The following is a 288,358-nucleotide window of genomic DNA, read 5'->3' on the forward strand; positions in this document are numbered from 1 at the left end:
TCTTCCTTTCCTCTCCTACTTTCCTATTGTAGTGTCCATGTCATTTAAGATATTCCCCACATAAATCATAATAAAACTATTCACATTCATAAATCATATTCATAATGATAATGCATTTAGCCACTGGGCCGGACTAAATTGTTCGGCGGGCCGGAACCGGCCCGCAGTCAGTATGTTTGACACCCCCCAGCTGTAAAGGCTGAGGAGAAATAAAAAAAGCTATTTTGGCATGGAGGGATTCTTTCCTCCGGGGTTTTATGCTGATGTTAAGACAGCAGACTTAACTCTGATTTGCCCAGTCATGTCCCTCAGGTGAAGAGAGATTTCTACCCTGTGCTGGCTTGTGCGTCTTTCGGGGCCCGTGAGGCCCCATTGTGGCCCAGCCACCAGGTAGAAGAAAAATGAAGACTAGGAGTCTATGGTGGCTTGCAGAGGTGGCTGGTTAGCCACCTCTTATAACCTTGAAATAAACTGGCACTGATGTCTGGTCTGAGGGCTAGTTATATACTGACAGGAGCAGGTGGATGTTGTGTGAGTAATCGAACCAAAATCAGTGTCAGTGCAATTTTTCTTTTTTTATTAAATAAACTGATTACTTTATTTTTCGGACTATAAGGCACCCTTAAAAGCCTTAAATCTTCTCAAAAATTGATGGTGCACCTTATATATGATTACCGTTGTGCTTAGTGATGGATTTTATGTGGTACAATGTGCTCCAAAAGCTGTTAAAATGTGTAAGTAAGACTTTGGATAACAATAAAGCCACTCTGCTCAATGGCTATTCAGAGCATTATGGTACACTGAGCTGTCTACAAAACTGCCGGACGTTAATGTCTAAACTAGAAGTGTATTCATGTAAAGCAGCCTGTGTGCAGAGTACGCACTAGCAACAATAAACCTAGTAAGTTAATTCAATATAAAAGTTACATTTATTTAGGCCTTACGTTAGAAACAGGGCAGTGTAGTCCAGCTACTCTGTCCTCCCACTTCAAAGAGGGAACTAAAAGTAAGGAATTTGTTTTTGAAATTAGTATATTTTTACATGATTTGAGCAGCTAAATAAGACTATTTTGCCAATGGAGTATTTTTACCCCTAAAAGAAGATAATTAGATATCCAGTACTTGAAATAAGATGATGGAGATGAATAGTTCTTATTTGTGTGTCTTATGTGTTGACAAATATACACATAGACACATGAATTAAGAGTGTGCCTTATGGTCCAAAAAAATATGGTATGCATACACACAAACTCGGATGGATGTTGTGCAAATCAAAACAAAAAACTTTCTGTTGAGAAGAAAGCAGCTCTGACAGTCAATACTACAAATTAAGGCCAACTGGTTAAGGAACATTTAAAATGTGTCATTCAGTTCCTTCATCTCCTCTGCCAACATTTGCTCTCTTTTTCTTTTGCTGCTCTTCTAAGTCTGTTAGACTTTGAAATAAGGCAAAGTTGGCCCTCTGATTCAGCTTTTTCTGCATTTCCATCAGCAGACTTACCCAGGACACTCACATCATCATCCATCATCTTAATTTTCACCTTCATCTCTGTTATCTCATCCCTTAATTATTTTCTCTTCTGTTGTATTTTTTTGACCAATCTGTATAATCTGATTCATTTTGACTTTGTAAAGTGCCTTGAGATGACATGTTTCAGGATTTGGCACTATATAAATAGAAATGAATTGTATTGGTATATCTGGCTTTTTAGATCTTTCATCATTGAGGTACATGTTATACTTTTTTTGGGCAGCAGATGCAGAAAGGAGCAGTTCTTTAGTGTAGCCTATGTTTTCCATCTTAATAAAAATTAACATGTAGGGCTAACATGGTAGCTAGTGCCTGTGTAATTTACCTTTCAGGTAACTGAAGAGTGCAGACTCTCCCATTGCAAAAAGACATACTTTGCAGTATGCTACGTGTTGGTTTGCTCCATGTTTGAGCCATGGTTGTCAAGATTTGGGTTTTGTTTTGGTTTATGTTTGTTCTTTGCTTTATTTTGATCAGTTTTCATCTGTTACCAGGGGGCTGTTCTTTGTACGTTGCTTAAAACATCCAAGATCAAATGAGACATCCAAGACGATCTCATCCGGCTAATCATGATCCGGCTAATTGGGTTCTTCGAACACACCTGTTGTTTATGATTAGTATGGCTGGATTGAGTTATCTGAGACAACTGCGCGTTCATGCGTTTGTTTAAAAGGGGAAATGTATCGATAGTAGAAACAATGATCAGCAGCGCTGCTATTGGCTGTTCAGCATGGCCAAAGAACGCCCACAGTTTTTCTCCCAAGCTGAACAAGAGCTTTTAATGGAAGGTTATGCCGAATTTGAGTCATTAAATAAAAGGACAGGGAACACCTCAAAGTCTGCCAAAGCCAGGAGAGAGGGCTGGCAAAAAGTAGCAGACAAAGTAATGTGTAAATACTGTCCATGTTAGATGTTTCTACCACTTTCTACAGTATGAATTTTTGCTTTTTAACAATTTCATATTTACTTTGTTATTTTATATCAGAGCCTCCACGGGACCCACTAGAACATGGGGAAATACAAGAATATTCTACAAAATGGTAGCCTTTAATTATTATACTTTATTTTAAAAAGGCACTTGTTATGTCAAGAGATCCAAATTTCAGTGTCATTCCTTAGACACGGGAAGTAAAGGACACGTGCAAACTGGGATTTTTAACAAAAAAAAAATCTTTATCCATAAAAAATTTAAATTTTCCTTTTCCAAGTCATCCACAGTTTACACGGTAAAACTGTATTGCTCCGTGTCTAGATAATCCATCCGTAGTTTTTTCTAATACAATATACGGCTCGACAGGAAGCAAGCCTTTCAAAGTAAAACTAAGCTTCACAATAAAATGGCCGAACAAATCTTCTTACTGAATATGATAAAAATAAAAAGCAAACCATCATACAAATAACTTAAATATTTTCTATTTATGGCTCTAACACCACTTTTTCCTCTTTAAAAGCCAATGTTAAATGATGTGTTTGTCTTTTTATAACAGCCACCAAGAAAAATCTCTCTACAATTACACTGTTGCGCTGCGCTAAAGGATCCTGTCTATTGCGCAATACGCGATTAATTTAAAAAAACTCTGCTAATATTATTCTTGCACCTTCCGCAACAGGTTGCAGTCGTAAAAATTGACATGGCTACGACAGACTTCCCTATCTCCTCCGCTTATACAGCCGTGATCTAATCTTGTTTACATGAAATAAGCCTGATCTGGAGCAGGTTTAAGCTTGCGCACATGTTGCTATGACAACAAGTCCAGGATGAGTTTCGAAGAACCAAACGATCCAAGATAATGCCAAATCGTCAACAATGAAATCCTGCTAACTGAGTTAGCGACGTACGAAGAACGGACCCCAGGTCAGTTCTGTCTCCTCTCTGCCAGCTCGCTTCACCACTCAATCTGTTTGCCTGTCACTCCCCTTCACCAGTCACCATTCAATCAGCTTCGGTTTACTTTCAGTCACTTCCTTTGATTAGTTCGACCTGTTTTCTGCAATTAGCACTCTGCTCTATTCACCTGTTCACCTCCTTATTTAAAGCAACTTCATCCTGCAACAAACTGCCAGATCATTTCCGTGCCAATTGGTGAGTCTAGTCCAGCTTTCTCTGTTCTCCGTTTGCTTGTTGATCTGACCCTGTTTGCCTCCGGATATCTGAGCCAGCCTGACCCCTGAACCTGTTTTTGCCTGACCTAGTTCTGTATTTGAATATTGGAGTTAGCCTGTCCCCTGTTTTGACTATTTAGTTTGCCATTTTTCAGCTCTGGACTGTTTGCGGTTTTTGGACACTGTCCTCTCGTTTTTTGGCTTTGTGCCCTTTTTGTTCCCGTTTTTGTTTTCAGTTTGATAAATTGTCTTTTATCCAAACCTCTGCTTGTCTGGCTGAATACTGGGTCTTCTGTGTCCGGTTCGTGACAATGTTCTATACTTCATATTTTCCAACCACAGTTTATTAAAATGACATCCTCCCAGGATGTTTTTTCAAGGCTCTGTCTGCTTGGGAGCAACGTTGCCATAACAGACTAACATGACACCTGCAAAAGCTTGCATGAAGTGCACCAGACAAGCGGTTTACAATTTTAATTTCACTACTGTGTTTCTCTCTCTTTAATGAATAGTCCATTAAGTGAGATTTCTATTTTTTGTGTGATATTTATGATTGCAATATCAAGAATTTACCAGCACTAGACCCAAAATTCCAACCTTAATTCAAACCAAAAATTTAAACCTTAAAAACACAACATTAAAATTCAAGCATTACAAGGATTTTAAGCATCCTTACAAACCCTATAGACAGCAGACTACAATACTGTGCAATTACTTAGTTGCAGCATGAATTGTGCAATTTGCGTAACAAACCAGAAAGATTGTAGTGTTGTAGTGTTGCTCACTTAAAGGTAATGTAAGCTATGTAAATACAAGTATGATTAAAAAAGAAGAGCTACTTTCAAGACTTGGCTTAAAACTTTCCTTTTTGAAAAAGCATCTAGTTAGAGTAGTTTAGGTGAGCTGTTTCTGTAGTTATGCTGCTATAGGCTTAGGCTACTGGAGGAAAGCAGTCACTCTGCTGAGTTATCCTACTATTTTCCAATTATTTGTTATTTCAATTTTAAACTTTATGTTCTCTCTGTCTATTTTACTCTTCAGAGTAGGTACATCTGGACTGGTGTTCTGTTAGCTCATCTGCCATTACCCTCTAACATAGAAAGGAGTCTTGGATCAATGTGTGCTTCTGTGCTTTCTGTGTCTCTGCTCTGTCTTCTCTAACCCCCAGTGGGTCGAGGCAGATGAGCGTTCATACTGAGCCTGGTTCTGGTTCTGCTGGAGGTTTTCCTGGAGGTTTTCCTCCCTGTTAAAGGGGAGTTTTCCTCTCCACTGTCGCTTAATGCTTGCTCAGAATGAGGGATTGCTGCAAAGCCACTGGCAATGCAGACAGGAAACTTTTGTCTGATGATTTGATTTTGACTTTGTAAGTTCCTTTAGATGACGTGTTGTGAATTGCCACTATATAAATAAAGTTGAATTGAATTGAAAATGCGCTACAGTGTGAGCTGCATAGAATGCTAACTGTTATCCCCTAAAAGCTGAATATCCTTATATGCCATAAAAATCCTGAGCTAATAGTTGTAGTGAGATGAAAACATTATTGACAAAATATAAACACAAATGATTTTAGTGTCATCGTGTTTAATCTCATTTTAGGGTCAGAGTACCTTTGTGCTTTTTTTCTGAACAAAAACCACCAATGGATGCTCACAAAAAATATTTCCTTTATTTCTTACCACACTCCAGCTCAGTATTATTGACCAAAATGCTGCTGGAATATCTGCTTGTAAAACCATAAACTGACTTTTATTGTTGAATTTCAGTCTTCATCAAGCTTTACACCTGAAATGGAAGCAGAATCTCAACGGGTCTTATACAGGTAATCATTCTGCTCTCCCTCTTTTATATCTTTTGATCATAGTAACAAGCTCTTTGGAAAATAAATTGTCGATCATTGCCAATCATCTCTGTTACCTTACTTTCTGAGGTAGTGTTGATCAAATTTAGTTAATAGTGTGAATAAGTTAAAAATGTTAGTAACTGTGCCAATCTCAGAAGGCAATGCACTGGTGGTGTACGACTGGGAGAAGACACCAAGTTAAACGCAGCATAAGAGCTAGCTGTTATAGTACCATAAAGCTGAATTGGGTTTAGAGTTGTTGCTTCTCTGAACTAAATCTTGTTTAGGAATACTTTTTTTTCTACTGTGGATGAAAGAAATGCACTGATGTTCTGGGTGACCTCTGGTTGTGGCAGATTCAGGTGTCCTAGTCCAGGAGCGTTCCACTGTACTCTCACAAGACTGGTGTTTGTGATGAAGAAGGAGGCAGAGGTGCTGTACAGAACTTGCCCATGGCCTGACGACCTCCTACAGTCAGCTCGAAAATCTCCAGCAGGGATGCTGTTCAGCATCGAGGCTTCTGAGGGGGCAATCAGTCAGCTCCACCTCCCACACTGTGAAACAAAGGAGGGTAAGGACTGGACCTTAATGCTTTAAAAATCACACAGATTCATATTAAAATGGGCGATTGCACAACAACAATGTGATAAACTTAAAAATAGCCACGCTGTAGCTAACGGTTTGACTAGTGTTGCGCCAATGCCATTTTTTGGCCCCGATACCGATACCATTTGTTTGAAATTGATGTGTGTGTGTATATATGAAGAACTGCATACTACTTAGGGTAGTAGAACATTTTATTGCCTACCTGGAATGGGTGACAATAGTTGGATAAACTTTTGGCTATTAAAGGCCAAAATAGTGCAACATTTGTGAAATTATAACATCTATAATAGTGGTGCAACAGTAAGACAATAAAATTACATTAATAATTGAATAATCTCTTTTAAACCCTTACTTTTGGCTCTCAAATGCCAAAATAGTGCAACTTTCATGAACTTATATAACATGTATAATACTAGTCGGGAGAGAGAAGGCTGCGTTCAAGTGACAAACATCAGAAAGGTATCAGTGCCCTATTTGTTGGTACTCACTGATACCGATACCACCATTTTAGTGCTGGATCGAAGCCCCGTCCCATACTGGTATCGGTATCGGTGCAACACTAGGTTTGACACAGATCTTGAACTGAAGTATTACAAAGACTCCTTTACACAAAAGGCCAAATTTCAACAGCTTTGTTTCTTCCAGCTTTGTTAGGTAATGGATTGCTGTCAGTCGCCCACATCACTGATAATGAGGGAATGACCATTCTGGAGCCAGCAACTATCACAGATACCCATGTATTGGTGGATGTCCCCCACCTCTCGCTCCTAGGCCTCATGCGTAGTGCATTGCAAAGATTGATGAAGCTGCCAGTAAACGGCCAAGTCCTGCTGTTCCACAAGCGTCCATGTACGCTGTACGTGCTTCTGCTGCAGGACAACATTCCTCTATCAGAGGTAAAGCTGAGACGTTGTACAACAGCTACCAACATCCTGTTTCTGCCTTTAGTTACTTTAAAGTTTAAACCTCACAAATGTTTTATTTGAATAAAATTTTAAATCGTGAACATTTTGTTAGGTTTTATTTTAGAAACTGAAATACTCCTTTATGATGTTCAAATATTGTGCTTCGGTTCTTCAAGGTTTCTGCTCAGTATGAAGAAGCTGAACACATCAGGGTCTCATCTGAATGTCGTCTCATCTTTGATCAAACCTACAGTTTACGTAGTGAACCTGAGGCCTCGGTAGACCCTGAGGTAAGTATTGTAACATGATGGGTACATAATAATTATCTATCATCACTAAGCCTTAGTTTTAGTTTTTTTCTCATGCTGCTTGATTCGTACTGTGTCCTTGAGTGATCTGAAAAATGCTTTTATATGTTATTATTATTATTATTATTATTATTATTATTATTATTATTATTATTATTATTATTATTATTATTATTAAGTCCAGTTGAAAATTTATATTTTTACTTGGTTTACAGAGCAAGCCATTTCTCACGGGCTATGGACCTAATTTCCATCCAACATTTGTGGTTACCATGACTACAACTACAAACCCAGACAGGGTGACCCTGGTGCTCCAAGACCATCAATGCTCTGAAGTCTGGAAACACGGTTTTCACCTAGCAGGTAATGGCTTTTGCCTCTTGGAGCAGAGCGTGTTTTTGTAGAAGTTCCGCCCAAAACAAATATTTCTTAGCGATTAATGTGTTTTTAAATTAAGAATACTTTATGGAGCAGATGTTGGATCCGTCTGTTTGAGTAGTTTTACAAATACTTGGCATTACAACAATTAAACACTTATTTGATTAATGGCTGAGCAAAGTCAATGTGTTTTCACTGATATTCACCCATTTTTTGCTCATAGTCTTTGAAGATGGAAGGCCTCCTTTCCATCACCCTAATCTATGGCTCTGTCAACAGATTTTATATCAAAGCCTGGCCTCTGGTTGGGCTTCTTGAAAACATTAATATTGGATACGCTCAGAAGAAAAAAGATTATTTTAAATTGAGGGGTATGAATTATTTTGGATCTTAACAATACAGCATGATACAATTCACCCCACTGCCTTTAGGCAAATAAAGTGTGGAGATGTGATTTGATGGGAACAGATCTCTCTTATAAACTAGAGCTCTCTGTGTAAATAAGGGTTTCTTCTTCTGCTGCTTCTTCATAATAATAATAACAATAATAATTTGATACAATTTGATTTAACAACAGAAAGCAAAACCTTGGTACCATATAATCAATTAAACCCAATTAAATAACTTTAAAAACAGCCTTGTCTAGCTCTGTGATGGCCTGGCGACGTATCCAATGTCTACCGCCTCTTGCCCAGTGACAGCTGGACAAAGCCACCAGCCCTCTGTGACAGGGATAAATGGGTTTAGAGAATTGGTCTGCAACCTTTACAATCCAAAGAGCCGTTTTTGTCCTCAGTCCAGCTAAATAAAACCCGTTCGGAGCCAAAAAGACAACTGTTTTTTTTTATTAAACTCTACTGGAGGAAATGTGTTGTAATTTTTGGAAGAACCATTGCCATCTTCAGTGGTAAGTTAATATTTATGAAAAGCAGACAGTTTCCAGACTAGTGAAAAGAAAAGCAGATCTAAAAAAAACATTGCAGATGTTTTTAGTTTCATTCTGTTGTGAAAATTCAATGCAATTATTCCAAACTGCTAAATCCTGCAAGTTTTATTATATAAATGTTTAACAGCCTTAGTTGGTGCTTTAGCATCTTGAGCCACAGGTTGCAGACCCCTGGTTTAGAGAATGGACAGCTGGATGGACAACATTGTCTAACAATTGTACAGCCCTTTGAGAGTTCCTACTGAACAAAGTAAAAAGGAAAATTTAAGCAAAATAAAACATAGCAAAATATAAACTAAAAGCAAATATTAATCTAGTGTTGGTTATCCTTGTTTGCTCATTGAAGGATTGTTGTGAATCTTTTCTGGTGAATAAATGAACAGTATGAGAGAGCCTTTATTTGTAATCTTATGTATAACAAGAAATAACATTTCGCTTACATAAAATTGATTCTCTAGTGTGTTGGTTTATGCAAATTTATCTGTTTAATTTTATATTGATCAATGTCTGGTTTTATGCATCCCAAAAAATTAGTTGCCGCTGATGTTGAATTTTTGTTTGTGCCACACATAACTTATCATGCAAGAGATGCCACTGAAAAGGACAGATGTTGTGTCTTACTTGAAAATAAAATGTTTATCATTTATTAAATCATAATTTTTCTTGTTTTCTTTTTTCTGTCCAGGTCCTCCATCTCAAAATTCGTCATCAGGGGGTGCAGGGCCGGCGATTGCTATAGGTGAGCTAGGCAATTGCCTAGGGCGACAAATGTGTTGGGGGCGCCCTCTAGCGTCGCCCTTAGGCTTACTTCCCATTATTCATAGAATTACAAAAAAGAGCGAATTAAAACATGTTTATTAAATATATGATCATCCTATGGCGCCCCCTCAGCCACACGTTTACTTGTCAACCTCATTATTACATTGAATTGATGATTATTATTGCCGATCATTTGATAATTTCCTAATAGTACACAACTATTGTTGCTGTTATTTGTATTGTTATTATTATTATTATTATTATTATTAGCAATTATTACTTTTATAATCACATCACATTAATACTACTTATTGTAATCAGTAGTATTATTTAGCCTTCAAGCAGCCTAATAGTAATAATAGTGGTGGTGGTAGTAATTGTAATTTATCTACAAGTTACATGGTCAGATAAAATGTATTTGTACAATGCAACTATGTGGTAGGAATATAGAAATGACCAAATGCAATTGTGTAACAAACAGCATAGATGAACTCTGTGTTTAATAGCTGCAGGAGAAGGGACATCCAGTAGTACTCCAGGGACCAGTGCCACACAGGCCAACACACAGCCTGCTTTAGGTGAGATCATTTTTAATAGTATTTATTCAAGCCACATCTATACTTTAAAGTACAATAGCACATTTTTTAGCATGCATCAAAATGCAATAGCTTCTTTTCTTAAAGAAGTTCAACTACATTCATGATCATTTCACTTATTAAACCCCGCTTGTCTGGCTATACAATATGCTTGAATACAGGTGATGAAGATGAAGGGACATCCAGGACCACACCAAGCACTCTGGGCGCCAGTGAAACACAGCTGAGACCAGGGACACCCAGCCGGAAGGTAGTTAGTCCTTTAAATAACTAATTCAAGTCTACAACCATCTGACAAAATATACTAGAAATGAAAACACATGGAAATCACAATAACATTCCATCCCTATGAAAGTAATTTCATCCACAGTTTTATTGAACACCACTGATCAATGGAGGGAGGGGGGGGGGGGGCGCAAAACTCAATCTCGCCTAGGGCAACCAAAGGGCTAGAACCGGCCCTGAGGGGGTGCATCAAAGGTTTGTTATGAATAGAATCAGAGAACCCGATATCAGCCAGAAAGATTTCAATTCTAAAAAGGTTTATTGCAATAATGAATTGTGGAGGAAGATGCAGGCAGACAGTAATGGACAGGAGCTCAGAGGATGCAGGTTGGGGTGACTGGCAGAACCAGACAGGTGAAGCAGGCAGTGGCAGACCAGAACCAGAGATGAAAACAGGAGATGACCAGAACAGATGATGTGGACCGAGGAACCACCAGAATGGGCTGAGCAAGCAGCTGGAACGCAGGGGGAACAAGGCAGACTTTGAGTAGCACACAGGCAGTGGAAGCACACATCAGTGAGAGCTGAACAAGAGCAGGAAATAGAGACCAGTTGGCAGAGCACACAAGAAATGGTGGAAACACGGTGGAAGTGCACAGGAGGCAAGACAAAATGTTCTGTCCCAGAGGAGTTGGCTGAGGCAGGTATATGTAGACTGATTAATTGCAACTGGTGGAGCTGATCAGGTGGTAGGGAGACAGCATATCTGATTGGATAATGAATAGAGGCTGATAAAAGGTGGAGCATGGAGTAAAATAGTCAATCCAAAAAGTCCAAAACGAAACCAAACCCCACAATCGTGACAAGGTGAGGTTACATTTGGTTGGAAACTCAGTTCATTAACTACAGGTTAGATTTAACAGGTTGGACAAATGTGTTTTAAGATCCAACATATACCAGTAACAACACAGAGCTCAGCTGGAAGCTAACTAGAATTTTTCTTCTGTATAAAAGGCCCTGAAGTTTGTTACTTTAATCCTTAATTTATGAAACACAGGTACAAAATTAATCAATTAAAGCTGCCAATGTTTTGTGTTTTTTTTACAGACAGCGTTTATCAAGGGGGGACTCTTTAACATCCTGAACAATTTGAAGAAAGAAAAGTTTGAGGACTTTAAGTGGTACTTAAAACAAGAATCATTGGACAACTCCCCACCAATCCAAGAGGCAGAACTGGAGAACGCTGAGAGACGAAATGTTGTGGATTTAGTAGTGAGTCGCTATGGATTAGAAAGAGCTTTAGAGGTGATGGAGAGGGTTTTAAACAAAATGGGCGAGAACAGTCTGGTGGAGGAAATACAGAAACTAAGATTAACTTCAAATTGAGTAGCTGACTGCTGGCATTTCCAGATTAAGGCCTTGAACCTTATACAATAGAATATTTCCCACACATTGATTTTCAAAATAATATCCTAAACAAGAAATCCTTTTCATCCACACAAGCCAACAGAATCTTAAAACAAAATCATGTGGTTCCTCCGTATTTGGATGGTGTAAAACAGCGATTTTTCTTTGCACCCTAGTGTATTGGAGCTGTTTGGCTTGTAAAAACAAACAAGCAAAAAGCATCTGACCAACGTAAAAATCAGCACATCACTGAGCAAATACATTTTTTCCTCCATTGCATAGCTGAGACAGTAACAATGGGCACACACGAGACTTCAGTGTTGCGTTATTTGTTTCAGACTTTGATGCACGGGAACATAAAAATTCTGTTGCCCAGATACAAATACAAGGATTTCTCAAATCTCTACTTCGGCCAGAGTTTTAAGAAATGATCACTTTTAGTGATGTGTTTTTTTATGCTGATTAAAGGCCAAAACGCATCAAATTTAATAGTTTTCCCAGATACCTGGCTATGTGTGGATTAGGCCTAAGATCGAACATTTTAAGAAGTTGTAAAACATTAAGGCTTCATGGACACTTTGGAGGATGTTTTAAGCTCTGAGGAGGAAGAACCCTGCATAGTTTATTCATAAATCTAATTTGTCATTACACCAGCGGATTTTAGGGGAAAATTATTAAAGGTGCCATAGATTGACTGTTTAAGCCATTTCATATAGTTGATATAGCTGAATATGTAAATCCTCCAAAAGTTGTTTTGTCAGGCCAAATGTCCATCCTCAATAAAAGGGTTGGCTGCAGTAATGATGTTCAGCTATTTTTATTTTGTTCATGTACAACCTTTTAAATCGTCTTATTGCTGAAAAGTGCTTCATAAATAAATTTGCCTTGCCTATTTTCAGAGTTAGGGAGTTAGTTGGTTGTGATGTTTATGCTAAGTAATCTAAAGCCCAGATCTCTAGAATAAGAGATATTTTTTCTTGCTGACATGGATTATTCGGGGGGGTTGCTTTGATAATTTTTATAAACTCTTTTGTTTCTTTTCAGGTTATATTTAGCAGTGAAATCTTCAAATGATGTAATGATGTAATACATTTAATAAAGCATCACTGGCCAGATACCTTGGTCATGCCGTTCTTATTTAATTATTGATTTGTTTCTAACCGTTATGTAACAGCAGATCCACAGGTGAGAAATCAGACTTTTCTCTGTTAGTTTGAATTAAAAGCAGCTCCACAGAGACTCAGAGGAGAGATAATGATGTGAACAGTTTCCACAAGAAGATACAGAGGAACACTTTGTTAAGCTTGTTTAAAAACTTGTTGTCAAAAACTGTCTTCAGCTTCTCAAAGTCTTTAATAAAACTAAACCTTATCTCAGGACATTTTTAACTCAAGAAGCGTTCTCTACTCTCTGCTCCACCCAGGCAGATGTTATCAAGCTTTCACTCTTTCTAAACTCTTTAACTTTCCTGGTTTAACTTTGACAGAGGTAACAAATTTGAGTTTAGATCTCAGAAAAGCTAATCAGCCCCCAGGCAGTTTGACCAGTTTTGAACTACTAAAATATTTAAGCTATAATTAATAAACTTAACTTTAGCTTCACTAAATCTAAGGCTCTCTATGGTCACACTGGGAAATGAACATCCAACCACTTGAGCACCAAAAATGTTTTCTAACCTCTTGAGCTGCTCACATGTGACCAAAGTCTCAAAGGTCCTCATGTTTCCCCCCCCCCCCCCCCCAGGAATCAAACAGATGTTTGGTTTTAAGATGCTTGGCCTGTAAGTCAGAGTCTGCAGAGCACAGAGAGGGAAAACATCTCCACCCAACCAGGTGGAACCTTTGCTGGTCCAGGTACCTGGAATGGGATTTTAACCAGAAACTTCTGATCAGTCATGGAGATTCTAGCCCATAACTTTACATTTTGAAATTTGAACTTTAACATTTTGTCTGTTAAGATTTGAGCCTCCAAACCTAAATGTTCAACCCTTTTGCTGAAATACAGACAGGAGAGTCTGGCATTCTAAAACTTAACACTCATAGCTTTGGTTATGGGACTGGAAGTGGATTTATTTTGCTTAAAGCCTTTTTAGAGTCAGATATCTGTGAGCTGCTCAGGTAGGTTCTTCAACCTCACATCGAGATTTTACCTGCTGATCTTCTAATGTTGGTCACTCCAAAGATTTGATCCCATGAAAGCCATGAAAGCTTTCAAAGTTTTTTCTTTAACTCTTTGCTGAATACATGGTTGAGAGGTGAAAAATTATTCAAGTTCCCAAGAATTTTCCTCAGAAGCTTCAGAACTCCAAATAGCTTTCTGAGTTGCTTATGTTGCTGTTTGAAAAAGATGCCGTCAGTTCTTTATATTCTACTTTCCTCATGTCACTGGGAAGCTGTCATGCAAGTTTCATGTAGGTGACCGACAAAAACATTCAGCACAGATCCAAGAAGTTTGCTGGAGGGCCTTGAACCTTCTCACCACCCCGAACTACCAGCTTTTTTCAAACTTCAATTTGGAACCTGGTCTTCAGAACCAATGAAATGTTCCTGAACTTGTTCCAAGTACTACTCTGGGTTTGACCCCACCACCTCTAATCACAGCAAGGTACGACCCTTTCCCTCACCAAGCTGCGTCACAACCAAACACTTTATTAATAACGAGCTTCTGGCCTTATTGTGAATGGATCACTGCCAGCTGGTCTCTGCAGAACTTTATTCAGTCCTCAAATAAACAGGGAGCCAGTGAAGAGGAGCAACGACCAGGAAGATACATTCACACCTTTAAGTTTGTGTCAGAAGACGAGCTGCAGCATTCTGGACCAGCTGGAGTCGTGGAAGGCCGGCCTGATTAACACCAACCAACAAACAGCATAAAGAGTCACAATAATCCAGCTGGGATCGCCCGTTCTAAGCCTCTAGAGCTAAAATGATCGCACTTCAGATAAGAGCCTCAGTTTAAGACAGGATGGATGAACAACTGAGCTAGACTGCTCCTCAAAGGGGAAAGTTCAGTCAAATATAACTCCTAAATGTTTCACCAGCTACAATAAGGCTCCAGGCTTTCCTGATCCGAATGAGAAACTCCACTTGGTCCAAACAGAAATAGTTCTGACTGAAACGGAGAAATGTTGAAGCATCCAGGCTTCGACTTCAGTGAGACACTGAAACAACGGCTTTAAAGATGCAGGACAGCTGCAGCTGAAGGTGGATGGGAGTGCTGTCAGCATATGAAGAAAAGGAAATGTTATATCTTTGAAAATTAAATCTAAAGGCAACGAATAAATAATAATAAATGGAGAATGGCCGCAGAATTCAGCCCTGAAGAACTCCACAAGTAATGGGGGCCATGATGGGGTGACTGCAAGACAGATACTCTACCATTTAGTCACAATCAGATGGTTGTGGGTTCAATGATGTGCCCATGGGCAGGGCATTTATCAACAAGCCCTCCATTAGAAAATCCCTCACAGAAGTTGCTGCTCAGTTATTTATAGCTGTGATGCTGTTGGATGCAGACACTGTGGAGAACCTTCCAGTCTCTGAAGCTGTCTGAACTTTCTGTGCAGCACGCTCCGTCTTCTCTGGCTTCCATTTGACTCTCCTGCCCTGATTTGTTTCTGTGTTATCTCTGGTTTTATTCTCAGAGGAGTAAATCATTCATCTGTTCATCATCTCTTAACATCCTTCACATCACTAGTCCTGCAGTCATCTTCTTCCATCTGCCCTCTAGATGGAGCCAGAGAGCAGCTGCCCCATAGAGGCTTAAAGCTTCAGTCATTTTCCATTCAACCACTTCAACATTGACAGGAGAGGCATTGAACACAGATTAAACGGTATAAATGTTTTTTTCTTGTCCTGATTTAGATCAAAGAAGGTATTTAATTTATTTCAGCTTTTCTTTCTATCTGTGCAGCTCAGATTTTAACTTTAACCATAAACTACAGGATGATTTTTTTGTTGCAGTCCTTCTTTTCCCTCATGGCTGGCCTGTATTTTATGTTTAGATCGTCTTTCTTTCTTTCTCTGCAGTTCTTTAAGCTCTGCTAGATCATGAAACACCATCTGAGATCTTTTTTTTATTTCTCTAGCCGTGTGCACCAGCCTCACATCTCAGAGCATTTTAACCTGGCTCCTTCACATTTATCGTGTTCATGTTCACCTGCACATCAACAACTTCCTGCAGCATCAGGGTCGGTTGGTTTTCGGCTCTTGAAACTTCTCAGAGGTCGTGGAGCCATACGCCTGACCTCATGGTTCAATGACATAAAGTCAGGCGTTTGACCTCATGACTGATAAACAGTGAAACTTTTTATCAGGTTTTCTTAGATTTTATCAACTTTTGGTCTTCCTGGAACATTTTTTTTCTAGGTTTATTTGAAGAGCTTTATAGCTTTTCCCTTTTAAACTCCATCTTCACAAAGTGCTAACAATGATCCACTTCTCTTTAGTTTTTGCTCTTATCACCTGTTGATGGTTTTTCTAAGTTGATCCAATAAACAACGCTCCATCTTCACTTTTAGGATGAGTTTGTTTTCCTCCATCTGATTTTCCATTACAGCAGATCTGTTCATTATTTGTTTCATCTGGACTTGATGAATCACTAACTGTTGGTTTCTGCATTTATTATTATTCACCTTAAGCCTAAGTCACTCTTTTGAAATGGTTACAGGACAGATTGTGTAAAAAAATATTTACAATAATATTTGACATACATTTTGAAATCTAATGTAGATGCTGTAGGTTAAATAATTCTGCACACTAATTTATGCCAACCAACATCTGCTAATAAAACAATTTTTGTGAACTGATACAGAAACACTTTGTATTACTGGTTGTTAAATTTGCCTTATGACACATTTAATTTTTTTAGAATAAAATAAACTGATTATAGTCTTGAACGTGCAGCAATTTAAGTTGCAACCCAGGTAATTTCCCTAAAGTTGCCACACAGGTGAGCAGTTCTTAACTATTTAAGAATAATTTCTAATTTAATAGCAGACTCTGTGTTTGACCTGCAAACTACAGATCTCTTTATAAACTGGATTGGATTCTCCGGCGATAAACCTTCTCAGTGTCTGAAGCTAAAGACGCCACTCCTTGTTTCTAAAGCTGTAACTTTTCCATTTTCAGGATTAATTTTGGTTAAACGCTAAAACGTACCAAGTCAAAATGTTGTCAATCTGAGTCATTTTATTAGTTTGGTTTATTTGGATGTTAATTTTAAGACAACCAGTAAAGCTCTGAGGACTGTAGCCTAAAACCTCCCTTTGTTTTACACTTGTGTTTCATTTTTTATTCAACATTAGTTTTACTCGTCTTATAATTAGGAAGCCACATTTTAATTGACTCGTCCTTCTTAAAGCAACAGAATATAAAGACTGTAACAAACCCCAGAACCAGGAAATACATCAGTTCTTTGGGAGGGAAGAAAGTCAGCATTGCACCACAAGAATGTTTCGATGAAGAAAAGTTCCCTAAAACTTTATTCGCTTTGAAATAAAGTAAATCTCAGGCCCTCCACTTTATTGGACGTGTAAAGATCTCCCAGCAGTGTTGAAGTTCCTCCTTGCTGATTTCAGATCAGCGTTTCATTGATCCTGACAGCAGCTGATCTCCAGCTGATAGTAACGGACCACGCCCTGAACTCGAGCTTCAGATCCTCATCAGCTGTGAGGCTCTGAAGTCATTTGCTAGCTTTGTCCACCTCCCAGTTCTTCTGTTGGCAGCTTGAGGAAAGGAGTCAGAGACTTTAGTTCTCAGAAGTCAAATTGAAGTTTTGCACTCTACATAGAAAGAGCATCATCATCAGAATACAACATATTTATCTACCATGTACATTAGGTTGGACTTAGGCATGTAACTGGCTCAGCTTCTGCACACATTCAGGGGAATAAACTAGAAAAGTGTGTGTGTTGGTTCCAGGCATGGATCTACCTACAGACCTACAGATGAATAGAGAAAACATCTTGAACTACTGTTTCTCAGCTCTGAGAAGAACATTTAGTTAACATAAAAATCATAAAACATCCAAAATGACTAACCAGTTTATATCTAATATCCACTCCAACAGTTAATGTCTATTCAGTGTATGGCTAATATTAATAAACGACCAAAAACTTTAAACTCAATCACAAAAAGCCAATTTTAACAAAAAAGAAATTATGTTTCTGACAAAAATGGTTCTTTAGGTTTATGAGCCATTTTCTTCTGTCCTAACCCTTCAAATAAAAACCAATCACAGCGAACACCTGACAAAAACATTAAACGTGAGATTTATTGACAGATTCTGTTAATCTGCTGGATATCGTTCTCTTAAATTCGTTTTTGAAGTTCTAAGCAACTTATTGTTTCCTGCTTGTCTTCTTTCCTCAAGGTTTGGACCACACTGTAAACACAGATTATTTGCTACAAAAACGTTTTGATAGTTTTAAGAAAAAAATGCATTTAGCATTTCAGGTCTGATTCCTCGTAAAACCGGTAAAATAAAAGTAATGAAGTCCTGCTGCACACTGAAAACCTCCCAACTAACCTGAAATTAGAGCAAACTCATTTGTTAATGAGAGAAAAAAACTTGGTTGGGATTTTAAGAAACTGGTAAATAAAAATAAACCGAGGAGGTTAATCTGTCCCTCCATGATGCATTTAAAGCAGTCTGAGTTTTCCTCTTTACATCGGCACATGACTCTTAGAGGCAGGAAATAGAAAGTTTCTCCATCACAAAGCATTAGCTAGACCCTTGTTGTGGAAAGTTTACATCAACTTTACCAAAAGAGCTGTAAAACAGCAGCTGACTGCATCACTGACCAACAACCTGCGATGTTTTATGTCCACCTCCAAACCTTCATAGTCAGCCATGAGAGCAGAATAAAGCAGCAGCGCTCCCAGAGGAAGACATTTTCCTGATGTTTTCCTTTTATTTTTCTTGGCACCTCGATTCACTGCTAGCAGGTATTTAGATTTATAATTTATCCAAACTGCTTGTTTCAGTCAATAACTCATAAAAATCAAAGTGTTTCAGTCTAAGTGGGGTTAGTGGAACAGTAGAAGTTGGCCTGTCACTTAAAAAAGCCTTTTTAGCGTTTATAAGACGACACCAAGATAAGTGCCCAGTGTGAGCCGACAGGTTAGTGAGTATTTAGGCTTCTGAGCTCATTTCTGTGCTTTTCAGATTTTAATAACTGACAAGGAAATGTTTTATAGATGAAGTAACCAGGCAGGAAGAGAACTTGCTGCCTGATCCTGAAAACCCTAAACTGAAGCTGAAGTTGCCCTAAATAAGACCATATAGACAAAGAATATGCAATCAGACATCTGCAATTTATGGGAAAAATTATGAATACATTTCATTTAGTGGCATCAGCAAAATCAATCAATAAAATATAATAACAATAATAATTATTATGTTTTTCAATGGATGCTCCCACTGTGTGGTGTCCAGGGAGGCATTCTGGGTCTGAGGGCATTGAGCAGAAACCCAGAGGGGCAGTCGGTGGGATTCAAACCGGGGAACTTGAAGCATTTCCTGAATGCAAGCGTCCTGCTCCAACCACATGGTCAACACTCTCCTAATTTGGTGCAAATCCAAATTTAATCTCTCAGATTAATCCAAATAACACATAGTCACGCAGCAACATTCAGATCGGGATTGGGTGGTTCTCCACTTCTTTAACTCTCACATTCCAGGTGAGTCAGTCCTTCGGTTTGCTTGTGCAATACCGCCACCTAGTGGATGCTGCAGAGATTACACAGTCCAGGTGTAGTTTCCACATTTCATAGAGGAAATGACGGATGATGCATCTGTGAGGCACACGGTCGCGCCGGTAAGATTTTAAAAAGATTTTAATGTCTATGATTATTATTGTTCTCTTCTTTCTACAAGTCACAAAGAAGTTGAAAAAGTTTATCGTAGATTACCGAGAACAAGGAAAATCGTTCAGGATGAAGGAGCGCAGCTTGAAATGAGAAACACACGGTTGTTATTTGATTACTCAGCTGGTTTGTATGATCGCATTTTAATCAGCAGGAGTTTCCCAAAGTGGAGGTCTGGACCCACCTATGGGTTCACAAAATGAATAAAATAAAAAAATGCATATAATTATTTCACTCTGTTTATTTCATGGCTCCCATGCTGCAGTGTTATCATGACAATGACATTTTTATATTTCATAATTTAAAAGGTATATTTAATTATGTCGCTAATCATGCCTTTTGTCAGCACATACCTGTGAAAAAATACTGATATATATTAAAAACAACATTTAACTATTATTATTACATTAAAAACAACCAAAGAGCGCGGAGGATGATCTCCAACGGCCCATCTGCAAAGTTAAACCATGAAAACCACGGCCGTGCCCAACTCATATTTCTCATCCGCCTTAATAGGATGGAGAGATTAACGCTGAAATAATAAATGTACCACCATAACAGTGCTGATATGTGATGCAGTGGTTAAGTAAGATATTGTCACGCGGATATGGAATTGAAATGGTCTTATAGGTTTAATTTAATGTGTTCAGTTGCATTCAGGTTGTTTTGACTGCTCTGTTTTCTGTCAGTATTCCCAGAGCTTTCATTATTTCTTGTAACTCCCTGCTCCCCTGGTTAAGAAAGCTCAGTTAGTGGATATCCAGAGTAATTTCTGGGCTAAATTCCTGCATAACCTGGCTTTTCCATTCCAGAAAGCCCAGAAGCCTGAGTCACATTATTACAATTACTCTGTGAAACAACCTTGCTCAGTAGCAGAGTTGTTTGGGCAAACTCTGAGGTTTTCCTAATTTTTAGCTGAGATCTGCGCAAGGAAGTGTTTGAAAAGGCCTGTCCTGTTCTGGAGGAGCCTGTAGAGGCTGGAGCCCAAATACTCTATAAAATCTCTGTCAGGAGAGGTTGATCAGACCACGATTAATTGTCTTATCCTTTCTGGATTCATATATTTTCAAGCATCATCTTTCACCACTGTCAATGATTTATCTTGATATTTTCAGCCTGCACATCGCTCTTATAACACAGCGAGGGGACTCTGAGTTCTGAACACTTTCTTTGTACTGCTCTTCGTTTTTATGCAAACGGAAGCAGAAAGTTTTTCAAAGCCGCTGTATGTCTCGTTCTCAGAAATGTTAGTGTTGCACTGCTCCGTAGTCAGAGACCCACAAGATTAATAAAATAACTACCAATGCAATAATTTATTCTCTATCAAATTTTGAGTCTTTCAGCTCTAATGTTGCTTTCATATATTTTAGGTTTAATTTGCTGCAAGGCACTCACATTCCTTCCTTTGCATGTTTTTAAGGATTTACCCCAACACTGTCAGGGCCACGCCCTTTATTTAAATAAAGACACTTTACTTCAACTTAAAATTTAAATTTAGCCTACATATATGATATAGTTAAAATAAAGTGAGGTTGGCACAAATTATACGCCTACAAGAAAATCAGTGTCAGGTAGTTTTTTAGAAGGATGGGTGAATCCAATCACTCACACCATCCCATCATTAATTCCAAATGTTGATTATATCCAACAATGCTTTAGTTGGTTAAGGTTAAACATAATAACTTATTGTTTAGGGCTAATCATTTTAGGTGTGGCCAGCAAACAAGATGGTGTATCAGGATACAGGAAGGATGACACGAGGCTTCTACTTTGTGAACGGATGAGGTCATTCAGTTTAATATAAATGTAATGCTCAGCGTTCCCAGCATAAACAAATAAATCTAATGATAAGTTACATCTAAACATCAGAACCGGTGGCATGGGCATCAGGGGCTGTGCCCACCCTGGACTGGAAGTTGGATTTTGTTTATTACCTGGAGGGGCAACTTTTTACTATTCATATCTTTGATTTTTCCATCATACAATTAAACCAATCGCATCAACAACTGAAGGCAATATGCCAGCCAATCACAATTAGACAGGGGCGGCTCACTGAGTCATACATTCGTAGTCTATAGGAAAGCCTGTCCTCGCCGTCACTAGTGCAGCGTTTTATAGTGTCCTGTCTGCCATTAACAATTGTCTTAATGCCAAAAACAGCACAACAGATTTTGCTTTCACAAGTGAAGCTGTACCGCTTTCGCCATATTGCTCCGCTTTATTTATACATGTAAATAGCTTTATTCTAATCTATGCAGGGAGTATTTCATGTTATGTGGACACTACAACAAGGAGGAAGAAGAGAGAAGGAAAGAAAAGGTGAAAGACTTTGTCATGGTTCCTAGTCTTTTGACCCACATGCAGAATACACAGCAGGCAGAAGGACGGTATATAAAGTTTATTAAATTAAACAGAAAACGATCGCGGGAGATCCTTTGGACCCGGCGAACAGGCAGGGACACACTGAGGTTCTGGAACAGAGGGAGAAAGAATTAATTGTGGAAGACGAACCGCCGGGAAGAGTGAGCGGACACTGCGGGGCTCTGGGGCCGGAGGCTGCTGGTGAGAGCAGCGGGGCAGGCGGCTGTTGCTCCTGAGACTGCTGACAGGTGGAGGGCTGGCAGGGTTCCGGTGATCGGACTGCGGATCGGTGCTGACGGCTGGCTGCTGGACACCGCGCCGGTTAGATGCAGGCGGCGGCGAGATCTTTGGTTTACCTTTCGGCAGGAGAGCGGATCTGGACGAGGGGATGTCGGCTCGATTTCAGGACTGGACAGTTCCCTGTGAAACGTGATTCGGAGCTTTCCACCTGAGACACAAAACAGACGCTTTAGTCGAGAGAATAGACGTTAGAAAAACGCTGGCTGAGTTCCTACCACAAATGGCTAATACTCTGGCGAAGAGGTGCAGTCAGCCGCTTCCTTTTAAAGCCGTCTCCGCAGTCGCGCTGATGTAGAACACCTGCGCTCAGCACCGCCCAGTCGTCAGCCGCCTGTGAGGGAGAGAGCCGCCGCAGCAACCTGACAGACTTTTAACAGAAGTTGGTAGCAGAATTCGTATTAGCTGGAAATCTACCATTCTCCTGAGTTTCCTCCAACATTTTGTGAAACGTTGGTGCCAGAATATTCCAGAACTCTTTTTAAAACTGAGCAGGGAATCCATCTGGACCTGGAGCCTTTTTATTGGGCATGCTTTTTAGAGCTTCCTGAATTTCAGCGGTTGTCAGCCTTGAATCCAGGGTCATTGTTTGACTATCTGATGTCATTATCTGATGGATCTAATTGGTTTTATTCAACACGTGTGATTAATGATGGTATGGTGTGAGTTATTGAAATAACTGATATGTTCATCTTTTTTGCCAGCATTGTTCACCCATCCTTCTAAAAACTTAGTTGACACTGCATAAAAATGTAGAGCAGCAGAGAGAAATTGTTCTGAACTGAGAGCGTTCTTTCATGTTACAAAAGCGATGTGAGAGCTCAGAATATTGAAATAAATCATCCGACAACTCCAACTTTCATTCTAAAGTGTCAGACGTCATTGAGCGCATTGCTCCAGTTAAAGATAAAGCTTTTTCCGGGAAGAAAAAATCTCCTTGGAGAAATGCTCCAGAAGTTAGAGGTGAAAAAAGGGAGAGTCGAACAGCTGAACGCAGGTGGAGAAAGAACAGACTGCAGGTTCACTATGAAATCTATAAAGAGACACTTTACAGATATAACTTACAACTGAAAAATGCAAGAGAATCTTTCTTCTCTGAGATCATCAAGAAAAACATTAATAATGCTCGTGTCTTATTTGCCACAGTCGACAGGTTAACAAAAATCCTCCTGTGTCCGTGGCTTCTGAACTCCACTCCACCAGAGCCTGCAATGAATTTGCAAACTTCTTTACTGAGAAAATCCTAAAGATTAGAGGATCACTTTGTACTACCATATAAACACAAGAACCAAAGCTGTATTCAGCTGGAACTACTTCTGACAAAACGTCCCAATTCAGCCAAATAAACTCCAAAAGCTTAGAGCAGATCATTCAGCAGCTAAGTTCCTCCTCCTGCTGCCTTGATGTTCTACCCACAGTTTTCTTTAAGAAAGTTTTACCTGTCATAGCGTCTGATTTGACTCAGATAATAAACGTGTCCCTTCTGTCAGGTGTTTTCCCCCAGTCCCTAAAAACAGCAATTATCAAACCACTGCTGAAAAAGAACAATTTAGACAAACTTCTACTCCAGAACTACAGGCCCATCTCAAACCTCCCCTTTATCAGTAAGATCATTGAAAAAGCTGAGTTTCAACAATTAAACACATTCTTTAACAACAACCAGCCGCTTTGATGTTTTCCAGTCAGGTTTCCGCGCTCACCATAGTACAGAGACCGCCCTTATCAAGGTGTTTAATGACATCCATATAAATACAGACTGTGGAAGAACCACCGTGCTGGTTCTACTGGACCTCAGTGCAGCATTTGATACTGTCGATCACTCCATTCTGTTAGAACGCCTAGAGAACTGGGTCGGCCTCTCTGCTACAGCTCTCCACTGGTTTAAATCCTACTTGAAGGACAGGGAATCTTTGTGTCAGTAGGTATAACTTTATAAATATAGAGTTGTGATTAATATAAATGGTGGTTTGATCAAACTATGGAGCAGAGGGTCCTGACTTTGAGGTAGAAATGACAGAAGTTTCAAAGCACCACAGAGAATTGCATCATAAACCAACAGCGTATTATTTGGTTGGACCAGGAAACTGATAAAGTGACAAAAGTGTTTGATAAGTAATGACCGTTTGGATTTAACAAATGATTTGATATATTCCCTATTCAAACCCATTTTCTGTGAAAATGTGCCTTATTTTTAATTTTATTCAATTTATTCAAAGGAAATAAGAAGTAAACAGTAGATTTTAAATATACTGTGACGATCTCGGCACTGGCTCTGATCTTTTCTTCTGTTCAGCACACCTGCTCATTCTCCACCTTGTTAGTCCGCAATTAGTCCTCATCGGTTCCACCTGTTTTCACCTCCTTATAATCCCCGTGCAGATCAGAAGCCAGTGCCAGATTGTCTCAAGCCACCTGTACGAGCATTCCAGCGGTTCCTAGTTCTGCCTGTCCGTGTCTGACCTGATTCTGCCTGTTCCCCATTCTGATTCTGCCTGGAGCCTTGACCCCCGCCTGTGAGTACCGGATTCTGCCTTGACCCTGTGATTATTCTGAGCCCGCCTGTTATCGGACCTGGACCGGACCTGGACCTCACCTATCGGATTCCCCTTTCTGTGCTGCCGCTGGATAACTACCTCTTTGTGATCGGACCCGGACCCCCCTGGATAACGCCCCTGGATTTCCCTGAACGGATCGTCTGCCCGCCTGTAGTCGCTCTACGGCTTCAGTCCTGGAACCCCGGCCCGAAGTTAAAGCCCAAGCTTCGGAGTCCCACTACCAGGTTAGTGATCCAGCCTCCCTCATTCTTGCCCGACACCACCAGCTGATCACTAACCTGTTGTCTCTGCTGCAGGGAGGTTTCTGGTCTCTGAGCGAGCTCCGAGTGCCTGCGGCGGTGTATCTTTAATAAACTTGTTTAAAACGTCACTGACCTGTCTGGTTTGAATTCGGGATCCAGTTTCCTGTTCGTTACATATACAGTATACAAACAATTGAAATGTAACAAAAGAGACAATATTTATGTACAGATTGGATTGTGCAAGGGCATTTGTGCATGAATGTATTTGTTTGTGCAATTTTAAGACTAGGAGTCCGATAGCATTTTTAATGCTATATGAGCTACAATGATTCTAAAATGTGCAAAAAAATGCAAATGTTGTGCAGAGTTTGTGGGTTGTAGTTTGGCAGTTCAACAGCAGTTTAACAGTCTGATGGCAGCAGGGAAATTAATGTTTGGTCTGTTGTGTAGTTTAAACTGCATTTACATCGATATCTGGGTCACATGTAGATTTTTCATTTAGGATTATAAAGTGACTAAAGGTTAAAAAAACACAAACTAAACAAAACCTGTTACAAAAACAGATTTTTTTTTATGTAAAAAATACATTATGTCATTTTAAATCTTTCACTTATGTGACTTATATCAACAACAATGACAATTATATATTTTTTATATATTCAAATATAACTAAATAAATGTATAAAATAATTATACACCCTCATTGAACAACCGATTAAAATGTTTTAGGGTGAAAAAAAAATCCAGATTAAATGAAAAACAGAACGGGATTAACAGGAACCATTTTGCTGTGGCCTGTTTATAAAGGAGCAGCCCAACACCGTCACAGTTCATCTGATTTAATTGCAGGTATTCAGATCGTTAACAGGCGCGTTTTTCCTGCGTGAGGTCAATCGTTTGGAGAAGCGTACAAACTATTGTGTCAGTCTGTGGGTTTATTGTGCAATGCCGCCATCTAGTGGAGGCTGCAGGGGTGGGAAAAAAAAGAAAATGAAAGAACACATGTACAGGCGGAGTTCCGTCCGCATTTAGATGAGGAAATGTCGGACCGCACTGTTAGACACGAGGTCATCCAGGTAGGATTTAAAAAGATTTTAATTATTTTTTTTTTTCAGGTAAAATAATTCTAACTCCTCTGAAGAAACTCAATTGACTTGTTCTTAGTTTCTACAAGTCACAAAGACGTAGGCAGACTTTAAAGTAAACTACCGAGAACAAGCGTCTATATCCCGGTTGAAAAAGGAGAAACGCTGCCAGAAATCAGGAAGACATGGTTATTATTAAAAAACTGGTTGGTTTTCATGGTTTAGAGATCTTGCAACAGGAGAAACATTGCAACCTTAAAAAGAAAACAAAGGAGACAAATGGAAAGCTTTGGATGGACACGGAAACAGAAAGTAACAGACTTTGAATTATTCAACCGGAAACAAATATGGGGTTTCGTTAGTGCCTAGAATTTGTTTACGTGTTTATATAAAGTATCTTCTCTAAGTGTATATAAGATAGGCTTTATTGATCTCACATTGGAGAAATTCACTTGTCACATCGGCTCAGTAGTCAATAATCAAAAGAAGGTCCCTAAAGGAGGAAAAGGTGCATCAGGTATATACAATGTGTCCACATATTTACAGTGGATCAAAAAATAAAATAAAAATACAAAAAGGAAATGAAGCAGAGATTTAGGATGTCTTGCGTACATTCACGGTGACTATTCACATATGTATTGACGTACATTAAAGTGGTAATAACAGCAGAAGTAACTTTTCAGGATTATTGCACAGTGTATTAAATAGAATTGCACATTAGTTATTGGACATTAGTCATTACAGTTACAGTTGTAGTGCAGCATTGTATAGTTAACAGCAGGGATGGATAACCTGCGTTAGTGCTCCTTTTTACAGACAAGGTGTCTATATGAGCGGTACATAATTAGGGGAGGCTGGGGTGATTTGTAATTGTATTTATTTATATTATATTTAATTTATATATTATATTGTATTTATGCATATTAATGAACACAAAGTAAATATGCAAGATTATAGCCAGTTGCTAATTTATGTCAGTGGGAAAGTCGTGCTACTCCCTGTTCTAGATAACTGCAGAAGATTCGTCTGAAAACACATTTTAAACGTATATAGCCACTTTATATGCTTAAAAAGAGACCACAAAACGTTTATCATGATAAAATAAAGTTATATAAACCAACCCTCTATCCTGATGATGTTTTGATGGTCCTTTTGTGGATTAATATAACCTGAGTGTAAGGCAAAATGACCAGATGTAACCAGATTTGGCGGCATCTACCAGCAGTATTACATAACTATCATCATGCTGGTTTGCAGAATTAATAAAACAGTATTTAACTTGATTTACCCATCATCGGCCTAAGTTCGGGTCAAGCAGACAGGTGCGTATTTTGAGGTATTTTTAGACATGGGTCAAACACGGTGCCATTTCTTTTCACCCACATGCCTTTCTAACACTTTTAGCTGTTGTTTTCCAAATGAGCTTTAATTTCTCACGCGACGAAGGAAAGGGCAAGTCAAAAAGACAGTTTTCTACTTCCTGCAGATAATCATGAATGCTTGAATTATGATTATCTGAGTCAAAATGTTCTACGTCCCGAGCGAGGGACTCCAGTTGTTAAATACGGCTACCATACATATGAGGTGGACCTGGACCACCTGGGGAATCAAGCTGGTTCATGAACTGATGGAGGCTTTTGAACCAACCTTTGATGATGCAAGGAAGAATGATCCTGATCTAAGCGAGAGTATTCCAAGGTGTGAATTCTGACATTTGGTGGTTGGTTCGGTTGGTGTGGGACACCTGAGCAACTCTTGTGGCCCTTAGGGGCAGCACAGAGTCTGGACAGGTGGTGGTATGAATCAACTGTGATATCTGCTCATCCCTCCAATCTGAGCTACCTGAGTCTGCAGAGTTATTTAGCTGGTACTTTTTGAGGCTCTCCACTGCTGCAGGGACTGAGGCTCCACTGTGGACAGTCTGACTTTCTTGATTTCTGCTGGGGTGGTACAAAAAAGCAGCATCCTAATTATTTGTTTCTTATCGGCACCTCTACAAGCTTCAAGATATCTAGTAAATGTGGTGTTTGCAATTTAAGGTGCTCTATGCTATCTTAAAGTTGCATCTGTAAAAGTTTTCACTTTTACACATCCATCAATGTGTCATCAATTGTGTATTTTGCTTTTTAATTCTGTTCAAGAAAATTTGAAGTGAAATGCGGAAGGTGTGTTTGCTGAACTCGTCTTAGTTTCTGTAGCTGAAGGTTCTTCAATGCCTCTGCCATTTGTTGTCCATTTTCAGTGTTCTTTTCATGGCCCCCATTTCTGAATTCTTGTCAGCTGGACACCATCCTTCCAGGAAGAGCAAGAATCCATGAACCCCCATCCTCCAGCCTTCATCTGTGAAAGCAGAATGCACTCTGCCAGTATTTTTGCCAAAGGAAGTTTTTGCAAAATCCCATAATCTAAAACAAACATTGACCATCTTCTTCATCCGTACTCTAGTGTCTATAAGTTTGGGAAAAAATACAGTAAAACAGTCACAAACAAACATTAAAGGTCTTCCAGCTTTCCCCCAGGTGTGAATCCCTTCAAAATTTAAATAAGAAAAATGTTTTACAGTGAATTTGTCGTCTTTATATATATATATATATATATATATATATATATATATATATATATATATATATATATATATATATATATATATATAAAACCAAATTTTTCTTTTAAAACCTTGTAGCATCACATGTCCACGTTAAACCTTTTCCAGCCTTTGCAAACATTTTGATATTTGTCCAAATTTTTTATCAAAGACTGGATTAGGCAGAAATCAGTGACCTCGCCTTTTCTCTTTGTCCCCAGGATCAGCCCCTTAGATATTAGATGTTAAAGACTTTTTGTAAATTATGGTGGAAAATAAATATTTGATTAACCCCAAACGAGCAAGATCTCTGACCCTCAGAGATCTGTAACTTCTTCTTTAAGAAGCTCTTCTTTCCTCCACTCGTTACCTGTATTAATGACACCTGTTTGGACATGTTATCTGTATAAAAGACACCTGGATCCCTTTCCTTAAAAGTTTACACATTGCAGATACAAGGTAATTAACTCAGACTTGTAAAGACGGACGTACACTGTACGAGTTTTTTCCCTTTTCGGGCCGATTCTTCAGTCGTGCGAGAATTTTTTGGATCGGGCCAAGTTTCAGCTTGATTGTGCGTTGTCAAGTATACAGGGGGTAACGAGGGGCGATTCGCCTCTCACAGCCACCTCCCCATCAGGAATCAGATGATCGGATGAAAATCAAACATGTCTCAAATTCAGTCGGCCCTCGTGAGGTGATAGTGAGTGTATCCTGCTGTTAAAGCAGAGCTACGATTGTCTACGAGCCGATTTCTCACAACCTTGTGCACTGAGCACGCGCAAACAAGGAAATTCTTCTTCGTCTTCTCGAACGAAAACATAGGAGCAGAGAAAAGCATGACGGTGGTACGTGTGACATAGAGTCAAACTACAGAGGAGAAACTCGTAGAATTGCCAAGGCAGCGCGTTTCGTTCTAGTGAGCCTCATATTTAATGGTGAGCATCGACACTTCCACCTTTTTCTTCTTCTACTGTTTACGTTTGGCTTCCAGGTAGACCAGTCCGAGTAGCGCCATTTGTCTACGGGGCTGAGTCCAATGCGTTGTTTGTGAACGTACAGTGTGAGTAGTCAGGTCGCATCAGAACGTCGGGCCCTACAGTGTAAGAACAGATATCGTGAGCAGTGAATTTTTAAACCCTGCAGTTTCGTCGTACAGTTTGACCTGTACTTGAGTAACACGACTGAAAATATCGTACAGTGTATGCCCGGCTTTAGGTAACTGACATAAGTGATCCATGCATAAATTTCTTCTATGCATTTACCCAGTGCTTGAATGTGTTCATAGTGTCCTGATGGCAATGTGATAAAGAACTGTGGGTTGTCTATGTAGTTATAGTAGCGTCATATTGTTTGCTATAGTTTGAGCTACTGGGAACTGCTAGCTATGAAATAGGAGGGGCCTCAAGAGGGAAGCTTATGGAAGCCGACAGTAACCTCTGTGGTCTCTGATGTACAGTTACCTAATAACACCATAGAGTCACTGTCCTTCAAATAGAATTTAAACCAGTCACATGCTGTACCAGAAAGGTCAACCCAGTTTTCCAAGCGTTCCAGTAGAATAGAGTTATCAACGCTGTGGTTCTTCCACAGTTTTAGGGCAGTTGGTGCTTATCTCCAACCGGCAGCGGGTGGGATGCAGAATACACCCTGGACAGGTCCCAGTCCATCAAAGGGCACATTTTTCAAAATAATAACTAAAGCTTTTATGACACTGCTGTTCTGTTGAGCTCTTCATTCCCTTCACCCCCTTTACGACTTGCTGTGACTGAATTTATCTATGATCTCAGAAGATAAGAAATGTTGCTTTTACCTGGTGGGATGTACCATAAGAAGGGTTCACTTAGTTGTTCTTGTAAGATTCAAAGGTGCAGAAGTCTATAACGACATTCAGTCTTCAATACATTGTCCTGTGTTTATGCGTGTTTCCTTCCAAAACTACTCTTTAAACTGTTGTTTTGTCTTTCAGATCAGGGAATCAGGGTTTTTCTGAAAACAGACATCTGGAGTCATGGCTTGTACATCACAGTCTTCCTTGGAGTATCTGAGGAATGCTAGAGTTCATCTTGTTGGAGGATTAAGGAATCTCTCCACAATTCTTGAGAACTTGTATAAGCAAGGAATCCTCTATGATGAAGAGGTCAGCAAAATAAAGGCAGAGAAAGATGACTATGATAGAACCAGAGCAATACTGCGTTCAGTCACTAAAAAAGGTGAAGCAGCCTGCTATCAGTTACTGAAGATTATTTACGAAACGAGGAAAAGAACCTTGGAGAGGCCCGATCCTGTCTTCAAGAACAGTCATGAAGCTTCAACTGAGGCTAAAAAGTTTGACCTGAACCACTGGATCAGCTGCTTTTCTTTCACAGAAGATGTAGAAATGGATGCAAATTACATGCAAGGTATTTATATGTAAACTTTGTTGAAAATATATGTATCCCTATTTAGATTTATTAGGATCGTAAAAAAACTAAAACTTTATAGACCTTTGTCAGCAGGCAAGGTAATGAACAGGACATACAGTAGTTGTGCTGATCTGCACTGTCAGTTTATGCAGTAAGTGAACATGCCAGCAGGGGGTACTGCAGAGTTTTAGACATTGTTTGAAATACAAGTGGAAGACATGTGCTCCATAGGAAAAGCAACCATGATTGGTTTATTATTATTCAGAGATTGGAGATGTAAATGAATGACCGATCAATTTTGGATTCTGATTACCTGGGAGGAGGGTCTAAGAAAAAAAACACGGCAGAGGAGGAGAAGGGGAGAATCAAGAGAAAATACTGGAAAGAAAAGCGACTTTACTTCGAAAAGGTTAAGACTTTTTGGGTAAATACTGGTTGGACTGTTGTGTAAGCTAATTAGAGCAGAAACCGCTAAATTTAAGTAAGGTGTTTCCTGCCGAAAGCAGCGTACCAGCCAAGCTGAAGCAAAAAGGAGACGTTGCTGCATCTGACTGAAGCAGGGCGAGACGCTCACATCAGGGAGAAACAGAAGCAAGACGCTGCTGCACCAGATGGGTTCAGTTGACCAGGTACAGCCTGGCAGCTCCTCTGGCAACAAGGGATTCAGCAACATCTTGTTCTGACAGCGTCGACCACGTCTGTTGGATTTCTGCAGTTTATTGTGGGAGGTGGCACTTAAAGACATGGACATTATTCTGGAGTTTACGAGTCCTCATCTTTTTATTTTAGATCAATAGAGTGAACAGGTCACAGTATTTTTGGCCACACTGCTCCTGAGCATCGTACAGGCCTGCAATAGGGGGGCTAATTTTCATATGCTAATCTGTCAACAGAAAATAGCGCTTATATTCATTTATTCATGTATTTATGGCCATTTACTAGTACCAGCTGGTGTTAGCATTAAAGTGAATCCACATGTTAAGGTCTGAGGTTTTTTTCAGTAATGCACTGAAAAAAAAGAGACACCCAATGGTTGGAGGATGAGAACCAGGGTCTTTACCGGGCTGGAGCAGATGAATACTGAGTGCAAGAGCTGGAGGAGTGGAAAACGCTTGAGTAGCAGAAAAACCAGCAGCACGGCAGAGAGCTAACTTGGAGCACTGGGCAGGACAAGGAAAGGATGAGGTGGGCAGTAATGAGCAGACAAACCGACAGTGAGGAGCTGACTGAGGGTGGTTTAAGTAGGAGTGATGACAGGTGGAAAGAGTCCTGGCTTGATTAGTGGCTGACAGGTGTAGGTGATTAGAAGGTGGAGTGGAGACTGGGGTGTATGGAGGGTGGAGAATGCCAAGAATATGTCCATGGTGCAGAAGGCAAAGCTGCCCCATGACAAAGTAACAATCTACTAAGGGAAGTAATATGAAATAGTTGAACTGAGGGCATTATCCTGGTTGGAAAGATTAAGCGCTACATATATCAGGTATCATCTTAGACCTGTCCCTATTGTTATTATTTCACCGGGCCGCGTCGACGGTGAGGCACCCTCGGTGGACCCAGTTCTTTTTACCCAGTCAGGCGACCCCCACTTACTTATTACCTTGAATGTAGGACGCATAAAACAGACAAGTATGCTTTTAGTTATATTTTATCTACGTAAAGACAGAGAAATAGTTACAGTCACACCAGCGCTGATGGGCTCCTGATCGGCAGGAAGCCTCGATTGCTCATCACACAAACATTATAAAGGGATCTCGGGACACACCCATACAAGGGCTGTACACATCCAAACTGTGACATCAGCAGCGAAACTGTGTCACCTCCAGGGTGGTATCTGATAGATATGTGCCAATCTTTTTGGGTCAGTGCCATCTAAGTGTGCCATGCAGTTCTGGGATAAACAGCTCGTTCCACTTGACCTCGTTGATATCCTAACACTATGTTTGTATTTTAGTGTGTTTATATCAAAAATGTTTCTTCTGAGAGCTACAACTCAAATGTTAAATTATTTTTATAAATGTACCTTTTGTTCCTTCCATCTCAGGGTCAAGGCCGTGCCACAGTTATCAATCAAAGTTGAAATCAAAAGGAAAAAACTTATCCAAGGAGTTCTGGAGGGACAGCAGGAATCTATTAATGGAGAATAAGAGTCCTGATCTATTGTACACTTCACTTGTGTTGGACACACAAGAGAAAAGCTCTCCATCCAAAATCAAGAAATTTAAAAGCAGGAAAAGCAAACTGAGTCGCCCTAAAAAGTTCAGGACTTACCTTCCAGAGGACAAACCAAAACTATCCCCTGTTGATCTTCTGAAAACAGATAAAAATATTCTCCTGGTTGGGAAACCTGGAATGGGAAAGACAGCACTGAGCCATGAAATATTGAGACTGTGGACAGAAAGAGACAACAAGGATCTGGATTACATGTTTTACTTTGACATGAGGGAAATAACCAGCATCCCACCAACCATGGGTTTGGAGGATCTTCTTTTTAATGGATACATTAAACCAGATGAAGGCAAAGATGAGGTGCTACAGGATATAGAGAACAACTCTGATAATGTTACAGTGATTTTAGACGGAGTCACTGAACTTTCTTCATTGGTGGTAAAGAAACTTGTGAAGAAAGATCTTCTGCCTGATGCAAAAATCATCATTACCTGCAGACCAGATGATGAGGAAGACCTCTGTCTTGAAGACTGGCTCAGAGTGGAGGTGAAGGGCTTCAGTGAGGAGACAATAAAAACATATTTGTCTACAACTCTGGGTGACGATCACAGGGAGGTTCTGAGTAACGTGGAGCTGGTGACTCTTTGTCATGTTCCAATGTATGCACTGATGGTAGCTGCCAGCTTTTCGTCAGGAGACTCTCTGCAGCCCAGAACTGTAACTGAAATATGCATCAATATTGTTCGGATTTGTCTGAAGATGAACAGCAACAAAACCAGGATCAAGGATCTCAATCGGTTCATCAAAACCAAGGCAAATGAAATCATGTCTCTGGCTGAAGCTGCTTTTTATGCAACTCAAAGAAAAACTGTGAACCTGGAAGAACTTTCCTGTGACGACAGCTGCATCCTTTCCTTCCTGAAACAACTTGATATAAAAGTGGCTCCTACTGAAACCAGGACTGTCTATGCTTTTCTCCATTACACCATGCAGGAGTTTTTTGCAGCTCTGTGGCTGTTGAAGAATCCTGATAAGATCAGGGATTTTTTGAAGCAGTGCCTCACTGAGGAGATGAAACACATGAAGCATCTGATCCCTTTCATGTGTCGTTTGTTGATTAAGAAGAGTCCATGTTTGATGAGCTGTCTGATTCCAGCTGAGGAGCTCCAGGAAACACGTAAATGGTTCATGGAAGAGATGATTGACACATTTTCCACCAAAACTTATGACAACGAGCTTTATGTCGACACCTTGTTTCTATGCCAGTGTTTGTATGAGTCCCAGAGCTCTGAAGCCTGTGTTTACTTTCTGAACAAACTGAACTTCTATCTGGACCTGAGTGGAGAGGATCTGGACCCTCATTCTTGCTGTGCTATGGCCTATGTGGTCACTCAGTCAAAGGAAAGGAAAATAACTCTGAACCTTGAAGATGTGACTGTATCTGAACAAGGAATGAAACGATTCTTTGGATGCCTTCAAAATGTTGAATGGTATGAGCTAACAGGTTTTGTTTTAGATTCGCTCCCCATGATTAAGACCTATACTCAAAGTGAAAGTTATACATGATCTGTTTTTTAATACAATGCTAAAATTATATTGTCTTATATACTGTTTTTCATTTTTATTACAGGCATGACAGTCTGCCTCAGCAGTTGTGGATGGTTGTCCTTCTCAGTGAAGTGCAGAGAGAACATATTGTAATATTACTGCATCTGTGTAAAAACAACCTGCATCTTCCAGTTGTCGGTAAAAAACAGCTTTTTGAAAGAGCTGTGAAAGTCACACAGAGAGCAGCTGCAAAGGTCAATGTCTGTGTCTACTGGGATCAAGGAGGTACGGTCTGCAGCAGTCTGTATGAATTCCTGTTACAGGCACTTCCACACATCAGTACTCTCAGGTAAGAGAAACATTTCTCTGTATTTTTATCTGTCAAAACCTGTGGATCCAAGTGCAGGAATGTGGAATGAGTACAGTGATGTTTTCTAAAAAGAAAAAAAAAAAAAAATTAAATGAAGTAAACCACAGGATGAAAACCAGCAGTGCATGGAAGCATGAAGGAAAGTAACAGGTACATAGAAGTTGAATTGAAGGATCTGACAGTAAATTGAAAACAAGAACCTAAATAGCAGGTAAAACATGACTGATATTTGTGTGATAGGAAGATAAAGGTGGGCTGAATGACTTTAGATATAGTAATCATAAATGACTATAGAAATCAGGGCCACTGGAAGTAATTTTGAACAAGGGGTGCTGTGAATTTTTTGTTTTTTTTGTTTTTGTTTTTGGACAAAAGACCTATGAGCCTATAGGCCTAATTAAAATACAGTAAATAAATAGATTGAGATTGACTACTTTTTTGTCATATACACTTGAGTGCACGAAACCATGTGTCTAGTGGAGACGTCATCCAATGCAGCCAACTTGTATTGACTTGTATTGTGCAACTCTTTCATGCTCGTTACATTTTCAGTGGCTTTACGCCAATTTGAGAAGCTGGCATTTGAATCTGGATGTTGGCTGGAAGGGCTTGTCTAATCCAATCATGCTGGGTTGGGTTTCGGGTGCAGGGGCTGGGTCTGCCGGTGCAACCATAGACATAATATAGAGTAGACCCCGTATCGATCGCTTTCGCCTATGGGCGCTGCCGAGATTTGGGGGCGGCATCTTCGGGAGGTCAACAGCTCTGCTCAGTGTAATAGAGGAGGCACAGAATCAATTTGAATCAACTATAGCTCGCTGAATATTAAGCAAATTTTCACTTTTTTTGCTGAAAGCTTTAAAACTATAGTTATTATAACAAAGGGTCCGGTGCATGTAAATATTCTTAGTGGGGTTAAAAGTAAAATATTTTTCTGATAACTGTATGTATGTTGCAAAACACAGCCACTCATACATCTGTTATTACTATACACACAAACACATTTATACACAAATATATTGTGGGGAGTGGTGGCCCAGAGGTTCTGAGTTCAACTCCCACCGAGTGCCACTCTGGGTCCCTGAGCAAGACCCTTATCCCCCGATTGCTCCCCAGGCGCCACACAGTGGCAGCCCACTGCTCCCCAAGGCGATGGGTTAAGATGCAGTAATGAATTTCTCCATTGTGAGATCAATAAAGCTCAATCATTATTATATACACATGCCAAACACACACACACGCACACACACACACACGCACACACACACACACACACACACACACACACATATATATATATATATATATATATATATATATATATATATATATATATATATATATATATATATATATATATAATCACTACCGTTCAAATGTTTGGGGTCACATTGAAATGTCCTTATTTGTGAAGGAAAAGCACTGTACTTTTCAATGAAGATAACTTTAAACTAGTCTTAACATTAAAGAAATACACTGTAAACATTGCTAATGTGGTAAATGACTATTCTAGCTGCAAATGTCTGGTTTTTGGTGCAATATCTACATACTGTAGGTGTATAGAGGCCCATTTCCAGCAACTATCACTCCAGTGTTCTAATGGTACAATGTGTTTGGTCATTGGCTCAGACGGCTAATTAATGATTAGAAACCCCTTGTGCAATCATGTTCACACATCTGAAAACAGTTTAGCTCGTTACAGAAGCTACAAAACTGACCATCCTTTGAGCAGATTGAGTGTCTGGAGCATCACATTTGTGGGGTCAATTAAACGCTCAAAATGGCCAGAAAAAGGGAATGTTCATCTGAAACTCGACAGTCTATTCTTGTTCTTGAAGGCTATTCCATGTGAGAAATTGCTAAGAAATTGAAGATTTCCTACAACGGTGTGTACTACTCCCTTCAGAGGACAGCACAAACAGGCTCTAACTAGAGAAGAAAAAGAAGTGGGAGGCCGCGTTGCACAACTGAGCAAGAAGATAAGTACATTAGTCTCTAGTTTGAGAAACAGACGCCTCACAGGTCCCCAACTGGCATCTTCATTAAATAGTACCCGCAAAACACCAGTGTCAACATCTACAGTGAAGAGGCGGCTGCGGGATTCTGGGCTTCACGGCAGAGTGGCAAAGAAAAAGCCATATCTGAGACTGGCCAATAAAAGAAAAAGATTAAGATAAATTTACATTTATATATTTACATTTGTATTTACAAATATATATATACACACACAATTATTATTATTATTATTTTATTATATAACTATTATTAGTAAAATTAGACTATTTTGTCGGGAATAACTCTTTTGGCAAAATACTAGCATCAAACATTAACAAGTGTAGTGACTACTTGGCCATTAAAGCCAAAAAACTCAAGAGTTAAAGGTGAACAAAACTAAAAGTGACCCAAACAAATCAGTTAACTATTTAAACAAATTAGTCACAAATAATTGTTTTCTAAGCAACTAAATGTAAACAAAAATATTAATACAACAAATAAGCAAATAAATGAACTAAATAAACTAAATTCTAAAATTTAACAAAAATAGAGAAATAGCTCCCAGAGCAAGCTTGAATTTTGTTGGTGGACAACAATACAGAAGAAGAACATTCTAATCAAAAATAACTGTTCATCTTAATTGTGAAAGTTATCCCTCGATCCCTGATGACAAAAGTCCGTCGATTCAAACAAAAATACGCCGCACAGTGCTGTGGCATCCGTCTGTTCCGCTTAAACCAGCATGTTAGTGTAGCAGGTCGACCGCCCCAAGATGGCGGCCAAAATTTCTGCGCCGCAACAGTCAATGCGGGGGCAACTGCCATCCGAGGCGGGCGGACAGTCTCCTCACTCCGGCTGCTCTCCGCTGTCGTGGATGCGGTTCCAAAAAAATCCCAAATGCGTTTCGGTGCCATAGTTCCTCCTCGTTTCTGTCATTAGCCTATGTAAATTTACCAGTCTGCTGCCGCGAGCGGGATACCTCTTTACTCGGCGACCACTAGCTTGCTTGAAGTTGCCATGACAACGTAACTTCCGTGAAGTTGTGTTGATCAGGCCTCAAAATAATTAAATTATAATCCAAATACACATAATAGTAAAGTTTTAAAAAAAGTCAAAATCATTTCCCAAAATATTTATAAGAAATGTATAAATTGTGTAAAGTATTTTTAATACATTTTATAAAAATCTCCCTCTCGCCACTAGGGGGTGCTGCAGCACCCCCAGCACCCCCACTTCCCGTGGCCATGATAGAAATAGGAAAATAGAAGGAGAGACACTAACATGAAGTTAAACACAGATACACACAAAAAAAAAAAACTTAGAGATCAAGAGAGAACCCACCCCCATCCACCGAAGGTCTGATACCAAATAGCCTCAAAGAGACCACAAAAAACAAAAGAACAACTCCAACTGGGTGGGATGCGGGAAAAAGAATGTTTGAGACCTTTGCTTGAGGGTGTGGCTGTAGGTGGAGGAGCCCTGTAAGGTAGGAACCTGTAAGGTAGGAACCTTGAACACCTAGAATCTTGAAGACCTGGATTGGTAAAGGAGGTCTGAAGGCAAGCCAGGGTACTGAGAGAATGTACAAAGAACCATGCCTCGAGGTTCACCTGGGACCAGGGAGTACCAAAGGTCAACCTCAGCAGGGGGCCTGGCAGGAGACATGCACGGACCGTGGTGAGGCTCTGAATACTGGTCCATCTGACATTGGGTTCCACAAAGTAGCTCTAGATAGTGGCGGTGGAGGCGAACTCTAAGAGGAGCACCGGAGGGCGCCATTGGTGTCATTGGAATCCTTTGCAGGGCTCGGCAACAGGATCGTCAGAAAGAGGCAGCCCTATATGGAACCCCTAGTCTGAGAGCTTGGATTTAGGAACATGACCACTTTGGAGAACTTGGAAACAAGGAACACAGAGGGAATATTAAATTTAGTAAAGCCTGTGTCTTCTACACATTATACCCCAGTCTTTGAAAGCCTCTTAACTGTCACAGGGAAAACATTCTCCCCACAGAACATATGTCTGACATCTGAGCATCATAGTCTGTACCAGTTAAGAGCTGTACTAGAGAGGCCGACCCATTTCTCCAGGTGTTCTAACAGAATGGAGTGATCGACAGTATTGAATGCTGCACTGAGGTCCAATAGTACCAGCACGGTGGTTCTTCCACAGTCTGTATTTATATGGTTGTCATTAAACACCTTGATAAGGGCGGTCTCTGTACTATGGTGAGCACGGAAGCCAGACTGGAAAATATCAAAGCGGCTGGTCGTTGTTAAGAAGGTGTTTAATTGTTGAAACACAGCATTTTCAATAATCTTACTGATAAAGGGGAGGTTTGAGATGGGCCTGTAGTTCGGGAGTAGAAGTTTGTCTAAATTGTTCTTTTTCAGCAGTGGTTTGATAATTGCTGTTGAAGAAAACCCCTGACGGAAGAGACGTGTTTATTATCTGAGTCAAATCAGACGCTATGACAGGTAAAACTTTCTTAAGGAAAACTGTGGGTAGAACATCAAGGCAGCATGAAGAGGAACTTAGCTGCTGAACGATCTGCTCTAAGCTTTTGTGGTTTATTTGGCTGAATCGGGACATTTTGTCAGGATAGGTTAAAGCTGAATACAGCTTTGGTTCTGGTGTTGATATGGAAGTACAAAGTGATCCTCTAATTTTTAGGATTTTCTCAGTAAAGAAGTTAGCAAATTCATTGCAGGCCCTGGTGGAGTGGAGTTCTGAAGTCACGGACACAGGAGGATTTTTGTTAACCTGTCGACTGTGTCAAATAAGAGACGGGCATTATTAATGTTTTTCTTGATGATCTCAGAGAAGAAAGATTCTCTTGCATTTTTCAATTGTAAGTTATATCTGTAAAGTCTCTCTTTATAGATGTCATAGTTAACATGGAGTTTAGTCTTTCTCCATCTGTGTTCAGCTTTACACTCCCTTTTTTCACTTCTATCTGCTGAAGCACTTCTCCAAGGAGATTTTTTATTCCCGGAAAAAAACTTTCACTTTAACTGCAGCAATGTAGTTAATGATGTCTGAGACTTTGGACTGAAAGTTATCTACTAGTTCATCTACTAAGTTGCAGCCCAAAGTTGAAGTAGCAGAGTGTCAGGTTAAAATACATAAAACATTCATTAAGCAACACAAAAGTAAAACAACAGATGATCTTATCTTGCAAGGAGAACACCAGAGAGATGCGTTCAGTTACATTTATCCAACTGTTCTGAAGGAAACTGTGCTGCAAGGCAAGGCAAATTTATTTATATAGCACATTTCATTTAGTCCATTTGGCTAAATGAGTCACTGGAAATTATGCTTTCAAAGGTAACAGAAAAGTGATCAGATAGGGCAACAACAGTTACATTGACCTTAGAAATCTTTAGACCTTTAGTGATAATCAGGTCTAAAATATGTCCCTGTTTGTGTGTTGGCTGTTTAACATGTTGAGTTAAACCAAAGTTTCTGTGTCACACTATAACTTAAACTTTCATACTGACAACCCTGAAGACAAAGGTGCAAAAGAACAATCAACACATATCATAGATAGGAGATCATTAAGATCATTTAAAAAGTTTGATGTGGACCTGGGAGGCCTGTAAACATTCAGAAACATAGTTCATATCGGGCTCTTTACCTGGAGAGCCAAATGTTCAAAAGAGTCAAATGTTCCCCAAAACACCTTTTTACACTTTAGTGAATCATTAAACAATGTTGCCACTCCTCCACCTTTACTTTCTGCTCTCATAAAGAAAATTGTAGTCTGGAGGCATCCACTCTATCAGAACAGGTGCCTCATTAAATTCATGTAACCATGTTTCTGTTAAAAACACAGCTTTGCTCTTGCTGCCACTCATCAACACAGATATTTTACAACTATATCCCATCAGGGGCCCCATCTTATGCTACAAATCACCATGTCTTGATACAGTGACCACTTGTGCCCACTGTACATCACAGAGAAGCGATCTGAAGGTCCTGATCACAGGCATGTGTAGGAGAATGGTGCAGAGAAGATGTCAGATGTAAGCCAATCTTAAAAATCTCTTTCATATTGTTTGTGAAATCCAGGAATGAGACATCTGAGCTAAGAGTGGAGTTTATTGCATTATAGGAGGTGGGAGGTTTTGGTTTCCGTTGCTGTGTCATGATTTGCTATTGAACCCGAACACACCACAACAGAGTAAATTTAACAGTTTATTGAAATAGTGGATTGTGGAGGATGGAACCAAGAGTCTGTACTGAGCTGAAGCAGGAGGATGGTGAAGGCAGGCACTGGCAAGCAGGTAGGAACCAGAGCACGGAGGCAGCAGAACCAGAAGCACAGCAGACAGGAGACTTGGAACCAGGCTTGACCAGCAGCACGACAGAATGGAGGCTTGGAACAGACTTGACCAGCAGTATGACAGAATGGAGACTTGGAACCTGGTTAGACCAGCAGCATGGCAGAGTGGAGACTGGAACCAGAACCACAACAGGATTAACAGCACAACTGGTGAATACTTGCAGGACCGGAGAGAGAGAGCAGGACCAGAACCACAGCAGGCGGGCGGAGATGAAAGGAACTCGGGCTGGACAAGAACAGGTGAGGTGAGCAGTTGTGAGCAGAAACCAACAGAACGAACCGACAGGGGAGGACTGAATGCAGGGAGCTAAAATAAGGAGGCTGACAGGTGTGCTGAGTGTTTGCAGCAGACAGGCTGCATCATGACAGCACCCCCCCCCCCCCTTAAGGCCGGCTCCCAGACGGCCAAACAAAAACCGACAACAACAAAAAACGACCCACCCAGGGTGGGCGGAGGGAGGTACTGGACGGTGGGCAAGAGTCTCTAAAAAACAAAACGACCCACCCAGGGTGGGCGGAGGGAGGCACTGGATGGTGGGAATGAAATTCCAAGAAAAAAAAAAAAAAAAAGTAACAAAAAAACAAATCTACCCCAACGGGCGAACGAAGAAAGGCATGGGACGGAGACAGATGACCAGGAAGAGTTGTCTCTGGTGGGCGACCCCGACGTGGCAGAGCTAGACGCGGGCGTCGCAGTGGGCGACCCCGACGAGGCAGAGCTAGACGCGGGCGTTGCGGTGGGCGACCCCGGCGGCGAAGTAGAGTCTGATGTGGCCACCGGTGGAAAAGTACCCTGGAGGACAGGCGGCTACCTACTAAGGGCGGCGCAAGGCCACAGGCTACGGAGGTCGCAGGACTACAGGCTACAGAGGTCGCAGGACTACAGGCTACAGAGGTCGCAGGACTACAGGCTACAGAGGTCTCGGGACTACAGGCTACAGAGGTCGCAGGACTACAGGCTACAGAGGTCGCAGGACTACAGGCTACAGAGGCCGCAGGACTACAGGCTACAGAGGCCACAGGACTACAGGCTACAGAGACCACATGGCTACAAGGTACAGAGACCACATGGCTACAAGGTACAGAGACTACATGGCTACAGGCTTCAGGAGGCCCCGGGCTACAGGCTTCAGGAGGCCCCGGGCTACAGGCTACAGGAGGCCCCGGGCTACAGGCTACAGGAGATGCCTAGCTACATGCTACAGGAGACGCCTGGCTACAGGCTACAGGAAACGCCTGGCTACAGGCTACAGGAAACGCCGGGCTGCAGGCTTCAACAGCCTCCGGGCTATAGCCTACAAGGGGCAGCGGACCCCCCTGGGTCCCAGTTTCAACGGCGGACGGCGGTGGACCCTCCTGGGTCTCCGCGTCTCTGGCAGGCGGTGGACCCTCCTGGGTCTCCGCGTCTCTGGCAGGCGGTGGACCCTCCTGGGTCCCCGCGTTTATGGTGGACGGTGAACCCGCCTGGGTCCCCGCATCGACGGTAGCCAGCAGACCCTCCTGGCTCCCCGCGTCAACGGCAGGCGGCGGACCCACCTGGGTCACCGCGTTGCAGGAAGATGCCAGACCCAAGTCGGACCCGGGCTGGCGTGCTCGGCAACCACGTCGGACGCCGGGCTGGCGTGCTCGGCAACCACGTCGGACGCCGGGCTGGCGTGCTCATCACCCACGTTGGACACTGGACTAGGAACTGGGTCCTTGGCTGTGGGCTGAGCAGGTTCAGAGTCTTTGGCTGCGGTCTGAGCAGGAACAGAGACTTTGGCTGCAGACTGAGCAAGAACTGGGTCTTTGGCTGCAGACTGAGCAGGATCTGGGTCTTTGGCTGCTGACTGAGCAGGATCTGGGTCTTTGGCTGCTGACTGAGCAGGATCTGGGTCTTTGGCAGCGGGCTGAGCAAGAAACAGGTCCTCCCTATCCCCGTAAAGGAAATCCCATAACTGGGTCTCATGGATCTGGGGTGCTCTAGCTGGACTCTCCCGACTAGCGGCAGCAACTCTTTCCGGCTGACTCACCAGGGGAAGAGAGGTGACGTCAGCTCCAGTTGGTGCGGCAGCCGCGGCAGCATCTGGCTGGACATGGAGGGAGGTCCTGTGCCGGCGGACTCGGCTTCTGCGCCGGGAGGGACCGGGCGGCGGGGTAGAGGTTTCCGCCGACGATGAGGCAACAGGAGCTGAGGCAGAGACTATGGCGGGCTTAGCAGCAGCAGCGGTCAGATCAGCAGATGCAGCAGGAGCAACTGACCTGGAGGAGACACAGGAAGCAGCGCTGGGAGCAGCAGTTAAAGGCTTCACCCGAGGAGCCAGCTGAGTGTCGTGGAGGTGGTGACAGAGGCGACGGAGAACGAGACGGCTTCGGCTCTGGCTTGCTGGAGCAGCATCAGCGGCGTAAGCAGCAGAGGAAACAGCTGTGGTGGAGACAGTGGTGACAGGAACAGTAGCAGGACGGCTCTCGGCGACAGCCGAAGTAGATGGATTACTGTGCGGTGGACCAGGTTGAGAGACTCCTGCCCAATAGTCCCAATCCACGTCCTTCAAGAGGCCAGCCACAGCGGAGTGTCCAGGAAGCCTCCGTGCCAAGTCAGAGACGCGCTGCTCCCAGTCGTCTCGCAGCAAGACAGTTGCCTCGATTCGCCGTGACAGTGGTCTCACGGCAGCCACCTGGGCCAGTGCACCTCTTAGTTCGGAGCGTAAAGTTTCCAGTATTCTGCTTACGGTGTGGTGGTCTGGATCCATCTGGCTGGTTTCTGCATGGGAGATGTGTGTGTGTGTCGGGTTCCTTTGGTCGGTTCGTTCTGTCATGATTTGCTATTGAACCCGAACACACCACAACAGAGTAAATTTAACAGTTTATTGAAATAGTGGATTGTGGAGGATGGAACCAAAAGTCTGTACTGAGCTGAAGCAGGAGGATGGTGAAGGCAGGCACTGGCAAGCAGGTAGGAACCAGAGCACGGAGGCAGCAGAACCAGAAGGACAGCAGACAGGAGACTTGGAACCAGGCTTGACCAGCAGTATGACAGAATGGAGACTTGGAACCTGGTTAGACCAGCAGCATGGCAGAGTGGAGACTGGAACCAGAACCACAACAGGATTAACAGCACGACTGGTGAATACTTGCAGGACCGGAGAGAGAGAGCAGGACCAGAACCACAGCAGGCGGGTGGAGATGAAAGGAACTCGGGCTGGACAAGAACAGGTGAGGTGAGCAGAAACCAACAGAACGAACCGACAGGGGAGGACTGAATGCAGGGAGCTAAAATAGGGAGGCTGACAGGTGTGCTGAGTGCTGACTGATTAGTGACTGACAGGTGTAGATGATTACTGAGGTGGAGAGGAGACTGAGGTATATGGAAGGTAAAAAGTGCCTAGAGTCTGTGCATGGTGCAGCAGACAGGCTGCATCATGACATGCTGGGGTAACTTGGTGTTTTTTTTTTTTTTGTCCTGTTGAGATCTGGGGTGTCATCCTGGGGTGGTGATGAAGTCACTTCCTGCGTCATCTTCCTGCCAATGTTTATCTTGGCTGTGGTGTTTATACACTGGTTGTCCCTTGTTTAAGGACACAGCTGATGGTGCATGGTTCACAGGGAAATTTTTTTTTTGAAATTAGGCAATTTGCACCTGGTCTATTTAGAGACCAGGTGCAAAATGCCCAGAAAAATAATAAAATTTGTAAGTTCCATGGATCTTGTAGTTCAAGCTTTTTCCAGAAATTTGTTAAGCATCACAAGTCTTGAAAAAAAATCTCAGCTCCACAAAAAATGAGCATGAGAGGTCTGTTGAAAAACGTTAAGATCATAAACTATATTTAGCAGACAAATCTAATCCTCCTTTAATACTGATTTTCCCTAGACATCACCCATGGCTTCTGTGTGTATTTTAAGATTTTCCACAGTCCTTTGCACTTTCATGATATCGAGAAGTTTCTCAGAGATATGAGACACCAGGTTATTCATAAATCATCACTTCTGTGTTCTTCTTGTTACAGAAGTATTTAATCCCCTTTACAGCTGCATTGCATAATATTAACGTTTGTGGACTTGTGGCTCATCGCACGTCATTGTTGTTTCCCTTTCTCTGGGACAGTGGGGGGCACTTCTCTGTAATATCAACCAGTTATCTTTATCTAGTTGTGGAATTCTTTCTTGATCGTTTGACAGCTATTTTTTGCATAAGCTTGTCAAAGTCTTCTGAGGTGAAGGGAGGCATCTTGTAGCCTCGTGAGACCATCCTGATTTTGCGAGCTTTCAAGGTTTCACTCGCAGATCAGTCTGGCTACTCTCCGTTAAAGAAAATTTGGAGCCGTTCACCAAACGAACGTCCAATCAGCGTTGGCTTTGAGGCGGGTTGAGGTGTGACGCAACGAAAAGCGCGACAGTTCAGTCTAAAGAACATGGCGGCTTCAGCCGACGAAACTAGTGTTAGCGTGGCTATCGAGCAAGTTTTATCGGAATTACAGAGTATTTCTTTGCTGAGCTAACGAGCCTTTACCTGCAGCAGCAAGAGTAGCTTGGCTTGTGGTTCGTCTGTTACGAGCGACGACGAAGCATGTTGACGAGTACGTCATATGCTTCGTTGATCTGATTGGTTTATTTGGCCCGTCTATCACCAACATAGGCCAATCAGCTAACCAGTATTTTCGCCCCTTCCCAAAATTACTTCAACGGAAGGTTTCCAGATGGATATGCGGAGCAAATACATCTGGCGGAGTCAGGTAAGGCATCTTGTGCTGATTAGCTGATATTTGCTGGTCTTTTCTCAGAGTCCAAAGGGGAAAAAATAAAACAGGTAAATCTTTGAGTCAATAATTTAAAGTAGTTTGTCCAAAATGTCTGTATTTGTGGCTAGAGAATAAAAATATAAAGCAAGAAAAAAATCCAAGTAAGCAAGCAGGAGCACATGAAAAAAGCATCCATGTACATGGAGAACAGAAGTCACTTTGTGCTGGTCTTTCACATATGACTCCAATAATATAGCTATGTTTATGGTTGTAATGTTACAAAATATGGGAAAGTCCAACGAGTATAAATACTTTTGCAACCCACCTATGTGGACAACAAGACAGGATCGGAAACTTCAACATGAAAACATTTAAACAGAATTAACCCAGGGGGACAATACCAGCTCCTAAAAGCTCAGATGTCGAACCAAGAAACTAACGTGGAAACTGAAAGATTTCTCCCCTGATACGATGAAAACACAATAAAACTAACAAGCAGTGTTTGTTTTCATTGATTTGGACTCAAAGTCATAAAAAATAAATGAAATACAGAAAGCCATAATTTCTCCCAAATTGGCATAGAAAATGATTAACAGCAGGATGTCCAGGTCGCTGTCTTGTGGCTTCATGCAGACGGGCCAATGTCTGGATGTTCAATGATGAAATGGCTGACTAATAATTTCTCTGTTAGGAGGTCTCATGTAAACAAGATCATTTTCTTTCCATTAAAAGAAGCTGAAATAGAGGCTACAGGCTGGTTTTATTAGTATAAGAAGCAATATGTGGTTGTATTTATGCAGCTCAGACCAAATCATCACTAAATGTTTCCTTGTTGTTGTTCCAGGTTTGATCCTTGGAGCTCAGATCTTCCTGAACAAAGCAGGTTCTTAGTGAATCTGTTCTGTGCAGCAGCAGAGAGAGAACAGCAGACAGGAGAGAAGATGCTGGAGCTGCTAGCATCAGTCTGCAGATATCAAACATTCCCTTTTAATGAAAGATACTCTGATGATAAATATCGGAGTGACTTCCTGCTGGATCTGTACTCCCAAATGAAGGACCGTGAGACTAAAACAGGTCTGAGTCTCCTTCCATCATTACAGTCAGTTTTCCAGTCAGCTCCTGCATTCTGGACCATAGACCTCTCAGAGAGAAAGACCTCCATCCTCCTGGAAGTGCTGAGACTCCAACCAGAGATGAAAACAGTGAAGCTGAGAGGCTGCTCACAGGAAGAGAGTGAAGTGAGGAGTTTCCTACAGTGTCTGCCTTATATCTCACAGCTCTGGTACAGTAATGCAGTCATTTAATATTTTATTAACTTGTTTTATTCAATAGTAAATGACTTGTACTTGTATAGCGCTTTATCTAGTCTGACGACCCCAAAGAGCTTCACACTACAGTCAGTCAGCCATTCACACCCTGACGGTGGTGAGCTATGCTAGTAGCCACAGCTGCCCTGGAGCAGACTGACAGAGACCAGCAGGAAATTCAGCTGAAGTCTTTGTTCTAGTGACTAGAGATGGGTATCGTTAAAGATTTATCAATACTATTACTCTTAACGATATTCCTTATTGATCCGCTATTTTATAGGTACCCTTATCAATACTTTTATAATCAACCAAAAGGTGAAAAAAATAAGAAAAATTATCACTGACTGGTTTATTTTTTAAAGGTTTTGAACAAAAGCACACAATGAAAGTACAAAATATTTTGTTCACAAATAGATCAAATAGAGAAATAAATACATTATATACATTATCTTATATGTAAAAAATGCTAAAACACTATATCTTGACTAAAAAGTGTGATGTAGGAGAGAGAACTAATTAACAGGACAAAAAAATATAAAAAACACTAAATATGCTCAAATAAAAAAAAATAACTATATAAAAAAATTGAAGTACTAAATACCCTTGTTTCCTGAATACAAACTAAATTTATACATTTCTTATATTATCAATTTTATCCAAAAGAGAGCAGAGACACTCAGTGATGAGCTGAATCAATGAGAGGCTGTGAGTGAATCAGTTACAGGGGGGATCTATTTCAGAGCAACAGTTTCAGAGAATAAATATCATTACCTGTTAAAGATTTATAATATATTGTAATGATCTCTGTTTATCATGTTAAGCTGAGGTTGTTCTAGTTATAACTCTAAGTGCTTTCAGTTAAATTCTGAGTGTCTTTAAATGCAGTATTAGTCTTTCTACCTGGTTGCTTTGGCAATGACTTGAATGACTGTGATTGGTTCTTCTTTTTTCCCAGAATGCACTTGTTCTGGTGCTGAGGCTGAGATTGTTCTCTTCTGTTCTGGCCTTGGCTACGGCCTACAGCAGACTGTGTAACATCTGGCTAATAAAGAGCCACTGAGAAAACTTCTGAGAGTTTGTTTAGCATCAAGTTTGCTGCAATATTTACATCCTGCTCTGTAATCTAGTGGAAGCTTTGCTGATAAATTACTCAATTTCAATGAGAAACAGACTTCAAGCTGAGTTTGCTGCTGCAGCACAGTGACACTGACTGACTGACTGACTGACCGCCTGTCAGAGTTTCAAAGCAGGAGGAACTCACAACTGATGGTTTGATGAAGAGACGTAAACTCAGAGCAATCGTGCTTTTACTTGTTACCAAAGTCTCAAACAACACGTAAAAAATCACTAGATCCATTGTTTGTCTCGTTTGTATAAAAAGTCACTAGAAGAGTCTGAAAAGTTGCTAAGTTAGCAACAGTGTTGATGAAAGTAAGTGAGGAGAACATGTGAGAGCAGAACATTAGCCCCTCCCATCAGACCCCTTAAGGTGGAGAATATAAAAAACAATGTTTCTGTTGGAGTCTCCCTGAAAAAATTGAGTTTGACTTTAAAAATATGATTATAATGTTTGATAAGGCTGAAGCTTTTCGATCCGTGAGGAGCGTCTGATGAGGCCGTTTTAATACCTGGTTTCAGTACCCACCTCTACTAGAGACACAATGACTGAGACGATCGTCGTAGGGGATTGAACCGGCAACCTGCCATTTGCAGGACAAACTCCCTAACTCCTGTACCTCGGTCACCTGTCATGTATTAAACTGTTAAGAACTAGAATCAGGCAAACCCAGTATTCAAGCCAAACAAGTGAGGTGAAGGCAAAAAACAGTATTTAATAATAAAACTGGGACAGGCAAGGCTCAATGGTCAAAATGGCAGTCCAAAATCCGGTACACAAAAGGCAGTCCAAAATAGGCAGAGGTACAAACAGGGCAAAGCAAGCTCGGATAACCATGGGACAGAAACTAGTCGGTAAACCGGTAAATCAGTCAGACAGGGCAGGAAAAACAGATCAGGGAACAGGCTGGCTCAGAATCAAAAAGGCTCTCGGGTTAGCATCAACAGGTCAATCAATAAAGGAACGCTGGAACAAAACTCACCGTGGCTCGTTAATGATCTGGCGGAGAACTAAAGACTGAGGCAGAACTATATAGTGAAGTGCACAGGTGAAAAGGAGTGAAAACTAATTACCGGGAAACAGCTGGAACTAATCAGAGGCAGGGAAGTGACTGACAGTGAACTGAACTGATAGGTTGGTGACTGCTGACAGGGGAGTGAGCTGGCAGGTGAACAGAACTGAGCTAAAAGCTTACAGAACCCTAACAGATAGTATAACACAAAGAACAAAATCAAACCACAACAAAACTCAAACTATTCCATGATACAAAACTAAGACAGAACCTAAAATCATGACATTAAACCATGTATGTTTGATCAAATGGAGCAAAATATGACTGCACAAAGTCCAAATAACCTTTAGATCTTCACCATGACATATTCCATCCTTTCTTCTTTATTACAAATCATTCTAATCTTCAAACTGATGTTTCCTTTAGTTTCACTTTCTTTTTGCTACTCTGATTATTCACACACCTGCAGGAATTACCTATAAACTCAAGTTTAATTATAAATTAGAGCATCTAGTGGATATAAAATCTATTATTTCTGACTAGTTTCATAATTCTGTTGTTTTAGTTAAATTGACTTTTCATTGAGATCCATTCTCTGTCCATCCAGTGAAAGGTTCAGTCTTGTCAAGGTCTTCCTCCTCCAGTCCATCCTGTCTAAGTCCTCCCTCATGTTTCCAGTGGTCAGAACAGCAACATGAACCATTACTGGCTGCTGGTCTAACTGCTCTGAATGAAGGTCTCTGTGGGAACAAATGCTTCCAGAGAACAATGTGGGAGAACATGCATGTTTGAAGGAGAAATATTGAGCTGCAGCAGCTTAGAAACATGTGACAGTCTTCAGTGTGAGAGAATAATGAAATGATGTGAATACTAAGAGCTCTGTAGCTCAGTGACAACAACACAGCCATGTTAACAGCTCCTCAGACACACAGAGAAAAACATGCAGTTAAAGCTGCTGCTGGTTGCTTGAATTTCTCTGCAGCTAAAAACTAAACCCAACTTCAGGAAATGCCAGAGATGATAATAAGTCAGAGATGTGAGCCACAGGATCAGTGTTTGTGTTGTGAGTCAGTAACAGCTGCTCTGATCAAACATGTGTTTAACATGTAATTTCATCACATCCAGGACAGACATGTTCAAGATGGAGTCCATCAGTAGTCAGTGGTTGTTTTTATGCAGCTCAGACCAAATTATCACCAAATGTTTCCTTCTTCTTGTTCCAGGTTTGATCCTTGGAGCTCAGATCTTTCTGAACAAACCAGGTTCTTAGTGAATCTGTTCTGTGCAGCAGCAGAGAGAGAACAGCAGACAGGAGAGAAGATGATGGAGCTGTTAGCATCAGTCTGCAGATATCAAACATTACTTTTCGATCCTAGTAGCAAATATCGCCTGGACTTCCTGCTGGATCTGTACTCCCAGATGAAGGACCATGAGACTGAAACAGGTCTGAGTCTCCTTCCATCATTACAGTCAGTTTTCCAGTCAGCTCCTGCATTCTGGACCATAGACCTCTCAGAGAGAAAGACCTCCATCCTCCTGGAAGTGCTGAGACTCCAACCAGAGAAGAAACCAGTGATGCTGACAGGCTTCTCACAGAAAGAGAGTGAAGTGAGGAGTTTCCTGCAGTGTCTGCCTTATATCTCACAGCTCAGGTACAGTAATGCAGTCATTTAATATTTTATTAACTTGTTTTATTAAATGGTAAATGTCTTGTCCTTTTATAGTGCTTTATCTAGTCTGACGACCCCAAAGAGCTTCTCACTACAGTCATTCACCCATTCACACCCTGACGGTGGTGAGCTATGCTAGTAGCCACAGCTGCCCTGGAGCAGACTGACAGAGGCCAGCAGGAAATTCAGCTGAAGTTGTCATTAATCATGTTTTCTATTTAGCTTCTGTCTTAGTTTTGGTTTATGGAATAGTTTGATTTTTGCTGTTTGATTTTGTTCTTTTTTTTTATATTCTGGGTTCTGTCTTGGTTTTATATTTGACCAGTTAATCCTTTCTCCTGCCTCAGGTTCTGTTTTGGATTTTGTTTTTTGTCTGGATTCTTGTTAGCTTGTGCATTGTTTAATTTTCTGTTTTGGGTTTGTTCCTGTTCAAATTCTGTTATTGTTTATGTTCGTCCTCAGTCTTTGAGTTCTGTCTGGATCTCCCACTGATGCCTGGTTTGATTTCCTATTGCACACACCTGCTTAGCTCCGCCCGGTTTCTCATTACCTTTCACCTGATCCACCTGCACATGCCAGTATTTAACCAGCGTTCAAGCCAGACATCAGTGCCCGATCTTCTAGTGTGCCAGTCGCTGAGTCGTATCCAGCACTTTCTGTTTGCCTGTTGATCCTGACCTGTTTGTCTCACGGAGTTCTGAGCCAGCCTGTTCCTGTTTTGTTTTTCGACTGTCAGTCTGTTTTTTGCCAGACCTGGGGTCCGTTCTTCGTATGTTGCTTAAAACATCCGAGATCAAATGACACATCCAAGATGATTTCATCCGGCTAATTGGGTTCTTCCAACACACCTGTTGTTTATGATTAGTATGGCTGGATTAAGTTATCTGAGACAACTGCGCGTTCATGCGTTTGGCTGTTCAGCATGGCCAAAGAGCGCCCACAGTTTTTCTCCCAAGCAGAACACGAGCTTTTAATGGAAGGTTATGCCGAATTTGAGTCATTAATTAAAACGACAGGGAACACCTCAAAGTCTGCTTAAGCCAGGAGAGAGGGCTGGCAAAAAGTAGCAGACAAATTAAATGCGTAAATACTGTCCATGGTAGATGTTTCTATCACTTTCTACAGTATGTATTTTTGCATTTTAATAATTTTATATTTACTTTGTTCTTTTATGTCAGAGCCACCACGGGACAAGAACATGGGGACAAGTAAAAGTGAAATACAAGAATATTCTACAAAATGGTAGCCTTTAATTATTCTGCTTTATTTCAAAAATGCACTTGTTATGTCAAGAGTTCCAACTTTCAGTGTCATTCCTTAGACGCTGGAAGTAAAGGATGCGTGCAAACTGGGAATTTTAACAAAAAAAAATCTTTATCCATAAAAAATTAAAATCTTCCTTTTCCAAGTCATCCACAGTTTACACGGTAAAACTGTATTGCTCCGTGTCTAGATAATCCATCCGTAGTTTTTTCTAATACAATATACGGCTCGACAGGAAGCAAGCCTTTCAAAGTAAAACTAAACTTCACAATAAAATGGCCTGAACAAATCTTCTTACTGAATATGATAAAAATAAAAAGCAAACCATCATACAAATAACTATTTATGGCTCTAACACCACTTTTTCCTCTTTAAAAGTCACTGTTAAATGATGTGTTTGTTTCTAACAGCCACCAAGAAAAATCTCTCTACAATTACACTGTCGCGCTGCGCTAAAGGATCCTGTCTATTGCGCAATACGCGAATAATTCGAAAAACTCTGCAAATTATTCCTGCCCCTTCCGCAACAGGTTGCAGTCGTAAAAATGGACATGGCTACGGCAGATTTCCCTATCTCCTCCGCTTATACAGCCGTGATCTAATCGTGTTTACATGAAATAAGCCTGCTCTCGAGCAGGTTCAAGCTGGCGCACATGTTGCTATGACAACAAGTGCAGGAAGTCTTTCGAAGAACCAAACGATCCAAGATCATGCCAAATCGTCAACAATGAAATCCTGCTAACTGAGTTAGCGACGTACGAAGAACGGACCCCTGGTTCTGACTATTGGACTTTGAGTTTGCTTGACCCTGCTGGACAGTCGGTTCATCTGTGAAGCGTTTTTGGACCAGTTAGACTTCTGAACCTGCCTGTTTCCTGCCTTGTTGGTCTGCCTTTAATAAATTCAATTAGTCACACATTCTGCTTGTTTGGCTGAATTCTGTGTCCTCAGTCTATGGATCATTACAGTTTTATGTTATAAGTCAGGGTTCTGCAAGCTTTTAGTTCAGTTTTGTTTACCTGCCAGCCCACTTATCTGTCTTCACCCAATCAGTTTGTGTCACTCTCCTGTCAGCAGTCACCAGCCAGTCAGAGCTATTCATCTATCAGTGACTTTCCTTCCTTTGATTAGTTCCATCTGTTTTTTTTTAATTAGCATCTACTCCATTCACCTGCTCACTCCCCTATTTATACCTGCTTCACTCCTCCATTCTCTGCCAGACCATTTACAAGCCAATTGGTGAATTTTGTCCAGCGTTCTGCTTCAGATTGACCTGTTGATATTGCCCTATTACCTTTGTTGGATTCTGAGCCAGCCTGACCTCTGAACCTTTTTTTTCCTGTGTACCAGACCTAGCCTGACATTTGGATTATCTGAGCTTGCCTGATCTTTTTCTGTTACCTTGCCTATCTGTGTACCGTTCTGGATTATCCTGCTCTTTTTTTGATTACCCTGGTTTTTGACTTTGGACTGTATTCTGACCACTGAGCCTGCCTGTCCCTGTCTTGCCATTTTGAGAGTCATTAAACCTTCTTTAAATCATACCTCCTGCTTGTCTGGCTGAATACTGGGTCCTCTGTCTCTTGGTTTCATGACAGAAGTGTTTTTTCTAGTGACTAGGCATAGATATTGTTAAGGATTTTATCAATACTACTACTCTTAAAGATGCTCCTTATTGACCTGGTATTTTATCTGTACTATTATTGATACTTTTTTTAATCAAAGAACAGGTAAAAAAATAAAACTAATGTTTACTGATTGTTTTTTTTTTAAACATGTTGAACAAAGGAAAACAAAAGAACAAACTAAACATGTTGTTTAAAGAAATAGAGCAATAAAAACATTAGGGCTGGACGATAATTCAATAACAATATATATTGATTGATAGACGTATGGTTCAATATAAAAAAACAGGGGTCAATAAAAAGTTCAATAAAGGAACAGTGCATTCTAGCCTATCCTAGATTATTACTACAGTCATTACATCCTCCCAACCAATCACAAACCCAGGAAAGCTCCATCAGCCTTCAGAGAGTTCAGAGAGCACCTGTTCTTTTTTTCTTATTTAACACTTACAGTTTTCGTAAAAAGTTGGTTAAATAAAGGGTTGTTTGAATCCATTTATCTAAAAATAGGTCATCAAGCAACAGCATAAAAGGGGGTGCACTTAAATGTATATTTTGAATTGTTTTGATAATTATCGATATTGATCAATATGATTTCTATTTTATCGATATGCGTTTATTCTATATTGTCCAGCCCTAAAAAACATTTATGTACAAAATAGGCTAAAACACTACATCCTGCATAAAAAGTATGTTGTTGGAGGGAGAAATATCTACATCAAGACAAAATATTATTAAAAACACTAAATATGGTTTAAACAAAAGAACTCTATAAAATAATTTCAAGTTCAAATAATGGCTTTACCTGAATACAAACTACATGTATATATATATTTTTTATGTACATTATCAATTTTAACCAAAGGATAGCGGAGACACCCACAGTGATGAGCTGAATAAATGTGAGGCTGTGTGAATCAGTTACAGGGAGGATCTATTTAAGAGAAACAATTTCAGAGAAAAACAACACCCATTAAAGATTTCTAATAAATTTGCATCCTGCTTTGTAATCTAGTGGCAGTTTTGCTCATGCGTGACTCATTTTAAATGGGAAACAAACTTCAAGCTGAGTTTGCTGTAGCAGCTTAGAAACATGTGACAGTCTTCAGTGTGAGAGAATAATGAAATGATGTGAATACTAAGAGCTCTGTAGCTCAGTGACAACAACACAGCCATGTTAACAGCTCCTCAGACACACAGAGAAAAACATGCAGTTAAAGCTGCTGCTGGTTGCTTGAATTTCTCTGCAGCTAAAAACTAAATCCAACATCAGGAAATGCCAGAGATGATAATAAGTCAGAGATGTGAGCCACAGGATCAGTGTTTGTGTTGTGAGTCAGTAACAGCTGCTCTGATCAAACATGTGTTTAACATGTAATTTCATCACATCCAGGACAAACATGTTCAAGATGGAGTCCATCAGTAGTCAGTGGTTGTTTTTATGCAGCTCAGACCAAATCATCACTAAATGTTTCCTTCTTGTTGTTCCAGGTTTTATCGTCAGAGATCAGATCTTCCTGAACAAACCAGGTTCTTAGTGGATCTGTTCTGTGCAGCAGCAGAGAGAGAACAGCAGACAGGAGAGAAGATGCTGGAGCTGTTAGCATCACTCTGCAGATATCAAAGATTCCCTTTTAATGAAATATACTTGGTTGATGAATATCAGAGTGACTTCCTGCTGGATCTGTACTCCCAGATGAAGGACCGTGAGACTAAAACAGGTCTGAGTCTCCTTCCATCATTACAGTCAGTTTTCCAGTCAGCTCCTGCATTCTGGACCATAGACCTCTCAGAGAGAAAGACCTCCATCCTCCTGGAAGTGCTGAGACTCCAACCAGAGAAGAAACCAGTGAAGCTGACAGGCTGCTCACAGGAAGAGAGTGAAGTGAGGAGTTTCCTGCAGTGTCTGCCTTATATCTCACAGCTCTGGTACAGTATTGCAGTCATTTAGTATTTTATTGACCTGTTTTTATTAAATAATAAATGGTTTGTACTTGTATAGCGCTTTATCTAGTCTGATGACCACAAAGAGCTTCACACTACAGTCATTCAGCCATTCACACCCTGACGGTGGTGAGCTATGCTAGTAGCCACAGCTGCCCTGGGGCAGACTGACAGAGGCCAGCAGGAAATTCAGCTGAAGTCTTTGTTCTAGTGACTAGAGATGGGTATCGTTAAAGATTTATCTATTTTATTACTCTTAATGATATCCTTTATTGATCTGGCATTTTATTGGTACCCTTATTGATACTTTTTGTCTAACAAAAGGTAAAAAAACAAAACAAATAACGATCACTAACTGGTTTATTTTTCCAAATATTTTTAACAAAAGCAAACAAAATTAAAGTACAGAATACTTTCTGTTACAGAAATAGAGCAATAAAAACATTATAAAAATATTTTTTTTTATGTAAAAAAGGCTAAAACAGAATCTTAAATAATAAGTGTGTAGTAGGAGGGAGAAATATTTACATTTACAGGACAAAAAATATTAAAACTCTCTAAATATGCTCAAAACAAAAAATGACTATAAAATAATTTTAAGTATTACATAATTTTTTTACTGAATACAAACTACATCTATGAATTTTCTTATATAATCAATTTTAACCAAAATATACCAGAGACAGCCCACAGTGATGAGCTGAATCAATGAGAGGCTGAGTGAATCAGTTACAGGGAGGATCTATTTCAGAGCAACAGTTTCAGAGAATAAATATCATTACCTGTTAAAGATTTATAATATATTGTAATGATCTCTGTTTTCCATGTTAAGCTGAGGTTGTTCTAGTTATAAGTGCCCTCAGTTAAATTCTGAGTGTCTTTAAATGCAGTATTACTCTGGCTACCCAATTTCTATGGCAATGAATTGATTGACTGTGATTGGTTCTTCTTTTTTTCCCAGAATGCACTTGTTCTGGTGTTGAGGCTGAGATCATTCTCTCCTGTTATGGCCTTGGCTACAGCCTACAGTAGACTGTGTAACATCTGGCTAATAAAGAGCCACTGAGAAAACTTCTGAGAGTTTGTTTAGCATCAGGTTTGCTGCAATATTTACATCCTGCTCTGTAATCTAGTGGAAGCTTTGCTGATAAATTACTCAATTTCAATGAGAAACAGACTTCAAGCTGAGTTTGCTGCAGCAGCACAGCAACACTGACTGACTGACTGACTGACCGCCTGTCAGAGTTTCAAAGCAGGAGGAACTCACAGCTGATGGTTTGATGAAGAGATGTAAACTCAGAGCAATCTGAGCTTTGAGTTGTTGCTAAAGTCTTAAACAACACGGAAAAAATTACTAGATCCATTGTTTGTCTCGTTTGAATAAAAAGTCATTAGAAGAGTCTGAAAAGTTGCTAAATTGGCAACAGTGTTGATGAAAGTAAGCGAGGAGAACATGTGAGAGCAGAACGTTAGCCCCTCCCATCAGTCCCCTTAAAGTGGAGAATATAAAAAACAATGTTTCTGTTGGAGTCTCCCTGAAAACTGAATGACTTTAAAAATATGGTTAAGAAGACTGAAAAGGTGGCAGCTTGTCAGTCCATGAGGATCTGAGTCTGTTTTAATACCTGGTTTCAGTACCCACCTCTACTAGAGACACAATGACTGAGACGATCGTCGTAGGGGATTGAACCGGCAACCTGCCATTTGCAGGACAAACTCCCTAACTCCTGTACCTCTGTCACCTGTCATGTATTAAACCATGTATGTTTGATCAGATGGAGCAAAATATGACTCCACAAAGTCCAAATAACCTTTAGATCTTCACCATGACATATTGCAGCTTTTCTTCTTTATTACAAATCATTCTAATCTTCAAACTGATGTTTCCTTTAGTTTCACTTTCTTTTTGCTTTAAACTCTGATTATTCACAAACCTACAGGGTTATTCTAAAAACTCAAGTTAAATTATAAAATATAATATTAATGACTAGTTTCATAATTCTGTTGTTTTAGTTAAATTGACTTTTCATTGAGATCCATTCTCTGTCCATCCAGTGAAAGGTTCAGTCTTGTCAAGGTCTTCCTCCTCCAGTCCATCCTGTCTAAGTCCTCCCTCATGTTTCCAGTGGTCAGAACAGCAACATGAACCATTACTGGCTGCTGGTCTAACTGCTCTGAATGAAGGTCTCTGTGGGAACAAATGCTTCCAGAGAACAATGTGGGACAACATGCATGTTTGAAGGAGAAATATTAAGCTGCAGCAGCTTAGAAACATGTGACAGTCTTCAGTGTGAGAGAATAATGAAATGATGTGAATACTAAGAGCTCTGTAGCTCAGTGACAACAACACAGCCATGTTAACAGCTCCTCAGACACACAGAGAAAAACATGCAGTTAAAGCTGCTGCTGGTTGCTTGAATTTCTCTGCAGCTAAAAACTAAATCCAACATCAGGAAATGCCAGAGATGATAATAAGTCAGAGATGTGAGCCACAGGATCAGTGTTTGTGTTGTGAGTCAGTAACAGCTGCTCTGATCAAACATGTGTTTAACATGTAATTTCATCACATCCAGGACAGACATGTTCAAGATGGAGTCCATCAGTAGTCAGTGGTTGTTTTTATGCAGCTCAGACCAAATCATCACTAAATGTTTCCTTCTTGTTGTTCCAGGTTTAATCCTTGGAGCTCAGATCTTCCTGAACAAACCAGGTTCTTAGTGAATCTGTTCTGTGCAGCAGCAGAGAGAGAACAGCAGACAGGAGAGAAGATGCTGGAGCTGCTAGCATCAGTCTGCAGATATCAAACATTCCCTGTAGGGTATGAATACATGGATGATGAAGATGTTAAATATCAGAGTGACTTCCTGCTGGATCTGTACTCCCAGATGAAGGACTGTGAGACTAAAACAGGTCTGAGTCTCCTTCCATCATTACAGTCAGTTTTCCAGTCAGCTCCTGCATTCTGGACCATAGACCTCTCAGAGAGAAAGACCTCCATCCTCCTGGAAGTGCTGAGACTCCAACCAGAGAAGAAACCAGTGGAGCTGACAGGCTGCTCACAGGAAGAGAGTGAAGTGAGGAGTTTCCTACAGTTTCTGCCTTATATCTCACAGCTCAGGTAGAGTCGTTTATCTTCACCCTATTTTAACGTTTCAATAATTTGTCAGTTTTGACTTTAAGTCTTTAATATTCATAATCATTATCACCATGGCAATATTTTATATCAAACTGTGATATTTCCTGAGGGTTTTATTCACTCGTTGAGACTTTGTTCCCATGGAGTCATATTTCTGTTACTTTATAAAATGATCCCATATCAGGAGAAAACATTGTTCTGATTGAAACACATTTTGGTTCTGATTCATTTCAGTTTTTTTCTTATCAGCTGGAGATTAATGATAGATCTATGATCGCTTTACAAAACTGAGGTTTGGTTAGGGTTGGTTCACTGAGTACAAACGAGCACATAGCCTGTTGAATGTGACGTGTAGCCATTCAGAAAGTGAGGTGAGGGATTCCCTGAGAGAAAAATATACCAAACTCACCTCCATTTAACAGTGCAGCAAACATAGAGCCCCCTGTGGTGTTGTCTCTGTTTCTTTAACCAACGCATCTCTTTTTTTTATTTTTCTCCATTAAAATCAGTCCACACACTATCATTATTATTCTCCCCCATTGTTCATGTTTATTATCTAATCAGAATGGGGAAATCTGTTTGTGTGTGGCGTGTTGAGCTCTCCCTCTGACAGGACACCACACACTGGAAGACCAAACCTGTTTTATCTGGGATTATTTATCATTACGTGTGGTTTCTCTCAGGCTTTTTAAAATAATGCTGTGTGAACCAGCCTTTAGGGATAACAATCAGAATAAAAAATACTATCTATCATCAAAGTTAACAGCTTAAAATACTGATCTAATGATTGTTGAAATCAATTATCTGTCCAGTCAGTGGGAGGGTTCAGTATTTACAGCTTCTTCCTTCTGATTTAAGACTGTTTGCTGCTGTGATGACCCAGATAACAGAGAATCTGCACAGAGGGCTGACAATAAGTGTTTGTTTTAATTGGATTCAAACTGGTGAAAAATAAAGAAAACGCAGAAAGCAATAATTTATCCCAATATCACAACAGAAAATGAATAACAGCAGGATGTCCAGGTCGCTGTTTTGTAGCTTCATGCAGACGAGCCACTGTGTGGATGTTCAATGATGAAATGGCTGACTAATCATTTCTCTGTTAGGAGGTCTCATGTAAACAAGATCATTTTATTTCCATTATAAGAAGCTGAAATAGAGGCTACAGGCTGGTTTTATTAGTATAAGAAGCAATATGTGGTGTATGTGGTTGTATTTATGAAGCTCAGACCAAATCATCACTAAATGTTTCCTTCTTGTTGTTCCAGGTTTGATCCTGAGAGCTCAGATCTTCCTGAACAAACCAGGTTCTTAGTGAATCTGTTCTGTGCAGCAGCAGAGAGAGAACAGCAGACAGGAGAGAAGATGCTGCAGCTGTTAGCATCAATCTGCAGATATCAATCATTCCCTCTTAGTGAAACATGCTCTGGTTCTAAATATCAGAGTGACTTCCTGCTGGATCTGTACTCCCAGATGAAGGACAGTGAGACTAAAACAGGTCTGAGTCTCCTTCCATCATTACAGTCAGTTTTCCAGTCAGCTCCTGCAGTCTGGACCATAAACCTCTCAGAGAGAAAGACCTCCATCCTCCTGGAAGTGCTGAGACTCCAACCAGAGAAGAAACCAGTGAAGCTGACTGGCTGCTCACAGGAAGAGAGTGAAGTGAGGACTTTCCTACAGTGTCTGCCTTATATCTCACAGCTCAGGTAGAGTAATGCAAGTCATTTAATATTTTATTAACTTGTTTTTATTAAATGGTAAATGGCTTGTCCTTTTATAGTGCTTTATCTAGTCTGACGACCCCAAAGAGCTTCTCACTACAGTCATTCAGCCATTCACACCCTGACGGTGGTGAGCTATGCTAGTAGCCACAGCTGCCCTGGGGCAGACTGACAGAGGCCAGCAGGAAATTCAGCTGAAAGGTTTTTTCTAGTGACTAGGGATGGGTATCGTTAAGGATTTATTTATACTATTACTCTTAACGATATCCTTTATTGATTCGGCATTTTATTGGTACCCTTATTGATACTTTTTGTCAAAGAAAAGGTAAAAAAAACAAACCAAATGATCACTAACTGGTTTATTTGTCTAAACATTATGAACAAAAGCAAACAAAATTAAAGTACAGAATACTTTCTGTTACAGAAATATAGCAATAAAAACATTATAAAAATATTTTTTATGTAAAAAAGTCTAAAACAAAATCTTGAATAATAAGTATGTTGTAGGAGGGAGAAATATTTACATTTACAGGACAAAAAATATTAAAACTCTCTAAATATGCTCAAAACAAAGAATAAGTGTAAAATAATGTTAAGAATTACATATTTTTTTTCTGAACACAAACTACATCTATGAATTTTCTTATATAATCAATTTTAACCAAAAGAGAGCAGAGAAAGCCCACAGTGATGAACTGAATTAGTGAGAGGCTGAGTGAATCAGTTACAGGGAGGATCTATTTCAGAGCAACAGTTTCAGAGAATAAATATCATTACCTGTTAAAGATTTATAATATATTATAATGATCTCTGTTTTCCATGTTAAGCTGAGGTTGTTCTAGTTATAACTCTAAGTGCTTTCAGTTAAATTCTTATTTTATTTAAATGCAGTATTAGTCTGTCTACCCGGTTTCTATGGAAATGACTTGAATGACTGTGATTGGTTCTTCTTTTTTTCCCAGAATGCACTTGTTCTGGTGTTTAGACTGAGATCATTCTCTCCTGTTTTGGCCTTGGCTACGGCCTACAGTAGACTATGTAAACGTCTGGCTAATAAAGAGCCACTGAGAAAACTTCTGAGAGTTTGTTTAGCATCAAGTTTGCTGCAATATTTACATTCTGCTCTGTAATCTAGTGGAAGCTTTGCTGATAAATTACTCAATTTCAATGAGAAACAGACTTCAAGCTTAGTTTGCTGCAGCAGCACAGCGACACTGACTGACTGACTGACTGACTGTCAGAGTTTCAAAACAGGAGGAACTCACAGCTGATGGTTTGACAAAGAGATGTAAACTCAGAGCAATCAGTGCTTTTACTTGTTGCCAAAGTCTCAAAAAACATGGAAAAAATCACTAGATCCATTGCTTGTCTCTTCTGAATAAATAAATCACTAGAAGGGTCTGAAAAGTTACTAAATTGGCAACAGTGTTGATGAAAGTAAGTGAGGAGAACATGTGAGAGCAGAACGTTAGCCCCTCCCGTCAGTCCCCTTAAAGAGGAGAATATAAAAAACAATGTTTCTGTTGGAGTCTCCCTGAAAAATTTAGTGTGACTTTAGATAAATATGGTTAAGATGAACGAAAAGGTGGAAGCTTGTTGGTCCGCTAGGACCGTCTGTTGAAGCCCCGGGGCCGTTTTGATACCAGGTTTTAGTACCAACCCCCACTAGAGACACAATGACTGAGACTTAGACAACTTTATTGTCATATTGTATGTACAGAGTGCATACAGAATGAAATTTCATTATATACAGCTTACAACAATATAAGATTACAGGTGGGATGAGACATTTACAATATAAAGTGCAGCAGTGATCAGAATGTAACAATGCAGGAGAAAAACAGTGCACAGAATAATGAGCAGTATGCAGCTCAGACCAAATCATCACTAAATGTTTCCTTCTTGTTGTTCCAGCTTTGATCGTCAGAGCTCAGATCTTCCTGAACAAACCAGGTTCTTAGTGAATCTGTTCTGTGCAGCAGCAGAGAGAGAACAGCAGACAGGAGAGAAGATGATGGAGCTGTTAGCATCAGTCTGCAGATATAAAACATTCCTTTTAGATTCTAGTAGAAAATATCGCCTTGACTTCCTGCTGGATCTGTACTCCCAGATGAAGGACTGTGAGACTAAAACAGGTCTGAGTCTCCTTCCATCATTACAGTCAGTTTTCCAGTCAGCTCCTGCAGTCTGGACCATAGACCTCTCAGAGAGAAAGACCTCCATCCTCCTGGAAGTGCTGAGACTCCAACCAGAGAAGAAACCAGTGATGCTGAGAGGCTGCTCACAGGAAGAGAGTGAAGTGAGGAGTTTCATACAGTCTCTGCCTTATATCTCAAAGCTCTGGTACAGTATTGCAGTCATTTAATATTTTACTAACTTGCTTTAATTAAATAATAAATGGCTTGTCCTTTTATAGTGCTTTATCTAGTCTGACGACCCCAAAGAGCTTCTCACTACAGTCATTCAGCCATTCACACCCTGACGGTGGTGAGCTATGCTAGTAGCCACAGCTGCCCTGGGGCAGACTGACAGAGGCCAGCAGGAAATTCAGCTGAAAGGTTTTTTCTAGTGACTAGGGATGGGTATCGTTAAGGATTTATTTATACTATTACTCTTAACGATATCCTTTATTTATCCGGCATTTTATTGGTACCCTTATTGATACTTTTTGTCAAACAAAAGGTAAAAAAACAAACCAAATAATGATCATTAACTGGTTTATTTTTTAAAAGGTTTTGAACAAAACCACACATAAAATTACAAAATATATTTTTTTCAGAAATAGAGCAATAAATACATTCTATAAATGATCTGACATGTAAGAAATGCTGAAACACTATATCTTGATTAAAACATATGTTTTAAGAGAGAAATATCCAAATTTATGATACAAAAAATTATAAAAACTCTGTTTCAACAAAAAATACCTATAAAATAATTAAAAGTATTAAATAATATTTTATCTGAATACAAACTACATTGATAATTTTTTATACTATCAATTTTAACCAAAAGAGAGCAGAGACACTCAGTGATGAGCTGAATAAATGAGAGGCTGAGTAAATCAGTTACAGGGAGGATCTATTTCAGAGCAACAGTTTCAGAGAATAAATATCATTACCTGTTAAAGATTTATAATATATTTTAATGATCTCTGTTTTCCATGTTAAGCTGAGGTTGTTCTAGTTATAACTCTAAGTGCTTTCAGTTAAATTCTTAGTTTATTTAAATGCAGTATTAATCTGTCTACCCGGTTTCTATGGAAATGAATTGATTGACTGTGATTGGTTCTTCTTTTTTTCCCAGAATGCACTTGTTCTGGTGTTTAGGCTGAGATCATTCTCTCCTGTTTTGGCCTTGGCTACAGCCTACAGTAGACTATGTAAACGTCTGGCTAATAAAGAGCCACTGAGAAAACTTCTGAGAGTTTGTTTAGCATCAAGTTTGCTGCAATATTTACATCCTGCTCTGTAATCTAGTGGAAGCTTTGCTGATAAATTACTCAATTTCAATGAGAAACAGACTTCAAGCTGAGTTTGCTGCTGCAGCACAGTGACACTGACTGACTGACTGACTGACTGTCAGAGTTTCAAAACAGGAGGAACTCACAGCTGATGGTTTGATGAAGAGACGTAAACTCAGAGCAATCAGTGCTTTGACTTGTTGCTAAAGTATCCAACAACACGGAAAAAATCACTAGATCCATTGCTTATCTCTTTTGAATAAATAAATCACTATAAGGGTCTGAAAAGTTACTAAATTGGCAACAGTGTTGATGAAAGTAAGCGAGGAGAACATGAGAGAGCAGAACGTTAGCCCCTCCCATCAGTCCCCTTAAAGTGGAGAATATAAAAAACAATGTTTCTGTTGGAGTCTCCCTGAAAAATTTAGTGTAACTTTAAAAATATGGTTAAGATGAATGATAAGGTGGAAGCTTGTTGGTCCGCTAGGACCGTCTGTTGAGGCCTGGGGGCCGTTTTGATACCAGGTTTTAGTACCAACCCCCACTAGAGAGACAATGACTGAGACTTAGACAACTTTATTGTCATATTGTATGTACAGAGTGCATACAGAACAAAATTTCATTATATACAGCTTACAACAATATAAGATTACAGGTGGGATGAGACATTTACAATATAAAGTGCAGCAGTGATCAGAATGTAACAATGCAGGAGAAAAACAGTGTACAGAATAATGAGCAGTATGCAGCTCAGACCAAATCATCACTAAATGTTTCCTTCTTGTTGTTCCAGGTTTGATCCTCAGAGCTCAGATCTTCATGAACAAACCAGGTTCTTAGTGAATCTGTTCTGTGCAGCAGCAGAGAGAGAACAGCAGACAGGAGAGAAGATGCTGCAGCTGTTAGCATCAGTCTGCAGATATCAAACATTCCCTCTAAATGAAACATACTCTAATGATAAATATCGCCTTGACTTCCTGCTGGATCTGTACTCCCAGATGAAGGACTGTGAGACTAAAACAGGTCTGAGTCTCCTTCCATCATTACAGTCAGTTTTCCAGTCAGCTCCTGCAGTCTGGACCATAGACCTCTCAGAGAGAAACACCTCCATCCTCCTGGAAGTGCTGAGACTCCAACCAGAGAAGAAACCAGTGGAGCTGACAGGCTGCTCACAGGAAGAGAGTGAAGTGAGGAGTTTCCTACAGTGTCTGCCTTATATCTCACAGCTCAGGTACAGTATTGTTTTATTTAACATTATTATTTAATAGTTTTTTTTTTTTACATATGTCTGATATTTCATTGGTTTCTCTGTCTCTCAGCTGTGCTCCAGGGTTCTTCCAGAGTGTCTGTTCCTCCATATCAGTGAGATCCAGAGAGGAGGTCCACCAGCTGGTGTCTCTGCTGCAGCTCCTGGACTTCAACCTGCTGCTAACAGGAGAGTTATGCAGGAAAACCTGCAGATCTGTGAGCAGAGTTCTCCAACTGTGTGGATCTAAAGTGGATCTGGTCCTCAAAGCCAACAAGATGTCTTCCAGAGGAGCGTCTGTCCTCTTTGGCTCTACAACACACCTCCACAGTCTCAGGCAGGAACCTCCTTTTCACCACTAACCTGCAGTCGTGTTGAACCATCAGTTCTTGATCGTATTAAGATTCTGGGTCTGTTTCCTATTCCATTTCACCACGGCCCGTCTCACCCGCTCCGAGGATTTGGTCGCAAAGGAAGAAACAATTTTCAAACACTAAACACTTATAACATGTATATTTATTTCATTTTGGAATTCCAAAAAGGGAGACAGCACTTACGAACTTTACCATCGACCTCATGTAGCCTATTACCTCCCGAAGTGTCCTTTGCACGGTTCTAAGTAGTGATGGGTCCGGCAACACCGATGCGTCGGCGCATGCGTCGAGCTCGTAGAGCAAAACCCATAGATATCCATAATAAAGGCTAGATGTCTCGTCCGCGCTGCTGGCCAATGGGGGTCGACGTCCGCACGTGGCGGCCATCTTGCCACAGGCAGCTCGCTCATTCGTAACATTGTGTTTCAATGGCGCATGTACTTAAATAACCATAACTTCCTCAATTGTCTAACGATTCTCAAACTGTTTGGTTTGTTAAACAAAAGTCAGACATGTAGTTATGACACTGCACACTTATGAATAATTATAACCATGGAATTTCATATAAAAAGAACATTGAATAGAACATACAGGTGCAATAAATATACAAATGCACAAGGTATTTATGTTAAATCAATATATGCTATTAAAACTCAATGGCAACATGATATATATATATAAACACTTTTATTAGGGTGTGATTAATTATTCCACAGTTCTAATTTATTTATATTTACATACATACTTTTATAATATGAATATTACTGTTATAATAAAATATGAAATACTGACAAAAAAGGCTTATTGTGTGGCAACCTCTATCCTCTAACCTCAACCCTATCCTCTTCCGTACAATGTACACGACCTCTAGCACTTTGATAGGCTGTGATCGTCTGGTACATGAGGTCTGACGAATGACCCACTCTGCTGTCCTGACCACATCACTGTGCCTTCTGATGGAATCACCAGACCTCCATTGTTTTTTAACTTCAGCAGGTGGTAGCTCTGGTCCTTGATGGCAGATGCAGCATCTGTTACCAAGCTGGCACGGCAGACATCACAGGACAGCTTCTTCAGAGCCCGTCGCTCAACAAATCCTGAAATAAGAGTTGGTATATTAAAATAATTTATAATAACCATGGGGAAATTAGGGGAACATTTATCTTTTTGGACCATTGTGAGATTGATTTCCCTCAAATTTACACCAAAGAGTAATTGTCATACAATCGTTATTGGTGTCAGTAAAACCTATATAATTGACCAGTGGTCTCAGCCTTGATAACTTGCGCAAGTAGCCGTGATGCGCAACTATGCTGCATGATTAAGTTATTTTTCAACAAGAAAATCTGCAATTTTGACATGTTCATGCATCAAGAATTATAGCCACGTTCATAACGTTTGTAAGAAACCAAACTGTTTGTAAATCCGTCAAGAATTCAATGAGATAAGAGTATTTGTGTTCGTGCTGATCACTCACCTTTCATTAGGTACCACAGAGCACGCCAGAAAGCTTGCCTGAGGCAAGATGGCCGCCGGTGATGACGTTTGAGACTCCGCCGTAAGACATCTAGCCTTTATTATGGATATCTATGGCAAAACCCGTGTCAATGTCCATGGCGCGTATCTCTATGGGAAAGTCATGTGACTGATACAGGAACTGTTTTGAACTGACTGACGCGCCAAACTGTTTCTGTTCCCTCTAAACTGCGCGCGTGTGCATTTGCGCACAGCATCTGGATTCAGCGCGCACAGGAAAGCTCTGCTGCGCAGAAAATAATATCCAAGCTGAACTGTAAACAAAATAATAATAAACCAAGTTTTATTTAACCATTTTGCAACTCTGGTGTGATGGTGTACCACGGCCCCGCTCTGTGAGCGCCAGGTGCTGATCGGAGCGCACCACTGATTGAGGGGTTGGGCAGACGCCTTTATGGTTGGGCGGGTTGCTCTGTGCGTCTTTGTTCTGAGCGTCGTTTCAAACGGCTGATCTACACTGAGTAGAAAGCTGCTACTCTGAGTAGTTCTTCCTCCCTTTGTCATACTCAGCATATCCGTTTTAAGAACAGATGATATCAGTCAGGTAACTAAACACAGCGCCCGATCAACCATTGAACGTGAGCATGAGCATGAAAAAAAGCCCGATCACTGGAACGCAAATAACATGATTCCCCATGGCAATGACAGGAAATAAGCTTGGAAGTGCAAATGTCCTGCGAGTAGAATTAGAAATATTTAAAGAAGGCAAATGGACGATATTAAACAATATTAAACTATAAGAAACAATGCCGTTGCTGCTGAAAACCGCAAGACAGAATTGTTGAAAAAGTCAATGCATGCTCAATATGAAAGTTATGTGATGGAGAATTAAAGCTGTTTTCTCATACGTCACTCATTCAACACAAAAGGGGGAGTGTGTGTGTGTGTGTGTGTGTGTGTGTGTGTGTGTGTGTGTGTGTGTGTGTGTGTGTGTGTGTGTGTGTATGGGGGGGGGGCATTGAAAGGACATGGCAGCAAAAAATTTGTAAAAAAAATAAAGAACCGTGAGAAAGATTTCAAACTATTCTGCAAAGTCCCTCATAAATACCTTTCATACCGGTCTGGACCTGGAGCCTTACTGGAGCTTGAATGAAATCATTGTTTTTCAAATAGTCTGCAAAACTCTCCATCCCAAGTCACTGTTTAATGATTAAAAGTCGGGTAACTTTAAAAATACAGTACACTATTATCATAAAAACGACTATATATTCTACATAACAATCTCCATCATGTCTGTTTCTCTGATTTCAGACTTTCCAGCAGCGTGGCCTTGTTCCTGTCTCTGTGGGTGAGAAGAGGCAGGGTGGCCTCTCCTCTGGTTGTTGAAGAGCTTTCTGTGGTCTCCACCGAGGTTCGACCTTCACAGAGAGTCTTTCTGAAGCTTGGCAGCAGTTTGGCGTCTCTGCTGAGGTTCTGGACCGTCGGACGGTTGGACCTGACTGAGTCCTGCCTCCCTGCTCAGAGTCTCTTCAGTCTGCTGCTTCATGATGCTCCTCTCACTGTCAGGTAAAGGTCTCTCCTCTCCTCCATCAGCTGAACTCATTTATCTTCAGTAAGGATTTAATCTGTGAACTCCTCAGACTGGGTGAGGAGAGTCTCCAGCAGCTGGTGGTCCTCCTCCATGAGGTCCAGGACCAGGAGTTGATGTTGTCCTCCCTGAATAAGCTTGGTGGAGACCTGAGCTCCTGCAGGCTGAGCTGGGAGGTCCTTCACTATCTGCTGCAGCAGCCGTCAGCTCAGACCATCACCGTGAACCTGAAGAAGAACCGCTTACAGGACAGAGCTGCACAGCTGCTGCCCTTCCTGCACAGGCTGCTGCTTCAGAGGTGGAGGTTTAGTCTTCTTCTCATAAATAGTTGGTCTGATCTTCCATCTGCAGCCTCTGGTTCCTGTAACTAAACAAAGTGTCTCTCCTCTGCCTGCCTTCAGGCCCAGCCCCAGCTTTGTGAGGACGTCCATCAGAGAGATCTACAGAGCTGGCAGCAGTTACATGATCCCCGGTCTGCTGAGGTCACTGGGTCATGTGATCAACCTGAGCTGCACGGAGCTGGACTCAGAGGACGCTGCTGCTCTGCTCTTCGTCCTCAGACACGGTGATGGAGTTAAGCTGAAGCTGCTGTGGAGCTCCATCCCTGCAGAGGGAACACAGTCCATCCTCAGGATGCTGCGCACAGTTTCTGATCTCAGGTCAGATATTAGAGCTCCTTCCCCTGATAAAACGTCCCCTCCTGTTCTTTAACTGGTTGGTTCTCTTCTCTGTCCCCACCAGCGTGGACAGGAAGCAGCTGCTGAGCTTCGTCCACTGCTGCGCTGCCTCTGACAGCCAGCAGGAGGCGTCGGACCTGCTGAGGACTCTGCAGCACAGCTTGGACCTGTCCCTCTCCTCCTGCATGGAGGTACCAGAGGAGGATCAGCCTGAGCCTCTGAGGGTGACGGCTGACGACTGCAGGGCCGTCTCCAGCATCCTGAGACGCAGCAGCAGGGACACACAGCTCCACCTGAGGGACTGCGAGTTGGAGGACAGCGGGCTGGACCTGCTGTTTCCTGTCCTGGACAGGGTCCGTCTCAGGTGAGGAAGAGCGCCGCTGAAGACGAAGCTGAAGCTTGTTCACTTTGATGATCTTTGCTCTTTTGCTCCTGTTCAGCATCAGTAAGACGGTCCTGGTCCAGCTGCTGTCCCTGCTTCCTGTGGACAGTGAGAGGGACACAGTGAGACAGGCCGTGTCCCTGTGCAGAGCCCTGGGAGGAGAACTGGACCTGAGTCACGTCCCACTGGATCAGAGGCTCTGTGGATCTCTGGTCCTGATGCTGGACCACTCTGAAGGTCTAACAGAGCTGGACCTCAGTCACTGCCAGCTGACAGACCAGCTGCTGCTCCAAGTCATCGCACATCTGCACAAAGTCCAGGTCCTGGAGTAAGTGTCCCACACCGTCCCTTCTGTGGGAGACAAACACTTCCTCGGTTCTGATCCAAAGCGGAGCAGCTGGTCATCTGGACCCTGCTGCTCTTCTCTGTGGTTCTGAATGCTTGCTTTTTCCCAGTAGAACCGGACATAATGCAGAATGTTGTGTTTGTGTTCCAGTCTGAGTCACAATAAGATCACCGATGCTTCCACTGCGCCGTTACTCCAGCTGGTCTCCATCAACCCCTCCATTGGTCCTGTCAGGTGAGCAAACATTCATTAGTTCATCTTGAAATATTTAGTTGACCAAGGTTTATTTTTTTCTCTCAAAACTAAAACCTTGGCTAATAGGCCATGCCCACCTAGAGCATTTATTACCACACTGAGCCACTAATGACTGTTTTGATGGATCCACACTAAGGTTTCTGTTTAGACACCTTTGCAACATAAACTTCTCCTTATAGCTCCCCTGACGTTGGGTGTTTTGAAACAATTGAAATTTCAACTGGGTTACTCTTACCATAGATACCCAGAGTCAATGTTTTAGCTAGCAAGCAGTAAAAGCTAAACACCCATGTGATGTAAAATCATCCAAATTGTATCTGTAACCAAGGACTCACTAGTTATTACCCAAAAATGTGCTGAATCTGATTACACACCCACCCTAAAGGCAGACACAGATAATAGTTTATTAATTATAATAAATATTTAGGTAGCTGTATTTAGGCTGTTGTACCATTCTGTAAAGAAACTTCTTAAACTCCGCAGTTTCAGTTGTTCAGAGACAGGTTCCAGTTTTTTTCTGATCCAAAGATGATGTTTGTAGATCTAAAGTATCCTGGAACAGCAGTCTGCTGAAGATGAACTCTGGTACCTGATCTCTATCATCTCTCTCAGAGGAACTCTGGCTGACCTCCCAGCAGCTAAAGCAATGTTGTCATGTCTGAATGAGTCACATCTGCTCTCATTTGTTCCGTTTCTAGACTCTACAGCAACAACATCTTAAACAAAACTCCTTACAAGGTCAACAGGAAGTTTGAAGTCTGGTGAAGCAGCTTTCAGTCAGCTGGTCATGTGACCAACAGGAAGTGCCTGTCTCCTGGTTTATCAAGAACTTCTCCTCAGGATCATCAAATAGTCATATTGGTTGAAAACACTGTGAGGGGGTCAGCAGTCTATTTGATCTGTTTTTCTTCTGGTTTCAATATTTCAGTCCAGAAATCTCAGAGGAACCATGCAGTAACTGAAGGATGAGGAAGAAAACCAGTTTGGTACTTTAACTGGGCCTAACTGTGTGGAAATGGAAACATGGGAATCATTTTATTTCAGATTTAATGTCATGAAAGAGGTGGTGGCCATTTTCTCTGCTGCTTCTTCCTTAAGTTTAGATTACATTTTCTGAAATGTTACACAAATAAAATATGCTTTACTGTAAACTGCAGATAAACTTAATTTTCCATTGCCTCCATTAGATGCTTTGTTTAAACCAGTTGACAGCTGGATGTTCCACTAAACACTGATCTCACAGCAGTTTCCTGTAACATCCATCCTTGTATCTGGAGGTAAAGAGCTGTTTAACATATTGCTCTCTCTCTCTTTTTCTCTTAGTTTATTTTCTGAAGAAATACATTTGGATTTTGTTTGTTCTAAAGAAAATGTAATTCAGCCCTAAATCTCAACAAAAAATGTTCACCATTAATATTTTTTCTGCATATTTTAGTCGGGTACTTAACACCATATTTTATGTTCTAACTTTAAGCTTCCTTTGAATTTAAAGTACTTTATTTGGACTTCCTTCCTGTTAATGGGGAGTTTTTCTTTTCACTGTCGCTTTATGCATGCTCAGTATGAGGGATTGCTGCAAAGTCATGGACAATGCAGACGACTCTCCCTGTGGCTCTACGCTTCTCCAGGAGTGAATGCTGCTTGTCGGGACTTTGATGCAATCAACTGGATCCCTTATATAGGAAATTTTTTTGACCAATCTGTATAATCGGATGGATTTTGACTTTGCAAAGTGCATTGAGATGACATGTTTCATGAATTGGCGCTATATAAATAAAATTGAGTTCAATTGAATTTACTTGGGGAGGTATATCAAGGTTATGTACTGTGGGGCTTTTTTTAATTCAGTCCTCAAAGAAACAACAGGGTAATTTAGATGTACCTGATGTGTTGATTGAGTTTTTTTGAGTTTCTAATAAAATGTACGTTTTTTGGTGCTTAATGAGCCAATAAAGATTTTAATAATGCTCTTTGTTTTGTTTTTTATTGGGTTTTTTTTGCATTCAGTCAATTGTATACAGATATTGTAAATAGACCTACACTTTTATTTTAATACTCTATGAAGGTTATCTTATTGTTTTCAGATTAACAAAAAAATTGTTTTGTAACAGGTTGTGATTTTTTTTATACTTTCAAAACAAGAATATTGACAATTATCCTCTAATATTATTAAGCTTAAATAACATTTTAGCATAAATAGAAACATCTTAAGTTATTTATAGCACAGCAGCTAGCTTTTTTGCAGCGTCCTATTGAAATGTTAGATTGCACCATTCAGAGGCTAATTGGTAACCATTAATTTTACTAGGCTTGTTGTTTTTCCGTCAGCTGCTGAGCTCAGCTGCTTCTGGTGACAATATTTTTGGTAGCACTGGTATTATATTTTGAAAGAACAAACAAGAGGTGTATTTATTCTAGGTCATCTAGCTTTATATTAGCTGCAGTTACCACTTACGAGGGGACAGCAACACCGTTTCACTACCCGATTTGTACTGGTAGCACTATTCATATGAACTCCTTTGCTAATGCACAAACAAAGCAACTTCCAGGTCGCCGTTGAATTAACTTTATTAGTTTAAAAAAGAATAGAAAAACTTTGGTGGGGCAGTGATTGATGCACACAACCCTTGTATGGAGGCGTTGGCCCTTGACATGGCTGACACAGGGTTGACTCTGACCTCTTGTCCTTTGCTGCATGTCTCTCCCCCTCTCTCATACCCCTGTTCCTTTCAGCCTACTGTACAAAAAATGTGCGACTAGTGCTGTGAAAACCTCAAAAACATGTGTTCAGTAGAACACTGAACGATGTGTTGTGATAGCTGTTTAGGTTTTGGAGCAAAAAATTATAATAAGAAAGTGTGAAAATCAGTTTCATATTCAGTAAGTTATGTAAGGGAAAATATCCGACGAACTGTCCATCACCCCCCTAGGGCCAAAACCAGATTTTTCAGAGCGGGCGGGCGTAACGCGACCCTCCAGGGCGTACGGCCCCAATGCCAAGGGATGCGCAGCGGTGGGCGGAGGCTCGCCGCGGCCGGGCTGGGCCCCTTATAAATCCGCCCCGCGGCCGCCGTCCCGCTGCCGCGCATGGCCCCCCGAATTGGATCCCCTCTCCGCTCGCAGCGCTGGCTCCATCCACAGTGTGGCGCCCGTGGGAAGAGTCGCGAGGCGTACGGCCTGTACGGCCGTGTTGCGGGGGAGGGCCTTATGGCTTGCGGTGGGTGGGAGGGGAAAAACGGGAAAGGTTCACGCATTGGTCGGCCCGCCCGTCCGTCGGAGTGCCGCGTTTTGGGAGGGGCCAGGCGGCCAAAACGTGGACCGGCCGTACAGGACCCATAGTCTCTCATTGCCGTTGGACGGGCCTTCGGCGCCACCAACCTGTCGGAGAGGGGATGGCGCCTGTCGCGGCTTCGGGTGGGAGAGGAAAAATGGGAAAGGTTCGCCCATTGGCCGAAGCCATGCGTCCATCGAATTGGCGCGTTTTGGGAGGGGCCAGGCGGCTGAAACATGGACCGGCCGTACAGGGCCCATATGTTTCATTGCCTGTACGTTTCATTGCCTCTGGCGTCCGGCCTTCGGCGCCACCAACCTGTCAGAGAGGGGATGGCGCTTGTTGCAGCGTCGGGCGAGAGGGGAAAAACGGGAAAGGTTCGCCCATTGGCCGAAGCCATGCGTCCATCGAATTGGCGCGTTTTGGGAGGGGCCAGGCGGCCGCAACATGGACCGGCCGTACAGGGCCCATACATTTCATTGCCTGTACGTTTCATTGCCTCTGGCGTCCGGCCTTCGGCGCCACCAACCGTCAGAGAGGGGATGGCGCTTGTCGCGGCGGCAGGCGGGAGGGGAAAAACGGGAAAGGTTCGCCTATTGGCCGAATTCACGCGTCCATCGAATTGGCCCGTTTTGGGAGGGGCCAGGCGGCCGAAAAGTGGACCGGCCGTAGAGGACCCATAGACTCCCATTGCCGCTGGCGTCGGGCCTTCGGCGCCACCAACCTGTCGGAGAGGGGATGGCGCCTGTCGCGGCGTTGGGTGGGAGAGGAAAAATGGGAAAGGTTCGCCCATTGGCCGAAGCCATGCGTCCATCGAATTGGCGCGTTTTGGGAGGGGCCAGGTGGCTGAAACATGGACCGGCCGTACAGGGCCCATATGTTTCATTGCCTGTACGTTTCATTGCCTCTGGCGTCCGGCCTTCGGCGCCACCAACCTGTCAGAGAGGGGATGGCGCCTGTTGCGGCGACGGGCGGGAGGGGAAAAACGGGAAAGGTTCACCCACTGGCCAAATTCACGCGTCCATCGAATTGGCCCGTTTTGGGAGGGGCCAGGCGGCCGAAAAGTGGACCGGCCGTACAGGACCCATAGACTCCCATTGCCGCTGGCGTCGGGCCTTCGGTGCCACCAACCTGTCAGAGAGGGGATGGCGCCTGTCGCGGCTTCGGGTGGGAGAGGAAAAACGGGAAAGGTTCGCCCATTGGCCGAAGCCACGCGTCCATCGAATTGGCACGTTTTGGGAGGGGCCAGGCGGCCGAAACGTGGACCGGCCGTACAGGGCCCATAGACTCCCAACATCGGCCCATTACCTATGTTGATATGTATGTTTCATTTGTCCATTACCTACCGCAATATGTACGTTTTATAGGTACATTACCTACTCTGATTTGTACGTTTCATTTGTCCATCGCCTACCACGATATGTATGTTTTATAGGTACATCACCTCCTCTGATTTGTACGTTTTATATGTACGTCACCTACCGCAATATGTACGTTTTATATGTACGTCACCTACCGCGATATGTACACTTTATATGTACGTCACCTACCGTGATATGTACACATTATATGTATGTCACTCCCATGATATGTACACTTTATATGCTGGTGAAGAGTCTGAAACCAAACAACCTCTCCACAGACACATGGCTCAACACAGGAGAGCTACCTCCTCGGGACAAGACTCTGCTGTTCACTTACACCTTAAGGACAAAGGACACTCTTTTGAGGACCAAGATGTTCTTATTTTGGACAAAGAAGACAGATGGTTTGAAAGGGGTGTGAAGGAAGCCATCTACGTTAAGAGAGAAAAACCAACCTTAAACAGAGAAGGAGGCCTTAGGTTCCAACTCTCAAAAACGTACAACACAGCTATAGGATTAATTCTGGCCAATCGTCACCTTAACTCTCATCCTCATTCGGGCGATCAAGACATTGTTCCTTTAAGGCAAGCCAATAACAACCCTAACGACTCGTTACAGAGGAGTGGACCAGTTTCGGTCCAATCTGCTGGCTTAATGGCTTTAACGACCGTCCATTACTAAGGGGTGGACCCGTTATGGTTGAATTTGCATGTTATCTAAGCCATTACAAGGCCTTTGTTTGGTAATGGCATAAAGCTTGTTACTCCACATTAGTTACTCCAGACTTTTTAAATTGTGAAAGCTTCCCGGAGAGGAAGCGAAACGTCTTAAACTACGGAAAACAAGTCCAGTTGCTTTGTTTTTTACTTTTTATTGGAAGTACACTTTATATGTAGATCACTCCCACGATATTTACACTGTATATGTACGTCACTCCCACAATATGTACACTTTATATGTACGTCAATCCCACGATATGTACACTTTATATGTACGTCAATCCCACGATATGTACACTTTATATGTACGTCACTCCCACAATATGTGCACATTATATGTACGTCACTCCCACGATATGTACACTTTATATGTACGTGACCTACCGCGATATGTACATTTTTCAACAAAAAATACCACTTTTTATAATACAATGTTAAAATTATTATTGAAACCATTAGCAAATATTGCTTCCAGACTCCTAATGTAAAATTAGAAAAAAAACTTTCCATCTCCCACCTTCAGGCTGGGGGGAGACTGGTCAGAGACCTCTCCCCAGTTCCCAAAACGCCGCACGCCAGGGAACCGGCCCACTTCAGACCAGTCTCCCTGACCTCCCACCTGATGAAGACCATGGAGCGCCTCATGCTAGCTCACCTGCGCACCGTGGTGAGCCCCACCCTGGACCTGCTGCAGTTTGCCTACCGGCCCAACATCGGAGTAGAGGACGCCATCATCTACCTGCTGCAGCGGGCGCTCACCCACCTGGAGACCACCGGGAGCGCTGTGAGAGTCATGTTCTTTGACTTCTCCAGCGCTTTCAACACCATCAGACCGGTGCTGCTGAGGGGGAAGCCGGAGGACGCTGGGGTGGACAAACACCTAGCTGACTGGACCATGGACTACCTCACTGACCGCCCTCAGTACGTGCGGCTGAACGGTTGTCAGTCAGAGGTGGCACTCTGCAGCACTGGGGCCCCCCAGGGCACCGTTCTGTCTCCGTTTCTTTTCACCCTTTACACCTCGGACTTCACCTACAACACGGACAGCTGCCACCTTCAGAAGTTCTCTGACGACTCGGCCATTGTGGGCTGTGTGTCTGAGGGGAACGAGCTGGAGTACCGGTCGGTCATCATGGACTTTGTGGACTGGTGTGAGAAGAACCATCTGTGTTTAAACACCAGCAAGACCAAGGAGATGGTGATCGACTTCAGGAAAAGACCCCCACCTCACTCACCCGTGAACATCCAGGGGGAGGACATAGAGACTGTGGAGAGTTTCAGATACCTGGGTGTTCACATCAACAATAAACTGGACTGGACTCACAACACCGACGCCCTGTATAAGAAGGGCCAGAGCCGGCTACACCTCCTGAGGAGGCTGAGGTCCTTTGGAGTGAGCCGGCCTCTGCTAAAAACTTTTTATGACTCGGTGGTGGCCTCAGCCCTCCTCTACGCTGTCGTCTGCTGGGCCCCTGGCAGCACAGAGCGGGACAGAAAGAGACTGAACAAGCTGGTGAGGAAGGCCACTTCTGTCCTGGGCTGCACTCTGGACTCAGTGGAGGAAGTGGCTGAGAGGAGGGTGTTGTCCAAGTTCACATCCATCATGGAAAACACCTTCCACCCCCTGCACCAGACTGTAATGGAGCTGAGCAGCTCTTTTAGTGCCAGACTAAAACACCCTGTCTGTAAAAAGGAGCGCTACCGTAGGTCATTCATTCCTGCTGCTACCAGATTATACAATGCTGCACTGTAACTGTGACCATAACCATTATCACTAGAATTACCAGAGAAGGGTCATTTAACATTTCTACCTTTGGAGCCCAGAGAGGGGTCGACTGACCTGAAGGATTTTAATTAGCATCCTATAAGCAGTTGTGAACCGGTGCTTTTGTTCTGTAAATAAGGCCATTACTGGTGCACCAAAGGAAGGGGGAAGCTTAACTCCCTACTAACTGCCAGGTACAGCTGTGAGCAATGACAAGAAGTATTTGTGTCTAAGTCAAGAGGACTGAAATTCCAGCATAAGAAATATACAAAGGTATAAGAGGCAAAGGCAATTTGGTATTGGTACTACTTGAACTGTTTTGCATTTTGTTAAATTATGATTACAAACATCAGTGTATTTCATTGGTATTTTATGACATTGACTCGTACAAAGTAGTGCATAATTGTAATGTGAATAGAAAAGGATCTGTGGTTTAAAAAGTGGTTTTCAAAGGCAAATCTGAAAAAGTGTGGACTGCATTTGTATTCAGGGCCTGATATTCCAAGATTAAAAAAAAATTGCTTAATCACTAAATTCTAGTCAACACAAAACTTATTGTTCGATTAATAAGCTTGTTATTGTTCGATTGAAATCGGAAAGAGAGGGGCATACTTAGACATGACCAGGACATGGTCATCAGCCTAAACTGACAGGGTATCACTCAGACAAACATCTCCTTCTTTAAAATAATTTTCAGAACTACCTTGTTTGTGATGGTAGCACAGAGTAGGCTTTTTTTCCTACCCTGACTCCCAAGCAGCTAGTTGATTACATACATACATAATAAACCATACACAATGGTTTTAGAGATTTTGTATCCCAAAAATGCTGCACTTTGCTAATAACAAACAATTGTTTATTATTATAGAATTTAGTTTTATCCACACTGCAGGGTAATAGTTGTAAAGTGATGGTGTTGGTTGCTTTTATTCTTTGGGGGATGCTATATTCACTAGATACAGGGAAACTGGTCAGAGTAAAAAAAGGGGACCTTGTTAAATGCAGTGCAATTATAATCAAATGAAATAAAAGTTATTTTCTCGGGTGTTCTGACCTATGAAATCAGCAAACGGCTCCTTAATTTTCAAGGAAAACTTGTAAGGAAAACACGGGTTGCCTACAGTAAAATGTGTCTTTTTATTATTATTATTATTTAACCCCATCAAATGATAGCCCTGCAGTAACTTTGAACGCCAACCCGTGTTGCCAATTTGGTTAGTTTTCTACTGTAGAGCTGCCTCCATCATAGATCGCACCAACCCCCAACATGGACTATTCACACGTACCTTCTGGCCTGACAGTACAGAAGTGCGGAAAGCTTTTGTGAGTTCGGCTCCCCCCCCCCTGCTGATTCCTCGGGCAATGGCCCTATTTACAATTGAACAAGGGATGCTAATTTGAGCCACCAGAGTCGTCAGTTTGGACTCAGGGTCTTTTGACCCTCTTTCGGGACTTCAGGGGGGAGGTCGAAAACCCTGGTAATGCTAGTGTTATAAGTAACATGCAATAACTAATGTACAATAATATGCAACTCATGCAAATTTAATCTCTGGACTATACATATAACTGTATAACTATTACAATTACTGTAACAAGTGTTTTGCAGTAACTACGTGCAATAATGTGCTGTGTTTATTATTATTATTATTATTATTATTATTATTATTATTATTATTATTATTATGTTATAAAGGTCACTCATTCCTGCTGCTACCTGATCATACTCGCTGCTTTATAAGTGTAACTATTAGAGTAGCAACTGCAACCATGCACCATAGCTGCAACAATAACTGCAATAACTTATGTGCAATAAGCTATTTAAACAAGGTGCTATAAACCGTGCATTAAGCATGTGCAACAATCCTGTATAAACTGTATAAACTGTGCAATAAGCCTGTGCAATAGTCCTGTATAAACTGTATAATAAGATATGTGCAATAACATATTTATACATAGGAGTGTACAGAATTGTATATTGTATATAGCAGTATAACTGTATCTAACTGATTGTACTTACCTACTTTGACACCTTCTTCTGACTTTTGACTATTGAGCCGATGGGACAAGTGAATTTCTCCACTGTGAGATCAATAAAGCTTATCTTATCTTATCTTACAGAACAACCTTCACAATTGACCATTCAGTGACCAGGAAAAGGAGGATACCCACATGGCTGGGTGAAATTAATCACAGATAAGGTAGAGCTTTACAATAACAATCAACATTTATGGTGAGGCTGTTTCTTGCACCAGGCCTTACTCTTTAACATAGGAGAGAGCTATCGGCCCTCTGAAAAACTCTCAAACTGAAACCTTAAAACCTTTTTAAAAGTAATGAGTAAATACATGATAAAACATATATAACATTTTTAGCACCTCACTGGCGACATGTCACGTGCCAGCCTGCTTCAAATCCTCCATCATTATCCCTGTTCCCAAGAAGCCAAGGACCACAGGACTTAATGACTTTAGACCCGTCGCTCTAACCTCTGTTGTTATGAAGTCCTTTGAGCGCCTTGTGCTTTCACACCTAAAAGAAATCACTGATCCCCTCCTGGACCCCTACAGTTTGCCTACAGAGCCAACAGTTCTGCAGACGACGCTGTCAACCTGGCCCTTCACCACATCCTCCAGCACCTGGACTCTGCAGGAACCTACGCCAGGATCCTGTTTGTGGATTTCAGCTCTGCCTTCAATACAATCATCCCAGCTCTGCTTCAGGAGAAGCTCTCCCAGCTGAATGTGCCCGACTCCACCTGCAGGTGGATCACAGACTTCCTGTCTGACAGGAAGCAGCATGTGAAGCTGGCAAAACATGCCTCTGCACCAACAGCTGCACCTCCAGTTATCAGTCTGTCAAGCTCCTGAAGTTCGCGGACGACATCACTCTCATTGGACTTATCTCTGATGGTGACGAGTCTGCCTACAGGTGGGAGGCTAATCATCTGGTGACCTGGTGCAGGGAGAACAACCTGGAGCTTAATGCTGTAAAAACAGTGGGGATGGTTGTGGACTTCAGGAAGAACTCAGCCCCAGCTACCCCCATCACACTCTGTGACTCCACCATCAACACTGTGGAGTCTTTCCGCTTCCTGGGAACTATCATTTCCCAGGACCTAAAGCGGGAGCTAAACATCAACTCCCTCACCAAAAAAGCCCAGCAGAGGATGTACTTCCTACTGCAGCTGAAGAAATTTAACCTACCAAGGACAATGATGGTGCAGTTCTACTCCTCCATCAATGAGTCCATCCTCACCTCGTCCATCACCTTTTGGTATGCTGGTGCCACCGCCAAGGACAAGGGCAGACTGCAGCGTGTCATCCGGTCTTCAGAGAAGGTGATTGCCTGCAATCTTCCATCTCTCCAGGACCTGTACGCCACAAGATCATTTTTTTCCCATCTGCTACCAGCCTCATGAACCGCGTTATGTACACTTTAGATGTATGTCAGCTACCGCGTTATGTACACTTTAGATGTATGTCAGCTACCGCATTATGTACACTTTATATGTACATCACCTACTGCGTTATGTACACTTTAGATGTACGGCAGCTACCGCGTTATGTACACTTTAGGACCTAAAAAAAACGCCACTTTTTAAAAGATAATGTTCAAATTATTATTTAACCCGTTTGCAAATATAGCTTTCAGACCCCTAATGTGAATTTAAAAAAAAATTACTCTCCCACTTCCAGGCTGGGGGTGTCTCAGTCAGAGACCTCTACCCAGGAAGAGTGCCTCTCGCTGGGCTAGAGTGCTTGACTGGACCCCCCCCCCCCCTTCTGGAAGTCTGCCTTACCATAGGCACAATTAGAGCGACTCCTGTTGAATTCGTATCCACCCCATGCTGGAGACAGAACTCAAAAAAATAACGCCACTTATTTTAATATAATGTTAAAATTATTATTTAACCCGTTTGCAAATATAGCTTCCAGACCCCTAATGTGAAATAAAAAAAAAATGAATCTCCCACTTCCAGGCTAGGGGGTCTCAGTCACAGACCTCTCCCCAGGAAGAGTGCCTCTCTCTGGGTAAGAGTGCTGGAACGATGACCCCCCCTGCTGGAGCTCTGACATACATCAGGCAACATCTCTAAATGTTTGGTAGAGCAGGTTACAGTTTGTAACCCCATTAGAACACATGCTCTGAATAACTGGGCACTCTGGGAAAGTCCAATGGGATCCTGACAGATCATTGCACCGGGGACAAGTTTTGGCAGGATCTCATCAACAAAACCTGCGCTGTTTTGAGAAAACTGTAGGAAATAAATGAATGATAATCTAAGTTAAGCTCTTACCACTACTCACAGACATTTTGACATATATTTAAAAATTCCACCTCCAGGCTGGGGGGGTCTCAGTCAGAGACCTCTCCCCAGGAAGAGTGCCTCTCGCTGGGTAAGAGTGCTGGAACGGTGACCCCCACTGCTGGAGCTCTGACATACATCAGGCAACATCTCTAAATGTTTGGTAGAGCAGGTTACAGTTTATATTTATTATATTTATTAAAAATAACCTACCGCAATATGTACACTTTATATGTACAGCAGCTACGGCGTTATGTACACTTTATATGTACATCACCTACCGTGATATGTACAGTTTATAATTACGGCAGCTACTGCGTTATGTACACTTTATATGTACGGCAGCTACGGCGTTATGTACACTTTATATGTATGTCAGCTACCGCGTTATGTACACTTTATATGTACGGCAGCTATGGCGTTATGTACACTTTATATGTACATTACCTACCGTGATATGTACAGTTTATAATTACGGCAGCTACTGCGCTATGTACACTTTTTATGTACGGCAGCTACGCTGTTATGTACACTTTATATGTACGCCAGCTACCGCGTTATGTACACTTTATATGTACAGCAGCTACCGCGTTATGTACACTTTATATGTACATCACCTACCGTGATATGTACAGTTTATAATTATGGCAGCTACTGCGTTATGTACACTTTATATGTAAGCCAGCTACCGCGTTATGTACACTCAATATGTACGCCAGCTACCGTGTTATGTACACTTTCTATGTACGCCAGCTATGGCGTTATGTACACTTTATATGTACGTCACCTACCGTGATATGTACAGTTTATAATTACGGCAGCTACTGCGTTATTTATACTTTATATGTACCTTAGCTGCGCCGTTATGTACACTTTATATGTACGTCACCTACCGTGATATGTACAGTTTATAATTACGGCAGCTTCTGCGTTATGTACACTTTATATGTACGGCAGCTACGCTGTTATGTACACTTTATGTGTACATCACCTACCGTGATATGTACAGTTTATAATTACGGCAGCTACGGCGTTATGTACACTTTATATGTACGTCAGCTACCGCGTTATGTACATCTAGGACCTAAAAAAAACCATCACTTTTTAAAAGATAATGTTCAAATTATTATTAAATCTGTTTCCAAATTTCCCTTCCAGAGTCCTATTAAGAAATTAGAAAAATATTTCAGGTCTAAATTGTTTATTTACTTTAATGTACTAAATGAGAATATGATGGCTGAGGTGAGATTTGCTTCAGCCAGGCAATGTTGTTATCCACTCTGCTACACCCCTTAGCCCCTATATATAGGGGGCAGAGAGCCGTTTTGTACTTCCATGTTGCCTGTACAGCCTCCCTCCTTCCGTACACCTTGGCCCTCTGTGTTGTCCTGCTCTAACTCTACTCCTCAGGTGTGCCTAGTTGGCTGAGGGGGCGTGGCCCACACCTGCAGCTCGTTGCAGGCGGCTTCCTCTGGCTTCTTAAGCAGAGCGCTGACAGATGGAAGACGCCAGAGCTTTAAGCAGTCATGGTACGACATGGCCTCTGACCCAACTCCTGAAAACCTGCTTGTGAGTTTTTTTGTCTTTGAACTTTGACTAATTTTGTATCTCCCTGTTTTTGTCACAGTTTTTGGTGCTTCCGGATTCTGCTGGTTCTTCCCTCACTCTGGTCAATCCATCTGTCACTCACTTCCGAGGAGGCTCGCTCTGGATCCCTCACCAGTAACATTAGCCACCCTCAGCCACTAGCCGCCGAACACCAACAGGGGTAGGATCACAGAGTTCCCTCGGCGCTACTTCTTCCCAGTTAGGTCCGCCCAGCTTTATGGTAAGCAGCGCAGCTTCTAGTAGTTCTCCTTGTTCACCTTTCAGAGTCACTTACTCTCCTTCTCTTTGCAGTCTCTCCAGCCATGACGTTCTGACCCTGCCGAGTTGTCCGTAGTCCCGTCCGTTATATCTGCCTGTTTCCTAAATAAACATCTTAAAACTGTGCTTTGCTTCCCGATCGTATCTGCATGTGGGCTCGTCATCTGAAAACCATGACAGTACCAAGTTTGGTACACTTCTTTTTAGGAGGCCCTGATTAAGGCCTCATCAAGGTGAAAAAAACAGCTGCTGGGAGACAAAAGAAACAGCCACATGTGCTCAAGTGGGCTTGTTTCGATCGTCTCCATTTACTGTTTCGTTTGGTACCAAGTTTGTGAGGCTACGATGCTGCTTTGCTAAACAGTGGCACAGAACACTGCTTTCTAGGTGGCTCCATTGAGACCTCCTAAGCAAGGTGAAAAACCCAGCTGCTGGGAGACAAAGGAAAAAGCTATATGGGCTCAAGTGGGCTTGTTTCGATCATCTCTATTTACTGTTTCGTTTGGTACCAAGTTTGTGAGGCTATGATGCTGCTTTGCTAAACAGTGGCACAGAACACTGCTTTCTACGCGGCTCCATTGAGGCCTCCTAAGCAAGGTGAAAAACCCAGCTGCTGGGAGACAAAGGAAAAAGCTACATGGGCTCAAGTGGGCTTGTTTTGATCGTCTCTATTTACTCTTTTGTTTGGTACCAAGTTTGATACCCTTTGTTGCTCCTATGCTGAACAGTGGCACAAAACACACTGCTTCTCTGTGTTTTGTGCATCTCTTTTTCATACTTCAAACGGTTGCCATTCTTAGACGCAAGCACCCAGAGGCACAAAAATCACAGACGGCGGTTGAGGGGTGAGCTAGAACTCATATCAAAAGTTTGGTATCACTGCGCATAAATAAACCTTTCTGCCTCAGCTTTTGAGATTCAAATACTATCTTGAGCCCTTAGGAAGTTGGCTGATTTTTTTCGGGGCTCACAGCTTTTGTTGTTTTTTTCACAGGAGGCTGATTTTAACATATTTTGTAGGTGACCTTATGAGGAGCAGAACCTGTGATTTTGAACTCCCTAGGTGGTTCCACGTGGACACAGTGGGGGTCAAAAGGTGAAAATTTGCAACATTTGATGTCACCCAGCTCACACACGGTTTGTCTGTTCCAGCTCCAACATGGCATACAGGAGCCCCTTTGAGGCATCTACCAACAGGTAAGAGCTCATACCTGTATCCCCTTCCTATAGCTACTTCCTTTTAGCAATGAGATAAGAAGATGTGGTTAGTGTCATGTTGTAGAGCACTTCCAGGAAATTAGCATTTATAAGTTTGGTCCAAATCCATGAGCTGCAAAGGCCTCAAATATCAAAAATCAAATATTGCTTGGCTGGTGGCATAGCTCCAGAAAATAAAACGGGCCCAGATTTCCACTCTTGGCCATATGCTGCAGTACCATTTCCCACCACCATTGGTGCTATTGATATTTGGACAGGCCTGTACACCATCCCTCCTTCTGTACACCTTGGCCCCTAAAAACGCGCATAATTAAATAAGCCACAGTCTCGGCCAATAGCAGAAGCTTCCCCACTTTTCCCTTCCCGCCCGTAGTTGGTTCGTGCAGTGCTCTTTCCGACACGTTGGTGGCGCTATGCTGGGTGGGCTAATAAGCCATTGTAAAGCAATGGAATCAGTTCCGTACAGCCTCCCTCCTTCTGTACACCTTCCATTGTAAAGCAATGGAACCAGTTCTGTACAGCCTCCCTCCTTATGTACACCATGGCCCCTAAAAAACACGCATAATTAAATAAGCCACGGTCTCGGCCAATAGCAGAAGCTTCCCCACTTTTCCCTTCCCGCCCGTAGTTGGTTCGTGCAGTGCTCTTTCCGACACGTTGGTGGCGCTATGCTGGGTGGGCTAATAAGCCATTGTAAAGCAATGGAACCAGTTCCGTACAGCCTCCCTCCTTCTGTACACCTTGGCCCCTAAAAAACGCCCATAATTAAATAAGCCACGGTCTCGGCCAATAGCAGAAGCTTCCCCACTTTTCCCCTCCCCTCCGTAGTTGTGTTCGTGCAGTGCACTTTCCGACACGTTGGTGGCGCTATCCTGGGTGGTCTAAGCCATTGTAACGTACAGCTATCCTTCCTTTCGTACGCGCCCCCCCCCCCCCGATTCGCTAAATCTAGAAGAGAGCGCCATCACATGGTGAACGGAAGGCAGCACGCCCGTACGAAACGCCGACTTGGACCAAGCGGGCGAAATGCTGGAGCTTTTATTGCACGCGTACGTACACTACCTCGTAACGAACACATACATACTGATTGTATGTGTAAATCTGTACGTACGGTGTTCAAAATCATTGCGGCTGTACGGCCGAAGTCGACGTTTCGTACGATTTTCCCTTGACCTGGCTAGGGTGCTCTATTCCTGGGCAAAGAAGCTCCATGGAACAGCCCCTGGTCCTGCTGGGCCCCGGTGGTCCAGCAGAATGAAATGGTTTAGGATCACTGAGACGAATCTCATGTTCCACCCCTTTTGCTAGCCCTACATCCTCTACTGAAAAAACCCTTGTCTGGGCAGACAATTTCTGCGACAACCTATTTTTCCAGGTTGCGGGTAAAGGGGAGCTACCAAAATCGAATAGCTCGGGACAGAGGCTACTAGTGGAGGGATGGCCCTGATCTACCTCGGTGACAACGTCAGCAGTATGTATCTGAGCAATGACGGTACCCTTTGAGATGCACCGTTCTTTTAGGGAGACATTTTGTAGCAGCACAGCACAATGACTCTTATCCAGTTTATTTGGGAGGACCACACAGGGGGGTGAAACAACCCCCTACGGCAGGGTGTCGGAGTTGTCAAGGACCAATATCCCAGGAGCTCCAGGGGTGTGGATGGAGGCCCTACCTACTGCAATGCGCGCTTCTCCAGGAGTCAACTTAAGTGGTCCGGGCCCAGTCCATGTCACCTGGCCAACCCCATGTTCAGTTGGACCCGTCACAGGCCCCCCCATACGAGTATCAATCCTCCAGGACGCGGCCTGATGTGAGGTCGAGGCCATGTGGTCGGACACTGGTTCATGGTGGAAACCTCTAGCATTAGTGCCAATGATCATTGGTACCTGGTCTGGCCCTTGGGGATCCGGACACACCAAGGCCAGTACAGAGGGCCTTCCAACTAACCCATCCGGTAACACTTCAGATGGTAAGGTAAATTCATCACTGCGACTGGACATGCGCTTTACATGAGTATCTGTGATCCCTGCCCGGCTGGAGGATGCCTCTTGTCTGCCATCTTTTTGTTTTCTCAACGACCGAATCAAGCGGGTAATAACTCTACCTGAATCCTCAGGTGCATCACAGCGCGTAGCGACATGGCCATCCTCCCCACATCGGTAGCAAAAATAGTCCCCTGGCCCCCATCTGATGGTAAACTTTTGCTGTGGCCTGTCATTCGTCGGTTATTATGCTCATTGGTATCTCTAGGTCTCCATTCTCGGGAGTTAGGGGGGCGCTGGCTCACGGCCATTATCTGTATCTGATGTTGCAAGTCACTTAATTGACGTTGTAACATGTGCACTTCCTGCTCATGGCCTACTACATCCTTTCGGGGTGCAAACAAAGCTTTAGATTCCATGACTGAAAGGCTGGGGCCAGAGTCTTTGGCAGACAACTTAGCTACAAGGACCTTAAGGTGGTCTCTTGCTTTAGCTTAGCCGCATCCTGGGGCTTAAGCTCGTCATCAGCAGCTCGTACTTGCCTAACAGCCGTTTTTGTAACTGAGAGGCCTGGCCTCTGCCACATAGCTTGTTGGTCTTCTTCCTCTCTTATCTCTTTTAATAACTGCAAAAAGGACGGAGGTGTCTCTTTGCGTTCACAAAGCCTCAGCTGCACCAGCATCAAATCAGATTCCACCACCCCTTGGAGAAGTTGCTCAACTCTTATACGATCTCTTTGTGATGCCATCACCCCGCCTCTGAACACTACTTTAGTCAGGGCGTGTTCCATACGTCGCAAAAAATCAGAGAGTCGCTCCCCTGAACGTTTTTGTAACGCCCGGAAAGCATAGTATAGATCTTCCCCCGACTCAGACGAACCAAATGCTTGTTCCAAAGCTCCCAGATAATCTTGGGGAGTGGCTTGGGGATCGCTGGACCTAACAGCCTGTGCAATTTCCAGTGCTGGACCCTTGAGACTCTCAATAATTCCTTTGCGCTTTTCACTGTCTGAACACTCACACTCATCAACCATTAAGCGGGCCTGCATAAGCCAAGTATCGAGGTTCTCTTCTCCGTTGGGGGTAGGTGCAGTCCCCGAATAGGGACACAACCTTCGAAAAGCTGTATTCTCTGGGGCAATTGGCCTAGGGACTTTCTCAAGTATGTCCCCCACTGTTTTAAGAAGGACGGCAAAATGTGGGTCACTGGGACTGGAGGTATCAGGGGTACCTGCTACTCCAGTATCTGAGTCAGTAGCCATAGTTATGGGGGTGCCAGGGGTAACCCCTGGTAGAGCTCTCTAGTCAATGGGTATACTTAGTTGCCATGGATCTCCCTCTTCAGGCCTCACTTCTGGGGGAATGGCATCGCTGTTCACTGTCTCGCTACATACACATAGCACAACAAGGCCCTGAGTTTTGGGATCAAACATCCGCCCTTTCACTTTGACACGTCCAAGACACTTAATAGCAATCAGATGGCCCTCAGTAACTTTATTAAGGGCATCTTTAGGAACACTTTTGACTATTAATGCATCAGCTGGGTCTACCCCTTCTCCCTGGCACCAGTTCAGCAGAAATGACATTGTTACTGTTGTCTTATTAAGTTTGTGCAACAACTACTTCGGTTCGGCATCAACTAGTTTAGTCTACACACTACTCCACTCACTGGAATTTTTTTTTTATTAAATCAATCCCATTCTCGTCGCCATTTTATGTAACCCAAATCATGTCCTATGATCACTTAAGCGTGGTGGGTTCTCTATGTAGCTATACCTCAAAATATGGAACTATTCAGTGAGTGGTCAAAATTCAGGCATATATATATATTTTTAAATAAACATTTATTTTAAACACACCAAATAACACCAACGATCATTTCCTCATAAATCCCCCCACAGTACAGAAAGTACTCTTCAGCCACTAACGGCAGATCACATCTGAACCTGACAGAAAACGGGTGGCCACACTAATACAAAAGCTTCAAAACACCTGCGCAGGTACTAAAAAAAAAATAGCCGGCACATAAAAGAAAATACCCCATAACAAATCGTTGCAGGCCTGTTAACTGGTTTAGCTGAAGAAATAGTCCTTCTCCAACGGTCCTTTACTCACAGTCTTCCAGTGAAACGGGGAAAACCCTGTGTCCTGGCCGCACGAGAGTTCCGACCGGGTGGCTGATGAAGTCCCTCCCTCGTCGCTGGAGGAGCCTCTGGCCGTCCTGGCCACCAGGGCGCTATCCGGGAAGCGTTGCTCCCACGCCGGCTACTTCAGTGGAACCACTAACTTGAGTAGCTACGAGCCGCATCTGGCCATGGCTAACTTTTCTGGGCCGGTCCCGCGCTGGGTTGAGGCTCATTCACTCGGCGAACATATAAACTATACTCAATGCAACTATGCCCCGCAGAGCAGATAGAAAACGCCGTGGTTCTCCGTCACCGGTTTTCCCTCCGAGCAAAATGTCTCTTTTTCTACCTTCTTTTACTCTCACCTCGCAGAGAAGAACAGGACCGCACACCGAAGGAAAAAACAAAACGAAGCTCCTCTCTTTTCGTATCCTGCCTCCTTAACTCCACCCTCTCCCCCCGTTCTTCCAGTGCATTCCCAGCCAATGAAGTGTCCCTCTGGCATGCAAGAAATTTTTTTTTCATACACTCAGGTTTATACAGCACACTTATAACATTTTCGTCCTGTTTCTGTTTCTTGCTCTTTTAAATGAAATACAGATAAAGTAAATCTATGCAACTTATTTAAATGCATAGCACATGAAGAATAAACAAACTGTATCATACAGGAATTATGAATTATATAAGACCATGGATGGCTTAACAGAATAGGTTCCTTTTTAACGGAAAAAAACCACACCCTCTGTAACACCGGGGTTACATTAACATAACATAATTTAGTCTGTGCACAGAATTTATCGAATTGTTTTTTTAGTTCTTAATTAATTCTTTCCACCTTCCCCTGGGACTAGTAGGATGCATCATACCAAACCTGTTTGAGTCCTAAACTAGACTCCACTCAATCCCCATCCTGTCAGGAAACCTATACCTAAAAATGTAATAGCTAATGAGACAGTTTATCACAGTTATGCTGTCCTCTTTTTCCGCAAGCTTCTGGTCATCCTGTAAAAGCATCCACACACAAACACGAACAAATACTTAAAAACCTCTAAAAGGGATTACCATGTCTGTGGAATCAAGAATAATTTAATCCGGGTTTGCCATCAAAGTACATTTTTCCTGTAACAATGTCAGAGGGTTCTTTGGATTAAAGTGACCACACATCGTACCACTTTTCACAAAATATTTCACTATATCCAACATAATTAGATGCCATCCCTCCTGGAGGTAGGGATGGGAAAAAGAAAAAAAAAAAGAAAAGAAAAAAAAAAAAAGGGAAAAAAAGAGAAAAAAAAAAAAAAAAAAAAAAAAAAAAAAAAAAGATGCCATCCCTCCTTCAAGTTTTCCAACATCTGCTCAAACCCACATGTCCTACTCCATGTGTTTCAGAAAAAGTTCCTGTTTTAATCCTGTAGGAAACACCATCCTCCATCAGGTCATTTTACAGCACCCCTCCTGCTCTGACACTCCTCTGAGGCTGCACTGTTTTATAGTGTTATGGAAGTTCTAGATGGAATTCTAAACAATAGTAACTGAGTTCCCATCTTTACTAAATGAGGAGATGGCGGTGATAAAGTTCCAGCACTTTTATTGAGAAACCGAGCAGAGATCACATAGATGGAAAGTAATCGCACCCCACAGGTTCCGCTGTGGTCTGCATCTTCCCTGTCTCCACCTGTCTTCCCTAATACTGCACAGTGGCCTTGGCTTGAGACATAACAAAGACAGTCTATCATAGACAAAAATCATTCTACGCAACATTCAGCCATGCACTTGGCAAACAGTGGAACTTATACACAGCCATCAGGTCTGCAGGCCTCCCACGTTCGAGTGGCGTGAGGCCATAGTGACTTCAGAATAATATTTCTTATAACATTCCTCTCTTTTTTTAATGATGGGGTTGTCGGCAGGATCTGTATGATCCTCACAAAACCAGATGACCCATCACAAGAAAACGTGAACAAAACTCAAGGGACCCATTTCTGTAACTCGTAAAGTGGGGCCCAAAAGGAACCTGTGCTGGAACCTGGCAGTGCTGGAACTTTTAGTACAGATTAACATAAATGCTTCATAGAGTTTTATCACACAAGATCAAAGGTTTAGCTTTTATCTACAAATTAGGGTTCATCTAATTAAGTAAGGCCTGTTTCAGGTCCCTGTGCGCACATTATTTTAAATTTACATTAGCCTAGGTAAGCTAAACCTGTTCGGTAACCAAAGTCGAATCCATCTACTCTACCCCCACCCTGTCAAACCCCACTTGGTTCTCAATTCCCCGTTCCCATGGACAATCACCCATCACTTTCATACCTTACAAATCAAGGAGTACCAGGGCGGGGCATCAGAGGGCAGACCGGGCCTTCACCATCCTGAAAACCTCATCCTTTCTAAAAGACGATAAAAACTGATGTGACCCCAGGTGACATCCTGCTCTCGGCCAATCTGAGCAAGAAGTACCTCTTTTGGAACTAGGAGTTACCATTACCAGCTAATATTAAATGATCTTTAGAACCAATCAGATCCTGGTTCTTCCAATATCAAATCAAAAAGTGCATAAACGATAGATCTTTGTGTGTCTGAAGCAACCAGTTTCCATTTTTTTACCATAAAACCATATTGATCAACTTGATGCAACATCACAGTGTAGCTGTCATAACACAAACAATCAAACATGTGAGTCAGTGGAACAGAGCAGTTAAACAAATGGTAACACAATATGAGAAGAGTCCGAAACGTCAAAAACGCAAAGTTAAGAAGGCCTTTGGGCCGTTCAGGGCACAAGGCAGAAATTAATCTAATCGCACTTAAGGTTCTTCAGGCAACTCCTCCCGTTGAAGAATAAGTAATCAGAGTTCTCTGGCTTCTTCATCTCCAGTCCTCTCCCTGTTTCCCCCTCACAGTCTGATGGTTGAGCTGGATGGTAATGAATGTTCAGTTCTTAATTGGGCCATTAGCATTTTATTTTGCATTTGTCTCTAATAAAACCCTTTGTGAAGATGGTCAGCAGACATGAGCCCTTGTTTCTATGGGGGAACAGAAACAAGGTGTAATTAGTGTTCTTATCAAAACCCCCGCTCATGTGTCATTTATTAAAAACACCCTCCAAGCACTTTCACATTCAAGATATTTCTGTGCACAATTATTTAGCTCCCAGAGTTGTGCAATTTAATTATTAATTAAAAGAGCAATCTTTACGTTCAAATGTATTTGCAGTAGTTCCGTAGTAATTCTTAACAGAATGCATTCAATGTGTCTTTACTTTTATTGTAACAGTTGAAGTTCTCTGCAACATAATTTCATCAAAATATTTGTTTCATGTGATTTCCTGTTTTACTTTTAAAACCCAGCTGAGAAAAAGGAAACCTTTCCATGTGGAAGCCTTTTCCAACTTCAGCTTGCCTAGCATCAAACCTTTTCCCCTCTCTCTCTCTCTCTTTTTTTAAGAGAAGTACAAGTGCACAGTGAAGACAAAATATTTATACCATGCTGGTCGGTTCAACAATGCCAAGGTTCTACACAACAAAGCAGTGAGCAGGAGAGGTTGAGAAGTTCTCTTGAGAGCAGGAGTTCTCTTGAGAACGTTCTAACATTGTTAAACACCCAAAACTACTTAAGCAAATCAGAATCACTTCCAAATTTAATCCTAAAATAAAGTAAACCTTACATTGTGTACATTGTTATTATTTGCCTTTTCCCTTTTTTAACTGAGGATTAAGGACTTTGATTAAGAAGTTCTTGAATGAACGTGCCTCTGCATTCCTATTTGACTAGGCCTCGGTAATCTGATCTATGTGTTCTGAGTGCCTGGTCAGGAAAGGTTAAAGGTTCTCTGAAGCTTTCTGTTTTCAGCAACCCTGAAAACCCAGAACCCTTTAAAGTCAGTGTTAGGTGTCAGGTAACCTGTGGGACCACGTCGTCGTCCTTAGTCGACTCAGCCCGTGCGCTCCACCGAGTACCTGAAAGTGATTTCAGTGTAAGTTTTATATCAGTATCACGGAAAACCTTTCCCCACCTGTGTGTAGATGATGCACAAAAAGTGTACATTGCCTGTACAAAGTCAAAAAAACGTCCAGCTTCTGGGCTACTGTCAACAGCATTGACACCAACTAAATTCAATGAATGTGCTGCACAGGGGACATGGCAAATCAAAGGATTTCTTCGTTTAAGATGAGCTTGGACTCCATTGTACTTTCCCAACATGTTACTTGCATTATCATATGACTGGCCCCTACTGTTAGATAAGTCTAGGCCCAGGTTCTCCACCATAGCAACAACACACTCAGCCAAACTACCCCCACTATGGTTTTCAATAGGCTCAAAAGCCTGAAAACGCTCAACTACATGTCTGTTATTATTAACAAACCTGAAAATAAAAGTGAGTTGGTCCACATGAGCAAAGTCTGGAGTGGAGTCAATAATAACAGAAAAGTATTTTGACTCTTTGATCTCATTAACAATTGCCTGCTTTGTTCTCTCTCCCAATAAATGGATAAATTCTTCACAGACTGTTGATGATAAGTAGGACACAGAGCCTTTTCCCTTACCTCCAAACTTTTGGAGGTGCTCAGCTAGGAATGGGTCAAACTTGGCTAACAGTTCTATGATGCCCAAAAAATTACCTTTGTGGGCTGATCCCAGAAGCTAATCATATCCCCTGAAAGCGTGTCCCCTCTCTCCCAAAAACTGAATGACTGCAACAGCTATTTTCAAAACTTCCCGCTAGTATTGTCTTTCTGCATCAAGCTGTTTGACAATGTCAGAGTCAATTGTTGCTGTTCCTCTGGAGCGATTATGTAATGCTAGCATGCATGTCCTATGCTCCACACTCCTCTCATGCTCACCAATCCGCTCTGAATGTTTCCAGTCAGAAAATCCATGAACAAAAGTATTGTGCTTACTGGAAAACAGTTTGCAAGCACAACAATACACACAGCTAGTTGAAGGGGAGTAAAGTAGCCATTGCCTAGTCACAGTTTGCCCATTGGGAAGAGAGCAACTAAGTAAGGCATTTGTAAAGCTCCTACTGGTACCCCCAATGCTATCCCTGACTGAGGCTGGGTAATTAGCACTTCTGTTTTGAAATGCAGCTACTCCTCTACTAACAAGAATCGACTTGGCTTGATCAGTAATGGTACTGGGCCATAAAGCAGGGTCGCTGAAAGTTTCACACCAGGAGTTGGGGTCCATGGCCTCCTCAGTTGAAAAAAGATTCTCTGAGAATGCAGCTGACTGGTCTGATTGTGGGTCTGACACACCTGCAAGTTTCATTTGATCATGATCTTTCTGCTGCTGGTGGTCTTTGCTAGCTGGGCAGGGCAGGCATTCCTGTTCAGCACCTGACTGGGTCTGTATAGGTACATCACTGACAGGTGACACTAAACCAGCAGTGATCACATCTTCATCACTAGAATTCTGGTCACTAACATTAGCTGTATTATTCTCACTGATATCCAGCGGCTTATCAAAGAAATTTGAGATCAGAGGAACGTGCTTTGCCTCCTTGATCTTTTTTGAGGCACCACTTTTTTGTTTGGGGTCCATGTTATTAATGGCAAGTGTCTCTTAAGATGCTGATATAGAAGCTTGTCTTGCAAATTCCTACGGAATATGTATATAATATGTAAATATGTGCTGTAAATATGTAAATATCCTAAGTTGTTTTTATTTTGTATTGAGGAAAAAAAACAACTCAAAAGCGTGGAACCAGGAACTGTCAGGACTCAGCTGGCAGGGCCGTGCAGCCTGTTGCCGTCTTTGCTTCGTCCGCAGGTGCTCACGGTTGGCTGGTGGGCAGAGTAGGCGCACCTGCAGCTCGTCAGCAGCACCGGAGCTGAACTATAAGATCTGCACTCGGACAGCGGGTGGATGCCAGAGTGTTACTGTTGTGGTATGCCTACCAGCCTCGACCTCTCGCCACTAGACTTTGCTCCCACGCTAACCGCCACCCTTTGTGTCTCCCAGGTACCTCCTCGTGCTCCTTCGTCCTCCTTCGAGCTCCTCAATCCTCCTCGTGTCGTCTCTTGGGATTACCCCGTTCCTCTCGAGTGGAGCCTCGCTTCTCGGACGAGACGCACTCCCGACGACTCCCTGGTTCCATCCGCTGTCCTGGATTCCTGGATCCTCCGGTGCTGCTCGGACCTCTCGCCTCGCTCCCCAGCTGCCCGGACACCTACGACCAACATCCAGCTGAGTCCACACTGCCGTCCTCCTCGGTCGGGTTATCGCACCTCGTGGTAAGCTTACGTTCCCCTAGTTACTTTACTTTAGGCTTTCCCCTCCGAGAATTAATGTTCTTCCCTTACCTCCAGATCGACCCGGTTCCCGCCGCCCGAGTTCCTGCCCGAGCTTCCTCCAGTCCGCAGATTAGCTTCGCCGCCTAGCATCCTCGCCTGTGTAAACAATAAATCCTTTAAAACTTACCTGTTGTCACCGAGTGTGTTTCTGCATGTGGGCCCGACATCTCAAGGCAAACATGACAGGAACAATGTGGGAATGTATTAAAATAAAATTACCTAATAGGCTATAAGCTAAATTATGTGAGTTTTGTTAATTATGTGAGTTGCTAGTTAGCAACTTTACACTAGCCTTTAAAAAGGCGTTGAACCTTTCAAAGTCTTAATGTTATTACTACTAATTTATTATAATATACAATATACTATAAAAATATGTAATATAATAATATGATATTGAAATATAAAGGGCAATTAGCCTTTAAAAAGGCTGTTGGTTTTTGATCTTGCAAACTACCAAGGATAAACTATAGTTTGTATTGAGTAGAGAGCAAGTTTCGAGCTGAACTGTCTGAATGTCAGAAATTTTGATACTGGCAGGAGGTTTTGTATCGATGCTGGATTCTCACTTGGATTTTCAAAAGTTCTCACAACACCTGATTGGCTCATTCATGTCCATGTCACTGGTCTGACAAAAATTGACTAATCAGAGTGAGATAAAGATTCATCTGGGGGTGTAGCAAAAAATTAACACAGCTGTACAGTTGGGAGTAAAACCCCAAAATATTTGTTTCCCTTACAAGACACTATCAAAATTTTCACCGGTAAATATTAAAACAAACCATTTACAGAATACCGGACAGGTCCCTGTAATAGATTCAGACCCCTTTTTCCTCATTCACGCAAGTTGGACAGACAGTCTGACTGTATGATAAAGAATAGGCATTAATGACATTTAATACACCTCACATACGTTTTAGAATAATTTCTTTGTGCGGATCTGCCACCTTTTACATGAAATAGCTCTGTAGGAGCTTATGTTGAATGGCAGTTTAATCCCATCCATGAAGTTGACTTCTACCCCCACCCACTCCTCCCCCGCTCTCACTCTCCCATGGGAATTTAGTGCAATGTAACAATTTTTGAACACTGCGTTAGAGAGTGGGGGAGGGGCAGCCACTATCTACTACAAAAAATGCATGCTGTGTGCATGTGTGTGACAGAGGCATGGAGAGGAAGACAGAGATGAGGGAAGGTATTGAGTTGGCTATATTACATATTAAGTGTGAGTGTTTTACAGCAGGCTTATGAAACATGTTAGGTCCAAATTGTGAGGAAATAAGGAAAAAAACATTGAATAACAAGCTGAATAAAACATGTTTTCCAATTAACATAATATCAGGGTTACAAACACACATACGTAGCCACAGCTACTACAATAAAACCACTTGTTGTTTCATCATCTGTCTCCAAATTAAAATTGTGCTACTGGGTAGAATTTGCTTGTAATTCGGATCTGTATGAAACTGCACTTTTGCATTTATGCCAGAGTTTAAGACCGTTGCTCTCTCTTTACTCAATTTATTACACATCGCACTTGGTAGAGCACTTTGTATCTCCCCCTTTTTTAGCCCCGGTTGTTACTATGGTAAAACACAGGTCTCATTTTACAATTAACACATCACAAGTGACACATTTGTTATTTGAAGTCTTGTCATTTACGACATGTCTGAGATCCATGCTGAGATCCGTGCAGTTACAATTAGCGATGACACTACATGTGGATCGAGCTAGAGTCCACCTCTTTTAAGCATACTAGCTGGGATCCATGTGGGGCCCGCTAAAAGCACCCTTACCCGGGGCATGTGGTAAGTCAGAAGCCCCTGGTAGGGGCCCTCGAAATCAGTCGGAGGCCCACCACACCATCCATTGTCATAAGGCAAAAGCAGGGCTAGGGGCCCTGGTAGTCATAGGGCCTGCTGAAAATATCCTCCACCCGTACCCCTTAACCATTTTCATAAGGGGCCCAAAAGCAGGGCAAGGGCCCTTCCACATCCACTCTTACCAAGGTCCCAGGGTGAGGGTGCTTTCATCAGGGCCCACGGCTGACTAGCAGGGCCAGCTGTGGAGCCCGCTAAAAGCACCCTAAGGGCCTGTGGTTAGTCAGAGGGCCCTGGTAGGAAGTACCCCCCCCCCCCCAACCCTCAAAGGGCCCTTGGTAGCCAAATGTCAGAGGGCCCCACTCAATCCCTGTTTTCATCAGACGCCCTATGAAATAACAATGTATTGTATCGTATATGTTGAAACAGTTTTGGTCTCGGGGCCCCTGGCCCCAGAGGGCCCCTGGGCGCCGGCCCCGCTGGCCCGGTCCGTAATCCATCCTTACCTGTACGTTACATTTACAAATGGGAAGGACACAAGACATGTATTAATATCAATTTTGAAAAATCAATAATATTCAGGGGTTAAAGCAAAAATAATCAATTTGACTGAAAACATTTTCTAGTCAGCCCATATATTCCGGGGGCCGTGGACGTCATTCCACCTTAGTAACCTCCTTTGCTTATTGTGCAAAGTCCACTTTAACCAAATCTGGTAGTTCCATTGACAATTCCTGTATCTCTCCCACCTTCCAGCTTCAGAGCCTTGGTGTCATCCTGGACACCACTCTCCATAATCTCCTTCACTTTCCACATCCATAACATCACCTGTTTAACTTTCATATTTGCAGCATCAAGCAAGTTCTTCCTTCGCACTTTTGCCAAACTGGTCCACAGTCCACTCACCTTTCCACTTTACAATTTCAAATCCCTCCATAAACTGCAGCGTATTCAAAAGACAGCAGCTTGCACCATTACATCATCTACTTCACACCTGTACATTAACTCCACTGTCACATTCAATATAAATCAATCCTACTTACTCTGTGTCCCCACCTCTCGCTCATTGACTGCTGGAGATGGTCAACAGCCCCTCCACGACCTTCTTTGTTACAGAAAAGTGCAGGTGGAATATTATTTATGATTTTTTTTTACTTTTTCCAAATCAGACCCAGTCAAACCGGGACATCGTTTCACATTCCAACCCTCCTTCTTCTTAAAAAAAAAAGCGTGTCATGCTAAATTAGCCGAGCTAGAGCATTACTCTTTCAGTTTTAAATAAAACATAACAGCGACAGACACACTTACCGAGGGAAGTTGTTGTCAGCTGTTCTATCCGCTGAACTTTCTGACCTGCTGGTTTGCATAAATCCAAAGAAAACCTTTGACCACCACTACTTTAATTCATTTTAAGATGTTCTTCCAAAAGTTAAAATGATTGAACACCGATAAACCTCAAACTGGTAGATTTCCACTTTGCAAAGACTCACCCTACTCTCCTTCTGATTGGCTAATGTCCTAGCTCTGCCAGATTTCATTGGTTCAGCGCAGCTTCTGTTTAAAATCTTGAATAAAAAGTGTACACGGAACATTTGCGCTCATTTTCCAAATGATGAAAGTCCCTCACAGCGACAGAGAACATTAAACCCCTGATATTACTTATTCAGATCAGAAGGGGGAGGAATGTATCCCCCCAGGGATAAAACATGAATGACCAGAGGGGGGGATATCACAACCAGAGGGGGGGGGGGGGAATCCCCCCCATCCCCCGCAGCAAATCGCACCCAGGATAAGCCCCCATGTCCATGCAACATCGTGTTGGTATACTCTCGCATCTGAGAATGTCTAAAAAGAGCCTAGAATCTCTTTGCAAAGGAAAAGAAGCAGAAAGATAGAACTGTTAATAGCAGAAAGCAACAAACATTTTTAAGACACCACCTTTCTCCGCTGGAAGATCTCCTGGCATAACTTGGTTAAAACTTAGCAGAATTTAGTTTCCAAATCTGATAATGACTCCTTACCGTACTGCTAGAACTGTCTTCTCAGAGTCTTCTGTTGGCACAAAGGTGGCGTCTCCTTTAATCTGAAAGCAATAACTCAGAGAAAACAAGTGTTAGTGGCATGTAGTTAAAACCTGGTCCCCTTAGTGTCACTTTAACGTGATGTTGTTTGCTGATCCTGGGAAATTAGATCTATTCCTCACCTTTCCTTTGAAACTGTTCAAAACATCTCTAAAAGAAAAGAAAAAAATGTCTCTTATGAGCACAATTATGTCTTTTCCAATATGTCATATATTATTAACTTATTACAACTTTTGAGTTCTCTCTGGTTCTTTGACCATGTGTATTCACTGTTAGTTATGCTTTTATTTATTTATATATATATAACTTTTCAATCTCAATTGGTCAAGGGTGAAATTTTAAAGCAATGATTTTCTCTTTTAGTTTTTCTGAGCTTCTAGTGTTTTCTATAAATGATAAGGGTTTTCACCGTAATTCAGCACATTGAAAAGGCAACCCAAAAAAAACAAGATTAGAATTAGAGTTTAACCCATCAGAAGCTCCCTTTTCATTTAAATTTTTTTTTTGCTGATACACTTTTCATGCCCCCAGGCCAGAACCCACTGGCCCAGCCTTGGCATAAACATTCAGATGTTTACATCATGGTCAAAGTTGTTCATCATAACTTTTGTCCCTCGAAGGTTTACCTCATCTCAGCATAACTGGATAACATCAAATGATTTTGTAATCAATGACGCGTTTAATATGGCCTTCCTGATATTCTGATGCTTTTCAAAATTTCTCTTTGGTGGCATTCTAATTCCAAGTAAGAAATAAATAAAATAAATGAATAGAAAACCCTTAGAAAAGCAGCCATATTTAGTTCCATACAGTTTGTTCAAAGCCAAAACGCAGTTTTTTTGCATCTATTTAAATCAAAGATCATGTATTTCTAAACTTCTTTTAAATGGACTGGTTTGTGATGAATCATTATTGTTACCGGCAATAAGATCTCAGTGATTTTATATTAATTTAGGGCTAAAACACAAGTGATAGGATCCGTGCCTAAATGTTGTAAAACAGTAAACTCAACAAGCTTTATGTAAAGCTTATTACCAGTTCCAATTTTCTAACAAAGATGAAATATTTTCGTTCAAGCCATGTTAATCTCTCCGTGTATCTATTTAATTTGGGTCGGATATTTAATGTGGGAAAAACAAACTTTATGTTATTGAAGTCTCTCTTTTCCTTTCTTTAGCTTTTAGTTAACATAGTTCATGCTTAAAAATGTCATTTAAATTAGGGAGCAGTCTCCATAAACAAATGAAAATTTTTGAAATCGCGATATTTATAATTTGAATTAATTCACACTGATGAACGTTTAGTTACATACAATACATACCTACAGTTACATAGAAACAATGACATTCAGACAAACAAATACACGCAGGCCTGTTTTTTTCACTATCTTACACAGATCTGTGTTTTTTGTAATTTTTAAATGTCTATGGCAACGCCAAAAGATGTATTTTTAACGTGTGAAGTTCCCACTTAGTGTAAAAAGTGGAGAGCGTGCGCTTGCTACGACCCCTGAATGTTTCATCCACACATGGTTTTACGCTTTAGTCCCGCAAGGATACAACTCTTTGTCTCGCAGAAACCTGGACGCTTAGTGCTCTTTACACTACTTTTGAATTCATTCTTGGAGTTTGTAAATACAATGCGATTAATCACGATTAATCAGACAAATTATGCGATTAATCGCGATGAAATATTTTAATCGTTGCCCAGCCCTAATTTATATAAAACAGGATTCGCAATACAGAACAGTGACTACGGTTTTAACATTAAAGTAAAATTCAAATTTTAATTAAAATACGTTTTCAGCTGAAATACGGATTCTCATGCTGGGAGGAGGCGGGGCAGAGTGATCTTCACCTGGAGAACGGGTGACCGGGCTGAGCAGTTTGCAGCTGGTCAATTAAAGTCCTCTTGTCTTGGTTTTGTACAAGAGGCTGCCCACTAGTGTAGTGGGTGAAAGCGGCAGGGATGCTTAAGTCCTTGACAGTTGCGGAGACGTTCACAGCTTTGATAAGTGTGGGACCCCGACCATTACACCAAAAAGCCGACCATCAGATGTGAGGCCTTTCATTTTAGTTGGTCGATCGTGCTAAGGACAAGTAAAAATAATAATAAAAATTTAAAAAGGGAAAAGTCTGGATGCAGAAGAGTCCGTGTAATGGGTTAAAGGCAGAGTTCTCAGGGTCAAGCCTTGCCCCAGGGTGGGACGTTCGATTTCATGCTGAAAAAGTAGGGGCCCAGAAGCATGACATGCATAAATTATTTGAAATTATTTGATTAAACATGCAGATTTCTCACATCGGGGTTAATTTTTTTTATATTGCAGTACTGCTACTAAATAATAAAAATTTAAATAAAAAGAAAAAAAAGAAAAGCGAAACTTTAATAAAATGAATAGAAAAAGGAAACGGAACTAAAAGGACGTTGCATCGGGGAAGCGTTTACAGAGGGACTGACACTTCCGTTATGGGTAAAAGTGTTCTGAACTGCTAATAACGACGTATAACTTTCAGAAATGGGTAATCGTCCAGGTTTCTGCGAGACACAGAGTTGTATTCTTGCGGGACTCAAGCGTAAAACTGTGTGTGGACGAAACATTCGGGGGTCGTAGCCAGCGCACGCTCTCCACTTTTAAAAATAAGCGGGAACTTAACACGTTGAAAACATCTTTCGGCGTTGCCATAGACGTTTAAAAATTATGAAAAACATAGAACTATTTAAGATAGTGAAAAAGCAGGCCTGCACGTGTTTGTCTGTCTGAATGTCATCGTTTGTATGTAACTGTACGTATGTATGTATGTATCGTATGTAACTAAACGTTCATCTGTGTGATTTAATTTGGTTAAATTTAATGTTCATGGTTTCAAGATGTTCATTTGTTTTGGGAGAACTGCAGCTCCGTAATTCAAATGATATTTTAAGCATGGACTATGTTAGCAAAAGAGAGAGACTTCAATAACATAAAGTTTGTTTTTCCCACATTGAATATCCGGACCAAATAAAATAGATACACGGTGAGATTAACATGGCTTAAACAAAAATATTTCAGCTTTGTTAGAACATTGGAACTGATAATAAGCTTTACATAAAGCTTGTTGAGTAGTTTTTAGCCCTAAAGTAATGTAAAATTACTGAGATTTTCATTGCTTGTAATAATAATGATTCATCACAAACCAGTCCAGTTGAAAGAAGTGTGAAAGAACTTTGAACAAACTGTATGGAACTAAATATGAATTGCTTTTCTAAGGGTTCTCTATTCATTCATTTATTTTATTCATTTTTTACTTGGAATTGCAACGCAACTAAGGAGAAATTTTGAAAAGCGTCAAAATATCAGAAGTTCACATTAAAACGCATCATCAGTTACAAAAACATCTGATGTTATCCTGACACGCTGAACTGAGGCGAACCTCAGAGGGACAGTATAACCTGAGAAGGACAATAGATATGATAAACAAATCTGACCATGATGTAAACATCTGAATGTTATGGCAAGGCTGGGTCTGTGTGTTCTGGCCTGGGGGACGAAAACTATGTCAGATGGAAAAAATAAAATAAAGCCAGCTCCTGAAGGGTTAAATTCTAATTCTAATCTTGGGTTGTTTTGGGTAGCCTTCTCAATGTGCTTACGGGGAAAACTCTTATCATTTACAGAGAAACACTAAAAGTTCACACTTGACCAATTTAGATTGAAAAGGTATATATGAATAAAAGTATTACTAACAGCAAATACAATGATCAAAGGACCAGAAGGATATAAAAAGTTTGTAATAAGTCAAAAACCTATGTCATATTAGAAAAGACATAATTGTGCTCCTTGGGAGACAATTTTGTTTTAGTTTTTTGGTTATTTTTTTGTTTTCTTTCTTTTGGAGGTGTTTTGAACAGAGTTTCAAAGGAAAGGTGAGGAATATATATAGTTTCCCAGGATCAGCAGAACAACATCACGTTAAAGGGACACTAAGGGGACCAGGGTTTTAACTGCATGCTATTAACACTCTTGTTTTTCTCTGAGTTATTGCTTTCAGATTAAAGGAGACGCCACCTTTCTGCCAACAGAAGACTCTGAGAAGGTAAGGAGTCATAACCAGATTTGGACACTAAATTATACTTAGTTTTAACCAAGCCAGGAGATCTTCCAGTGGGGAAAGGTGGTGTCTTAAAATGTTTGTTGCTTTCTGCTATTAACACTTCTATCTTTCTGCTTCTTTTCCTTAGCAAAGAAAACTGGTCAATATGATAGGAATGTGCTAACATAGAGATTTAGTCTCATTTTAGACATTCTTAGATGCGAGAGAATACCAAAACAGTGCCGCAGTGTCATGGGGGCTGATCCTTGGGACTGTCAGGGTTCTCTGTGTTGTTCTGCTCTAATTCTACTCCTCAGGTGTGCCTAGTTGGCTGAGGGGGCGTGGCCCACACCTGCAGCTCGTTGCAGGCGGCTTCCTCTGGCTTCTTAAGCAGAGCGCTCACAGATGGAAGACGCCAGAGCCTTAACCAGTCGTGGTACGATGTGGCCTGTGACCCAACTCCTGAAAACCTGCTCGTGAGTTTTTCGTCTTTGAATTTTGACTAATTTTGGATCTCCCTGTTTTTGTCACAGTTTTTGGTGCTTGGATGCACTCACCCGTCTTGACGTCTTGTCCGAAGAGACAGAGCTACAGAATCCTCCTGCTCAGATTTTGCTCTGGCGCTCCCCTCATACTCCCTGGATGTTACCCAGCGGGGCCTGAGATTCCCCCTCCCGGATTCTGCTGGCTCTTCTCGCACTCTGGTCAATCCATCTGTCACCCACTGCCGAGGAGGCTCGCTCTGGATCCCTCACCAGTAACATCTGCCGCCCTCTGCCACTAGCCGCCTAACACCAACAGAGTAGGATCACAGAGTTCCCTCGGCGCTACTTCTCCCCGGTTAGGTCCGCCCAGCTTTATGGTAAGCAGCGCAGCTTCTAGTAGTTCTCCTTGTTCACCTTTCAGAGTCACTTACTCTCCTTCTCTTTGCAGTCTCTCCAGCCGTGACGTTCTGACCCTGTCGAAGTTGCCTGTAGTCCCGTCCGTTATACCGGCCTGTTTCCTAAATAAACATCTTAAAACTGTGCCTTGCTTCCCGATCGTATCTGCATGTGGACTCGTCATCTGAAAACCATGACAGGGACGAGGAGTAAAGGTGATATCATTGACTTCAGCCTGATCCAGTTTTAAGTTTTATTTTGTCAGAGACAACGTTTTATTTATTTTTTATCCTTTTATTTCTTTTATGTTTGTCATGTTAGAGGGAACACTATAATTAAAATGTTGGTGACTGTTTTGCTGTAATTTCTTTTCAACCTATGGAGCGTTTGCTTTGGCAAAAAATGCTGGCAGAATTCATTCTGTTTGCAGGCGTGAGGACTGGAGGATGGACTCTTGAAGGGAAGGAGAATGTTGTGCTGCTGAACTCAGACATTGGACTTAAAATGAACAATGAAGGACTATGGCTGAGGAATCGGACAACCTTCGACAACAAACACAGATGAGTTCTGCAGACACGACTTCATGCATTTCACTTCAGATTTTTTCGTACACAATTAAAACAAAACACACATTATGAAACACAATAGGATTATGTAAAGGTGAAAACTTTTACCTGCAGGTGTGAGGGTCACAGCAGCTGATGTGACAGGTCCCCCTCTCCAAGGCGCCCGGCGGCATCTTGTCCGCTTGTGGAAGTCCCGAATGAGCTGAGGGTCTAGGATGGTGGAATGGGGTTCCCAGCTGCGTTCGGAAAGAGGAAGACCAGTAACTAAGTCCAATGAGATGTGGGACCAGGGTCTGCTTGGGGTAGGTAGTGGCTGCAGGTAACCGGAGGGTGGTTTGTTGCTGGACTTCCCACGACTGCAGACTGTACAGGAAGAAACAAATTTACTGGTGTCCTGAGTCATTGACAACCACCAGAAGTGCCTCTTTAAGAGGAAAATGGTTTGTTGTACCCCAGGGTGGCAGGCAAACTTGGAGGAGTGGACCCATTGCAAAACCTCAGATCGAACCTTTTCAGGAATGAATAGTCGGTCAGTGGGGCAGTCGGCAGGAGTTGGCTGTTCCAATTGAGCCTGCCTCACCAACTGTTCGATCTCCCAGGAGAGGTTAGCCACCACAATAGAGGTAGGCAGGATGGGCTCAGGTTCCTCTCTGAGTGAATCGGGGTCGAACTGACGAGACAGAGCGTCAGGTTTGGTGTTTTTAGAGCCTGGTCTGAAGGTGAGAGTGAAGTTAAAATGGGAGAAAAACAAGGACCAACGGGCATGACGGGGTGTTAGCCTTTTAGCAGATTGTATATAAGACTTGTGGTCTGTCCAGACTAGAAAAGGTTGTGTGGAACCTTCCAGCCAATGGCGCCATTCTTCTAGGGCTAGTTTGACAGCTAACAGCTCGCGGTCCCTCACACTATAATTGCGTTCGGCCTCAGTTAGCTGTTTGGAAAAGAAGGCACAGGGCAATAACTGTTGTGCGGGATTGAGGAATTGGGACAGAACTGCTCCTACCCCGGTCTCTGAGGCAACAACGAATTGCTCACAGGGATCTGGCAGGATGAGGACTGGTGGAGAGGTGAACAACAGTTTTAATGCCTTGAAGGCTGCAGCTGCCTCAGGTAACCACACAAAAAGTTGTTTGATGGATGTGAGTTTGGTTAGAGGTTGGGTGACGAGACTGTAGTTCTTGATAAATTTACGGTAAAAAGTGGCAAAACCTAGGAAACGCTGAAAGTGTTTGCGGGTTCTGGGTTCTGGCCACTCCACCACTGCTCTGGTCTTGGCTGGGTCTGATTTAATTTGTCCTTCTCCAATAATAAACCCCAGGAAATGCACTGTGGGACGATGGAAATCGCATTTCTCAGCCTTGACATACAGTTTGTTCTCCAGCAGTCGTTGGAGGACTTGCCTAACATGACTGACGTGTTCTTGGAGAAGATCAATATGTCGTCTAGGTAGACAAACACAAAATGCCTGAGGAAGTCCCTTAGCACGTCATTATCTAGAGCCTGGAAGACAGCTGGGGCATTAGTTAGACCAAACGGCATCACCAAATACTCAAAATGCCCTACAGGAGTCTTGAAAGCGGTCTTCCATTCGTCCCCATCACGGATGCGAACCAAATAATATGCATTACGTAAGTCTAGTTTTGAAAATACAGTTGCACCGTGAAGCAGTTCAAATGCTGAGGACATGAGGGGTAACGGGTACTTGTTCTTAATAGTAATGTCATTTAAGCCCCTATAGTCGATACAAGGGCGTAAAGTGCCATCTTTCTTGCTAACAAAAAAAGAACCGTGCCCCCAAAGGGGATGATGAGCGGCGAATTAGACCGGCCGCCAGGGATATATTTATGTAATTCTCCAGAGCCTCGAGTTCCAGTTTAGAGAGATGGTAGAGGCGACTGGAGGGAAGTGGAGCATTTGGGAGGAGATCAATGGAACAAGTATATGGTCTATGTGGGGGCAGTGACCGGGCTTGAGTTTTCCTGAAAACATCCGCAAGATTATGATATTCAGAAAAGACCTGTGACAAATCCGGGGGTTATTCAACCTTGTTTTTGGTGTCTAACTTGGGCAGGGCAGAGTGAAGACAATTGCTTGAACAAAACAAACTCCAACTAATTATCCTCCCTGTGGACCAATCAATATGAGGGTTATGGAGCCCCAGCCAGGGGTGTCCCAGCACAATACTAAAATTGGAGTTGGGAATAATCTTAAATCTGATTAACTCCCTGTGGTTACCTGAGGTAATTGTCATGACAGGAACCGTCTGATGGGTGACACAAAACAATAGTTTGCCATTTAAACCGTTAGCAGACAATGGGAAACTGAAAGGTTCAATAGGAATATGCAGGTGCTTTGCCAATACAGCATCAATAAAATTGTCATCTGTCCCAGAGTCAATCAAGGCTGCTAGTGAATGGGAGATGGAGTCAATACATAGTTTAATTTCAACTTGAAGGCGACTTGAAGATTGGGGAAACTCAATTTTGCTCATTAGACTCCCCACTTCTAACGAGCTCTGTCTTTTGGCCGCAGTGGACAGCTGACTACTCTGTGGCTGGACTTGCCACAGTAAAGACAGTCACCAGCTTGGAGACGCCTCAGTCTTTCTGCAGCCGATAGACGTGTACCTCCAATCTGCATCGGTTCTTCACCAGGAGGCTCTGGGGTCGGCAGCCGTTCAGGGGACGAGACAGAGGGGGCGCTGTGGGCCCCGATGACCGGTTGGACTGACCGAAAAACAGGAAGTCGCCCGCTCCGCTCTCGGCGTCGCTCACGCTGCCTGTTGTCAAGTCGGATCGTTAGCCTCCTCTTTGAGGGAGAGTTCATCTTTTAAGGCTTCATTTAAAGCATCATAATATACTCCTCTGAGAGACTTGTCGTTCCATCCGGATTCAGCGGCCACAGTACGGAATTCTACTGAAAATTCAGCGGCACTTCGGGAGCCTTGGCGGAGTTTTAATAGATGCTTGGACGCGTCTCCAGCATGGTCAGGATGATCAAAAACCTGATGGCGAACTGAGCAAAGGTGAGGGTGGTCAGAGGTTTGGCAGAAGAGAAAGCAAGTGCCCATGCAAGAGCCTGTTCCCGCAGCAAGCCCATGACATAATAGATTCTTGAGAGGTCTGATGCAAAAGCCGAGGGTTGCTGGCTGAAGACCATTTGGCATTGTAGCAGAAAGCCTCGGCATTTGGAGAGCTCACCGGAAAATGGAGGTGGATCCGGAACATATGCCCCACGGGGGTTCACGGAAGGAGCTGCGGCTTGAGGGAAGGCGGAAGGTGGAGCCGGTTACTGGAGAGGAACCTCGGGGGCTGGAGCCTGGGGAACTTCAGGCGGTTGTTGGGCTGAAACAGAGGTAAGCAAAGACGTAAGGTGTGCTACCTGTGCCGTCAATTGTGCGAGTTCCACGTGAATGGTCTGGCTTGCTGTCTCCAGTCCAGTGAGCCTGTGTTTGCTCTGTCCCAATGCTCTCCCATAACGTGCTATGAGGTCCCTCAGGGATTGGGCTTCTGAGGAGGGAGTAGGCATCTGCTCAGCTGGGTCCATAATGTTTTGGTCAGGTTGTACTGTCACGCACTTCAGGCACGGATGGACTCAGAAACAGAGCAGTTGGCACGGTTACATGGTTTTATTGGCAACTCTTGGTCAGGCAGGCAAGGGTCAGATCCGTGGCGTCAGTCAGGGTTTGGGGCTATCCAGGAATCAGTCGTCGGGCAGGCAGGAGGTCGTCACCAGGGAGTCCAAGGCAGCGGGCGAGGGTTCAGGAAATCGGACGAGACACTAGGGGTTAGACAACAATCTGATGCCGAACAGGTGGAGGCTCCGCCCTTATATAAGGACCCACTGCTGATCAGAGGACGACCTGCAGGTGTGAGGGTCACAGCAGCTGATGTGACACACAGCTGGTGGAACCAGGGTGGAACCAGAGAGACGACGAGGTGGTCCCACAGGTTATCTGACACCTAACACTGACTGTAAAGGGTTCTGGGTTTTCAGGGTTGCTGAAATCAGAAAGCTTCAGAGAACCTTAACCCTTCCTGACCAGGCACTCAGAAAACATAGATCAGATTACCGAGGCCTAGACAAATAGGAACGCGGAGACGCGTTTGTCCAACAACTTCTTAATCAAAGTCCTTAATCCTCAGTTTAAGAACATAAATAAATAAATAATCACAATGTACACAATGTAAGGTTTACTTTATTTTAGGATTAATTTGGGAACTAATTCTGATTTGCTTAAGTAGCTTTAGTTGTTCAACAATGTTAGAACGTTTTCAAAAAGCTCTCCTGCTCACTGCTTTGTTTTGTAGAACCTTGGCATCCTTGAACAGTAACAGAATGCTATAAATATTTTGTCTTCTCTGTGCAGAACAGCACCTCCTTTTCTTTCTTTCTTTAAAAAAAGAGAGAAAGAGGGAAAAGGCTTTCACATGGAAAGGCTTTCTTTTTCTCAGTTGGGTTTTTAAAATAAAACGGGAAATGACATGAAACGATTATGTTGATGAAATTATGTTGCAGAGAACTTCAACTGTCAGACAACAACAGTTAAGACACACAATAAAAGCATTCTGTTAAGAATTACTATGAATTTACTGCAGATACATTTGAACTTAAAGATTACTCTTTTAACTAATAATTAAATTGCAGAGCTCTGGGAGCTAAATAATTGTGCACAGAAATATCTTGAATGTGAAAGTGCTTGGAGGATGTTTTAATAAATGACACATGAATGGTGATTTTGATAAGAGCACTAATTACACCTTGTTTCTGTTCCCCAGTGGAAACAAGGACTCGTGTCTGCAGACCATCTTCACAAAGTGTTTTATTAGAGAGAAATGCAAAATAAAATGCTAAGTGCCCCATCCAGAACTGAACATTCATTACCATCCAGCTCAATCGTCCAGCCTGCGAGGGGGAAACAAGAAGAGGCCTGGGGATGAAGAAGCCAGAGAACTCTGATTCCTTATTCTTCAATGGGAGGAGTTGCCTGAAGAGACCCTAAGCGCGATTAGATTAATTTCTGCCTTGTGCCCTGAATGGCCTGAAGGCTTCCTTAACTTTGCGTTCTTGACGTTTCCGATTCTTCTCATATGGTGTTACTGTTTCTTTAACTGCTCTGTTCCACTGACTCACATGTTTGACTGTTGGTGTGATGACATCTACACTGTAATGTTGCATCATGTTGATTAATATGGTTGTATGGGGAAAAAAAGGAAACTGTTTACTTCAGACACGCAAAGATCCATGGTTTATGCACCTTTTGATTTGATATAGGAAGAACCAGGATCGTATTGGCTCTAAAGATCCTTTAATATTAGCTGGTAATGTTAACACTTAGATTCAATACAAGGTTTTCAGGCTCAGATGGGCTGGGGGGGGGGCTTACCAGTTTTTACTACCCCTGGGGTTAGCGTTTTCTGGGGTTCCCCTGCCCGCACTGAACCTCTCCTGCCTTTGCTCCTGGTGTTGTAAGTTTGGAGTGGTGGATTATTGTCCATCGGAGGGGTGAGTGGAGAAAGCAGTAGGAGGGTATTCAGGGTGGGTGAGAGTAGACGGATTCGACCTTGGTTACTGAACAGGTTTAGCTTACCATAGTCTAATGTAAATTTAAAATAATGTGCGCATAGGTACCTAAAACCGGCCTTACTTAATTAGATGAACCCTAAATTGTAGATGAAAGCTTAACCTTTGATCTTGTGATTTAAAGCTCTATTAAGCATTCATGTTGATCTGTGCTAAAAGTTCCAGCACTGCCCGGTTCCAACACGGGAACCCTTTGGGTCCCACTTTACGAGTTTACAGAAATGGGTCCTTTGTGTTTTGTTCACATTTTCAAGTGATGGGTCATCTTGTTTTGTTTTGATGCTGACGACGCCATCATCAAAAAAAAGAGAGAAATGTTATAAGAATTATTATTCTGAAGTCACTATGGCCTCACACCACTCGGACAGAGGAGGCCAGGAGACCTGATGTCTGTGTATAAGATCCACTGTTTGCTGATTGCAAGGCCAATTGCTGCAGCTGCTGAGGGATACTGATTGTTTATGATAGACTGTCTTTGTTTTGTCTTATGGGAAGGCCACTGTGCAGTATTAGGGGGAGCCGAAAAGTGAGACAGTCAGAGACAGGGCAGACGCAGACTGCAGCGGGACCATGGGGTGCGATTACTTTCCATCTATGTGATATCTGCTCTGTTTCTCAATAAAAGTACTGGAACTATATCACTCCACCGTCTCCTTCTTCAGTAACTCAGGGAAGTCAGTTACCTGTTCAGAACTCCCATAACAATCTATTAATTAACTCAGGCTGATCTAATTCAAATCAGTGAAGTTTACCTTTCGAGTTTGAGGATTCACGTAGTAAATGTACTCATTTACATTTATGCAAAAAGTAAATAGGACCAACAAACAAAACAAAACAAACAAATACCATTTACAATTTGTTTCAAAAAAATACAAATGTTATAAAACTAAAATGATTCAGCAAAAGACTGAATAAATTCTCAGGGTTCACCAAGAGTCCGCTGCAGCTTTGCAGAAAGTGGATGAATCCTACCAGTTCGGAAGCAATGTGCCCCGTCCAATAGAGGCGCTATTACTCTGGTAGTTGCACAGTTCAGAAGATCACAGGGTGGCTCGCCATCTTGTTTCAACCTCGTGGTTTCCAGTCGTGTCAGTTGAATAATTCTCCAACCCACTCTAAATGGTCAAGTCCCGTTTTCCAATGTACTAATCGTCTCCACACAGGGACAGATCGAGTACGGAAAATATATTCTCCACAAAATCCAACAAAATTGGCTTCTAACCACTTAAGGTTCTTCACCTTCCTCTCTCAAAGTTTTTCTTTTAGCCCGCTCCGCAAAAACCACACACTTCCAGCCAAGAAAAAAAACCTTTGAACAATCTGATTGGTGGTTGCTGGTCACCTGGGTCACGCAGCAATGTGCCCTTCAAAATAAAAGTCCAAATGCATTTTAAACACAAAATAACTCATGAAATAATATACTGAATGAAATAAAATATTACAGATGTTTTTAATGAATTGTTAACCACATTAACATATTTGATTGATTTCCTTTTAACCAATTTATTTATTTTGATAACTAAGTAAACCTGGGTTACAAGTTAAACAAAGATAAATGATACTCCAGTTGCACATTTGCTGTGGACATCTTGACCTTCTTAGTTTGTAAGGTCGTGTGATAGTTAAGTAAACAAAGTTGATGCTCATCATCAAACTGTTTTGTTCTCCTTTTTTCCCCAAATTGGAATCGAAAAGAGAATCAAAAAGGAATCGAATCGTTTCACAGAATCGATAAGGGAATCAGAATCGTGAAAATCTTTTCAATTCCCAACCCTACCCTGTAAACGATTCCCCGGTGCAACACCCTTTTAGTTCCGTTTCCGTTTCCTTTTTTTATTCTTTTTATTAAATTTTCGCTTTTCTTTTTTCCTCTTAATTTCTCAATAATCTGCATGTTTAATCCAATCATTTATGCATGTCATGCTTCCGGGCCCCTACTTTTCCAGCATGAAATCGAACATCTCACCCTGAGGCAAGGCTTGACCCTGGGAACTGACTTTAACCCATTATACTGACTACTCTGCTTTCAGACTCTTTTTTTTTTTTTAAAATGTAATTATTTGTCCTCTGCGAGATCGACCAACTAAAATGAAAGGCCTCACAATTTGATGATCGTTTGGGTATAATGATCAAGATCTCCTTTCAAATCTGCGAATGTCAGAAGTCAGGAAATTAAGCATTCCTGACGCTTTCACCCACTACACAAGTGGGCAGCCTCTGTACAGAAGGACTTCCATTGACCAGTTGCAAATCGCTCAGCCCGGTCTTGATCCCCAGGTGAAAATCATTCAGCCCCTCCTCCTCCCAGCATGAGAGTCCGTATTTCAGCTAAAAAAACGTATTTTAATTAAATTTTGAATTTTAGTTTAATGTTAAAACCCCAGTCACTGTTCTGTATTGCGAATCCTGTTTTTTTTTTTTTTTTGTCTCAAGGGTTAAATATAATTCATCATTTCTACCGGCTTCTACTTTTACTACCTTTTAGGTTTACAGTTTTTCAATGTTTAAATTTCTTGAGGTATTCTTTAAATGGGGTTTAAATTTTAAAAGCTTGCAAGCATTTTTGAGCAATTGCGTTTGTTTTTTAAAGAGCTGGAAAAATAATCTCCTTACCGTCTCATGAAAGAAAGGTTTGGATCTTCGCGCCGACGCCCCAGAGACGCATCCCTTGAAAATCCATTCGGGGTACCAGAGGCCAGATAACCTCTCCGGGCTTGCCAAAGCAGCTCCTGTCCCTGGACTCCTTGGCTCGTCGGTCAGAGATCTTGTTCGTTGACGCCAAATGTTATGGGAGTTCTAGATGGAATTCTAAACAATAGTAACTGAGTTCCCATCTTTACTAAATGAGGAGACGGCAGTGATAAAGTTCCAGCACTTTTATTGAGAAACAGAGCAGAGCTCACATAGATGGAAAGTAATCGCACCCCACGGTCCCGCTGCAGTCTGCGTCTGCCCTGTCTCTGCCCCTGTCTCGCTTTCCGGCTTCCCCTAATACTGCACGGTGGCTTTGGCTAGAGACATAACAAAGACAGTCTATCATAGACAATAATCATTCTACGCAGCATTCAGCCTTGCAATCAGCAAACAGTGGATCTTATACACAGCCATCAGGTCTGCAGGCCTTCCACGTCCGAGTGGCGTGAGGCCATAGTGACTTCAGAATAATATTTCTTATAACACATAGGCACCATCATAATGTCAAAGATCCTGCACTCTTTAACATCAAAGTCAAACTTTGTGAATTTATATAAGCCACCACACTATGAGTTGTCAAACCATATAAAGTATATATATCCCGTGACGAACAAAGCAGTCTTTTTTAATCAATCTGGGTATTTCTGCTGCATGTTGTAAGCATTGTGGTGATATTTTTCTGTGTAATCCAACATTACTGATATGTAACATTATTCTTACTCCCCCCTGTTCTGAAACAAAACTGCATTTACTGTTAGTTTTGTTACAGAAACATCAATGAAAAATAGTAAATAGTAGTCAGGGAGAGTCAACTCAATCGCAGATTCTAATCTTTCTTAAGGTTGGACAATTGCCTCCTCAGCTTTCTGAGTCCAAATCAAAACATTATTCAATTTTATCATACCTTGTATAATACCTGAGTGACGTTGACGTTCAAAAGCAGGTGTGGGCAAATGCAAAACGGCTGACGCAAGTAACGCACTCCTCAGCAAGCCCTCCCAACTGAAGTCTGACATCTGGAACCATTTTGGATTTAAAATAACTAAAGAGAATGTGCTGGATAAAACTAAAGTGGTTTGCAAGATCTGTTAAGCGGAGGTCAGTTGTTGTAGAAACACTACAAATCTCCAAAATAACCTGACAAGGTATCATGCTAAGCTAACATCCAACAACAAACCTTCAGGAGCTAAAAAATTGAAATTGAGGGACTCTGTTGCATTACCAGCAGATTCTCCGCGGGCCATTAAGATAACAAAGGCCCCCGAAAAAATTTTTTTTTTAAAAATTAAAAAAAAGATAACAAAGGCCATCGCAACTTTTGTGAGCAAAGATTTACGCCCCTACTCGGTAGTGGAAAATGAAGGCTTCAAGCGGCTCCTTCATGTGGTCGAACCACACTACGTCATGGTGCAACGCAAACATATGACCAAAACTGTTATCCCCATGATGTACACACGAGTGAAAGAGGACATCCAAATGAAAATGCAGTTAGCAGAGAGAGTCGGCATAACTTGTGACACATGGACATCGCTGTCAACTCAGTCCTACTTGACGGTGTCTTCCCACTACATCAATAACGAGTGGCGCCTCGCGTCTTATGTGCTGCAGACAACTGAAGTTACTTTGAGCCACACCGCTGCAAATCTAGCCGATATGTTGACGGGGGCAATACAGAAATGGGGGCTGACCAGCAAACAACCAGCAGTTCTTACAGACAATGCTGCAAATATGGTTCATGCAGTGGAAATAACGCAGCTGATGCATATTGGCTGCTTTGCGCAAACGCTGAACTTAGCCTCACAAGCAGGTCTAAAAATCCCCACTGTGTCACATCTGCTTGCTCGTGTGAGACGTATGGCAGCATTCTTTCACCGAAGTACAACGGCATACTCAAAGAAAAACAGAAGCTGCTTCAACTACCAGCGTACAAACTAACACCTGACGTGGTGACAAGATGGAACAGTGCACTGGACATGCTGCAGCGCTTTTTTGGAGCAACAACCCGCCCTCTCTCCTACTCTCCTTTCTCAAGACGTGCATAGGAATGAAAAGGATTTGTGCACCCTAACAGAGGAAGATGTAATAACTGCTGAGGATTTGGTCCGGGTGTTGAAACCGATGAAAGAAGCTACGTCGGCGATGTCGGAGGACAAGCAGCCAACTCTGTCCGTCATCGCCCCACTGCTCACCCTGCTTCAGGATGCCTTTACCCCCAGCATTGAAGACAGTGCTGTAGTCAGGGATTTAAATGCTGCTGTAAAGAATAACTTGGGGACAAGGTATCTATGTATTTTTTTGCCTTTATGTGCATATTTTTAATTGTAGCAGTCAGTGACTCATATTCCATCATGTACTTATCCTCACTCAAACTGTTACAACACATTTTTTCCAAGATATAATGCACAAAAGGTCACCTTGTATGCAGCGTCCGCACTGGATCCTTGCTTTAAGGCCCTTCCATTCCTGTCTGCTTCAGAACAAAATGACACCTTCTCCAGGCTGAGGCTGAGGCTGCCACTGCTGCACGTGATGTATGTATTTAGTAATGATTTCATTTAATAAGAATGTTTTCACAGGTGATTAAAAGATTGGATTAGAAAGAACATTACTTAATTTAAGAGTTAAATTATGCTCAATCTTATTTTTCTTCTGTCCAATTCAACAGCAATATGATGGCAATGATACCGATAAAGAAGCTGAGGATACTTTGCCCAAGAAGCCAAAGAAATCCAGCACCTTGGAGTCTCTCCTTGGGACAGTCTATTCACCAACAGTAAAAGATCAGGGACTGAAAACTCCAGCAATAAGGACTGAAGATGAAGCTAGAAGATACAAAGCGGAAAATCCTGCTGGGCTGAATGACAATCCTTTAATCTGGTGGAAGTAAAACAAAAGAGAGTATCCACTGTTGGCTCGCCTTGCAAGGCATTATCTTTGTGTCCCAGGGACCAGAATTGCATCAGAGAGGGTATTTTCAACAGCTGGTGACATTGTCATATGAACTTATTTTTCTTCACTAGAATCTAACAATTAATGAGAAGGGAAAACAAAGACAATAATTTGACTTAGCAGTTTAATTTATTTTGTATTTATTTGCCAGTATTTTTTGGCCCTTAAAAGAGAAAATGCCTTTATGCAAATTGCAGTGTTGTAGTTAAAGGTAAATACTTTTATTTATACAAATTTGCACTTTTGAGACAGTTTTGTTTGCATACCAAGTTTAAACTGTCTTGTTTACAGGTCTGCACTTTGTGTTTAATGTGAAGTGAAAAAATAAAATACATGTGTATTTTGCAACACAGTTGAGCCACTTTCAGTATTGTAAGAGCAGGTCGAATCAAACTTAATCGAAATCAAATCGATTCAGGACTTTGGTCAAAATACCCAGCCCTAGTTATTTCCCGACTCTTCTGACTCCTCTGACTTGAAATTAGCATTTTATCTGTTAGTATGAATTAGAAGCAGCTCCACAGGCTTGAAAACAGCCCCACAGACACTCAGAGCTACTGGTGTTAAGGTGCAACTCCAGCAGAATGCTGAAATAAAGCTCTACAACTCTGCTTCAAATGCTGTCATGTTGAGATTTCCCCTTTAAATGTAGGAAAATATTGATGAAATGTTAAACTATCCTGGAAACGGACAGAATAATGTTGAAGTTTCAGCTGCGGGGACACAAACTAAACTGTTATTGCCCTCTACTGGACCCAGAAGGTACTTACAGCTCTTTACTAAAGGTAGTTTTTAGATATATTCACCTTAAAGCGATTATTTCACATTAAAGCAATACAAACGAATTAATATAGTTCACTGGTATTAAAATAAAATATGTTTTCTTAAAATTAAATTACTTTGAATGTGGAGCTAGTGTAATCATGAATGGAGACCAGAACGTTCTCAGTGCAGTTGGTTTTTTTTATATATATCAAATCAAATTTGAGAGGGAGGTTAACTCTACACAGAACTGCAAATATTTTACTTCAGACATGAAGCAATAAAAATGACCTAAGGCTGTCAAATCCAATAGTTTGCAATCCTTCCTCTTCAAACTGTTTGATTAAATTACTTAATGTAATGTGATTTTGGCTTCCCTTTTTTGTTTCAAAAGCTGACGGTAGGGCAGAACTATATAGAAAATAAGCTTATCCATAAAATAGAAATCATTAACTTATATTAATAATTATCAAAAAATTCTAAATGTAAATTGTAAGTGCAGTCCTGGCCATTTTAGGCTGATGCTTAATTATCTATTTTCAGTTATATAACACTGAATGAACACTCAACCTTTTATTCAACCATCTTTATACCTGTAGGAGCCAATTATTTTTTGTTGTTATTAATTAAATTTGTATTTTTTGTGTATAATCTAGTTAAGGTTATTTATTTTACTTTATTGTTTGATATTTGTTTTGAGATTATGTGTTGGTTATTTAGTTTTCTTTGCTTCTGGTTATGAGCAATTTGGGTGGATTAAGTGGATTATTAATAGGCTGTCAGTGGTAGGACCAGCATGCATCTGGGTGGGCGTATGTTTTTTTTTATCATCGCAAGAGAAGCACAGAGGAAAATGTTTGTCAATTTCTGTTTGCTTGCTTGCAAAAGAGAAATAAACCACAAACTAAACGACTTTACCTGGAAAATTGATTTATTTTTGCCTGCGCAAATTACTCGTCCAAGGTGCAGCTGTGGCCCTTGTGGATTTTTTGGAGATGTCAAGGCTGGGCCACAACATAAGTAAAAAACCAGCCCTGGATCAAGAGGATTGATTGCAATCATCAATTGAGGTTTTTGGACGTATTGGATCAAGTTGAAGATCTGCGTGTGGATTAAAAGGAATACAAGGATCTTTGGATGTTAAAGGATCACGCAGGATGCACCGCAGCCAAGGTGTGACGGACGTGTACGTTGATAGCTAGTCGCTCCCTCACTGACTATGTGCTCCGGTCAGAGAACAGCTGCGACTTTAGGTGTTATTACGGACTTTATTGCTGATCATGTGAGAGAATGTGTGAGTGTGTATAGATACGTGTGGTTTATTGTCATCAACGCACACGTACACACAAAGGATTCAACATTTTAGTGAGGTGCTGAAGCAGAGCTGCAAGTGCCTGCTAGCGGGGCACACACTAAAGTCTGGTCATGAAGGTGCGCAGGCGCCTGGTATGTTCCTAATAACGTCTCTGACGTCACGACGCAGCTTTCAGCAGGGAGTTTTCCACAGCCGCCACCGGATTCGTGGAGCGAATACGTAGACCAGGAAAGTCTCTGCTGGATCAGCGCAGCTGAGTTCTCAGTCGTCAGGCATCTCCGGAAGTTCGACCAACTTGGCGACGGGACGGGTGTAGAGGTTACCCTTGATGTCTACCTCTGCAACTCGCACCTTACCGTCGTCGCTGGGGATGATACGGGTGATACGCCCAACTGGCCATAACACTCTTGGGAGCTGTGAGTCAAGCACCATGACGACAGTACCCACTACCAGATCTGGGGTAGTAGTTCTCCACTTCTGGCGTAGCTGTAGGCCAGGCAAGTAATTACGGATGAAGTGACTCCAGAAGAGGTCGGCAAGTACCTGACTATGCCGCCATCGACGTCGTCCTAGTAGATCGCTGGAGCCGTAAACTGCCTGAGGGAGTGAAGCATCTCGTCGTCCCATGAGGAGGAGATTGGGGGTAATCGGGTCAGGATCGACCAAATCAGAAGATGCGTAGCCTAAGGGCTTAGAATTGAGGATGCCCTCAACTTCAATGATTACAGTCATTAGAGCTTCCTCTGACAGAACTTGATCTTTCAGGACTGTCTGGAGTGAAGCTTTGGCCGACTTAATCTCCCTCTCCCACACTCCTCCAAAGTGTGGAGCGAGAGGGGGATTGAATTGGAATAGGATGCACTGTTTGGCCAGCTGTTCCTTAAGCGATGGCTTGAGTGCGGCAAAGGATTGCTGGAGCTCTCTCTCCCCGCCACGGAAATTAGTACCTCTGTCGCAGAGTATCTCATAGGGTTTGCCCCTACGTGCTATGAAGCGGCGGAGATCAAGAAGAAAGGAGTCCGTGTCCATACTTGGCATCAGATCAAGATGAATACAGCGGGTTGTGAGACATTTGAACAAGATGCCCCAACGTTTCTCGTGCCGCCGTCCCAACTTGATAGTGTATGGGCCGAAACAGTCCACTCCAGTGGACCAAAATGGCGGCTTGTTAATACGAAGACGCGCAGCAGGTAGATCAGCCATCTTGGGGATCGTAGGCTTACTTCTCCATGTACGACACTCAACACAGTGTCGTTGGTGTTTCTTGATAGCTTGGCGGCATCTGAAGACCCAGTATGACCTCCTAATCTCCGCAAAGACTCGCTCTGGACCAGCGTGTAGGAGACGATCATCGTAGTCCTTAACCAGGAGCTGAGTGATGGGGTGTTCTGGTGCTAGGACGACCGGGTGGATTGAGTCTTCGGGTAGATCATTAGCTTTGTGAAGGCGACCTCCCACTCTAATAAGACCAAGTATCTGGTCGTACTCTGGTGAGAGAGATCTGAGGCGACTACTAGGTCGGATTGGTCGGTCGTGTTGCAGAGCACTGAGTTCCTCGGGGAAGCTATCTGCTTGCACCCGCTTCAGGAGAGCTACTTCTGTCTCTATGCGATCTGAAGCGGGTATAGGAGCTACAGCCGCCCCGTGTTGAGACCGGTAAGTAGCATCTACTAGGTCAGACCAGGTCATGTACTGCAGTGGATCAGGATAGGTGTCGGGGACTGTAACCTGACCACAGAACATGGACTTCCTGAGCTCTACTGTATCTTCTACTTTCTCCACCAAGTTCTCTGGCCACTGGCTGAGGGATTCGTACAGGAAAGCAGGACCATTGTTCCAGCGGGTAGGCTGAGCGAGCTGGTGTAGTGACTTCCCCCGAGTGATGTTATCAGCTGGGTTCTGATCGGAGGGAACGTACCTCGTCACTGGTGTTGGTGTGTTCTTGGATCTCCGCTATGCGAGTTCCAACAAAAACCTTGTATTGAGCTGAGTCAGACCGGATCCAACTGAGCACCGTTGTAGAGTCTGACCACATGACCTGTGACCCATAGTCAGAGTGAGCTCGGAGTGCCGTAGTTTGGCGAGCTGTGCGCCGGTCAATGCAGCGCTGAGTTCCAGGCGAGGCATGGATAGTTGCTTCCGTGGTGCGACCCTGGATCGTGCCATAACGAATGACACATGTGAGTGTCCTTCTGCATCTTCCATACGGAGGTATGCAACGGATCCGTATGCCTTCTCTGACGCATCACAGAAGACATGTAGAGACACATTAGACGGTTCAGCACTCGCGGTGACAGTTATGTAGCAGCGTGGCATGCTGACGTGCTGAAGGTGAGAAAGTTCGATCTCCCAATTCTGCCACATTGAGAGGAGTTCCCCTGTGATGGGTTCATCCCACTGTTGATCATGTCTCCAGAGGGCTTGGATCAGGACCTTAGCACGAGTGGTAAACGGGATAATGTACCCTAGCGGGTCATACTGGGACGCTAGGACTCTGTACACGTTTCTCAGTGTAGGCTCGGAGGTAACTGGTTGACGGTACTTGTAGCCAAGTGTGTCTGAGGGACAGTGCCACCGTAGACCTAAGGTTGATTCCTGAGGATCCGCTCTTTCTGCTGTTAGCCACAGCTCACAGCCTTCAGACCTTGCCTCCGACGGAAGGTGGGCGATTACTTCTGGTCGGTTGCTTGCCCACTGCCTCATGTCGAATCCACCAGCAGCGAGCAGGGCTCTCATCTTGTCTATCAGCTGTCTGGCCTGTTGTAGGGTACAGACGGACTGGAGGCAGTTATCCACGTAGAAGGCGTTGTTGACTGAGTTCAGGACCTCTTCATTGCTGGCACTGTTGGTCTTGACATGCTGTTGTAGTGCATATATAGCACAGCACGGACTGCAGGTAGTCCCGAAAGGTAGAACACGCCATTTGTAGATGTCTGGGCTACGCTCCTTCTCCATGTCACGCCACAGGATGCGAAGGAGTGGTTGATCTTCTGGAAGTAACCGAATCTGATGGAACATCCCACGGATGTCTCCGCTGATAGCTACTGGGTACTCCCTGAACCTGAGAAGTACGCTGAGCAGTGAGGCTCCGAGGTTAGGTCCAGGAAGTAAGATGTCGTTGAGGGCAGTCTGCTGGTACTTAAACGAACAATTGAACACCACTCTGGCCTTCCCGTTGTGTTGAACCATGTGGTGCGGGATGTACCAGGACTCCTCTGACTGACTTGCTTCATCACTGCTGATTTTGGCAACGTATCCAGCTCTCTCCAACCTGTGGATCTCTTCGTTGTAGACCTTAGCCAGATCGGGATTGCCGGATAAGCGTCGCTCTGTGGCTCGTAGCAAGGGCATCACTGCTGGTGGAAGTGCATGTAGCTTAGGGGCTGTTGGCTTGCGAAGTAGAGGTGTAGCGTAGCGAGCTATACCGTCTACATTGACACGGACAGTTCGCCATTCCAGTGTGTTGACAGCCAGCTGATCTTGCTTGGAACGTGTTGCTTCTTTCTCAGAACGATACGGCAGGGTGTTAACTTGCCAGAGCATCTCAACGTGCTGATGTAGATCTTGATTAGGAGACTGGAATGCTGCTTGGAGACATGACGTCTCTGTGGAGGGGGCTTGCAGGAAGTTAGTTGGTCCTTGTATGGCCCATCCTAGCAGAGTGCACACAGCTACTGGACTACCTTGAGTTCCTCTCAGTATCGGACGCACAGGAGTGATCAGATGTGGATGATCGGAGCCGATGAGGAGTAAAGGCTGAACTAAGCTGAAGCTTCGCACTGGAACTCCACGGAGATAGTTAAACCTCCTCTTGAGCATCTCTGCGGGGCAGGATTGTTCTGCAAGACTGAGCTCATCTGCAGTGAAGGCATGACTGATGGCGTATTTTGTTCGAGTGTTGTTAGAGTTGCATACCTCGAATGACACCGACACTCTGTTAAGTTTCACTACGTCTTGTCTGATAGTGCGAAGCGATAGAACCTCATTCTCCCTCTGCAGGCCAAGATACTTGGCAGCAGCCGGAAGGAGAATGGTTCTTTCAGAGCCGTCGTCTAGTATGGCGTAAGTGTCCAGCATCTTGCCTCCGCTGTGCAATTGCATAGGAACGACCTTAACCATGACACGGCTAGAATGACTGGACTGGCTGACGTACACCATGCTGGAAGATGTAGCAACTGTAGAGGGACTCTGGCGGGCTTTAGTGGCCACTTCGTGCAGGACAAGAAGGTGTTGCTCATTGCAGGTGGAGCATGGCTTCTTTAGAGTGCAGCTCTCCGGCTTGTGTCCACGCCCACATTGCCAGCATTTACTCTTTTCTTTAATCCAAGTACCTTTCTCAGCTGTGCTGAGCTTGGAGAACTCTGTACAGGTGCTGAGATAGTGTTCTTGGTTGGAGCAGTAAGGGCAATAGGGCTTAAAACGCTCTCGCTTCTTGGATGTTTGGCCGGGTTTAGAACTGGCTGGGAAGGTAGCAGAACCTTGTGGTGGCTCTGATTTCTCAGGCTGGTTAGTCACGTAGATCGTAGCAGACTTAGGTGGTTGGGTCTAGACGGTCTTGTGCCTGCGCTCGGGCTGAATGACTTCAGGTGTGGAGGCTTCTGTAGCACGTCTTGCCACCTGAATAGCTTGTGCCTTGATTTCCAACCAGTCGGCAAAATCAGGGAGTGTGTATGTCCGGTCAGTGCCACTGCAGATGATCCCTTTAGCTATGCAATACTCTGCGAAGCGGTTTCTGTAAGTGGCGGGCAGCTTGCTCAGCAGTGTGTCCACATGAGAGCCACATCTCAGCTCAGCTCGAGAGGAACCATTGTTAGTACTTAGCAGGCCCACTAAGGTGCTGACAGCGTATGAGAAGTCCTCAAAGGCCTGTGCGTCACCTGGCTTGATAGGGGGAGAGTTCAGGATAGCCTTCAGCTCTCCTTGGATGAGCTGGCGCGGCTGACCATAGCGCTGTTCAAGGGCGTGTATAGTACTGGTGTATGGCGTTCGGTCGTTGACATACCTCTTTGCCACCTGATAGGCGTTTGGTAGTTTGAGGAGGTCGAGGAGCACTTGGTACTTGTAGTCCTCGGTTAGGTGCTTGTGTGGACCTAGCACACTGTCCAGTCCCTTCTTCATCATTATGAAGTCACTCTCCTTTCCAGAGCTGAATGGGATAAGTTTGGGCTTTGGAATGCCATAGGAAGAGGCAATGGCCATCTCCAAGATACCAGGAGCTGTAGGTTCCGATGGTAGGACGGTTTGCCTGTTAGGCGTTGGCATTGTAGTCATTTGTGTAGCTGGCAGGAGTGATGGGTAATGTTGAACTGCGGGTACGTAGGCAGAGTGCTGAGGGTAGGACTGATGTATGAAAGGAGGATGAGGGAAAGAGTTACTCTGTTGGACAGGAGGTGGATGGTTAACAGTATGTGTTGGCAAAGCCTGTGGCGTAATGGGCTGTGGCACAGACTGTAACGGTTGTCCTTTCTGTCTATTTGGAGTATGGGGTACGGAGATGGGATTGGAAATCCATCCGTCATCAGCCAGTAGTTGTGCTGAGGCCTGATGAACTGGCTGGCTAAGCATGGCTTGTTCTTGTGTACCTGGCTCCCCGGTCTGCAGTTGAAGGTTGGGCTGTCGTAATGGGGAGCTGTGCTGTGACATTGGCTGCTGTATGGGTTCTTCTTTAGCGACAGCAGTGTAGCGAGTAGGGCTGTGCACTGGTGTTGACCAATGGTTGCTAGCAGGACTGTCCAGGATTAACCTTGGCTAATGAACAGTGGAGGATATGGTGGCTGGTACACTGGAGCACTTCGTGGGTAGGACAGTCATTTAACGTTGTCCATTGCGAGCTGCAACTCCTGTAGTTGTTTGGTTAGGTCATTGTGACGTGCTTCCATACGATGCCATTGCTCCTCTTTGCTTGCACTTTGCGTAGTTAAAACAGGCGTGATGAAGTCGGCAGACGCTAGCTGGCTAGCTGGTTGACTCACGGTAGGCTGATGGAGATGTTGATCAAAGGGGGGCAGTGGTTTGGCTGGGAAACCAAGTTTGTAGTCCCCAAGATGCCGTGGGAGCTGTCTCCTTCTCTGAGGACGGGCTTGGTTGTTGTCCTCTCCGTATTCACCTGGGAAGGTCACCATAGCGCAGTGAGCGGAGCTTCTCCGGCTCGAAGGACCACTTGTGACGGACATGTACGTTGATAGCTAGTCGCTCCCTCACTGACTATGTGCTCCGGTCAGAGAACAGCTGCGACTTTAGGTGCTATTACGGACTTTATTGCTTATCATGTGAGAGAATGTGTGAGTGTGTATAGATACGTGTGGTTTATTGTCATCAACGCACACGTACACACAAAGGATTCAACATTTTAGTGAGGTGCTGAAGCAGAGCTGCAAGTGCCTGCTAGCGGGGCACACACTAAAGTCTGGTCATGAATGTGCGCAGGCGCGTGGTATGTTCCTAATAACGTCTCTGACGTCACGACGCGGCTTACAGCAGGGAGTTTTCCACACAAGGCAAGACTCACACAAAAGATCTGACGCTGGAAACTCAAGTAAGAGTGAAAGGACTCTTCAAACTGGTATGTGATTATTAGTGATGGGTCGATGAGGCGTCATGAAATGTTTCGACACATTGCCAAACTGTATTGATACTGTGCCGATACTGTGTCACTGAATACTGACACCTGCTGGACCTTAAAAATCCCTACAGGCAACCTGGTTGACAGAGTTAACTGACACTGATTTGATTACCAAGTATACACAATACAATTTAAATCATTGTATGTTGCATTGTATTATTTTAGATTTTCATTTGAATTAAACATATATTGGATTTTTTTTTAGATACAGTCAATAAATAATGTGAAGGAGGATGCTTGTGGACTGGCTTTTTTATTTTTTACAAATGGTTGATCGGGCGCTGTGTTTAGTTACCTGACTGATATCATCTGTTCTGAAATCGGACATGCTGAGTATGACAAAGGGAGGAAGAACTACTCAGAGTAGCAGCTTTCTACTCAGTGTAGATCAGCCGTTTTTTCTGAAACGACGCTCAGAACAAAGACGCACAGCGCAACCCGCCCAACCAAAAAGGCGTCTGCCTAACCCATCCATCAGTGGTGCGCTCCGATCAGCACCTGGCGCTCACAGAGCGAGACTGTGGTACAACACCATCACACCAGAGTTGCAAAATAGTTAAAAATTAACCATTATTAACCGTTATTTTGTTTACAGTTCAGCTTGGATTTTATTTACTGCGCAGCATAGCTTTGCTGTGCGCGCTGCTGTGCGCGAATGCACAGGCGTGCAGCTTAGAGGGAACAGAAACAGTTTCGCGCATCAGTCAGTTCAAAACAGGTGCTGTATCGGTCACGTGACTTTTCCGTAGGAATACCACTGAGCTATATAATACACTGGAGTGCTGATTTTGCCGAAAAACTGAAGTCACTGGCCGCCATCTTGCTACTCCCTACTCTCACAGAATCCCTTAGGATTTGGTTGCAACAACAAGCAGTTTTCTGGCTGTGTGAAAACGTTTCACAGGTAATTCTACAGTCAGCGGATGTACTAACACTATCAACTACTAGGAAATTAGGTGCTGAAATATTTTACATGCTATTCATATTAAATATATGTATATATGTATATATAAGTATGTGTATATGTATATAAGTATATATATATATATATATGTATACATATATGTAAATAAATGTTTTTGTAGGCCTATATTGTTATTTAAATATTTATAAATGGTGTATATATATATTTAAATAAATAAAATGCAAAATATTTCAGCACATGACTTTCTCAGTACTTGATATTTTTAGAACATAACATAAAAGTATGTAGCCGGGGCATTCTGTCCCAGAAGCATAGTGCTGCACACTCTCCCTCCTGCCATATATGGAGGACGCTGGGATCGTGCACAGCTGGGGGTTAACGAGAGGCAATCAGCCTTTCCAGTTAAAAGGGGGCAAATTGGTAAGGAAAGCACATTCGAGGCAGAGGATTCCTGTAAAGGCAACCCATTTGTAGGCAAACACAAAGAACCGTGGACTGGTTTTTCCAGACTAGAGGCTGACCTGTTACTGTTTCAGTTGGAATTTTAGTTCTGTTTTGCTGTTTCTTTGGTTGTTGTCTGGGTTCGACCCACCTGGGGCCCTATGCTGTCCCTGGATCCTGCGCTGGTTTTATTCAGATTGAGTTAAGGGGATTAGTGGGAGGAGAGTTTGTTTTCTTTTTGTATTATATGCACTAGGGTTTTGGGAGTGAGTGTGTTTTTGTTGGGGAACACTAAGGTGTATTCAGTTTGTGTTTTGCAGTCGTTCTCTCCCCCCCCCCCTCCCAAGGGATTTACTTAATTCAACTGGGTTTTTAACTTTTCTTCACAGTTAGCAGGATTCCAGACCAGCATAGGTGCTCACTTTTAAACTAGTTAGTTTTTGTGTAGAATAAAATACATTGATTTCTGTTTCTTGGTACCTGTATATTTAATAAATTATATATTTAATGGGAAACTGTGCCTCTGTTATTCCTGGCAACCTCCTTGACCTGGTACAAAGAGGGTCTAACGCATAGAAACGGTACCTGAGGTCACAAGTATATGGCATTTGATTTTTTTAAAGTTTACAGCCCCCCCTGAACATCAGAAAATCCTCGTTATTCGATGCTGTAGCGCACATATTCCCTAGTTACTGGGGGGAAATGGGGAGTACCAATATGGCGGCTGGTGGCTTCAAAGCGACTCATTCTAACAGCGGACGATTAGCACTCCAGTGTATATAGCTCAGTGAGCAATACACACATCGACACGGGTTTCGCTCTATGAGACCGACACATGCGCCAACGCATCGGTGTTGCCGGACTCATCACTAGTGATTATACTACAATACTGTAAAGGAAAATGGGTGGAACTATTGGAGTTTCAAGGAGAGTATATCATTACGCACTATAAAGTTTTAAGTTTATTGGAGCCGCGCTTCCGCTGTGTGATTGCGCAATACCAAGCTGTCAGCCTTTTGTCAGAGAGGGGCTCAAGATCTGATGTTCTTTGCTTCATAAAGTGTGTGGCAAAATAACGTTCAGTGTTGGGGAGTTTTAAACAAGTCAAGAACAATACAAAATGTCCGACACTACTGCCAAACAAAATGATGTTAAAACGTCTGAAAAGTATAGATCTGCTAAGTCTACCGAAAAAGGTTTGGCTCTTCACATTAAAACATGTCAAGAGAAAAGAAGTTTGAAATTCAAACAAGCTTCAAGGTTCATGAAAAACATCTTTGGGTTAATGACATCTAACGAAAACGTCAATGCTGTGGCTGCTGAGTTTGCAAAGTTTAACAAGTGCTACAAAGATGCAACAGAGATGCAAAAATATTTCTTAAGCTTGAATTTGCCAGAAGATATGACAAGACAAACTGCCTATCTTCAGCATAACGAGACAAAGTTCAATGAGTTTATTGAAAAGACACGGGCATGGTTGATGGACATGGGTTATAAGTACACCGAATCAAATATCTCAGATGATCAAAGTGTTGCCAATTCCGAGGAAATAAATCCTGAGGACAGTGCTTCCAATATTATAAATGTGCAATCTAATTCAGTGGTGTGCTCCCAGCAATCACAGACATCTTCTACGTTTTCTGCGCGCATTAAAGCGGAGGCAGAAAAGGCGGCGCTAGAGGAGCGTGTAGCTGCATTAAAGAACAAACATTTAATCGAAGCTCAAGAGGAGGAGCTGAGAAAACAAAAGGAGCAGCTAGCTTTGGAAGCGGAGTTGGCAGCAACAAGTGCCAAGCTCCATGTCCTGGAAATGAATTCATCACAGTGTGGCTCAAAACGATCTGATGGAATGAATTCATATTTAGATAGGAGTTACGAACGAAAGGCGCTCTTACTGAATCCTGATGCCCAAACGTTCGTCTCTAAAGAAAAAAAGGCTGAAGAGTAAGAAGCACATGCGTCAAATCCTCAACCACAGGTGGTTAGGCCCAAACAAATATAATATAAAATGTCAAAGAATAATATACTGACAAAAATGGATGCATCAGCTCAAGTGACACAGTCAGTTACTCAAAATCAGTCAGAATCTCAATCCCCTGTATTAACTGAGAGCTGTCAGAATGATATTATCAACATCAAGCAGAGGCAAAATGACATAACTGCACTTTTGGTTCAGCAAAACTTATCTTCTGTTCTTCCAGCAAGAAATATCCCTGTGTTTGACGGAGACCCCCTTCTATACAGATCTTTCATAAGAGCTTTTGAAAATGGAATAGAAGCTAAAACTGAGAATAAAACTGATTGTTTGCACTTCCATGAGCAATACACAAGGGGGCAGCCAAGAGATTTGGTGCACAGTTGTCAACACTTACCCCCAAACCAGGTTTATAGTAGAGCTAAAGATCTGTTGGCAAAACATTTTGGAAGTGAACATAAAATCGCTTCTGCATATATGGAACAAATTGTTACATGGTCTCCTATAAAGAGTGAAGATGTAAAGATAAGATAAGATAGTCTTTATTGATCTCACAATGGAGAAATTCACTCGTCACATCGGCTCAAACAAGAAGGTGCAGAGTAGGGAAGGTGCATTCAATTATATACAGTGAATCTTCATATATACAATGGATCAGAAAGAATACCAAAAAAATACAAAAGGAAATAGGAATGGGCATATGATGTCTCGTTTACATTCTTAGTGGTCTATATATATATATATATATATATATATAAACATATCTATATACTTAAATATATACATATATCTATGCGCCTACTTACATACGCACCTACGCGTATGTATGTGCATATACATTGTATACATTTGTACATACATACATACATACATATATACATGTGGGCTGACTTATGTTCAGGTGATGATAGCAGCAGAAGTCACTACATCAGGATTATTGCACGGGTTGTAGGACAGTGTATTAAATAGATTATTGCACCTTGGTTATTGCACATTAATTATTACAGTTATGGTCACAGTTATAGTGCAGCATTGTAAAATCTTATAGCAGCAGGAATAAATGACCTCCGGTAGCGCTCCTTTTTACAGACAGGATGTCTAAGTCTTGCACTGAAGGAGCTGCTCAGCTCCTCTACGGTCTGGTGCAGGGGGTGGAAGGTGTTGTCCATGATGGATGTGAACTTGGACAACACCCTCCTCTCAGCTACTTCCTCCACAGAGTCCAGAGAGCAGCCCAGGACAGAAGTGGCCTTCCTCACCAGCTTGTTCAGCCTCTTTCTGTCCCGCTCTGTGCTGCCAGGGGCCCAGCAGACGACAGCGTAGAGGAGGGCTGAGGCCACCACAGAGTCATAAAAAGTTTTTAGCAGAGGTCTGCTCACTCCAAAGGACCTCAGCCTCCTGAGGAGGTGGAGCCGGCTCTGGCCCTTCTTATACAGGGCGTCGGTGTTATGTGTCCAGTCCAGCTTATTGTTGATGTGAACACCCAGGTATTTGAAACTCTCCACAGTTTCTATGTCCTGCCCCTGGATGTTCACAGGTGAGTGAGGTGGGGGTCTTCTCCTGAAGTCGATCACCATCTCCTTGGTCTTACTGGTGTTTAAGCACAGATGGTTCTTCTTACACCAGTCCACAAAGTCCATGATGACCGACCGGTACTCCAGCTCGTTCCCCTCAGACACACAGCCCACAATGGCCGAGTCATCAGAGAACTTCTGAAGGTGGCAGCTGTCCGTGTTGTAGGTGAAGTCCGAGGTGTAGAGGGTGAAGAGAAACGGAGACAGGACGGTGCCCTGGGGGGCCCCGGTGCTGCAGAGTGCCACCTCTGACTGACAGCCGTGCAGCCGCACGTACTGAGGGCGGTCAGTGAGGTAGTCCATGGTCCAGTCAGCCAGATGTTTGTCCACCCCAGCGTCCTCCAGCTTCCCCCTCAGTAGCACCGGTCTGATGGTGTTGAAAGCGCTGGAGAAGTCAAAGAACATGACTCTCACAGCGCTCCCGGTGGTCTCCAGGTGGGTGAGCGCCCGCTGCAGCAGGTAGATGATGGCATCCTCTACTCCGATGTTGGGCTGGTAGGCAAACTGCAGCGGGTCCAGGGTGGGGCTCACCACAGTGCGCAGGTGAGCTAGGATGAGGCGCTCCATGGTCTTCATCAGGTGGGAGGTCAGGGAGACTGGTCTGAAGTCGGCCGGTTCCCTGGCGTGCGGTGTTTTGGGAACCGGTACCACACAGGAGGTCTTTCACAGGGTGGGCACCACCCCCAGGCTGAGGCTCAGGTTGTAGATGTAGCTGAGGACCTCACAGAGCTCATCTGCACAGGTCCTCAGCAGCCTGGGGGGGATGCCGTCCGGTCCAGAGGCTTTCCTTTGTTTCAGCCTCGTCAGCTGTCCCCTCACCTGCATTGGTGTGACTGTGAGGGGGGAGGAAGGTAGGGCTGAAGGTGTGGATGGGTCAGTCGTTGATCGGAGTGGCGGTGGGGGGGATGGTAGGTCTCTGGAGCGCTGGTGGTTGGAGACATGTGGAGAGTTGAGGGCAAGGAGGGGGCCAGTGTGGGGGGAGTCGAACCGAGTGAAGAATGAGTTCAACTCATCTGCAGTCTTGGTGTCTCCATCTGCAGCCCTGCTGGTCCTCTGCCCGAAGCCGGAGATGTTCTTCAGACCTCTCCACACATCCCTGACGTTGTTCTGTGCCAGCTGCTCCTCCATCTTCTTCCCATAGTCCTTCTTTGCTGCCCTGATCTTCCACTGGAGCTCCCGCTGGACTCTACGCTGCTCCTCTCTGTCTCCTGAGAGGAAAGCCCTCTTCTTCTGGTTCAGGAGGACTTTCAGCTCAGGGGTCACCCAGCGGGGGTTGTTTGGAAAGCATCGTAGCCGTCGTGTGGGCACAATGCTCTCCACACAGAAGTTCATGTAGTCAGTGATGCATTCAGTCAGGCTGTTGATGTCCTCTCCATGAGAGCTTTGAAACATGCTCCAGTCTGTGGTTCTGAAACAGTCCTTCAGTCTCTCACTGGCTTCATCTGACCAAACTTTCACTGACTTCTTCTGTGCCTTTTGTCTCCTCACCAGTGGAATGTAATGGGGGGGGGGGGAGCAGATAGACGAGGTTGTGGTCTGAGCGTCCCAGAGGGGGGAGGGGGGCGGAGGTGTAAGCGTCCTTAACGTTAGCATAAAAAAGGTCCAGCGTTTTATTGTCCCTTGTTTTACACGTGACGTACTGGGTGAGCGTGGGGAGGGTGGAACGGAGGGAGGCATGGTTGAAATCCCCTGTGATCAGCAGGAGAGCGCGGGAATGCTGTGTTTGCAGATTGTTTACAGCGGCGTGGATCCGCTCACACGCGGCGGCGGCGTCCGCGGAGGGAGGGATGTAAACACAGAGCATGATCACATGGCCGAACTCTCTCGGCAAGTAATAAGGTCTTAAGCTCACTGCGAGAAGTTCAACATCCGAGCAGCATATCTGCTGCTTCACGTGAACATGCGCCGCGTTACACCACCTCTCATTCACAAACACCGCCAGCCCTCCCCCTCTCTTTTTTCCGCTCCCCGCAAAAGTTCTGTCCGCGCGGATAAGTTTAAAGCCGTCCGTGGAGATCACTGAGTCCGGGACAGATCCATCTAACCACGTCTCCGTGAAGCACATAATGCTAGCGTCTCTGTACTTACTTTGGAAACGGGTTAGTGCTGTGAGTTCCTCGGTCTTGTTCCGTAAAGATCTAACGTTTCCAGTGACAACCGATGGTAAATAACCTTTCCTCCGCTTCGTCCTCCCGCCCCGACATCCTCTCCGCCTCCTCCGTATTTCTGCGGGGATGTGTAGTTTCTCAGCGTGGTGATGAACGGGGCCGCAGCGCGATGAGTCACGTAGTCCGAGAAGCTGGTTCCTCGTGTAGATCAAGGGACGCTCGGAGTTGCGGACAAAGGGATCTCCACTCGCGGCATCGAAATGTGCCGAAAGTAACAAAAATATAATCAATAGAGTCCCAAAAGTTGGTTTCTTCAGGGCATCCAGGCTCAGAATACCCGATGCGGTATTCAAAAATATACATGCAATCCAGAAAACACAATAAAAAGGAGAAAGTAGGAAAAGAAGGGATACCGCCGATGTGACTGGCTGCTGCCTGCGCAGCGCCATCTTGAAAAAAAAAAAAAAAAAAAAAAAAAAAAAAAAAAAAAAAGGCACTACAGTCATTTTCTTTATTTCTTAGAGGATGTTCCAATTTAACAGAGCAAATAGTGCACATGAAGGAGTTGGACCTGCCAACAAATATGAGGACCATTATTATGAAGCTTCCTTATAAATTAAGAGAGAAATGGAGAACTGTTGCATGTGAGCTGCAAGAACAAAGAGGCCAAAGAGCAGTGTTCACAGATCTGGTCAACTTTATTGAAAAACAGGTCAGAATCGCTTCTGATCTACTTTTTGGCAACATTCAAGACATGCACTCTGGGACCAACCTCAAGGTTTCTTCTTCCACAAAGTCAAAAAAAAAGAGAAAGTTATTTTGCTACTAATATTACTGCAGTAAAAGAAGTTAATTCTCATCCTGCAGAAAATAAGACCAATTCCTCTTTTATTTATGGTTGTTTGTTTTGTGCACGAAGTAACCACTTACTGGATAACTGTTTGCAGTTTAAAGCAAAGTTACATCGAGACAAAATAAATTTCATCAAGGAAAAGGGAATTTGCTTCGGTTGTCTGAAGATGGGTCACACCAGTAAAACTTGTAAGAGTCGTCTGGAGTGCAACATGTGTCATCAAAAACATCCTGGGGTCCTACATATAGATCGACAGGATAAAGTTGCATCTGTAGAGCAAATCCAAAAAAACCCTCATGTCAGTAAGGCAACAGCAACAACCCAAACTTGTGGTCATATTGGGGCCGGTCATGGAGATGACTCTGTTTTTTCCATTGTTGCAGTTCAAGTTAAGAGCAAGAAGAGCAACAAGATTGTCCAGACATATGCCTTTTTAGATCCTGGAAGTTCAGGTACATTCTGCACAGAAAGTCTGGCAAGGAGGTTAAATCTAAGTGGTAAAAGAACAAGCATTTTCCTGAGAACCATGGGTCAAAAGAAAATTGTCAGTACTCAGATTATATCTGACTTTGAGGTGCCTAGTCTGGAAGGCCATAATTTTACTGACTTACCTGATGTTTTGACGCAAAGGACATGACTGTGTCTGCAATAAATGTTCCCCGGCAGCAAGACGTCAGTCAGTGGCCTCATTTAAAAGGAGTCAAGCTTCATGATATTGATGCTGAAGTTGATTTACTCATTGGAACAGATGCTGTAAAGGTGCTAGAACCGTGGGAGCTGATTAACAGCTCCCACGGTTCTAGCAATATAGGATCTGTAAGGATCATTACCTCTGCTCGAGATAATGATCCTGACTCCGTTTTTTTAAATAACATTATTAGAATATTCTTTATAACATAAAAACAGAACTAGTATAAAATCAAATGAAAATAAATACAATGAACAGTGAACAATTGCCAGGGGTTTGAACAAAAAAATAAAAAATAATAGTAATAGCAATAAAGTAAAGGTACACATAACAGCAGCCATGGAGACAATATAAATATTTTGAATTTAGAACATAAAGATACATAAAGATAAAGTTTTAATAACTTTTTCGTTACTGGAGGGAAAGTAAGTTGTCGCTTCCTTTAAAAAAAGAGACACATGAGGGTTTAATCATAACCGTCTTATGTCTGTGGACATAAAACTTGGCCAACAGTAGCAAAAGATTACATAAAACGATCCTTATTAAAGATTAGGTTAATAAAGTGGCTCATTGACGTCACAGCCCTCCCAGCGATCTGAGCGCAGTGGTAGAAAGCTGCAGCTCCCCGCCGGCAGGGGAACTTTTGTGTGCAAAGATTTACGCCCCTACTCGGTAGTGGAAAATGAAGGCTTCAAGCAGCTCCTTCATGTGGTCGAACCACACTACGTTATGGTGCAACGCAAACATATGACCGAAACTGTTATCCCCATGATGTACACACGAGTGAAAGACGACATCCAAATGAAAATGCAGTTAGCAAAGAGAGTTGGCATAACTTGTGACACATGGACATTGCTGTCAACTCAGTCCTACTTGACGGTGACTTCCCACTACATCGATAACGAGTGGCGCCTCACGTCTTATGTGCTGCAGACCACTGAAGTTACTTTGAACCACACCGCTGCAAATCTAGCCGATATGTTGACGGGGGAAATACAGAAATGGGGGCTGACCAGCAAACAACCAGCAGTTCTTACAGACAATGCTGCAAATTTGGATCGTGCAGTCAAAATAATGCAGCTGATGCATATCGGCTGCTTCGCGCACACGCTGAACTTAGCCTCACAAGCAGATCTAAAAATCCCCACTGTGTCACGTCTGCTTGCTCGTGTGAGACGTATAGCAGCATTCTTTCACCGAAGTACAACGGCAAGCTACATACTCAAAGAAAAACAGAAGCTGCTTCAACTACCACCGCACAAACTAACACCTGACATTGTGACAAGATGGAACAGTGCACTGGACATGCTGCAGCGCTTTTTTGGAGTAACAACTAGCCATCTCTGCTACTCTCCTTTCTCAAGACGTGCGCAGGAATGAAAAGGATTTGTGCACCCTAACAGAGGAAGATGTAACAACTGCTGAGGATTTGGTCCGGGTGTTGAAACCGATGAAAGAAGCTACGTTGGTGATGTCGGAGGACAAGCAGCCAACTCTGTCCGTCATCGCCCCACTGCTCGCCCTGCTTCAGGATGCCTTCACCCCAGCCTTGAAGACAGTGCTATAGTCAGGGATTTAAAGGCTGCTGTAAAGAATAACTTGGGGACAAGGTATCTGTGTATTTTTTTTGCCTTTATGTGCATATTTTTAGTTGTAGCAGTCAGTGACTCATATTCCATCATGTACTTATCCTCACTCAAACTGTTACAACACATTTTTTCCAAGATATGACGGACAAAAGGACACCTTTTATGCAGCGTCCGCGCTGGATCCTCGCTTTAAGGCCCTTCCATTCCTATCTGTTTCAGAACAAAATGACACCTTCTCCAGGCTGCAGGCTGAGGCTGCCACTGCTGCACGTGATGTAAGCATTTAGTAATGATTTAATTTAATAATAATGTTTTCACAGATGATTAAAAGGACTGCCCCCTGGTATTTTCAACAGCAGGTGACATTGTCACTGCAAAAAGGAGCTGCCTAAGCATAGATCATGTCAATGAACTTATTTTTCTTCACTAGAATCTAACAATTAATGAGAAGTGAAAACAAAGACAATAATTTGACTTGGCAGTTTAATTTATTTTGCATTTATTTGCCAGTATTTTTTGGCCCTTAAAAGAGAAAATGCCTTTATGCAAATTGCAGTGTTGTAGTTAAACAAATTTGCACTTTTGAGACAGTTTTGTTTGCATACAAAGTTTAAACTGTGTTGTTTACAGGTCTGCACTTTGTGTTTAATGTGAAGTAAAAAAATAAAATAAATGTGTATTTTGCAATACAGTTGAACCACTTTCAGTATTGTAAGAGCAGGTCGAATCGAACTTAATCAAAATCAAATCGATTCAGGACTTTGGTCAAATGACCCAGCCCTAGTTATTTCCCGACTCTTCTGCCTCCTCTGACTTGAAATTAGCATTTTCTCTGTTAGTATGAATTAGAACCAGCTCCACAGGCTTGAAAACAGCCCCACAGACACTCAGAGATGCTGATGTTAAGGTTCAACTCCAGCAGAAAGCTGAAATAAAGCTCTACAACTCTGCTTCAAATGCTGTCATGTTGAGATTTCTCCTTTAAATGTAGGAAAATATTGATGAAATGTTAAACTATCCTGGAAACGGACAGAATAATGTTGAAGTTTCAGCTGCGGAGACACAAACTAAACTGTTATTGCTCTCTACTGGACCCAGAAGGTAATTACAGCTCTTTACTAAAGGTAGTTTTTAGATATATTCACCTTAAAGCAATTATTTCACATTAAAGCAATACAAACAAATCAATATAGTTCTCTGGTATTAAAATAAAATATGCTTTCCTAAAATTAAATTACATTGAATGTGGAGCTAGTGTAATCATGAATGGAGACCAGAAAGTTCTCAGTGCAGTTTGTTTTTTTTATATGTCAAATCACATTTGAGAGGGAGGTTTAACTCTACACAGATCTGCAAATATTTTACTTCAGACGTGAAGCAATAAAAATGACCTAAGGCTGTCAAATCCAATAGTTTGCAATCCTTCCTCTTCAAACTGTTTGATTAATTTACTTAATGTAGTGTGATTTTGGCTTCCCTTTTTTGTTTCAAAAGCTGACGGTAGGGCAGAACTATATAGAAAATAAGCTTATCCATAAAATAGAAATCATTAACTTATATTGATAATTATCAAAAAATTCTAAATGTAAATTGTAAGTGCAGTCCTGGCCATTTTAGGCTGATGCTTAATTATCTATTTTCAGTTAAATAACACTGAATGAACACTCAACCATTTATTCAAACATCTTTATACCAAAAAATAAATAAATAATAATAATAGTGATAAAATGTTCTCTGGACTCTCCTGTGTCTGCGTTGTGATTGGTTGGGAGGATTTAATGACTGCAATATTAACCTACATGGATACAATGCAAAAGGAAAGAAAACTGTTATTCTATTGAACTTTTTACTAATCTTTTTTCTGTTGAACCACACATTTCTGACTTTTTTAAAAGTATTTATTCATTTATTTATTTATTGATTGATTTTGCTTCCACATAATCAGCTCTCTCTGTCTCTCTCCGAGGTCGGTCGTGTCTTTCCCTCTCTGCAGCTTTTACCCCCCCTATCCTGCTTTGCTTTGCTATGTCTTGTCTTCTGAGCACTTTCTTCATATCAACCGAACTCTGAAAAACATGGATCTGGTAAGCTGGTCTCTCAATACTATTGATAATTTTTTTTCGACGGGTAGGCAACGGAAGGGGGACCCGTCCGGTCCTGATTTGACTTATTTTGTGAGATACATCCTAAATTCCTGGAGGAAAACGGTGTGTCTTTCGACCTTGTCATTCCTGGACGTTTGAAATTTTCACATTGGATTAAGGATACTGGGATCTCTACTTATTGGTTTTTGTGGATTTTTGAAGTATCGGCAAATACAGCGGATGTCGGAGCCATTTGGCCTTGATCAGGCTGCCGGCTGCATGACGCGCTCACTATGGCTGTGAATGGACAAACCTGGCAGGTGAATGGAGCCAAGCCGAAAAGCTGGCTGCGCTGGAACGCAGACTGACTTTGGGGTTGAACTCAAAGGGAGATGGGATAAAATCTGGGAGTGAAGCGCGAAAAAGCCCAATAATTTGGAAAATTGGATTTATGTGGAGCCAGCAAAAGACTTAAAAGCTGACAGGAAAGGCAGTGCAGCTTGTCTCATAACAAATAACATATTTGGATTCCCTCCCTATCTTCTCCTGGATTGTTATGACGGAGTGCCCAGAAAAGCCCCCGGCTACCCCCCTCCCCCGCTGACACCTGAGGATGCTTCTCTGAACTGTGGGTCGGCTAATAACATCAAGGACAATGGCCTCTGGAGAGTGTTCACGGAGAAAAACACTTTCGCCCATACAGACACGCATAACTGATACCCATAAAAACTGATGAAATACACTCACGCGACAGGTCTCAAATGTTTACCTTCTGCATACATGTTGTCTTGTGTTTATTTGTGCTTTTGTGCTATGAGGGTTTTTTTGTGTCGGTTGTTTGTCTCTTTATAGGTGAGAGCATAAATAGGCAAACATCTGTCTCTTTTTTTTCTCCCTCCCCTCTTTCCCCCATGTTGTTGCTCTTTCTTCGAGAGTTTCAAGGCAGCGCCTGTAAACTCCGTTTAGGCGGGGTCTGGGCAGTTTGGAGGAATGTGGCCTTGACAGCTGCGCTTTTTAGCAGCGGCTGGCTGGCTGCGTTCCTTGGCAACGCAAGGCCTCAGTCAATCGTTCCCCCCAAATGTTTATTTGTTTATGTGATGGACGGTTGTACTGGAACTGACTTTTTGATTGCAATGCAAATTGTAATTGACAAATAAAATTTGATTGATTGATTGATTGATTGATTGATAAAGTCAAAATTTATTTGATTAATAGATTTGACTGCTGATGGGTATAACTAATACAGGACAGACGAGTCTGGAAATGATTTCTATTCTGCTGAGCCGCCTCGGAGCTCCAGCTGGACCTGCTGCCCTCAGACCCGCTGCTCCACGTCCTGTCCTACCTGAGCTTCAGAGACCTGCTCCGGTAGGTACCGGACGGCACGCGGACACCGAGCAGGAGGCAGCCATTGCTTCCGGAAACCCGCCGGACCACCGGGTTCTAGCGGCTAACCCGCGGCTCGTTAGCCCGACACGTAAAAGCTGGTTTGCTTCTGTTTTTCTGCTCAAATATGAGCCTAAACAGGACTGTCAGCGGTTCACAGCCAATAGTTACAGATTAAAGATGAAAACCGAGCAGCTCATGTGACGCTGAGGTGATAAAATTACGTTAAAAGGGAAGATAAAGATCTTGTTTACAGTTAGCTTCATGCTAACAGCTGCAGTTTGTTTACGTCCGTTAGTGACCTGATCTGAGCTAAACGAATGAATAAAACACCAGAGATATAATGGAATATCTAAAGCGACCAAATAAATAATGTTCCTGGCTTTAATGCGTTAAAAAAGCGACCGATTGTGACCATTTATTGGAGTTCGAGTCAGTAAATATTAATCAGAGCATTAATAACACTTCCTGCTGCAGGAGTATCTCCATGTTGGAATGAAGCTGATGTTTTTTTTAACAGATTCAACACAGACTCATCAGGAAAAAAACAACTTTAAACTGTCTCTGCCTCACAAATAATAATCCAGCTTCACTCAATTCAGTTCAGTTTATTTATATAGTGCCAAACATGAAGGCTCGTTACAAACTCAGTTGAATTAAATCATACAGACAGAATGGTCCAAACATTTCCTACCTGCTTAGTTTTACCTAATAAATCATAAAGGAACTAAGATCTACATAAAATCACGTAGCTAAAAGTACACAGTGATGTAGGGTGGAGCCTTTATTGTATGGTTTTATCGTTATCAGAAAACAAAAAGACTCCTTATCATGATAAGAATTTAGTTAAAATAAAACCCAGCGATAAAATCCAATTAATGTCTGAAACCTCCCCAAAAAAAACTGACATTTTCTCCACTGTTGGTTTCTTTGGAGCATCGATAAATTTAAAAATATATTTAAATGTTGTTACTTTGTGCTGTTTAGTGATTTAAAAAAATCTAATTTATGTAACTTTGTAAACCACAATTATGAATTTAGTTTTAATTTATGTTAAATTATTAAATGTGGTTTTTTTTATTTACAGAGAGTAATTTTATTTATGGGGGCTGTTACCTAAAAACACTATAAGAAGCTGGTAGTCTTTTATCGTAATTTTTATCGTTATCACAGTATATCATGATAAAATGTAAAGTCCACACCGCTGACCCCCACAGTGGTGTTGTTTTGTCCCTTAGATGTAATAAAGTTATGCTGTTTATTCCAGCTGTCGTTGTTTTATAATAAAAAATGCACCTAAAGTGTTGGTTATGTGTAGTTTACGTATCAAATTTTTAGTATTTCTGCCTTTTTTCTGTGTATTTGCTGTGCAGCTGCAGCTACGTGAGCAAGAGGCTGAACGAGCTGAGCAAGCACAACCCACTGTGGAAGCGACACTGCTGCAAACACTGGCTGCTGACAGAGTGAGCTCCCTTTAAATCCTTTTGCAGCGTTTTAAAGCCGTCGGGAGTCTGAGGCGGACCGTGTGTGTCTTTGTTGGTGTGTGCAGCGCCGACCGGTCGCAGCGGGGCCTGTCCTGGTACGGCCTGTTCAGGCACTACTACTCTGACCTGGGCCGCTACATCCAGCACTACGCTGCGCTGAAGAAGGCCTGGGAGCAGCTGAAGGGCTTCCTGCATCAGAGATGTCCTCGGATGATCGTTTCGCTCAAAGGTAACGGAATCAGGGAGAAAAAGCTCCTGGTTGGGTTGTTGCTCTGGGCAGCAGGGGGGGGGGGGGGGGGGGTTTGTTCTGTTGTTGTTGGAGGCAAAGAACACGTTTTGTAAATGGAAATGAGAAAAACAAATGTATCCAGAAATGTAACTTTGAAACTTCTTACTCAAAAAAAGATTTTGAGAGTAACTTTGCTGTTTTCTCATATAGATTTTTTTTTAAGTTAACCTTTTTTAATTCATTTTGTTTTTTCAAATCAAGTTTTACAGATTTTGGTTTTTCAGATTTTATTGTTTAAAAACAATTTAGATTTATTTTAAAATGTTAGTTTTTCAAGCAGTTTTACAGATTTACAGATGTCAAAAAAATTCACATTGGATTTTTTTTTTTGAAAATTATATTTTTTTAAAAATAAAATTATAGATTTGTTTTCAAACTTTTTTTCAAGCAGTTTTACATATTTAGTATTCTCACATTTTATTGTTTCAAAAACCATTTTTACAGATTTTATTTTTGAAAATGTTACTGTTTCAATTCTTTGTACAGATTTATCTTAAAATTTACAAATTTAAAATTTTCACATTTTATTTTTTGAATCCAAGATTGACAGATTTTATATTTTCAGATTTTATTGTTTAAAAACAATTTAGGTTTATTTTCAAATTTTAGTTTTTCAAGCAAAGTTTTACAGATTCTACATTGTCAAATTTTATTGTTTCAAAAACCATTTTTACAAAGTTAATTTTTTCAAATTATTATTATTATTTTTACTGACTTTTACATATTGCATTCTTTTCAAACTGCATGTTACAGATCACGTTCGCTGCCCCGGGGGCGGGCTTTGCTCTGCAGAAAGACCCATTCCTATTGGTCGTTAGCAACGTTTTATTGGTCAGTGTGCGCATCAAGCAAAATGTGATCTGTAAAACGCAACTTAAGAAGAATGAGATTTGTAAACCTCAATCTGAAAAGGGGAAATTAAAATATAAAATCTGTAGAGAATGCTTTTTTGAAAAAATTAAATCTGAGAAAACAGCAAAGATTTTATTAAGAAGTTTTTCAAAGTGTAATTTCTGGGTTGCATTGTGTGCAGATTTCCATTTATAAAACGTGTTCTGTCCACCGTCGTGCTGCGGGTCAACGTGTCGCTTTAGCCAAAGACGTCTTCTCTGTTTGACCTGCAGATGGCGCCACCGAGCAGGAGCTGGACGACGTGGAGGCTCAGATCGGGTGCAAACTTCCGGACGATTACCGCTGCTCCTTCCGCATCCACAACGGCCAGAAGCTGGTCATCCCAGGGTGGGTGTGCGGCCGGTGTCCTGCCCCCCCGGATCGACCGGCCCGGTCTAACCGTGTGTCTCTGGGTCCTCAGGCTGATGGGCAGCATGTCCCTCTCCAACCACTACCGCTCTGAAGTGCTGCTGGACGTGGAGACGGCAGCGGGGGGCTTCCAGCACAGGAAGGGAATGAGGCGTTCGCTGCCGCTCACCTTCTGCTTCCATACCGGGCTCAGCCAGTATGTGGCGCTGGAGGACGCCAAGGGACGCAAGACGGGGGAGAGCTTCTACCCGTGTCCTGTCAGTACTCCTCCTGTCCGCCCCTTCTTTAGGAAGACCGTATTTTTCAGACTATATGTTGCACTCTTATTCAGAGTTTGGCCGATCCTGCAACTTATTTATCAAAAACGGTAATTCATCTTGAAGGGCACGAATCAAAGAGTATAATAAAAAAATATATACTGTCTATAGTATATATATATTAATTGTATCATGATGGAGGAAAAAAGCGCAACAAGAGTTAATTACCCGGTCCTGCCGCTGTCCCAACGTAGCAGAAGAGCTGAATGGGGTACCGCGCGCGAGCTATTTTTAGAAACACAACGTCACGATGACGTCACATCACGTGGTACGCAGTGGGGCAAACTCCGGAAACCCGCCGCTGTTTTGCTGTAAAAGAGACGTGCGTTAGCCTAGGTTTTACTCGGTAAACGACTGCTTTTTCCAAATCTAAGACCATGGTTTTTAAACATTGTTGCTATGGAACGTGCAACAGCGACTCGAGTTACGCTGATCGGCCGCATATGAAGGATGTTTTCTTCAAGACTGCCAAGGAGAAATGTGTGCGCTGGGACCGGTGCGGTCGGCCTACACAACAGTTCAACCCGGAAAAAGTTACCAAATTCAAGTACATATGTAGCAAGCATTTTGTCGGAGGAAAGGGCACAACCGAAGAACATCCTGACCCAATTCCAGCGACATCAAGTCAAGGTAAGAGTATTTTGGTGGCCGACATGTTAATAAAGTAGCGCCTGCTACCATGACAGCATATAGGCTATCATGGTAGCAGGCGCTAACATGATAGCCTGCTACCAGGATAGCTTACTCAAAAACATTTCAAATGAGACAAACATTAAACATATACCCATTCCTGGACGGTGATTGCAAACAACAACAAAAAAAAAAAACGGCCGACGCTGCCATGATCGCCGCGCAGGAAAAAAAAACAAAGCTTACCGTTCATCAACTCGGCCAGTTTTCCGGTCTTTTTAAGCCCTCGAACCTCAAGCCATCGTTTGAGCTGAAGGTTGGTGTGTTCTTCGACAGTGCGACCAGTAATCCGTGTGCCTGGGACATCGTCTTGGGAAAGTTTAACGGCTGTAAAGTCGGTCATATCGCTGGTTCTGTTGCGCTTGTAATAGCTGGGTAATCCGTGCGTTCTCTCCTGTATGTCCTACCTAAGCGGCAAAAGGGACGTTGCTCTTGAGACGGTGACGTCACGTGCGCGGTACCCCATTGCCTAGGGTGACAAATGTGTTGGGGGCGCCCTCTAGCGTCGCCCTTAGGCTTACTTCCCATTATTCATAGAATTACAAAAAAGAGCGAATTAAAACATGTTTATTAAATATATGATCATCCTATGGCGCCCCACAGCCACACGTTTACTTGTCAACCTCATTATTACATTGAATTGATGATTATTATTGCCGATCATTTGATAATTTCCTAATTGTGGGGGGGGGGGGGGGGGCACGTTACGTTAGGGCTCACCAGGGTCCGAAATTAACACTCGCCAGTCGCCAAATGCGAGTAAATTTCCCGTTTGGCGAGTGAATTTCAGAGGGCTAGCTGCCACATGGCGAGTAAATGTTTGTACCAAATAAAATAAAAAATAACATAAAAATAATGAAACCCGTATGATCCGTTCACAGCTCTGTCCATCCAGAGCTCAGTCTAGACCCGCCTTCTGCGGTGCTGGTTCAGCTTCTTTCACATTCAGAACCAGTCATGGCTGTACGCTGGATCAGAAAACAGATCTGCTAACCAGATACAGTCTAAAACGGCAATTAGTCTGTTTAGAAGTTTCGTTATTATTTATTCTGATTTTTTTTTAACTACCTGCGCTGCGGCTCTGTGCTTCACCGCTCTTACTGTGCCCCCCTCTCCCCCCCCCCCCTCGGAGCAAGGTGCTTTTATCAGCGGCCAGCCTTCAAAACGTGAATCGCTACGTTTATTGTCCTTCCACTCGTACCAAAATGTCCCAATTAAAGTCAATAGGAGAGTCAGTGACTGTTTTTCATGGGTTTTTCACTGTTTTACCGGGGTTTTTACTGCCTGAAATATCCAACTTTGTTTCCATGCTCAGTGTTTAGTGGCACCAATGGTGATAGTGGTGCTGTTCACCCTTCTGCACAGTTCAGGAATATACTAAAATGTATATGTTTTCTTGTTTTTCTTGCCAGATGCACTCAGACAATATTTGCAGAGGCCAGCACCTGCTGATCATTCATGTTCGCCTCTCTCTGAACTTTGTAAGTACACAACTATTGTTGCTGTTATTTGTATTGTTATTATTATTATTATTATTATTAGCAATTATTACTTTTATAATCACATCACATTAATACTACTTATTGTAATCAGTAGTATTATTTAGCCTTCAAGCAGCCAAATAGTAGTAATAGTGGTGGTGGTAGTAATTGTAATTTATCTACAAGTTACATGGTCAGATAAAATGTATTTGTACAATGCAACTATGTGGTAGGAATATAGAAATGACCAAATGCAATTGTGTAACAAACAGCATAGATGAACTCTGTGTTTAATAGCTGCAGGAGAAGGGACATCCAGTAGTACTCCAGGGACCAGTGCCACACAGGCCAACACACAGCCTGCTTTAGGTGAGATCATTTTTAATAGCATTTATTCAAGCCACATCTATACTTTAAAGTACAATAGAACATTTTTTAGCATGTATCAAAATGCAATAGCTTGTTTTCTTAAAGAAGTTCAACTACATTCATGATCATTTCACTTATTAAACCCCGCTTGTCTGGCTATACAATATGCTTGAATACAGGTGATGAAGATGAAGGGACATCCAGGACCACACCAAGCACTCTGGGCGCCAGTAACACACAGCTGAGACCAGGGACACCCAGCCTGAAGGTAGTTAGTCCTTTAAATAACTAATTCAAGTCTACAACCATCTGACAAAATATACTAGAAATGAAAACACATGGAAATCACAATAACATTCCATCCCTATGAAAGTAATTTCATCCACAGTTTTATTGAACACCACTGATCAATGGAGGGGGGGGGGCGCAAAACTCAATCTCGCCTAGGGCAACCAAAGGGCTAGAACAGGCCCTGAGGGTGTGCATCAAAGGTTTGTTATGAATAGAATCAGAGAACCCGATATCAGCCAGAAAGATTTCAATTCTAAAAAGGTTTATCACATTAATGAATTGTGGAGGAAGATTCAGGCAGACAGTAATGGACAGGAGCTCAGAGGATGCAGGTTAGGGTGACTGGCAGAACCAGACTTGAACAGGTGAAGCAGGCAGTGGCAGACCAGAACCAGAGATGAAAACAGGAGATGACCAGAACAGATGATGTGGACCGAGGAACCACCAGAATGGGCTGAGCAAGCAGCTGGAACGCAGGGGGAACAAGGCAGACTTTGAGTAGCACACAGGCAGTGGAAGCACACATCAGTGAGAGCTGAACAAGAGCAGGAAATAGAGACGAGTTGGCAGAGCACACAAGAAATGGTGGAAACACGGTGGAAGCACAGGAGGCAAGACAAGATCTTCTGTCCCAGAGGAGTTGGCTGAGGCAGGTATTTGTAGACCCGGGAACAGGTGAGCAGAGTTGTAACTGATTAATTGTAACTGGTGGAGCTGATCAGGTGGTAGGGAGACAGCATATCTGATTGGATAATGAATAGATGCTGATAAAAGGTGGAGCATAGAGTAAAATAGTCAATCCAAAGAGTCCAAAACGAAACAAAAACCCACGACAGTGACAAGGTGAAGTTACATTTGGTTGGAAACTCAGTTCATTAACTTCAGGTTGGACAAATGTGTTTTAAGATCAAACATATACCAATAACAACACAGAGCTCAGCTGGAAGCTAACTACATTTTTTTTTCTGTATAAATGGTTTTTGCCCTGAAATTTGTTACTTTTAACCTTTATTTATGAAACACAGGTACAAAAACAATTAAAGTTGCCAATGTTTTGTGTTTTAACAGAAAACATTTAAAAATAAGGAACTCTTGAAGATCCTGAAGGATTTGACCCAAGAAGAATTTAGGGAGTTTAAGTGGTTCTTAAAAGAGGAATCATTGGACAACTCCCTACCAATCCAAAAGGCAGAACTGGAGAACGCTGAGAGACTAGACGTTGTGGATTTAGTAGTGAGTCGCTATGGATTAGAAGGAGCTTTGAAGGTGATGAAGAGGGTTTTAAATGACATGAGGAAGAAGAATCTGGTGGAGGAAATACAGAAACTAAGATTAACTTCAAGTTGAGTAGCTCACTGCTGCCCTTACCAGATTAAGGCCTTGGACCTTTATACAGTGGAAAATTTCCCACACATTGATTTTAAAAATAATATCCTACACAAGGAATCCTTTTCATTCACACAAGCCAACCAGAATATTAAAAAAAAAAATCATGTGGTCCCTCTCTATTGGGAGGGTGTAAAATAGTGTCTTCTTCTTTGCACCCAAGTGTATTTGAGCTGTTGGGCTTGTAAAAACAAACAAGCAAAAAGCATCTGAACCACAGTAAAAATCAGCACATCACTGAGCAAATACATTTTTCCTCCATTGCATAGCTGAGACAGTAACAATGGGCACACACGAGACTTCAGTGTTGCGTTATTTGTTTCAGACTTTGATGCACGGGAACATAAAAATTCTGTTGCCCAGAGACAAATACAAGGATTTGTCAAATCTCTACTTCAGAATTTTTAGAAATAAACATTTGTAGTGATGTGAAAATGAGTTTTTATGTTGATTAAAAGCCAAAACGCATAAAATTTTATAGTTTTCCCAGATATCTGGCTATGTGTGGATTAGGCCTAAGATTGAACATTTTAAGAAGTTGTAAAAACATATTAAGGCTTCATGGACACTTTGGAGGATGTTTTAAGCTCTGAGGAGGAAGAACCCTGCATAGTTTATTCATAAATCTAATTTGTCATTATACCAGCATATTTTAGGGGGAAATGATTAAAGCTGCCATGGACCGACTCTATAAGCCATTTCATATAGTTGATATAGCTGAATATGTAAATCCTCCAAAAGTTGTTTTGTCAGGTCAAATGTCCATCCTCAATAAAAGGGTTGGCTGCAGTAATGATGTTCAGCTATTTTTATTTTATTCATGTACAACCTTTTAAATCGTCTTGTTGCTGAAAAGTGCTTTATAAATAAATGTGCCTTGCCTATTTTCAGAGTTAGGGAGTTCATTGGTTGTGATGTTTATGCTAATTAATCTAAAGCCCAGGAAGGACAGAGGCACTAGAATAAGATATTTTTTTTCTTGCTGACATGGATTATTCTGGGGGGTTGCTTTGATAATTTTTATAAACTCTTTTGTTTCTTTTCAGGTTATATTTAGCAGTGAAATCTTCAAATGATGTAATACCTCTATCGTTTTAATAAAGCATTTATTAAAGCATTTAATAAAGCAGATACCTTGGTCATGCCGTTCTTATTTAATTATTGATTTGTTTTCTAACCGTTATGTAACAGCAGATCCACAGGTGAGAAATCAGACTTTTCTCCGTTAGTTTTCTTAAAAGCAGCTCCACAGAGACTCAGGGGAGAGATAGTGATGTTAACAGTTTCCACAAGAAGCTACAGAGAAACCAAACAGAGGAACACTTTCTTACACTTGTTAAAAACCAATTGTGAAAAACTCTCTTCAGCTTGTCAAAGTCTTTAATAAAACTAAACCTTATCTCAGGACATGTTTAACTCATGAAGCGTTCTCTATTCTCTGCTCCACCCAGGCAGATGTTATCAAGCTTTCACTATTTTTAAACTCTTTAACTTTCCTGGTTTAACTTTGACAGACGTAACAAATTAGAGTTTAGATCTCAGAAAAGCTAATCAGCCCCCAGGCAGTTTAACCAGTTTTGATCTACTAAAAGATTTATCTTGTTTTAAGCTATAATTCATAAACTTAACTTTAGCTTCACTAAATCTAAGGCTCTCTATGGTCACACTGGGAAATGAACATCCAACCACTTGAACACCAAAAATGTTTTCTAACCTCTAGAGCTGCTGCTCAAAGACCAAAGTCTGAAAGGTCCTCGTGTTTTTTTCCCCCCCAGGAATCAAACAGCTGTTTGGTTTTAAGATTCTTGACCTGTAAGTCAGAGTCTGCAGAGCACAGAGAGGGAACATGTCCCCCCCCCCCCCCCCCACACACACACACACACACACAACCAGGTGGAACCTTTGCTGGTCCAGGTACCTGGAGTGGGATTTTAACCAGAAACTTCTGATCAGTCATGGAGAGTCTAGCCCAGAACTTTTCATTTGGAAATTTGAAATTAAACATTTTGTCTGTTAAGATTTGAGCCTCCAAACCTAAATGTTCAACCCTTTTGCTGAAATACAGACAGGAGAGTCTGGCATTCTAAAACTTAACACTCATAGCTTTGGTTATGGGACTGGAAGTGGATTTATTTTGCTTAAAGCCTTTTTAGAGTCAGATATCTGTGAGCTGCTCAGGTAGGTTCTCCAACCTCACATCGAGATTTTACCTGCTGATCTTCTAAAGTTGGTCACTCCAAAGATTTGATCCCATGAAAGCCATGAAAGCTTTCAAAGTTTTTTCTTTAACTCTTTGCTGAATACATGGTTGAGAGGTGAAAAATTATTCAAGTTCCCAAGAATTTTCCTCAGAACCTTCAGAACTCCAAATAGCTTTCCGAGTTGCTTATGTTGCTGTTTGAAAAAGATGCCGTCAGTTCTTTATATTCTACTTTCCTCATGTCACTGGGAAGCTGTCATGCAAGTTTCGTGTAGGTGACCGACAAAAACATTCAGCACAGACCCAAGAAGTTTGCTGGAGGGCCTTGGACCTTCTCACCACCCCAAACTACCAGCTTTTTTCAAACTTCAATTTGGAACCTGGTCTTCAGAACCCATAAAATGTTCCTGAACTTGTTCCAAGAATGTGCTGACATCATCTAAGCCCTACTCTGGGCTTAGATTAGCCCCAGCTAGAGTCGTGGAAGGCCGGCCTGACTAACACCAACCAACAAACAGCATAAAGAGTCACAATAATCCAGCTGGGATCGCCCGTTCTAAGCCTCTAGAGCTAAAATGATCGCACTTCAGATAAGAGCCTCAGTTTAAGACGGGATGGATTAACTGAGCTAGACTGCTCCTCAAAGGGGAAAGTTCAGTCAAATATAACTCCTAAATGTTTCACCAGCTACAATAAGTTCTCCAGGCTTTCCTGATCCGAATGAGAAACTCCACTTGGTCCAAACAGAAATAGTTCTGACTGAAACGGAGAAATGTTGAAGCATCCAGGCTTTGACTTCAGTGAGACACTGAAACAACGGCTTTAAAGATGCAGGACAGCTGAAGGTGGATGGGAGTGTTGTCAGCATATGAAGAAAAGGAAATGTTATATCTTTGAAAATTAAATCTAAAGGCAGCTAATAAATAATAATAAATGGAGAATGGCCGCAGAATTCAGCCCTGAAGAACCCCACAAGTAATGGGGGCCATGATGGGGTGACTGCAAGACAGATACTCTACCATTTAGTCACAATCAGATGGTTGTGGGTTCAATGATGTGCCCATGGGCAGGGCATTTATCAACAAGCCCTCCATTAGAAAATCCCTCACAGAAGTTGCTGCTCAGTTATTTATAGCTGTGATGCTGTTGGACGCAGAAACTGTGGAGAACCTTCCAGTCTCTGAAGCTGTCTGAACTTTCTGTGCAGCACGCTCCGTCTTCTCTGGGTTCCATTTGACTCTCCTGCCCTGACTTGTTTCTGTGTTATCTCTGGTTTTATTCTCAGAGGAATAAATCATTCATCTGTTCATCATCTCTTAACATCCTTCACATCATTGGTCCTGCAGTCAGATGGAGCCAGAGAGCAACTGCGCATAGAAACTTTAAGCTTCAGTCATTTTCCATTCAACCACTTCAACATTGACAGGAGATAGCCTCGTGAGACCATCCTGATCTCGCGAGCTTTCAAGGTTTCACTCGCAGATCAGTCTGGCTACTTTCCGTTAAAGAAAATTTGGAGCAGTTCACCAAACGAACGTCCAATCAGCGTTGGCTTTGAGGCGGGTTGAGGTGTGACGCAACGGGGAGCGACAGTTCAGTCTAAAGAACATGGCGGCTTCAGCCGATGAAACTAGCGTTAGCGTGGCTATCGAGCAAGTTTTATCAGAATTACAGAGTATTTCTTTGCTCAAAGAAGAGCAAAACACTGCTCTGGAGGCTTTTCTCAGAGGAAAAGATGTTTTTGCTCTTCTCCCGACTGGTTTCGGCAAGAGCTTGTGGTTGTGTTTTTGTCGTCGCTGTTGTCATATGCTTCGTTGATCTGATTGGTTTATCTGGCCCGTCTATCACCAACATAGGCCAATCAGCTAACCAGTATTTTCGCGCCTTCCCAAAATTACTTCAACGGAAGGTTTCCAGATGAATATGCGGAGCAAATCTATCTGGCAGAGTCAGGTTAGACAGGAGAGGCATTGAACACAGAAGATTAAACGGTACATGATTTTTGGTTGCAGTCCTTTTTTATCCTCTTTTCTCTCATGGCTGGCCTGTATTTTAAGTTTGGATCGTCTTTCTTTCTTTCTTTCTTTCTTTGTTTCTCTGCAGTTCTTTAAGCTCTTCCAGATCATGAAACACTGTCTGAGATCTTTTTTTATTTCTCTAGCCGTGTGTACCAGCCTCACGTCTCATAGCATTTTAACCTGGCTCCTTCACATTTATCGTGCTCATGTTCACCTGCACATCAACAACTTCCTGCAGCATCAGGGTCGGTTGGTTTTGGCTCTTGAAACTTCTCAGAGGTCGTGGAGCCAGACGCCTGACCTCATGGTTCAATGACATAAAGTCAGGCGTCTGACCTCATGACTAATAAACAGTGAAACTTTTTATCAGGTTTTCTTAGATTTCATCAACTTTTGGTCTTCTTGGAACATTTTTTCTAGGTTTATTTGAAGAGCTTTAGAGCTTTTCCCTTTTAAACTCTAGCTTCACAAAGTGCTAACAATGATCCACTTCTCTTTAGTTTTTGCTCTTATCACCCGTTGATGGTTTTTCTAAGTTGATCCAATAAACAATGCTCCATCTTCACTTTTAGGATGAGTTTGTGTTCCTCCATCTGATTTTCCATTACAGCAGATCTGTTCATTATTTGTTTCATCTGGACGTGATGAATCACTAACTGTTGGTTTCTGCATTTATTATCATTCACCTTAAGCCTAAGTCACTCTTGAAATGGTTACAGGACAGATTGTGTAAATAAATATTTACAATAATATTTAACATACATTTTTTAATCTAATGTAGATGCTGTAGGTTAAATAATTCTGCACACTAATTTATGCCAACCAACATCTGCTAATAAAACTATTTTTGTGAACTGATACAGAAACACTTTGTATTACTGGTTGTTAAATTTGCCTTATGACACATTTAATTTTTTTAGAATAAAATAAACTGATTATAGTGTTGAACGTGCAGCAATTTAAGTTGCAACCCAGGTAATTTCCCTAATGTTGCCACACAGGTGAGCAGTTCTTAACTATTAAGAATAATTTCCAATTTAAAAGCAGACTCTGTGTTTGACCTGCAAACTACAGATGCCTTTATAAACTGAATTGGATTCTCCGGTGATAAACCTTCTCAGTGTCTGAAGCTAAAGACGTCACTCCTTGTTTCTAAAGCTGTAACTTTTCCATTTTCAGGATTAATTTTGGTTAAATGCTAAAACCTACCAAGTCAAAATGTTGTCAATCTGAGTCATTTTATTAGTTTGGTTTATTTGGATGTTAATTTGAAGAAAACTAGTAAAGCTCTGAGGAATGTAGCCTAAAACCTGAGAAAGTATTTTGATCCACCTCATCAACTCCCACATAGTATCTCTCTTTGTTTTACATTTGTTTCACATTTTTTATTCAACATTGGTTTTACTCGTCTTATAATTAGGAAGCCACATTTTAATTGACTTGTCCTTCTTAAAGCAACAGAATATAAAGACTGTAACAAACCCTAGAACCAGGAAATCCATCAGTTCTCTGGGAGGGAAGAAAGTTGTTCTGCAGCATTGCACCACAAGAATGTTTTGATGAAAAAAAAGTTCCCTAAAACTTTATTCGCTTTGAAATAAACAAAATCTCAGGCCCTCCACTTTATTGGATGTGTAAAGATCTCCCAGCAGTGTTAAAGTTCCTCCTTGCTGATTTCAGATCAGCGTTTCATTGATCCTGATAGCAGCTGATCTCCAGCTGACACTAACAGACCACGCCCTGAACCCGAGCTTCAGATCCTCATCAGCTGTGAGGCTCTGAAGTCATTTGCTAGCTTTGTCCACCTCCCAGTTCTTCTGTTGGCAGCTTGAGGAAAGGAGTCAGAGACTTTAGTTCTCAGAAGTCAAAGTAAAGTTTTGCACTCTACATAGAAAGATCATCATCATCAGAATACAACATATTTATCTACCATGTACATAAGGTTGGACTTAGGCATGAAACTGGCTCAGCTTCTGCACACATTCAGGGGAATAAACTAGAAATGTGTGTGTTGGTCCCAGGCATGGATCTACCTACAGACCTACAGATGAATAGAGAAAAGATCTTGAACTACTGTTTCTCAGCTCTGAGAAGAACATTTAGTTAACATAAAAATCATAAAACATCCAAAATGACCAACCAGTTTATATCTAATATCCGCTCCAACAGTTAATGTCTATTCAGTGTATGGCTAATATTAATAAATGACTAAAAACTTTAAACTCAATCACAAAAAGCCAATTTTAACAAAAAAGAAATTATGTTTCTGACAAAAATGGTTCTTTAGGTTTATGAGCCATTTTCTTCTGTCCTAACCCTTCAAATAAAAACCAATCACAGCGAACACCTGACAAAAACCTTAAACGTGAGATTTATTGACAGATTCTGTTAATCTGCTGGATATCATTCTCTTAAATTCGTTTTTGAAGTTCTAAGCAACTTATTGTTTGCTGCTTGTCTTCTTTCCTCAAGGTTTGGACCACACTGTAAACACAGATTATTTGCTACAAAAAAACGTTCTGATAGTTTTAAGAAAAAAATGCATTTAGCATTTCAGGTCTGATTCCTCGTAAAACAGAAAAAAATAAAAGTAATGAAGTCCTGCTGCACACTGGAAACCTCCCAACTAACCTGAAATCAGAGCAAACAGTTAATTTTGAAATTTGTTAATGAGAAAAAAAACTTTGTTGGGATTTCAAGAAACTGGTAAATAAAAATAAAGCGAGGAGGTTAATCTGTCCCTCCATGATCCATTTAAAGCAGTCTGAGTATTCCTCTTTACATCGGCACATGACTCTTAGAGGCAGGAAATAGAAAGTTTCTCCATCACAAAGCATTAGCTAGACCCTTGTTGTGGAAAGTTTACATCAACTTTACCAAAAGAAGCTGACTGCATCACTGACCAACAACCTGCGATGTTTTATGTCCACCTCCAAACCTTCATAGTCAGCCATGAGAGCAGAATAAAGCAGCAGCGCTCCCAGAGGAAGACATTTTCCTGATGTTTTCCTTTTATTTTTCTTGGCATCTCGATTCACTGCTAGCAGGTATTTAGATTTATAATTTATCCAAACTGCTTGTTTCAGTCAATAACTCATAAAAATCAAAGTGTTTCAGTCTAAGTGGGGTTAGTGGAACAGCAGAAGTTGGCCTGTCACTTAAAAAAGCCTTTTTAGCGTTTATAAGACAACACCAAGATAAGTGCCCAGTGTGAGCCGACAGGTTAGTGAGTATTTGGGCTTCTGAGCTCATCTCTGTGCTTTTCAGATTTTAATAACTAACAAGGAAATGTTTTATAGATGAAGTAACCAGGCAGGAAGTGAACCTGCTGCCTGATCCTGAAAACCCTAAACTGAAGCTGAAGTTGCCCTGGTAAGCAAAGAATAAATCAGACCACATAGACGAAGAATATGCAATCAGACACCTGCAATTTATGGGAAAAAATTATGAATACACCTAACCTCATTTAGTGGCATCAGCAAAATCAATAAATAAAACATAATAACAATAATAATTATTATTTTGTTTTCCAATGGATGCTCCCACTGTGTGGTGTCCAGGGGGCATTCTGGGTCTGAGGGCATTGAGTAGGAACCCAGAGGGGCAGTCGGTGGGATTCAAACCGGGGAACTTGAAGCCTTTCCTGAATGCAAGCGTCCTGCTCCAACCGCATGGCCAAAACTCTCCTAATTTGGTGCAAATCCAAATTTAATCTCTCAGATTAATCCAAATAACACATAGTCACGCAGCAACATTCAGATCAGGGTTGGGTGGTTCTCCACTTCTTTAACTGCAACATTCCAGGTGAGTCAGTCCTTTGGTTTGCTGGTGCAATACCGCCACCTAGTGGATGCTGCAGAGATTACACAGTCCAGGTGTAGTTTCCACATTTCACCGAGGAAATGACGGATGATGCAGCTGTGAGGCATACGGTCGCGCCGGTAAGATTTTAAAAAGATTTTAATGTTTATGATTATTATTGTTCTTTCTACAAGTCACAAAGAAGTAGAAAAAGTTTAACGTAGATTACCGAGAACAAGGAAGATCGTTCAGGATGAAGGAGCGCAGCTTGAAATGAGATGGGTTGTTTTTTGATTACTCAGCTGGTTTGTATGATCGCATTTTAATCAGCAGAAGTTTCCCAAAGTGGAGGTCTGGACCCACCTATGGGTTCACAAAATAAATAAAATTAAAAAATGCACATAATATTTTCACTCTGTTTATTATCATGACAATGACATTTTTATATTTCATAACCCCCGCGACCCCATGAGGGATAAAGCAGTTCGGAAAATGGATGGATGGACGGAAAATTTAAAAGGTATATTTAATTATGTCGCTAATCATGCCTTTTGTCAGCACATACCTGTGAAAAAATACTGACATATATTAAAAAACAACATTTAACTATTATTATTATTACATTAAAAATAACCAAAGAGCACGGAGGATGATCTCCAACGGCCCATCTGCAAAGTTAAACCGTGAAAAACACGGCCGTGCCCAACTCATATTTCTCATAGGATGGGAAGATTAACCCTGAAATAATAAATGTACCACCATAACAGTGCTGATATGTGATGCAGTGGTTAAGTAAGATATTGTTACGCAGATATGGAATTGAAATGGTCTTATAGGTTTAATTTAATGTGTTCAGTTGCCTTCAGATTGTTTTAACTGCTCTGTTTTCTGTCAGTATTCCCAGGGCTTTCATTATTTCTTGTAGCTCCCTGCTCCCCCGGTTAAGAAAGCTCAGTTAGTGGATATCCAGTGTAATTTCTAGGGTAAATTCCTGCATAACCTGGCTTTTCCATTTCAGAAAGCCCAGAAGCCTGAGTCACATTATTACAATTACTCTGTGAAACAACCTTGCTGAGTAGCAGAGTTGTTTGGGAAAACTCTGAGGTTTTCCTACTTTTTAGCTGAGATCTGCGCAAGGAAGTGTTTGAAAAGGCCTGTCCTGTTCTGGAGGAGCCTGTAGAGGCTGGAGCCCAAATACTCTATAACATCTCTGTCAGGAGAGGCTGATCAGACCACGATTAATTGTCTTATCCTTTCTGGATTCATATATTTTCAAGCATCATCTTTTGCCGCTGTCATTTATCTTGATATTTTCAGCCCACACATCGCTTTTATAACACAGCGAGGGGACTCTGAGTTCTGAACACTTTCTATCTACTGCTCTTCGTTTTTATGCAAATGGAAGCAGAAAATCTTTCAAAGCCTTGGTATGTCTCGTTCTCAGAAATGTTAGTGTTGCACTGCTCCGTAGTCAGAGACCCACAAGATTAATAAAATAACTACCAATGCAATAATTTATTCTCTATCAAAGTTCGAGTCTTCCAGCTCTAATGTTCCTTTCATATATTTTAGGTTTAATTTGCTGCATGGCACTCACATTCCTTCCTTTGCATGTTTTTAAAGGTTTACCCCCAACACTGTCAGGGCCATGCCCTCTTTATTTAAATAAAGACACTTTACTTTAACTTAAAATATAAATTTAGCCTACATATGATATAGTTAAAATAAAGTGAGGTTGGTACAAATTATACCCCTACAAGAAAATCAGTGTCAAATAATTTTTTAGAAGGATGGGTGAAGCCAATCACTCACACCATCCCATCATTAAATCCAAATGTTGAATATATCCAACGATGCTTTAGTTGGTTAAGGTTAAACATAATAACTTATTGTTTAGGGCTAATCATTTTAGGTGTGGCCAGCAAACAAGATGGTGTATCAGGATACAGGAAGGATGACACGAGGCTTCTACTTTGTGAACGGATGAGGTCATTCAGTTTAATATAAATGTAATGCTCAGTGTTCCCAGCATAAACAAATATATTTAATGATAAGTTACATCTAAACATCAGAGCCGGTGGCATGGGCATCAGGGGCTGTGCCCGCCCTGGACTGGAAGTTGGGTTTTGTTTATTACCTGGGGGGGCAACTTCTTATTATTCATATCTTTGATTTCCCATCATACAATTAAACTAATCACATCAACAACTGAAGGCAATATGCCAGCCAATCACAATTAGACAGGGGCGGCTCACTGAGTCATACATTCGTAGTCTACAGGAGCGCCTGTCCTCGCCGTCACTAGTGCAGCGTTTTATAGTGTCCTGTCTGCCATTAACAATTGTCTTAATGCCAAAAACAGCACAACAGATTTTGCTTTCACAAGTTTTATTCAACATGTGTGATTAATGATGGTATGGTGTGAGTTATTGAAATAACTGATATGTTCATCTTTTTTGCCAGCATTGTTCACCCATCCTTCTAAAAAAATAATAGTTGACACTGCATAAAAATGTAGAGCAGCAGAGAGAAATTGTTCTGAACTGAGAGCGTTCTTTCATGTTACAAAAGTGATGTGAGAGCTCAGAATATTGAAATAAATCATCCGACGACTCCAACTTTCATTCTAAAGTGTCAGACATCATTAACTGCGTTGCTCCAGTTAAAGATAAAGTTTTTTCCGGGAAGAAAAAATCTCCTTGGAGAAATGCTCCGGCAGTTAGAGGTGAAAGAAGGGAGAGTCGAACAGCTGAACGCAGGTGGAGAAAGAATAGACTGCAGGTTCACTACGACATCTATAAAGAGAGACTTTACAGATATAACTTACAACTGAAAAATGCAATAGAATCTTTTTTTCTCTGAGATCATAAACAAGAACATTAATAATGCCCGTGTCTTATTTGCCACAGTCGACAGGTTAATAAACCCTCCTGTGTCCGTGGCTTCTGAACTCCACCAGGGCCTGCAATGAATTTGCTAACTTCTTTACTGAGAAAATCCTAAAAATTAGAGGATCACTTTGTACTACCATATCAACACAAGAACCAAAGCTGTATCCAGCTGGAACTACTTCTGACAAAATGTCCCAATTCAGCCAAATAAACTACAAAAGCTCAGAGCAGATCATTCAGCAGCTAAGTTCCTCCTCCAGCTGCCTTGATGTTCTACCCACAGCTTTCTTTAAGAAAGTTTTACCTGTCATAGCGTCTGATTTGACTCAGATAATAAACGCGTCCCTTCTGTCAGGTGTTTTCCCCCAGTCCCTAAAAACAGCAATTATCAAACCACTGCTGAAAAAGAACAATTTAGACAAACTTCTACTCCAGAACTACAGGCCCATCTCAAACCTCCCCTTTATCAGTAAGATTATTGAAAAAGCTGTTTTTCAACAATTTAACACCTTCTTAACAACGACCAGCCGCTTTGACGTTTTCCAGTCAGGTTTCCGCGCTCACCACAGTACAGAGACCGCCCTTATCAAGGTGTTTAATGACATCCATATAAATACAGACTGTGGAAGAACCACCGTGCTGGTTCTATTGGACCTCAGTGCAGCATTTGATACTGTTGATCACTCCATCCTGTTAGAACGCCTGGAGAACTGGGTCGGCCTCTCTGGTACAGCTCTCCACTGGTTTAAATCCTACTTAAAGGACGGGGACTTTTTTGTATCAGTAGGTATAACTTTATAAATATAGAGTTGTGATTAATATAAATGGTAGTTTGATCAAAGCATGGAGCAGAGGGTCCTGACTTTGAGGTAGAAATGACAGAAGTTTCAAAGCACCACAGAGAATTGCATCATAAACCAACAGCGTATTATTTGGTTGGACCAGGAAACTGAAAAAGTGACAAAAGTGTTTGATAAGAAATAACCGTTTGGATTTAACAACTGATTAGATATATTCCCTATTCAAACCCATTTTCTGTGAAAATGTGCCTTATTTTTAATTTTATTCAATTTATTCAAAGGAAATAAGAAGCCTGGAAGTGACATTTCCCACGAGTGAAAATAAAAATCTTTAATGAAGGCATATGGAGAATATTAACCATATGAAACGATGCTGTTGCTGTGGAAAAAAAGCGAGTTGGCAACAGAGAATAACTGAAAAAGTCAATGCATAAGTGATATGAGAGTTATTTTACAGAGAATTAAACCTGTTTTCTCACACTTCACTCATTCAACGTGGTCCAATGGTTCCCAGCAGGAGCGTCTCCTCCAGCTCTTCTTCCTGGAGGCCGTCTACACTCACTGCTCATCAGTCCGGCTTCATGTTCTCTCATCGGCTTCATGAGGCCTGCTAGCATCATCGCTTGGTTCTGGTGTCAGTTCTGTGCTTTCAGTGGACGTTAACATGTAATTACTCTGTTTGCAGCCTAAATCCTGCTTCTTTGAGAGTAACTAGTCATAAAAATCCAAGAAGTTTGGATCATTTTAACAATGTTCTGATTATCTGATGTTCTGGAGATAATTTGGGAGAATCTAATAAAAATCTTTCGGTTCAACATGTACCCCAGCTTCACCGTTTTGATAACTTCTGGGTAAAGAAACAAACATTAATCTGTTGTTCTATTTGTTCTAAAATATTTATTTTTAATATTTATAATATTTATTACTAATATTTAACAGTGATCAGAGAAACAAAGAGTAGAAAATATGTTATCCTGCTATAACATCAGGACAGGAACCAAATACAGAAAGCTGCTCTCAGATCAGTTTAGATGCCAAACTTTCCACCTGCTGGGTCCAACAATCAGAGGCTTTTTGTTCCGGCTGATGACGTCACTCCTGTTGACGCTTTCCTGCCAAACTCTGGGACTGGATGGATCAGAGCGCGCAGAGAGCCAGGGCCAGGCCTACCTGCAGCAAGTGGCCCCTGTCAGCGTAGCCTTTGACAAAGAGCCAGTACAGAGTGGTGGACCAGCTGGGCCCCGGCAGATCAGCGACGCTCTTCAGCTTCCCCGCCTGCTCACCGGCCGCCTGCACCTTCAGGTTCCTCCTGGTCCAGAGCGCAGCGGAGGCTCCGGGCCGGAGCGCTGCCAGTGTCCGGGTGGAGAGCGCAGGGAGGCGGAGAGGCCAGGCTGCAGCTGCCCGGCAGCCCATAGCGCAGGCCGGCAGGAGCGACTGTGTCTGGAGGACTGAGTTACCGGCTGATGGTGCAGCGCTTTAATACAGATGGAGCTTTATGTGGCGCCCCCTGCAGGCCGCAACCCTGGCTGCGCCACACAATGGAGGTTCTGTACAGATGGATTTAACTTTTTCACCACAATGTGTTGCAAAACTTTAGACAGCGACTTTATGATGCGATCAGATCCTGTTGGTGGATCATCGCATTAATGAAGCTGTAGACATCATAAGGAGATTCACATCATTCAGACAAGATATTTTTCTGGAAACTATAAAAGTCTCACTGCCTGGACGGAAAATGCAAGAATAAAATGCTGAAATCTTTTGATATTTTTTTCCCTCCTGATCTTGGTAATAAATAAAAAAAAATGGATAAATAAAGACAAAGTATCAAAGTGTTCCTATCTGAACTTTGACATTAATATTACATGTAAATTAATGTTTGGTCTGTTGTATAGTTTAAACTGCATGTAGATCGATTTCTGCGTCACATGTAGATTCTTCATTTAGGATTATAAGTGGAAATGAAAGGTTTAAAAAACAAAACAAAACCTGCTAAAAACCAGGTTTGGTGACATAAAAAATAGATTATACGTCATTTTAAATCTTTCACTCGTGTGACTGATAACATAACAACAACAACAATACTTAGACGTTTTTTACATATGTTATAAATAATTGTACAACCTCATTGAACAACCGATTGAAACGTTTCAATGTGAAAAAAAAAATCCAGATTAAATCAAAAACAAAACGGGATTAACAGGAACCATTTTGCTGTGGTCTGTTTATAAAGGAGTAGCCTAACACCGTCACAGTTCATCTCATTTAATTGCAGGTATTCAGCTCGTTACAGGTGCGTTTTTCCTGCGTGAGTTAATCAATCAAGCATAGGCCTACTATCGGGTCTGTTTGTGGGGTTTCTTGTGCAATACCGCCATCTAGTGGATACTACAGGGATCACATGGAAAATAATACATGTACAGGCGGAGTTTCAGCATTCCGATGAGGAAATGTCGGACCGAACGACAAAGCTGTGAGACACGAGGTCATACAGGTAGGATTTAAGAAGATTTTAATGATTATTTTCAGGTAAAATGTTTCTATCTCTTCTGAAGAAGAAACACAATAGGCTTGTTCTTTTGTTTCTACAAGTCACAAAGACGTAGGCAGACTTTAAAGTAAACTACCCAGAACGAGGGTCGATATCCCGGTTGAAAAAGGAAAAGTGCTCCTAGAATTCAGGAAGGCATAGTTGTTATAAAAAAAAAACTGGATGGTTTTCATTGTTTAGAGATCCTGCAACAGGAGAAACATTGAACCTTAAAGAGAAAATAAAGGAGACAAATGGGAATCTTTGGATGGACACGGAAACAGAAAGTAACGGACTTTGAATTAGTCATCCGGAAACAAATATGGGGTTCCGTTAGTGCTTAGAATTTGTTTATGTGCCTATATAATGTAACTTGTCTAACTGTATATGAGCGTTACACAATTATGGGAGGGTGTGGTGATTTGTAATTTTATTCATTTGTTTAAAAAGGGACACGCTTATTAATGAACACAATGTAAATATGCAAGCTTGTAGTCAGTGCTAATTTATGTCAGTGGGGAAATCGTGCTACTCCCTGTTCTAGATAACTGCAGAAGAAATTGGTCATCTGACGACACATTTAAAAGGTATATGGCCACGTTATATGCTCATAAAAGAGACCACAAAATGTTTATGATGATAAAAGAAAATTATATACACCAAGCATCCATCCTGATAATGTTTTTAATAAATATAGCCCCAGTGCTGGGGTCGATGACCAGATATAAACAGACATGGCACCATCTACCGGCAGTATCGCACAACTATCATAATGCAGGTTTGCTCAATTAAAAAACAGTATTTAACTTGATTTCGAGTTCGGATCAAGCAGACAGGTGCGTATTTAGAGCTATTTTTAGATATGGGTGAAACACGGTGATGTTTTTTTTCTCCCACATGCCTTTCTAAAACATATCGCAAAATAATTTTTTCACAAATACTATTTCTACAGTAGTGTAAACAAACAAAATGAGATTCAAATGTCTACCTGTCTACCTGCCAAATGTCTGCCATGACTGGCTGTCGGATTCTGCAGGAAATATGCAAAAGCACACAGCCGTTTTTTCTCCCGCCCCCTCATGGCTGTTTTTGTTGGAAACTAGAGGCTCTTACCTTTCCATCAGGGGGGTCGTGGGTTATTGTCTGATCATTTCCGGTGACACAATTTCCGTGCATAATACAGACATGCTCTGTGCGTGAAATCTGTAGAATGGATGCATTGAACTCAGATTGTTTACGCGCGGCCCCAACACTGATCTATATTTATTCACTGGATTGCTGATTGGCTGTCGTTGGTACACATCGCTGTGAGGCCACCAGCCGCCATATTGGTACTCCCTATTTTCCTCCAGTAACTAGGGAATATGTGCACTACAGCATCGAACAATGATGATTTTTTTTATTTAGGGGGGGCTTAAGACTTTTAAAATGTCAAATGCCATATACTTTTATGCTGTGTCTGTGCATTAGCCTTAACAGCTGACATAGATTTACAATAGAGCTAAATTAATGATTCAGTTTTAGCACTCCACAGAGCTTCAGTTTCTACACTTGGAAAATCACATAAATTAGCAAAATACACACTCAAGTGTACATGTATATCTATACATTACATACACAGTGTGTGTATGCACACACCCATTTCTGCATTATAATAATAATATTAATAATAATAACAATATTGAAAGTAAACGAATGACCAACAAATATCTTCAATGATGTAATATATACATATTTGCTGTTCTAGTTGAGAATTTGCATATACTATACATACAAATATGTATGCACCCATTGCACCCTTCTCACATTCTGCACCCATTGTTTCATCCATACAGTATCACTATAATCAATATACATGTGTGTATATTGATTTATGTTTATTGAGATATATTTACAGGGGTTGGACAATGAAACTGAAACACCTGGTTTTAGACCACAATAATTATTAGTATAGTGTAGGACCTCCTTTTACGGCCAATACAATGTCAGTTCGTCTTGGGAATGACATATACAAGTCCTGCACAGTGGTCAGAGGGATTTTAAGCCATTCTTCTTGCAGGATAGTGGCCAGGTCACGACATAATGCTGGTGGAGGAAAATGTTTCCTGACTCGCTCCTCCAAAACACCCCAAAGTGGCTCAATAATATTTAGATCTGGTGACTGTGCAGGCCATGGGAGATGTTCAACTTCACTTTCATGTTCATCAAACCAATCTTTCACCAGTCTTGCTGTGTGTATTGGTGCATTGTCATCCTGATACACGGCACCTCCTTCAGGATACAATGTTTGAACCATTGGATGCACATGGTCCTCCAGAATGGTTCGGTTGTCCTTGGCAGTGACGCGCCCATCTAGCACAAGTATGGGGCCAAGGGAATGCCATGATATGGCAGCCCAAACCATCACTGATCCACCCCCATGCTTCACTCTGGACATGCAACAGTCTGGGTGGTACGCTTCTTTGGGGCTTCTCCACACCGTAACTCTCCCGGATGTGGGGAAAACAGTAAAGGTGGACTCATCAGATAACAATACATGTTTCACATTGTCCACAGCCCAAGATTTGCGCTCCTTGCACCATTGAAACCGACGTTTGGCATTGGCACGAGTGACCAAAGGTTTGGCTATAGCAGCCCGGCCGTGTATATTGACCCTGTGGAGCTCCTGATGGACAGTTTTGTTGGAAACAGGAGAGTTGAGGTGCACATTTAATTCTGCCGTGATTTGGGCAGCCGTGGTTTTATGTTTTTTGGATACAATCCGGGTTAACACGCGAACATGAGAGGTGTTTCAGTTTCATTGTCCAACCCCTGTGTGTGTGTGTGTGTGTGTGTGTGTGTGTGTATGTATAAAGATGTGTGTGTTTGTATATATATATATATATATATATATATATATATATATATATATATATATATATATATTAGTGCTGTCAGTTAAATGCGTTATTAACGGCGTTAACGCAAACCCATTTTAACACCGACAATTTTTTTGTCGCCGTTAACGCGCGTCGCGTTAAAACACACACACCGTTCCCTAATGTTTTTCCCCCGCCGCGCTCTCCGGACTGTGTTTCTTTTACCCTCGGCGCTTTCCGTAGTTTCAAGAGTGCTAGAAAACTGTAGCAAAACACACCCGCCCCGAAGGGTTTCTTTTACCCTCGGACACATGCGACTTTGGGCTTCTTTTTTCTAAAAGCGCTTCTAAATTTCATGAGTCACGGGTTGCGTTTTTTTTTGGGCACGTTTCTAAAAGTGAAATCGCTTATTTGGGCTCTAAAATAAGCGACGAAACAGCAGTTATTAAGAGACCTGCCTGCACTGCCCACACTCTGTATCCAGCTGAACTATCCCTCCGCCATAGGAGCCGACGGTAGTAAAGGCAGACAGAGCAACTCTGCCTGTATTTTCTGCAGTTTACGGTGCAATAACCTGTGATAACTGCTGAAAGTAGATTACTTGGTGCAGATCACCATTTTAAGCACAGATTGGTTCTGAAGATGAGCTTTTACACGTTGATAAAATTGCAGAAACCCAACTCATAAACCGTACTTTAATGCTTATTAATTTGTTTTCTCTGTATTTGACAAACTAAGGCTGAATCACGTTGCCAAACGAAGGACCTGGAGTTACTAAACAGTTGCTAAACAGTCTCATTCAGGGTATTAAGCTCCTGCCCAGTTGCATGCAAAGTGTAAGACTGGAATGAGCTGGAAATTTAAAACCTTTTTCCAGGCTTAAACTCTATGAATATGGATAGAAACAGCAAGCAAAAATATTCAAAGAAATTATTGTTGTTGGTGTGAAAGCTCAGAATTAGATGAGAGAGAGAGAGAGAGAGAGAGAGAGAGAGAGAGAGAGAGAGAGAATGAACGAACAAAACAAACTTATGACTTTATTGAAATGTACAATTTTTATTAATTTATATGTTTAGGCATAATACCATGTCTAGCTTTGTTTAAGAGGCAAAAAAAATATATCGGCATGAAAACAGGTATTTATTTACACATTTGTTTACACATTGTGTAAACATCAGGGCGTCATGATTAGTCATTCAGCCATTATAGTCCAGAGTTTAACATTTGGCACCAGGATGTTTTCATTCCAATTCTGAAAAGTGCTTGAAAATAACAAAATAAAAATATTTTTTGTACTAGCATGTATTTTATTAGTGTCATTTATTGCAAAATTGCACATTAAAATGCCCAAACAGGCTATTACACTTTCAGAAATAAAAGGATAAAATATGCGATTAATTGCGATTAATCTCAAGTTAACTATCGACATTATGTGATTAATCGCGATTAAAATTTTTAATCGTTTGACAGCACTAATATATATATATATATATATATATATATATATATATATATATATATATATATATATATATATATATATATATGTATGTATATGTATATGTATGTATATATATATGTATATGTATATATGTATAAAATATGCAAAATATTTCAACACCTGACCCTAGGGGAGTGAAAATAAATAAATAAATGGAGATCAGTGGGCCCCAAGCGCAGATTGCTACATTTGGTTGTGAATCTTTTTTGTGTTGTTTCTTTTCTCTTATCATCATCAAATATAATAATGGCACAGAAGAAGAAAATAACTGTTTGGGAAGCTTTGGAGGAAATTTGGCGGACAAGTGATGGAGAAGTCGAAGAATCTTCAGACAGCAGCTTGGATTTGGAAGTTGAAGAAGATGAAGAAGTGCCTCTGAGGGACCCAGTTCACGAGTAAGTTGCACTGTAACTTTATTTCCAGCATCTTAACATTACGCGTCTGCTATTGCAGAAAGAGGCCACATGATACAGTAGGAAATAATGCTGATCTTGTAATCAGAAAATCTTAAAATGCATTCCCGCATATACCGGGGGTATAATGCAAATACCAGGGGTATATTCTGGACCGGTATATGGTTTTTATTCATGGTGAGAGCATAAACCCTTATTTACATAGGTAAGTGTAGGTGTAGGGGATCAGGACTCTCATGGCATTGGCGAACACATGGGGAAATTTGCTCCTGACACTCAACCAGAATCGCGTAATAGGCATTTGCACCAGTCTCTGTTTTAAGTCCACATTTTACTATAATTATACAGACAACCCACAGTTCTATATCACAATGTCACCAGAAGACTATGAACCCATTTAAGCGCTGGGTAAATGCATAGAAGAAATTAATGCATGAATCACCTTATGTCTGTTACCTTACAGCCTGTGTTAATTACCTTGCGTTTGCAATATGTAACCTTTTAAGGGCGGGTGTCCAAGTGTCTTTTATACAGGTAACACGTTCATTAATACAGGTAGCGGGTGGGAGGGGGAAAAGCTTCTTAAAGAAGAGGTTACAGGTCTCTGAACTTCAGAGAAACAGCCACTGTCCTTGAAATAAGATTTAAAGTCCATCACAGGGCACATTTTTCAAAATAATGTAAAAATAACTTTTATGACACCGCTGCTCTGTTGGGCTCTTCACTTTTTCAAAGACTTGCTGTGACTGAAGTTATCCATGATCTCAGAAGATAAGAAATGTTGCTTTTACTTGGTGGGATGTACCATAAGAAGGGTTCACTCAGTTGTTCTTGTAGCATTCAAAGGTGCACAAGTCTATAACGACATTCAGTCTTCAATATATTGGCCTGTGTTCATGTGTGTTGTCTTCCAAAACTACTCTTTAAACTGTTGTTTTGTCTTTCAGATCAGTGAATTCAGGTTTGTCTGAAAACAGACATATGGAGTTATGGCTTGTACATCACAGTCTTCCTTGGAGTATCTGAGGAATGCCAGAGTTCATCTTGTTGGAGGATTAAGGAATCTCTCCATAATTCTTGAGAACTTGTATAAGCAAGGAGTCCTCCATGATGAAGAGGTCAGCAAAATAAAGGCAGAGAAAGATGACTATGATAGAACCAGAGCAATACTGTGTTCAGTCACTAAAAAAGGTGAAGCAGCCTGCTATCAGTTACTGAAGATTATTTACCAAACGAGGAAAAGAAGCTTGGAGAGGCCTGATCCTGTCTTCAAGAACAGTCATGAAGCTTCAGCTGAGGCTAAAAAGTTTGACCTGAACCACTGGATCAGCTGCTTCTCTTTCACAGAAGATGTAGAAATGGATGCAAATTACATGCAAGGTATTTATATGTAAACTTTTTTGAAAATATATATAGCCCTAATTATATTTATTAGGGTGGTAAAAAAATCAAAAACTGTATAGACCTTTGTCAGCAGGCAAGGTAATGAACAGGATAAATCTGATGCATAGTTGTGTTGAACTGCACTGACTATTTATGCAGTTAGTGAACATGCCAGCAGGGGGTACTGCAGTTTTAGACATTGTTTGAAATACAGGTGATTTTTCGCAGCTCTAGTGGCTTGCTTTTTTGACAGTAGACTGACAGGAAGGGGGGTGGAAGAGGGGGAGAGACATGCGGCATAGGACCGCGGATCGGGTTCGAACCCAGGTTGGTCACGTCGAGGACTAAGGCCTCCGTACATGGGTCGCACTACCCAAATGGCGCTGATATTAATTTATTCATGTGTTTATGGTCATTTAGTATCACTGGCTGGTGTTAGCGTTAAAATGGATCCATAGGTTAAGGTCTGAGGTTTTGTCATTAATGCAATGAAAAAAGAAAGACCCAGTGGTTGTGTTCAGAGGGATGAATTGAGGTTTACCCAATTTCAGTTTTTATATATTTTGGGAGGATTAATTTTAAAAGTAAGGTTTGGTTTGGCAAAACTGAATCTAATTTGTGTTAAGTAAATATGATACAACCTGTTTATTATTCTGGAAAAGATTGGAGAAAATACCATTTTTTTAAATTTTATCCTTGTAATAAATGAGGTAGTGTTTGGAAAGATCTGTTTTATAATTTGGACTCACGTGCTGCTGTTAAATTGAGTTTTGAATGTTTAAGCATTAGAAAACTAAGGTAAGAATCTACTAAGGGAAGTTATATGATATAGTTGAACTGAAGGCACGATCATGGTTGGAAAGATTATTGGAAGCACTACATATATTTTTATGAGGTATAATCTTGAACTTTCCTTTATGTTCGTATTTTTGTGTGCTTATGTCAAAACTATTTATTCTGAGAGCTACAACTCAAATGTTAGTTTATTTTAATAAATGTACCTTTTGTTACTTCCATCTCAGGGTCAAGGCCGTGCCACAGATATCAATCAAAGTTGAAATCAAAAGGAAAAAAATTATCAAAGGAGTTCTGGATGGCCAGCAGGAATCTATTTATGGAGAATAAGAGTCCGGATCTATCGTACACTTCACTTGTGTTGGACACACAAGAGAAAAGCTCTCCATCCAAAATAAAGAAATTTAAAAGCAGGAAAAGCAAACTGAGTCGCCCTAAAAAGTTCAGGACTTACCTTCCAGAGGACAAACCAAAACCCTTCCCCATTGATCTTCTGAAAACAGATAAAAATATTCTCCTGGTTGGGAAACCTGGATTTGGAAAGACAGCATTGAGCCATGAAATATTGAGACTGTGGACAGAGAGAGACAACAAGGATCTGGATTACATGTTTTACTTTGACATGAGGGAAATAAGCAGCATCCCAACAACCATGGGTTTGGAGGATCTTCTTTTTAATGGGTACAGTGAACCAGATGAAGGCAAAGATGAAGTCTTACAGGATATGAAGAGCCACTCTGATAATGTTACAGTGATTTTTGACGGAGTCACTGAACTTTCACCATTGGTGGTAAAGAAACTTGTGGAGAAAGATCTGCTTCCTGATGCAAAAATCATCATTACCTGCAGACCAGATGATGAGGAAGACCTCTGTCCTGAAGACTGGCTCAGAGTGGAGGTGAAGGGCTTCAGTGAGGAGACAATAAAAACATATTTGTCTACAACTCTGGGTGAAGATCACAGGGAGGTTCTGAGTAACGTGGAGCTGATGACTCTGTGTCATGTTCCAATGTATGCACTGATGGTAGCGGCCAGCTTTTCATCAGGAGACTCTCTGCAGCCCAGAACTGTAACTGAAATATGCATCAATATTGTTCGGATTTGTCTCCAGATCAACAGCAACAAAACCAGAATCAAGAATCTCAATCGGTTCATCAAAACCAAGGCAAATGAAATCATGTCTCTGGCTGAAGCTGCTTTTTATGCAACTCAAAGAAAAACTGTGAACCTGGAAGAACTTTCTTTTGACGACAGCTGCGTCCTTTCCTTCCTGAAACAACTTGATATAAAAGTGGCTCCTACTGAAACCAGAACTGTCTATGCTTTTCTCCATTACACCATGCAGGAGTTTTTTGCAGCTCTGTGGCTGTTGAAGAATCCTGATAAGATCAGGGAGGTTTTGAAGCAGTGCCTCACTGAGGAGATGAAACACATGAAGCATCTGATCCCTTTCATGTGTCGTTTGTTGATTGAGAAGAGTCCACGTTTGATGAGCTGTCTGACTCCAGCTGAAGAGCTCCAGGAAACACATAATTGGTTAATGGAAGAGATGATTGACACATTTTTCACCAAAACTGATGACAACGAGCTTTATGTTGACACGTTTTTCCTTTGCCAGTGTTTGTATGAGTCCCAGAGCTCTGAAGCCTGTGTTTACTTTCTGAACAAACTGGATTTCTATCTGGACCTCAGTGGAGAGGATCTGGACCCTCATTCTTGCTGCGCTGTGGCCTATGTGGTCACTCAGTCAAAAGAAAGGAAGATAAATCTGAACCTTGAAGATGTGACTGTATCAGAACAAGGAATGACAATGTTCTTTGGATGCCTTCAATATGTTAACTGGTACTAACAAACACATTTTGTTTTATATTCACTCTCCATGATTAAGAATTTACTAAAAATTAAAGTCATACATGATCTGTTTTTTAATACAGTGCTAAAGTTATATTATTTTCTATAGTTATTTTTTTCATTTTTATTACAGGCATGACAGTCTGCTTCAGCAGTTGTGGAGGATTGTCCTTCTCAGTGAAGGGCAGACAGAATGTGCAGAATTACTGCATCTGTGTAAAAACAACCTGCATCTTCCAGTTGCCGGTAAAAAACATCTTTTTGAAAGCGCTGTGAAAGTCACACAGAGAGCAGCTGCAAAGGTCAATGTCTGTGTCTACTGGGATCAAGGAGATACGGTCTGCAGCAGTCTGTATGAATTCCTGTTACAGGCACTTCCACACATCAGTAATCTCAGGTAAGAGAAACATTTCTCTACATTGAGTGTGTTAAATCACCCAAAAATAATATTGTGTTATAGTTTTAAAAATGTGTGATGGCATTCATTGTTTTGTTTTTTATTCTGTCAAAACTGAATATTTTAATTTGGACTTCAACCTTTTTATTACTGATTACATCAAAGAAGGCCTTTTAAAATGTATAAAATAGAAATAAAATTAGGTATAAATGCCTGGATGGTGGCTCAAAAAGCAGTGTACCAATTAAGGTTGAAACTGATACGTTACTTAATGATATTTAAATATATTGTGTACTTAAATGCAATGCAAGATGCAATGCATTTTTTCATCTTTCAAAATCTGGGGACCCAAGTGCAGGAATGTGGAATGAGTATTGATGTTTTCTAAGTGAAGCACAGAAAGAAAACCAGCAGTGCATGGAAGCATGAAGGAAACACTCAGGCATACAGTATGAAAGGTAACAGGTACATAAAAGTTGAATGGAAGGATTTGGCAAAAAAAAAAAAAAAACAGGAGCCTCAATAGCAGGTAAAACATTGTGTGATATATCTGTGATAGGCAGATAAAGGTGGGCTGAATGACATATATAGTAAGCATAAATTACTATGGAAATAGGGAAACACAGGGAGAGAGACTTACGTGAAGTTGAACACACATACACAAACTATCTAACCAAAAGAGGCAAAAAACAACAACCTAGAGATCAAGAGAGAACCCACCCACACCTACCGATAGTCCAATACCAAACGGTCACAAAGAGACCACAAGAAACAAAAGAACAATCCCAACTAGGTAGGGTGAGAAGAAGCTCAGAAGAAGGGCAAGAAACTGAAAAACAAAACTACATCAGCGTTATGACAACGTGGTAGTCGTCCTGAGGTGCGCAGAGTTAAGGTGTTTGAGATCTTTGCTTGAGGGTGTGGCTGTAGGTGGAGGAGCCCTTGAAGGCATAGGAACCTGTAAGGTAGAAACCCTGTAAGGTAGGAACCTTGAACACATAGAACCTTGAAGACCGGCAGTGGCAAAGTAGGTCTGAAGGCAAGCCAGGATACTGGGAGAACACACAAAGAACCTTGCCTCAAGGTTCAGCAGGGACCAGGGAGTACCCCAGGACAACCTAGGCAGGGGGCCTGCCAGGCGGCATGGATGGACCATGGTGAAGTTCTGGATACTGGTCCGTCTGATATTGGAACCCACAAAGTAGCTCTAGATAGTGGCGGTGGAAGGGAAACTTCAGAGGAGCACTGGAGAATGCCACTCACGCCATTGGAATTATCTGCATGGCCTAGCAACAGGATTGTGAGACAGAGGCAACTCTACTTGGAACCCCTAGTCTGAGAGTTTAGATTTAGAAACATGACCACCTTGGAGAACTTGGAAACAAGGAACACAGAGAGAATATTATATGAAGTAAAGCCTGTGGATTATCTTGTAATCAAAGTTAGTATCCTCTACACATATCCTCTTTCCATTTCCAGATGATGGATTGAGCAGAGCTCCGTGAAGTTTTCTCAAAGTTTGGGAAATCTTTTTATAACCTAAGCCTGCTTTAAACTTCTCCACAACTTTATACCTGACTTCATGATGATGTTTGTTTCCCAATATTCTTACTTAGACTTTAGACTTAAACAAAGTTCTTGTCATTTTGTATGTACAGAGTGCATACAGAACGAAATTTCTTTGCATACAGCTTACGACCGTGCAATGGGATTTCAGGTGGACAAGGCAACAATACAATACAAAGTGCAGCAGTGATCAGGTGTAACAATGCTGGAGAAAAACATTGTGTAAAACAGTGTGCAGAATAATGTTCAGCCATTGTTTATGTGCAAAAATAATTGTATAAAAAGTAGGGCTGGGCAACGATTAAAATATTTAATCGCGATTAATCGCCCTGATTAATCGCTATTAATCGCGATTAATCACATTGTATTTACAAACTCCAAGAATGAATTCAAAAGTAGTGTAAAGAGCACTTTTATTTTAATGTTCTGCTGCCATATGAACAAAAGTGTTGTAACATTTGTAGCACTTATTTTATACTGGATATTTTCAACCCATCTATTGAATTTAGTGCACTAGTTGATCTTTTCTTCATAAGAGAACAGCAAGCACTGCAGCCAAAATATGGCCTTTTTTGACCTGCTGTATATTAGCCAGTCCCTAAGCTTGATGTATCATGAAACTGTTGACCTTTTGGGTTTTGTGTTTTTTATTTTATTATTACAATTAAATAATAATAATAATAATAATAATAATAATGATGTTATGTTCAGTGTTTTTTCGCTAATCCACCTCTTATATATTTCAATCCTTATGTAATTTTGTCTGTGTTGTGTGCACCTGCCTGTTGCTTTAATCCTATAAATTTCCCCGTCGTGGGATTAAAAAAAGGATTAGCTAATGTTATCTTATCTTAAATAACACTTTTTAATATATGTACTGGGTTCTTTCAAGGTCTTAATTACATGTTATGTGTGGGCTCCAGTAACATCCATCCATCCATCCATACAGACAGACAGAGACGTCTGTGGGTCTGTCGGGGCAATGAGAGAAGTTTCGTCTCCTCTCTCCGTTTCTGGGGCTCGACGTTTTCATGTTTTTTCACGTGCTTAGATAAATTTGTTGTGTTTCCACTGAAATGAACCGGCTTTTTACAAAACATACAGCTTGATTTCATTTACGGTATTAAAATAAAGCCAAACGGTGCTACTTCCCCTGTTCATGTTTTTTCGCTGCTGCGGTCTCTCTCAGCTGTTTGTGTATTAAGTTTGTGTGAGAGCTGAGTGGGCGGGCCAGGCTGAGCCTGCGTGCTGATTGGCTGGCGCCGCTGAGCCATGTACGAGAGGGGAGGGGGAGCGGGAGAGTGCTGCCGTGACAGCGCGCTGCAGTCAGCGCGCCTGCTGACTGACACTGACTGAAAGCATGTGAGCAACATGCGTTAATGCGCGATAAAATAAATATCGCCGTTAATAGTCTAATGAATTAACGCGAAATTAACGCGTTAACTTGCCCAGCCCTAATAAAAAGGTATTTCTATGCAAAAGTATGGTGCAGTGCAAAAATGCAGTAAATGTTGAGTTATGTGCTATTTAAATGGATAATAAAAGTTTGTCAACATTGGTAATGCCAAATAAAGATGCAAATGTGATGCAGAGTCCAGTTTGGAGTTCAACAGTCTGATGGTAACAGGGAAAAAGCTGTTGCAGAACCTGGTGGACCTGAAGTGGATGCTGCGAAACCTCTTCCCAGAGGGAAGCAGGGAGAACAGGGAGTGCGTGGCGAGGCCGGTTCTTCCTGAAGACGACTATGATCTCCTTCGCCTTCTCCACGTTCAGGATCAGGCTGTTGTCTCTGCACCAGCTCACCAGTTGCTCCACCTCCTCTCTGTATTCCTGGTCGTTGTCGTCTCTGATCAGGCCCACCATCGTCGTGTTGTCTGCAAACTTCACAATGTGATTGGTGGTGAACCTGGGGATGCGGTTGTGTGTCATCAGAGTGAGCAGCTGGGGGCTCAGGACGCAGCCCTGAGGGGAGCCCGTGCTGAGGGTGATGACATCAGAGGTGTTCTGTCCGACCCGGACCGACTGAGGTCTGTTGGTGAGGAAGTCTAGCAGCCAGTTGCAAAGGGGTGTGCTGAAGCCCAGATGTTCCAGTTTTCCTACTAGATGCTGTGGGATGATGGTGTTGAACGCTGAACTGAAGTCCAGGAAGAGCATTTGCACGAGGGTGTTCTTCTCCTTCAGGTGTGCCAGGCTCAGGTGAAGAGCAGAGGAGATGGCGTCCTCAGTGGAGCAGTTCCGCTGGTAGGCAAACTGGAGCGAGTAGAATGTTTGGGGGAGTTTGAAGGCAATGTGTTCCTTTACCAACCTTTCCAAAGCACTTCATAATGATGGGAGTCAGTGCAAAAGGCCAGTAGTCATTAAATGAGATGATTTGGGGTTTCTTTGGCACCGGAATGATGGAGGCAGACTTAAAGCATGCTGGCACTGTGGCTTGGTCCAGCAAGATGTTAAAAATGTCTGTGAGGACACCAGCCAGCTGAGCTACACACTCCTTGAGCACCCGCCCAGGTATGTTGTCTGGACCTGGGGCCTTCCGCAGGTTGATTCTCCTAGGGGTCTTCAACATGTCGGCTGTGTCAAGACTAGTGTTGCACCAATACCAGTATCGGCCTCTATTTAGTTGTTAGAAATCATCAGGTTCTTCTGAAGAAAACTGGTTGCACTCAGAGAAAAGGGGGTTTGAATACTTTTGCATAATACACCTTTCAGTTTTATTTTTGTAAAAAAAATATATAATCATCAATATGTTTATATTACTTCACAATTCTATAGGCAAGGCAAGTACTTTTCAGTAGCAAGATGATTCAAAGTGCTGTACATGAACAAAACTAATAAAAAAATAGAGGAAAGAAAAGCATTATGGAGACCATTGACTCTTCTGCAGCGGTTTTCTCATTCCCACTCTTTGGTGTCGACTACTCAGACAGACATCTTTGCAGTGATTTTGTCACTAAATACAAAGAAAACCGGATGCATTACCTTCTGTTGAACTCGTAGCCATTCTGTCCTGCTCCAATACGCGTTACATTACTGAAGACACAGGGAGGCTCCGCCTTTATTTTACTGTCACACAAAACATCGTAACCTTTTGCCTCATAAAGTTGTGCCACCCAAACACAAACTATATAGTAGGGGTAAACATTGTATTCAAGAAGAAGGAACTCAGAATTTCAGAACTTTTACAGTCTTCTGGAGGTTTGTTCCAGATCAGTGGAGCTTAAGAACTAAATGCTGCTTCTCAATGTTTGGTTCTGGTTCTGCAGAGTAGACTTCAGCCAGAGGGCCAGAGGACCTTAGTGGTCAGGAGGGCTGATACACTGATATTAAGTGTGTGATGTATTTAGGTGCTCAGCCATTCAGAGATTTACAGATTAACAGAAGCATTTTAAAGTCTCTCCAGCATGTCCTGGGGAAGACCCAGGACACGCTGGAGGGACTATGTCTCTCGGCTGGCCTGGGAACGCCTTGGGATTCCCCCGGAGGAGCTGGCCCACTTGGGCGTCCGTCTTCTTCCGCTTATCCGGGGTCGGGTCGCGGGGGTAGCAGCTTCAGTAGGGAGGCCCAGACGTCCCTCTCCCCGGCCACTTGGGCCAGCTCCTCCGAAGGAATCCCAAGGCGTTCCCAGGCCAGCCGGGAGACATAGTCCCTCCAGCGTGTCCTGGGTCTTCCCCTGGGCCTCCTCCCGGTGGGACGTGCCCGGAACACCTCACCAGGGAGGCGTCCAGGAGGCATCCAGACGAGATGCCCGAGCCACCTCAACTGGCTCCTCTCGACGTGGAGGAGCAGCGGCTCTACTCTGAGTCCTCCCCAGATGACTGAGCTCCTCACCCTATCTCTAAGGGAGAGCCCAGACACACTACGGAGAAAACTCATTTCAGCCGCTTGTATCCGGGATCTCGTTCTTTCGGTCACAACCCAAAGCTCGTGACCATAGATGAGGGTAGGAACGTAGATCGACCGGTAAATTAAGAGCTTCACCTTTTGGCTCAGCTCTCTCTTCACCACAACGGATCGGTACAGCGCCTGCTTCACAGCAGACGCTGCACCAATCCGCCTGTCGATCTCCCGCTCCATCTTCCCCTCATTCGTGAACAAGAACCCAAGATACTTGAACTCCTCCACTAGGGGCAGCACATCCTCCCCAACCCGGAGGAGGCACTCTACCCTTTTCCGGTTTAAGACCATGGTCTCAGATTTCGAGGCACTGATTATCATCCTGGCCGCTTCGCACTCGGCTGCGAACCGCTCCAGTGAGAGCTGTAGATCACGCCCTGATGAAGCTAATAGGACCACGTCATCCGCGAATAGCTGAGACGCAATCCTAAGGCCACCAAAACGGATCCCCTCAACACCTTGGCTGCGCCTAAAATTTTCTGTCCATAAAAGTTATGAACAGAATCAGTGACAAAGGGCAACCTTGGCGGAGTCCAACTCTCACTGGAAACGAGTCCGACTTATTTCCGGCAATGCGGACCAGACTCTGACACCGGTCGTACAGAGACCTGACAGCCCTTATTAAAGGGTCCGGTACTCCATACTCCCGGAGTACCCCCCACAGGATCCCTCGGGGGACACGGTCGAATGCCTTCTCTAGATCCACAAAGCACATGTAGACTGGTTGGGCAAACTCCCATGCCCCCTCCAGAATCCTGCTGAGGGTATAGAGCTGGTCCAGTGTTCCACGGCCAGGACGAAAACCACACTGCTCTTCCTGAATCCGAGATTCAACTATCCGATGGACCCTCCTTTCCAGAACCCCTGAATAGACCTTACCAGGGAGGCTTAAGAGTGTGATTCCTCTGTAGTTGGAACACACCCTCCGGTCCCCCTTTTTAAATAGGGGGACCACCACTCCAGTCTGCCAATCCAGGGGAACTGCCCCCAATGTCCACGCAATGCTGCAGAGCCGCGTTAACCAACACAGCCCCACAACATCCAGAGCCTTAAGGTACTCAGGGCGAATCTCATCCACCCCCGGGGCCTTGCCACCGAGGAGCTTTTTAACAACCTCGGCAACCTCAGCACCAGAGATGGGGGAACCCGACCCAGAGTCCTCAGGCTCTGCTTCCGCAATGGAAGACGTGTTGGTGGGATTAAGGAGGTCTTCGAAGTATTCCGCCCACCGAAACACGACGTCCCGAGTCGAGGTCAGTAGCACACCACCCCGATGGCGGGGAGGAAACCGGTCCAGCAAACGTTGATAACTTTAATTATATTTGCAATTGGATATTTAACCCTTACTCCTTTACCACTAGCCAATGAAAATATCTCAGTTAATCCAGTTATTAACTCAATAGGAGATAATTCGATAGCTCTTAGAGACCATTCAATTTCTGGACCAAAATAATCACAAATAACTAGTATACAACAAGTATTGCAAGTTATTATTTATTAAACCAATAATTCCCTGTTACAGCAATTATTCTACTTAATAAAACACTGGGAAACATTAAACTACGCTACTCAATAAAACTTGCCAAAGAAATAAATGAAAATAAAGTAAAATCAAAATGACCTGAAGTCCAGATGGAGAACACTTCTTGCACAACTAGCCGCTAGCAATGTCCATGCACGATTAGCTTCTAACTCCTTCAAGTACAGGTGGCACCCGGCCAGTGGCAGCTAACTAAGGTTATTTCACAACCCCCTAGGCTAACCACTTTGAGCTACTTTGTCCTTTCCCAAGATGGCGACTATGACGACATATGACCTAAGATCTTGCGTGCATCTAACACACCAGCCTAGCATGGGGGGGGGCGGGCTCTGATCATAAGGCAGTACCAGTTTGCGAACAAAAGACTTGAAACAAAAATGTGGGAATCCAAACGTAAGCAGAAAAAGGTAAGAGAGAGGGAGAAATGGGAAAGAAATCTGAGTTCATCCGAATGGCGCAGCTAGCTTATCATCAACAAAAACCAAACACAGCAAAAATCACTTATGATGCGTGCACGCATAAGAAAATATTCAGCACAGTTAAACAAACTCCCTTTCTGAGTAGTTAAGCATTAAACTATTTCCTAATAGATTCTGCCCAGGCACAAAATATCACCTTATGGGTGAAAAAGAAGGAACAAAAGAAATCCTTTACTTGGCGTTGCTCTGGTAAGAACATTGGTGCTTTCAGCCGGAGCTGGGCGCAGGCTCGGATCACTTCCCCGTAAGGAGCAGAAAACACCACGTTTTCTGGGTGCTTCTCCGACGATCTGTTTGGCCAAAACAAAACTAGTGGAGTCTGTGTAGATCTCTGGAAGATAGCGGCTCCCAGTGGGATCAAAAGAGGGGATTAATCTTAATTTTAAAGTCTAGACCTCCCTGTTTAGAGATACCGGGAAAAATTGATTAGGCAAAAACTCGGACTAACGAGGAATCAAATCATGTGCCGTGTGGGTAAACCTAGCGTGAGGGAAAGCTGTGTATGTCTTACCAGTTAGAAAACTGCCAGAATAGAAGACTTTTATGTCGTTTCTATGGCAACAAAATAAGGTTCCGAAGGGGGGGGGGGGGTTCCCATAGACCGTGTTGCATGCTGGGAGCTGCGGTCTATCACGTCCTAATGGCGTAACAACTTTTTTCAGATCCTGCTGGGACATTTAATTCTGTAAATGTTCTTCAGATGTTAGAAGGCCCACTTTGTAACTGTCTTTAGATGCTTTTGGAGGTTCCACCTCCAAAATTCATTAGCAATGAACTCTGAACCGAACAGCTGGTAAATTAAAAATAAAAATAAAACAGGTATATCCTTTTGTCACTGATCTAAAGTAGTTTTGTCCAAATTTTCTGTAGTTTTGGCTAGAGGATAAAAAGTTAAAGGCAGAAAAAAATCCAAGCAAACAAGCAAAGAGCAGAGGAAAAAAGCATCTATGTAGGTGGAGAGCAGAAGCCACTTTGTGTTGGTCATTCATATAAGATTCCAAAAAATATATTGAAGGTATTTTTTTGGACCATAAGACGCACCAGATTATAGGATGCACAGTGAGTTAACATGTCTATGTTTATCTTTTTTTCCAGATATAAGGCGCACCAGATTAGGAGCACTAGTTATTCTTCCAATGTGTGCAATATCACTCCGCCACTTCACGTACACAGCTCTCTCCTGACAGGGAGATCTATCTGTCTCTTTTGGGAGGATAGAGTAGGTGTGCTACACTGCCCAGTTTCTAACATCAGGTCAAAATAAACTTAACTTTTATATTGAATTAGCTTACTAGGTTTATTGTTGGTAGTGCATACTCCCGGCGCGTATATAAAGGCTCCCATATACTTGGGGCAGAAAGCTGTTGTGAAGATAGTCCTGGCTAGGGCTTCCGATTACAAATACACATTCTGACTGTAGTCTGCTGATGGCCTCATTGCACTTGGAGGAACTGCGGAACCTGAATGATTTAAATCTGGGGTCTAGAAGTGTTGCCAGTGTCGTGGATGTCCTCCAGACGACGTAATGATTTATGCTAAGTCCTTCAAAAATTCTAAGTTCTTGGTGAGGCAGTTAAAGGTTCCCAACAGTGGTCAAAAAAGTGAGCAGAAGCAGCTGGGTCTCGGTCCAGTATAGTTTATTGCAATAATACAAGTCAACCACACATGAGATGTTCACCGGTCAACATCTGCCAGAGTACAGAAAATGGTCTGCTTATATACATTCCCCTGGGTCTTGGGGCTCCTCCCCGAGCCCCTCCCATTTTTACGTATTTTCCATTGCTTTTTCCACAGATATCTTTGTTATTTTATTACCTATCAGTGGAAACTTCCCTAGGGTGTATATTTTTAAAAACATGGTTACACATGACAGCTCATTCCAAACATGGTCACCCATCCCTACCCATTACCATATGGTTACACGTCATTACCTCTTCCGAACATGGACCATGCATTTTCTGTGTACATTGCAGCCTTTTAGACCTACATGTTCTGTTTTACATTGGAAATGGCTTGCTCTTTGGCCCAGAGGTTTTTTCCACTGCCCTGGTTTGTTTCCATTGACCCTCTACCTCTTATCTGGACTTGTAGCGTGACACACACACACGTTTCTTAGGTGAATGTTACAGCACACCTTATAACCATTGTGATACGAATATATTTATTATAAGATATTAATCCACTACAATATTCATTGTTAGATATTAATCCACTACACCAGGGTCAACACACTTAATGACTCCAGATTGGAAGGGCCGAATTTTGAGCTGTCCAGCGCATGCAATCTCGTTTGGTGACAAGACACGGGTCACAAGACAATTTCCTTAATTGGTTGTGATCCAGTCCTCCATCATGGCCCTTTTTACTTGGGTCAAATTGTAAGCAGTGTAACTTTGTGGAATGTATTGCACAACCAACACAGATGTACCCAGCAGCAATTTTTCATTAATGTAGTTACAGGTAAGCCTCCATGTTTACATATGTCTACTTGTCAGCGGTTATACTCACTGCCACAGCCTGCTGTCCTTCCATTTTCACTCGTTCCCTATCCTCCTTATACTTTTTGGCAAACATTTGTTTGATGGTCTGAAAACCACACCAAATCAAACCAACTGCAGATCAATATAATTAAATTAAAGATGAAACAAATTGGGTAAATAAACTACTACTTTAGATAATTTCCACACAAACATGTCTGAGTAACAAAACATATCACAGCTGAAGGACCTGAACCACTTCCCTGAACCCTTCATTCTGCCCAATGCTGAGGGGCTGGCAGTCCTTCAGGGTGAAATTTAGCAGAGCCTCATCCAGCATCTGCTTCCTGGAAGCTTGGGGGTTGAAAGTGAGATAAATAATAAATTAGAAGGAATTATCAATGAAGCAACTGTGAGTAAGTTGTAATATGGCTGTATACCTGAGTTTATCATGGTGCATCTGGGACTTCATTCACATGCTTGGCCCTATAATGTCTCAGTATTGAGAAGGTGCTTTTGTTTAAACAAGAAAGTTCTGTTGAACAAATGCAACATTTAACCTGCAGAAAAAAAATATGACAGTAAACTAAGAGTCACATGAAATGAATTTCAATTCAGATAGATCAAGTGAAACTCTGAGGAGAACAGGATGAAACAACAAGGAAATGAAAACAAATACCTTCTTTTTTCATATGAGATCAAATACGAATATTCGACTAATCATTTCTGTTAGGAGGTCAGATGTTAACAAGATCATTTTATTTCCATTAAAAGAAGCTTAAATAGAACGCTACAGGCTGGTTTTAGTAGGATAAGGAGCAATGTGTGGTTGTTTTTATGCAGCTCAGACCAAATAATCACTAAATGTTTCCTTCTTGTTCTTCCAGGTTTAATCGTTGGAGATCAGATCTTCCTGAACAAACCAGGTTCTTAGTGAATCTGTTCTGTGCAGCAGCAGAGAGAGAACAGCAGACAGGAGAGAAGATGCTGGAGCTGCTAGCATCAGGCAGCAGATATGAAAGATTGATTCCTGAGGATGAATTTATATATGAAGATGAATATGGTGATGATGATGATTTAATCAAATATCGCCTTGACTTCCTGCTGGATCTGCACTCCCAGATGAAGGACTGTGAGACTAAAACAGGTCTGAGTCTCCTTCCATCATTACAGTCAGTTTTCCAGTCAGCTCCTGCAGTCTGGACCATAGACCTCTCAGAGAGAAAGACCTCCATCCTCCTGGAAGTGCTGAGACTCCAACCAGAGAAGAAACCAGTGAAGCTCACAGGCTGCTCACAGGAAGAGAGTGAAGTGAGGAGTTTCCTACAGTTTCTGCCTTATATCTCACAGCTCAGGTACAGTAATGCAGTCATTTACTGGTTTATTTACTTGTTTTTATTACATGGTAAATGGCTCATACTTCTTTAGCGCCTTATCTAGTCTGACGACCCGAAGAGCTTCACACTACAGTCATTCACCCATTCACACCCTGACGGTGGTGAGCTATGCTAGTAGCCACAGCTGCCCTGGGGCAGACTGACAGAGGCCAGGCTGCCAGACTTTGGCCAGCAGGAAATTCACCTGAAGGGTTTTTTCTAGTGACTGAGGATGGGTATCGTTAAGGATTTATCAATACTATTACTCTTAAAGATACTCCTTATTGACCCGGTATTTTATCGGTACCCCTATTGATACTTTTATAATCAACCAAAAGGTAAAAAAACAATCATTCACTGGTTTACTTTTTAAACATTTGAAAAAAAGCAAACAATAAATTTACAAAATATTTTTTTACAGAAATAGAGCAATAATAACATTATATAAATAGCTTTATATGTAAAAAAAATAAAAGGCTAAAACACTAACTTGAATGAAAAGTATGTTGTTGGAGGAAAAAATATCTACATTTAGAAGACAAAAAAATATTAAAAACACTAAATATGATCAAAAAAGGAACTCTATAAAATAATTTCTAGTATTGAATAATATTCTTCCCTGAATACAAACTACATCTATTGAAAACAATTATATTATCTATGAGAGCAGAACTTTAGCCCCTCCCATCAGTCCCCTTTGGGTAGAGAAGATCAAAAAAACAATGAGTCTCCCTGATGAATTTTGTTATACAAATAAACTTGTACTAAAAGTTGTCATGGTTGAGTTTTGGTTGGGTTTTGTTTTTCTGTTATTTTCATTTTTTCATCTTTTTTGAGTTAGGTTTAATTTTATTTGTTTTCAGTCATCAGTTATTTTCTGTCAATTTTTCACCTCACCTCCTCAGCAGTCAGTCACACCTGTTATCATTTGCTGGTTAATTAGTCAAACCCTGGTTTCACCTGTTAGTTCTCTATTTAAACCTCCCTCTGTCTTCAGTTCAGCACTGGGCCGTCATCATCCCACACCTCTCCATGCCAGTTCCCGGTTTGCCTTGGAAGCTTTGTTTTGCTCCTTTTGTTAAGGTTAGTCCTGTCAGTCACTCTAAAGACTATTTGTTCACTGTTTGTTCCTGGAGAGGTTCTGCTCTGTGCCCTGGTGTCTCTCAAGTTCTGCTAACCTGACTAGCCGACCTGGTGAAGCTCAGCTCTGTGCCCTGGTGTCTCTCAAGTTCTGCTAACCTGACTAGCCGCCCTGGTGAAGCTCAGCTCTGTGCCCTGCTGTCTCCAAATGAACTGCTAACCTGAGTGCTATGAGGCCTGCTAGCCTAGCAGCACCTAGCAAGTGTGGACTCTCTGTCTCCGGGCCGTCAGCTCCTGCCATCACCTTCACTCAGTTTCGGTGCAACCAGCTCCTCATCAGACCTCCACCCATCAACCTTGCAATAAAGACTCTCAAACTTTTAGTCCCGTGTGTGTGTCCTGAAGTTCATCGGTAAACAAAATCATGACAGTACGGCCCAGTCAAAAGGTGAACTCAGGCGCCATGCGGGGCTTACCTGCTGGAGTTGACGACCCGGAGATCCTCGCATATTTGGAGATGTGTGAACGCCAGATGAGGGAGAGGTATGCCAAGATGGCTTCCGCCCGGGACCCTGCGCCACCCGTCCGGACTGACTCCACTCCCCAGGTGGTTTACGTGGGCGTTGTTACGGCTACCCCGGAACCCGGGAAAGGAAGCCGCTCAGCCTCTCGTCGTCTCGGTCATCATCTCCATGACTCACAGCTGGCCCCTCGAGTAAGGCACATCGTTCCACCTAGCAGACCCCCACGCGTCGAGGAGAGCCAGCTGTGGGAGTTCTACTACGGAGACCGAGACGACCTTCTGCCCTGTTGGCCAGCTGCCACCCCCGAGATTGCCTCAGATTCCTCATCTGTCCCCTCCCGGCGAAGACGGCGTAACCACCGGCGCGGAGGGTCCGTCAAAGTTCAAGAGGAGGATCCGCCTCCAACCTCGCCGCTCTCCGAAGCCTGTAGCCCGGCGCCGCTCTCCGAAGCCTGTAGCCCGGCGCCGCTCTCCGAAGCCTGTAGCCCGGCGCCGCTCTCCGAAGCCTGTTGCCCGTCACAGCCCGAAGTAGCCGAAGAGTTGGTTCAGTCTCCGCCCGAAAGCTTCGAGCTGCCTAAAACAGACCCGTCGGCCGACGAGGTAGTTGTTTCGCCTCAAGCCGAGGCCTCCGTGGGAGCTGTTCTGCCTCAAGCCGAGGCCTCCGAGGGAGCCGCTTTGCCTCAAGCCGAGGCCTCCGAGGGAGCCGCTTTGCCTCAAGCCGAGGCCTCCGAGGGAACTGTTCCGCCTCAAGCCGAGGCCTCCGAGGGAGCCGCTTTGCCTCAAGCCGAGGCCTCCGAGGGAACTGTTCCGCCTCAAGCCGAGGCCTCCGAGGGAGCCGCTTTGCCTCAGCCCGAGGCCTCCGAGGGAGCCGCTTTGCCTCAGCCCGAGGCCTCCGAGGGAGCCGCTTTGCCTCAGCCCGAGGCCTCCGAGGGAGCCGCTTTGCCTCAGCCCGAGGCCTCCGAGGGAGCCGCTTTGCCTCAGCCCGAGGCCTCCGAGGGAGCCGCTTGCCTCAGCCCGAGGCCTCCGAGGGAGCCGCTTTGCCTCAGCCCGAGGCCTCCGAGGGAGCCGCTTTGCCTCAGCCCGAGGCCTCCGAGGGAGCCGCTTTGCCTCAGCCCGAGGCCTCCGAGGGAGCCGCTTTGCCTCAGCCCGAGGCCTCCGAGGGAGCCGCTTTGCCTCAGCTCGAGGCCTCCGAGGGAGCCGCTTTGCCTCAGCCCGAGGCCTCCGAGGGAGCCGCTTTGCCTCAGCCCGAGGCCTCCGAGGGAGCCGCTTTGCCTCAGCTCAAGTCCCGTGAGGAGGTCCAGGAGGACCTGCCTCCGCCCAAGTCCCGTGAGGAGGTCCAGGAGGACCTGCCTCCGCCCAAGCCTCGTGAGGAGGTCCAGGAGGATCCGCCTCTGGCCTCGGTTTCCGCCGAGACCTGTAGCTTGGTGCCGCCTCCGACTGATCTGTTTGGCCGGAGCCGCAGATTGCGGACTTCGAGCCGCTCGACTCTGCCTCGTCGGGGCCGTCCACCACGGCGCCTGCCTCTGACTCCTCTGTTTGGCCGGAGCCGCAGACTGCGGACTTCGAGCCGCTTGACTCTGCCTCGTCGGGGCCGTCCACCACGGCGCCCGCCTCTGACTCCTCTGTTTGGCCGGAGCCGCAGACTGCGGACTTCGAGCCGCTCGACTCTTCCTCGTCGGGGCCGTCCACCACGGCGCCCGTCTCTGACTTTCCTGTTCGGCCGGAGCCGCCGACCGTGGTCTCCGGGCCGCTTGACTCTGCCTCGTCGGGGCCGCCCTCCTCGAGGGTTTAATCGGGCGATGCTGCTCCGCCGCCTGCCTCGTCCAGGACGACCTCCACGAAGACTTTTTCTTTTTTTTTGCTTAGCAGCCGTTTTTGCCTGAGCCCTTAAGGCCAGTGCCTTGTTGTTTGTTTTGGGCTCGATTTCAGTTTTTGATTTACTTAGGATTTTTGGGGTTTTAGAGTTATTTAGGGGTTCTTGTTTTCTTAGAGTTCTTAGTCTCTGTTTTGCTTTTGTTTTTCCTGCTCCGTTTTAGGATTCTAGATTTTGCCCTAGTTTCCAAGCTTTGCTTTATTTCCTCATTTGTAGCCTTAGTTCTCTGGTTTTCTCGTTAGTTTACTTATTCATGTTCTAGTTTTCTTGTTTTGCCTTAATTTCTAGTTTAGCCTTAGTCTCCTAATTTTGCTTAAGTATTGTTTTTTTTTACCTTAGTTTTTCAGCTTCAGCTTTGTGTTACTTTAGCTATCTAGTTTTTACAGTAGTTTACCAGTTCGGGTCCTAGTTTCTCTGTTTAGTTTTAATTTTCTGGTATCGTTTTAGTTTTCTGCTTAGTGTTTTTGTTTTGATTCAAGGGTTAGCTTTAGTTTTTTCTTTTGTGGTGCTATCCCTGTTCTAGTCTTGCCTTTATTTTTTAATTCTTAGTTTAAATTCTTTATTTTGTCCTGCGCTCTCCCAGTGCTCCTTAGTTCCTAGCGCTTGCTTAGGCTTCTGACCCCTGATATGAGCTGTTTCACGCTCCTTCGGTTTGGCTTAGTTAAGTTTTTGGCCTTCTTGTTCCTCGGCCTTCTCAAATTTAGACCCCTTGGATCCTCGGCGTGTTTGACGCCCTCCGTTCTCCAGAATTTAGACGCCCTTAGTTCCTGGTATTTTTGTTTCCTGGCGTGTTAGGACGCCCTCTGACCCCTGTAGATTTTGTGTTTTTCCGGCGTGTTAGAACGCCCTTTGTCTCCTGGCGTTTTAGGACGCCCTCCGCTCTTGTTTCCTGGCGTATTAGGATGCCCTTTGTTCCTGTTTCCCTGGTGTTTAGATTCCTGGCATTTAGATTTAGTGTTCCCGGCGTGTTAGGACGCGCTCTGTTCTCGGTTCCCCGGCGTGTTAGGACGCCCTTTGTTCTCGGTTCCCCGGCGTGTTAGGACGCCCTTTGTTCTTGGTTCCCCGGCGTGTTAGGACGCTCTCTGACTCTTGGTTCCCCGGCGTGTTAGGACGCTCTCTGACTCTTGGTTCCCCGGCGTGTTAGGACGCTCTCTGACTCTTGGTTCCCCGGCGTGTTAGGACGCCCTCTGTTCTCGGTTCCCCGGCGTGTAAGTACGCCCTCCGTTCTTGTTCCTAGGCGTTTAGATGTTCCTGCTTTCCTCACATCCCGACGTTCTCTTCCCCAAGCCCCGGCGTTTCCCTCACGCCCCGGCAGGTTTCCCTTTGGCGCTGTCGTGCGCCCGTTCTTCCCTCTGGCGTTGTCGTACGCCCGTTCATCCCTCTGGCGTTGTCGTACGCCCGTTCTTCCCTCTGGCGTTGTCGTACGCCCGTTCTTCCCTCTGGCGTTGTCGTACGCCCGTTCTTCCCTCTGGCGTTGTCGTACGCCCGTTCTTCCCTCTGGCGTTGTCGTACGCCCGTTCTTCCCTCTGGCGTTGTCGTACGCCCGTTCTTCCCTCTGGCGTTGTCGTACGCCCGTTCTTCCCTCTGGCGTTGTCGTACGCCTGTTCTTCCCTCTGGCGTTGTCGTACGCCTGTTCTTCCCTCTGGCGTTGTCGTAAGCCTGTTCTGCCCGTTTTTGCCTTGTGGCGATGTTCGCCTGTCAGCGTCGGTTAGATGCCCTTTGTTGGCCTACCAGGGGCTGTTAGTAACCCCTTTAGTCCGCTTTTGTTTTTCCTGGTTTCAGATCGCCCTGAGTGGGTAGTTTTTTGTTTTTGGCCCACCATCCGTACCACCCTCCACCCACCCTGCTTTGATCTGTTTGGTTTGACCCTAGCCCGCCATCCGTACCACCCTCCACCCACCCTGCTTTGATCTGTTTGGTTTGACCCTAGCCCGCCATCCGTACCACCCTCCTCCCACCCTGTTTCGGTCACCTTGTAGTTTGTTTTGTTTTTTTGGTATGTTAGGCCGTCCGGAGACCGGCCTTGAGGGGGGGGTAGTGTCATGGTTGAGTTTTGGTTGGGTTTTGTTTTTCTGTTATTTTCATTTTTTCATCTTTTTTGAGTTAGGTTTAATTTTATTTGTTTTCAGTCATCAGTTATTTTCTGTCAATTTTTCACCTCACCTCCTCAGCAGTCAGTCACACCTGTTATCATTTGCTGGTTAATTAGTCAAACCCTGGTTTCACCTGTTAGTTCTCTATTTAAACCTCCCTCTGTCTTCAGTTCAGCACTGGGCCGTCATCATCCCACACCTCTCCATGCCAGTTCCCGGTTTGCCTTGGAAGCTTTGTTTTGCTCCTTTTGTTAAGGTTAGTCCTGTCAGTCACTCTAAAGACTATTTGTTCACTGTTTGTTCCTGGAGAGGTTCTGCTCTGTGCCCTGGTGTCTCTCAAGTTCTGCTAACCTGACTAGCCGACCTGGTGAAGCTCAGCTCTGTGCCCTGGTGTCTCTCAAGTTCTGCTAACCTGACTAGCCGCCCTGGTGAAGCTCAGCTCTGTGCCCTGCTGTCTCCAAATGAACTGCTAACCTGAGTGCTATGAGGCCTGCTAGCCTAGCAGCACCTAGCAAGTGTGGACTCTCTGTCTCCGGGCCGTCAGCTCCTGCCATCACCTTCACTCAGTTTCGGTGCAACCAGCTCCTCATCAGACCTCCACCCATCAACCTTGCAATAAAGACTCTCAAACTTTTAGTCCCGTGTGTGTGTCCTGAAGTTCATCGGTAAACAAAATCATGACAAAAGTTAGTTTTACGAGAAAGTTAAAACTATTGATTAAGATTTTATTGCCCTCTGGTGTACACATCATAAACAAGAGAGGACGCCGTCATTAAAGTAGCTGCATTGTTTATTTTTAAAAAAAACTAACAGGGAATAGAACAAAAAACACATAACAAAGCCAAGGCATACTTTATTAAAATACATTTATTAAGTACAAAATACACAAATACATAGGAAAATCAAATAAATGATTAAAAAAAAACTTAAGGATATTCAGAATAAAATACATTTTTATACTCCTATATGTGTTTATAGCTCTTTTTTATGTACTGTAAGGAATGGTGTATATATTTTTATTTCCCTAACCACAGCTGGGAAACATTATTGCTATTAAAAAAAAAGACAAAAGAATAAAAAAGTAAGAAAAACTAAATATTGCCTACCAGAAGTTATTCTGTTCGCGCATGCACAAATGAGCTGATGGAACGGATCGTACTACCGGTACGGATCGGGTAGTGACAATTGATCTCTAATATACACTGGATTGCTGATTTGCTCGAAAAACTGAAGTCACTGGCCGCCATCTTGCTACTCCCTACTCTCACAGAATCCCATAGTTTCATCAAAAGAGTGTATATATATATATATATATATATATATATATATATATACATATTAGGGCTGGGCAAGTTAACGCGTTAATTTCGCGTTAATTCATTAGACTATTAACGGCGATATTTATTTTATCGCGCATTAACGCATGTTGCTCACATGCTTTCAGTCAGTAACAGCAGGCGCGCTGACTGCAGCGCGCTGTCACGGCAGCACTCTCCCGCTCCCCCTCCCCTCTCGTACATGGCTCAGCGGCGCCAGCCAATCAGCACGCAGGCTCAGCCTGGCCCGCCCATTCAGCTCTCACACAAACTTAATACACAAACAGCTGAGAGAGAGCGCAGCAGCGAAAAAACATGAACAGGGGAAGTAGCACCGTTTGGCTTTATTTTAATACCGCAAATAAAATCAAGCTGTATGTTTTGTAAAAAGCCGGTTCATTTCAGTGGAAACACAACAAATTTATCTAAGCACGTGAAAAAACATGAAAACGTCGAGCCCCAGAAACGGAGAGAGGAGACGAAACTTCTCTCATTGCCCCGACAGACCCACAGACGTCTCTGACTGAGGCGTTTCAGTCCTCCATGGAACATCCAGGTAGATCAGTGGTCATCTTCAGCAGCAGTTCATGTTAACTTTCAAAGTAGATATTATCTATCATATGTTACTGGAGCCCACACAGAAAATGTAATGAAGACCTTAAAAGAACCCAGTACATATATTAAAAAGTGTCATTTAAGATAAGATAACATTAGCTAATCCTTTTTTTATCCCACGACGGGGAAATTTATAGGATTAAAGCAACAGGCAGGTGCACACAACACAGACAAAATTACATAAGGATTGAAATATATAAGAGGTGGATTAGCGAAAAAACACTGAACATAACATTATTATTATTATTATTATTATTATTATTTAATTGTAATAATAAAATAAAAACCACAAAACCCAAAAGGTCAACAGTTTCATGATACATCAAGCTTAGGGACTGGCTAATATACAGCAGGTCAAAAAAGGCCATATTTTGGCTGCAGTGCTTGCTGTTCTGAAGAAAAGATCAACTAGTGCACTAAATTCAATAGATGGGTTGAAAATATCCAGTATAAAATAAGTGCTACAAATGTTACAACACTTTTGTTCATATGGCAGCAGAACATTAAAATAAAAGTGCTCTTTACACTACTTTTGAATTCATTCTTGGAGTTTGTAAATACAATGCGATTAATCGTGATTAATCGCGATTAAATATTATAATCGTTGCCCAGCCCTAATATATATATATATATATATATATATATATATATATATATATATATATATATATGATAATAAGTCAGAGATGTGAGCCACGGGATCAGTGTTTGTGTTGTGAGTCAGTAACAGCTGCTCCGATCAAACGTGTTTAACATGTAATTTCATCACATCCAGGACAGACATGTTCAAGATGGAGTCCATCAGTAGTCAGTGGTTGTTTTTATGCAGCTCAGACCAAATCATCACTAAATGTTTCCTTCTTGTTGTTCCAGGTTTTATTATCAGAGCTCAAATCTTCCTGAACAAACCAGGTTCTTAGTGAATCTGTTCTGTGCAGCAGCAGAGAGAGAACAGCAGACAGGAGAGAAGATGCTGGAGCTGTTAGCATCAGTCTGCACATATAAAAGATTCCCTTTTAATGAAAAATACTCAGAAGATGAATATCAGTGTAACTTCCTGCTGGATCTGTACTTTCTGATGAAGTACTGTGAGACTAAAACAGGTCTGAGTCTCCTTCCATCGTTACAGTCAGTTTTCCAGTCAGTTCCTGCAGTCTGGATCATAAACCTCTCAAAGAGAAAGTCCTCCATCCTCCTGGAAGTGCTGAGACTCCAACCAGAGAAGAAACCAGTGGTGCTGACAGGCTGCTCACAGGAAGAGAGTGAAGTGAGGAGTTTCCCACAGTGTCTGCCTTATATGTCACAGCTCTGGTACAGTCTAACTTCACCCCATTTTAACGTTTCAAGAACTTGTTAATTTTGAGTCTTTAAGTCTTTAATATTCACAATTATTATCACCATGGCAACATTTCATATCAAACTGTCATATTTCTCCAGGGTTTAATTCATTGACTGAATTTTTTCTTCCATGGAGTCATATTTCTGTTACTTTATAAATTGATCCCTTATCAGGAGAAAACATTGTTCTGATTGCAGCACATTTTGGTTCTGATTCATTTCAGTTTCTTTGTTCTCAGCTGGAGATTATTGATAGATCTATGATTGCTTTACTAAACTGAGGTCTGGATAAGGCTGGTCCACTGCAGGATTTTTAACCCAGTTTTCACCACCATCTTCCCCTTCCAAGAGGCGCCAATTGTCAGTGTGTCTCTTTAGATAAACAGAGGCTATCCTGCCGTCTCTGCTGTGTTAAGGGAGTGGTGGCCTAGCGGTTAGAGCAGTGCGCTTGCACTAAGAGAAGGATGCAAGTACCCGGTTTGATCCCCACTGCCTGCACTCTGGGTCCCTGAGCAAGACCCTTAACCCCAGATTGCTCCCCAGGCGCTGCACAGTGGCAGCCCACTGCTCCCCAAGGGTGATGGGTTAAGATGCAGAAGTGAATTTCTCCAGTGTGAGATCAATAAAGTTAGATTATTTATTTAATAGCGATCAGGTCTGCTCAGTGGCACCGTCCGTAACATCGGTGGAACGTCGTTACCACTCCAACCTCAAATCAGGGATATGCAACATGTTGGATTGTCTTGTCCTGATATCCTACAGTGTGTGGTGTCCCTGAGGACAAATGAGCACATAGCCTGTTGAATGTGACGTGTAGCCAATCAGAAAGTGAGGTGAGGGATTCCCTAAGAGAAAAATATCCCCAACTCGCCTCCATTTAATAGTGCAGCAAACGTAGAAGCCCCTGCGGCGTTCTCTCCGTTTCTTTAACCATGGCTTTTATTTTTGTTGTTTTTTCTTCATTAAAATCAGTCCACACACTATTATCATTATTCTCCTCTATTGTTCATGATTATTAACTAATCAGAATGGGGAAATCTGTTTGTGTGTGGCGTGTTGAGCTCTCCCTCTGACAGGACACCACACACTAGATGACCAAACCTGTTTTATCTGGGATTTTCATCGTTACGTGTGCTGTCTCTCAGGCTTTGAAAATCCCCCCGTTCGAACCAGCCTTTAGGGATAACAATCAGAATAAAAAATACAGTTTATCATCAAAGGTAACAGCTAAAAATACTGATCTAATGATTGTTGAAATCAATGACCTGTCCAGTCAGTAGGAGGATTCAGTATTTACAGCTTCTTCCTTCAATCCATCTGGTCAAACTGATGTTTTCAGTCCACTGAGCCTTCAGGCTTTAACAGGACACATGAGTCACGGTACTACATGTCACTGGGTTTTCATAGTTCAGTAAAACAGGAGGAAGAAAAAACACCAGCTATTGTTACTTTTGTTTACCCGACAATGATTCTCAGTAAAACAGAAAACCGAACAAGAGTGAGTAAGGAGATTATAGGGGGAGTTATGGGAAACGCGTACAAAACGTGTCCTTTTTTTGTACAGCTCCCAGCCGAGTGATTGGAGATAGCGCCATTGTACTGCTGTATTTCTGGTGTGTTGCCTGCTGTACAAACAGTCAGCTATTTTTCAATTGAGAGACAGCAGGCAGAAGTGGCGACATTCACATTTAATGTGAACACACCTTCAGACTCTTACATCAAAGACCCCAAACAGCTCCATAAATGCATGACACAGCACAGGAGGACCAGCAGCTCAGGGAAAGATTCAGCAGTCCAGTTGCTCCTCAAGAACAAAGGACACTCTTTTGATGACAATGATGTGCAGATTTTGGAAAGAGAGAACAGATGGTTTGAAAGAGGGGTTAAAGAAGCCATCTTGGTCAAAAGAGAAAAGCCATCACTAAACAGAGGAGGAGGATTGAGCTTCTAACTCCCCAGTGTTTACAGCTTGGTCCTCCATCACGTTCCAGAGAGATTACATCAGCAGTGTCGTCATAATTCAGGTGATGAAATACTCCACTCACACCAAGCAGCAGCTTCTAAGGACCCAGGACAGTGATGGATGGGTCGTTATTTACATCTGACTTAGAATGTTCCTAGGAGGATGGGCCTCCATGTCCTTAAAAACAGCAGCGCTCCACCTGCAGGTTGCTCAGTGAGATCCACCAGAACTGACAAAGACTCCTGGATAGATGTGGAAACGCTTTCAGAAAGAACTGATAGAAAGTCTGGTTGCCTCTGATTTAAGATTGTTTGCTGCTGTGATGACCCAGATAACTGAGAATTTGCACAGAGGGCTGACAAGAAGTGTTTGTTTTAATTAATTTAAATTCAAACTTGTGCAAAATAAAGGAAACGCAGAAAGCAACAATTTGTCCCAATAGGACAATAGAAATTGAATAACAGCAGGATGTCCAGGTCGCTGTTTTTTGGCTTCATGCAGACGGGCCAATGTCTGGATGTTCAGTGATGAAATGGCTGACTAATCATTTCTCCATTAGGAGGTCTGATGTTATCAATATAATTTTATTTCCATTAAAAGAAGCTTAAATAGAATGCTACAGACTGGTTTTAGTAGGATAAGGAACATTTTGTAGCTGTATTTATGCAACTCAGAACAAATCATCACTAAATGTTTCCTTCTTGTTGTTCCAGGTTTTATCCTTGGAGATCAGATCTTCCTGAACAAACCAGGTTCTTAGTGAATCTGTTCTGTGCAGCAGCAGAGAGAGAACAGCAGACAGGAGAGAAGATGCTGCAGCTGTTAGCATCAGTCTGCACATATCAAACATTCCCTTTTAATAAAAGATACTCTGAAGATAAATATCGCCTTGACTTCCTGCTGGATCTGTACTCCCAGATGAAGGACTGTGAGACTAAAACAGGTCTGAGTCTCCTTCCATCATTACAGTCAGTTTTCCAGTCAGCTCCTGCAGTCTGGATCATAAACCTCTCAGAGAGAAAGACCTCCATCCTCCTGGAAGTGCTGAGACTCCAACCAGAGAAGAAACCAGTGGAGCTGAGAGGCTGCTCACAGGAAGAGAGTGAAGTGAGGAGTTTCCTACAGTGTCTGCCTTATATCTCACAGCTCAGGTACAGTAATGCAGTCATTTATTATTTTATTAACTTCTTTTTATTAAATAGTAAATGGTTTGTACTTGTATAGCGCTTTATCTAGTCTGACGACCCCAAAGTGCTTCTCACTACAGTCATTCACCCATTCACACCCTGACGGTGGTGAGCTATGCTAGTAGCCACAGCTGCCTTGGGGCAGACTGACAGAGGCCAGGCTGCCAGACATCGTCCGTCCGTCCCGCCCTGATGAAGCCAATAGGACCACGTCATCCGCGAATAGCAGAGACGCAATCCTAAGGCCACCAAAACAGATCCCCTCAACACCTTGGCTGCGCCTAGAAATTCTGTCCATAAAAGTTATGAACAGAATCGGTGACAAAGGGCAACCTTGGCGGAGTCCAACTCTCACCGCAAACGAGTCCGACTTACTGCCGGCAATGCGGACCAGACTCTGACACCAGTCGTACAGAGACCTGACAGCCCTTATTAAAGGGTCCGGTACTCCATACTCCCGGAGTACCCCCCACAGGATCCCTCAGGGGACACGGTCGAATGCCTTCTCCAGATCCACAAAGCACATGTAGACTGGTTGGGCAAACTCCCATGCCCCCTCCAGGATCCTGCTGAGGGTGTAGAGCTGGTCCAGTGTTCCACGGCCAGGACGAAAACCACACTGCTCTTCCTGAATCCGAGATTCGACTATCCGACGGACCCTCCTTTCCAGAACCCCTGAATAGACCTTACCAGGGAGGCTTAAGAGTGTGATTCCTCTGTAGTTGGAACACACCCTCCGGTCCCCCTTTTTAAATAGGGGGACCACCACCCCTGTCGCTATTTTCAGAAAAAAAATATCATTACCTGTTAACGATTTATAATATATTATCATCCTGCTTTGTAATCTACTAGAAGCTTTGTTCATGTGTGACTCATTTTCAGTGGAAACAGACTTCAAGCTGAGTTTGCTGCAGCAGCACTGTGACGCTGACTGACTGACTAAGTTTCAAAGCAGGAGGAACTCACAGCTGATGGTTTGGTGAAGAGACCTAAACTCAGAGCAATTGGTGCTTTTACTTGTTACCAAAGTCTGTCAGGATGCAGCTTGTAGGCTGCAGTCTGAGCCTCGCTGCCTCTCTCCCTTCCCTGCTCAGAATAATTGGTTCCACCTGTCAGGCTGCAATCAACCCTCACTGCTCTCACCTGGTTCCACCCTTATTTATACTCACCCCAGTCTGTTCATGCTCGCTGGTCCGTAGTGTTCACTCCTGCTCAGTTCCTGCCAGTATCCAGTGTCAGCTCCGTTTTTTGTTACAGTCAACCAGAAGACGTTATTTCAACTTGGTTTTTGTTCAAGTCATTCCCTAAGACTCTGCTCAGCTCTGCTCCACTCAAGTTCTCAACTCCGTTCTCAAGTTTCCCCAGCTGCTCCACGTTCTCAAAATCCAACAAGTTCAGTCTCACGCTCTGCAGCAGTTCCTCTGTCTCAAGTTAAGTTCCACGGTCTCACGTTCTCCAACAGTTCCACGGTCTCAAGTTCACTTCTACGGTCTCACGTTCTGCAGGAGTTCCACGGTCTCAAGTTCAATTCCATGGTCTCACGCTCTGCAGCAGTTCCTCGGTCTCAAGTTAAGTTCCACGGTCTCACGTTCTCCAACAGTTCCACGGTCTCAAGTTCACTTCTACGGTCTCACGTTCTGCAGGAGTTCCACGGTCTCAAGTTCTGTTCCACGGTCTCAAGTTTCCCTAGCTGCTCCACATTCTCAAATTCCAACAAGTTGATTCCACGTTCTCAAGTTCTAGCAGCTGTTCCACGGTCTCAAGCTTCCGGTTCTGATATTCTGGTCTCAAGTGCTCCACCCCGGTCTCAAGTCTTCAGCTCCGGTGTTCCTCCCGGTCAGTCTCCCCGCGCTCCTCCTGTCAGCCAGCTTCTGCACCCTTCATCTCCGTCCATAAAGACTCTGGTTCCTCTCGTCATTAACCCTCCATTCTGTACAATAAAACTCACTTCAAGAACTAGCTCTGTGTGTGCGTGCTGTGTCCGGGTTCATCCAAAGACAAATCATGACAAAGTCTCAAACAACACGGAAATAATTGCTGGAGCCATTGTTTGTCTGTTTTGAATAAAAAAAGTCACTAGAAGGGTCTGAAAAGTTGCTAAATTGGCAACAGTGTTGATGAAAGTAAGCGAGGAGAACATATGAGAGTAGAACGTTAGCCCCTCCCATCAGTCCCCTTAAGGTGGAGAAGATAAAAAGGGGTCACCAACATGGTGCCCACAGGCATCAAATAGCCCACATGTGGTGCCCACGAGCCTGTTCTAAAAACAGCACAACTCGCCAGTGAGCTGCATCTAAACCTTTATTTTATTCAGTTCCTCTTCCTGTTTATACACACCTGCATTTATGTAGATTTAAAAACAACAATATCTAAAGCAAAGCATGAACATTTTTTATTTTACATAAAGTTAAGGTGAACTCTGACTCTTCTAGTTCAAAGGTCAGTACTGGTAGTGTTATGATCTATTTTTCTGGGATGAACCCGGACACAGCACGCACACACAGAGTCAGTTCTTATGAATGAGTTTTATTGAATAGTTTGGAAGATGGAGGATGAGACCAGAGTTTTTCAACGGACGGAGGTGAAGGGTGTAGAAGCTGGCTGGCAGGAGGAGTGTGGAGAGACTGACCGGGAGGAACTCTGGAGCCGAGCACTGGAGAGCAGGACATCTGAGCCGAGCAGAGGCGAGCAGAGCATCGGAGCCGAACCGTGGCGAGCAGAACCTCAGAGCCGAGCAGATCATCAGAGTCGAGCAGATCATCAGAGTCGAGCAGAGGCGAGCAGAGCATCTGAGCCGAGCAGAGCATCAGAGCCGAGCAGAGGCGAGCAGAACGTCAGAGCCGAGCAGATCATCAGAGTCGAGCAGATCATCAGAGTCGAGCAGAGGCGAGCAGAGCATCTGAGCCGAGCAGAGCATCAGAGCCGAGCAGAGCATCAGAGCCGAGCAGAGGCGAGCAGAACGTCAGAGCCGAGCAGTGGCGAGCAGAGCATCAGAGCTGAGCAGAGACGAGCAGAACCTCAGAGCCGAGTAGTGGAGCACAGGATGTCCGAGCCGAAGAGGAGGGCTGAACGTCCGAGCCGAGCGGTGGAGGTCTGAACGTCTGAGCCGAGCGGTGGAGGTCTGAGCGTCTGAGCCGAACGGTGGAGGTCTGAACGTCTGAGCTGAATAGTGGAGGAAACAAAACTGTCGGAAAGTCTATGGGCTGACTGAAACAAGACCAGGTGAACGGAGTCTTCAGGCTGACGGGTACAAACGGAGCTGACAAGAAAAACTGGCAGGGACTGAGCGGGAGTGAACGCTATGGACCGGCGACGGGAACAGAAAGCGGTGAGTCTAATAAAGCGGTGGGAACAGGTGGAAGCAGTTGTGGGTTAATTGCAGCCTGCCAGGTGAAACTGATCAGGCTGCGCAGGAACAAGAGAAAGGGAGAGAGGCTCAGCATGCAGCCAATAAGCTGCATCCTGACAGTACCCCCCCCCCAAGGCCGGACACCGGACGGCCCAGAATCCCCACGCCGGGCGGGTGGAGGGGGCCCAGGAAGGCGGGCAAGAGTCGAAACCGAACTCTGAGGGACCAAAGAGCCTGCAAACACAAAAGGGGCCAGAGAACACGGGGAACCAAGGAGCAAGAGAACACTGATGTGCCAAAGCACAATCAGGGGGCGGCACATCAGGGAAAGGCACGAACGCTTGACTGCGCCGGGGGAAAAAGCGAGTGCTTGGCAGCGCTGGGGAAAGAGCGAGCGCAACACAGCGCCCAAGGGAAGGAACGGGCGCAACACAGCGCCAAAGGGAAGGAACGGGCGTACACAACGCCAAAAGGGAAAGAACGGGCGTACACAACGCCAAAAGGGAAAGAACGGGCGTACACAACGCCAAAAGGAAAGGATCGGGCGTACACAACGCCAAAAGGAAAGGATCGGGCGTACACAACGCCAAAAGGAAAGGATCGGGCGTATGGAAACGCCAAAAAGGGAAGGATCGGGCGTATGGAAACGCCAAAAAGGGAAGGATCGGGCGTATGGAAACGCCAAAAGGGAAGGAACGGGCGTATGGAAACGCCAAGGGCGAGGAACGGGCGTGTGGAAACGCCAAGGAGAAACAACGCCGAAGCGTGAGAGGAGCGCTGGGGCCCAAGGAGCGAGATCGCCGGGGCGTGAGGGAAACGCCGAGGCGAAACGGACGCATGACAGCGTCAAGGGGAAAATGTAGGCGTACGAAAACGCCAAGAGGAAAGAACGGACGTACTTAACGCCAAAGGAAAAGAACGGGCGTACAAAACGCCAAGGGGAAAGAACGGGCGTACTTAACGCCAAAGGGAAGGAACGGGCGTACTTAACGCCAAAGGGAAGGAACGGGCGTACTTAACGCCAAAGGGAAGGAACGGGCGTACTTAACGCCAAAGGGAAGGAACGGGCGTACTTAACGCCAAAGGGAAGGAACGGGCGTACTTAACGCCAAAGGGAAGGAACGGGCGTACTTAACGCCAAAGGGAAGGAACGGGCGTACTTAACGCCAAAGGGAAGGAACGGGCGTACTTAACGCCAAAGGGAAGGAACGGGCGTACTTAACGCCAAAGGGAAGGAACGGGCGTACTTAACGCCAAAGGGAAGGAACGGGCGTACTTAACGCCAAAGGGAAGGAACGGGCGTACTTAACGCCAAAGGGAAGGAACGGGCGTACTTAACGCCAAAGGGAAGGAACGGGCGTACTTAACGCCAAGGGGAAGGAACGGGCGTACTTAACGCCAAGGGGAAGGAACGGGCGTACTTAACGCCAAGGGGAAGGAACGGGCGTACTTAACGCCAAAGGGAAGGAACGGGCGTACGACAACGCCAGAGGGAAGGACAAGCGTACGACAACGCCAGAGGGAAGAACAAGCGTACGACAACGCCAGAGGGAAGAACAGGCGTACGACAACGCCAGAGGGAAGAACAGGCGTACGACAACGCCAGAGGGAAGAACAGGCGTACGACAACGCCAGAGGGAAGAACAGGCGTACGACAACGCCAGAGGGAAGAACAGGCGTACGACAACGCCAGAGGGAAGAATAAGCGTACGACAACGCCAGAGGGAAGAACAAGCGTACGACAACGCCAGAGGGAAGAACAAGCGTACGACAACGCCAGAGGGAAGAACAGGCGTACGAAAACACCAAGGCTCAACAACTCCTGCTGGAACACGACTGGTGTACAGAAACGCCAGGGGAAAACCCGCCGGGGCGTGAGGGAAACACCGGGGCTTGGGGAAGAGAACGCCGGGGCGTGGGGAGAACGCCGGGGCGCCAGGAAGAAGAATGCCGGGGCGCAAAGGGAACGCCGGGGCACAAGGGAAACAGGAATATCTAAAACACCAGGGAACAAGAACGGAGGGCGTACTAACACGCCGAGGAACCGAGAAAAGAGGGCGTCCTAACATGCCGGGGAACCACGAATCAGAGGGCGTCCTAACACGCCGGGAAACCGAGAATCAGAGGGCGTCCTAACACGCTGGGGAACCGAGAATCAGAGGGCGTCCTAACACGCCGGGGAACACTAAATCTAAACGCCAGGAAAACAAGACCTAAACACCAGGGAACTAGAGGGTGTGCTAGGCAGCAACAGGCCAAGTGCGCCAGAGGGCACAGACAGCGACTAAAGCACTGGAGGGCTCTGGCGGCGACCTGCGTGCGCTGGGCAGCGACAGGTTGGCGCACCAGAGGGCTCAGCCGGCGACATAGGGGCGCCGGAGGGCTCTGGCAGCGCCTAAACAAGGGAACAACAACAAGAGGGTGAGCTAGGCAGTAACAGGCCAGGCGCACCAGAGGGCACAGACAGCGACTTAAGCACCGGAGGGCTCTGGCGGCGACCTGCGTGCACAGGGTAGCGACAGGCTGGCGCACCAGAGGGCTCAGCCGGCGACATCGGAGCGCCGGAGGGCTCTGGCGGCAACCTGCATGCGCAGGGCAGCGACAGTCTGGCCCACCAGAGGGCTCAGCCGGCGACATGGGTGCGCCGGAGGGCTCTGGCAGCGACCTGCACGCGCCTAAACAGGGGAACAACACAGATACACTAGGGCAAGACAGAACAAAACAACTACGGAGGGGAACTAAACTAACCTAAACAGGGCAAACATACAACGAAAACAGGAGAAGGGTGTAGGGACCTAGAAAGCGCAGGGACCTAGAGAACGCAGGGACCTTTAAGAGCGCTGGACTCCATCCAACGCAGGAACCCATACAGCGCAGGAACCCATAAGGCGCAGGAACCCAGACACCTAAATACTAAGGGGGAAAAAAAAAAATAAAGACAAACAAAACTTAAGAAAAAACTAATACAGAACCAGACTAAAACTATAGGACTAGGACAGAAACTACAGGGGCTAGACAGAGACTACAGGTGCTAGACGAAACTACAGGGTTCAAAACTAGAACAGGAACTACAGGGTCTAAAACTGAAACTCAAAAACAAAAACTCAGAAGACTAAAGGCGAACCTAGAATACTAAATCAGAGCTATGGCTAAAACAAGATGACGGAGAACAAAAAAAACCCGAACTCGCTGACTAAGAAAACCAGAACTAGACTACTAAAGAAAAACCCGAATGACTAGAATAAACCTGGAACACAAAACCCGGACAAAAACAACAAAATAAAACACAATTCTCAATAGCAACATAATTCTCAAAAAATCCTAAGTAAACCAAAAACTAAGGTTGAGCCAAAACAAAAAAACAGATGGCGGAAATAATTCTTCTAAAACAATAAAAAAAATATACAAAAAGACTAGAAACAAAAGCAGAACTAGAACACAACACCAAAAAACAACTCCAAACAAAAACCAGAAGGCGCTGGGCAGCAACGTCTGAGTATGCTGGGCAGCAGCAAAAGTTAGCGCTGGGCAGCGACGGCGAGGAGCGCCGTCCTTAATGCTGAGCAGCGGGGAAGGCGGACCAGGAAAACAGAGTCAAAGGCGGGGCGTCGCGGATGCGACCACGGCAGACGAACCAGGAGCGTGGCGTCGCAACTCAGCGACCCAGGCGAGGCGAGACGGAAACGTGGCGTCGCAACTCAGCGACCCAGGCAAGACGAATCCAGGAGCGTGGCGTCGCAACTTTGCGACCCAGGCGAGGCGAGACGGAAACGTGGCGTCGCAACTCAGCGACCCAGGCAAGACGAATCCAGGAGCGTGGCGTCGCAACTTTGCGACCCAGGCGAGATGAACCGGAGGCGAGGCAGATCCTACCAGCTTCTACACCAGGCTCTGTGCGTGCTCGGGTTCATCCCTTGGCCGGTCCATAATGTTATGATCTATTTTTCTGGGATGAACCCGGACACAGCACGCACACACAGAGTCAGTTCTTATGAATGAGTTTTATTGAATAGTTTGGAAGATGGAGGATGAGACCAGAGTTTTTCAACGGACGGAGGTGAAGGGTGTAGAAGCTGGCTGGCAGGAGGAGTGTGGAGAGACTGACCGGGAGGAACTCTGGAGCCGAGCACTGGAGAGCAGGACATCTGAGCCGAGCAGAGGCGAGCAGAGCATCGGAGCCGAACCGTGGCGAGCAGAACCTCAGAGCCGAGCAGATCATCAGAGTCGAGCAGATCATCAGAGTCGAGCAGAGGCGAGCAGAGCATCTGAGCCGAGCAGAGCATCAGAGCCGAGCAGAGGCGAGCAGAACGTCAGAGCCGAGCAGATCATCAGAGTCGAGCAGATCATCAGAGTCGAGCAGAGGCGAGCAGAGCATCTGAGCCGAGCAGAGCATCAGAGCCGAGCAGAGCATCAGAGCCGAGCAGAGGCGAGCAGAACGTCAGAGCCGAGCAGTGGCGAGCAGAGCATCAGAGCTGAGCAGAGACGAGCAGAACCTCAGAGCCGAGTAGTGGAGCACAGGATGTCCGAGCCGAAGAGGAGGGCTGAACGTCCGAGCCGAGCGGTGGAGGTCTGAACGTCTGAGCCGAGCGGTGGAGGTCTGAGCGTCTGAGCCGAACGGTGGAGGTCTGAACGTCTGAGCTGAATAGTGGAGGAAACAAAACTGTCGGAAAGTCTATGGGCTGACTGAAACAAGACCAGGTGAACGGAGTCTTCAGGCTGACGGGTACAAACGGAGCTGACAAGAAAAACTGGCAGGGACTGAGCGGGAGTGAACGCTATGGACCGGCGACGGGAACAGAAAGCGGTGAGTCTAATAAAGCGGTGGGAACAGGTGGAAGCAGTTGTGGGTTAATTGCAGCCTGCCAGGTGAAACTGATCAGGCTGCGCAGGAACAAGAGAAAGGGAGAGAGGCTCAGCATGCAGCCAATAAGCTGCATCCTGACAGGTAGCCCTTATGACACAGTGCCAATGAAATAGCTCTTAGTTTCAAAAAGGTTCCTGACCCCTGGCGGCTAGGTTACCGTTCATTTTAGCTCCGCTGCTCTCACTGCATACTTCGAACATGGCAGAGAGTCACATGATTATGAAAAGAAGAGGAAGGCCTCAGTGGGAAAAAAAAATAAGATCAGAGTGGATTTGGGAGATTTGTTCACACAATCTCCCTGAAGAACAGAAGAGCAAGGTAAGACAGTCTTGCACAAGCGCAGTTATTCAAAAGGAGACTTGGGGAGACTTCCAGAAAAGTCGCCAAACTCAGACTTAAGATGGGAAATTAATGCATAATTAGATTTTTTAATAATAATATATGTAAGACTAGTCCTTAGATTAGAGATGATGATACATGGTTTAAGAAGTTGTTGAACACTGGTATTACTTGCATTTTATCATGCAAAACAACAGTAATGTTACCGTCACAAAGTGACAGTGACTGCAAATTAACCCAACTATTGTAGACCTAACAAATTGCAAGATCTGAATTTAACAAATTCCTCAATATCTTGAGCTGTAGGGAAATCAATTGCACAATTATTTTCCCTTTTACTCCCATCCAACAATTGTCTATGTGGTCTGAGATCCAATGAAACAGGAAAATTCTCAGCTTCAAGTAAATAACCCCTCAGCATTGCCTATGCCAAATGTGATCTACTCTGGAGCTGGGCTGCCACGGATGTCCAAACATTCCATAGTATGAGCATCAAAATTGTGAGATACTGTATACAGCAAATATTAATTCAGTTCATGGGTTTCTTAGATGTTGCAGCAGCTACCCAATATCTGCAACAAATCTACAAGGCTATACAGACACCCAGTCTGTGCTGAGGGACATTCACTCACCCTAGTATGCTGATTGCTTGGAACTGCTCCAATTGACATTCTTTAAAATAAACTTTCAGCAAAAAAAAATGAATTGTGCCATTTATTGTGCCAGCATGTTGATCTAACTCTTTTACTTACATTCTGACATATTATTTTTAAAACTTAATTCCTCCTTTTTGTGGATGAAAATTGCTTTTTTTGGATGATTATTTCTTCTGGTATTGGATGCTGTACAGCTATAAGGATTCATGCTGATTCCTTGCTACTTTTGGATATTTATGATGCATAACCATAGGAACTATATTTTTTTTTTTACAATTGTGGGCACCTGATTAACATCTCTAAAGCTCAAATAATGCTTTATTAATATTATTGTATTAATTTATCAATACTCCAATCCCAGATCCATTGAAAAAAGGCAATATTCAGGCAGAGTGACAATGTGGAGAGAAAAAAATAGCAAAGTTCAAACCATCTCTTCCATCGATCTAGTAATCTGAGATTGTTGGGAAACAAGTTAAACAAACTCCAAGACTTAATAAGGACTCAGCCAGAGTATGTGGAAAGCAGCATCATGTGTTTTACTGAGACATGGATGCAGAATCATGTATTAATGCCATCATCTCTCTGCCAGGTTTTCTTACCATAGAAAAAAACTCCAGGCTCCTGGTTGATGTGGAATGATGGCGCTGCTGGCCAGGGTTGGCTGTCTACCTCTACCCCTTGTATTTCTACTACTGTTGTTATCACTGCTCATAGAAAATATTTCACCACTGCTCTTGTACGATCACCAGACACTTCTGAATATTCGTGACTCAGTGACAAAGCCTATCAACTTTGGCAGCAATGGACGCCGTTTCTGGCAGCCGTGCCCCACTACCTGTGACGTCTGCTGGTCTCCCTGCCACGCAGATGCCACCACAAAAGATGGGGTAAGCGGTGTACAAGTCAGACTGAGAGCCTACGTGGCACATTCTTCGGTATGCAACCCTTGCCACCTTTAATGGATCCCTAAGGAGTTTGATGGCTTCATTGCACACTGCTCCTCTGAGATCCTCTGGCTCTGATCAGCTGTTCCAGACACCGGGTTCCCTCAGCATGTCAGCATCTGTAAATGAGGGTGCATGCAAGAAAATATCCAGCGTGTTTCTCGTGGCAAGGAAACTGACCTCATGCCAATATCCCACAGTGTCTGCCTTATATCACACAGCTCTGGTACAGTCTAACTTCACCCCATTTTAACGTTTCAAGAACTTGTTAATTTTGAGTCTTTAAGTCTTTAATATTCACAATTATTATCACCATGGCAACATTTCATATCAAACTGTCATATTTCTCTAGGGTTTTATTCATTGACTGAATTTTTTCTTCCATGGAGTCATATTTCTGTTACTTTATAAATTGATCCCATATCAGGAGAAAACATTGTTCTGATTGCAGCACATTTTGGTTCTGATTCATTTCAGTTTCTTTGTTCTCAGCTGGAGATTATTGATAGATCTATGATTGCTTTACTAAACTGAGGTCTGGATAAGGCTGGTCCACTGCAGGATTTTTAACCCAGTTTTCACCACCATCTTCCCCTTCCAAGAGGCGCCAATTGTCAGTGTGTCTCTTTAGATAAACAGAGGCTATCCTGCCGTCTCTGCTGTGTTAAGGGAGTGGTGGCCTAGCGGTTAGAGCAGTGCGCTTGCACTAAGAGAAGGATGCAAGTACCCGGTTTGATCCCCACTGCCTGCACTCTGGGTCCCTGAGCAAGACCCTTAACCCCAGATTGCTCCCCAGGCGCTGCACAGTGGCAGCCCACTGCTCCCCAAGGGTGATGGGTTAAGATGCAGAAGTGAATTTCTCCAGTGTGAGATCAATAAAGTTAGATTATTTATTTAATAGCGATCAGGTCTGCTCAGTGGCACCGTCCGTAACATCGGTGGAACGTCGTTACCACTCCAACCTCAAATCAGGGATATGCAACATGTTGGATTGTCTTGTCCTGATATCCTACAGTGTGTGGTGTCCCTGAGTACAAACGAGCACATAGCCTGTTGAATGTGACGTGTAGCCAATCAGAAAGTGAGGTGAGGGATTCCCTAAGAGAAAAATATCCCCAACTCGCCTCCATTTAATAGTGCTGCAAACGTAGAAGCCCCTGCGGCGTTCTCTCCGTTTCTTTAACCATGGCTTTTATTTTTGTTGTTTTTTCTTCATAAAATCAGTCCACACACTATTATCATTATTCTCCTCTATTGTTCATGATTATTAACTAATCAGAATGGGGAAATCTGTTTGTGTGTGGCGTGTTGAGCTCTCCCTCTGACAGGACACCACACACTAGATGACCAAACCTGTTTTATCTGGGATTTTCATCGTTACGTGTGCTGTCTCTCAGGCTTTGAAAATCCCCCCGTTCGAACCAGCCTTTAGGGATAACAATCAGAATAAAAAATACAGTTTATCATCAAAGTTAACAGCTAAAAATACTGATCTAATGATTGTTGAAATCAATGACCTGTCCAGTCAGTAGGAGGGTTCAGTATTTACAGCTTCTTCCTTCAATCCATCTGGTCAAACTGATGTTTTCAGTCCACTGAGCCTTCAGGCTTTAACAGGACACATGAGTCACGGTACTACATGTCACTGGGTTTTCATAGTTCAGTAAAACAGGAGGAAGAAAAAACACCAGCTATTGTTACTTTTGTTTACCCGACAATGATTCTCAGTAAAACAGAAAACCGAACAAGAGTGAGTAAGGAGATTATAGGGGGAGTTATGGGAAACGCGTACAAAACGTGTCCTTTTTTTGTACAGCTCCCAGCCGAGTGATTGGAGATAGCGCCATTGTACTGCTGTATTTCTGGTGTGTTGCCTGCTGTACAAACAGTCAGCTATTTTTCAATTGAGAGACAGCAGGCAGAAGTGGCGACATTCACATTTAATGTGAACACACCTTCAGACTCTTACATCAAAGACCCCAAACAGCTCCATAAATGCATGACACAGCACAGGAGGACCAGCAGCTCAGGGAAAGATTCAGCAGTCCAGTTGCTCCTCAAGAACAAAGGACACTCTTTTGATGACAATGATGTGCAGATTTTGGAAAGAGAGAACAGATGGTTTGAAAGAGTGGTGAAAGAAGCCATCTTGGTCAAAAGAGAAAAGCCATCACTAAACAGAGGAGGAGGATTGAGCTTCTAACTCCCCAGTGTTTACAGCTTGGTCCTCCATCACGTTCCAGAGAGATTACATCAGCAGTGTCGTCATAATTCAGGTGATGAAATACTCCACTGACACCAAGCAGCAGCTTCTAAGGACCCAGGACAGTGATGGATGGGTCATTATTTACATCTGACTTAGAATGCTCCTAGGAGGATGGACCTCCATGTCCTTAAAAACAGCAGCGCTCCACCTGCAGGTTGCTCAGTGAGATCCACCAGAACTGACAAAGACTCCTGGATAGATGTGGAAACGCTTTCAGAAAGAACTGATAGAAAGTCTGGTTGCCTCTGATTTAAGATTGTTTGCTGCTGTGATGACCCAGATAACTGAGAATTTGCACAGAGGGCTGACAAGAAGTGTTTGTTTTAATTAATTTAAATTCAAACTTGTGCAAAATAAAGGAAACGCAGAAAGCAACAATTTGTCCCAATAGGACAATAGAAATTGAATAACAGCAGGATGTCCAGGTCGCTGTTTTTTGGCTTCATGCAGACGGGCCAATGTCTGGATGTTCAGTGATGAAATGGCTGACTAATCATTTCTCCATTAGGAGGTCTGATGTTATCAATATAATTTTATTTCCATTAAAAGAAGCTTAAATAGAATGCTACAGACTGGTTTTAGTAGGATAAGGAACATTTTGTAGCTGTATTTATGCAACTCAGAACAAATCATCACTAAATGTTTCCTTCTTGTTGTTCCAGGTTTTATCCTTGGAGATCAGATCTTCCTGAACAAACCAGGTTCTTAGTGAATCTGTTCTGTGCAGCAGCAGAGAGAGAACAGCAGACAGGAGAGAAGATGCTGCAGCTGTTAGCATCAGTCTGCACATATCAAACATTCCCTTTTAATAAAAGATACTCTGAAGATAAATATCGCCTTGACTTCCTGCTGGATCTGTACTCCCAGATGAAGGACTGTGAGACTAAAACAGGTCTGAGTCTCCTTCCATCATTACAGTCAGTTTTCCAGTCAGCTCCTGCAGTCTGGACCATAGACCTCTCAGAGAGAAAGACCTCCATCCTCCTGGAAGTGCTGAAACTCCAACCAGAGAAGAAAACAGTGATGCTGACAGGCTGCTCACAGGAAGAGAGTGAAGTGAGGAGTTTCCTACAGTGTCTGCCTTATATCTCACAGCTCAGGTACAGTAATGCAGTCATTTAATATTTTATTAACTTGTTTTATTAAACCATGCATGTTTGATCAAATTGAGCTAAATCTGACTCCACAAAGTCCAAATAACCTTCAGATCTTCACCGTGACATATTCCAGCTTTTCCTCTTTCTTACAAATCATTTTAATTTTCAAACTGCTGTTTCCTTTAGTTTCACTTTATGTTTGCTTTAAGCTCTGATTATTCACAAACCTGCAGGATTTATCTAAATTTAGCACGTTTAATTATAAATTGTAGCATCTAGTGGATATAAAATATAATATTTATGACTAGTGTCATAATTCTGTTGTTTTAGTTTAATTGACTTTTCATTGAGATCCATTCAGTCCTCCAGTGAAAGGTTCAGTCTTGTCAAGGTCTTCCTCCTCCAGTCCATCCTGTCTAAGTCCTCCCTCATGTTTCCAGTGGTCAGAACAGCAACATGAACCATTACTGGCTGCTGGTCTAACTGCTCTGAATGAAGGTCTCTGTGGGAACAAATGCTTCCAGAGAACAATGTGGGACAACATGCATGTTTTAAGGAGAAATATTGAGCTGCAGCAGCTTAGAAACATGTGACAGTCTTCAGTGTGAGAGAATAATGAAATGATGTGAATACTAAGAGCTCTGTAGCTCAGTGACAACAACACAGCCATGTTAACAGCTCCTCAGACACACAGAGAAAAACATGCAGTTAAAGCTGCTGCTGGTTGCTTGAATTTCTCTGCAGCTAAAAACTAAATCCAACATCAGGAAATGCCAGAGATGATAATAAGTCAGAGATGTGAGCCACAGGATCAGTGTTTGTGTTGTGAGTCAGTAACAGCTGCTCTGATCAAACATGTGTTTAACATGTAATTTAATCACATCCAGGACAGACATGTTCAAGATGGAGTCCATCAGTAGTCAGTGGTTGTTTTTATGCAGCTCAGACCAAATCATCACTAAATGTTTCCTTCTTGTTGTTCCAGCTTTTATCCTCAGAGATCAGATCTTCCTAAGCAAACCAGGTTCTTAGTGAATCTGTTCTGTGCAGCAGCAGAGAGAGAACAGCAGACAGGAGAGAAGATGCTGCAGCTGCTAGCATCAGTCTGCAGATATCAAACATTCCCTCTAAATGAAAGATACTCTGATGGTAAATATCGCCTTGACTTCCTGCTGGATCTGTACTCCCAGATGAAGGACCGTGAGACTAAAACAGGTCTGAGTCTCCTTCCATCATTACAGTCAGTTTTCCAGTCAGCTCCTGCAGACTGGACCATAGACCTCTCAGAGAGAAAAACCTCCATCCTCCTGGAAGTGCTGAGACTCCAACCAGAGAAGAAACCAGTGGAGCTGACAGGCTGCTCACAGGAAGAGAGTGAAGTGAGGAGTTTCCTCCAGTGTCTGCCTTATATCTCAAAGCTCCGGTACAGTAATGCAGTCATTTAATATTTTATTTAGTTGTGTTTATCAAATAGTTAATGGTTTGTACTTTTATAGCGCTTCATCTTGTCTGACGACCCCAAAGAGCTTCACACTACAGTCATTCAGCCATTCACACCCTGACGGTGGTGAGCTATGCTAGTAGCCACAGCTGCCCTGGGGCAGACTGACAGAGGCCAGCAGGAAATTCAGCTGAAGTGTTTTTTCTAGTGACTAGGGATGGGTATCGTTAAGGATTTATTTATACTATTACTCTTAACAATATCCTTTATTGATCCGGCATTTTATTGGTATCCTTATTGATACTTTTTGTCAAACAAAAGGTAAAAAAACAAAAACAAATAATGATCACTAACTGGTTTATTTTTCTAAACTTTATGAACAAAAGCAAACAAAATTAAAGTACAGAATACTTTCTGTTACAGAAATATAGCAATAAAAACATTAAAAAAATATTTTTTTTATGTAAAAAAAGGCTAAAACACTATATCTTGAATAAAAAGTATGTTGTAGGAGGGAGAAATATCTACATTTACAGGACAAAAAATATTGAAACTCTCTAAATACAAAACAAAGAATAACTGTAAAATAATTTTAAGAATTACATATTGTTTTTTTCCTGAACACAAACTACATCTATGAATTTTCTTATATAATCAATTTTAACCAAAAGAGAGCAGAGACACTCAGTGATGAGCTGAATCAATGAGAGGCTGAGTGAATCAGTTACAGGGAGGATCTATTTCAGAGCAACAGTTTCAGAGAATAAATATCATTACCTGTTAAAGATTTATAATATATTGTAATGATCTCTGTTTAATATGTTAAGCTGAGGTTGTTCTAGTTATAACTCTAAGTGCCTTCAGTTAAATTCTGAGTGTCTTTAAATGCAGTATTACTCTGGCTACCCGGTTTCTATGGAAATGAATTGATTGACTGTGATTGGTTCTTCTTTTTTTCCCAGAATGCACTTGTTCTGGTGTTGAGGCTGAGATTGTTCTCTTCTGTTCTGGCCTTGGCTACGTTCTACAGTAGACTGTGTAAACGTCTGGCTAATAAAGAGCCACTGAGAAAACTTCTGAGAGTTTGTTTAGCATCAAGTTTGCTGCAATATTTACATCCTGCTCTGTAATCTAGTGGAAGCTTTGCTGATAAATTACTCAATTTCAATGAGAAACAGACTTCAAGCTGAGTTTGCTGCTGCAGCACAGTGACACTGACTGACTGACTGACAGAGTTTCAAAACAGGAGGAACTCACAGCTGATGGTTTGATGAAGAGATGTAAACTCAGAGCTATCAGTGCTTTTACTTGTTGCCAAGTCCTAAACAACACGGAAAAAATTACTAGATCCATTGCTTGTCTCTTTTGAATAAATAAATCACTAGAAGGGTCTGAAAAGTTACTAAATTGGCAACAGTGTTGATGAAAGTAAGCGAGGAGAACATGTGAGAGCAGAACGTTAGCCCCTCCCATCAGTTCCCTTAAAGTGGAGAATATAAAAAACAATGTTTCTGTTGGAGTCTCCCTGAAAAATTTAGTGTGGCTTTAAAAATATGGTTAAGATGAACGATAAGGTGGAAGCTTGTTGGTCCGCTAGGACCGTCTGTTGAGGCCCGGGGGCCGTTTTGATACCAGGTTTTAGTACCAACCTCCACTAGAGACACAATGACTGAGACTTAGACAACTTTGTTGTCATATTGTATGTACAGAGTGCATACAATATGAAATTTCATTATATACAGCTTACAACAATATAAGATTACAGGTGGGATGAGACATTTACAATATAAAGTGCAGCAGTAAACAGAATGTAACAATGCAGGAGAAAAACAGTGCACAGAATAATGAGCAGTATGCAGCTGAGACCAAATCATCACTAAATGTTTCCTTCTTGTTGTTCCAGGTTTTATCATCAGAGCTCAGATCTTCCTAAACAAACCAGGTTCTTAGTGAATCTGTTCTGTGCTGCAGCAGAGAGAGAACAGCAGACAGGAGAGAAGATGCTGCAGCTGTTAGCATCAGTCTGCAGATATCAAACATTCCCTGTAGAGTATAGTGTTAAATATCAGAGTGACCTCCTGCTGGATCTGTACTCCCAAATGAAGGACCGTGAGACTAAAACAGGTCTGAGTCTCCTTCCATCATTACAGTCAGTTTTCCAGTCAGCTCCTGCAGTCTGGACCATAAACCTCTCAGAGAGAAAGACCTCCATCCTCCTGGAAGTGCTGAGACTCCAACCAGAGAAGAAACCAGTGGAGCTGACAGGCTGCTTACAGGAAGAGAGTGAAGTGAGGAGTTTCCTCCAGTGTCTGCCTTATATCTCACAGCTCAGGTACAGTAATGCAGTCATTTAATATTTTATTAATTGTTTTTATTAAATGGTAAATGTTCTGTAATTGTATAGCGCTTTATCTAGTCTGACGACCCCGCACAGCTTCACACTACAGTCATTCACACCCTGACGGTGGTGAGCTATGCTAGTAGCCACAGCTGCCCTGGGGCAGACTGAAAGAGGCCAGCAGGAAATTCAGCTGAAGGGTTTTTTCTAGTGACTAGGGATAGGTATCGTTAAGGATTTATTTATACTATTACTCTTAACGATATCCTTTATTGATCCAGCATTTTATTGGTATCCTTATTGATACTTTTTGTCAAACAAAAGGTAAAAAAACAAAAACAAATAATGATCACTAACTGGTTTATTTTTTAAAAGGTTTTGAACAAAACCACACATAAAATTACGAAATATATTTTTTCAGAAATAGAGCAATAAATACATTCTATAAATGATCTGACATGTAAGAAATGCTGAAACACTATATCTTGATTAAAACATATGTTTTAAGAGAGAAATATCTACATTTATGAGACAAAAAATTATAAAAACTCTGTTTCAACAAAAAATACCTATAAAATAATTAAAAGTATTAAATAATATTTTATCTGAATACAAACTACATTGATCATTTTTTATACTATCAATTTTAACCAAAAGAGAGCAGAGACACTCAGTGATGAGCTGAATCAATGAGAGGCTGAGTGAATCAGTTACAGGGAGGATCTATTTCAGAGCAACAGTTTCAGAGAATAAATATCATTACCTGTTAAAGATTTATAATATATTGTAATGATCTCTGTTTTCCATGTTAAGCTGAGGTTGTTCTAGTTATAACTCTAAGTGCTTTCAGTTAAATTCTTAGTTTATTTAAATGCAGTATTAGTCTGTCTACCCGGTTTCTATAGAAATGACTTGAATGACTGTGAATGGTTCTTCTTTTTTTCCCAGAATGCACTTGTTCTGGTGTTGAGGCTGAGATTGTTCTCTTCTGTTTTGGCCTTGGCTACGTTCTACAGTAGACTGTGTAAACGTCTGGCTAATAAAGAGCCACTGAGAAAACTTCTGAGAGTTTGTTTAGCATCAGGTTTGCTGCAATGTTTACATCCTGCTCTGTAATCTAGTGGAAGCTTTGCTGATAAATTACTCAATTTCAATGAGAAACAGACTTCAAGCTGAGTTTGCTGCTGCAGCACAGCGACACTGACTGACTGACTGACAGAGTTTCAAAGCAGGAGGAACTCACAGCTGATGGTTTGACGAAGAGATGTAAACTCAGAGCAATCAGTGCTTTTACTTGTTGCCAAAGTCTTAAACAACACGGAAAAAATCACTAGATCCATTGCTTATCTCTTTTGAATAAATCAATCACTAGAAGGGTCTGAAAAGTTGCTAAATTGGAAACAGTGTGTAACGAACGATAACGTAGGACCCAAGATTCGACACAGCACAGGTCAGTGGTTGGTAACAGGCTTTATTTTGACTGTGCATGCGCTGCGCGTGGAGCGCGCGGGTAGCTCTCGAGCCGGTAACCCCCTGAGACGGAGACAACAGGTTAGTGATCAGTCAGGGAGGAAAAAGGGAAAAGAGGTAATCTGAAACACTAACCTGTTAGAGGGTTTGTGAGCTCGGGGACCGGCTCGGCAGGAAGGGGTTTGCGGGGGTTTGAGCCGTTGAGCGGCTGACTGTCCACTGGGGTCTTTGACGGGTGATGGTCTGTGGGGCAAAGTCCAGTGAGCCAAATCCAGGCAGAGGTACAAGAGGGGAAATCCAGAAGGCAGGTCCAGGTCCAATCCAAGGTCCAAAAAACTAGCAGATACACAGACGTCAGGGGTTAGGCAGATTCGAAAAACTCACGGTCAGACAGGTCAGGTTCACAGGCAAGAAATCCAAGGCGAAGGCAGATGCAGAAATCCAGGGACGGGCCGGGTCAGGTTTCCAGACGTGGGCAGACAGAATCAGATAAGGGGTTAGGCACTCTCGGTGGTCAAGGCAGAACAGGTCAGGTACGGGTTAACAGACAGAACAGGGAAAAACGCTGGAAGGTACTCGCTAGCAAGCTATGAGACGATCTGGCACTGGAAGCTGATTTGGACGGGGCTTATATGGAGAGGAAAACAGCTGAAGCCAGTAAAGGATAATTGTGAGCAGGGCAGAGAGGAACAGGTGTGCAGAGTGTAGAAAAATCAGCGCCAGTGCCAAGAACATCACACAGTGTTGATGAAAATAAGCGAGGAGAACATGTGAGAGCAGAACGTTAGCCCCTCCCATCAGTCTCCTTAAGGTGGAGAATATAAAAAAAACAATGTTTCTGTTGGAGTCTCCCTGAAAAACTTAGTGTGACTTTAAAAATATGGTTAAGAAGACTGAAAAGGTTGAAGCTTGTTGGTCCGCTAGGACCGTCTGTTGAGGCCCCGGGGCCGTTTTGATACCAGGTTTTAGTACCAACCCCTACTAGAGACACAATGACTGAGACTTAGAAAACTTTATTGTCATATTGTATGTACAGAGTGCATACAGAACAAAATTTCATTATATACAGCTTATAACAATATACGATTACAGGTGGGATGAGACATTTACAATATAAAGTGCAGCAGTAATCAGAATGTAACAATGCAGGAGAAAAACAGTGCACAGAATAATGAGCAGTATGCAGCTGAGACCAAATCATCACTAAATGTTTCCTTCTTGTTGTTCCAGGTTTAATCGTCAGAGCTCAGATCTTCCTGAACAAACCAGGTTCTTAGTGAATCTGTTCTGTGCAGCAGCAGAGAGAGAACAGCAGACAGGAGAGAAGATGCTGGAGCTGTTAGCATCAGTCTGCAGATATCAAACATTTCCTCTAAATGAAACATACTCTAATGATAAATATCGCCTTGACTTCCTGCTGGATCTGTACTCCCAGATGAAGGACCGTGAGACTAAAACAGGTCTGAGTCTCCTTCCATCATTACAGTCAGTTTTCCAGTCAGCTCCTGCAGTCTGGATCATAGACCTCTCAGAGAGAAAGACCTCCATCCTCCTGGAAGTGCTGAGACTCCAACCAGAGAAGAAACCAGTGGAGCTGAGAGGCTGCTCACAGAAAGAGAGTGAAGTGAGGAGTTTCCTACAGTGTCTGCCTTATATCTCACAGCTCAGGTACAGTAATGCAGTCATTTAATATGTTATTTACTTGTTTTTATTAAATAATAAATGGTTTGTACTTGTATAGCGCTTTATCTAGTCTGACGACCCCAAAGAGCTTCACACTACAGTCATTCAGCCATTCACACCCTGACGGTGGTGAGCTATGCTAGTAGCCACAGCTGCCCTGGGGCAGACTGACAGAGTCCAGCAGGAAATTCAGCTGAAGTGTTTTTTCTAGTGACTAGGGATAGGTATCGTTAAGGATTTATTTATACTATTACTCTTAACGATATCCTTTATTTATCCGGCATTTTATTGGTACCCTTATTGATACTTTTTGTCAAACAAAAGGTAAAAAAACAAACCAAATAATGATCATTAACTGGTTTATTTTTTAAAAGGTTTTGAACAAAACCACACATAAAATTACGAAATATATTTTTTCAGAAATAGAGCAATAAATACATTCTATAAATGATCTGACATGTAAGAAATGCTGAAACACTATATCTTGATTAAAACATATGTTTTAAGAGAGAAATATCTACATTTATGAGACAAAAAATTATAAAAACTCTGTTTCAACAAAAAAATACCTATAAAATAATTAAAAGTATTAAATAATATTTTATCTGAATACAAACTACATTGATCATTTTTTATACTATCAATTTTAACCAAAAGAGAGCAGAGACACTCAGTGATGAGCTGAATCAATGAGAGGCTGAGTGAATCAGTTACAGGGAGGATCTATTTCAGAGCAACAGTTTCAGATAATAAATATCATTACCTGTTAAAGATTTATAATATATTGTAATAATCTCTGTTTTCCATGTTAAGCTGAGGTTGTTCTAGTTATAACTCTAAGTGCTTTCAGTTAAATTCTTAGTTTATTTAAATGCAGTATTAGTCTGTCTACCCGGTTTCTATAGAAATGACTTGAATGACTGTGAATGGTTCTTCTTTTTTTCCCAGAATGCACTTGTTCTGGTGTTGAGGCTGAGATTGTTCTCTCCTGTTCTGGCCTTGGCTACAGCCTACAGTAGACTGTGTAACATCTGGCTAATAAAGAGCCACTGAGAAAACTTCTGAGAGTTTGTTTAGCATCAAGTTTGCTGCAATATTTACATCCTGCTTTGTGGAAGCTTTGCTGATAAGTGATTCATTTTCAATGAGAAACAGACTTCAAGCTGAGTTTGCTGCTGCAGCACAGTGACACTGACTGACTGACTGACAGAGTTTCAGAGCAGGAGGAACTCACAGCTGATGGTTTGATGAAGAGATGTAAACTCAGAGCTATCAGTGCTTTTACTTGTTGCCAAAGTCTTAAACAACACGGAAAAAATCACTAGATCCATTGTTTGTCTCTTTTGAATAAAAAGTCACTAGAAGGGTCTGAAAAGTTACTAAATTGGCAACAGTGTTGATGAAAGTAAGTGAGGAGAACATGTGAGAGCAGAACATTAGCCCCTCCCATCAGTTCCCTTAAAGTGGAGAATATTAAAAACAATGTTTCTGTTGGAGTCTCCCTGAAAAATTTAGTGTGACTTTATAAATATGGTTAAGAAGACTGAAAAGGTGGAAGCTTGTTGGTCCGCTAGGACCGTCTGTTGAGGCCTGGGGGCCGTTTTGATACCAGGTTTTAGTACCAACCCCCACTAGAGACACAATGACTGAGACTTAGACAACTTTATTGTCATATTGTATGTACAGAGTGCATACAGAACAAAATTTCATTATATACAGCTTATAACAATATAAGATTACAGGTGGGATGAGACATTTACAATATAAAGTGCAGCAGTGATCAGAATGTAACAATGCAGGAGAAAAACAGTGCACAGAATAATGAGCAGTATGCAGCTGAGACCAAATCATCACTAAATGTTTCCTTCTTGTTGTTCCAGCTTTTATCTTTGGAGCTCACCTATTCCTGAACAAACCAGGTTCTTAGTGAATCTGTTCTGTGCAGCAGCAGAGAGAGAACAGCAGACAGGAGAGAAGATGCTGGAGCTGTTAGCATCAGTCTGCAGATATCAAACATTCCCTCTAAATGAAAGATACTCTGATGATAAATATCAGAGTGACTTCCTGCTGGATCTGTACTCCCAGATGAAGGACTGTGAGACTAAAACAGGTCTGAGTCTCCTTCCATCATTACAGTCAGTTTTCCAGTCAGCTCCTGCAGTCTGGATCATAAACCTCTCAAAGAGAAAGACCTCCATCCTCCTGGAAGTGCTGAGACTCCAACCAGAGAAGAAGCCAGTGGAGCTGAGAGGCTGCTCACAGGAAGAGAGTGAAGTGAGGAGTTTCCTGCAGTGTCTGCCTTATATCTCACAGCTCAGGTACAGTATTGTTTTATTTAACATTATTATTTAATACAGTTTTTTTTTTTACATCTGTCTGATATTTCATTGGTTTCTCTGTCTCTCAGCTGTGCTCCAGGGTTCTTCCAGAGTGTCTGTTCCTCCATATCAGTGAGATCCAGAGAGGAGGTCCACCAGCTGGGGTCTCTGCTGCAGCTCCTGGACTTCAACCTGCTGCTAACAGGAGAGTTACGCAGGAAAACCTGCAGATCTGTGAGCAGAGTCCTCCAACGGTGTGGATCTAAAGTGGATCTGGTCCTCAAAGCCATCAAGATGTCTTCCAGAGGAGCGTCAGTCCTCTTTAGATCTACAACACACCTCCACAGTCTCAGGCAGGAACCTCCTTTTCACCACTAATCTGCAGCCGTGTTGAACCATCAGTTCTTGATCGTATTAAGATTCTGGGTCTGTTCCCATTTCCATTTCACCATAGCCCGTCTCACCCGCTCCGAGGATTTGGTCGCGAAGGAAGAAACTATTTTCAAACACTAAACACTTATAACATACTTATAACATGTATATTTATTTCATTTTGGAATTCCAAAAAGGGAGACAGCACTTACGAACTTTACCATCGACCTCATGTAGCCTATTACCCCCCCGAAGTGTCCTTTGCACGGTTTTAAGTATTGATGGGTCCGGCAACACCGATGCGTCGGCGCATGCGTCGAGCTCGTAGAGCAAAACCCGTGTCAATCTCCATGGCGCGTATTGCTATGGGAAAGTCACGTGACTGATACAGGAACTGTTTTGAACTGACTGACGCGCCAAACTGTTTCTGCTCCCTCTAAACTGCGCGCGTTTGCATTTGCGCACTGCATCTGGATTCAGCGCGCACAGGAAAGCTCTGCTGCGCAGAAAATAATATCCAAGCTGAACTGTAAACAAAATAATAATAAAGCAAGTTTTTTTTAACCATTTTGCAACTCTGGTGTGATGATGTACCATGGCCCGCTCTGTGAGCGCCAGGTGCTGATCGGAGCGCATCACTGATGGATGAGTTGGGTAGACGCCTTTATGGTTGGGCGGGTTGCTCTGTGCGTCTTTGTTCTGAGCATCGTTTCAGAAAAAACGGCTGATCTACACTGAGTAGAAAGCTGCTACTCTAAGTAGTTCTTCCTCCCTTTGTCATACTCAGCATGTCCGATTTCAGAACAGATGATATCAGTCAGGTAACTAAACACAGCGCCTGATCAACCATTGAACATTAGCATGAGAAAAAGTCCGATCACTGAAAGCAAATAACATGATTCACCATGGCAATGACAGGAAATAAGCTTGGAAGTGCAAATGTCCTGCGAGTAGAATTAGAAATATTTAAAGAAGGCAAATGGACGATATTAAACCATAAGAAACAACGCCGTTGCTGCTGAAAACCGCAAGACAGAATTGTTGAAAAAGTCAATGCATGCTCAATATGAAAGTTATGTGATGGAGAATTAAAGCTGTTTTCTCATACGTCACTCATTCAACAGTGTGTGTGTGTGTGGGGGGGGGGGGGAGCATTGAAAGGACATGGCAGCAAAAAATTTGTAAAAAAAATAAAGAACCGTGAGAAAGATTTCAAACTATTCTGCAAAATCCCTCATAAATAACTCTCATACTGGTCTGGACCTGGAGCCTTACTGGAGCTTGAATGAAGTCATTGTTTTTCAAATAGTCTGCAAAACTCTCCATCCCAAGTGACTGTTTAATGATTAAAAGTCGGGTAACTTTAAAAATACAGTACACTATTATCATAAAAGACTTAGACTTAGACTTAGACTTTCTTTATTGTCATTTTGTATACACAGAGTGCATACAGAACGAAATTTCGTTTTCACACAGCTCAGAAATATTGCAGTAACTCTACAGGATACCTTGCAGTGAATTACAGTACAGGATAAAGTGCAGTGATCAATCGCAGTCACTTACAGGATAAATTTCAATTTACTTCCGGATAAAGTGCAGCAGTGAACAGTAGGCAGTTGAAATGTAAACAATGTAAACCAAATGTAGACAAATATGCAGTAGGGTGCAGCAGTGATTTAAAAAGTAGACAGTTGCATTGTACACAGTTTTGCAGTACGTTTCCGGTTAAGGTGCAGCATCAATTTTGCAGGATACAATACAATGTGCAAATGTGCAAATGTGCAAATCAGCGAATCTAGTGTGGTACACTTTTGTACTTCAGCAGTTCAACAGTCTGATGGCAGCAGGGAAAAAGCTTTTGCAGAACCTAGTGGACCTGCAGCGGATGCTGCGGAACCTCTTTCCAGAGGGCAGCAGGGAGAATAGTCTATGGTGGGGGTGTGAGGGGTTCCTGATGATGTTACGGGCTCGAGACACACAGCGCTGCGATGAAATGTCTTTAATGGAGGGAAGAGGAGCCCCGATGATCCCTTCTGCTGTCCTCACCACTCTCCTCACGTTCTTCCAGTCGGAGGCACTGCAGCCTCCACACCACACAGAGAGACAGCTGGTCAGAATACTCTCTATGGTGCTTCTGTAGAAGGTTGTGAGGATGGGCGGGGGCAGGCGGGCTCTCCTCATCCTCCGCAGAAAGTACAGTCGCTTCTGTGCCCTCTTCACCAGTGACGGGGTGTTCACAGTCCAGGTGAGGTTGTCCGTGATGTGCACCCCCAGGAACTTGGTGCTGCTGACCACCTCCACCGCTGAGTTGTTGATGAGCAGTGGAGCATGGTGAGGCCGGTTCTTCCTGAAGTCGACGATGAGCTCCTTCGTCTTCTCCACGTTCAGGATTAGGCTGTTGTCACTGCACCAGCCCACCAGCTGCTCCACCTCCCCTCTGTAGTCCTGGTCGTTGTTGTCTCTGATCAGGCCCACCACCGTTGTGTCGTCTGCAAACTTCACGATGTGATTGGTGGTGAACCTGGGGACGCAGTCGTGTGTCATCAGGGTGAACAGCAGGGGGCTCAGGACGCAGCCCTGAGGGGAGCCCGTGCTGAGGGTGATGACATCAGAGGTGTTTTGTCCGACCCGGACTGACTGAGGTCTGTTGGTGAGGAAGTCTAGCAGCCAGTTTCGTAGGGGTGTGTTGAAGCCCAGATGCTCCAGTTTTCCCACCAGATGTTGTGGGATGATGGTGTTGAACGCTGAACTGAAGTCCAGGAACAGCATCCGCACGTGCGTGTTCTTCTCCTCCAGGTGTGCCAGGCTCAGGTGAAGAGCAGAGGAGATGGCGTCCTCAGTGGAGCGGTTCCGTCGGTAGGCAAACTGGAACGGGTCGAGTGTTGATGGGAGACTGGAGACGATGTGTTCCTTTACCAGCCTTTCAAAGCACTTCATCATGATGGGAGTCAGTGCAACAGGCCGGTAGTCGTTGAAACAGGTTACTTGAGGTTTCTTTGGCACCGGAATGATGGAGGCAGACTTGAAGCATGCTGGCACTATGGCTTGGTCCAGCGAGGTGTTAAAAATGTCTGTGAGGACACCAGCCAGCTGACCTGCACACTCCTTGAGCACCCGCCCAGGTATGTTGTCGGGGCCTGGGGCCTTTCGCGGGTTGACTCTCCTCAGAGTCTTCCACACGTCGGCGGTGTCAAGGCAGAGGACCTCCTCTTCCTGATGGGGAACAGCTTTCACTGCTGGAGTGCTGTTTAGTGCCTCGAACCTCCCAAATAAGTTATTTAGTCCATTGAGGAAGTCAGCATCAACTTCACCCACCGGGGGGGAGGGCGTGTTGTATTCAGTGATCGCCCGTATGCCTTTCCACATGCTCCTGGTGTTGCTGGCGTCATGGAAAAGCTCCTGGATTTTCTGACTGTGGTTCCGCTTTGCTAGCCTGATGGCACGGTTCAGGTTGGCTCTCGCTGTCCTCAGTGCCTCCTTGTCTCCAGACTTGAAGGCTGAGTTCCGTGCTTTTAGCGCTTGACGGACCTCTGCAGTAATCCAGGGTCGTTGGTTGGCTCGGGTGATGATGGTCTTGGTGGTGCTGACGTCCTCAATGCATTTGTTGATGTAGGCTGACACAGTCATGGCGTACTCATCAATGTTGATCTTGTCCTCATAGGTTGCAGCAGCTTTGAACATGTCCCAGTCAGAGCACTCAAAACAGTCCTGGAGCGCCTCCATTGCTCCCTCAGTCCACACCCTCACCTGCCTCGCTGTTGGTTTTGCTCTGATCAGCAGGGGCCTGTATGCTGGGTATAGCATCACAGAAAGGTGGTCTGAAGAGCCCAGGTGGGGGCGGGGGACTGCTCTGAATGCTCCTTTAATGTTTGTGTAGACTAAGTCTAGAGTGTTCTCTCCCCGAGTTGCAAAATCCACGTGTTGGTAGAAATGAGGGAGAACAGTTTTCATATTTGCATGGTTAAAATCCCCAGCAATGATGAAAACACCCTCTGTGTTTGCAGATTGCAGCTCAGAGATAGTCCGATAGAGTACACCCATAGCATCTTTAGTATTAGCGCTGGGAGGGACGTAAACCGCTGTGATGATAACAACAGTGAACTCTCTAGGCAGATAAAAAGGTCTGCAGCTAATAATCATAAGCTCAATGTCCGGAGAGCATAGACTTGTGACTAATCTAGCATTTTTGCACCAGGTGTTATTGGTGTAAACGCAGAGTCCGCCTCCTCGGGTCTTACCGCAGAGTTCTGTCTGTCTGTCGGCGCGGAAAGTAGCTAGCCCCTCCAGGCTAACGGCGTTGTCTGGGATTGATGATGAAAGCCATGTTTCGGTCAGAATGAGAGCGCAGCAGTCCCTGAACTCCCTCTTTGTAGAGAGCTCGAGTTGTAAATGGTCCATTTTGTTGTCCAGTGAGCGAACGTTGGAAAGCCAGATGGATGGTAGCGGCGGTCTGAATGGGTTAGCCTTTAGCCTCGCTGCTAAGCCTCCTCGGCACCCGCGCTTCTTCGGCCGGCTACACCGCTTCCGCGTCGCTCCCCTCCGGCGTGAGCTGCTCGTCGAGGCCGCCGCTTCACAGGCCTCCGGGGCTGGTCTCCGTAGGACGCCACAGTCACGTAAGCAGTCGAGCGTGGTATTTAAAAGTCCAAAAACACAACTTGATCGTAACTCCAACAGGCGCTCGTGGTCAAGTACTGGCTGGGTAGATGAGTGGTTTCCAGCGAGTTTGGCGGCATTTTTATGCATTTTTATGCAAAAAGTCCGCGAGTTGGTACAGAGCTGTGTTCGGCTGCTGCCGCCAGGGGCGCCGCCGGAAGAGTTCTAAAAACGACTATATATTCTACATAACAATCTCCATCATGTCTGTTTCTCTGATTTCAGACTTTCCAGCAGCGTGGCCTTGTTCCTGTCTCTGTGGGTGAGAAGAGGCAGGGTGGCCTCTCCTCTGGTTGTTGAAGAGCTTTCTGTGGTCTCCACCGAGGCTCGACCTTCACAGAGAGTCTTTCTGAAGCTCTGCAGCAGTTTGGCGTCTCTGCTGAGGTTCTGGACCGTCAGACGGTTGGACCTGACTGAGTCCTGCCTCCCTGCTCAGAGTCTCTTCAGTCTGCTGCTTCATGATGCTCCTCTCACAGTCAGGTAAAGGTCTCTCCTCTCCTCCATCAGCTGGACTCATTTATCTTCATTAAAGATTTAATCTGTGAACTCCTCAGACTGGGTGAGGAGAGTCTCCAGCAGCTTGTGGTCCTCCTCCATGAGGTCCAGGAGCAGGAGTTGATGTTGTCCTCCCTGAATAAGCTTGGTGGAGACCTGAGCTCCTGCAGGCTGAGCTGGGAGGTCCTTCACTATCTGCTGCAGCAGCCGTCAGCTCAGACCATCACCGTGAATCTGAAGAAGAACCGCTTACAGGACAGAGCTGCACACCTGCTGCCCTTCCTGCACAGGCTGCTGCTTCAGAGGTGGAGGTTTAGTCTTCTTCTCATGAATAGTTGGTCTGATCTTCCATCAGCAGCCTCCGGTTCCTGTAACTAAACAAAGTGTCTCTCTGCATGCCTTCAGGCCCAGCCCCAGCTTTGTGAGGACGTCCATCAGAGAGATCCACATAGGTCGCAGCAGTCACATGATCCCCGGTCTGCTGAGGTCACTGGGTCATGTGATCAACCTGAGCTGCACGGAGCTGGACTCAGAGGATGCTGCTGCTCTGCTCTTCATCCTCAGACACGGTGATGGAGTTAAGCTGAAGCTGCTGCGGAGCTCCATCCCTGCAGAGGAAACACAGTCCATCCTCAGGATGCTGCGCTCAGTTTCTGATCTCAGGTCAGATATTAGAGCTCCTTCCCCTGATAAAACGTTCCCTCCTGTTCATTAACTGGTTGGTTCTCCTCTCTGTTCCCACCAGCGTGGACAGGAAGCAGCTGCTGAGCTTCATCCACTGCTGCGCTGCCTCTGACGGCCAGCAGGAGGCGTCGGACCTGCTGAGGACTCTGCAGCACAGCTTGGACCTGTCCCTCTCCTCCTGCGTGGAGGTACCAGAGGAGGATCAGCCTGAGCCTCTGAGGGTGACGGCTGCCGACTGCAGGGCCGTCTCCAGCATCCTGAGACGCAGCAGCAGGGACACACAGCTCCACCTGAGAGACTGCGAGGTGGAGGACAGCGGGCTGGACCTGCTGTTTCCTGTCCTGGACAGGGTCCGTCTCAGGTGAGGAAGAGCGCCGCTGAAGATGAAGCAGAAGCTTGTTCACTTTGATGATCTTTGCTCTGTTCTCCCGTTCAGAGTCAGTAAGACGGTCCTGGTCCAGTTGCTGTCCCTGCTTCCTGTGGACTGTGAGAGGGACACAGTGAGACGGGCCGTGTCCCTGTGCAGAGCCCTGGGAGGAGAACTGGATCTGAGTCACGTCCCACTGGATCAGAGGCTCTGTGGATCTCTGGTCCTGATGCTGGACCACTCTGAGGGTCTAACAGAGCTGGACCTCAGTCACTGCCAGCTGACAGACCAGCTGCTGCTCCAACTCATCGCACATCTGCACAAAGTCCAGGTCCTGGAGTAAGTGTCCTAGACCGTCCCCTACTGTGGGAGACAAACACTTCCTCGGTTCTGATCCAAAGTGGAGCAGCTGGTCATCTGGACCCTGCTGCTCTTCTCTGTGGTTCTGAATGCTTGCTTGTTCCCAGTAGAACCGGACATAATGCAGAATGTTGTGTTTGTGTTCCAGTCTGAGTCACAATCAGATCACCGATGCTTCCACTGCTCTGTTACTCCAGCTGGTCTCCATCAACCCCTCCATTGGTCCTGTGAGGTGAGCAGACATTCATTAGTATATCTTGAAATATTTAGTTGGCCAAGGTTTACATTTTTTTCAAAATTGAAACCTTGGCTAATAGGCCACGCCCACCTAGAGCATTTATTACCACACTGAGCCACTAACGACTGTTTTTGATGGACCCACACTAAGGTTTTTCTGTTCAGACACCTTTGCAACATAAACTTCTCATTATAGCTCTCCTGACGTTGGGTGTTTTGAAACAATTAAAATTTCAACTGGATTATTCTTACCATGGATACCCTGAGTCAATGTTTTAGCTAGCAAGCAGTAAAAGCTAAACACACATGTGATGTAAAATCATCCAAATTGTATATGTAACCAAGGACTCACTAGTTATTACCCAAAAATGTGCTGAATCTGATTACACACCCACCCTAAAGGCAGACACAGATAATAGTTTATTAATTATAATAAATATTTATGTAGCTGTATTTAGGCTGTTGTACCATTCTGTAAAGAAACTTCTTAAACTCTGCAGTTTCAGTTTTACTTTCAGTTGTTCAGAGACAGGTTCCAGTTTTTTTCTGATCCAAAGATGATGTTTGTAGATCTAAAGTATCCTGGAACAATAGTCTGCTGAAGATGAACTCTGGTACCTGATCTCCATCATATCTGCTCTCAGAGGAACTCTGGCTGACCTCCCAGCAGCTAAAGCAATGTTGTCATGTCTGAATGAGTCACATCTGCTCTGATTTGTTCTGTTTCTAGACTCTTCAGCAACAACATCTTGAACAAAACTCCTTACAAGGCCAACAGGAAGTTTGAAGTCTGGTGAAGCAGCTTTCAGTCAGCTGGTCATGTGACCAACAGGAAGTGCCTGTCTCCTGGTTTATCAAGAACGTCTCCTCAGGATCATCAAATAGTCGTATTGGTTGCTAACAGGTTGAGGTGGTCAGCAGTCTATTTGATCTGTTTTTCTTCTGGTTTCCATGTTTCAGTCCAGAAATCTCAGAGGAACCATGCAGTAACTGAAGGATCAGGAAGAAAACCAGTTTGTTACTTTAACTGGGCCAAATTATGTGGAAATGGAAACATGGGAATCATTTTAGTTCAGGTTTGATGTCATGAAAGAGGTGGTGGCCATTTTCTCTGCTGCTTCTTCCTTAAGTTTAGATTAAAATTTCTGAAATGTTACTCAAATAAAATTATGCTTTACTGTAAACTGCAGAGAAACTTAATTTTCCATCACATCCAGTTTAAAGGCTTTGTTTTAACCAGTTGACAGCTGGATGTTCCACTAAACTCTGATCTCAGAGCAGTTTTTTGTAACATCCATCCTTGTATCTAGAGGTAAAGAGCTGTTTTACACATCTCTCTCTCTGTTTATTTTCTGAAGAAATAAATTTGGATTTTGTTTATTGTAAAGAAATTTAAATTCAGCTCTAAATCTCTAAATATTTCTTTTCATCATAGTAAATATTTTTTCCTGATTATTTTAGTGGGGTACTTGACACCATGTTTCATGTTCTATCTTTATGCTTCTTTTGAATTTAAAGTAATGTATTTGGACTTTGGGAGCTATATCAAGGTTCTGTACTGTGGGGCTTTTTTGGAATTCAGACCTCAAAGAAACAACAGGGTAATTAAGATGTACCTGATTGGTTAAGTTTGGTTAAGTTTTTTTTCATATTTAATAAAATTTTAGGTTTTTGGGTGCTTAATGAGCCAATAAAGTTTTTAATAAGGCTGTTGTTTTGTATTTATTCAACTGTATTCAGATATTGTAAATAGCCCTACACCTTTATTTTAATACTCTATGAAGGTTAGTTTATTGTTTTCAGATTAACAAAGACAATTGGTCTGGAACAGCTTCTATTTAATTTTTTATACTTTCAGAAAAAGAATACTGACAATTATTAAGCTTAAACAACATTTTATCATAAATAGAAACATCCAGTTTGTCAGGGTTCAGTCTTTACCTGTCTCACCTTGGACAGTTCCAGCGCTTTTCCATCTCTCATGCAGCCCAGGTCTCATCAGTTCCACCTGCCGTTCCTAATCAGGCCCGGACTCAGTTCACCTGCCATCCTCCCTACTTAAGCTCCCTTCAGTCTGCTCTCTGCTGCTGGATCGTCTTCATCTAAACCATGTCCTGCCAAGTGCTACCTACATCTGCCAGTCAGAACATCCATGTCTTAGTTTTATATTCAATTAAAATGTAAAGTGATGGGGTTATGGGTTTTTATGACAAAACCAAATTTTTCTTTTCTTTTTTTTTTTTTTGTTAAATACACAAGTCATTTAAATAACTACTGCAGCTAACAATATTGTTTGTAATTGTTTTATTTATATTTTTTTGGACTAATTAACACTGCAATGCAGATGGAAAGATAGCCAATGTTTTAAATCGGATAATATGATACAATAGCTTGATTTTGCAAAGATACTTGGCCATTTTTCTGCCTCCTCCATGGAGAACATGTTAAAGGGAGCAGTTTGCTAAAGAGACAAAGGACAGATAATGAGTTTACGACAACTGCTCTTCATTAGAAGCATGGACACGTGGGTGGCGAAGGAGCAACAATTAACATCGAGGAGGAATTCCACTCCCTGCCACAAAAGATGAGTCCAGCACAACACACCTCAGTGGTCATTACAGATTTCTTATTTGGAAAATATTAAAAAGGGGGGAAGACAGTTTTTACTTTTATGGTCCCAAAAAACATTTACAGTGTAAGTAAGTTTGGTGTTTTGCCTGCAGTGCACATCACCCGTAACTTAACAATAAATACTTTCATAAAAGCAATCTCTGTCCACTCAGTGTGCCAATCACAAAGTCAACAAGTGTTATCAACAGCAAAATGATGTCTGAGGAAGTCTTTGGAAGGACAAACACCTGAGAAAACATTGAAGTGGAGCTTCTTAGCTTTTGGTGGAATGGGAAGTTTGAAATAATTTGGTATGATATTTTTCAGGAAGGCATAGCTAAGCCCCCGAAACAAAAGGTTGCGACCAGCATTTGAGAGGTTTAAAGTATCCGTTGTAATATTCAAAGGAACAGTTCTCCTTTGAATATAACATAAACGCTACTGATTTGTTACCAGAGGAATACCAAGCTCGAATTATAGTTTAAAGCACATCTATTGCCTTGAGCAGTTGTAAAAGCTTCAACCAAAGCAACATTTTATGGCAAATTTTTTGGAAACACTGTAAAATGTTTGTGACTATTTTACTTTAATTTTGTTTGGACTCATCAACACTACACAGATAAAAGGATGGACAATATTTATATTAGAAAATGTGATATGGCGAAGACTTACTTTGGCAAAGATGCTGATAGATCGCATTCTGCTTTCAGAGACAAGAACTGAAAGCCGAATGTTTCCTCTCCACTGTCGCTTCATGCATGCTCAGTATGAGGGATTGCTGCAAAGCCATCAACAATGCAGACGACTGTCCACTGTGGCTCTACGCTCTTTCAGGAGGAGTGAATGCTGCTTGGAGAGACTTGATGCAACCTGCTGGGTTTCCTTAGAGAGGAAACTTTATGACCAATCAGGAGGATTTGATGGAATCTGACTTTGGAAAGAGCCTTGAGATGACATGTGCTCTATAAATAAAATTGAATTGAATTAATTGAGTGATCACAAATGCAATTATAAATGAAGGTTTTCATTTTGCGGGTATAATTTGCTTTGGGCAGTGGAAATGTTTTGGGAGGACTTGCAGTCAGTTCAGCGGTTTTTGAGTTAAACTATTGATGTCGTCATTTCATCACTAATCATTGGTTCATAGCAGTTATTGAGGTAATTTGACACAATCATGTACTGACCATTTAACACACGCATTTTCCTGACTGCACATGTACACTTGGCATTCTTCACACAAAAAACTAACAAAGCCAATATGGTTGGCAGATGATCCGTTCACAGCACTGTCCATTCAGAGGTCAGTGTAAACCCCGCCATCTGCAAAGCTTTTTCAGCTTCTTTCTAAGCTTGTGGCCATCAGTAACTCCTGCTGCAGTTCATGTTAACAGATCATATGCACAATGAATTTCAATTTGTTGTCAAACACAGTTCCCAAGTATTTGTAGTCCTTGACGATTTGCACTTTTTCACAATTTATTGCACTGGCTTTATGCTGGTTACCTAAAGTCTACAACAAGTCTATTTAGGTATTAATTCAAAATAATCTAGTCTGGAAATTAGTTGTTTGTTGCATGAATTTGGAGGAGTGAACATAATATTGTAAACAATAAAAAGTTTACATAAAAGCTCTGGTTTACTGAAGTCACCTTTTTGACTTTCAAACTACACATCCTTATTTGTTCAACTGATTTTCAGTTCTTTAAAGAAAAAAAATTGTCATAACAGCTAAAAATATTCTTGTACAACAATCCCAAAGCAGACCAATTACAATTTATTCATGATCTATGTAGAAAATACACATGGGGTCTATTTCTCTTTGAAAATGGTTTAAGTGGAAGGCAATTACAAATATTTTAAAGCACATTTCTAATAATTATTTATCAGGTATTGTTGGAGTTAGACATTTTCCAGTTCCTATTATAAAAAAACGTTGAACAACAAAATGGTGAAAAGAACATTTCTAATGAAGAGCAGCAGGAACAGGTAGACACAGACTGCAGCAGGACAGTTGGTGCAATTACTTTCCATCTGTGTGATCTCTGCTCTGTTTCTCAATAAAAGTGCTGGAACTTCATCACTCCACCGTTTCCTTATTCAATAACTCTCAGAAATCAGTTATTGTTTAAAATTCCTTCCACACCTTTAACATAGGACTCTACCAGCTCCTCATCAGACTCATACTTGGCTTGGCTCAATGGGTTTGTGTCGCTCACTCTGCCTCAAACAGCACAACCAACCTCATCTATAAGTGTTCAGTTGGGTTAAAGTCAGAAGACCAGGCCTCTCCTGTCCCAAGATCTGAAGGCAGTCTCTGAACTAAAACCAGAGATTTATGCTTGTCTTTATCTCTCTCATCATTGAGGCTGTTCCTGCAGTCATGACCAAACCTGTTTTTATTGCTGGCAGATGCTGCCCCTAACCATCACAACCCCTCCGCCAAAAGCTGGCTGGCTTTAGCTCAGAGGATTCAGCAGGTTTCTCTGCAGCCCACATCCTAGGCTCTGCTGCTCTGCCCACAAATGCATTTCTTCTTCCAAACGTGGCAAAATGAGATGTGCTGCCAAGAAGCACTGTTGCTCCATTAAACAGAGGTTTTTTTGTGGTTATTATATTTGGGTTAGTTAATAAATTAGGATAATCCTGTCAAAAACAGGCAGATTTCATGCAAATACATCAGGTTCATTTTTCAGTCTATAGCTCGCTGGCCACACCCCTCCATCACGTCCAGAGCACAGGCCATTTTAGAACAGGGCCGGTGACGAAACCAAGGATTTATAAATGTAATTCCTATAAATTCTCCAGTCATTTGTTTTTTCTAATTTTTTTTTTTCTAATTTCTAAAACATCCTGTCTTCTATTCACCTCTTATGTCCTGGACGTCTAAGAACCCGAATCATGGAAATCCAAATTAAAGGTCGGACGATGCAGCTGTGAGGCACACGGTCGCGCCGGTAAGATTTTAAAAAGATTTTAATCTCTATGATTATTATGTTCTTTTCTTTCTACAAGTCACAAAGAAGTAGAAAAAGTTTAACGTAGATTACCGAGAACAAGGAAAATCGTTCAGGATGAAGGAGCGCAGCTTGAAATGAGATGGGTTGTTATTTGATTACTCAGCTGGTTTGCATGATCGCATTTTAATCAGCAGGAGTTTCCCAAAGTGGAGGTCTGGACCCACCTATGGGTTCACAAAATAAAAAAAATAAAAAAATGCATATCATTATTTTACTCTGTTTATTTCATGGCTCCCATGCTGCAGTGTTATCATGACAATGACATTTTTATATTTGATTTCATAATTTAAAAGGTATATTTAATCATGTCATGGGACATTTACGGCAGATTACCAGGTAAATTAATCTGTCCACAAGAATATCCACAGCTGTCCAAGGCTGCAATTGAGGTCGCTAATCATGCCTTTTGTTAGCACATACCTGTGAAAAAATACTGACATACATTAAAAACAACATTTAACTATTATTATTATTACATTAAAAACAAACAAAGAGCGCGGAGGATGATCTCCAACGGCCCATCTGCAAAGTTAAACCATGAAAAACACGGCTGTGCCCAACTCATATTTCTCATCTGCCTTAATAGGATGGAGAGATAAACGCTGAAATAATAAATGTACCACCATAACAGTGCTGATATGTGTTGCAGTGGTTAAGTAAGATATTGTCACGCAGATATGGAATTGAAATGGTCTTATAGGTTTAATTTAATGTGTTCAGTTGCATTCAGGTTGTTTTGACTGCTCTGTTTTCTGTCAGTATTCCCAGGTCTTTCATTTTTTCTTGTAGTAACCTGCTCCCCCGGTTAAGAAAGCTCAGTTAGTGGATATCCAGAGTAATTTCTGGGCTAAGTTCCTGCATAACCTGGCTTTTCCATTCCAGAAAGCCCAGAAGCCTGAGTCACATTATTACAATCTGTGAAACAACCTTGCTCAGTAGCAGAGTTGTTTGGGCAAACTCTGAGGTTTTCCTACTTTTTAGCTGACATCTGTGCAAGGAAGTGTTTGAAAAGGCCTGTCCTGCTCTGGAGGAGCCTGTAGAGGCTGGAGCCCAAATACTTTATAACATCTCTGTCAGGAGAGGCTGATCAGACCACGATTAATTGTCTTATCCTTTCTGGATTCATATATTTACAAGCATCATCTGTTGCCGCTGTCAATTATTTATCTTGATATTTTCAGCCTGCACATCGCTCTTATAACACAGCGAGGGGACTCTGAGTTTTGAACACTTTCTTTGTACTGCTCTTCGTTTTTATGCAAACGGAAGCAGAAAATCGTTCAAAGCCGCTGTATGTCTCGTTCTCAGAAATGTTAGTGTTGCACTGCTCCGTAGTCAGAGACCCACAAGATTAATAAAAGAACCAACAATGCAATAATTTATTCTCTATCAAAGTTCGAGTCTTCCAGCTCTAATGTTCCTTTCATATACTTTAGGTTTAATTTGCTGCAAGGCACTCACATTCCTTCCTTTGCATGTTTTTAAAGATTTACCCCCAACACTGTCAGGGCCACGCCCTTTTATTTAAATAACGGCACCTTTACTTTAACTTAAAATATAAATTTAGCCTACATATGAGTTAAAATAAAGTGAGGTTGGCACAAATTATACCCCTACAAGAAAATCAGTGTCAGGTAGTTTTTTAGAAGGATGGGTGAAGCCAATCATTCACACCATCCCATCATTAATTCCAAATGTTGATTATATCCAACAATGCTTTAGTTGGTTAAGGTTAAACATAAGAATTTCTTGTTTAGTAGTAATTGGTTAGGGCTAATCATTTTAGGTGTGGCCAGCAAACAAGATGGTGCATCAGGATACAGGAAGGATGACACGAGGCTTCTACTTTGTGAACGGATGAGGTCATTCAGTTTAATATAAATGTAATGCTCAGTGTTCCCAGCATAAACAAATATATCTAATGATAAGTTACATCTAAACATCAGAACCGGTGGCATGGGCATCGGGGGCTGTGCCCGCCCTGGACTGGAAGTTGGGTTTTGTTTTTTACCTGAGGGGGCAACTTTTTACTATTCATATCTTTGATTTTTCCATCATACAATTAAACCAATCGCATCGACAACTGAAGGCAATATGCCAACCAATCACAATTAGACAGGGGCGGCTCACTGAGTCATACATTCGTAGTCTACAGGAACGCCTGTCCTCGCCGTCACTAGTGCAGCGTTTTATAGTGTCCTGTCTGCCATTAACAATTGTCTTAATGCCAAAAACAGCACAACAGATTTTGCTTTCACAAGAAGAGCCGTACCGCTTTCGCCATATTGCTCCGCTTTATTTATACATGTAAATGGCTTTATTCTAATCTATGCAGGGAGTATTTCATGTTATATGGACACTACAATAAGAAAGTAGAAGAGAGAAAGAAAGGAAAGAAAAGGTGAAAGACTTTGTCATGGTTCCTAGTCTTTTGACCCACATGCAGAATACACAGCAGGCAGAAGGACGGTATATAAAGTTTATTAAATTAAACAGAAAACGATCGCGGGAGATCCTTTGGACCCGGCGAACAGGCAGGGACACACTGAGGTTCTGGAACAGAGGGAGAAAGAATTAATTGTGGAAGACGAACCGCCGGGAAGAGTGGGCGGACACTGCGGGGCTCTGGGGCCGGAGGCTGCTGGTGAGAGCAGCGGGGCAGGCGGCTGTTGCTCCTGAGACTGCTGACAGGTGGAGGGCTGGCAGGGTTCCGGTGATCGGACTGCGGATCGGTGCTGACGGCTGGCTGCTGGACACCGCGCCGGTTAGATGCAGGCGGCGGCGAGATCTTTGGTTTACCTTTCGGGAGGAGAGCGGATCTGGACGAGGGGACGTCGGCTCTATTTCAGGACTGGACAGTTCCCTGTGAAACGTGATTCGGAGCTGTCCACCTGAGACACAAAACAGACGCTTTAGTCAGAGAGAATTGACGTTAGAAAAACGCTGGCCGTGAGTTCCTACCACAAATGGGTAATCCTCTGGCGAAGAGGTGCAGTCAGCCGCTTCCTTTTAGTCTTCCTTCCAGTCGCGCTGATGTAGAACACCTGCACTCAGCACCGCCCAGTCGTCAGCCGCCTGTGAGGGAGAGAGCCGCCGCAGCAACCTGACAGACTTTTAACAGAATTCGGTAGCAGAATTCATATTAGCTGGAAATCTGCCATTCTCCTGAGTTTCCTCCAACATTCTGTGAAACGTTGGTGCCAGAATATTCCAGAACTCTTTATAAAACTCAGCAGAGAATCCATCTGGACCTGGAGCCTTTTTATTGGGCATGCTCTTTATAGCATCCTGAATTTAAGCGGTTGTCAGCCTTGAATCCAGGGTCATTGTTTGACTATCTGATCATTTAGGAAGTGTTATTTTATCCAGAAATTGCTTGATGTCATTATCTGATGGATCTAATTGGTTTTATTCAACATGTGTGATTAATGATGGTATGGTGTGAGTTATTGAAATAACTGATATGTTCATCTTTTTGCCAGCATTGTTCACCCATCCTTCTAAAAAAATAATAGTTGACACTGCATAAAAATGTAGAGCAGCAGAGAGAAATTGTTCTGAACTGAGAGCGTTCTTTCATGTTACAAAAGCAATGTGAGAGCTCAGAATATTGAAATAAATCATCCGACGACTCCAACTTTCAGTCTAAAGTGTCAGACATCATTGAGTGCGTTGCTCCAGTTAAAGATAAAGTTATTTCCTGGGAAGAAAAAATCTCCTTGGAGAAATGCTCCAGCAGTTAGAGGTGAAAGAAGGGAGAGTCGAACAACTGAACGCAGGTGGAGAAAGAACAGACTGCAGGTTCACTGTGAAATCTATAAAGAGAGACTTTACACATATAACTTAAAACTGAAAAATGCAAGAGAATCTTTCTTATCTGAGATCATAAACAAGAACATTAATAATTCTCGTGTCCTATTTGCCACAGTCGACAGGTTAACAAATCCTCCTGTGTCAGTGGCTTCAGAACTCCACTCCACCAGGGCCTGCAATGAATTTGCTAACTTCTTTACTAAGAAAATCCTAAAAATTAGAGGATCACTTTGTACTACCATATCAACACAAGAACCAAAGCTGTATCCAGCTGGAACTACTTCTGACAAAATGTCCCAATTCAGCCAAATAAACCACAAAAGCTTAGAGCAGATCATTCAGCAGCTATGTTCCTCCTCCTGCTGCCTTGATGTTCTCCCCACAGCTTTCTTTAAAAAAGTTTTACCTGTCATAGCGTCTGATTTGACTCAGATAATAAACACGTCCCTTCTGTCAGGTGTTTTCCCTCAGTCCCTAAAAACAGCAATTATCAAACCACTGCTGAAAAAGAACAATTTAGACAAACTACTACTCCAGAACTACAGGCCCATCTCAAACCTCCCCTTTATCAGTAAGATTATTGAAAAAGCTGAGTTTCAACAATTAAACACCTTCTTAACAACAACCAGCCACTTTGATGTTTTCCAGTCAGGCTTCCGTGCTCACCACAGTACAGAGACCGCCCTTATCAAGGTGTTTAATGACATCCATATAAATACTGACTGTGGAAGAACCACCGTGCCGGTTCTATTGGACCTCAGTGCAGCATTTGATGCTGTCGATCACTCCATCCTGTTAGAACACCTGGAGAACTGGGTCGGCCTCTCTGGTACAGCTCTTAACTGGTTTAAATCCTACTTAAAGGACAGGGAATTTTTTGTATCAGTAGGTATAACTTTATAAATATAGAGTTGTGATTAATATAAATGGTAGTTTGATCAAAGCATGGAGCAGAGGGTCCTGACTTTGAGGTAGAAATGTCAGAAGTTTCAAAGCACCACAGAGAATTGCATCATAAACCAACAACATATTATTTGGTTGGACCAGGAAACTGAAAAAGTGACAAAAGCGTTTGATAAGAAATGACCGTTTGGATTTAACAACTGATTAGATATATTCCCTATTCAAACCATTTTCTGTGAAAATGTGTCTTATTTTCAATTTTATTCAATTTATTCAAATGAAATAAGAAGCCTGGAAGTGGCATTTCCCGCTAGTGAAAATAAAAATCTTTAATGAAGACATATGGAGAATATTTAACCATAAGAAATGATGCTGTTGCTGAAGAAAAAAGCGAGTTGGCGGCAGAGAATAACTGAAAAAGTCAATGCATAAGTGATATGAGAGTTATTTGACAGAGAATTAAACCTGTTTTCTCACACTTCACTCATCCAACGTGGTCCAATGGTTCCCAGCAGGAGCGTCTCCACCAGCTCTTCTTCCTGGAGGCCGTCTACACTCACTGCTCATTAGTCCGGCTTCATGTTCTCTCATCGGCTTCATGAGGCCTGCTACCATCGTCGCTTGGTTCTGGTGTCAGTTCTGTGCTTTCAGTGGACATTAACATGTAATTACTCCGATTTCAGCCTAAATCCTGCATCTTTGAAATTAACTAGTCATAAAAATCCAAGAAGTTTGGATCATTTTAATAATGTTCTGATTATCTGATGTTCTGGAGATAATTTGGGAGAATCTAATAAAAATCTTTCGGTTCAACATGTACCCCAGCTTCACCGTTTTGATAACTTCTGGGTAAAGAAACAAACATGAATATGTTGTTCTATTTGTTCTAAAATATTTATTTTAATATATATAAAATTTATTACTAATATTTAGCAGTGATCAGAGAAACAAAGAGTAGAAAATATGTTATCCTGCTGCTATAACATCAGGACAGGAACAAAATACAGAAAGCTGCTCTCAGATCAGTTTAGATGCCAAACTTTCCACCTGCTGGGTCCAGCAATCAAAGACTTTTTGTTCAGGCTGATGACGTCACTCTTGTTGACGCTTTCCTGCCAAACTCTGGGACTGGATGGATCAGAGCGCGCAGAGAGCCAGGGCCAGGCCTATCTGCAGCAAGTGGCCCCTGTCAGCGTAGCCTTTGACAAAGAGCCAGTACAGAGTGGTGGACCAGCTGGGCCCCGGCAGATCAGCGACGCTCTTCAGCTTCCCCGCCTGCTCACCGGCCGCCTGCACCTTCAGGTTCCTCCTGGTCCAGAGCGCAGCGGAGGCTCCGGGCCGGAGCGCTGCCGGTGTCCGGGTGGAGAGCGCAGGGAGGCGGAGAGGCCAGGCTGCAGCTGCCCGGCAGCCCATAGCGCAGGCCGGCAGGAGCGACTGTGTCTGGAGGACTGAGTTACCGGCTGATGGTGCAGCGCTTTAAAACAGATGAACCCATAGACATAATATAAGAGTAGACGCGTCATAGGGCGCAGGTTTGCACGTCAACGTCACCGCCATATTGTATGTGGCAGCAAAAAGTTAAGTTCTGTTGTAGTGAACATGGATGAGAGAAGATGCCTCATTCCTGATTTCACTACTTGTATCTGCCTTCTATAAACTAAGGCTGCACCATGTTCCAAAACTGGACACACTAAAGCTGCACAGTGGTAACACTAGGAAAAAGCTGTGCAAGACCATTCTTTTTCAAGGTTTTTAGGTTGCATACAGTACAGACTATTGTATTTAGACATAGATGTGCATATATAGATTTTCAAGTATTATGAATAAGCCAAATAAATAGCTGTATGATTTTTATCTGTCTGTCTGTCTGTGTGTATTATATATTTGTGTGTGTATATGTGTATGTCTTGTGAATATAAGGATTAATTTGTTAAATCTAAACATTGTGGTCTTCATTATTCATTAAACCATGTCACATGTGAAACTTTAGTAACAGACTTTTTGGGGGAGTATTAAAGAGGTAAAATTAATAATATGAGAAAAAAGACCTAGGACAATAAAGTAAAAAAAAAAAAAAACATAAAAGTGGTAATGTTATGAGAAAAACGTCATATTATGAGAATTAAGAGGGAACATTTCGAGAATGTTCACAGTTTGCAGAATTATTTCACTCCTGGAGTAATAGGGCCAGGCTAGATTATTTTTATTTTTTACGAGAATAAATTCAGGAGAATGAAGCCAAAGGGATACGAAAATAAACTTGTAATATTGCAAAAATAAAAATATTACGAATACAAAGTATATTCAGAGATTAAAGTCCCTCTGATACTGTTTAAGTGACTGAGTAACTGCAGATTTGCCACATTTAAGATGGCGGACGCTCTGACGCATCGCAGCATAGGCAAAACCCGCCCAATGACGCGTCTACTCTTTATATAAGTCAATGGATGGAGCTTTATGTGGCGCCCCCTGCAGGCTACAACTCTGGCTGCGCCGCATAATGGAGGTTCTGTGCGACTTTATGATGCGATCAGATCCTGTTGGTGGATCATCGCATTAATGAATCTGTAGACATCACAATGAGATTCACATCATTCAGACAAGATATTTCTGGAAACTATAAAAGTCTCTCTGCATGGACGGAAAATACAATAACAAAATGCTGAAATCTTTTGATACCTTTTTATACTTTTTGCTTTCTGATCTTGGCAATAAATAAATAACTAAATAAAGAGAAGGCATACAAGTGTTCCTCTCTGACCAGGTGAACTTTGACATTAATATTACATGTGAATTAATGTTTGGTCTGTTGTGTAGTTTAAACTGCATGTACATCGATATCTGCATCACATGTAGATTCATTTAGGATTATAAAGTGGATATTAAAGGTTAAAAAACAAAAAAACAAAACAAAACCTGTTACAAAAACAGATTTTTAGATGTAAAAAATATATTACACGTCATTTTAAATCTTTCACTTATGTGACTTATAACATAACAACAATGACAATAATTATATATTTTTTACATGTTCAAATATAACTAAATAAATGTACAAAATAATTATACACCTGCATTGAACAACCGATTAAAATGTTTTAGGGTGAAGAAAATCCAGATTAAATCAAAAACAGAACGGGATTAACAGGAACCATTTTGCTGTGGTCTGTTTTTAAGGAGTAGCCTGACGCCGTCACAGTTCATATTCAGGCATTCAGCTCGTTAACAGGTGCGTTTTTCCTACGTCGGTCAATCAATCGTACATACTACTGGGTCAGTCAGTGGGTTTATTGTGCAATGCCGCCATCTAGTGGATGCTGCAGGGGTCACAGTGAAAAAAGAAACTGAAAGAATACATGTAGAGGTGGAGTTCCGCATTTAGATGAGGAAATGTCGGAGCGAGCAATAAACCGAGACAAGGTCATACAGGTAGGATTTAAGAAGATTTTAGTAATTATTTTCAGGTAAAATGTTTCTATCTCTTCTGAAGAAAAAACCCAATTGTCGTGTTCTTTTGTTTGTACAAGTCACAAAGACGCAGGCAGACTTACCCAGAACAAGGGTTGATTTCCCAGTTGAAAAAGGAGAAGTACTTCAAGAATTCAGGAAGACATGGTTGTTATTAAAAAACTGGTTAGTTTTCATGGTTTAGAGATCTTGCTAAAGGAGAAACATTGCAACCTTAAAGAGAAAGAAAGGAGACAGACGAGAAGCTTTGAATAGACACGGAAACAGAAAGTAACAGACTTTGAATTAGACAAACTGAAACGTAGTTCAACTGAAACGTAGTTCAACTGCAATCCCTCCTCAGACGCTTCCTGATGCCACTGTATGGGGTTCCATTAGTGCCTAGAATTTGTTTATGTGCCTATATAATGTAACTTGTCTAAATCTATATGAACAGTACACAAGTAGGTGAATTTGGTGTGATTTTTAATTGTATTTATTTATTTATAAATAAATATAAATTTATTTATATTATGCTGTGCATAACGATACATTTTGATGAAACACAGGCTAAATGTTATGACCAAATATTTTGTCGTATATCCGCTATTGTCCGGTAAATATCAGCCCAAACAGCTGATATCAGGACAATAGTTGAAAGGGTGTTTCAAGCAATGGCATTCTCTTAACAGCAAACTCACACACACACATATAGACTAAAGGAGTGACAACCAATCTTTCAAGTTCAAGAATTTATCAACAAATAAAAATCCAGAGACACCACTATAGAATGTTGTTTATCTGAATCAACAATATATTTCAATCAACAAATCCTCTCTACTAGGGTAGTGAAACTTAACTACTCAGAAAAATTAAGATAAAAAGAAGCTAAGGAACAATGCACACACAAAAGAAACAAACAACAAAATAAGATAATTGAAAACCATCATCAGAATGATTCAGTGAATCCTGGTTCACTGCAGATCCAAGTTAGAGAACAAAAGTTCATCCTAAGAATATGGAATGAGATAAAATTATCTTAACTAATTTAGAAGAACATTTGGTATGTGTTTCAAACCATTCACAATTCAAATCTTGAATTAAACAAAACATTATTAAAAACTAGCATTTTGAAGAATGATTTGCTCAGTGAAAATTAGTAACCTTTAGGATACTTGCTTTTACTAATGCAATTATTCCTTCAGGGAGCTAGGGGTGCTATAACAATCAATCGCTTGATGGATTAATCTTAAAGTTATACAAAACACCATTAAATCAACATTAATATTACATATTAATGCGATAATAATGCGCATAGCATTATCGAATGATGACAGGGTGAAACGAAAACTAGAATTATGAAAACCAAACTTGGTTTTCAGAATACTAGCAGGGCAATTGTGTTAGTTTCAGGTGCTTCTAAAACACAATAAACCCTTTAAGTAAACTATTCTAAACTTTCCCCTTTTATTTCAGCTGGGTCGTGTCAGTTTCTGAGCCCGATGCGGCCCGCATCCGTGGCTTGTCTCCAGTGTGGACTTCTCTCTTTTCGAGGGTCCACAGGCAAAGAGAAAGATAAATCTGTGGGAGCTTGGCTTCATAGCCATGGCACCCTGCTGAGGGGGAGGCATGGGGGTAGGGGCAGCTCCTTGGTGCCTGTAAAAGTCTCTTGGCTTACAACTCAGTCCAATTTTTCCTCATGACTTGATCACACAACATTCACCCTTAAATCTGATAATGGAGATTTTATTCTCTGTTTTCGGATTTGCCAAAGATTCATAACCCATGATCTGGAACAGTAAAGAGTAACTCAGCTCCTGTGGACAAGAAGGTGATTCTGCTCAGCAGACCTGCGAAAGGGTGTGGACGATTTGAGACCAGACCTCCCTGCAGCAGCCAACGTAATGGTCTACAGTGGCGACTGCAATGTTTCTCTCCTCTGATGGGAACAGAGGGGGCTGGAACCCAAGGGAACCTTCGAAAGGGGAAAAGCCGGTGGAGGTGGAAGTGTGTGAATTATGGTCGTAGTCAACCCAGGGCCGTACCTATTCCAATCAGTGGGATTGGAGGAAGTGATGCGTGATGAGGTTCACAACCTCCCAATGTAGAGAGCTAAAGGTGCAGGTTGAAGGGAGGACTGGTGCCGGTTCTTTAATGGACTCTTCCGGGGAGTACAGGTGAAAGAGGGCATTGGACTTCACGTTTTTGGAGCCGGGGTGGTTGGAAATCGTCAAGTTGAACCTGGAAACGAATAGGGACCAGGGGGCCTGCCTAGGACTTAGGCGCTTGGCTGACTGAAGGTAAGCCAGGTTTTTATGATCCGTCCAAACTGGGGTAGGCTACCTGGTGCCCTCCGGCCAGTGGTGCCATTCTTCCAGGGCCATCTTAATTGCTAAGAGCTCCCTGTCTCCCATATCGTAATTTTGTGCTGGGATGTAGGTGTAGGGATGTAATTTGTGATCAGTGTCTGAGTGCTGGGAGAGGACGGCCTGACACTGGTGTCCAAGGCATCAATTTCGATGGTAAACTGTTTACGGGGGTCAGGATGGATAACCTCCATCCTGACCCCCGTCAGGGTGGGAGCCTGAGATAACTTCCATTTTAGCTCCAGGAAGGTGGATTTAGCCTCCTTATTCCAGCAAAATGCTGACTTCGTAGACGTGAGGGCGTGAAGTTGTGTGGCGACCTGATGGTACTTTTGGATAAAGCGGTGGTACTCTAACCCCTCTCCTCTCATCCCTTAGATCAAGTGAGCCTCGGCTTTGCCTCTCTGGCGCAGCTTGGTCGTGATTCATCCCCACAATTACCCTTGTTAAAGCTGTGTTAAAATAAACATGTTGAAACTGCCCTCTGTCTTCCGATTGCTGTCTGCATGTTGGTTAAATACGCCAAAACTATGACAGAAGAGTTACGGAGGTCTAATATTGTGAAGATGGTAGCATCCTGGGATGGTTCGAGAGCCGTCGGAAGGAGCGAAAGAGGGTTTTTATTTTTTACCATAATCTGATTTAACCTACAGTTATCAATACAGAGACGGAGTGAGGAGGAGAGGACGACGGGCGGATAAGACCTGCAGCCAATGATTCATTTAAATAGTCCTCCAGGGCTTGCCACTTGTCCTGGGAGATGTTACAAAGCTGACAAACCGGCAGCAGCACGCCAGGTAGCAGGTCTATGGCACAATCGTAAGGCCGATGGGGAGGCAGGGACTTAGCCCTCCTTTTACTAAAAACTGCTCTCAGGTCCTGGTACTGCTCAGGAACCAAAGAAAGATCCACAGGGTCATCTTAGATGTCAGACGGCCTTTATTACCCAAATATGGACAATAATGGCCGCACCCATACACAGTGATCGAGACAACAATTTATGCTTTTATTTTCTTATTTATTAAGGCTAAATTCATTAAATCCCCACGGATTTATTAGTTTTAGGTATAGCTAATGATCCACTGACTTTTCCTTGTTGACCGGACTCCTCTTTTAAACGGTTACCTTCGGGGAGAAGCTAGAGGGCACAGTGGACTGCAAACAATGCAAATGGCACCACGAGGATCGGGATTCGAGCCTGCGCTCAGACCAATCTAAGTGCAGATTATGCTGCCGCAACCAAGTAAAACCGAGGAAGACGGGAGTGTGCTTTTTGGAGAAAATGTAGAAGGACATCTGTTTGTGATGATTACTAGAGACAACTAATTCTAAAACCTTAGTTCGATGGGTTATCTGGGGAAGACACCCCCATCCAAAGAGGAAACCTGGAGGGGTGTGGATAGCGGTTTGATCTCAATTGGGGCCTGCCGGACGGACGACTGATCAATCAAGTTAAAGTCGCAGCCGGAGTCCACCCACGCAGACAGATTAAAATCTTCCCGGCCCGTATGGACGGTAGCCGCCGGTCAAAGTCGGGGGTTCTTGGGGAAACGAGATTCTATGTCTCCCGGCCTCCCCACTACAGGCGACGGACCTGATCTTTTGGCCGCTCCAGACACGTGGTGATAAAATGCTCAGGAGAACCGCAATAAATGCACAAATTGGACTGTCAATGCTGGGAGCACTCCTCTGGGGTTAAACGGACCCTCCCAATCTGCATGGGTTCCTGAGGAGGCGGAGTAGTGGGGGAAAGGCCGTTTTGGAGGAGGAATAGGGGCGGAATTGGTGGCCACAGCGTGAATCTCTTGTGCCGGGTTTGTTTCCTATTTCTAATCCTGTTATCGAGCCTGGTTGCCAAGTCAGTGAGCTCATTCAGGATCTCGGGCTCCTCTAGGCGAGTAACTCATCTTTGAGCGGTTTGTCTAGAGCCTGGAAGAACGTGGCCTTAAGGGCAGGGGACTCCCAGCTTTCAGTGGTCACCAAAAAATCTGCCACCCTATGTTTTCCGTTACCTCAGAGGGGATGCGGAGTCGCGAACATAGGAGGAGAACTAGGGGACAGGCCCGTGCATCTGAATCGCGGGGCTAGGAGCGCTGTAAGGCAGAGGTTGGTTTGGCTGGAGCCCCTGAAGCGCGCAGGACAGGAGGCCCACTTGTTCGCACAGGCCTGCACCTGTTCCTGGATCGCACAAACCATTACGCCGTGACCCAGGATCTGCTCCAGAGTGTTCTTCTGTCATGGTACTTAGTTTTTTGACCCACATGCATGTGGGTGAGGGAGGAAAAGGGTTGCACCCAGCCCAGATACAGCCGCAGAACCCTGACAAAATCTAAAGAAATAACCAAAATACAAGAAATTAAACAAAGGAAAATGTCTTAGGAGTTATTTTCTCTTCATTAATACATAGATTATTGATTTATTTCAGACTTTTGATTTCTCTCTGGTCCTTTTGACCAAGTGAATTCACTGCTAGTAATGCTTTTAGTTATATATAACCTTAAAAAATTTTGTTGGTCTAAGGTAAAACCTCTAAATGAACTCATATACACATTGTCTAAGGCAATTATTCATCAGTAGAAGCAATGGTTTTTTTCTTTAAGTTTCTGAGCTTCTAGTGTTTTTTCAATATAGTTTCCCCCTGTAATTCAGCACATCGAGAACCCGGAAACTCTGCCCTAGAACATTGTGTGACCATCATGCCTAATAGACCACAACTGTATAAATAAAACACAAAACCCTATTGTCTTTACACACTACTTCAATGATTCTGGAATGCAAATCCTAACTACAAAGCGGGAACTTCTAAGCAGTAAGCATTTCAGTGTATTTTCAATCTATAGGTGTACTTATTTTATGAGCAGGCTGTGCACCTCTGGTCTGATAGCAGTCCTGCATCCCAAAAACTGTCAATAAACGTACTTTCAATAAACAGCAAAAGAACAAGCTCTGTGAATGCGTGCTCTGTCGGGGTTCACAAAGACAAATAATGACAGTACAAGCCAGCCACACGTGAACCCGAGCACACACAGAGCTTTTGCGCAGAAGCAGGAGGGATTAAGCTCTGTCCCATCGGCTGCCAAAAGCCAAGTCCCGTCGGCCACCGAAAACCAAGTCCTGTTTGCCGCCGAGGGTTCTACTCCGCCTTGGTTTGAGGTCTCCGAGGGTTCCACTCCGTCTCAGTCCGAGGCCGTCGAGGGTTCCCCTTCGCCTCAATCAGAGGCCTTCGTTGGTTCAGCTCGGCCTCAGCCCAAGGCCTCCGTTGGTTCCACTCCGCCTCGGTACAAGGCCGTTGAGGGTTCCGCTCCGCCTCAGTCCGAGATCGTCGAGGGTTCCGCTCCGCCTCACTCCGAGGTCGTCAAGGGTTCTGGTCCGCCTCAGTCCGAGGTCATCAGAGGTTCCGCTTCGCCTCAGTCTGAGGTCATTAAGGGTTCTGGTCCACCTCAACCCGAGGCCTCCGTTGGTTCTACTCCACCTCTGGTTCGTCTGCCGGGGTCGTCGCCCGCAACACCCGCCTCTGGTTCGTCTGCCAGGGTCACCATCCGCGACGCCCGCCTCTGGCTGTGTTCCGCCGGGGTCACCCTCCGCGCCGCCCGCCCCAGACGCTCCCCAGCGCATTAAGTCGCTGCTGCCCAGCGCTTTTTAAGTCATTGCTGCCCAGTGCTTTCAAGACGCCCCTGGCCAGCGCTCCCAAAGGTTACAGCACTCAGAAAGGTCCCTGTGCTCTCAAAAGTTCTTGCGCTCTCAAAGGGTTCCTGCACTCTCAAAGGGTTCCTGCGCTCTCTGAGGGTTCCTGCGCTCTCTAAGGGTTCTTGCACTCTCTAAGGGTTCCTGCACTCTCAAGGGTTCCTGCACTCTCCCTGCGCTAACAAGGTCCTAGGGCTCACAAGGTCCCAAAGCTCACAAGGTTCCTGCGCTCATAAGGTTCCTGCGCTCATAAGGTTCCTGCACTCTTAAGGGCTCCTGCATTCTCATAGGTTCCTGTGCTCTCCAAGCATTCTCCAAGCGTTCTCAAGGGGACCTGCACTCTCAAAGGGTCTAGCACTCTCAAGTTCTCCAACACTCTCTAGTTCTCCAGTGGCTTCATACACTGTTAAGTTGTCCCGCGCTCCCTAGGATCATGTGCTATCCAGGTTCCTGCGTCTCAAGTAATCTGTGTTTTTAAGTTCCTGCATTCTTAAGTTCCCAGCAAGTTCACACACTGTCGAGTACTCCAGCGTTCCCACACGATGTTGAGTTCTCCAGCATTTTCACACGCTGTCAAGTTGTCCTGGCTTTCAAGGATCCTGCGCTATCAAGGTTCCTGCATTTTTAAGTTCCTGAATTATTCTAGCACTCTCTTCTTCCTGAGTTTTCACAGCGTTCCCTAGTTTCTTCTGTTCCCTGGCATTTCCTACACCCTCTAGTTCTCTGGCGTTTCCTACGCCCTCTAGTTTCCCAGCGTTTCCTGCGCCCTCTAGGTCCCCGGCGTTTCCTATGCCCTCTAGTTCCCCGGCATTTCCTACACTCTCTCGTTCCCAGCGTTTCCTGATGCTTTTAGTTTGCCTGTGTTTTTTAACGCTCCTTTGTTTTGCTGCGTCTTCTACGCTCCTTAGTTTCCCTGTGTTCTCTATTTTGGTTCGCTGTGGTTGGGCAGTTTTTTGCACCCATCATCTCCAGTCCGGTTACTAACTCTGGTCATCATCATCCAACTCATTACTTTCAATAAACAGCAAAAGAACAAGCTCTGTGTGTGCATGCTCTATCCGGGTTTACTAAGACAAATCATGACACAAAATTGATAGGTTTGTAAGGTCCCTATCTCCTTACTGCTCCTTACTCCATCTTTGGGGTGGACAGTTTTTCTTACTGCACGCAACCCCGCCCCCTCAACATGCGCCAAGAAAGCAGAGGAATACTGGGTCATTTGGGGGACCGAAGCCCTGGGAACGTGAAATTAGTTGGGTAGGTGTCTATAGATACGTTACCCATGATTTGCAAAGCCCCAGGCTTTTGAGTGCCAGCAGAAAAGAGGTTATAGACAGTTTCGGAACAAGAGTGCAATGTATGATGTGTTTACAATCACAATGAGGGATGTCATGAATTGTATGATGAAATTTTCATTCTGCTAAGAAAATACCACTTAGTTGTTCTTGTACGCTGGTGCCACCGCTAAGGACAAGAGCAGACTGCAGAGTGTCATCAGGTCTGCAGAGAAGGTGATTGGCTGCAATCTTCCGTCTCTCCAGGACCTGTACACCTCCAGGACTCTGAGGCGTGCAGGGAAGATTGTGGCTAATCCCTCGCACCCCAGTTATGGACTATTTCAGACACTTCCCTCTGGCAGGAGGCTGCGGTCCATCAGGACCAGAACCTCACGCCACAAGAACAGTTTTTTCCCATCTGCTACTGGTCTTATGAACAAGGCCAAGAGCCGCCTGTGACACTGGACACTGTCTCTATCCCCCGTTCAGGACTTACGAGCTTCTGCGTTACATTAACGCACAGTTTACTGAATGTATATTACTTCTCTATATATATCGATTTTATTCAATTTTACTTTATTTTATTGTATTCCTATTTCTGTCTGCACCATCATCACCAAGTCAAATTCCTTGTATGTGCAAACCTACTTGGCGATTAAACTTGATTCTGATTCTGATTCTTGTAGCATTCAAAGAAGAAAAAGTCGATGACAACATTCAAGATTGTGCTGGTGAAGATTCTCAGTCATCCATGTCATGGTCAATCCAAAACAAATAAAAAACAAAGCAACTGGACTTGTTTTCCGTAGTTGAAGACGTTTTGCTTCCTCTCCAGGAAGCTTTCTCAATTCAAAAAGTCTGGAGTAATGATGAGTAACAAGGTTTATACTAGTGCCAAACAAAGGCCTTGTAATGGCTTATATAACATGCAAATTCAACCGAAACAGGTCCACCCCTTAGTAATAGACGGTCGTTAAAGCCATTAAGCCATCAGATTGGACCAAAACTGGTCCACTCCTCTGTATTGAGGAGTCGTTAGGGTTGTTATTGGCTTGGCTTAAAGGAGTGATGTTTTGATCACTCAGATGAGGATGAGAATTGAGGTGATGATTGGCCGGAATTAACCCTATAGCTGTGTTGTAAGTTTTTGAGAGTTGGAACCTGAAGCCCCCTCCTCTCTCTCTAGCAGGTCGCTGATGAAGCCGGAGATGGAAGTACTGAGTAAAGGCCTGAATTTTGCCATTTCCCCACAAGAAATACCCATTGTGGAACTGATAACGGCCACAGAATCGGCCACCAGGAACAACAATCTGGCTGAAACAGAGACAGAACAACTCAGGATGAAAATAACAGCTACCCTATCCAGCGCCAAACCACCTCTCTCCAATCTCACACCACAGGAATGGAAAGCCATAAGATCGCTTAGCCAAGATCAAAGCATCACCATATTACCAGCAGACAAAGGAAGATGCACCGTGGTCCTCAACACTTCAGATTACCAGGACAAAATTCATACTCTACTGAATGACACCAACACATATGAGTCTTTGAAAAGGGATCCTACCAACTCTTAAAAAAAATCACTAACTACCTACAACTACTAGACAAAGACAAGGTAATCAACCGCTCATCTTATTATAAATTATATCCAGGGGAAGACATTCCATGCTTATATGGACTTCCAAAAATTCACAAGGAAGGAACACCACTCAGACCCATTGTCAGCAGCATTAATTCAGTAACATATAACAGTGCTAAACAGCTTGCTAGTATATTAGCCCCCCTGGTGGGGAACACACCACATCACAAAGAAAAATCCAAAGACTTTGCAAACAAAGTGAAACATATAAAGATGGCACCACGGGAAACTCTGGTGTCTTTCGATGTCACTTCAATTTTCACTTGCATACCTACGTCAGAGGCAGTAGAAACAGTCAGGAAACGTCTTCAACAAGATAGTGACCTAAATAACAGAACAAATTTCACTCTGGACCAGATCTGTACCCTACTGGACCTTTGTCTTTCTAAAACTTATTTCAAGTTCAGTGATCATTTTTACAGACAGAAGCATGGTTGTGCCATGGCATCTCCAGTGTCACCAATTGTAGCCAATTTTTACATGAAGGAAATGGAAAAGAGAGCTTTGGGAACCTTCAGAGGAACACCGCCAAGCCACTGGTTCAGATATGTGGATGACACCTTTGTCAAAATCCAGTTAAAAGAAGTGGAAGCTTTCACAAGATACATCAACTCGGTGGACAACAACATCAAGTTTACCAGAGAGGATGCCAACTATAACAAGCTACCTTTTCTCGACTGTTTGGTGAACATGGAAGGAGATGGAAACCTCAACATTGAAGTGTATAGGAAATCCACACACACAGACATATATCTTCTTTTTGACTCACACCACCCACTGGAGCACAAACTTTCTGTCATCAGAACCTTACAACACCGGGCCAAGCATGTCCCAACTAAAACAGAAGGGAAGCACAAGGAACATAAACACATCAGAGATGCCCTGCAAACCTGTGTGTACCCTAACTGGGCTTTTTGTCAAATCAGCAAGAAAATCCAAAAGACCCACTGCAGGACATATTGGTGAGAAGAATAAACGAAAAAACATCGCCATCCCATATGTTGCTGGAGTCTCTGAAAAACTCAAGAGAATTTTCTCCAAACACAAAATCCCAGTACATTTCAAACCAAACAGGACCCTCAGACAGAGGCTGGTGCATCCCAAGGACAAAACCCCCAAACCTAAGATGAGCGGAGTGGTGTATGCAGTTCAGTGAAGTGAGGAATGTTCTGATCTTTATATTGGAGAAACCAAACAACCTCTCCACAGACGCATGGCTCAACACAGGAGAGCTACCTCCTCAGGACAAGACTCTGCTGTCCACCTACACCTAAAAGGACAAAGGACATTCTTTTGAGGACCAAAATGTTCACATTTTGGACAAAGAAGACAGATGGTTTGAAAGCGGTGTGAAGGAAGCCATCTACGTTAAGAGAGAAAAAACAACCTCAAACAGAGGAGGAGGCCTTAGGTTCCAACTCTCAAAAACTTACAACACAGCTATAGGATTAATTCCAGCCAATCATCACCTCAATTCTCACCCTCATACGAGTGATCGAAACATCGTTCCTTTAAGCCAAGCCAATAACAACCCTAATGACTCTTCGTTACAGAGGAGTGGACCAGTTTCGGTCCAATCTGCTGGTTTAATGTCTTTAACGACCGCCCATTACTAAGGGGTGGACCTATTTTTGTTGAATTTGCATGTTATCTAAGCCATTACAAGGCCTTTGTTTGGCAGTAGTATAAACCTTGTTACTCCACATTTCTCCAGACTTTTTGAATTGAGAAAGCTTCCTGGAGAGGAAGGGTAGTCTTCAACTACAGAAAACAAGTCCAGTTGCTTTGTTTTTTACTTTTTTTGAACATTCAAGATTCAATATATTGTCCTGTGTTCATGTGTGTTGTCTTCCAAAACTACTCTTTAAACTCTTGTTCTGTCTTTCAGATCAGTGAAGTGGGGTCTGTCTGAAAACAGACATCTGGAATCATGGCTTGTGCATCACAATCTGCCAAAGATTACATCATGAATGCCATGGATCATCTTCCTGGAGAATTAAGGAATCTATCCGTAATTCTTGATAACTTGAATCAGCAAAGAGTCTTCCATGATGAAGAGGTCAGCAATATAAAGGCAGAGAAAGGTGACTATAAAAGAACCAGAGCAATGCTGCGTTTAGTCACTAAAAAAGGTGAAGCAGCCTGCTATCAGTTACTGAGGATTATTTACCAAACGAGGAAAAGAACCTTGGAGAGGCCCAATCCTGTCTTCAAGAACGGTCAAGAAGCTTCAACTGAGGCTAAAAGGTTTGACCTGCACCACTGGATCAGCTGCTTTTCATTCACAGAAGATGTAGAAATGGATGCAGATTACTTGCAAGGTATTTATACGCAAACTTTGTTCAAAATATGTGTAGCCTTATGTAGATTTATTTGGATTGTTAAAAAAAAACACCTGTATAGACCTTTGTCAGCAGGCAAGGTATTGAACAGGATATATCTGATGCATAGTTGTGTTGAACTGCACTGTCTTGATGCAGTTAGTGAACATGCCAGCAGGGGGGTACTGCAGAGTTACTGCAAAGCGGGGTGATACGTGTGCACACCGGGTTGAAGCAGACGCAAGACGCTGCAAAAGATGCGTTCAGGGGACCAGGAAAAGCCTGGCATCACTTCTGTCTGCAGTATTTCGGTAGGAGGCGGCACATAAGGACATGGACATTTTTATGGAGTTTATGTGGGTCTTCATCTTTTTATTTTAGCTCAATAGAGTGAACGGGCCTCAGTATTATTGGCCACAGCATCGTACAGGCCTGCAACGATGGGGGCTAATTTGCATATGCTAATCTGTTGATAGTAAATAGCTCTGATTTTCATTTATTCATATACTTTTGCCCATTTAGTATTGCCAACTTATGTTGGCATTAAAGTGGATTCACAGGTTGAAGTCTGAGGTTTTGTCATTAATTTATTCTTTGAAAGAATGAAAGACCCAATGGTTGTATTCAGAGGGATAAATTGAGGTTTACCCAATTTCTGTTTTGGGAGGATTTATTTTTTAAGGTAAGTTTTGGGTTAAACAAAGCTGAATCTAATTTGTATTAAATAAATCTGATAAAACCTGTGTAATATTCTGGAAAAGACTGGAGAAATAAAGTGGCAAGGGCCTGGTCCACTGGCCATCCTTTCTGGAGGAGCACACTTTGCATCTTGCAAAAAAAAAAAAAAAAGAAAAACAACTGCAGCTCCACTCTTGTGGTGTTTCCTCAATCAGCTGTGGACACCAATAACATCACCCTTTTCCTGAGAAACGAGACTCAGAAGGTGATGGCAGTTCCCAGTGGGACTGTACTGGCCCAAGTATCCTTGGGTACAGTCACTGAGATAAGAAAAGACTCCACTACAAGGTCAGTCGTCATTTGTGGGAGATTATTTAACTTATTAAAACCTATTTAAAAAGATCAAGGAGAAAACCGTGAAACTGCAGTTCTTCTGCTTGCCAACAGGAGGATATGTATTAACATTGTTGACATACAGGGGTTGGACCATAGACATCATATACGTAGACGCCCCATTGGACGCTGCCGGCCGCTAGGCTGACGTGCCTACAAGGCGGCCATCTTGGGTCAGACGACAGATCAGACAGCTGCTGTGAAAATGAATAGGAGGCAGCTCAGATCTCATTTTAATCATATGTTCACAATGCTTGTGACCTTTCAGACAGATTACACATATTTATTCAGAACCAAAACTATTTAAACTGAAGTCAAACTTGATGAAAAATTTACACGCACTTACATATTTTGCAGTTACATATTAATCTAATACACACACAAATTATACACACATAAATCCAGTGTGCGATTTGCAAAAAAAACAGAGGGGGGGATAATTTCAAAAGTTGTATTAATGAATCAAAGTTTTATAATAATGGTTAGCTAGCAGGTGCTCTTTCAGGTAGCTAGCTAGATCCAGTAGGTTAGACTTTTGTTTTTAAACTTGTGCCATCTACTGTCAGGACTCAGGAGTGGGTATTAATTTACTTTAACCGCTTTGAGCGGAAAATGTAATAATACTCTTTAAATACAAACAACAAAATTAATTTACAAATGTGAAAGACACAAGACATGTATTAATATCAATTTTGAAAAATCCATCATATTCAGGGGTTAAAGCAAAAATAATCAATTTGACTGAAAATGTTTCTAGTCAGCCCATATATTCCCAGGCCGTGGACGTCATGCCACCTTAATAACCTCATTTGCTTATTGTAACAAGTCCACTTTAACCAAATCTGGTAGTTCCATTGACAATTCCTTTATCTCTCCCACCTTCCAGCTTCAGAGCCTTTGCACCATCAAGGACAGTCCTCTGCATAATCTCCTTCACTTTCCACATCCATACCATCACCTGGTTAACTTTCATATTTGCAGCATCAAGCAAGTTCTTCCTTCGCACTTTTGCCAAACTGGTCCACAGTCCACTCACCTTTCCACTTTACAATTTCAAAACCCTTCCCTACTTGTCCCCTGGAAAACCCTCCATAAACTGCAGCTAATTCAAAAGACAGCAGCTTGCATCATTACATCATCTTCTTCACACCTGTACATTAACTCTACTTTAACATTCAATATAAATCAATCCTATATACTCTGTGTCCCCACCTCTCGCTCATTGACTGCTGGAGATGGTCAACAGCCCCTCCACGACCTTCTTTGTTACAGAAAAGCGCAGGTGGAATAATATTTATGATTTTTTTTTTACTTTTTCCGAATCAGACCCAGTCAAAAACCGGGACATCGTTTCACGTTTTCACTACCTTCTTCTTCTTAAAAGAAAAGCAGGTCATGCTAAATTAGCCGAGCTGGAGCGTTACTCTTTCAGTTTTAAATAAAACATTACAGCAACAGACACACTTAACCGAGGGAAGTTGTTGTCAGCTGTTTTATGCACTGAACATTCTGACCTGCTGGTTTACATAAATCCAAAGAAAACCTTTGACTACCGCTACTTTCATTCATGCATCTGTGGTCAGTTTGAGATGTTCTTTTAAAAGTTAAAATGATTGAACACCGATAAACCTCAGACTTGTAGATTTCCGCTTTGCAAAGTCCCGCCCTACTCTCCTTCTGATTGGCTCATGTCCTAGCTCTGCCAGATTTCATTGGATAAGCGCAGCTTCTGTTTAAAATCTTGAATAAAAAGTCTACACGGAACATTTTGCGCTTATTTTCCAAATGACAAAAGTCCCTCACAGCGACGGAGAACATCAAACCCCTGATAATATTACTGATTCAGATCAGAAGGGGGAGGAATGTATCCCCCCCCCAGGGATAAAACACGAATGATCAGAGGGGGGGACGTCACAACCAGGGGGAAAATCCCCCCCATCCCCCCCAGCAAATCGCACCCTGCATAAATATCTCTCTTTCCTCCAATATATAATTATATATGTATATACAGACACCGATCTACAGACAACAGCACTTAAAGGTGCTATGTAAGTGATATATCTAAATAGGAGCAAAACTATATACAGACAAGTGAGAGCAAAGGTGCTCATAACAGCATTTAAAAATTATATAATACAAACCGCGATCTGGGGGGAAAAATCAACACAAAACCTAATAACGGGGCTTCCTGGGACGTAGCTCTGGAAGTTTGCTTACTTTCAATACATACAAAATCGAAATGATTTATTAAGTTAGACAATCATTTAATTCAATCAATTGGTCCCATGTAGCCCCTAAAGGGGGGACATTTTCAGTCAGTTGATCTATCTGGAAATCGGGTGAGAATTCACCGGATTGAGAGTGTCTGAAAACATAAAGTACATTTTCCCGAATTGACGTGTATTCTGTCTGACTGCAGCTTGGTCTGACCTAAGATGGCCGCTCTGTCGGCACGCCTCTCACCCGACGACGGGGCGTCTACGTATACATGTCTGTGGGTTGGACAATGAAACTGAAACACCTGATTTTAGACCACAATAATTTATTAGTATGGTGTAGGGCCTCCTTTTGCAGCCAATACAGCCTCAATTCGTCTTGGGAATGACATATACAAGTCCTGCACAGTGGTCAGAGGGATTTTAAGCCATTCTTCTTGCAGGATAGTGGCCAGGTCACGACGTGATGCTGGTGGAGGAAAATGTTTCCTGACTCGCTCCTCCAAAACACCTCAAAGTGCCTCAATAATATTTAGATCTGGTGACTGTGCAGGCCATGTGCACTGACGTGTATAACATACTCTTAACAAGTACAGGTTAAAAGCAATAACATACTTCCAACATATGCAAAACATTCATTGTTTTCTCATGACATCCTTCCAATTAGATATGGGAGCAAAAAACCCTGTTGTTTTTTCGTTTATTTATGCATTATTCTTAGGGAAAAACTACCCCATGGACCCCTGTCCTCATGGGCGTCCACCAGCCGGCCACCTGACTGTCCGGCGTCATTGCCACAATCGGCTCTTTCAGCTGTTCTTGATGTAGTACTGGACTGCCGTCTGCCCTTTTGGAACCTCTTTGTTTCCAAACTGCAGCAAACAGATAACACACCCCATGGGCATAATCAGATTCTGTAAATATGTTTGCTACTTTTTCTTTGGCTAATTTGCATGCTACCGTCAATGCCTTTAGCTTTGCCTTTTGGGTGGAGCAAGGTTCCTCACATTGTTCTGCTTTAGCTGTTGCAAAAATTGTCTCCTACTTGTCCAACCACTACATATCCTGCGTGGTTGCCAAGATGATCTCTGAAACATGACCTGTCAACAAAATAAGTGACTTCTGTATAATTTATCAGAGTTGACTGTAAAACAGACCTTAGTCTTGTGTATTTCATTGTTTCTGCAAAACACTCATATGGTTCTCCCTCATAGTCCAGAGGTACCATGTTAGCAGGCGTGTTTGTCATACACCTTTGAACAGTTAATGTCTGAATAAGTCAGAAGTTGCATGTACTGTAAACACCTCGCCTAAATCATGACAAACTTCCCTTGATTTATCAGTTCAGCGATTTTGTGGTTTATCAGTATTGTTACCTGTTATCATAGTAGACTGCTGCCAGTCCTTGATAGCATGGTAGCCAGCCGTGGGCCACATTGTGTAATTTGGTGCTGTAATAAGCAATGGCTTTTTTTCGTCGTCCTACACAGGTTTCTTGCATTAGTACAGCTGACACGTACATGTATTTCCTCTTGGCTACATACAGGTAAAATTGCTTGTCGTAGTTTGGCAACACCAAAGTTGGTGTCACTTGCATTTCCTGTTTCAGTGTTTCAAAAGCTATTTTAGCGTCAGTTGTCCATTTTAACACTGCTTTGAACGACTGATTTCCTGAGTTCTCTGAGTGATACTGTTTTTTCTGCATGGTTTTCAACCGATCTGCATTAAAACCAGTCATTCCCAGAAACGTTATCATTTTGCCGACTGTCCGTGGACTTGGAGCTTTGCTGACACCTTCCAGTTGAGAAGAGGAAATGGCGATGGTTCCTTGTGATATTTGTCTTCCTAGGTAATCTACCTGTGGTTGATAATACTGTAGTTTTTCTTTAGAGACCTTGTGTCCCCTTTCAGCTAACCTTTGCAGAACTTTGATTAAATCTCGATGACAGTCATCTAATGTGTTTCGGCAGATTAACAAATCATCCACATATTGTAGCAGAGTACGGTTAGATCGAGTCCTTCCAAATCATTTCTTAGCACCTGATTGAATATGTATGGGCTGAGCTTAAAACCTTGAGGCAATCAGGTATAACTGAGCTTTTTACCTCTGTAGGAAATGCAAGTAAATGTTGTGATTCTTTTGCCAATGTTACTGTTTCACCGTGCCGTGTCTACGGTGAAGCACCCTCGGTGGACCCAGTTCGTTTTACCCAGTCAGGCGACCCCCACTTACTTTACTACCTTGAATGTAGGACGCATAAAACAGACAAGTATGCTTTTAGTTATATTTCATCTACATAAAGACAGAGAAATGGTTACAGTCACACCAGCGCTGATGGGCCCCTGATCGGCAGGCGGCCTCGAGTGCTCATCACACAAACATTATAAAGGGATCTCGGGACACACCCATACAAGGGCGGTACACATCCAAACTGTGACATCAGCAGGGAAGCTGTGTCACCTCCGGGGTGGTATCTGATAGATATGTGCCAATCTTTTGGGTCAGTGCCATCTAAGTGTGCCATGCAGTTCTGGGATAAACAGCTTGTTCCACTTGACCTTGTTGATATCCTAACAGACCCCCTGATGATGTGTCATTATGGCACATCACCAAAGATGATCAACCAGTGGAACGACAGCTCTCAGTCTGTCCCTCTCCCAGAACAGTCGGTCATTCCGTCCAGTCCAAGCAATCCACACACGTCAGCTTCCGGCTTCCAGAGTCCATCCATCTGTGATCTCCATGGCAGTCGATAGTGCGGCTCAGTCTCTGGGGTCACACAGTCTCTGCTGGTGTGACTGAAAAGCACTTTGTAAAAACCAGTCCAGTTGTCCGTTAGCCCCCCCTGTTGGTGTGCCCCAAAGGCACATCACAACGAAAACAGTTCCAAGGAATGGGCCGGACAAACCACAATGGAAACATCTTAGCATCAATCAGCATGAATACTTCATAATTCAGCATTTTTTACTCAAGCCCACAGTCCAAGCATTTTATCTACAATTTAGGGTTCAACTATTTGAGCTAGGCCTGTTTTAGGTTCCTATGCGCACATTATTTTAAGTTTACTTTAGACCAGATAAGCTAAAGATGTACCTTAATCAAGACCAAATTCGTCTACTCTACCCCCACCCCAAGAAACCTCCTACTCGGTCCTCCACTCTCCATTCCTATGGACAAACATCCATCACTTTCAAACCTCACAAATCCAAGAGTACCAGTAGGGGGCATCACAGGGCAGGCTGAGTCTTCATCACAAAAAAACATCTCTAAGAAATGGTAAAAAACCCGATAGAGCCCAGTCTAGGGTAATCCCACTCTGGGCCAATCTGAGCGAGAAGACACCCTGTATTGAATCTAGAAATTAGCCTTACCACGTAATTTATGGATCTGTGATAGCCATCAGATCCTGGTTCTCTATATAACAAAGCAAAAAGATTGCAAGAACTGCAGGTCTTGGTGTGTGTGTCTGTAACAGAGAGTTTTCATTCTTAATCATAAAACCATAGCGATCAACATAATGCAACATCACAGTATAAACGTCTTAACACATAAAATCAAACATGGTGATGGAAGTAAGTGGAGAAGAGAAAGGAAAAAATCAGTTTTGTGATATAAAAAGAGTCTGTACGTCAATAACGCAAGTAAAAACCGTCAGGCCAGTCTGAGCACGTGGCAGACATGAATCTATTCGCGCATAAGTGGTCAGCTCAGTGTTCTCAGGCAACTGCTCCTTCATGGCAAACAGAAAGAAGAAAACATAAAAAAAAATCATAGGTCTCTGGTATGTTACTCCCAAACTTCTTAAGTCCTCTTCTTATTCCTCAGCATGGACAAAAACGATTTAGTTGGATGGTAATGAGTGTCCTGTCCTTTTTCAGGCAATAAGCATTTTATCCCCAGGAAAATGCTCTGTTGAGATGGTTGGCAGACACCAGGCCTTGTTTACTGTTGGATAACAGAAACAAGGTGTAATTAGTGTTCTTATCAAGACTCCCAATCCTTCTGTCATTTACCTTCTTCAAACACTTTCACATCCAGATATTTCTGTTCACAATTATTATGCTCTTATCTTAACCTCCTTTACTGTAATCATTAGATCTTGCATTCCTCTTATATAAAGGAGAAATCTGAAAGTTCAACATTATCTGCAGCAGCATTTCTCTATAATTCTTTCCCATGTGTGTCTCACCTTACAATGTCCAACAGTTGAAAAGATCTCTGCAATAGAAATGTATCATCATATGTTTCATGGCTACTGTCACACCGTTCATCTCAATTTATCTAGCACACAGGGAATTGTACTAAAACCTTTCAGAAACTTCTTACTGAACCAGCTCTAAAATACTTCACATTTTTCTAAAAAGTCCAACAGAAAAACCCTTAAGTTTGTAAAAGAAAGCTCTACTATATATATTTGCAGAATAATGTTGTGATAATAATAAGAAGCAGCCCTATGTACTTCTTGTCTTATTTTGAAAAGCTCAGCTAAGAGAAAGGAAGTGTGTGCATGCCCCTCGCCCACACGGAGTTGTGATTGGTTACTATTCAGGAAGTGGGTGTAGCCCAGGGCGGAGACAGGAAGCAGTTCTCTAAATCAGTTTCAGCTTGAAGTGCATCAAACAAAAAGACTCCTAGTTGAATGCGCCCTTCACCTAAAGCGAAGAGCAATTGTAACCCCATTAATTCTTGATTTTTTAATCACTTCTGCTTGTTTTAACAGACATCTTTTGTAAACAACCCTGGTTTTATCTTATGTCCCCCTGTTTGAATCTTTTTTGAAACAAACCTTTAAACTGTAGTATGCTGTGAGCAGTAACTCATTGTTGCTTATTAAACACATCACCCCCTGACCATGTAAGTAGCTCCATACTGCTCTAGGTCTTTAAACCTTTTCCAGTCATTCAACATTAGTTTAACTGATAATACATCCAAGCATAATTATATCCCCAAGTAAATCAACCCTTTAACAAGTATGTTGTTCTTGTTCTCATGTGTTTAGTTCATCCTTGAAAAACTTTAAGCAGACATTATTCCGAGTAATTTTCTTACAGTTTCATTCATTTATTATTATTATTACCTTTGTGATCTTATATCACCCAGTGATCTATAAATCCTTATTTTATGTTTGCACCGTCTTGTCCCAGCAGATTAAAAATTCCCATTCTAGAATTTGCTTGTTTGTTTCATCAACCACTGTCTGTTGTGATCATTGAAGAAATTGTGCAGTTCCTATAAACCCTCTTAAATATTGACCACCCATTGGTAAATGATCAGCTTTAAGTTTTGCCCTTCTTCTAATTCTTTGTTTAGCCTTAGTATCTGCACCTTAAATTGACAAATAGTGGAATTCTTTGTATAAACACTTCTCTGTGTCCGTATTTGTTTTGGCCTCTATAATTTTGTTCTTTGCATTTTAAGTGTGAACCTGGTCAGGATAGAGAAAGTCATTTCCGATGCTCCTTTTGGCAACCCCAGCAAACCCAAAAACAAAAATGTTCACTGTCAGTGTTAGGTTACAGGTAATCCCTGTGGGAACACGAAGTCGTCTCCTTTGTTCCAAGCGCCTGGGTCATCGAAACACTCCACCACCTGCGACAAATCTCTGACATTTTCAAACCACAGCAGCAATTCCTGGGTGTCCACACCCCCTGTCTGAAATGTCTCTAGTCGTAAGCCCAGGCTTTCAGTTTATCTCCTCTTTAGTGTCCCCCTTTCGGGCCCATTAACCCCAAGTTGCATATTGTTGAATCCCCATTTTCAAATGTTCTTTTTGTTGAGGGTCCAAGAGTGTGTTCTAGGTGCGTTTCCTGAACGCCAACCTCTCCATGTCATGTTCGTGAAACCTTGTAGTTGAATTCCATCACCTGTGAAGCAAAGCAGTCATGCATAGTCTTGTTAGCACAGCAGGAGTTTCACTGTCGGATGCCATTGCAGCTCTGATATTCCTCAGAGCCAACCTTCATGCATCGATATCATGTTGAAGCCGTTATCCTCCTATCATCATCTTGTGTCCAGGAGTCCCTTCTGCTGTCCTGACCAGATACCAAATGTCCAACTAATCTAATTGACCTCATTACTTTTCTGCATGTACGCAAGAAGACAATCGTTAGATTATTCTGGTCTAAAAGACCACTAGGTTAATAGATGGCTAAACTATGTTTATGTGGGTTTTTTTTTCTCCTTCTGGATGTTTTAACATTTAGTTAAAGAACAACTATTGTAATATTTCGTGTTTGAACAGAGAGATGTTAAGTCTCCTCAAACCTTTTAGGTAACTGCGTACAATTCCAAACTATTTACACTGGTGCTTTAATCCCTAATTTACCCAAGTTATTTATTAGAATAAGGCATTATTCTAAACTTGCAGTTTTATCCATTTAAGTCCTTAACCTTTGTGTTGCTTTACATCCTAATAATTAATTTCTTAGTTGCAGCTCTGCATACTTTAAGATACCCAGTAAATGCTGTGCTCACAATTTCTCCTTCACTTGAACAAGGTTAAAAGGTTTAGATTTTTTTTTTTATATTGAAAAATTAGCTTGCTCACTCGTTCGTTCATTCGTTTATGCTATTAACTGGTACTGTAATGCCTACTTTAACTTTTTCGCCCACTAGTTTTTTTTTTCATGATCATATTTATCGCCCATTGATGTAATAGCATACAATGTTCTTATCCACTTTCCTTTTACGTTTAAACGGCCCCTCTATGTATCCCACTCCTTACTTTAATCACCAATACTCATAAGTTGTTGAACCGGTTTTAGGTTTAGAATAATTTCTTAACCTTCTCTATGCTCTCATCAGGTAAATCAACATTTTGGTGCAAAATGGATGTCTATTAGCGGTGTTCCCTATTTCTTCTCATGCATGATGTATTTTATGAAGCTTATTGTATCTTAAAGGTGCCTCTTTGAATCTTATTCAAACCCCTTGTGGGGTTAATAAAATTCCAAAACATATCTATATGTATTCTAAATGATTTAAATAAAAACTCTGTTAGAAAAGTAGAAGAAAATCCTTCTTATCAGCGGCCCAAAATCTCTACCAGCTTTGTTTCCAGACCAGTACCACTTGTCCGAATGCATTTGACCCTCTTATCGCTCGCTAATAACAGCTCTGACTTAAAACAATTAACCTCCTAGGGGTTTAATAATAATCTTGATTGCCTTTAATCTGAAAGTTTTCTTCTAAGCGCATCCGCCAATGTGTATGTTTCTAATGTGTGTTTTGTGTTTTAATTATGTGCAGGAAAATCTGATGTGAAATGCAGAAGGGGTGTCTGCCAACTCATCTTTGTTTCGTGTTGCGGTCCATTGAAGGTTATCCGATGCCTCTGTCTTTTGCCCCCGCAATTAGTTGTCCATTTTCAGTCCTCATGTCTCAGTTCAACAGCACAACATCGTTCCAGGACGAGCTTTGTCCATGAATCTTCTTTCTCCAATCGTTGTGTCTGAAACCACAAGGAATTCTGCCAGCATTTTGCCAATATGGATTTTGTCCAAAATCAAATTGTCTAATAAAAGAATTGTCCATCTTCATCCGTAGTGTAGTGTAAATAAGTTGAAAAGAAAAAATCAAAACAAAAATTACAAGAAAACTGTCTCAAAACAAAATCAACCACATCGTTCCCTCTAAAACAAAATTATTCTTGAAGTTCTTCACCTTTACCCCAGATCTTGATCCCTTTTTCTCCGTCCCCTGGACCACTGTGGCACCGCTTGGTACTAACTTGTCTCTGAGAATGCCTAATAAAAGAGACTAAAATCTCTCCGTTAGCACATTCCAATTATATATGACCAGGTTTCCTTGCAAGAAAAAGGCAGAAAACAGGATAGAAATGTTAATGTGAGTCAGTAGAGAGGGCAGCAGTGGGAAGGGGTACATGAACAATTTCCAAAGCCACCTTCTTACCGCTAGAAGGATACTGAATACTGAATTGTACTTTATAACTAAATTTGCCTTGCCTTGCCTAGAAGGTCTCAATATTACCTGTCATAAGTTTGTTAAACTTAGCATAATTTAGTCACTTTTGTCAATCCCTGCATGTCCATTTTAGATCATGACTTCTTACCATACGGCCTGAAAGAGCTCACTTTCCAGAGTCTTCTATTGGAACAAAGGTGGCTTTACAGTTTCATCTCACATCATCTGAAAGAAGTAACTCAGAGAAAAACAATTCTGTTAGTGTATTAGGTGACAAAAGAAAACCTGGTCTTTTTAGTGTCTTGGTTCTTAACGTGATGTGTCTAAGTTCTTGGTTGGTCCAGGGGAGGTAGGAATCTCTCGTTCCTGTACTTTCATCATTTTGTATTAAAACTTCTCATCTTCTTAAATTATCTGCCGAACAACCTTGAATGTTGTCACTTTTTTGCCACTGGTAATGCAAAAATTAAAGCAAAGGAATAATTTAACAAAGAAATAATCAAAAATGCACAAAACAATAAAAACCCGAAAGTAAAAAGTCTCCCAAGGAGTGCATTATGTGTGTTCCAATATCTTATAGCATTCTTTTGATTTCTTTCTAGCTCTTTCGATCATGCAAACTTAGTTATTAATGCTTTTCAATCTTAATTGGTCAAGGGTGAAACTTTAAAGCAACCATTTCCTCTTTCAGTGTTTTGAGCTTCTGGTGTTTTTCTATACATGATAAGAGTTTTCCCCATAATTCAGCACATTGAGAAAGCTACCCAAAAACAAAGAGATTAGAAGTAGAATCTAACCCTTCACAAGCTGGCTTTATTTTATTTTTTCCCTCTGACATAGTTTTCGTGCCCCCAGGCTAGAACACACAGACCCAGCCTTGCCATAAACATTCAGATGTTTACATCATGGTCAGATTTGTTTATCATATCTTTTGTCCTGTTTCAGGTTAAACTGACCCTCTGAGGCTTGCCTCAGCTCAGCATAACTAATAACATCAGATGCTTTTGTAACTGATGACATGCTTAATGTGGCCTTGTGATATCTTGACACTTCTCAAAATTTCTCATTAGCTGCATTCAAATCCCAAGTAAAAAGAAATAAAATAAATTAATAGAGAAGCCTTAGAAAAGCAAACATATTTAGTCCCATACAGTTTGTTTAAAGCACAGTTTGTCTCATCTATTTAAATAAAAAATCATGTATATCTTAATGCTCTTAAATTCTTCTCTTTAGGCAGCTGTAAAATCCGTAGTTAAAAATCTCCCCTTAAACATATCCCATCCGGTTCCATTTCTCCCAAACATTCTCCCATATGCTCCCCATATGCTGTTTGCCATTTTATTAATGTTCTAAATTTACAATATAAAAGCTTTTACTCTGTTATTATTTCAGCTTTCATGAATTCATTGACAAACACAAGCCAAATGCAATCTAATAGCATAACTGAATACACCCCAACGCCTCTGTTTGCTGTAATGCATAATTAAGCTCCAAACTAAAAAAACTTTATCCCCAGTCCCAAGTATTTCCTACAGCCCTGGGATATTTTCTGTTTAAGACACGTTAGCATATCTCAGTATAATAATTTAATTTGGCCAGATATTTAATGTTAAAAAAAACAAACTTTGTTATTTAAATCTCTCTTTTACTTTACCTTTTTGTTAACCTAGTCCATGCTTAAAAATGTCATTTGAATTACGGAGCTGCAGTTCTCCCAAAACAAATGATCATTTTGAAACCATGAACAATAATTTTAACCGAATTAATTAATTCACACAGAAGAACGTTTAGTTACAAACGATACATACATACGTACAGTTACATACAGTTACATACATACAGATACATAGCAACTGACGACATTCAGACAAACAAACACACGCAGGCCTTTACTTCTGACAGGGGGGAAGGGCTGGTCAGATCCTAACGACGGTTAGGGCAGCTTCTTTCAAAATGCCCTGGGTAACCACACGTCCAGCACAAGGGCATATCATAATCTTTGGTTAGTCCCTTTCTATGATTTCTGTACTGCTGTGTATCTCTGCTGGGAATTGTCCCCATGGAGGACTCTGATACATCTGAAATTGGACATCTGGAGGGAGGGATCCCACAAACTGGTCTGAACCAAACACAGGTGTCGGGGCCATAACCATCTGAGCTTTTGCAACATTCTCTCCTCATTTTTTCACTCCACTCCTCAAATTGTTTTAAATGGTTTTCAGCATCTTTATGTGGGAAGCTTGCCATTATGCTCCTTTTTCCTGTCTCCAGCAGTGTTCCTAAAGAACCCCCCTGGAGCTCATTTTCTGCCTGATTCTCAGCCATTCCAGCACTCACACGTTTTGGCCAACCTGCCGGGACAGCGTCCTGTCCCCGGTCCAATGAGAGCTTATTTTTTATCTCTCAGACACCAAAACTTATTATGTTCCTATGTGCCTTATTATAGTGTTTTTACACTGCAATTTCAATGAGCCAGTGTACTCAGGATGAGCAGGTTATATGTCACCTGAACAGGTGCACCCTTACCCTTCACTTCCAAAGGCTCAATGTAGTAACGTGTCTCACACACCCACACACACACACACACACACACACACACACACACACACACACACACACACACACACACACACACACACACACACACACACACACACACACCCACCCACCCACACCCTCTGGCCAATCTTTAGTTAACTCAGTAGGTACCTCCGGTCTTGTTCTCAATCTCATACGCGCTCGTTTTTCGAAAAAGGCTGCTTTTATATTACCGCAAAAACGAAGATTTTTATGTTCGTCCTCGCGGAAAATAAGGGAGCTCTAAACCCACATTTTCTAGGCTACACAATGTTTAAGAAGCCACGCGTAATGGCGTGCCTGTCAGAATAGCCGCTTTTATGCTACACACAGAGGAACACGTATTTTCCTCTGTGCCTAACAAGGGGACCTTTTAAACCCTAAATTCTCAAGGTGCACAGTATTTTCGGAAGCCTGGCCAAGGCTTCCCGGACTTTTACCGCTGTGAGCGCACGCAAATCCCAAGTTCTTTATCGACACGTATAGGAAACAATTATCCTCAAACCTTTCTCTGCCTTTAGGAATACAAAAAGTCGGCCCTTCCAGGAAGAAAAAGACACTAGGAGATGAATGAAATCCCCTTACCTTTTGTGCGGCCGCAGGCTGTGTGTTTTTCTTCCGGAATGACGTCCTGGCCGAAAAACGGAAGGTGGTACGCTGCCTTTTGGGTCCGGGCGGAAACACCAATTTGTTACTGTTTCACCGTGCCGTGTCTACGGTGAAGCACCCTCGGTGGACCCAGTTCGTTTTACCCAGTCAGGCGACCCCCACTTACTTATTACCTTGAATGTAGGACGCATAAAACAGACAAGTATGCTTTTAGTTATATTTTATCTACGTAAAGACAGAGAAATAGTTACAGTCACACCAGCGCTGATGGGCCCCTGATCGGCAGGCGGCCTCGAGTGCTCATCACACAAACATTATAAAGGGATCTCGGGACACACCCATACAAGGGCGGTACACATCCAAACTGTGACATCAGCAGAGAAGCTGTGTCACCTCCGGGGTGGTATCTGATAGATATGTGCCAATCTTTTGGGTCAGTGCCATCTAAGTGTGCCATGCAGTTCTGGGATAAACAGCTCGTTCCACTTGACCTTGTTGATATCCTAACACCAATGGAATGCTGAAAAATGCAGAACAGAGATCAATCACTGTGAAAAAACATGCATCTGGCGTTATTGAATTTAAAAGAGTGTTTGGGTTTGGCGCGTCCGATCAGCATCTGATATTATCTTGTTTATTTCTCTTAAATCATGAACCAGATGGTATTTGGATTTATCTACTTTCAGATCCGGAAAAATTAGAGGGTTGCATGGACTTTTCATTTCCACCAACACCCCTGCTTGCATCAATCCGTCAATGGTTTTCTGAATGCCTCATTCTGCTTCTGCTTTTAATGGATACTGTGGGTGAAAAGGAAACCATGCATTTGGTTTCGTCTGAACTTAGATCGGCTCTGCAGATTTTACTAAACCCACATCTGTGTCATGTTTTGACCACAATAGCATAATTTGCTGTCTTCCTTGAGATCCATATGATCATGAATTAAATGATTGAGGATAGACATTAACTACTGGTTGCTGAAGTTGGGTGGGATGAGGGGCTGCAAAGGTAATTTGTGTTTGATTTGTCACATCAGGTGAAGGTTCTGAAAAACCTTGAGGTAGCGTTACATGTTCAGCCACTTTAATCATTGCGGCTTGTTTTTTGGCTTTGTTCTTTCCCTGCACTTCTCCAAGCTGCATCTGTGTCAGTTTCCTTTGTATGTTTTTGTCGTGTTCTGCAATTTTCATTTCTTCTTTTCTGTACTTATCCACTGTGTCTATCACATGGTCATGGAATTCTCTGTGTGGTATTGACGTCAGCACTACAACGTCCTCCAGCCTCCTTCGCACTAGAGCAGGCATGGCCTCAATTAAGGAGGTTCGGAACAGAGTTGTAATCACAGGGCTTTTATCCATCTCCTCTTCTGTTTCCTGTTTCCATCTCTTTAGATGCTTTGCAATGTAAGTGGCTGGGTTCTCTGTGGCATCATGAGGATCACCTTTCAGTGCTTTGGGATCAATCTTGGTTGGATACTCTGTTCGCAGCGCTTTCCACAGCGCTGTCTGAAATAGATTGAACCCCAGTCCATCCGCTCGTTGTTGCAGCATCCAGGCATAACGTTGCTAAAAAATATTTTCAATAGCAGATGTTCCCAGGCACTGTGCAAAAACAGCTTTAATGTCAGCTATGGCAAGCATTTTGCTATAGCTGACATTTAGGAGCTGACAGTTTTAGGAACTGTCTGTTCCTAAAACACATTTATCCACTTACTGGCACCTTTATGAATGTCTGGCAGCCGTGCAACCAGACCCACCAGGTCCGCAGATGCCCACAGAACATAATGGGCGACATTTCTATTAATTAGAAGAGGTAGGCAAGGCAAGGCAAGGGAAATGTATTTATATAGCACAATTCAGTACAAAGACAATGCAAAGTGCTTTACATGATTAAAATATAGCAAAATAAAACAGAATAAAAGCAAGTAGGAATAAAATGTAGATAGAAAATAGAACAAAAAAGTGGTGATTCAGTTAACTAGGACAGTTGAAGGCAATTTTAAACAAATGTGTTTTTAATCTTGATTTAAAGGAACTAAGGTTTTCCACATCTTTACAGTTTTCTGGAAGTTTGTTCCAGATAATTGGAGCATAGGAACTAAATGCTGCTTCTCCATGTTTGGTTCTGGTTCTAGGTATGCAGAGTAGGCTGGAGCCAGAAGACCTGAGTGGTCTGGAGGGTTGATACACTGATAACAAGTCTGTGATGTATTTAGGTGCTAAGCCATTCAGGGATTTATAGACTAACAGAAGTATTTTAAAGTCTATTCTCTGAGATACAGGGAGCCAGTGTAAGGACTTTAGAACTGGTGTGATGTGCTCTACTTTCTTAGTCTTAGTGAGGACGCGGGCAGCAGCATTCTGGATCAGCTGCAGCTGTCTGATCCACTTTTTAGGCAGACCTGTGAAAACACCGTTACAGTAATCTATTCTACTAAAAATAAACGCATGGATTAGTTTTTCCAGATCCTGCTGAGACATCAGTCCTTTAATCCTAGAAATGTTCTTCAGGTGATAGAAAGCTGACCTTGTAACTGTCTTTAGATGCTTGGAGGTTCATGTCTGAGTCCATTACTACTCCCAGATTTCGGGCCTGATTAGTGGTTTTTAGCTGAAGCGACTGAAGCTGTGTGTTAACTTTTGATCTCTCCTCTATTGGTCCAAATATTATTACTTCAGTTTTGTTTTTATTCAATTGAAGAAAATTTTGGCACATCCACGTATTGATTTCTTCTAGGCATTTACTCAGTGCTTGAACTGGTTCATAGTCACCTGGTGACATAGTGATGTAGAGCTGTGTGTCGTCTGCATAGTTATGGTAGCTGATGTTGTTGTTTTTTATGATCTGAGCTAGAGGGAGCATGTAGATATTGAATAGGAGGGGACCCAGGATGGACCCTTGGGGAACCCCAAATGGGATTTTTGTCATCTCTGATGTAAAGTTACCTACTGATACAAAAAAGTCCCTGTCCTTTAAGTAGGATTTAAACCAGTGGAGAGCTGTACCACAGAGGCCGACCCAGTTCTCCAGGCGTTCTAACAGAATGGAATGATCGACAGTATCGAATGCTGCACTGAGATCCAATAGAACCAGCACGGTGGTTCTTCCACAGTCTGTATTTATATGGATGTCATTAAACACCTTGATAAGGGCCGTCTCTGTACTGTGGTGAACACGGAAACCTGACTGGAAAACGTCAAAGCGGCTGGTCGTTGTTAAGAAGGTGTTTAATTGTTGAAATACAGCTTTTTCAATAATCTTACTGATAAAGGGGAGGTTTGAGATGGGCCTGTAGTTCTGGAGTAGAAGTTTGACTAAATTGTTCTTTTTCAGCAGTGGTTTGATAATTGCTGTTTTTAGAGACTGGGGGAAAACACCTGACAGAAGGGACGTGTTTATTATCTGGGTCAAATCAGACGCTATGACAGGTAAAACTTTTTTAAAGAAAGCTGTGGGGAGAACATCAAGACAGCATGAAGAGGAACTTAGCTGCTGAATGATCTGCTCTAAGCTTTTGGAGTTTATTTGGCTGAATTGGGACATTTTGTCAGGATAAGTTCCAGCTGAGTACGGCTTTGGTTCTAGAGTTGGTGTGGATGTACAAACTGATCCTCTAATTTTTAGGATTTTCTCAGTAAAGAAGTTAGCAAATTCATTGCAGGCCCTGGTGGAGTGGAGTTCAGAAGCCACTGACACAGGAGGATTTGTTAACCTGTCGACTGTGGCAAATAAGACACGAGCGTTATTGATGTTTTTCTTAATGATCTCAGAGAAGAAAGATTCTCTTGCATTTTTCAGTTGTAAGTTATATCTGTAAAGTCTCTCTTTATAGATGTCATAGTGAACCTGGAGTCTATTCTTTCTCCACCTGCATTCAGCTTTCCGACATTCCCTTTTTTCACTTCTAACTGATGGAGCATTTCTCCAAGGAGATTTATTCTTCCCATAAAAAACCTTCACTTTAACTGGAGCAATGCAGTCAATGATGTCTGAGACTTTAGACTGAAAGTTATCTACTAGCTCATCTACTGAGTTGCAGCCCAAGGTTGTGGGTTTATTTTGTGTTCTGCGTAACAATCAATTACATTTACCTCTCCAATCATTCACACTGTTAAGGAGCTTCTTGGATGCACAGATGCTTTTTTTGTAGTGCTGCAATGCTGAGGTGGCACACCGTGCATGTTTGCAGGGGAATCTGTGTTTATTGTGATAGCATAATGTTGCGCTGCAATCGGAGGTTCTGCATTCTGGGGTTGTTGTCCCTTCAATATTAACAACGATATGTGACACTTTTGTTTGGGTCTCCTTGTGTTCCTTGGAGCTGCTGTCACCTTCAGCATCTTGATTTTTATCTCCTTGAGTTAATGCATCTATGATCATAGTATCAATATTTTTATACTGAAAATCCCCCAAAATGTTTACTGTCCCAGAGAGTGAGGGATATACAGGGGTTGGACAATGAAACTGAAACACCTGGTTTTAGACCACAATAATTTATTAGTATGGTGTAGGGCCTCCTTTTGCAGCCAATACAGCCTCAATTCGTCTTGGGAATGACATATACAAGTCCTGCACAGTGGTCAGAGGGATTTTAACCATGAGCCACTATCCTGCAAGAAGCCATTCTTCTTGCAGGATAGTGGCCAGGTCACGACGTGATACTGGTGGAGGAAAATGTTTCCTGACTCGCTCCTCCAAAACACCTCAAAGTGGCTCAATGATATTTAGATCTGGTGACAGTGCAGGCCATGGGAGATGTTCAACTTCATTTTCATGTTCATCAAACCAATCTTTCACCAGTCTTGCTGTGTCTATTGGTGCATTGTAATCCTGATACATGGTACCTCCTTAAGGATACAATGTTTGAACCTCTGGATGCACATGGTCCTCCAGAATGGTTCGGTAGTCCTTGGCAGAGGAGCAAATGGTTTTATGTGTTGGACCTGAGGAGTAGATATTATCAAGTCGAAACTTCTGTACAAGACAAAGAAAAACCCTTCATTTCTCCTCTGGGTTTCTTTCAGTTTGAACGAATGCCTCAGATTATGACTGGTGCTCAAGTAACCATTTGGGGGTAGATGGAAAAAGCTGTTGGAGACATGAACCTGATCCAAGTTTTGGTTTATTTTTTTACTATGGATGATCTCATAGACTTTGGGAAGACCATTGAAGAGCCTGAAGAGCGCTTGCTCAAAGTCCTGGGTCGGTTGGAAGAATGTGGTTTTAAGATTTCCATTGGCAAGTGCCAATTCTCCAAGCCACAGGTTAAGTTCTTAGGACACATTGTCTCTGTGGCTTGAGTTGCCACAGACAGTCAAAAGGTGAGTGCTGTTAGCGAGTGGCTAGCGAGATCTAAAATCCCTGAGATCATTCTTGGGGTTTTGTGGATACATTAGGTTCATTAAGAATAACTCTGCCATAATCTGTCAACTCACAGAGCTAACCTCCTGTTCAGTGTAAACAGAGAGTAGCAGCCAAAGTGAAAAACGCCAACTACTTCAAAGTATCTGAGCTTTGGTGACCACTGGACTCCAGCTTGTGATGTTGCACCAAATCAGCTGCCTGCTCATGCATGCAACAGTGTTGGCTTTTCCCTAACCAAGTAAGCCAAATATCCTGCATGTAGATACAACCCTAGATGGACGCGGAGCAGTTATAAACCAGCAAAACTGTGAAGGACTCCATCCTGTGGCAATTGCAAGTCGGAAATTGAAAGAAATTATCCATCAGCAACAATTTCTAGCTTATGAAACATCCACATGTTAAGGTCAAAAGTTTTGTCATTAATGCACTGAAAAAAGACAGACACAGTGGTTGTGTTCAGAGGGATAAATTGAGTTTTACCCAAATTCTGTTTTTATAATTTGCCGGATTTATTTTTAAAAGTAAGTTTTGAGTTGAGCAAAACTGAATCTAATTTGTGTTGATTAAATTTGATACAATCTGTTTATTATTCTGAAAAAGACTGGCAAAAACATCAGTTTTTATTTTTCTATTTTTGTTTAGAAATATTTGTTTAGTTATTTGGACTCACATGCTGCTATTAAATTGAGATTTGAATGTTTAAGCATTAGAAAACTAAGTTAAGAAACTATGGAGTGAATTTTGTCTCAGAAACATTTGAATAAATATAGAAAAGATTTGAATAAATATAAAAGGATATATATACATATACATACATTTATACATATCCAAGTACAAAATACAAATGTAAAAATGTGACATACAAATAAATAAACAAAATACAAATATAAAAATGTGACATACAAATAAATAAACAAATTTATATAAATAAATGTGTCTTTGTAAATATATTTTCGAGATTTGAAAATAAATATGCTTGACTTTGTATGTGGAATCTGCATTTGTGAATCTCCGTTTTGCATTTGTGAATCTGCTTTTTGCATTTGTGAATCTCCGTTTCGCTTTCATGTCGATGACGTAATTTTGAGACATTCCTACTGCAAACCTAGATCCAAATATAAATGCCACTAGATTTGAATGTGAAGACACCCTCCACTGAACAACCAGCAGATGGCAGTGTTGTGCAGCCACAGCTAGTCTGGCAGAGCGGTCTCGTGTGCTCGTGACACGTCATCAGCCTCAGCCCGCTTGCCCAAAATGCACCGCGGCCGCAGCTTGATTCGAGACAGCGCAAACAGAGCTCACAGCGGTAAGTTAAAAATTCCCTTTTCTGCTGCTGTTGTTCTTCAAAAGTACGTTTTAAGATCGTTTGAGGCGAGAACATTATACTTTTAAGCTTCCCTATGTGGCCTGTTTACAGAGTTAGTGCGTAATTTTAATAAAAAGTCCGACGTTGAGTGGAGCAGAGAGACCGCAGACTTCCGAGGGAAGCCGCAAACAGGGCTGATGTTAGACCGTTTTTAGGACAATTCTGTCGGCCAACTAGTGTGCGTAGTACCGCTGGTTCTGATTTATTTGTTTTGTGTTTATCTGACTGACGTGTGTTGCTTTATTAACTCAATACTTGCTCACCCATCTATTGCCAACTGGTAGGCATTTTAAGATTGACAGCCTATTTCCTACTTTTATCTTTAAACATTGAAGATGGTATTAAACACATGATCAGGTTAAAATTGTTGCTATTTTTCTATAAATAATTAAAATGAAAACCCAATTTTAACATTAGTAACAGTATGGTTACTTTATTGCACCTACTGACCTTCACAGCATTGATCATTAAGAAAGGAAAAAAAAAAATTTTTATGTCTGCCCACCTTTACAGTGATTAATCTATAAATTATGTGCAGTTAGTTCAGCCCATTTTTTCAGTGAAATGGTAAAAAATACCAGAGAAGGGAAGCCATTTGTTACATTTACTATACAACACTATACATTTTACCTTTTCTTTCTTGAGAACTATAATAATCTGCATGTTAAGCAGGTATAGTTTTATATTGTGAAAAGTTAAGAATTGAAAAAAACAATTCTGGTAACATTTGGCATTTTTTATTTACAGGAAGAAACAGAAACAAAATATGTGAGGATAAACACCTCTGTGCCAATCCTCCAAATATTTTTTAATGAAGGGGACCTGAAACCAGCCTTCAGGCTAAACAGGGCCACCATCGTCCTCCTCCTTCAGCTGCTGCCCATCCATCCAGGCCCATGGATGGCCACAGGAGATAGAGGTGCTGGTGACCCTCTGCTGGCTGGCCTGTGGTGCATCCTATAGGGAAACAGCTTGCCAGTAAGATCTCTTACCTTCTTGTCCTTAAATAGAGCCAACAATGAGGCACAATTGATTAATAGATTATACTGATTGAATAGAACATTAAGACATATCAGCATATTACCTAAATTACAAGTTAATTTTATATTTGGTACAGGTCAAGTGGAGGCACGCTCCAACAGACACCACGCCAAGGCTGATAAACATCATTGAGCGCGCCTTTGGTGATCTGAAGACACGGTGGCGTTCCATCTTCTTAAGGGCGCTGGAGGTCCGCCTGACGTTTGCCCCAAAAGTAATCGCGGCCTGCTGCATCCTCCACAATATTAGTATAGAGGCAGGGGACCAGCTAGACGTGGAGGACGAGGAGGTTGATCCAGAGGAGGACGGCCATCCGGCGGCTGAAGACAGGGAGCTGCTCCAGCTGGCTGTATCAGTTCTAGTCATGTACACATGCTGGTTCATCTCATTGTTTTCACTACCTGTAAAAATAAATTAAATAATCATTAAATTAATTTCCATTCCAACTATTTTTAATTCTAAGTTTATAGGCGTTGTCTATTTGTATAAGATCTTAATAGGAGTTATTTCTTTGTTTTAAACCATGTTAGTAACTGTTAATCATTTGTTGAATATATTACACCTTCATTCTTTTCCAAACATTAAACATTTGTATAAAATAAATGTCTTTTTTTTTCATATACTATTATTACTGTTGTTTTCTTTACCTCTTTCTCCTCTCAATTACTCGTTTCCTGACTCAGAAGAAACTCACTTAGATAGTGTGATTTATTTATTATTGGCCTAATCCTGCTTCGCTACTAAAGGCCCATTTTTACCCCGGTTTAAGATTTGACAATAAAATAAGGAATCATTGATCAGAGGTAGAACGATTTAAATACATATTTAATTCATAGAAATTAAATATGGAGACAGAGTACATACCATTTACAAGATGTTGTTCTCACCGCGGTGGATAAGTCTGTCTGTCTGTCTGAAGTAAGTTTTACCAAGACATTCCTTTTATCAACTTTTAAACTCCTCCTACATGGCTCAGAGGGAGGATGACTGACCCCCTCTCCTGCTGACCACCCCCTCAGGACAATAAAACTCCATGTTTATCTTACGCTGGAGCAGGAAGCGACAAACCCCACTCTGCTTTCCTCAGTAACCCCAACTAAGATATATTTTTAATTCTCAACAACCCCTCTGTTTTGATCCCTCAAAGATCAAACCAATAACTAGGCTAAACTAAGTCTATGTCTTAAAACCCTTAAACAAAATGTAAATGATAAGATGTAATATTGTAACCCACTGTCCCCTCTGTTGGCGACTTATGAAATCAAATGAAGTTCAAATGTTCCCCTTAAATGTAAACTAACCCAAGTATAAGCTAAAAAGCTACTAAACCTATCTGAATCTCTACCCTACTAGAATTAAGAAAAGTAAGCACCTTTATCTGAGAGGTGCAAAGCTAAGATAAATGTGCAACTACCAGAAACTATTATATGATCTAAATATGACTTTAAGAGTCCTAACCTAGATTAACAAAATGTCTTCTTAGAAATAAAGATAACCCATGAAAGCACTACACTCAGATCAAACCACAGAATAAAAAACAGATTTTCATGCAATGCAAAACCAAGATTCTAACAATACTAATATTGAACACTGTATGAATATGGAACTTATAAGACATATGCAGTGGTTACAAAACTCTCATTTTCTTTTTTCTTTTTTACACAATGCATTCAATTGTTGTAATGATGTCTTGCGTCTCGAAGATGTCTCCTTCTCGCCTTTAAAGAAGATGGTTTAAAGAGTCAGTGTTCCAACCGTGGTCTCCACACAACTGTATGTTAGTCTTTATTAAAAATAAAAAAACGAAAACAAAATAAAATAAAATTCCAGCTGCCCCTCCGTGGGTGGCTCTGCGAGATAAGTTGTTCCGGTGATGTCTCCCTGGAACTTCTGTTTGGCTGGTACACACGGCTCTGGAATCAGATGGGCCCCTGACCTCTGGCCCACCACATCTGTCTGTTGATGACTTTAGCGCGCATTCTTCGAGGTTGGGGGTTGGTGGACTCCCGTCACATTTCTCCTAATTTTATGTCTCCTGAAACTTACACGACAACCGTTTAGATATCAAATGTTGTGTGCTACCTGTAATTCCGGAGGTTGACTTCTGTCCCGAAAAGCTCCTTTCAGTCATATGGAAACATATCCTGTAATGAAATTAACTGAACACTCCCACAAGAAACACACTTCACATCTTCCATTGTTCCATCTCCATCCTATTTTAGAAATGTAATAGTTAATGAGACATTTTATCGCAATTTCATTTTCCCCGTCCTTACGCTGTCCTGTAAGAAAATGCAACGACCAGACGAATGCGTTAATCTCTGGTGAAGATTCCCCTGTCTGTAAAATCAAAAATTAGTTAATGCAGTTGTGAAATCAAAGTATAGTAACGAGACGCATGTGGGGCCCGTTTGTGTTGGACCAACCTTTTGTCTAAGTTTCCTTGAGACAGTGAGTCTGCTGCCTAACCTTTGACCGTTAAATTTAATCTCTTCTCGGTTCCTGGTGTTAACTGGAACAATCGTAAAACCTTGTGACATGCACTTATCTGCTCACAAGACTGTCATATGACCTCGGTGCATCCTTATCCTGACACATGCCCACTGAAGTGTGAAACCAACCTTTGTTCTACATACATCCTCATCTGTTTAGGTCACTGGGTTAAAGTTAACATTTATATTACTTTAAGCTACACTATTATATATAAGTAATTATATTTCTATAACACTGTTATCCTGTAAGAATGTCAGAATGTTCTCTGAATTAAATATTAAAGATTACCATCCATCACACCACTTCACATAAAACCTTTCAGCACGTCACCACACTTTGCTTCTGTACCCTTTACTCAGATGTCTATGCTGTAAAAAAGTTCCTATTTTTAATCTGAGAGGAAAAGCAAACCCTCATTTTGTTTTATCCAGTTGTTACAAATCCTGATCCAGTTTACTGCAACAGATATACGTGGCTTTGAATCCTTAACAAACCTACCTGACACACCAATGATTTTAAAGTAAACTAAATATGCATTAAGTTACCCTCTGTTTATCTCTGTTTTATCCAGTTTTTTGTAGTTTATGTAGTTTTTCTGTTTACTTGTGCCAAGGGTTAATATAAAGTTTAAGATCTATATAACTTTACGTTACAGTGTTATCATATAAATGTTTGTCATATCCCTCTGCTTGGAACAAAATTAATTTTGTTACAAAACATTAACAAAGAATAGTATTAGTCACCACAGGGAATCAATTAACTGCAAATAATTATCTGAATTGAAGTACGAAAAACACTGCCTTATATCCTGGATTCAGATCAAAACTTAATGCAATTTCATAATCCCACAGATCTACAAGAAGTCCATCAAAAGTTGTATAAGATCAGTGTACCCATTGAAATAATAATTGTAAACTAATATGCTCACAGCAAGTTGATGGTATGAGAATGCTGAGTGTTCCAAGGTACTTACATACTGATAAAATATTGGGTTTTACCTGAATAAAACACCTGGTAACGGCAAAGTCTGGTGAAAATCTGATAAGTTTTAGCATGCAACAGTTATATTGTACAATAGAAAAATCTCAATACTTATGAGATATCAAGAGATAGCCTAACAGATCCGTTTAACCTAAAAAGTGTATCTCTGCAATGAATAGGAAACCAGACGTCACACCCAAATCACCGCTGTGCCTGCTAGTGAGAGGCCCCCTGCGTCATAGAAGCTGATAAGAACTTCCAGTCTGTAAATTTATGACATGCAGCTGTGAGCATGCAGCATCACAGAACCCTAAATGTGAAAAATATCCCCACCCCAGTGGATTTTCTGCTAATAATTGTGATGGTAAAATACACCTTCTGCTGTCAATTATGAGCAATATGGTCCTGGACATAATAGAATTAAAACTCATGTTTAAAAGGAACATATCAGTTATATAATAAAAAATTTTAAGAGACAGTAGTATATTTTTCAAAACCGCAAACCTGTAGTGTTCGTATCTGCCCAATCGGCTGCCTTAAGAAGTTATTACCTGCACCAATCCATTTGCCTAGAAGCTCAACAAAAAGTTGGAGACACAGAAAAAATATTAGAAATCACTTTCCATTAAATTTGGTCAGAAGTATAGTGGTAGAAATAGAAGTCTGAATTACCTTAACAAAAAGTCTGTTATCAGTCTGTGGTCCTTGAGATGGACTGGACTGACATGTACAGCAGATCAGGCAGAAAAGAGATTGGAGCTTAGACGTCGCACTCACAGCTTCCATGTATGGAACTCCACATTTCGTCCCCCACGTGTTGCAGTGATTCGCTGTCGACGCACCTCAGTGACAAAGTTCTGGTCCACGACTCAGAAACTGGATCAGGCATGCAACTCCAGTGTATGCAGACAGTCATTTTCCCTTGATAGCTTAGGATCTGTGCTGTTCATAGGCGTTGGCCATTGTTCCAAGGTGAGGAAACATTGTTCATGGGAGCGTTATCCCCTAGATGAGGCACTGACCTTCTGGAGGTGAGGTGGTATTGGGACTTCTTGCCAGGATTTAGTGATGTGAAACAGTCCTTGGCCCAGTGTCCAGCGTAAGCAACTGTCCCAGATGTGATGGGTGCCCCACCGACACACATATCGGCTGTAAATGCTCAGTTTCATTCTTCCAACCCCAAATCGGCACTGATCTGCGTCTCATGTCAGACGTGTCCATACTCCAGAACGAACAGACCTGTAACAAAATTAAGATAGAAAAAGGAAAAACAGGGGGGAGGGAGCTCCCCCACCTTAAATTAAAATAGAGACAGTTCTCAATGGAATCAGCTGCTTACTCTCACTCCTTCCTATGTTGTTTTCCAATAACTGTAATTTTACCAACTTTTAGTAATTAACAAACTCAAGCATTGTGTATCACCCTTCCTTTGAGTCACAGGCAAATGGTGTATCAAATATTGTCTCAGCGAGCATATCAAGATTAAAATCATCAGCTGAGATATTGAAGAGGACACGTTGTTTTTTTTTTTTTGTTTTTTTTTGTTTTTTTTAACACTAGTACTCTAAATAATTCGCCTAAATTGGACTGATTTATTTAGGATCCACACCTGTGTGTTTGATCCATCCTACCGATTTTTTTCAGAAGATATCAAGAGTCCCAGTCAAACTCAGGAACCTTCTGCTAAAGTGTATAAAGAAGATGCTATGTAACCACATCTATCAAGGAAGAAAATATAAAAAACACCAAAGGTACATTTTAAAACAGCTCTAAAATCAGTTATGCGCCTGTGTTTAGTAAATTGTTAAGTCAAATACTGCCGGCCACAAACAATCACCAGCAACTGATGTTGAAAAGTTCATTCACCAGAATTTGCACATTACCAAATGAACAAAGAAAAAAGATTCCTCGGGCTCTAAATTACTGTGTAACAAGGGCATCTGCATTTTGTGGGACCATGAAAATGTGATTACATATAATGAATAATTTGGGGACCGTCCTGTGATGATCCCGTAATATTGTCTATTTCTACTAGGTTCTGGCGCTCTGCAATATCAGTATCTATAATAAAATGATACACGCCATTAACATTTGTCACAGATTCCTCAATTTTAGCTGCTTCATTTGAGGATAACTTCAAAACTGACTCATGACTAAATGCAGGGTTAACAAAATCTGTCAAATCAGCCGCAATATCCGTTTGCACACACTATTAAGGTAGTGTAACCTCAACTTTTAACTCTGTTTAGTTCTGCATACTGTGTTTTCCCCAGGCCTGCAAATGAGCAAAAGCTGATAGGGTTTACTACTCTCTATTAATCAGCTAGATTGAAGTCTGACGGATTATATCTATTTATTTATTTATTATAACTAGGACTATCAAACAATGAAAACCTTTTAATCACTTTTTAATCGCATATTATATTTAATGTCTGAAAGTATATACATTCATTAGGCATTTTGTTTTTGAAATGCTATTTTGCAATAGATAACGCTAGTTAAAATTACACTCTAACAGAAGGTGTTAGAAAAATATAAATGTCATCATTTTATTTTATCAAGCTACAGGCATTTGGTTTGTTTTAAGAGTTTGCTTTCAGGAAGGTACCATTGTTTTTAACCTTAGATAAAATGATTTCCCCAGATAAGGAATGTCTCCTTTATCTAACTGCACATGAAGATGGTGATTTGATCATCACCCACAATGAAACTTGCTCCCTTCTGTGTTTACCCCCATGTTGTAAACTCAAGCCTGTGATTAAATCCTCCTGACCTCATGTGATGTGTGACAAGAAAGACAAGTGGACAGAGGCAGCCCCGTGTCCGTGTTGGTTTTCCCTCCAGGACAAAGAGGCCATTCATCACAACCCTAACATAAGGCATCTTCCCTTTTTTGTTTTTTCCCAATTTATAATGCCTCAAACAGATGTTTAATGTTCTCCCAAATGTTCAACAACTTTACCAAACGTCCAACCTCTTTCTAACTTTTAGGCTACAGTTCAAAATAAAACGTTTTCTCCAAAACTCACCAAAATGCAGGCCGTGGTCTCTCTCCAATGCAACTCACCCAATCAGCTTGCAGCCAATACCTCAAACGTTTTACTGCATTGAAATTCTCCTGCACTTCAACAAACATTATTAATGCATCGACCTTTTTTCTAATGATTTCCAAATTCCCCTTAGTTTTTCACCCATATTTTTACTTATCACTTTTACTTAACAAAATTAAACTGCGCCCCAGTCACCGCTCTTATCTTTAGGCCCACGCGCGTGGAGAAATTCACACACACATACACAAGAGACTTCGAAGCCGCGCACACACAGAGACAGACTCAGACCGGAGCTTCTAATCATTCAAACCATGGATCCCATTTTACCGAGACATTCAAAACATCAGACAAGACATAACAAATATAACATTTAAGACAGACAGCCTTGCGCATCACGGAAGGTCCTCTTTACCCTTTCCGTAGTCGACGGAACCCACTATTCATTTAAAAACCACCTCGGTCTAACCGTCGTGCAATCAGAATCCCCGTTCTGATGCTAGAGAACAATTTAAATGTTCCCTTGGGGCCCCTTTTTAATCTCTTATCTTCTATAACAGCTCACTCTTAAGGTCTTGCTGCTCTTAGCCTCAACTTTTAGATGGTTTTGTATTCTCGGCCGTCCTATCGCTACGTTTCTTTGGAGAGTCCCCTTTCTCCGAGGTAACGTTCCACCTCAGTGTTAAAATTTCCCCAGACTCGTCAGTCATGGAGAGGGAGCGACCAACTTCCGAGACTATTTTTTATCTTTGTAATTTTATCTTTTTTATTGTCTTTTATTTTATTTTTCAACAGCCTCACAACTTAACGGCTTCTTGGCTTTTATCTCTTTTATCATTTCTATCTTATTTTACGGTTTTCCGACGTGGACATACAGATAACTCTCATTCTCTCATTTCTCGGTTTCAACATAAATTCTATTTAAACCTATTTGTACTGTTCAGCCTCTGATATTTTGAGAAGAAAGCATCTCACTTACAGCAACACTTGATTTAGCCTACATCTAATCTTTAGCCAATAGGAGAATCAAAATCTCCTTACTTTTTTTTGGGTCGACCCTGTTTTGCTGTAAGTGATTACTTCTTCGTGCCCAATTTCAAAAGGTTCCTCCACTTTAATGTGAAATCCGGGTCACGGCACCAAATTGTGATTTATTTATTATTGGCCTAATCCTGCTTCGCTACTAAAGGCCCATTTTTACCCCGGTTTAAGATTTGACAATAAAATAAGGAATCATTGATCAGAGGTAGAACGATTTAAATACATATTTAATTCATAGAAATTAAATATGGAGACAGAGTACATACCATTTACAAGATGTTGTTCTCACCGCGGTGGATAAGTCTGTCTGTCTGTCTGAAGTAAGTTTTACCAAGACATTCCTTTTATCAACTTTTAAACTCCTCCTACATGGCTCAGAGGGAGGATGACTGACCCCCTCTCCTGCTGACCACCCCCTCAGGACAATAAAACTCCATGTTTATCTTACGCTGGAGCAGGAAGCGACAAACCCCACTCTGCTTTCCTCAGTAACCCCAACTAAGATATATTTTTAATTCTCAACAACAGGAAAAACATTTATAGGTTTTATTTATTTATTAATAGGGCTGTCAAAATAACGCGTTAATTTCGATTAATTTAAAAAAAAAACGGATTAAAAAAAATAACGCAAATTAATCGTATAGGGTAGTTCACTGCTATTATTTTCATCCGGGTTTTTTGCGCCTGTGCGCTGGACTGGAAGGTAGAAGGCGAGCACAGTGGCAGACGCAAACACAGCAAACAACGAGTTCTCGACGTATTTTTCTTGACTACCTCCCGATCAGGAATCGGACGGTCGGTTGAAAATCAAACATGTTTGAAATTCAGTCGGCCGTCGTGAGGTTTTCGTGAGCGCATCCTGCTGTTCAAGCAGAGCTACGAGGGGCCGGGTCGGCTCGCGGGGGGGTTGGGGAGGGCGAGCTTCCGGTCCGCGCGAAGCGCTGGCCGTCTGTTTCCGTACGCCTCCGCTCGCGGGGGGCGGGCGGTCAGCTGTGCCGCGCTGTCGCCGGGGCGTCTCGTCTTTCCTCTCTCCCCTCCGTTCCCCCGACGCCCGGTGCCTCCCGTGCGCCGGTGGGTACTACCCAACTCTCCCCCCTCTTCCGGAGGGGGCACGACACTCCGGTCGCGTCCGAGCGTCGCGCCGTACAGTGAACACAGATCGTGATCGGTGAACTTTTAAACCCCGCGGTTCCGTCGATATGTATATAAGTACCACGACTGAAAAACTCATACAGTGTATGCCCGGCTTTATTCACCCGTTTTGTCACGGTGTTTGGCGAGAACAGTCCTGCTTTTGCTTACCGGTGTAGGTACCAGATTGACTCGGGCTGCCAGATTGGCTCGGGCGCTACCCGATGACGTCTATATATGGCAACTCAACTCAAACAAACTAGATTATGCCCGCGGTCTCCATTTGTTACAAATCAATTTTATTTTGTTAATTTACGGTTATTTTCCTGTAAATTAGTTGAGGCATGAAAACTTTTAACATCATTTTGGAATGCTTGTGTGGTAGTCTGACAATTTAATCGGTAATTTTGCAGGATCAAAGAAGTTACAACCTTAGAGAAATTTAATTCCTCCAATTTTTTTTAGGGGGTGAAGGGAAACTAAACCATAAACTCATTTCATTTTTAATAAAAGTCAGCAGCCAAATTTAATTTTATCACGGCATTCATCACTTTAAAATCAATAACTTTCATTCCTCCTTTTTGTACTGATGTTGTTCTTTCTGATCACATGTTTTTTTATTATTCCAGATGAAATTGTGATGAATTTGATTATTTTTTTATTGTGGTATTTGGTACATTTAAGATATATGCTGGATAAATTAGTCTGGCTAGCCCTTCTATTTTTGTTAACAATATTCTTCCAAACATTGAGCCAATTGTCAAATATTTGTTGATTTTTTTTATTTATTTGTAAAATGGCTTGAATATTCGTTCAAGCTTTTGAGAAAAAAGAAACCGCTAAATTAACTTAATAAAATTAATTTGTTACAAATGCAGACCGCGGGCTCTATGTAGTTTGTTTGAGTGGCGTTGCCATAAGGTGACGTCATCGGAAGGCGCAAGGCCCACGGAGAATCTGGTGACGTCATCGGGAGGCGCAGGGACCATGGCGATTTTCTTCGTAAAATTGTCCGTTTACAAACCGCAATCCCGCTCTCGAATAAAACCTACACCCCGCTATAATTACTTTAGTAAGTTGTCCAGACCAATTACAATATTTTGCGCAGTTGAGCAAACGTTAAACCAACCATGTATAGTGACGTCATCAGAAGGCGCAGGACCCGAGTTAATTTGGTACTTACACCGGCGTAACCCCGAAGTAGCGCGGACGTCACTTTACTGTTGTAAAGTGTTGATATTGAGGGGAGTGTTCATTTATTTCCATTGTGTCCCCTACATTACTGTGTGCCACATATGCCACAACGACACATGTTAAAACGTCTGAAGGCATGGAATGTGAATAAGAGTTTTTGAACTTTAATGTATCTAATACTGATTATTAATTTAATCATTTGAATTTAAATATTTAAAATACTTTCACAGCAAAAATTATATGCAATTAATTTAAATTCATTAATAACAGAGTATGTAATTAGATTATTTTTTTAATCGATTGACAGCCCTATTTATTAATTTTATATGCTGCAATTTATTCCAGCAAGTATTGAGTTAATAAAGCAACACACGTCAGTCAGATAAACACAAAACAAATAAATCAGAACCAGCGGTACTACGCACACTAGTTGGCCGACAGAATTGTCCTAAAAACGGTCTAACATCAGCCCTGTTTGCGGCTTCCCTCGGAAGTCTGCGGTCTCTCTGCTCCACTCAACGTCGGACTTTTTATTAAAATTACGCACTAACTCTGTAAACAGGCTACATAGGGAAGCTTAAAAGTATAATCTCGCCTCAAACGATCTTAAAACGTACTTTTGAAGAACAACAGCAGCAGAAAAGGGAATTTTTAACTTACCTCTGTGAGCTCTGTTTGCGCTGTCTCGGTGCATTTTGGGCAAGCGGGCTGAGGCTGATGACGTGTCATGAGCACACGAGACCGCTCTGCCAGACTAGCTGTGGTTGCACAACACTGCCATCTGCTGGTTGTTCAGTGGAGCGTGTCCTCACATTCAAATCTAGTGGCATTTATATTTGGATCTAGGTTTGCAGTAGGAATGTCTCAAAATTACGTCATCGACATGAAAGCGAAACAGAGATTCACAAATGCAAAAAGCAGATTCACAAATGCAAAACGGAGATTCACAAATGCATAAAGGAGATTCACAAATGCAGATTCCACATACAAAGTCAAGCATATTTATTTTCAAATCTCGAAAATATATTTACAAAGACACGTTTATTTATATAAATTTGTTTATTTATTTGTATGTCACATTTTTATATTTGTATTTTGTTTATTTATTTGTATGTCACATTTTTACATTTGTATTTTGTACTTGGATATTTATAAATGTATGTATATTGTACTTGGATATTTATAAATGTATGTATATGTATATATATCCTTTTATATTTATTCAAATCTCTTCTATATTTATTCAAATGTTTCTGAGACAAAATTCACTCCTTAAGAATCTAATAAGGGAAATAATATGATATAGCACTATCCTGGCTAAAAAAGGTTAAAGGAAGTGCTACATATATTTTTATCCCCTGTATGTTTGTATTTTATTCTGTTTATGTAAAACAATATTTCTTCTGAGAGCTTCGGTACAAATGGTAATTTATTTTAATAAATGTTCCTTTTGTTCCTTCCATCTTAGGGCCAAGACCATGCCACAGATATCAATCAAAGTTGAAAGCAAAAGGAAAAAACATTTCAAAGAAGTTCTGGAGGGCCAGCCGGAATCTATTTATGGAGAATATGAGTCCTGATCTATTGTACACCTCACTTGTGTTAGACACACAAGAGAAAAGCTCTCCATCCAAAATAAAGAAATTAAAAAGCAAGAAAAGCAAACTGAGTCGCCCTAAAAAGTTCAGGACTTACCTTCCAGAGGACAAACAAAAACCCTCCCCCATTGATCTTCTGAGAACAGATAAAAATATTCTCCTGGTTGGGAAACCTGGAATTGGAAAGACAGCAGTGAGCCATGAAATATTGAAGCTGTGGACAGAAAGAGACAATACAGATCTGGATTACATGTTTTACTTTGACATGAGGGAAATAACCAGCATCTCACTAACCATGGGTTTGGAGGATCTTCTTTTTAATGGGTACAGTGAACCAGAAGAGGGCAAAGATGAGGTCTTACAGGATTTGAAGAGCCACTCTAATAATGTTACAGTGATTTTTGATGGAGTCACTGAACTTTCACCATTGGTGGTAAAGAAACTTGTGGAGAAAGATCTGCTGCCTGATGCAAAAATCATCATTACCTGCAGACCAGATGATGAGGAAGACCTCTGTCCTGAAGACTGGCTTAGAGTGGAGGTGAAAGGCTTCAGTGAGGAGACAATAAAAACATATTTGTCTACAACTCTGGGTGAAGATCACAGGGAGGTTCTGAGTAACGTGGAGCTGATGACTCTTTGTCATGTTCCCATGTATGCACTGATGGTAGCTGCCAGCTTTTCATCAGGAGACTCTCTGCAGCCCAGAACTGTAACTGAAATATGCATCAATATTGTTCGGATTTGTCTCCAGAGGAACAGCAATACAACCAGGATCAAGAATCTCAATCAGTTCATCAAAACCAAAGCAAATGAAATTCTGTCTCTGGCTGAAGCTGCTTTTTATGCAACCCAAAGAAAAACTGTGAACCTGGTGGAATTTCCCTGTGATGACAGCTGCGTCCTTTCCTTCCTGAAACAACTTGATGTAAAAGTAGCTCCCACTGAAACCAGAACTGTCTATGCTTTTCTCCATTACACCATGCAGGAGTTTTTTGCAACTCTGTGGCTGTTGAAAAATCCTGATAAGATCAGGGAGGTTTTGAAGCAGTGCCTCACTGAGGAGATGAAACACATGAGGCATCTGATCCCTTTCATGTGTCGTTTGTTGATTGAGAAGAGTCCATGTTTGATGAGCTGTCTGACTCCAGCTGAGGAACTCCAGGAAACGCGTAAATGGTTCATGGAAGAGATGATTGACACACTTTTCACCAAAGCTGATGACAACGAGCTTTATGTTGACACGTTGTTCCTTTGCCAGTGTTTGTATGAGTCCCAGAGCTCTCAAGCCTGTGTTTACTTTCTGAACAAACTGGACTTCTATCTGGACCTGAGTCGAGAGGATCTGGACCCTCTTTCTTGCTGCGCTGTGGCCTATGTGGTCACTCAGTCAAAAGAAAGGAAGACGAATCTGAAACTTGAAGATGTAACTGTTTCTGAACAAGGAATGAAACGATTCTTTGGATGCCTTCAACATGTTGAATGGTATGACCTTACATGTTTTGTTTTATATTCACACCCCATGATTAAGACCTATGTATATAAGTTATACATCATCTGTTTTTTAATGCAATGCTAAAATTATATTGTCTTATAGTGTTTTTTATTTTTATTACAGGCATGACAGTCTGCCTCAGCAGTTGTGGATGGTTGTCCTTCTCAGTGAAGTGCAGAGAGAATATTTAACATTACTTCATCTGTGTAAAAACAACCTTCATCTTCCAGTTGTCGGTAAAAAACAGCTTTTTGAAAGTGCTGTGAAAATCACACAGAGAGCAGCTGCAAAGGTCAATGTCTGTGTCTACTGGGCTCAAGGAGATACAGTCTGCCCCAGTCTGTATGAATTCCTGGTACAAGCACTGCCAAACATCAGTAATCTCAGGTAAGAGAAAATATTTCTCTACATTATGATTGTGTTAAATCACCGAAAAATAATATGATATATATTTTGAAATGTTGTGTGATCACATTTATAACTAGCTGTAATACATATTTATTGCTGTCCAAACAGTTCCTTAGAGTATTGATTCCCAAACGGTGTGCTGTGGGATTTTATTGAGAACCATATCCATCTATCCATCCATCCATTGTCTTCTGCTTAACTGGGGTCGGGTCGCGGGGGTAGCAGCTTCAGTAGGGAGGCCCAGACGTCTCTCTCCCCAGCCACTTGGGCCAGCTCCTCCGGGGGAATCCCAAGGCGTTCCCAGGGCAGCAGAGAGACATAGTCCCTCCAGCGTGTCCTGGGTCTTCCCCTGGGCCTCCTCCCGGTGGGACGTGCCCGGAACACCTCACCAGGGAGGCGTCCAGGGGGCATCCTAACCAGATGCCTGAGCCACCTTAACTGGCTCCTCTCGATGTGGAGGAGCAGCGGCTCTACTCTGAGTCCTCCCCGGATGACTGAGCTCCTCACCCTATCTCTAAGGGAGAGCCCAGACACGCTACGAAGAAAACTCATTTGGGCCGCTTGTATCCGGGATCTCGTTCTTTCGGTCATGACCCAAAGCTCGTGACCATAGATGAGGGTAGGAACATAGATCGACCGGTAAATCTAGAGCTTCGCCTTTTGGCTCAGCTCTCTCTTCACCACAACGGATCGTCAGAGCGCCCGCTTTACAGCAGACGCCGCACCAATCCGCCTGTCGATCTCCTGCTCTATCTTCCCCTCATTCATGAACAAGACCCCAAGATACTTGAACTCCTCCACTAGGGGTAGCACATCCTCGCCAACCCGGAGAAGGCACTCTACCCTTTTCCGGTTCAAGACCATGGTCTCGGATTTGGAGGCACTGATTTTCACACCAGCCACTTCGCACTCGGCAGCGAACCGCTCCAGTGAGAGCTGTAGATCACGTCCTGATAAAGCCAATAGGACCACGTTATCCGCAAACAGTAGAGACGCAATCCTAAGGCCAGCAAAACGGATCCCCTCAACACCTTGGCTGCACCTAGAAATTCTGTCCATAAAAGTTATGAACAGAATTGATGACAAAGGACAACCTTGGCGGAGTCCAACTCTCCATGGAAATGACTCCGACTTACTGATGGCTATGCGGACCAGACTCTTACACCGGTCATACACAGACCTGACAGTCCTTATTAAAGGGCCCGGTACTCCATACTCCCGGAGTACCCCCCACAGGACCCCTCGAGGGACACCGTCGAATGCCTACTCCAGATCCACAAAGCACATGTAGACTGGTTTGGTAAACTCCCATGCACCCTCCAGGATCTTGCTCAGGGTGTAGAGCTGATCCAGTGTTCCACGGCCAGGATGAAAACCACACTGCTCTTCCTGAATCTGAGACTCACCAGAGTGTTCGAGGGTTTGTCCAGCGCAGGGACTTGCAAAGACCGTTGGAGGGGCAGGTGCTCAAAGTTAAAAGAGGGCACGGATTTAAAACATGATACAGAAACATACCTTGCTATACCGGCTGAAATGTACCAACCCATACTATGAAGAATGTAACATGGAATCAAGGCTGTAGGTTTGATTTGAACTTTGATTTAAACTTTAACCCTAGGGAAACTATTGGCCCAAAGCTTCATTGGTCTGACATCATTGGTCCTACGCAATTTGCATGCTCCTATTTCTTTATGCTTGACTTGAACATCAGGACACGTTTCTTCTGTCTAAAGAGAAAAGCAGTATTTCTTGCTACATTAATAAAAATTATATAAGCACGACACACACTAGATGCTTTTTGTTATTCTGGTGGCCTAGTGAGTAGATCGTTTAGCTTGGGTCCCAGAAGTTCTGAGTTTAATTCCCACAGACTACCACTCTGGGTCCCTGAGCAAGACCCTTAATCCCTGATTGCTCCACTGACGCCGCACAGTGGCAGCCCACTGCTCCCCGAGGGGAGGGGTAAAGATGCAGAAGTGATTTTCTCCATTGTGAGATCAATAAAGTTCAATTATTATAATAAATTATAAAGCAGCGCCCGATCTGATGAATGTTGAATTGGGACTTTTTTCCACTTTGAAAAGGTTTGCATTTAAACTTACTAGCAACAGAGCCAGATGGTAAAACGGGCCAATTAAACCAAATATATTCAAAATATGTATGTTGTCTAGATATATTCTGTATTTTCTTTTGAAGATATAGAAATAAGGAGAGATAAAACCCACCCTTGTTTGTTTTATCTAAGATACTCTGCATCATAAAACACAGCAAAATTATACATTCAGGGGACTGTAAATACATTTCTTGTATTTACTCTGCACTGGAAGTAGAAGTGTTACTGACACTGACAGCATTACAAATATTAAATTCAAACTTCAACAAATGTACAACTGGGTTGTAGTTACTCTCTTTAGCCCATTTCATGTAATTTATCTTAACATTCCAAACACATTTCTTACATCATCCCTCTGAAGTGTACATAATAGCTTCTCCTTACCTACATCCTCTCAGACAACTAAGTATTTCCTTAACAATAGTGATCAATGTTTAAATGTGCAGTAAATCTTAATACATAAGGAGCATGGAGGACCCAATACTGTACTTTGAGTAAGATGGGTGACACCGAGACTGAATTGTTACATGAGTGGTTGTCCATTCAAATGAGAACATATTAATATACTATTGGTATATACTAGTTAGACTATTAAAAAACAGCAGATTAAACTTTAAGATATGTAAAGGCCTGTATTAAATTAATTTTGTGAACACATCAACAGAATAAATAATTTTTACTTTTTTTGCTGTACTAAATTACCCTTGTAATTAAGTAATATTTTGTGGACCAAGCCCCTGATAATGAGAATGTCTAACTCCGCCCCTGGTTTGCACTAATTTACTAATGGACAGTGTGAAAACCGTTGTACAATAAAAACAATGTAAACGTTGTTCCTCGGTTGCATTTGTTGTAATTCTAATTCTAGACATACAAATAGTGAAATAAATAGCGCTATTATTTTGTGGAACCCTAATCATGCTATTATAAATAAGCAAAAGTCTAAACAAAATTTAGCAGTTGTTTAGGCAGCATTTAGTGTTGTGCTGTATATTATGTAAAATAAATAACACCTGATAATCATACCTGAACTGCATCAAAGGGTCAACAAAAAATTAAGCAATAATGCCAACAAAATATTGGTAAAAGGGCCTGATCCTCCCTATGCCCGCTCAGATGTTGTGTTGTTGCATGTTGTTCTCAAGTGCACGGCACAGCCCACCCCCCCTCCGGAAGGAAGCTGCCCAGAACTGCCCAGAACCATCAATGTCTAAATGCGAGAGGGGGTGAAGGGAACCGTCCGAGGCGAGGCTCACACAACATAAGCCCCCCCCCAATACCTTGGCCTACATGTATGTGCATTGTGAAAATGTTTGGAGTGAAAGTGTCTAAAATGCATGATAAAATTGGGGAAAGGGACGTCACCAGAAAGTGGCAACCTCCAGTAATGCCCCCCTCCCCAAGGACCTACATGTGTGGCGCCGTGATGGAGCAGGCAGAGGGAGGAGTCCGGGGATGCGGAGCAAATGACTGGGGAGCCATCCCAGGGAGCCAGCTCCCCTACTGACTCCAATAGGCACCCCCGCTCCCCGACAGCCCCACCCGGAGAAGGGGGCCCCACCAGCAGCACCACCGTAGCCTGGGGGCCAGGGAGAGGCCGCAGGGCTCGCCAGCCAACCACCCACCAGGACCAACACCTCCCCCCCCCCCCCCCCCCAGCCCACCCATCAAGCCTACTGGCTTTACCCCCCCCCCAAAATAAATAAATAAATGAATAAATAAATAAATAAGAGGGGGGACCCTGGGCAGCCAGCCCGCACGCGCCGTCCCAAACCCCACCCCCAAGCGAAACCCGCACCGGGAGACGACACGGACCAGGACCGGGGGCCGGACACAAGCCCACCAGAACATCCACCCCCCCCCCCCCCCTACTCGTAGATTTAATCCCTCCCCAACACTAACATTCAAACAACTCACCATACATTCGACAGTAGACATCCAGGCTGGGTAAGTCCCTACTCCCCCTCCTTTCCCTCCCCCCACTAGCAGAATGCCGATCCAATGAAGGGTAAGAGCATCTGCCCTGAGATGTTAATGTCCATGCCCCCCTATCAGCTCAACAGGCCCCGAGGCCCCGTGCAGGGGCGGACACCCGGGTGCGCGCCGGCACACCCCCCAAGCGGCACACCCCCCGGAACCGGGCCCCGCCCGAGGGCGGCACGCCCCAGGGACCCCAGGCCCCCAGACCCACCCCGGCCCCACCCAGCAGCAGCACAGCTACCAAGTCGGTAACCAACGTCCGTCACCGCGCAGCTCCCCAAGAGCGCCGCAAGCGGCCGCTGCAGGCCGCCCGTAGGTCTCCCAAGCCCTTCCCAGATGGGGGCATCAGACCCCGGAGCCAGACCCACCAGGCGCCCCACTCCGAGCGCCCCCAGAGCCCCAGGAACTCCTCCATCCAGCCACTGCGCCCTGCAAGAAGCAACCCACCACCCCCTATTCCACTAAGTGATGGTGTTGATCAAAGGAGCCCAAAGAGATCGATCAGATGTGGATGCAGATGCTGTCTCAAGATTAATATGATCCAACAAAAGATCTCTATACTGATTGATACTGAGATTTTCTTTACTTTTCCAATTCATGAGAATAGTTTTCTTTGCAATACATAATGCAGTTAAAGCCATGTAAACTATTTATTTTTCCAGAGGGCTTTCCTCAAAATTACCGAGTAGGCAAACTGATGGGGAAGGTGTAATTTTACAGCTCAGGCACTTTGATAAGTCCTTATATATCT

The 288,358-nt window shown here is 42.5% G+C and overlaps 2 protein-coding genes and 2 long non-coding RNA genes across 6 annotated transcripts; all 4 read left to right on the plus strand.

The window, feature by feature from the left end:
- The first annotated feature begins 5,839 nt into the window (after positions 1–5,839).
- Positions 5,840–146,276, plus strand: LOC118562525. Of its 2 annotated transcripts, none has more exons than XM_036134960.1 (8): positions 5,840–6,045; positions 6,726–6,976; positions 7,162–7,275; positions 7,509–7,656; positions 9,303–9,356; positions 9,883–9,954; positions 10,134–10,222; positions 145,867–146,276. In XM_036134960.1, exons 1-8 carry the CDS (start codon positions 5,889–5,891, stop codon positions 146,143–146,145), a joined length of 1,164 nt encoding a protein of 387 aa, XP_035990853.1. In that variant the 5' UTR covers positions 5,840–5,888; the 3' UTR covers positions 146,146–146,276. The 2 variants fall into 2 exon arrangements, with proteins under 2 accessions (XP_035990853.1, XP_035990852.1); XM_036134959.1 differs by lacking the exon at positions 145,867–146,276 and adding an exon at positions 11,305–12,737.
- On the plus strand, positions 65,919–224,148 carry LOC118556148. The gene is made up of 8 exons (XM_036134958.1): positions 65,919–65,983; positions 68,808–69,062; positions 69,137–69,382; positions 69,486–69,743; positions 221,976–222,275; positions 222,351–222,620; positions 222,790–222,873; positions 223,609–224,148. The coding sequence occupies exons 1-8, from the start codon at positions 65,925–65,927 to the stop codon at positions 223,673–223,675; spliced, it is 1,539 nt and encodes a 512-aa protein (XP_035990851.1). The 5' UTR covers positions 65,919–65,924; the 3' UTR covers positions 223,676–224,148.
- LOC118562528 lies at positions 104,024–104,649 on the plus strand. 2 transcript variants are annotated; one of them, XR_004930648.1, is made up of 3 exons: positions 104,024–104,058; positions 104,156–104,484; positions 104,556–104,649. It is a non-coding gene; the product is annotated as an uncharacterized LOC118562528 (long non-coding RNA). The 2 variants fall into 2 exon arrangements; XR_004930647.1 differs by lacking the exon at positions 104,024–104,058 and having other exon boundaries at positions 104,065–104,484.
- On the plus strand, positions 160,302–221,473 carry LOC118562529. The gene is made up of 3 exons (XR_004930649.1): positions 160,302–160,388; positions 220,961–221,215; positions 221,290–221,473. It is a non-coding gene; the product is annotated as an uncharacterized LOC118562529 (long non-coding RNA).
- Positions 224,149–288,358: the final 64,210 nt, after the last annotated feature.

The sequence above is a fragment of the Fundulus heteroclitus genome, unplaced genomic scaffold (assembly GCF_011125445.2).
Source record: "Fundulus heteroclitus isolate FHET01 unplaced genomic scaffold, MU-UCD_Fhet_4.1 scaffold_96, whole genome shotgun sequence".
Classification (NCBI taxonomy): Eukaryota; Metazoa; Chordata; class Actinopteri; order Cyprinodontiformes; family Fundulidae; genus Fundulus; species Fundulus heteroclitus.

What these genes read in the sequence shown, in the direction of transcription:
- LOC118562525 (XM_036134960.1), top strand. Translation starts at nt 5,889, where the DNA reads ATGAAGAAGGAGGCAGAGGTGCTGTACAGAACTTGCCCATGGCCTGAC. An exon ending in ACACGGTTTTCACCTAGCAG is followed by an intron (nt 7,657 to 9,302) that starts GTAATGGCTTTT and finishes TTTTCTGTCCAG; the next exon opens with GTCCTCCATCTCAAAATTCG. An exon ending in CAACACACAGCCTGCTTTAG is followed by an intron (nt 9,955 to 10,133) that starts GTGAGATCATTT and finishes GCTTGAATACAG; the next exon opens with GTGATGAAGATGAAGGGACA.
- LOC118556148 (XM_036134958.1), top strand. Translation starts at nt 65,925, where the DNA reads ATGTCTTCCAGAGGAGCGTCTGTCCTCTTTGGCTCTACAACACACCTC. An exon ending in CGCACAGTTTCTGATCTCAG is followed by an intron (nt 69,744 to 221,975) that starts GTCAGATATTAG and finishes TGTTCCCACCAG; the next exon opens with CGTGGACAGGAAGCAGCTGC. An exon ending in CTGGACAGGGTCCGTCTCAG is followed by an intron (nt 222,276 to 222,350) that starts GTGAGGAAGAGC and finishes TCTCCCGTTCAG; the next exon opens with AGTCAGTAAGACGGTCCTGG.